Genomic DNA, 288,358 nt, shown 5'->3' on the forward strand with positions numbered 1-288,358 from the left:
GAGCAGTGTATATATATTTTTAGATAGAATTAAGCAATTGATTACAGCTCTAGATTGCAAGAAAAAGCTGTTTCATGTGTTTGAAAAATGCAAAATTCCCCAATTCACGCACTTAGTGCCCCCTCAGATTTTTGGGTGCATGACACACCTGGCTGTGTCTCAACGTTTGTGAATGAATTACCAGTATTTGCAATGTAAGAATAAGCAATCAGCAAACAAAAATACCTGCTGAATCAACATGAGAAACATTAAAACAAAGAGATTCATTTAAATTAAGTGAGTGGCTTGTCATACATCAGGAATAAACTGACAATCCCAGACAACATTCTGGAGAGATTGAAGACGTGAAACAAACATAATGACATTGCACATTAGCTGTGTATACTGAGTACAAATACCATATTTCTGAGGACTGTCGCATCTCACCAACAAAACAAAGAGATAAACTCCACTGCATTGTCCGTTAATCAATAATGTCTGTTATGTCCTTCATCCAGCTAGATCGGATCATTTGGATGCTTATGTTTTGACAGATTTACGATGCTAGGCAGTTCTTCACCACCTGTTCAAACAACACAGCTGTGATGACGCCATTTTATGTCATTATCAGATTGTATTTGGATCTGTATTTCAGTTAGTGTAATTTGGATTTATATTTCAGTTATCCATCACAATAATTGAGTGGCAAAGAATTACTTTTTTTTCTCCTCTGGTATGGCTGCTACTGTGTGAGTGAGTGACTATGATTGTGTGGTAAGAGTGTTTGTGCTGTATGAGTGTGTTTGATTCAGAGGCACTCACAGTAAGTTGTCCTGTATGGCTCAGTTGGTAGAGCATGGTGCTTCCACTGCCAGGGTTTGATGTTCACTTCAAGCGGCCACCCATGTGTTAAAATGTCTGCTAAATTGCATATATCATTATGAGGATACTACATATGGAAACGTGAGAGAGAAATTAAGAAATTATTTTTTATATAATGACATTGTTCTTGTTGTAAGGGGACAATGCACGAAGTGTATTTTTGTATCAGAGAAACCTTGATATTGAATTGAATCTTGGCTACACTCTTGATAATCTGAGGTAGACTTGTCAACGAACAGCAGTTATGTCTCTTCATATTCCACTGATTAGTAATTGGATGAAAACAATGCACATTTTCATTAGCTTTTTAATTTATGGACCCTATGATGGTGTCATGCGTTTTATTGTTTTGTTTTCAGACCAAATCAATGCTGCCAGTTAATTCAGTAGCAGTCTCTCTCGCTCATTCATTTGTCACTCCAAAGTAATTATTTTTTGGTAAAGCATGATAAGATTGCAAGGTTGTTTCAAACAGAGTGTGTCATTTATTTAATGGAAAATAGAATGCATTATCAGAAGGTAAGCTTTTTAGTCTCTCTTATTTAGAGTGCCATTTTGTCTCTCACTCTCTCTCACGTGTGTGTGTGTGGGTGTCAGACAGAAGTGGATGTTCATGTTGTTGGGATTTTTCAGATCCAGGGGTAAAGTGTAGAACCAGAGATGAGATCAGACAACAACATGAAAGAAAAAGTAAAGATTTAATGCATGGTAATGGAGAAAGTACATGGAACCACTATCTGTCAAGACAGCAGGGCTGTTACAGTGGGTGGGTCTACAGTATATTTGTCTATGGATGTCCCTGTCTCAGGACTGCCCTAAATGTACCTTGTATTTATCATTGAAATCAGTTTTCTATAATGAAAGTGTAGACAGCTGCTGCCCCCAAAAGACATCAAGGCAGCATTGCAGGAACATTGTAGATCCCTGCTGAATCCTATGGAAGCCCAGAGAGGACATACAAAAACAATTCCCTTGTTATGTCGAGATCACTAACCCTAACCCTAACCCTACATAACATGATAAAAGTTGTTTTGTCGAGCTCACAATATAAACTTTACTGGATGTACTGATGATAGATCGACAGTATGGCTGAGGCAGCTGAGATCACGGTAGATTAGCACATACATTTTATTGATTGCTACACTAAGGGATGGTACATTTCATGTTAACATTAGGCATTCATTTGTATTTATCAGTTTATAAGTTAGAATGTTAGCAAGCTAAATGTCCCCTACCTTGAGCTAAGAGTTCATGGGACAGCTAAGCTCTTGTGGGGCATTTAAGCCCTGACAATGCCTGACGGGCAAACCAGTCTCCCAGGCTGTGTGCCACCCCCAAGACCACTGCCAATCGCATGCAAGCAACAACTCAGCTAACTTGGTAAATATTGTGAGTGAGCGAGCTAGCTAGTTCGTTATATAGTCTTGTTATCTATTCTGGCTGTTTGCTTGCTTCACTGATATGTGTATAATTTACAGTGGGTGAGCTCCATTCCTGAAAGGCAGATCAGATTCAATAGCAGCCTCAGAGGCTGATAATTCACCATGCTGCCTTGTAGGATGTTTCATATGTAAAACTCCTTGCATGCAGATTAGGACTCAGTGCATTATGTATATGATCAAGAGAGGGTGTGATCTATTCCTGGCAGATGGATCAGACTCAATAGCAGCCTCAGAGGTGGATAAATCAGGATGCTGCCTACTGCAAGGAGCTTTACCTATGAAACAGCCTAAAAGGCAGCATCCTGACATCAGCTTTTTGAGGCTGCTATTGAATTTGATCAGCCTTCCACGAATAGAGTTTACCCCCTGGATCATATACACATCTGCCAATAAAGCACTCAGACAGCTAATCTGCCTGCAAGGAGCCTTACCTACGAAACAGCCTGCAAGCATCCTGAAATTGAAGGCTGAAATGTAATCTGATCATCCTGTCAGAAATGGAGCTCACCCACTGTGAATGCAAATATTATCCACAAAATACAAAGTGACACATATCAGTTATGCAAACAACCAGTATAGATTTCAAGCTAGCTTGCTAGCTAACTAGCCAACAAGACTACCTAGCTAGCTCACAATAGCTGCGATGTGCCTTGCATGTGATTGGCTGTGGTCTTGGTGGTGGCACACAGCCTTGGAAACAGGGTTGCCAGACAACGCTCTAACCATTAGGCTACCTACCGTCCTGAACAAATGAATGGCTGATGACAACTTTTGTTATGTAGTGATCATGAGATAAATGGGTCATGATCTCGACATTACAAGGGAATTGTTTTGTTTATATGTCATCTCTGGACTTCCATAGAATCCGAGATTCTCGACATGTTTATTTTCTGCAACAACATGTGTGGCATTATACTACCACTAGATGGTAGCAGCTACTCAAAATGATATCTAAGTGCTGTTGAGTCGAGTGAGAAGCAGGCTCAATTGTAGTTCCTCCGTGCCTCTGTCCTCTGATTCTTCCTGTGCACGGCCTGTCATATTCTTACGAGTTTTAATTAGGCTGAAACACAGAATTCAGACACAAACAAGAGAGTGGATGAAGGGTGATATAGTTTCAGTTGAATTGCCTTCAGATGTCTCATAGGTAGCTAGCTACATTGCTTTAAGATATTAATATATTATATTAAGATATAACAAACAACAATGACAATCATAGCGGCAGTCTACTGTTTGGTGTAGCTTACAAAGTAGGGCACTGTATTTGGAGAAGGCCATAGGATGTCGGGACCATGGGCGTGATGAGGTCACATTCATTGCATTATGCTATGGGCATATTAACACAGTACCAGAAAATAAACTAATACAAAGAAGCTCATAAAAACATGAGATGCTCAAAGCTGCTGAGAGAACAGGTAATCTAGGCACTGCAAGGTCAACTTAATCGTCTCCCTGTTTTGCCAGATTTGTTCAATGTTTCCCATATAGATTTCATGTAATGAAAACATGCGCAGGGCAGACCACATCAGTTGATGATTTCACATCAAAGTACCATAGGGTTATCAGTAAACTCTCAAAATAATATCCAAGCTACTTCACCAGTTCTGGATCGAACTGTAATGCATGCTTTTAACCTCTGCATTAACTGTGTCATGGGAGCCAAGCTTGTGTGCAAGTATTTTGGGCAACATTCATTATAAATGTAGGATAGAGCAGATTGGTTCCATAGAGGTCTATCTACAGCCCTGGGCCCGTATTCAAATGTAAGAGTGCTGATCTAGGATCAGGTCTCCCCTGTCCATGTAATCTTATTCATCATGATCTAAAAGGCCAACTGATCCTAGATTAGCACTCATACTTACGACGCTTTATGAATACGGGCCCTGGCACTGACCCTTTCACACAGCATCCATAAAGACAAACCCATGCTCTGTCTTCTAAGACGTCATCTTACCAACGGATACAATAGCTCTGGTAAGATGTAAAGCATTCACAGAATATCTGAACTGTTCTTTACACAACCCCAAACATGCTAGATAGGAGCAAAGGTGATGACATGTTTGGCATCATTATGGCTGACCAGTGAAACACTGGCCAACTATGTAGTGTAACGAAGAGCCCTCTGTCGACTGGGGTGATAGCTCTGGTAAGGGTTATCAGTAGGTAGCTTCCACCCGGTTACGTAACCCTGCAGCTTAAAAGCTGCTACCCTATATATATAGACTTGAAATCACTAGCCACTTTAATAATGGAACATCTGACACTTTAACATGAAAATAAATAGTATAACCTCTAATGACATAAACATATATAACTCCTTGAGCTAGATACAACATCTCTCATTTGATGGTAATAACAAGCCAGTTGCAGTGATACCAGCTTCTCATTTCCTTTAAAGACTTGCGTTTGTGTTTGTGTGTGCATGCACATCAGTGTGTGTGTGTATGTGAGACACAAGCAGTCTCCTCCAGTTCTATGCCTCCCCAGATTAATATCAGGCCTGTACAAAGGGGCCCTCTATGCCCCGCAGGACGACTCCCAGGACAATGACTCCACTGTCTGACAACACCATCGCTAACTCCTGCTAACTGATACATGTGCAGATATCGCAGCTCTGAGATCACAGGGAATCTTATCCTTCAATTATACCTGTTCTTCCTGTGATACATAGTGATAACAAGGTTCATGATGATGGCGTGACCAAACCTTTCACTAGCGTATCAATTAATCAATTCGATTTGACAACAATACACGGAGCAAGTTGACTTATAGCACTTTGTGACATCTGCTGATGTAAAAGGGGCTTTATTAATACATTTGATTGATTGACTTTCTTTTTCATATGTATTACTTGTGCATTGTCTAGAAATACGAATTTTGAGGTGGAATAAGAGATGTATTTTGTTTTCTGTCAGAGATGACAAAGAGAAAGAATTTGACTTGACAGATAGAGATAAGATATGTCTATCTAACCATCTGATCTGCTTGAACTTCAGCTGCTGTATGCCTGCTATGTTTAGGCTTTTACAGGTGTTTTATTTAATACAGCAGTCGTTCCCGAAATCAACAGTAGCTGTTGGAGAACGTGTGACAATCCTCCTTGTCTGCTCAACAGCAGTAGCCTACACCTGCACACAAATCTACAAGAAATAAAGTGCATGAACTCAGAAAGTGTCAGTCTACATCTTCCCTCTGTTAGCATCATATCGCAGCTTTGTAGTTTGATTTGAAATTGATATTTTGAATACGTCAAAATGTTGAATAATGGTATGCCGATTCGAATAGACGTTTAGTTTATGTTCGACCTATTTTGAATAAAAATGTAAGAGGTCCACGAACTACTGCGCATAGCGCACTATTTTACAGCAAATCCTTGTGATTCAGATTGTGCGGATTAATTCATGTGTGTATGGAGGCAGTGGCTTTGTCACTCATTCGTTGAACAGTGTGCTGGCGCAGGTCTTCTGCTGTTACTACATCGATAATAAACTAGAAATACTACCAATCTGCCATACAAAAAAATAAATAGCTAGCGATATGGGAATGTATTGTTTTTAAAAATATCAAGAACAACCACATACTACAGGGACCACATTCTTTATTAAGCCATTTGCGTGGTCTAATCAAGGAGTTGCAATGATCCACGCGAAGGATATCATTTTAGCCTTCCTTCTCGTGGGCTCTACAGGTAAGATGGCTAAGCTAATGTTACTGTTTTTCCTAATGGCTGCTATTCAGGCCAGGTATTTGATAAAATACTCGAATCAGGAAAAAGGTGGACTGTGCGTCCATGACAACCCCCATCCATTGAAGGACTGTGTACAGGACATGTCCCTCCCTCGGCAGTAGCAGATGGATGGATGAAGGAAGATTGTACAATACAACGTTTTTGAATGAGATGCTATTTTAATGTGAATTGGCTGGTTAACTGCTGCCACGCAGTTAGGGATGTTGTTGACATATTCTGCCATGGTGTACACGATTAAACATTTTCTTAGTTAAGAATGCATGACTATTTGATATATAGCTGGTTGTTTTATCATATTCTTAGGACAAGTGTAATTTTCACAACTGTTAGCTAACTAGCAACCCATCAGCATTGCTCCTTCCAGCAAGGCATTTACATTCTGCTAAAACAATTTGGCATGCACGTGTGATAGGTTGAAGTTAATCTCATTACATTAGGGTTTATCTTTTATCGTCAAATCACTAGTAATTGCATTGATATAGAATACAGTATGGATGTGTCTATTGGATGGATAGCGTTTAAGACACTGCTTACGTGCGTGCGTACATCAATGCATATGTTGCTACTCAGTAACTCTCCTCCTGGTCTTCTCTCCCAAACATCATCATGACTCTGGTTCTCGAGCCTAGTATCCGTCCGTAGGCGGGAGAGCGACTGCACGCAAATTGAAATTTTGCCATCACTGAAGGATTGTGTGAAATTGAGATTAAGCTACTGTCACAAGTGTGGCTACTTTCACTCGCTTACATTTTATCAGCATCCATTTAACCTATGGTCCAGATCCACACCTGTGTGGTCCAGCCCTATCAGCAGTTTTAACAACAATTTCAAAGATTTACAGTTCATATAAGGAAATCAGTCAATTTAAAATAAGTAATTAGGCCGTAATATATATCGATTTCACATGACTTGGAATACAGTTATGCATCTGTTGGTCACAAATACCTTAAGGTAGGGGCATGGATCAGAAAACCAGTCAGTATCTGGTGTGACAACCATTTGCCTCATGCAGCCAGACACATCTACTTCGCATAGAGTTGATCAGGCTGTTACCAGTGGCCTGTGGAATGTTGTACCACTCCCCTTCAATGGCTGTGCGAAGTTGCTGGATATTGGCGGGAACTGGAACACAATGTCCTACACCTCAATCAAGAGCATCCTAAACATGCTCAATGGGTGACATGTCTGGTGAGTATGCAGGCCATGGAAGAACTGGGACATTTTCATCTTCCAGGAATTGTGTACTTATCCTTGCGACATGGATGGGGCATTGCATTATCATGTTGAAACATGAGGTGATGGTGGCAGATGAATGGTACAACAATGGGCCTCAGGATTTCGTCATGGTATCTGTGCATTTAAATTGCCATCAATAAAATGAAATTGTGTTAGTTGTCCGTAGCTTATGCCTGCCTATACCATAACCCTACCGTCACCATGAGGCAAACAGTGCTCCCACACAACGCCATCTGCAGATGAGCTTCCCTGAGACGGTTTCTGACAGTTTGTACAGAAATTCTTTGGTTGTGCAAAGCCACAGTTTCATCAGCTATCTGGGTGGCTGGCCTCAGACGATCCGCCAGGTGAAGAAGCCGGATGTGAAATGATGTTGAAGGCATCTTATGGTAGAGAAATTAACATTCAATTAAAAGGAAACAGCTCTAGTGGACATTGCACGCTACCTCAACTTGAGACATCTGTGACATTGTGTTGTGTGACAAAATAGCACATTTTAGAGTGGCCTTCTATTGTGCCCAGCTCAAGGTGCACCTGTGTAATGATCATGCTGTTTAATTAGCTTCTTGATATTCCACACCTATCAGGTGGATGGGATTATCTTGGCAAAGGAGAAATGCTCACTAACAGGGATGCAAGCATTTGAGAGAAATTTGTGCGAATGGAACATTTCTGGGATCTTTTATTTCAGCTCATGAAACATGGTGCAGCAAGGCTTCTCATTCTCAACAAAGCAAAGCCCCTAAGATTACGATTAAGATCACTTTATTGGTCAATTGCACGCACACAAGGACCAACAGAAATTTGACTTCAGCTTTTAACACACCCCCTCCGAAAGACACACGTACACTACCGTTCAAAAGTTTGGGGTCACTTAGAAATGTCCTTGTATTTGAATGAAAAGCATATTTTTTGTCCATTAAAATAACATCAAATTGATCAGAAATACAGTGTAGACATTGTTACGGTTGTAAATGACTATTGTAGCTGGAAACGGCAGATTTTTAAATGGAATAACTACATAGGCGTACAGAGGCCCATTATCAGCAACCATCACTCCTGTGTTCCAATGGCACGTTGTGTTAGCTAATCCAAGTTGATCATTTTAAAAGGCTAATTGATCATTAGAAAACCAATGTTTGAAAACTGTTGTTCTGATTAAAGAAGCAATAAAACTGGCCTTTAGACTAGTTGAGTATCTGGAGCATCAGCATTTGTGGGTTCGATTACAGGCTCAAAATGGCCAGAAACAAAGAACTTTCTTCTGAAACTTGGTAGTCTATTTTTGCCTTACAAGTCCTCAACTGGCAGCCTCATTAAATAGTACCCGCAAAACACCAGTCTCAACGTCATCAGAGAAGAGGCGACTCAGGGATGCTGGTCTTCATTCAGTGGGGTGAAAATCTGTTCAAGTTAGTATACAGACACCCTTGTATGTTTTTATAGCCTACCCAATCTATTGGTGGTGCATAGGTGCAGGAATCCAAGTATTTCCCTACTTGATTACAAAACATGGCCCCTATTGTCTTGTGTTATAATAAAACATAGGCCTATGTATCGATAAATAGGCTTCTTATCTTGGGAATCTGTGATTGCATCTCTTTGTGTCTCAATTGGCTATAAAATCATGTTTATGATGGTCATATACATGTAGCTAGAAGTGTAATAAATGCTTAGTGAACATACTAGATCGTTACTGAAGGTTTCAGTGGTGATGCTCACTCAACAGTACACGCTGTGTGTGACTCATCTCTGTGATGTCACCTCCTGATATGGTGACGAGTTACGGTCCTCAAGCTTTAGCTGGGATGGAGGCTGAGCCTGCTAATAATGCTGCCTTCACTCCTTACAGGAGCAGAACACTGTGTTACTCCCCTGAGATTCTATAGTAGTGTGAGAAGGAGATGCTAATTGGAAATAGACCTTTGCTTATCATGTCAACAAGCAATGCTGTTGTTCCTCTCAACATATCCGCCATTTGAATATACATTTTGGCTAGAATATCCTCAAATGCTGTTATCTTTACTGTATCTTAAAAAAGTAGGCCTTTTGACGCTTTTCCACATCTGTCGATGGTTTTATATCAATCTAATCTCATAGTTTCACGTTGGAATTTGCTTTAATTGGATTTTTGAATGATGAATTATGCGTGGTTACAGGGTTAATTCCATGTGGTTACAGGTAGGGATGCACGATATATCGGTGAACATATCAGAAATTGGCAATATTAGCTAAAAATGCCAACATTGGTATTGGCCGATGTCTTGTTTAACGCCCCGATGTGCAAAACCGATGTCAAAGCTGACGTAAAATTTTGCTGTTTTGATGTGTTTACAATACCGCATTGGTAATAAAGCATCATTTGTTTGACCGCAACTTCTAGGGTAGCTAGTTTTAGCTTGGTACCTAGCTAGCACCAATGCAACCTTGTGTGTAACCTTTATTTAACTTGGCAAGTCAGTTAAGAACAAATTCTTACTTACAATTGACGACGCTGGGCCAATTGTGCGCCGCACTATGGGACTCCCAATCACGGTCGGATGTGATACAGCCTGGAGTCGAATCAGGGACTGTAGTGACACCTCTTGCACTGAGATGCAGTGCTTTAGACCGCTGAGTCCATGTGTGTGTTAACTATAATATCGGTATATCGGCGAGGAAAATATTGGATATTGGTATCGGCCAAAAATGTCATATCGGTGCATCACTAGTTACAGGGTTAATTCCATGTGGTTGCAGTGTTAAAACAGAAACAACTCAAAAGGTTAAGTTTAGGTATTAATTCCAAGTGGTTAAGGTTAGGGCTATGGTTTGGGAAAGGTTTAAAACAAAATAATTGTTTCCATTAAGTACCATCAAGTACTTTCCCTGCTTGCTAGGGAGAGTGACCATTGGGTTCTTGGTCACCTCCGTGACCAAGGCCATTCTCCCCCGCTTGCTCAGTTTGGCTGGGAAGAGCTCTAGGAAGAGTCTTGGGGGTTCCAAACTTCTTCCATTTAAGAATTATGGTGGCCACTGTGTTCTTGGGGACCTTCAATGCTGCAGACATTTTTTGGTACCCTTCCCCAGATCTGTGCCTCAACACAATCCTGTCTCAGAGCTCTACGGACAATTTCTTCGACCTCATGGCTTGGTTTTTGCTCTGACATGCACTGTAAACTGTTGGACCTTATGTAGACAGGTTTGTGTCTTTCCAAATCATGTCCAATCAATTGAATTTACCACAAGTGAACTCCAATCAAGTTGTAGAAACTGCTCATGGATGATCAATGGAAACAGGATGCACCTGAGGTCAATTTTGGGCCTCATAACAAAGGGTCTGAATACTTATGTAAATAAGGTATTTCTGTTTTTATTTTTTAATACATTTGGGGGAAAAAATCAAAAAACTTGTTTTCGCTTTGTCATTATGGGGTATTGTGTGTAGATTGACGAGGAAAAATGTTTATTTAATCCGTTTTAGAGTAATGCTGTAACGTAAAAAAATGTGAACAAGTCAAGGGGTCTGAACACTTTCCGATTGCACTGTAAGATGGAGAGAGGAGGTTGGAAATGACAGAAAGAGTCAATACGTAACCTGACTCATAATGCTTTTGGAGTAACATCTCCATTTCGAGGTTTGTGTTTAGATAAATCAGCGGTATGGAGGTTGATGATTACAGTCCTGAACTTGGTGATGCTGGTTAGCCTTCTCTGTATCCAAGAAAGAATATCCAAGAAGTAATATCTCAAAGTAGAATATTGGCAGAGGCAGACACAGGCTATGCCTCATCTCTCCATGGACAATTTTAGTTCCTGCTGTGACTGTCTGCACTGTCTTATGAGTGGTGATTATGACAACAACAACACTACAGCCAATCATTTAGGCCTAGGTCTATGTTTGTATTTCTGCTGGATTCTGTCATAGGATGGTGACGACCCCAGCCAATCATGTGAGTGGATGTTTTTCTCCAATCTCAGTTGCCAGGGAATCATAGGATAATCTTTATTCAGATCATAGCTGACCACTTACCAGCATTATCTACTAAAGCTGTGTTTGTTTGTAAACACACTGAAATCAGGACGCAATGGCCAGTGCTCTTTCTTCATATTGAACAGCATGGACATACCTGCAGTGAGCTTTCACCAAGGGCTCCTCCATTACAACCTTCTCTGAGAAGAATAAGCATATGTACAGAACGTTATAACACACTTACTAGCCTACACTTAGTTGCTGGACTGCTATCTTTAGTTCAGCTGGTGTTTGAATAGCATGTGTTACTTAAGCTGTTTATGGCTGGGATCCCTCTCAGACCAGCTGGTTGGCACCTTGGAGCACTTAGCATGTACAGTGAAACTTCTCTTTCAATATGGCTTTTAAGTAACGTTTATTAATCCTATTTTATGGCTGTATTATCAATATACCTTAATACCTGTATATTTGATGTGTTGTGGACTAAGTTGTTGGATCAAGCCAAGATTCATATCTGCATTTTATCGTTAAAGCCCAGTTGGCATCTGCCTTTACTCATCCTCAAACCTGTATAGGCAGCTGTGAGTGTGTGTGTTTGTGCGTGTGTGCAACTGAGGTGTGGATCTTGTGAGGCTGGCCAAATAATCCACAAGGAAATATTGTTATTAATGATGATGATCTCAGATTGACGACCAGTCCCAACTGGGATCATGGGGTGTTTGAATTCCTCTTGGATGGAGGAGCTACAGCAATGTATGGATATGGATGGAGGATCTAGGAGGACTGTATGGATGAAGGATTCATTAAAACCAGAGTATGCACTGTTTGATATTCTGGGTAACCAGCAGAGCAGAGCCTCTCTCAGAGGCGTAGGAGAGGACTGCTGCAGCCTTCCTCAGCCTCCCCTTTGATGGTGAGTGGAGCTGACAGATCCGGGCCTCTGAGAGATGAGAGATGCTTGGCCCTAGGGGACTAAAAACATGACGTTACACATGCAAACTAACTCAGTGTTCTGACTAACTCAGTGTTCTGACTACACACAAAACAACACTCACAGTGACTAGGGCTGTGATGGTCATTGGATTTTGGATGACAGTTATTGGTCAGTCAAATAATCGCGGTCACCGTTATAACCGTTAGAATAGCAAAGACGCACATTTTCTCCTCTCCTTCGCTCCTGACTGCATGTGCTGCTGCTGCAGGGGGGTTGCCTAGGCAACCAAATACTCATTTGCTAAAACACCTTGCTTGTTTCTGCAAGGAGAAACAAAGTTTCATCACGTTGTTAAGATTCCATGTTACCGCAGAAACAGACTCAACCGCACAAATGCCATCCCATCTTTAGTCAGCTGTTTGTTTCACAAAACAATACATATAATAGAGGTCGGCCGATTAATCGGAATGGCCGATTAATTAGGGCCGATTTCAAGTTTTCATATTGTGAGGTCCCTGGCAATTCCCAGCCCTACCTCTCAGACACTATCAGAGGGATGACTTCTGACCCCCAGGGTTGCTGTGTGCTACACAGTACCTGCTGCTTTTGTCACTGATTAGAATAAGAATTTATGCCCCCGTCATTTTCATTAATAATATTATATAGGAAGGGCTAGTTTTCCATTGATCAGCAGCTATTATAAATACAGTTTCTTGTTGTACTATTTTCTACCTTTCTACATAGTTGTCTTGTTTCACTCTTTGCCCTTCAGGCCGAAGGGAACATAAAGTATATAAAAGCTGTCTGACTTGGTCGATGTTTTGTCAAAGCAGCAGCTGGCTGCCGATATAGTCTAGTTGGAGCACAGATTGGGTTTTAGCGCTTCAGATAATACAATTAGACATAAACGTATAATGGTATTCGCCATTTCACAAGTAATGGTTACCTTGGTATTGGCAGATCATGTGGCATTAGATCAGGATTTCTAATCAGACTTGGCAATGGGGCGAAAACAACCTTTCTTTTCAGAATAGCCACTTTCTTATTACCTGTTTGAGCTGTTGATTAGATGGTATTCTTATCCGATGTCAACATAACTCAGTGACGGTGTCAGTCAGATTGGTCATGTTCTTGAGCTTTGGGTTAGGGTCCACCACCAGCTCTGTCCTTTTGCGGCTTGTTTTGATGAGAGCATCCCATCAGTCCATATTACATAATCGTATGATGATGGTTGTTATAGAGGAGCAATTAGAGAAGTTTGGGCCATGATTAGGGCTGTTGCAGTGACCGGGTGGCGGTGACCGTATTACCGGCGCACCAGCAGTCATGAGTCATGACCTCAGTAAAATTCCACGTGACCATTGAGTCATGGTCATCTCCTTTTATGCACCCTGGACATGCTTTGGTAGTACCCAACTTGCTAACTACCATCAGCTCCTAATGGCCTGCTACTCAGGGCTCTATTGTCCCTCTAACCACTCTGACATCAAAGCAAATTAAATGGAAAATCACATCAAACACTTATCATCAAAACAGTAGGCCTATCAAACTCACCTCACTGTGTTGATCAATTTGAAGAAAGCAGTTCAACAGCAGGTTTAAATGTTGTGGATGTATTTTCAAACCACAACACGACGAAATGGACAACGCTTTCTAAGGTGATGATTATTTCAAAACACCCATACGCATATTAGAGCTTATGCATATGCATAGGCTTATGAGCCCAAGGCCCCAAAAATGTCCCTGAATTAAAATTAGGATTGTGCCCTTTTACCATACATAACCTGCCGCATATTGCGGATGGCAGAAAAACATGAAACAAAACTGATTTAAGAGGTATTTGGTACATAATTGGTCTAGCCTATACTCTTACATTTTGTTTTAGTAATTGGCTTTGAGTGTGGACTGTATTATTGGGCACACTGGATGGACTGGTTACCTTATGCTACACTCCAACAGTTATATCTGTGAGTCTGGGAGAGAACGTATAGCCCTAAGCGATGCTGTTGGTTCAAATTTGTATTTGATTTTGAATAGGCTAGTAATAGGGATTAAAAAAAATATTTTAATAATTAATTGGGTGACACATTAACTTTAGCTATACAGAATATCCCAACTCCGTTCATTTCCATCTCCTCTCTCTCCTTTATTCCTTTCTCAAGCGTGCAGACGGTCTGTCAACAATTCATGAAATGTGTTTCTTTGAGAAAACATGTTACTGTCAATGTTCCCAAACAGATTTCACTTGGTTTCCTAAATTAAGCACTGGGTAGCTGCAGGAACAATGTTGGAGAGGCCATGGCATACAGAGTTTGGGTGGAATATCCCCTGTCGGGCAATGAGAGCATTCTCCTCAAACAGGAATATCCCCTGTCGGGGCAGTGAGAGCATGCTCCTCAAACAGGAATATCCCCTGTCGGGCAGTGAGAGCATTCTCCTCAAACAGGAATATCCCCTGTCGGGCAGTGAGAGCATTCTCCTCAAACAGGAATATCCCCTGTCGGGCAGTGAGAGCATTCTCCTCAAACAGGAATATCCCCTATCGGACAGTGAGAGCATTCTCCTCAAACAGGAATATCCCCTGTCGGGCAGTGAGAGTGATTCTCCTCAAACAGGAATATCCCCTGTCGGGCAGTGAGAGCATTCTCCTCAAACAGGAATATCCCCTGTCGGGCAGTGAGAGCATTCTCCTCAAACAGGAATATCCCCTGTCGGGCAGTGAGAGCATTCTCCTCAAACAGGAATATCCCCTGTCGGGCAGTGAGAGCATTCTACTAAAACAGGAATATTCCCTGTCGGGCAGTGAGAGCATTCTACTCAAACAGGAATATCCCCTATCGTACAGTGAGAGCATTCTACTCAAACAGGAATATCCCCTGTCGGGCAGTGAGAGCATTCTACTCAAACAGGAATATCCCCTGTCGGGCAGTGAGAGCATTCTCCTCAAACAGGAATATCCCCTATCGGACAGTGAGAGCATTCTACTCAAACAGGAATATCCCCTGTCGGGCAGTGAGAGCATGCTCCTCAATCAGGAATATCCCCTGTCGGGCAGTGAGAGCATTCTCCTCAAACAGGAATATCCCCTATCGGGCAGTGAGAGCATGCTCCTCAAACAGGAATATCACCTGTCGGGCAGTGAGAGCTTTCTCCTCAAACAGGAATATCCCCTATCGGGCAGTGAGAGCATTCTACTCAAACAGGAATATCCCCTGCCGGACAGTGAGAGCATTCTCCTCAAACAGGAATATCCCCTGTCGGGCAGTGAGAGTGATTCTCCTCAAACAGGAATATCACCTGTCGGGCAGTGAGAGCATTCTCCTCAAACAGGAATATCCCCTATCGGACAGTGAGAGCATGCTCCTCAATCAGGAATATCCCCTGTCGGGCAGTGAGAGCATTCTCCTTAAACAGGAATATCCCCTATCGGGCAGTGAGAGCATGCTCCTCAAACAGGAATATCACCTGTCGGGCAGTGAGAGCATGCTCCTCAAACAGGAATATCACCTGTCGGGCAGTGAGAGCATGCTCCTCAAACAGGAATATCCCCTGTCGGGCAGTGAGAGCATTCTCCTCAAACAGGAATATCCCCTATCGGGCAGTGAGAGCATGCTCCTCAAACAGGAATATCCCCTATCGGGCAGTGAGAGCATGCTCCTCAATCAGGAGTATTCCCTGTCGGGCAGTGAGAGATTTTTTTAATTTAACTAGGCAAGCCAGTAAAGAACACATTCTTATTTACAATGATGGCCTACACTGGCCAAACCCAGACAACACCCTATGGGACTCCCAATCACAGCTGGTTGTGATACAGCCTGGATTTAAACCAGGGTGTCTGTAGTGACACCTCTAGTACTGAGATGCAGTGTCTTAGACTGCTGCGCCACTCGGGAGCCCAGCAGAGAGGAAGTCCAGTCCAAATCTCAAAGTTTTTCAATAAAAACTTCAGCGGCAGTCTCTCAGTTTCTCTCTGAGCTGACATAATAATGACTGTGTGTCTCATCTGAGCTAAAATAATCCAGTGGGCTAATCTCCAGGTAGATGATGAGCGTTATGCGTCATGTATGTGGTGCTAGGCAGGGCTGGGAATTGCCAGGGACCTAACGATACTTAGGTGCCGATATGATAGTATTGCGACTCTCAAGATTCTATAAGTATTGCGATCAAAGTTCCCTCTAATTTCTTTCGGCACTGAGCCTAATGTAGGCCTACCAGAGTGGCCTAACATCAAAAACAATGGAGAAAATGCATCCCATAACCTTTTAACATGGAAATAGCTGTTCTATCATTCAACCTACAGTAGCAGCAAATGTGTGGTGCTCAATGTAGGCCTATATGCCATGAGACTTTGGAAAAAAACATGCAGAGTTTGACATTAATCTGTTTATCCCACGTGTCCTTCAGACAAGGAGGTGACAGAAAATGTTGTTGTTTGATACAAGAAACCAGTTTACAAAATAAAGTGCATTATTATTCCCATACCATTATTCAGACAAAGTCAGACAAATGATGCTACTCTGTGCCTATTAAAAAACGTAGATTATTCAAGCCTGTCTCAAAATACAACACTGCCGCTTTATGACAGAAAAAAGCTTTTTAACTGACTTGCTTTTCAAAGATGTCTAGAAATATACACGCTTTGTGCTGTAGTAGGAAGCAATCCCTCCCCAATTGCTGACTACAAATGATCTATAACTGGGATAATAACTCACTAACTAGCAAAGGATATTAAGAAAGATTTGCACATGGCTACATGCAGCTCTTGCTTTGATCTCAAAACAAGCGCATCTACTCAAGATCACAGCTGTAAACACAGTCCAGTTCAAAGTAAATGGCACAGATCCATATATGGCAATGGTCTATTTGTATATAGGCCTACTAGGGTTGCCCATTTTGGGGAATATTCAGAGGTGGAAACTTTCCGTGGGAATTAATGGGAATATATGGGAATTAAATGGATTATATGGGAATTTACGTGAATATATTGGAAATAACGGAAATATATGTAAATTAATAATAATTCTATTGAAATGTTCATGTTTTTTTTGCATTGGATATATTTATCATATCATATGGAGACAGAAACATAAACCTTATACCTTAAGTACACATAATTGCACATGATTAAATTCTTCCAATAGAAATTTGAAAAACAATTTAGTTACGAATTGAACTTCAATTAAATGAGTTGACTCTTCACAATGGATGATTTCACTGAACAACAAAAGACAATTAATATTGAATGATCCCCAATGATCCATCGCATCTCCCCCAAAAATGTTTTCAACATGAAAACTAAAATGAAACTAAAGAAACTGAAGCTTTGGTTGTCTTCCTCTCAGGCTTCCATGTCTTCTCCCTGGACCTCCTCAATGTCCACCTCTTGAACATCAGACTCTGAAGCCTCATCTTCACTGTCCCTTTCCAACCTTGTTGAGGATGGCTCGTTGTCAGGCTCAAAAAGCCTCAAATTTGCACTGATGGCCACCAATTTTTCAACCCTTGTATTGGTCAGCCTATTGCGTGCTTTGGTGTGTGTGTTCCCAAACAAGGACCAGTTGCGCTCTGAGGCGGTTGATGTTGGTGGGATTTGGAGGATGATGGAGGCAACAGGGGAAAGAGCCTCAGATCCATAAAGTCTCTTCCACCAGGTGGCTGATGAGATATGTTGGCACGACTGCCATATTGCATCTCAATCCCAAAGCCCTTGCTTGGAGGTGTACTTCGCCAGACTGCCAAGAACCTTGCCCTCATCCAGGCCAAAGTGGCGAGACATGGTAGTGATGACACCATAGGCCTTGTTGATCTCTGCACCAGACAGGATGCTCTTGCCAGCATACTTGGTGTCCAACATGTACGCTGCGACGTGTATGGGCTTTAGGCAGAAGTCTTCACGCTTTTTGATATATTTCAGAACTGCAGTTTCCTCTGCTTGGAGCAACAATGAAGTGGGCAGGTCAGTACGGATTTCTTCTCTTACATCTGCAAGCAGAGTCTGAACATCAGACAGGAGGGCATTGTCTCCCTCAATCCTTGCAATGGCTACTGCTGGTTTCAGGACTGCCAAACATGATGACAACGTCATTCTTCTCACTTTCGGGCGGCAGGGTAGCCTAGTGGTTAGAGCGTTGGACTAGTAACCGAAAGGCTGCAAGTTCATATCCCCGAGCTGACAAGGTATTTATCTGGCGTTCTGCCCCTGAACAGGCAGTTAACCGGTTAGGTTAACTAGGCTGTCATTGAAACTAAGAATTTGTTCTTAACTAACTTGCCAAGTTAAATAAGGGTAAAAAAAAAAAAGAAACTTTGCTTGGTGAGGTAGATTGCTGCTATAACTTGATGACCCTTCATATACCTAACCATTTCCTTGGCTCTCTTGTAGAGTGTATCCATTGTTTTTTGGTCCTTGAGGAGCAGATTCAATGCATGAGCAGCACAGCCAATGGGGTGTGATGTGAGGGTAGGACTCCTCCACTTCAGACCAAGCAGCCTTCATGTTCGCAGCATTGTCTGGCACCGTTGTAAATACCTTCTGTGGGCCAAGGTCATTGATGACTGCCTTCAGCTCATCTGCAATGTAGAGACCGGTGTGTCTGTTGTCCCTTGTGTCTGTGCTCTTGTAGAATACTGGTTGAGGGGTGGCGATGATGTAGTTAATTATTCCTTGCCCACGAACATTCGACCACCCATCAGAGACGATTGCAATACAGTCTGCGTTCTCTATGATTTGCTTGACCTTCACTTGAACTCTGAACTCTGCATCCAGCAAATTAGTAGATAAAGCATTTCTGGTTTGAGGGGTGTATGCTGGGCGAAGACCATTCAGACATCTTTTCCAATACACATTGCCTGTGAGCATCAGAGGTGAACCAGTTGCATACACAGCTCAAGCAAGACATTAATCATAATTTCTCTGACTACGTTCCTCCATTTAGTCAAAAAACTTCTGATTCCAGGAGGACAATGAGCTGTTGCTATCAATAAGGTGTAATTTTCACCTCGAATAGAAGTAGAGGGACTTTTTTCAGAAGTTGCTTGTTGTGAGCGCTGAGGGAACTTTTTAAAAACCCTAGAAGAACAAAACTAACCCTAGATGAACAAAACTAGAATACCCACTCTAGTCACACCCTGCCCTAACCAAAATATAAAGAAAAAACATAGATGTCTAAGGTCAGGGCGTGACAGCGAGATCTTGAGAATCAGCTGTGCATGTGATGGAAGAGTGCACTGTGCATGCGGAGGGTTGCAATTCCATTGAAATGGGGATAGTTTAACCAAAATATGCCACAAGACCTAGAATTGCCTTATGTGTGTCCCACAAAAAAGGTTCACTGTTATAACTTTTTTGATGAATTTAAGCAAAATGTCCAGAAATTTACTGGAAAGTTTCTGACCCTTTGCAACCCTAAGGCCTTCTGCAGATCTGATTGGTTATGCCGCACTGGTCTGTGTAGAGTACGGACTGAGTCGTGCACAAAATAATCCTACTCCGGTGTGTTCTGCCTACCACAAATCTCTTGAAATGTTGTTTTGTTTTGGTACAGTGATTGCTCCACTAAATGTTTTGTGATTATGCTGCGGTACTTAGAGGTAATTTGTGGTTTAGTACGGTACCCTGCGTCACCATTTCATTGCTCCAGACCAGCGCAAGGGGTAGTTAGAGCTCTGATTCTGCTTTTGGGTCCTACTGTGTCTCTAACTGACAATGAATGGGCGACATAAACCTAAATAGAAACTGATAATTGTGCACGACTTCAGTATTACTTACTAAAACTGTTGTTACACTAAGGTTTTTTTATTATTTTATTTTGTTAGGATTATTTTGCTCTTACTGTAGTACTGTAGCCCACTCCCGATGGGTCACGTTGTACAGCAGCATACCACCCTGCATACCACTGCTGGTTTGCTTCTGAAGCTAAGCAGGGTTGGTCCTGGATGGGAGTCCAGATGCTGCTGGAAGTGGTGTTGGAGGGCCAGTAGGAGGCACGCTTTCCTCTGGTCTAAAAAAACAAAGATATTCCAATTCCCCAGGGCAGTGATTGGGGACACTGCCCTGTGTAGGGTGCTGTCTTTCAGATGGGACGTTAAACGGGTGTCCTGACTCTCTGAGGTCATTAAATATCCCATGGCACTTATCGTAAGAGTAGGGGCGTTAACCCCGGTGTCCTGGCTAAATTCCCAATCTGGCCCGCGAACCATCACAGTCATCTAATAATCCCCAGTTAACAATTGGCTCATTCATCGCCTGTAACTATTCCCCAGGTCGTTGCTGAAAATGAGAACGTGTTCTCAGTCAATTTACCTGGTAAAATAAGGGATAAATAAATAAACAGCGACAGAGGGTCACAACGGTCTAAGACACTGCAGAGTTGTACAAGCTGTGTTGCTACAGATGCTGGTTCAATACCTCTGCTGGCCTTGACTGGGAGACCCATGAGATGACTGGAGGTTTTTGGTTTCTCTCCCTCTAAAAACACAAATAAATTATTCTAAATAACAAACTGGTTTTATTTACAAATTAGTAACAATGTCTCACCCCATCTTCAAGAATGGCCTTTTTCTGGCTCATTTGACATGGTGGACCCCCACCCTGCCACACTAGGTAGCACAGAGCAACACTTTAAGGGGCATTGCACTAATAATGGAGCTGACTAGGGAAACGTTCCCGCTGCTCTAGCAGGTAGCTGGACAATAGACTTGCCTAGATGGAGGCTAGGGGGGAGAATTCTATTTTCAAATGTATTTCTAAGTTAAGTATTATTATTATTATGTATCACATCCAACTGTGATTGGGAGTCCCATAGGACGGCGCACAATTGGCCCAGTTTTCCTCTCCCTCTAAAAACAGAAAAAAATGTTTTGGCCTTTTTTCAGATTACAATCGCTCACATTCATTAAACATTTTTTTTTTTAAATTAAAATGTTTAAAAATACCTAACGTTGTATTACAAAAGTAGTTTGAAATATTTTGGCAAAGTTTATAGGCAACTTTTAAAATATTTTGTAGTGATGTTGCATTTTTGTAAGCTGTTTTTTTCTGGATCAAACGCGCTTTATAAATGGACATTTTCACTATATATGGACGGAATTAATTGAACAAAAGGACCGATTGTGATGTTTATGGAACATATTGGAATGCCAACAAAAGAGGCTCGTCAAAGGTAATGCATGTTTTATATTTTATTTCAGCGTTTTGTGTAGCGCCTGCTATGCTAGCTCCTTTGTTTACTGCTGGTGCAGATGGCGCAGGCTATTAGATAATAGCTTCTTATGCTTTCGGCGAAAAGCATTTTAAAAATCTGACATGTTGGCTGGATTCACAACGAGTGTAGCTTTAATTGAGTATCTTACATGTGTGATTTAATGAAAGTTTGAATTTTATAGCATTTTATTTGAATCTGGCGCTCTGCACTTCCCCCAGCAATTGGCCAGTTGAGACACTACCATCTCCCCTATCCATAAGAGGTTATTAAGAACAAAGTCTTATTTACAAGGACAGCCTACTCCTTCCTCCCCATCAGGGAATTGAACCCCGGTCTCCCGCATGCCCACGTACGATACAGGGATTCTTTGGCTAAATAGCCCAGTACTGTGTAGCCTATCCCGAACGTCACGTTGTACAACGCCATATTTTACGTTCCATCCTAACGGAAACCCAGAGAGTTTTTCGTTTTTCATGGAATAGAAACACCATAATATTAATCAAATGAATCCCAAACTCTAAAAGTATTTGGAAAGGTAGATACAAATTATTTGTGACATTGTGGTTACAGTAAGAATGTAAACAATATGCTGTGTTTTTATATACAGTAGTGATGGACAGCTGGTGGCATTTTGAAAACAGGTTTTCAAACACTTGTAGCCTAATTAGCAGGACAATACTCTTTATATCCCAGCTACTGTAGATGTGAACATCCCCCTACCTGCAATTCGATGCTTATGTACTCTGAAGTCTAACTCAAAACAGAGGTACAGTATTTCTTCATCAACATCTTTATGCTTTCGTTAATAAAATAACTGGAAAATAGACATTCAAAATGCAGATGGTTATTTAAACTACATTTTAGTTGCACTTCCACCCTGCTCCACGGCCACAGGTAAAACCTTGCTGAGATGATCAATGTATTTGTTGCATTGTAGTATCGTCAATTTCTCTCGCCAAAACGTCTTGATGGCCTCAAAAGTTTGGACAACTACTCATTCCAGTTTTTTTTCTTTCCTTCCTCCACGTCAGGGAATTGAACCCCGGTCTCCCGTGTGCTCGAACAACAAGGGGATTGTTTAGTTAAATAGCCCAGCACTGTAGCCTATTCACGACCATCACGTTGTACAGCGCATCTTTTCCATTCCATCCTAAAGGATATCCAGAGGGTTTTTCATTTTTCTTGGAATAGAAACACCATAATATGAATCAAATTAATTAAGCAAAATGTCTTAAAATCAGTCCCATATACTATGTTCTTACAAAAAAAGGTTATAAATTCTCAAGTACAGCCATTACTGAAGGCTATCAAATGATTCTCAAAGATGCCCTCTGGTGGTCAAACTAGCACCAACGAGCATTAATGGTACCAGTGGTTGGCACTTAAATAACTTGCCATAGAATTCTGTGGCACCACGTAATCTGTGCTGTGGTACGCTGCAATATTTAAAGGACGAAACACTGTATGTTGCATTGGAAGTGGCTAATATTGCTTTGATTCCTTCAAAATTGCCTCAGTAAAGGGAAACGTTGATAGTGTTAACTAACAGGGAAAACTCTAGAAAGTTAAGTGAAGTTCTATCTTGTGCTTCTCTCCATGGGCTGATATTTGTTCGGAGCTCTGCGGCAGTCCCCTGAGGGAGCTGCGTGGCTGTCTCTGGCTACTGTGCATGTGCAGCTTAGAGGGAACATTGATTGCGATTCGATACTGTGATTTTTTTGCGATTCGATGTTCCAAACTTATTGTTCACCATGTGTCTGCTGCTGAGGGACAAGAAAGTTCCATGAGCAAATTGGCTCCCTATTTAAAAATAACATGGAGAACAAATTATGAAGGAAAAATACTGGAGTTTTGGTGCAGGTAGAGCCGACTACTGTCTTTTGTATTCATGCATCCATGCACAATACTGCTTTTATGCATTTAATAACAAAACACTATAGAAGATAGTACTGCCAGCCCAGCTGCCTGTACACAGGAAACATGGAAAATAGGGCTTGTTCCTCCTCAGGCAGTTACACAGCAACATCCTACCCATCATCCCAGAGCTAAGATTAAACCTTTAGTCATCCCTTGTCAATGTATATTTCCTGTATTTATACTGTAAACTAGCCATCCTAAACATGTTCAGGATTTTGCACAAGGCTTATGCTAAACCCTGAACATGTTTAGCATGACTAGTACAAAATGAGAAAATCAGTGAAGCTGAAAGCGCATATTAACTAATGGAAAATAACAGTGTATGTGGGCGATGTTGGGCCCTAATAATTAGGGTTTATTAGAGCTGCTGGGGTCTGGGAAGGCCATTCTAGGTGTTGACAGACAGGGCATTATCTCCAGAGGAGCAATAGTGTAGAGACTCAGCCCATCATTAAACATTAAAACACAATTATCCTGGCACACTAGTCACTCCAGCTGAATCCTAAATGAGTGTAAAGCTTAATAAGAAATTGCATTAACATTAAGCCTTGGAGAGACTTGGCAACTAATAATCCTGAATATCTTAGCAGGTCAACTCCTGATTTAACTCAATAATAACAGTGAAATTAATGATTAGGCCCCTCCAAAAATGGCACAGTAATTTATTGACAGTTTAATTATTCACACGTTTCAGTAAAACATTCTTCAGCATTTGGTCAAACTTCATCATGACATAACACAGGGCCACCGTAGACCTTCAGGGTCCACTTTGCCCTTTTTCCTTTCTAAAGCACAGCCATGGCTGTTGTGTTCCCAATGAATAATGAAACGGTTGTGGTCCTTCTCTCTCACCACCACCACTGTTTGCCTCTGTGCTTGACCACTCTGCAATGCTCAGGAGAAATACTGCTGTCACACTGAAGCTGTAAGAAAGCCCTGTTGTTACTCACTGCCTGTTCATTTCTCATGCAAGCCAAGTGTGTGTATCAGCGTTTAATGCTCTGGTGCCAGAGAATAACAAGGTCCCTCAAATAAACGGAACGTTACCTTGCGTCTGTACGCTGTGGCATTTCATTTTGCTACGTCTGACCTTGCACAATCCATTAACAACATATGACATTGTTGAGAAAGAATGGCTTTGAATAAATGAAACGGACAAATGGAAAAGTTACTTTTTTCCATCAGCCTGAAAATTGGATGTCCATGTGGAGGCTTTGTAGGGCTGATGAAGTGTTCATAGTTCTCCTCCACACACCCATGTTTGGCTGACTCAACCTTTCATTTGGCAGCTGAACCTCGTGAATTATGAAGTGATGCTGGAAGCTCATGGCAGCTAAATGAAAGGAGAGAGGGAGATGTGGGAGAGAGACATAGGGAGAGGGGATGCTCTCAGAGAAGGATAAGAAAGTGGTAAGCCCTACACTGGTAAACCAGCTAGCATGGAGTAGATAGATGGAAATCTTCTCAGACCTCTGATATCTCAACCAACCGGAGGCTATTCTAAACTAGCATATAATGTTGTATATGCTTACAGTACTGTGGTTTGTGTGATACAGTACACAGCATTTATTTGACAGGAAAAGCATAGCATCTTTTAATGCCTTTTTAACTCTGAGAAATACTTGCTTAAACTCTGGAGCAGACATCCTCTACTTAACGTGGGTTCTGGGTTTTTGCTGTGTAGATGACAAACGCCTGCAGCATTCAAATCGCCGTGCAAGAAGTGGAATGTGATCTCTCATCTGAGTCATACAGGGCCAATAAATGCAGTATCATTGTCTTATCGCTAAAGGCCAAACATCTAACTTAACCTTTACTTTCATGTGTATATTTATTGATTGAGTACAACTCAAGTGTGACTCCCCTGAGAGGTATTTTTAAGTTAATATGCAAGTCTAGAGTAGAGCATCAAAGCATCTTGTCTATTAGTTATTCATGTTAATAACACATCACACAATCTGGTTCCATGCAGGCTTGAATGAACCCAAACTAGATTAAAAAAGCTTTATCATGATGACCAAACCGATGTAATATTCTCTATGAGGACTAGGTTCCATAGACTTGAACACCAGCAGCCCAGTGACTGAGATGATGTCTGAGAGGTTTTTAGTGAGACTGCTTGAGGGTCATTAAAGGCTGTTTTTTTCTGCCTGATTATAGGATGATTCCATGTTTTTCATAATTCTAGTTCCCTATTTAGACTAAATAAATTCTTTGTTCAGCTGGCATGCCTCATCAACCCTCTTTTCCCCTCTCTCTCTCTTTCCATATCTCTCTCCCTCTTCCTTCTCTCTCTCTTTCTCTCTCTCTCTCTCTCTCACTCTCCCCTGAAGAGTCTGTCCTCAGTGTGACTCATTGCCCTGTCCTGCCTGGAAGCCCTCTTGCTCTCCCCTCGCTCTCCTCTTGCTCTCCCCTTGCTCTCTTGCTCTCCCCTCGCTCTCCTCTCTTCTCTTCTTGCTCTCCTCTTGCTCTCCTCTCACTCTCATTTCGCTCTCCTCTCACTCTTCTCTCCTCTCCTCTGGCTCTCCCTTCCTCTTGTTCTCCCCTCGCTCTCCCCCTCGCTCTCCTCTCGCTCTCATCTTCTCTTGCTCTCCCCTCGCTCTCCTCTCGCTCTTCTCTCCTCTCGCTCTCCTCTTCTCTTGCTCTCCCCTCGCTCTTCTCTCCTCTCGCTCTTCTCTCCTCTCGCTCTCCTCTCACTCTCCTCTCCCCTCGCTCCCCTCTCGCTCTTCTCTCCTCTCGCTCTCCTCTCACTCTCCTCTCGCTCTCCTCTTGTCTTGCTCTCCTCTCGCTCTCCTCTCACTCTCCACTCCTCTTCTCTCCTCTTGCTCTCCTCTCGCTCTCCTCTTCTCTTCTCTTGCTCTCCTCTCACTCTCCTCTTGCTCTCCTCTCGCTCTCCTCTTCTCTCCTCTCGCTCTCCTCTTGCTCTCCTCTCGCTCTCCTCTTCTCTTCTCTCGCTCTCCACTCCTCTTGCTCTCCTCTTCTCTTCTCTCCTCTCCTCTCACTCTTCTCTCCTCTCACTCTCCTCTCCTCATCTCTCCTCTTGCTCTACCCTTCTCTCCTATTGCTCTCCTCTCGCTCTCCTCTTGCTCTCCTCTCCTCTTGCTCTACTCTCGCTCTCCTCTCGCTCTCCTCTTCTCTCCTCTTGCTCTCCTCTCGCTCTCCTCTTCTCTCCTCTCGCTCTCCTCTTGTCTTGCTCTCCTCTCGCTCTCCTCTCACTCTCCACTCCTCTTCTCTCCTCTTGCTCTCCTCTCGCTCTCCTCTTCTCTCCTCTTGCTCTCCTCTCGCTCTCCTCTTGCCCTCCTCTCGCTCTCCTCTTCTCTCCTCTTGCTCTCCTCTCGCTCTCCTCTTGCTCTCCTCTCCTCTTGCTCTACTCTCGCTCTCCTCTCGCTCTCCTCTGCTCTCCTCTTGCTCTCCTCTCGCTCTCCTCTTCTCTCCTCTCACTCTCCTCTCGCTCTCCTCTCGCCCTCCTCTTCTCTTGCTCTCCTCTCCTCTTTTCTCCTCCCGCTCTTCTCTCCTCTCGCTCTCCTATCGCTCCCCTCTTCTCTCCTCTCGCTCCCCCCTTGTTGTCGTTCTTCTGTTCTACTGCTCTTCTGTTCTTCTCTCCTCTTGCTCTCCTCTTCTCTCCTCTCACTCTCCTCTCGCCCTCCTCTTCTCTCGCTCTCATCTCGTCTTTTCTCCTCCCGCCCTTCTCTCCTATCTCTCCCCTCTTCTCTCCTCTTCTCTCGCTCTCCTCTCACTCTTCTCTTCCTCGCTCTCCTCTCACTCTCCCTCTCCTCTCGCTCTCCTCTTGCTCTCTTCTCCTCTTCTCTCACTCTCCTCTTGCTCTCGTCTCACTCTACTCTTATCTCCTCTCACTCTACTCTTCTCTCCTCTCGCTCTCCTCTTCTCTCCTCTCACTCTCTTCTCCTCTTCTCTCACTCTCCTCTCGCTCTCCTCTCGCTCTCTTCTCTTCTCCTCTTCTCTCCTCTCGCTCCGCTCTTCTCTCCTCTTGCTCTCCTCTCACTTTCCTCTCACTCTCCTCTCACTCTACTCTTCTCTCCTCTCGCTCTCCTCTCACTCTACTCTTCTCTTCTCTCCTCTCACTCTACTCTTCTCTCCTCTCGCTCTCCTCTCACTCTACTCTTCTCTTCTCTCCTCTCACTCTACTCTCTCTCTCCTCTCGCTCTCCTCTTCTCTCCTCTCACTCTTCTCTCCACTCCTCTCGCTCTCCTCTCACTCTACTCTTCTCTCCTCTCGCTCTCCTCTCACTCTCCCTCTCCTCTCGCTCCCCTCTTCTCTCCTCTTCTCTCGCTCTCCTCTCACTCTTCTCTTCCTCTTGCTCTCCTCTCACTCTCCCTCTCCTCTCGCTCTCCTCTTGCTCTCTTCTCCTCTTCTCTCCTCTCCTCTCTTCTCTCCACTCTCCTCTCGCTCTCTTCTCTTCTCCTCTTCTCTCCTCTCGCTCCGCCCTTCTCTCCTCTTGCTCTCCTCTCTCTTTCCTCTCGCTCTCCTCTCACTCTACTCTTCTCTCCTCTCGCTCTCCTCTTCTCTCCTCTCACTCTTCTCTCCACTCCTCTCGCTCTCCTCTCACTCTACTCTTCTCTCCTCTCGCTCTCCTCTCACTATCCTCTTTTCTCCCCTCTTCTCTCCTCTCGCTCTCCTCTCGCTCTCCACTTCTCTCCTCTCGCTCCACTCTTCTCTCCTCTCGCTCTACTCTTCTCTCCTCTTGCTCTCCTCTCGCTCTCCTCTTCTCTCCTCTTGCTCTCCTCTCGCTCTCCTCTTCTCTCCTCTCGCTCTCCCCTTGTTCTCGCTCCCCACTCCTCTTGCTCTCCTCTCCTCTCCTCTCCTCTCGCTCTCCTCTTCTCTCGCTCTCCTCTCACTCTTCTCTTCCTCGCTCTCCTCTCTCTCCCTCTCCTCTCGCTCTCCTCTTGCTCTCTTCTCCTCTTCTCTCACTCTCGCTCTCTTCTCTTCTCCTCTTCTCTCCTCTCGCTTCTCTCCTCTTCTCTCGCTCTCCTCTCACTCTTCTCTTCCTCGCTCTCCTCTCACTCTCCCTCTCCTCTCGCTCTCCTCTTGCTCTCTTCTCCTCTTCTCTCACTCTCCTCTCGCTCTCCTCTCGCTCTCCTCTTGCTCTCTTCTCCTCTTCTCTCACTCTCCTCTCGCTCTCCTCTCGCTCTCTTCTCTTCTCCTCTTCTCTCCTCTCGCTCCGCCCTTCTCTCCTCTTGCTCTCCTCTCACTTTCCTCTCGCTCTCCTCTCACTCTACTCTTCTCTCCTCTCGCTCTCCTCTTCTCTCCTCTCACTCTTCTCTCCACTCCTCTCGCTCTCCTCTCACTCTACTCTTCTCTCCTCTCGCTCTCCTCTCACTATCCTCTTTTCTCCCCTCTTCTCTCCTCTCGCTCTCCTCTCGCTCTCCACTTCTCTCCTCTCGCTCCACTCTTCTCTCCTCTCGCTCTACTCTTCTCTCCTCTTGCTCTCCTCTCGCTCTCCTCTTCTCTCCTCTTGCTCTCCTCTCGCTCTCCTCTTCTCTCCTCTTGCTCTCCTCTTCTCTCCTCTCACTCCCCTCTCGCCCTCCTCTTCTCTCGCTCTCCTCTCCTCTTTTCTCCTCCCGCTCTTCTCTCCTATCTCTCCCCTCTTCTCTCCTCTCGCTCTCCCCTTGTTCTCGCTCCCCACTCCTCTTGCTCTCCTCTTCTCTCGCTCTCCTCTCACTCTTCTCTTCCTCGCTCTCCTCTCACTCTCCCTCTCCTCTCGCTCTCCTCTTGCTCTCTTCTCCTGTCCTCTCACTCTCCTCTCGCTCTCCTCTCACTCTTCTCTTCCTCGCTCTCCTCTCACTCTTCTCTCCTCTCGCTCTCCTCTCACTCTACTCTTCTCTCCTCTCGCTCTCCTCTCACTATCCTCTTTTCTCCCCTCTTCTCTCCTCTCGCTCTCCCCTTGTTCTCGCTCCCCACTCCTCTTGCTCTCCTCTTCTCTCGCTCTCCTCTCACTCTTCTCTTCCTCGCTCTCCTCTCACTCTCCCTCTCCTCTCGCTCTCCTCTTGCTCTCTTCTCCTCTCCTCTCACTCTCCTCTCGCTCTTCTCTCACTGTATTCTTCTCTCCTCTCGCTCTCCTCTTCTCTCCTCTCACTCTTCTCTCCACTCCTCTCGCTCTCCTCTCACTCTACTCTTCTCTCCTCTTATCTCCTCTCGCTCTCCTCTCACTCTCCTCTTTTCTCCCCTCTTCTCTCCTCTCGCTCTCCTCTCGCTCTTCTCTCGCTCTCCTCTTCTCTCCTCTCGCTCCACTCTTCTCTCCTCTCGCTCTCCTCTCACTATCCTCTTTTCTCCCCTCTTCTCTCCTCTCGCTCTCCTCTCGCTCTCCACTTCTCTCCTCTCTCTCGCTCCACTCTTCTCTCCTCTAGCTCTCACTCTTCTCTCCTCTTGCTCTCCTCTCGCTCTCCTCTTCTCTCCTCTTGCTCTCCTCTCGCTCTCCTCTTCTCTCCTCTTGCTCTTCTCTCCTCTCACTCTCCTCTCGCCCTCCTCTTCTCTCTCTCTCCTCTCCTCTCTCTTCTCTCCTCCCGCTCTTCTCTCCTATCTCTCTTTTCTTCTCCCCTCTCTCCTCTCGCTCTCCCCTTGTTCTCGCTCCCACTCCTCTTGCTCTCCTCTCTCTCTCCTCTCGCTCTCTTCCTCTCTCCTCTCCTCTCTCTCTCGCTCTCCTCTCACTCTTCTCTTCCTCGCTCTCCTCTCTCTCTCCTCTCCCCTTCCTCCTCTCGCTCTCCTCTTGCTCTCTTCTCCTCTTCTCTCACTCTCGCTCTCTCTTCTCTTCTCCTCTTCTCTCCTCTCGCTTTTCTCCCCTCCTCTTCTCTCGCTCTCCTCTCTCTCTTCTCTTCCTCGCTCTCCTCTCTACCACTCTCCCTCTCCTCTCGCTCTCCTCTTGCTCTCTTCTCCTCTTCTCTCCTCTCCCTCTCGCTCTCCTCTCGCTCTCCTCTTGCTCTCTTCTCCTCTTCTCTCACTCTCTCTCGCTCTCCTCTCGCTCTCTTCTCTTCTCCTCTTCTCTCCTCTCGCTCCGCTTCTCTTCTCTCCTCTTGCTCTCCCTCTCACTTCCTCTCGCTCCTCCTCTCTCTCTCTCTTCTCTCTCTCTGCTCTCCTCTTCTCTCCTCTCACTCTTCTCTCTCTCCACTCCTCTCCTCTCCTCTCTCTCCTCTTCTCTCCTCTCGCTCTCCCTCTCACTATCCTCTTTTCTCCCCTCTTCTCTCCTCTCGCTCTCCTCTCGCTCTCCTTCTCTCTCTCCTCTTCTCTCCTCTCGCTCCTCGCTCTTCTCTCCTCTTCTCTCCTCTCACTTTCTCCTCTCGCTCTCCTCTCACTCTACTCTTCTCTCCTCTCGCTCTCCTCTTCTCTCCTCTCTCTCTTCTCTCCACTCCTCTCTCTCTCCTCTCACTCTCTCTTCTCTCCTCTCGCTCTCCTCTCACTATCCTCTTTTCTCCTCTCTTCTCTCCTCTCTCGCTCTCCTCTCGCTCTCCACTTCTCTCCTCTCGCTCCACTCTTCTCTCCTCTCGCTCTCTCACTCTTCTCTCCTCTTCGCTCTCCTCTCGCTCTCCTCTTCTCTCCTCTTGCTCTCCTCTCGCTCTCCTCTTCTCTCCTCTTTCTGCTCTCCTCTTCTCTCCTCTCACTCCCCTCCTCTCGCCCTCCTCTCTTCTCTCGCTCTCCTCTCCTCTTTTCTCCTCCCGCTCTTCTCTCCTATCTCTCCCCTCTTCTCTCCTCTCCTTCACTTCTCCCCTTGTTCTCGCTCCCCACTCCTCTTTGCTCTCCTCTTCTCTCGCTCTCCTCTCACTCTTCTCTTCCCTCGCTCTCCTCTCACTCTCCCTCTCCTCTCGCTCTCCTCTTGCTCTCTTCTCCTGTCCTCTCACTCTCCTCTCGCTCTCCTCTCTCTCTCGCTCTCTCTCCTCTCTCCTCTCTCCTCTCCACTCTACTCTTCTCTCCTCTCGCTCTCCTCTCACTATCCTCTTTTCTCCCCTCTTCTCTCCTCTCGCTCTCCCCTTGTTCTCGCTCCCCACTCCTCTTGCTCTCCTCTTCTCTCGCTCTCCTCTCACTCTTCTCTTCCTCGCTCTCCTCTCACTCTCCCTCTCCTCTCGCTCTCCTCTTGCTCTCTTCTCCTCTCCTCTCCTCTCTCCTCTCGCTCTTCTCTCTCACTGTATTCTTCTCTCCTCTCGCTCTCCTCTTCTCTCCTCTCACTCTTCTCTCCACTCCTCTCGCTCTCCTCTCACTCTACTCTTCTCTCCTCTTATCTCCTCTCGCTCTCCTCTCACTCTCCTCTTTTCTCCCCTCTTCTCTCCTCTCGCTCTCCTCTCGCTCTTCTCTCGCTCTCCTCTTCTCTCCTCTCGCTCCACTCTTCTCTCCTCTCGCTCTCCTCTCACTATCCTCTTTTCTCCCCTCTTCTCTCCTCTCGCTCTCCTCTCGCTCTCCACTTCTCTCCTCTCGCTCCACTCTTCTCTCCTCTAGCTCTACTCTTCTCTCCTCTTGCTCTCCTCTCGCTCTCCTCTTCTCTCCTCTTGCTCTCCTCTCGCTCTCCTCTTCTCTCCTCTTGCTCTTCTCTCCTCTCACTCTCCTCTCGCCCTCCTCTTCTCTCGCTCTCCTCTCCTCTTTTCTCCTCCCGCTCTTCTCTCCTATCTCTCCCCTCTTCTCTCCTCTCGCTCTCCCCTTGTTCTCGCTCCCCACTCCTCTTGCTCTCCTCTCCTCTCCTCTCGCTCTCCTCTCGCTCTCCTCTTCTCTCGCTCTCCTCTCACTCTTCTCTTCCTCGCTCTCCCTCTCTCTCCTCTCTCTCTCTCCTCTCCTCTCCTCTTCTCCTCTCGCTCTCTCTTCTTCTCCTTCTCTTTCCTCTCGCTCTCTTCTTCTCTCGCTCTCCTTCTCTCTTCTCCCTCGCTCTCTCTCACTCTCCCTCTCCTCTCGCTCTCCCCTTGCTCTCGCTCCTCTCTCTTTCCTCTCCTCTCGCTCTCCTCTCGCTCTCCTCTTGCTCTCTTCTCTCTTCTCTCCCTCTCCTCCCTCTCCTCTCGCTCTCCTTCTTGCTCTCTTCTCTCTCTCTCTCCGCTCTTCTCTCCTCTTGCTCTCCTCTCACTTCTTCTCTCTTCTCCTCTCTCTTCTCTCTTCTCTCTCTTCTCTCCTCTCGCTCCTCCCTCTCTCTCCTCTCTCGCTCTCCTCTCTCTACTCTTCCTCTCGCTCTCCTCTCACTCTACTCCCTCTTCTCTCTCTCGCTCTCCTCTTCTCTCCTCTCACTCTTCTCTCCTCTCCTCTCGCTCTCCTCTCCTCACTCTCCTCTCACTCTTCTCTCCTCTCACTCTCTCTCTCACTATCCTCTCCTTTCTCCCTCTCTCTTCTCTCCTCTCTCGCTCTCCTCTCCTCTCTCTTCTCTTCTCTCCTCTCACTATCCTCTTTTCTCCTCTCTCCCTCTCTCGCTCTCCTCTTCTCCACTCCTCTCTGCTCCACCTCTCGCTCTAGCCTCTTTCTCTCCTCTTGCTCTCCTCTCGCTCTCCTCTTCTCTCCTCTTGCTCTCCTCTCTCTCCTCTTCTCTCCTCTTGCTCTCCTCCTCTCACTCTCCTCTCGCCCTCCTCTCTCTCTCCCTCTCCTCTCCTCTTTTCTCCTCCCGCTCTTCTCTCCTATCTCTCCCCTCTTCTCTCCTCTCGCTCTCCCCTTGTTCTCGCTCCCCTCTCCTCTTGCTCTCCTCTCTCCTCTGCTCTCCTCTCGCTCTCCTCTTCTCTCCTCTCTCTCCTCTCACTTCTCCCTCTTCTCCTCGCTCTCCTCTCTCTCCCTCTCCTCTCGCTCTCTCTCTTCTTCGCTCTCCTCTCCTCTCTTCTCTCACTCTCCTCTTCTTCTCTTCTCCTCTTCTCTCCTCTCGCTTCTCCTCTTTCTCTCGCTCTCCTCTCACTCTTCTCTTCCTCGCTCTCCTCTCACTCTCCCTCTCTCTCTCGCTCTCCTCTTGCTCTGTCTCTCCTCTTCTCTCACTCTCTCTCGCTCCTCTCTCGCTCTCCTCTTGCTCTCTTCTCCTCTTCTCTCTCACTCTCCTCTCTTCTCTCTCGCTCTCTCTCTCTCTCCTCTCTCTCCTCTCGCTCCGCCCTCCTCTCCTCTTTTGCTCTCCCTCTCACTTTCTCTCGCTCTCCTCTCACTCTACTCTTCTCTCTCCTCTCGCTCTCCTTCTCTCTCCTCTCACTCTTCTCTCCACCTCTTCTCTCCTCTCCTCTCTTGCTCTCTCCTCTTCTCTCCTCTCGCTCTCCTCTCACTATCCTCTTTCTCCCCTCTCCTCTCTCCTCTCGCTCTCCTCTTGCTCTCCTCTCTCCACTCTTCTCTCCTCTCGCTCCACTCTTCTCTCTCCTCTCGCTCTCTCCTTCTCTCCTCTTTCTCTCCCTCCCGCTCCTCTCTCTCTCCTCTCCTCTCCTCTCCTCTTGCTCTCCTCTCTCTCTCCACTTCTCTCCTCTCGCTCCTCTCTTCTTTCTCCTCTCTCTCGCTCTCCTCTCCTCTTTGCTCTTCCTCTCGCTCTCCTCTTCTCTCCTCTTGCTCTCCTCCTCGCTCTCCTCTTCTCTCCTCTCTCGCCCTCCTCTTCTCTCGCTCTCTCCTCTTTTCTCCTCCCGCTCTCCTCTCCTCCTCTCTCCTCTTCTCTCCTCTCGCTCTCCCCTTGTTCTCGCTCCCCACTCCTCTCTTGCTCTCCTCTTCTCTCCTCTCCTCTCACTCTTCTCTTCCTCGCTCTCCTCTCACTCTCCCTCTCCTCTCGCTCTCCTCTTGCTCTCTTCTCCTGTCCTCTCACTCTCCTCTCGCTCTTCTCTCACTGTATTCTTCTCTCCTCTCGCTCTCCTCTTCTCTCCTCTCACTCTTCTCTCCACTCCTCTCGCTCTCCTCTCACTCTACTCTTCCCTCCCCTTATCTCCTCTCGCTCTCCTCTCACTCTCCTCTTTTCTCCCCTCTTCTCTCCTCTCGCTCTCCTCTCGCTCTTCTCTCGCTCTCCTCTTGCTCTCCTCTCGCTCTCCTCTTCTCTTCTCTTGCTCTCTTCTCTCACTCTCGCTCTCTTCTCCTCTTCTCTCCTCTCGCTCCCCTCTTCTCTCCTCTTCTCTCGCTCTCCTCTCACTCTTCTCTTCCTCGCTCTCCTCTCACTCTCCCTCTCCTCTCGCTCTCCTCTTGCTCTCTTCTCCTCTTCTCTCACTCTCCTCTCGCTCTCCTCTCGCTCTCTTCTCTTCTCCTCTTCTCTCCTCCTCCGCTCCGCCCCTTCTCCTCTCCTCTTGCTCTCTCATCTCCTCTCGCTCTCCTCTCGCTCTCCCTCTCCTCCTCTCCCTCTTCTCTCTTCTCGCTCTCCTCTCACTCTTCTCTCTCACTTCTCTCCTCTCTCCTCTCACTCTACTCTTCTCTCCTCTCGCTCTCCTCTCACTATCCTCTTTTCTCCCCTCTTCTCTCCTCTCTCGCTCTCCACTTTCTCCTCTCGCTCCACTCTCTTCTCTCTCCTCTCGCTCTACTCTTCTCTCTCTCTTGCTCTCCCCTCTCGCTCTCCTCTTCTCTCCTCTCCCTCTTGCTCTCCTCTCTCTCTCTCCTCTCTCTCCTCTCGCTCCTCCTCTTCTCTCGCTCTCCTCTCCACTCTTTTCTCCTCCCGCTCTTCTTTCCTATCTCTCCCCTCTTCTTCTCCTCTCGCTCTCCCCTTGTTCTCGCTCCCCACTTCTCTCCTCTTGCTCTCCTCTTCTCTCGCCCCTCCTCTCACTCTTCTCTTCCTCGCTCTCCTCTCACTCCCTCTCCTCTCGCTCTCCCCTCTCTTGCTCTCTTTTTCTCCCTCTTCGCTCCCTCGCTCCACTCCTCTCCTCTCTCACTCTCCTCTCGCTCTTCTCTCACTGTATTCTTCTCTCCTCTCGCTTCTCTCTCTTCTCTCTCTCCTCTCACTCTCTCTCCACTCCTCTCGCTCTCCTCTCACTCTACTCTTCTCTCCCCTTATCTCCTCTCGCTCTCCTCTCACTCTCCTCTTTTCTCCCCTCTTCTCTCCTCTCTCTCTCCTCTTTTCTCCCCTCTTCTCTCCTCTCGCTCTCCTCTCGCTCTTCTCTCGCTCTCCTCTTCTCTCCTCTCGCTCCACTCTTCTCTCCTCTCGCTCTACCATTCTCTCCTCTTGCTCTCCTCTCGCTCTCCTCTTCTCTCCTCTTGCTCTCCTCTTCTCTCCTCTCGCTCCACTCTTCTCTCCTCTCGCTCTCCTCTCCTCTTTTCTCCTCCCGCTCTTCTCTCCTCTCGCTCTCCTATCGCTCCCCTCTTCACTCATCTCGCTCCCCCCTTGTTCTCGTTCTTCTGTTCTCCTGTTCTTCTGCTCTTCTGTTCTTCTCTCCTCTTGCTCTCCTCTTCTCTCCTCTCACTCTCCTCTCGCCCTCCTCTTCTCTCGCTCTCCTCTCCTCTTTTCTCCTCCCGCTCTTCTCTCCTCTCGCTCTCCTCTTCTCTCCTCTCACTCTTCTCTCCACTCCTCTCGCTCTCCTCTTCTCTCCTCTCGCTCCACTCTTCTCTCCTCTCGCTCTACTCTTCTCTCCTCTTGCTCTCCTCTCGCTCTCCTCTTCTCTTCTCTTGCTCTCCTCTCGCTCTCCTCTTCTCTCCTCTCGCTCCACTCTTCTCTCCTCTCGCTCTCCTCTTCTCTCCTCTTGTTCTCCTCTCGCTCTTCTCTTCTCTCCTATTGCTCTCTTCTCGCTCTACTCTTCTCTCCTCTTGCTCTCCTCTCGCTCTCCTCTTCTCTCCTCTCGCTCCACTCTTCTCTCCTCTCGCTCTCCTCTCACTCTACTCTTCTCTCCCCTTCTCTCCTCCCGCTCTCCTCTCACTCTCCTCTTTTCTCCCCTCTTCTCTCCTCTCGCTCTCCTCTCGCTCTCCTCTTCTCTCCTCTCGCTCCACTCTTCTCTCCTCTCGCTTTACTCTTCTCTCCTCTTGCTCTCCTCTCGCTCTTCTCTTCTCTTGCTCTCCTCTCGCTCTCCTCTTCTCTCCTCTCGCTCCACTCTTCTCTCCTCTCGCTCTACTCTTCTCTCCTCTCGCTCCACTCTTCTCTCCTCTCGCTCTCCTCTTGCTCTCCTCTTACTCTCCTCTCGCTCTACTCTCGCTCTCCTCTCGCTCTCCTCTCGCTCTCCTCTCGCTCTTCTCTCCTCTTCTCTCCTCTCCTCTCACTCTCCTCTTCTCTCCTCTCGCTCTCCTCTTCTCTCCTCTCACGCTCCTCTTCTCTTCTCTCCTCTCCTCTTCTCTCCTCTCACTCTTCTCTCCTCTCGCTCTCCTCTCCTCATCTCTCCTCTTGCTCTACTCTTCTCTCCTATTGCTCTCCTCTTCTCTCCTCTCGCTCTCCTCTTGCTCTCCTCTCCTCTTGCTCTATTCTCGCTCTCCTCTCGCTCTACTCTTATCTCCTCTTGCTCTCCTCTCGCTCTACTCTTCTCTCCTCTTCTCTCCTCTCACTCTCCTCTCGCTCTCCTCTCGCCCCCCTCTTCTCTTGCTCTTCTCTCCTCTCGCTCTCCTATCGCTCCCCTCTTCTCTCATCTCGCTCCCCCCCTGTTCTCGTTCTTCTGTTCTCCTGTTCTTCTGCTCTTCTGTTCTTCTCTCCTCTTGCTCTCCTCTTCTCTCCTATCACTCTCCTCTCGCCCTCCTCTTCTCTCGCTCTCCTCTCCTCTTTTCTCCTCCCGCTCTTCTCTCCTATCTCTCCCCTCTTCTCTCCTCTTCTCTCGCTCTCCTCTCACTCTTCTCTTCCTCGCTCTCCTCTCCTCTCCCTCTCCTCTCGCTCTCCTCTTGCTCTCTTCTCTTCTCTCACTCTCCTCTCGCTCTCCTCTCGCTCTCTTCTCCTCTTCTCTTCTCTCCTCTCGCTCTACTCTTATCTCCTCTTGCTCTTCTCTCGCTCTACTCTTCTCTCCTCTTGCTCTCCTCTCGCTCTTCTCTTCTCTCGCTCTACTCTTCTCTCCTCTTGCTCTCCTCTTCTCTCCTCTCGCTCTACTCTTCTCTCCTCTTGCTCTTCTTACCTCTTGCTCTCCTCTCGCTCTACTCTTCTCTCCTCTTGCTCTCCTCTCGCTCTTCTCTTCTCTCGCTCTACTCTTCTCTCCTCTTGCTCTCCTCTCGCTCTACTCTTCTCTCCTCTTGCTCTCCTCTCGCTCTACTCTTCTCTCCTCTTGCTCTCCTCTCGCTCTCCTCTTCTCTCCTCTCGCTCTACTCTTATCTCCTCTTGCTCTTCTCTCGCTCTACTCTTCTCTCCTCTTGCTCTCCTCTCGCTCTTCTCTTCTCTCGCTCTACTCTTCTCTCCTCTTGCTCTCCTCTCGCTCCACTCTTCTCTCCTCTCGCTCTACTCTTCTCTCCTCTTCTCTCCTCTCGCTCCACTCTTCTCTCCTCTCGCTCTACTCTTCTCTCCTCTTGCTCTCCTCTCGCTCTCCTCTTCTCTCCTCTCGCACTTCTCTGTTCTCGCTCTCCTCTCGCTCTCACTCTCCTTTTTTCTCGCTCTCCTCTCACTCTCCTCTCGCTTTCCTCTTCTCTCCTCTCGCTCTCCTCTTGCTCTCTTGGCCAACATGAACCGGATGTGGCATGAACCCCATTGTTCTGCCTTTGCACAGATGCCATGGAGTGCAAGATAGGCTGATGACAGCTGACAGCCAGGGCCATCTGAGGGAAATCAAACTATCTTACAGACAGTCACAGATCAAGCGACCACTGAGAGATGCCAGGGTCACTGCCTTTTGTCTTAGTCGAGTGGAGCTCAACACAGTGAGCCCTACTGTTACTAAGGCACTCTGAGATATGCACTAAGTGGGAAAGTTTCCCATAAGTTTCCCTTTTTTTCTCCTCCTCACATCTTTTATTATGGAAGCTAGTTGGTTTGAGGGAGCTGTATGCGGCAGTCACAAATGTGCTTCTTGGTCTGCTGCCAGCGTAGTAGGAAGCCCTTCCATTTCTATGAATGGCCACCCGGAGGTCCCTACATCCGCTGCCACGAGAGGTTCCTTGGTTCATCAGGACCAACCCACATCCCCATCAAGAGGCAGAGGGACAGGAAGTACCCACGTCAGTCCCTTTCTGACCAGATCTAGTACAGCAGTCAGAGCACAGCGCTGTTCCTTCTGCCTCACTGCCCAGACTTTTGCATAGTGGAAACTTAATATAACTGAACAGGATCAACTTTATTTCTCCTTGACTAGAGTGTTGATGATGTAGACAAAATGTTGGGCATGTTTATGCTACTGAAATGCTATGAATTCATATGGAGGAGGATGCATTATGTCTGTAATGTGGCTATTTATAAGTCTAGATGCATTTGGTCATTAAACACAATGGAAAAACCCCTGGCATCACAGCATGAATGCATTTGAGGCATATGCTTGAGACCAGAGCATATACAGTATGTATGGTTCTACTTAAGACTAGCTTCTGTTGTGACTATCCTGCTGGGTAGAATCTCTCATGTATATGGAATATTGTCTAGATATGGGAAATTTTTCAGCTACCAGACCCATGTGACAACCACGACCCTCTGAAGGCGCCTCTCCTCTCCTGTATAGAATCTGCCTGTCTGTGTAATGCAGTGCGGTCATGATACATGGCACCATACAGGCATGCCAAATGCCAGGATTTACTGTGGTACCATATAAGGACATTTCTGTACTGGTGCCCAGGTACAATGCTGTGCCAATGTGGGAAGGAATTGAAAAGGATTCTCTTTGTGGCCCAGACTCATGATAGTTGCTGGGGATTCTAGGTTGGTCTTAAAAGGGTCTGTGAGGTGATTTTAGACTGCAGTTTGTTTGATGTACGAGGACTCTGTATGAAACTTCAAAAGCAAAGCTTCACATCAAAGTCAAAATCAAGTAGCAACCAAGAGAAATTGGGGAGGAAAAACCTGTTTAAATGAATATCTTGCTACACGATGCGTTAGTTATTTGTTGTTTTTCACAGCTGAATATGGAAACAGGCTCTGAGATCCGTCGTTTGATCGAGGCAATTACAAAAATCACTTCTGAAATGGAACAGAACTTCAATTTCAAAACTTTGTGTTGTTGACTGAAGCCTCCTCATGTTTCTTTACCTTCTGATGTTTTAGTTTTTTAACATGCAGCCCATGACTTTTTCCTTCCCCACCTGCTTTTCCCTCTCGCTGTAATGAGCTCAGAATGTGTGTGTGTGCGCACGTGCATGTGATCTCTGCTGTGGGCATCGTGTAATCCTCTTTCTCAGGCACATCCTTTTCTTATTCTGTTTGATCAGTTTATATTGGCTCCTACAATAAGCAGAGCAGACCCATACTGCTGCTATGAATCCTAGAAGGCAGCAGTCTAATCCTGGGATAAAACCACCTCACAGACCTCCCCACTAAGACCTCCAATGTGTCAGTTGAGTCATCACGCTGCTCTGTAGTAGACTCACTAGACTAGTCAGTCAGTATTAGACTGATGTGCAGCTCAAATGGCACCCTATTCCCTATGTAGTGTACTACTTTTGAACAGGGCCCACATGGTTCTGGACAAAATAGTGCATATATACTGAAGAGTAGTGATGCACCGATATTATATTTTTGGCCGATACCGATATCCAATATTTTCCTTGACAAAAAAAATGATACCGATATTTAACATTTTAGCGGCCTTTTAAGCATTCTGGTACAGTTAAATAGTTAACACACACATGGACGCAGCAGTCTAAGGCACTGCATCTCAGTGCAAGAGGTGTCACTACAGTCCCTGGTTCGAATCCAGGCTGTATAACATTTGGCTGTGATTGGGAGTCCCATAGTGCGGCACACAATTGGCCCAGTGTCGTCTGGGCCGTCATTGTAAATAATCATTTGTTCTTAACTGACTTGCCTAGTTAAATAAAGGTACACACACAAACACACACACACGCACACAGACACACACACACACACACCACACTGACCAAAAAGTTATTTTGTTAGCATTTACGTATGTCCCCATTACTAATAAAACATAATCAAAACCTATTTCTTTCACTTACTTGCTGTGCTTTTTCATTGTTCATTTGCTCAGTCGTTTCATTCTCAATCAGGATTTCTATGGAACGCCGTTTGGGTCTTTGCGTATCAAAATAGATATCAAATAAGCTTGTTGACCAATCAGGACCTGAATATGACTGCACGTCACATAATAATTTGACGCATTCATACATTTTTAAGAAGTTATTACACATTGATTACACTATAACTCGTATTGTATATGTCACAATGATTCATCGATACGTATGCTATGATGCTGGTAAAGTTGTCTCGCGCACCTACAGTGCTGGTCATAAAAAAAGCTAGCTAGCTCATAGATGCAAACAATATTCTTCCCCAAAAACATAGCAAAACTACATAATCTAGGTGTCGTCATCTAAAATAACCCTAATTTATAAGACAGTTCTTATTTGATTAATGGTGGCCGGACCCATCTATGTGAACCTAGCCACAATAAGGATTAGCCACAATAGTGGACTTTGCGATTAGCCTTCAAAATAAAACTATGGCATAATTCTACTATATGTATTAATTTGCATCACTGTCATTTACATACTTTTATTTTGAAGGCAAACTGCAAATTCCACTATTGTGCCTAATCCTTATTGTGGCTAGCTTCACAACACATAACCCGGTGCGGCCGAGCCTCACTAGCCAGATGAATCTAGCTGGCTGCTTATAATGTTAGCTTTGGGCAACAGGGTTCAGTAGCTGGCTAGCTATTATTTTCATGAACTGAAGTTCAATTTCAATAGTCGAACAACAAGTGGCAACCTAGCTAATACTTACTCACAAGGATTCCTAAATCATTGCTAAGAATAATGAAAATCAAATCAAATCAAATTTATTCATATAGCCCTTCGTACATCAGCTGATATCTCAAAGTGCTGTACAGAAACCCAGCCTAAAACCCCAAACAGCAAGCAATGCAGGTGTAGAAGCACGGTGGCTAGGAAAAACTCCCTAGAAAGGCCAAAACCTAGGAAGAAACCTAGAGAGGAACCAGGCTATGTGGGGTGGCCAGTCCTCTTCTGGCTGTGCCGGGTGGAGATTATAACAACATGGCCAAGATGTTCAAATGTTCATAAATGACCAGCATGGTCGAATAATAATAAGGCAGAACAGTTGAAACTGGAGCAGCAGCACAGTCAGGTGGAAGTTGAAACTGGAGCAGCAGCATGGCCAGGTGGACTGGGGACAGCAAGGAGTCATCATGTCAGGTAGTCCTGGGGCATGGTCCTAGGGCTCAGGTCAGTTGAAACTGGAACAGCAGCATGGCCAGGTGGACTGGGGACAGCAAGGAGTCATCATGTCAGGGAGTCCTGGGGCATGGTCCAAGGGCTCAGGTCCTCCGAGAGAGAGAAAGAAAGAGAGAAGGAGAGAATTAGAGAACGCACACTTAGATTCACACAGGACACCGAATAGGACAGGAGAAGTACTCCAGATATAACAAACTGACCCCAGCCCCCCGACACATAAACTACTGCAGCATAAATACTGGAGGCTGAGACAGGAGGGGTCAGGAGACACTGTGGCCCCATCCGAGGACACCCCCGGACAGGGCCAAACAGGAAGGATAGGAAAATGACTGCAGTTTCCACTGGTCATTGTTTTCAGGCGGGTTGCATTGGTGCTAGCTAGGTAACAAACTAAAACTAGCTACCCCAGAAGTTGCGGTCAAACAAATGATGCTTTATTACCAATGCAGTATTGTAAACACATCGTTCGTTGCCGGTGTTTGCTTGTTTGCACACTTTTTTGTACAGCTTTGACAGTGCTACTGTATCTTTTTTGACATGCAAAGACACAAATGGGGTACCATAGCATGTATGTCGTGAAGCTAATAGCAGTGACGCTATTACTGTGTAACTCCGGTAGGGCAGCATCTGAATGATAGCGCACTTGGTAGTGTGTACCAGTGCTCGACCAGTCGGCGAAAGCCAACATCACCCACGACAGAGATCGGTTGATTGTCAAGGGCAATGAATTCCATTGTCTTGGCTTTAACGGATTTCGCCTTTGAGTTGTCTCAGCTGAAACGTTCTTACTCTTTCAAATGACTGCTTGACTTGTTGACTGCTCGATCCACACAGCAGACATTGTGGGCTAGTTTAGGAATGCTGTGTTGCACGACTAGCGCCAAAATTTTATGTGGCCTCATTATGTAATGTACCTACGTTATGTAGGCATGCACGGTAGCTTTGACATCGGTTTTTACATGGGTGTTAAACTAGACATCGGGCCGATACCGATGTTGGAATTTTTAGCGAATATCGTCCGATTCCGAAATGTTCACGATATATCGTGCATCCCTAGTGAATTTTATTTTATTTATTTTTTATTTCACCTTATTTAACCAGGTAGGCCAGTTGAGAACACGTTCTCATTTACAACTGTGACCTGGCCAAGATAAAGCACAGCAGTGCGACATGAACGACACAGAGTTATACATGGGATAAACAAAACGTACAGTCAATAACACAATAGAAAAATCTATATACAGTGTGTGCAAATGTAGTAAGATTAGGGAGGTAAGGCAATAAATTGGCCATCGTGACGAAATAATTACAGTTTAGCATTAACACTGGAGTGATAGATGTGCAGAAGATGAATGTGCAAGTGGAGATACTGGGGTGCAAAGGAGCAAAATAATAAATAACAATATGGGAATAGGGTACAATTTGGGACGCACCCTCAGACTTTTTAGTCAGTGACTGGAGAGACAGTTGATGTAGATCTGACTACAGACACAAGCCCAGTGGGACCTAGAGTGTAGCCTACAACTCTCTGGAGGAAAGCCTTGTTCCCATTACAGACTATTTTTATCGCCCAGCTTCTGATTGGTCAGTAAGGTGTGTGTGGCTCATGTTGTGTGATGAGGTGCTTCTCTGCCATCTGTCGTCCTGCTCTCAGCCACACTGACAACAGACCATGCCTAGTCAGTCAGTCTCAGGCCTGCAGGGAGGGCAGGGAATCTTTTTGGGTTTCCCTTGTTACTTGTTACAATCATTGTATTAAGAAGAGTGTAGAACAATTTAGTATTGTAACGCTCATGGCAAGATGATGAATGTTACAACCCCATGCCACTCAATATCATGATATGTTTGCCTTGACAATAACAGCAATGGAGTAATCAAGAGCATGAGCAAGATCTGGGACCAGGCTAAGGTTTAGCTGCTTATTATAAGCCAACCTGGGGTTTGTTTGGCAGTGACCATATATTACAAAGTTATAGTAGATTACATTATACTACATTACATTACTTACATTATACTACAGTATGTCTAATCCAGACAGGGACAAAGACACCTCTTCTCAGTAGCACTGCATTGATCTTTAGGGTTGCAGATGAAGTGGAGGGCAAGGCAAGCCATCTGGTGCGCTAACAACAGAGCAGCTCAATATGTTCCATCTGTAGCATGCTGCCATTTTGTACACACAAAGGGATTAGAAACCTTAACCCCAGCATGACTTCACTGAATCTCTATCACAATGAAACTATTGTTGCATTCTAACCAGCAAAATAGATACACATTTTAACGTTTTAGTAGATGTTCTTATCCAGAGCGACTTACAGTAGCATTTAGGGTTAAGTGCTTTACTCAAGGGTACATTGACAGTGTAGGCCGTCATTGTAAATAAGAATTTGTTCTTAGGGCTGCAATCCCGTTAACGGGATTGATATGACAACAGCCAGTGAAAGTGCAGAGCGCCAAATTCAAACAACAGAAATCTCATAATTAAAATTCCTCAAACATACATGTATTTTATACCATTTTAAAGGTAATCTTGTTGTCCGATTTCAAATAGGCATTACAGCCAAAGCACCACAAACGATTATGTTAGGTCACCGCCAAGTCACAGAAAAATTCAGCCATTTTTCCAGCCAAAGAGAGGAGTCACAAAAAGCACAAATAGAGATAAAATGAATCACTAACCTTTGATGATCTTCATCAGATGGCACTCATAAGACGTCATGTTACACAATACATATATGTTTTGTTCGATAAAGTGCATATTTAAAAAAAATCTCAGTATACATTATGTTGTTATGTTCGTGTTATGTTCACTAGTTCCAAAAACATCCGATGATATTGCAGAGAGCCACATCATTTTACAGAAATACTCATAAATGTTGATGAAAATACAATTGTTAGACATGGAAATACAGATACACTTCTCCTTAATGCAACCACTGTGTCAGATTTCAAAAGAACTTTACGGAAAAAGCAAACCATGCAATAATCTGAGTACAGCTTTCAAGACAACAAAGCAGCCAAAAAGATATCCGCCATATTGGGTAGTCAACAGAAGTCAGAAATAGCATTATAAATATTCACTTACCTTTGATGATCTTCATCAGAATGCACTCCCAGGAATCCCAGTTCCACATTAAATGTTTGATTTAGTTCAATAATGTCCATCATTTATGTCCAAAGAGCTACTTTTGTTAGCATGTTTGGTAAACAAATCCAAAGTCATGAAGCGCGCTCCCAAGTTGCAGACGAAATGTCACAAAGTTTCGTTACTGTCTGTAGAAACATGTCAAACGATGTATGGAATCAATCTTTAGGATGTTTTAAACATAAAACGTCAATAATGGTCCAACCGGAGAATTCCTTTGTCTGTAGAAAAGCAATGGAACGAGAGCTAACTCTCTCGTGACCTCGCATCAGACCCTGTGGCAATCTGCCAGACACCTGACTCATTCCTCTCTCATCCGGTCCCACTTCACATTAGAAGCCTGAAACAAGTTTCTAAAGACGGTTGACATCTAGTGGAAGCCTTAGGAAGTGCAACATAACCAATCCCACTGTGTATTTAATAGGGGCTGGGTTGAAAATCGACCAACCTCAGATTTCCCACTTCCTGTTTGGATTTCTTCCCAGGTTTTTGCCTGCCATATGAGTTCTGTTATACTCACAGACATCATTCAAACAGTATTAGAAACTTCAGCGTGTTTTCTATCCAATACTAATATTAATATGCATATATTAGCAACTGGGACTGAGGAGCAGGCCATTTACTCTGGGCACCTCTGGGCAACTTTCATCCAAGCTACTCAATACTGCCCCTGCAGCCATAAGAAGTTTTAACTGACTTGCCTAGTTAAATATTTTTATTTATTTATTATTTACTAATTTTTCACTTAGTTGGCTCAGGGATTCAAAACAGCGACCTTCTGTTTGCTGACCAACCACTGTAACCGCTAAGATACCTGATGCCCATACACAACACAGCAGCTCTGTTGACCCAAGCTACCTACGATTAAAGGGATATTTCAGGATTTTGACAATGAGGCCCTCTATCTACTTCCCCAGAGGCAGATGAACCATGTTTATGTATCTGCGTGCAATTTGAAAGAAGTTGCTAACTAGCTCTAGTGCAATTAGCAGATTAGCATACCCATGCCAAATATTTCCAGTCATTGCACTAACGCTAGTTAGCATTGGCTCACAAACTACCTCTAACTTCCTTCATACTGGACACAGAGACAAAAATTGTATCCAGGAGTTCAGCTGACTCTGGGGAAGTAGATAAAGGGCCTCATTGCCAAAATCCCCAAGTATCCCTTGAAATGGGCAATCTGCAGTTGCCACGTCCATTATTCAAATCAAATCAAATTGTATTTGTCACATGCGGCGAATATCACAGGTGTGGTATTCACTTTACAGTGAAATTCTTACTTACGAGTCCCTAACCAACAATGCAGTTTTAAGAAAATACAAAAAAAGTAAGAGATAAGCATAACAAATCATTAAAAAACAGTAGTAAATAACAATAGCAGGGCTATATACAAGGGGTACCGGTACAGAGTCAATGTCAATGTGCAGGGGCACTGGTTAGTCCAGGTAATTGCGGTAATATGTACATCTAGAGTAGACTTATTAAAGTGACTATGCATAGATAATAACAGAGAGTAGTAACAGGTTCTGGGTGTGGGGGGGCAATGAAAATAGTCTGGGTAGCCATTTGATTAACTGTTCAGGAGTCTTATGGCTTGGGGGTAGTAGCTATTTAGGAGCCTCTTGGACCTAGACTTGGCCTTCCAGTTATGCTTGCCGTGCGATAGCAGAGAGAACAGTCTATGACTAGGGTGGCTGGAGTATTTGACCATTTTTAGGGCTTTCCTCTGACATCGCCTGGTATTGAGGTCCTAGATGGCAGGAAGCTTGGCCCCGGTGATGTACTGGGCCATTCGCCCTACCCTCTGTAGTGCCTTGTGGTTGGAGGCCGAGCAGTTGCCATACCAGGCAGTGATGCAACCCGTCAGGATGCTCTCGATGGTGCAGCTGTAGAACCTTTTGAGAATCTGAGGATCTGACCCATGCCAAATATTTTCAGTCTCCTGAGGGGGAATAGGTTATGTCATGCCCTCTTCACGACTGTCTTGGTGTGCTTGGACCATGATAGTTTGTTGGTGATGTGGACACCAAGGAGCTCTCAACCTGCTCCACTACAGTCCGGTTGATGAGAATGGGGCGTGCTCGGTCCTCCTTTTCCTGAAGTCCACAATCATCTACTTTGTCTTGATCACGTTGAGGGAGAGGTTGTTGTCCTTGCACCACACGGTCAGGTCTCTGACCTCCTCCCTATAGGCTGTCTCACTGTTGTGTCGTCAGCAAACTTAATGATGGTGTTGGAGTCGTGCCTGGCCGTGCAGTTTTGTACTTAAATTAGTGGTAGGGTTAGGGTTGGGCGGTATCTAGATTTTCATACCATCATACTGTTTCTGTACCATACTGGGGTATACAGTATTAACCTCTAGCGTCGAGCAATCCCGTATCCGGGAGCGTAATCATAGCCTCAAGCTCATTACCATAACGCAACGTTTCCTATTCATGAAAATCGCAAATGAAATTAAATAAATATATTCAAACACAAGCTTAGCCTTTTGTTAACAACACTGTCATCTCAGATTTTCAAAATATGCTTTTCAACCAAAGCTACACAAGCATTTGTGTAAGAGTATTGATAGCCTAGCATAGCATTAAGCCTAGCATTCAGCAGGCAACATTTTCACAAAAACAAGAAAAGCATTCAAATAAAATAATTTACCTTTGAAGAACTTCGGATGTTTTCAATGACGAGACTCTTAGTTAGATAGCAAACTTTTTTTCCAAAAATATTATTTGTGTAGACGAAATAGCTCCGTTTTGTTCATCACGTTTGGCTAAGAAAAAGACCGGAAAATGCAGTCACTTACAATGCCGAACTTTTTCCCAAATTAGCTCCATAATATCGACAGAAACATGGCAAACGTTGTTTAGAATCAATCCTCAATGTGTTTTTCACATATCTATTCGATAATCTATCAGTGGTGGCAGTTGGCTTCTCATCAGAAGCAAACGGAAATATACTGCAGCTGGAGATTACGCAATAATTGCGACGGAGGACACCAAGCGACCACCTGGTAGATGTAGTCTCTTATGGTCAATCTTCCAATGATATGCCTACAAATACGTCACAATGCTGCAGACACCTTGGGGAAAACGTGGAAAACGTAAGCTGACTCCTAGCTCCTTTTTTTTATAAGGAGTCATTGGCATGAGGCGATTGTAAAAAATGCGGCACTTCCTGATTGGATTTTTATCTGGGTTTTTTCTGTAACATCAGTTCTGTGGCACTCACAGACAATATCATTGCAGTTTTGGAAACGTCAGAGTGTTTTCTTTCCAAAGCTGTCAATTATATGCATAGTCAAGCATCTTTTCGAGACAAAATATCTTGTTTAAAACGGGAACGTTTTTCATCCAAAAATTAAAATAGCGCCCCCTATATCCAAGAAGTTAAGGGAAGTGCACACAAGGGGCGCTATAAAAAAATAGCACCATCATTTTTCTCCTAGTGTTCGGTAACAGGGATTTAGGCAACAGGGATCTTGATCCAGGAGGGGATTGAATGTCTCTGCTGTGACCAAGAAGATTGATCTTAACATCTACACACTTACTTAGCAAGTGGGCAAACCTGAGTTGGATATAATTTATTTGACACATTTTACTTTTCTTATAGTTATACTTAACTTATAGTTATAAGAAGTGGCGTAGTACTCAACCCCGCAAGGCTGTTTTTATAAATAAAACGGTATTGAAAATCATACCGTCGGTACTAAATACCTGGGTATACGGTAAAAATGGTATATGGCCCATGCCTAATGTACCCATTGATTCTTAAATAATCTATTTTACACTATAATATACACTGAGTATACAAAACATTAAGAACACCTGCTCTTTCCATCACATAGGTTGATCAGGTGAATCCAGGTGAAAGCTATGATCCCTTATTGATGTCCCTTGTTAAATCCACTTCATTCAGTATAGATGAAGGTGAGGAGACAGGTTAAAGAAGGATTTTTAAACCTTGAGACTATTGAGACATGGATTGTGTTTCTGTTAGATGGTGAATGGGCAAGACAAAAGATGTAAGTGCCTTTTGAAGGGGGTATGGTAGTAGGTGCCAGGTGCACCGGTTGTGTCAAGAACTGCAACGCAGCTGGGTTTTTCACTCTCAACAGTGATTGTACTGTATGTTTTTCAAGGTGACGCCAGTGTCACTGGTGGCTAATCAGTCCGAGCTCAACACATTTTTGAGGAGCATTGCAAAGTGGCCTAAGAGCACACATGGCCTGCTGTTGGGGATTAGCATAATGAGATGTGGCGTGGATTAATGAGGGTTGTCAAGGACAGGCTCAATTAATCCAGTGCAGGCAGCAGGCTAAGGTAACATGCTAGCTACAGTGTCACTCCAGTAAAAGTACAACAACACTAGAAGACATAGACATTAGCTGATTCATAGCACAGAATAGTGTAGTAGCAGGCGAACATGCTACAGTAATAGGTTGCATCATGTATTACAGTACAACAACACTAGGGCTAACGCCAATTACTCAACTGGTCTATTGTTTGGTCGACCAATATTTTTTGGGTCAAGCTGTAGCAAATATATGTATTTTTTTATGGCACTTGAGACACTTGTTTGAATGGCGTCCATCTAAGTGAACTAATCCATTGCGGAAGCCGAGACTAATCCATTGCGGAGGCCACTGGGATGGCACAGTCCAAGCAGAATGGGAGTGTGGCTAAGATGTACAATGCACGTCTCTCTCCAGAATGTGCTCTCTCCCGCTAATTTGTGCACATTCATTGTTTCATAACTGCATTGTGTGAATTGTTTGCGTATTATTGTTAGTGTCTATTAATTCCCTGTTATATATATCACTAGCAGTACATCTATCATTCATTCCTATCATTTCTAATCTACAATGTTTGTTTGGTTACACAAATGTATGTTAATGCTTCAGTATATTACTATTCCAGTCTTTTGCAGATCTCATTGTCTGATTGGACACGTTGTTTTCAGAGTGCACAACCTATGCTTGTTGGAAACACGTTTTGGTTTATTTTATTCCATTTACTAGTGTTGTCCATTTAGTCATTGTCTTTTGTTCGGAGCGCTCCTGTCAAGGACGTGCACCTGATTACGCATAGAAGTAGGTATATAGGCTACCTGGCTGCATGGCCATTTATAGGCTACCTGCCCATTTAGGGATCTGATAGTATTTCTGATTGGCTTAATGCACCACCACTAATGAGCTGTGGAGCACCTCAAAGTAATGTTTTCTTCACCTCAAACAGCAAGCAAACAAAGTCTATTTTTACATCCATTGAGAATGACAATAGTTCCTCAATGTATTTAAAACATCTGGAACGGTGTTCTTCGTTTGTTGAAAGAGAGTCGGACCGAAATGCAGCGTGGTGGTTACTCATGTCTTTAATGAATGAATCGCGATACATGAAATAACTATACAAATATAAAAACAACAAACGGAACGTGAAAACCTAATACAGCCTATCTGGTGAACACTACACAGAGACAGGAACAATCACCCACGAAATACACAGTGAAACCCAGGCTACCTAAATACGGTTCCCCATCAGAGAAAACAAGAATCACCTGACTCTGATTGAGAACCGCCTCAGGCAGCCAAGCCTATACTAGACACACCCCTAATCAACCACAACCCCAATGCCTACAAAAACCCCAATACGACAATACAATAAACAAATAATTAAAGAAAACACAAAATACTAAGACCAAGGCGTGACAACATCTTTCAAGCTCTCTCCCTTTCGATAACCACTCAGCATGAATGGGAAAAACGTCATGCTCTGATCCAGTGGAAATGTCATAAAATAAACCTACCTTGATGACGTCTTATCCCTTGCGCAAATAGCCTACAGCTGTGTTTGTCCCGAGCTCACTGGCACGAGAAACTCTGGCCCTGTCTAGACTTGACAGTTCGTGCAGATTTTTGTATTCTGATCATAGAGTTCTGATCATGGAATTCCGAATGAGTCATGCATCTTAACCTACATTTAAATCTGTCTACCATGTCCACAGTGTGTCCGGATTCCCCTTTTCCCGTGCTATGTTCATATGCATTCTACAAATGGTAGAATAGGCAAAATATGATAATAACAGAACAACAACTGATAGCAGTAGCTAACTACTGTAGCTAACTAGCCAGCTAACCTCTGTAGCTCCAGCCAAACATTTTTTTCATTCAAAATTTTAGCTTGCTGGCTACCATTGTTTGAGGCCAGCAAACACTTTCCTCACACACTAGGAACGTATTTCCACCAACATTATAATGGGACCTCTCGGGCCCAAACACACAAGTTTTCTGGAGACTTGTGGGAGGAGTGCTGATGATGTCATCCACTGTATACGCTTTCGGTAGTCTGAATGCGTCCAGACTGAGGATAAATCCATACACAATGCATCCCTGACCACCTCCTGAAGTTGTCAGCCAGATCTGAACACAATCAGACCACAAAGCGACTTCTGCGTGTATAGACCCGTCTTTTCAATGCGATCTTCATATTCTGATAGCAGAAGTCGCATGTAAGTGTAGACATGACCTCTGACTGAAGGCCCAGAATATTTCATACAATGTTACAAGTTTGCTAGTGCAAATTTCCAGCCAGGCCCAAGTTGATAATTGATACAATGTTTAAAGTTCATTGCAGGCAGGCCATGCGAAGCCAATGTGATTTATAGGATATATTTTTTTATCAGGATATTTTCTACCTGCGGGCTGCAATGTTTTTATTTATTGGCTTTATGTCTGCTATTTTTTACATAGTTGTCAATGGCAAAGGAAGTACTTTTTAGATTTGTATCATTTTAATTTAGATTTGGATCGAATTTTGATTAAAGGAAAGGTTCACACATTTTGAGTGTTATATTGTTTTTGTGCATCTCTGAGTGATGTTCTATCGATTCCCTGGGTCATTTCATGTTTTCATTCATTATTGTCGTTCAAAGCAGGCAGAAATCCGGCCGGTATGACTTAACTCTGTGATAACGTCGTTCTCACTACACTGGAAGTTATTAGGTATATGACTTTTAGATCTTGAAAACGTCTTATCATACATGTCTTCTCTCGAATGAGCAATTGGTCATATTTTTGTGATATTCCTACCTCGAGAAATGTGAAATTTAACGGAGAGTCTAGCACATTTTTCCTATTTGTCTGCCTCTTTAGTCCAAGATGCATTGCATGGTGCCATTGCCAGAGATATTATAGAAAGGAGATAGGAATCCAATGATGAAGGAACTTATAACGCCCCACCCAGCAGACTGTCGGCCGATTACGTTCACGTTGTCAAACTGCGTCACACGGTTGCTAAGCTAATCGTCATGCAATCCATTCTCAAAGTCAGTGTATACAGTGCCTTCGGAAAGTATTCAGACCCCCTGACTTTTTAGACATTTTTTACGTTGCAGCCTTATTCTAAAATGGATCTAGTAAAATAAAAAAACTCAGCAATCTACACACAATACCCTATAATGACAAAGCGAAAATTGTTTTTTTATTTTTGCAAATGTATTAAAAATAAAAAACTGAAATACCTTATTTACATAAGTATTCAGACCATTTGCTTAGATGCATCCTGTTTCCATTGAACATCCTTGAGATGTTTCTACAACTTGATTGGAGTCCACCTGTGGTAAATTCAATTGATTGAACATGATTAGGAAAGGAACACACCTTTCCTTAGAAGGTCCCAAAGTTGACAGTGCATGTCAGTGCAAGCCATGAGGTCAAAGGAATTGTCCGTAAGCTCCGAGGCAGGATTGTGTCATGGCACAGATCTGGGGAAGGGTATCTACAAATTTCTACAGCATTGAAGGTCCCCAAGAACATAGTGGCCTCCATTATTCAAAACAATCATAAGTTTGGAACCACCAAGACTCTTCCTAGAGCTGGCCACCCGGCCAAACTGAGCAATCGGGGGAGAAGGGCCTTGGTCAGGGAGGTGACAAAGAACCCAATGGTCACTCTGACAGAGCTCACTCTGACTCTCAGACCATGAGAAACAAGATTTTCTGGTCTGATGAAACCAATATTGAACTCTTTGGCCTGAATGCCAAGCGTCACATCGGGAGGAAACCTGGCACCATCCCTACAGTGAAGCATGGTGGTGGCAGCATAATGGTGTGGTGATGTTTTTCAGCGGCAGAGCCTGGGAGACTAGTCAGGATCAAGGTGAATATAAACGCAGAAAGGTACGGAGAGATCCTTGATGAAAACCTGCTCCAGAGCTCTCAGGACTTCAGACTGTCACGATTCCAGAGCTGACCGATACTACAGATAGCAAGTTAATTGTCTCACATCTCGGAAAATATTTATAATGTTGTACTTCTAGTGGACGGAATTCGTACTAATGATGGGGTTTTGAGCTAGCAACCGATACTTCCAGTCACTCCTTGAAGGAGAACACTCCTTGTCCTAGAATCGCCCAGAATGCACTGCACGACCCATTGACATAATATGGGCAACGTTAGACTCCACTTTGTGAGGCACATTGATCTCCAGGTTGAACATGGTGAGATTGTAGAATCCTAAATTGATAGTGCAGTTTGTTTATTAACTTCATTACATGCTGATATTGTCTTTGATATTATTGTGTGTAGCGACATTTTCTAGCTAGCTAGCCAGGCAGCCCATAGAGAGAGCATTGCATTGTGGATGTTGTAGTCGACTTGAGCTGCAACAGATTTCCAAACCGATTTTTGCTTTAACCACATGACAATGATTTTGAGATATGAAGACTGTTCCATGAAAATGTGCATATGAAAACCATAACAGGAATGCAGATTGGTAGAAATTGTAAGATAAATTGAGAAAGGTTGCCGACTCCTCGTGTAGCCTATTACCGGAAACTTCAGGAGAGTAACGGCAGACTCTGCGAAAGCCAGCAGGAGCGAGAGGAGCATGGTTGGGACAAGTTCCGTTTTTTTTCTTCCGGTTATCTTAATCTTTGGCTCCCTCTTCAGTCATTTGTGTCTTATTTCATCAAACAGTGCTTAAACCATCAAACAAGCTCAATACATATAGTTGATTTTATTAAAACACAGGGTGTATCTATATATAGAAATCGGTTGGTCAAAAGAACAGACGACTTTCGGTCAACCAATATTTTTTTAGTCGGGGACAGCCCTAAATAACACACAGAATTACAACACAGCATGTAGTAATCAATTGGTGTTATGCTCCATGTTTGCAACATTGTGTCACGCTCTGACCTTAGAGAGCCCTTGGTTCTCTATGGTGTAGTAGGTCAGGGCGTGACTAGGGGGTGATCTGGTATATCTATTTCTATGTTGGTGCTAATGTGGTTCCCAATTAGAGGTAGCTGCCTCTGATTGGGGTTCATATTTAGGTAGCTATTTCCCCACCTGTGTTTTGTGGGATATTAATTGTTTGTTAGTGTGTTTGGGCACCACGTCCTCACGGTCTTTGTAAGTTTTGTTATTTAGTTTTGTTAGTTTCACTTTAATAAATATGTGGAACTATACTCACGCTCATTTCCAAGATCGTGACACATTGAATGATCTCTGTGACATTTACAGTATTACCCACATCATGTGCTACAGTACACATACAACAACACTAGGACAAATTACACACAGCGGCACAAAACAGCATATAGGAATCAATTGGCGTTATGCTCCATGTGAGCAGAATAGAATGATCCCCTGTGACTACTATTTGTTCCATAATCTTGAGATGCTATAGCAAAGCCACAAGCCACCAGCAGTGTGTCATACTGTGTCATACTGTGTAGGCCCATACTGTATAGGGGCTATATAGAGTTTTTTCCTGGTTAGGTCACGTGTGTAGCCAGGAACAATTGAGACCCTGTACAATTCTGAGTGAAGATATTACATGTACTGTACAGAACTGTCCTATATTTCCTGTGACTGCTCATTTAACAGTTAGCTTTTCAATGTGTTTAAATCTAATGGATGTTCTGTTTTAATGGTGGAAGAGATGAGCCCCATTGGAGATGATACGAGATCTGAGGGCCAGCGTACGGTACTGTGGTACAGTGAGACTCCTCCCAAATGACACCCTATTCCCAATTGAGTGCACTATTTTTTACAAGGGCCCATAGGGCTCTATTCAAAAGTAATGCACTATATACAGAGTATAGTGCCATTTGGGACAGAACCTGAGAGGCATATTTCCAGGCTTATAGATCCAGAGATCATGAAGATGAATGGAGCTCATTAGAGAGGGACTCCACGACTCTGTAGAGATGGGGAGATTCTCTTCTCTGCTCTGCCTGAGGTGAGACTATCATTGGCCTCAACTGCCGGCAGAGGAAATGCAGCATCTCTGCCTCAGAGACAGGGTGTCAAATCTAAAATCTATATCAAAACATGAATCTCTAGCAGGGAAGCGAACAGAAACAACACGTCACATTACCTCCATTTTTGGGGAGGTTTTACGTGGGAATGAGGATTGATTACTGACTAAGTAGGATCGTACACTGCTAGGGCTGTCAGTTTTTTTTACTATGTTTGTCTTTTATCTCTCAAATTGCACCACAGAGAATTGACATGCCTTTCGTCTAAAATTGAAACACGGCAGATGGTTCTCCCTTTCATTTTGATTACCAATCTGTTCACCTCCATCAAAATCAATTGTTGCGTTTGCAGTGGATGAGTCACGGCATTAATAATACACATACACTGAGTGTACAAACATTAGGAACACCTGCTCTTTCCATGACAGACTAACCAGGTGAATCCAGGTGAAAGCCAGGATCCTTTATTGATGTCACTTGTTAAATCCACTTCAATCAGTGAAGATTAAGGAGAGGAGACAGGTTAAAGAAGGATTTGTAATCCTTGAGACAATTGAGACATGAATTGTGTATTTGTGCCATTCAGAGGGTGAATTGGCAAGACAAAAGATTTAAGTGCATTTGAACAGGGTATGGTAGTAGGTGCCAGGCGCAACGGTTTGAGTGTGTCTAGAACTGCATTGCTGCTGGGTTTTTCAAGCTCAACAGCTTCCCGTGTGTATCAAGAATTGAGGCTGTTCTGATGGAAAAATTGGACGCAACTCAATATTAGGAAGGTGTTCCTAAAGTTTTGTCCACTTTTGTGTATTTAGTAACTGTGCTCTGCTCTACTAGGCCTTTAAGATGGTTCTCTTCAGCGCCTCATGTTCCTCTTCACTCCTTGAAAAAGGGATTCTGTTTGCTCTTCAGTTGGCTACCTAAGTGGCATTCAATGATTCACCAATGACTGCTCGCAGTCAATCATCTTTCATCACAACTGAAGCACTGTTTAGGACTAATATAAAAGTATGACTCAGGCAGAAAAGCATCAGACTGTGAAACCTTGAACTGAACTGTTGTTCTAAGGCAGACTGTGATGTTGGTGAGGGAGATTAAAGTCTCCAATTTCAGAGATTTTTGCAATTCGTTCCAGTCGCAGGCAGCAGAGAACTGGAAGGAAAGGCGGACAAATGAGGTTTTGGCTTTAGGGATGATCAGTGAGATACACCTGCTGGAGCGCGTGGGTTTGCCATCGTGACCAGTGAACTGAGATAAGGCGGAGCTCTACCTAGCATAGACTTGTAGATGACCTGGAGCCAGTGGGTCTGTTGACGAACATGTAGCGAGGGCCAGCCGACTAGAGCATACAGGTTGCAGTGGTGGGTTGTATAAGGTGCTTTAGTAACAAAACGGATGGCACTGTGATAAACTGCATCCAGTTTGCTGAATAGAGTATTGGAAGTTATTTTGTAGATGACATCGCCGAAGTCGGGGATCGGTAGGATAGTCAGTTTTACTAGGGTAAGTTTTACGGCGTGAGTGAAGGAGGCTTTGTTGCGAAATAGAAAGCTGACTCTAGATTTGATTTTGGATTGGAGATGTTTGATATGAGTCTGGAAGGAGAGTTTGCAGTTTAGCCAGACACCTAGGTACTTATAGATGTCCACATATTCTAGGTCGGAACCATCCAGGGTGGTGATGCTAGTCGGGCGTGCGGGTGCAGGCAGCGAACGGTTGAAAAGCATGCATTTGGTTTTACTAGCGTTTAAGAGCAGTTGGAGGCCACGGAAGGAGTGTTGTATGGCATTGAAGCTCGTTTGGAGGTTAGATAGCACAGTGTCCAAGGAAGGGCCAGAAGTATACATAATGGTGTCGTCTGCGCTAGAGGTGAATCAGGGAATCGCCCGCAGCAAGAGCAACATCATTGATATATACAGAGAAAAGAGTCGGCCCGAGAATTGAACCCTGTGGTACCCCCCATAGAGACTGCCAGAGGACCGGACAACATGCCCTCCGATTTGACACACTGAACTCTGTCTGCAATGTAGTTGGTGAACCAGGCATGGCAGTCATTAGAAAACCGAGGCTACTGAGTCTGCCGATAAGAATATGGTGATTGACAGAGTCGAAAGCCTTGGCCAGGTCGATGAAGACGGCTGCACAGTACTGTCTTTTATCGATGGCGGTTATGATATCGTTTAGTACCTTGAGCGTGGCTGAGGTGCACCCGTGACCGGCTCGGAAACCGGATTGCACAGCGGAGAAGTTACAGTGGGATTCGAGATGGTCAGTGATCTGTTTGTTGACTTGGCTTTCGAAGACCTTAGATAGGCATGGCAGGATGGATATACAGTAAGTCTGTAACAGTTTGGGTCCAGGGTGTCTCCCCCTTTGAAGAGGGGGATGACCGCGGCAGCTTTCCAATCCTTGGGGATCTCAGATGATACGAAGGAGAGGTTGAACAGGCTGGTAATAGGGGTTGAACAGGCTGGTAATAGGGGTTGAACAGGCTGGTAGTAGGGGTTGAACAGGCTGGTAATAGGGGTTGAACAGGCTGATAATAGGGGTTGAACAGGCTGATAATAGGGGTTGAACAGGCTGATAATAGGGGTTGAACAGGCTGGTAATAGGGGTTGCAACAATGGCGGCGGACAGTTTCAGAAATAGAGGGTCCAGATTGTCAAGCCCAGCTGATTTGTATGGGTCCAGGTTTTGCAGCTCTTTCAGAAAATCTTCTATCTGGATTTGGGTAAAGGAGAAGCTGGGGAGGCGTGGGGGGGTAGCTGCGGGGGACGGAGCTGTTGGCCGAGGTTGGAGTAGCCAGGAGGAAGGCATGGCCAGCCGTTGAGAAATGCTTGTTGAAATGTTCAATTATCACAGATTTATCGACAGTGTTACCTAGCCTCATTTCAGTGGGCAGCTGGGAGGAGGTGCTCTTGTTCTCCATAGACTTTACAGTGTCCAGAACTTTTTGGAGTTAGAGCTACAGGATGCAAATTTCTGCTTGAAAAAGCTGGCCTTTTCTTTCCTGACTGACTGCGTGTATTGGTTCCTGACTTCCCTGAACAGTTGCATATCGCGGGGACTATTCGATGCTATTGCAGTCCACCAACAGGATGTTTTTGTACTGGTCGAGGGCAGGTCTGGAGTGAACCAAGGGCTATATCTGTTCTTAGTTCTGCATTTTTTGAACGGAGCATGCTTGTCTAAGATGGTGAAGAAGTTACTTTTAAAGAATGACAAGGCATCCTCAACTGACGGGATGAGGTCAATATCCTTCCAGGATACCCGGGCCAGGTCGATTAGAAAGGCCTGCTCGCAGAAGTGTTTTAGGGATGATGAGGGGTGGTCGTTTGACCGCGGACCCGTAGCGAATACAGGCAATGAGGCAGTGATCGCTGAGATCCTGATTGAAGACAGCAGAGGTGTATTTGGAGGGCAAGTTGGTCAGGATAATGTCAATTAGGGTACCCATGTTTACGGATTTAGGGTTGTACCTGTTGGGTTCCTTGATGATTTGTGTGAGATTGAGGGCAGTTCTAAGGCAGACTGTTCTATTGTTCTAAGACAGACTGTAGACAGACTGTGATGTTGTTCTAAGACAGACTGTGATGTTGTTCTAAGACAGACTGTGCTGTTGTTCTAAGACAGACTGTGCTGTTGTTCTAAGGCAGACTGTAAACAGACTGTGATGTTGTTCTAAGACAGACTGTGCTGTTGTTCTAAGACAGCCTGTTCTGTTGTTCTACTGCAGACTGTAGACAGCCTGTGCTGTTGTTCTAAGACAGACTGTGCTGTTGTTCTAAGTTGGGTTGCACGTTTTGAGGAATATTCAGAGGTGGAAACTTTCTGTGGGAATTAACGGGAATATATGGGAATTAACAGACATATATGCAAATTAATATTAATACTATTTAAATGTAGATGTTTTTTGCATTGGATGGTCCATGGTCATTGATGACTGCCTTCAGATCATCTGCAATGTAGAGACCGGTGTGTCTGTTGTCCCTTGTGTCTGTGCTCTTGTAGAATACTGGTTGAGGAATAACGATGATGTAGTTAATTATTCCTTGCCCACGAACATTCAACCACTCATCAGAGATGATTGTAATACAGTCTGTGTTCTCTATGATTTGCTTGACCTTCACTTGAACTCTGCATCCAGCAAATGAGTAAATAAAGCATTTCTGGTTGGAGGGATGTATGCTGGGCGAAGAACATTCAGAAATCTCTTCCAATACACATTGCCTGTGAGCATCAGAGGTGAACCAGTTGCATACACAGCTCGAGCAAGACATTCATCGGCATTTCTCTGACTATGTTCCTCCATTGAGTCAAAAAACTTCTGATTCCAGGAGGACCATGAGCTGTTGCTATCGATAAGGTGTCTGATTCATCATTTTCACCTCAAATAGAGTAGAGGGACTTTTGTCAAAGGTTGCTTGTGAGCCTGTGGCATTTTCTTGTAAAGACTACGGGAAAAATTTGTTTTAAAAAAACAAATACAATTCCATGTACAGATAAATATTTAAGCAGTTAGATTAAACAACTGCTTTGTAAGATAAATGTTTTAAAATGAAACATGTATGGAAACAGGCAAATTAACTATCCTCAGATAGCGGGCTCAAGCAAGCTAAAACCCACATGGTAGCAGAAATTGTTAACAAGTTAGAAATGATTTAAACACACTTTGCTGAAGGCTACTATTTACTAGTTAACAACAAATCATGTATTTCGTATAAAATATATTCACCCCACAGTATTGTAATCAAAATTTACCAGAAAGTATGTAGTCCTAGGCTCAGACAGTGTAGTAGTGTGGGCTCAATAGCATCTCGTTAGTGTGCAAGATCTTGAGAATCAGCTGTATATGTGATGGAAGAATGCACTGTGCATATTTTAATTATTATATATTTTTTTAAATGTTACTTCCTTTTTTCTCTCCAATTTCGTAGTATTAAATTGTTTTTAGTAGTTACTATCTTGCCTCATCGCTACAACTCCCGTACGGGCTCGGAAGAGACGAAGGTCGAAAGCATGCGTCCTCCGAAACACAACCCAACCAAGCCGCACTGCTTCTTAACACAGAGCGCATCCAACCCAGAAGCCAGCCGCACCAATGTGTCGGAGGAAACACAGTGCCCCTAGCGACCTGGTCAGCGTGCACTGCGCCTGGCCCGCCACAGGAGTCACTAGTGCGCGATGAGACAAGGATATCCCTACCGGCCAAACCCTCCCTAACCCGGACGTCGCTAGGCCAATTGTGCGTCGCATGGACCTCCCGGTCGCGGCCGGCTGCGACAGAGCCTGGGCTCGAACCCAGAGTCTCTGGTGGCACAGCTGCGCCACCCTGGAGGCCATCACTGTGCATATTTTAACCAAAATATGCCACAAGACCTAGAATTTTCTTATGTGTATCCCACAAAAAAGGTTCACTGTTATAAGCTAACTTTTTTGATGAATTCCCCAAATTCCCGGGCTTAACTTACCATGGAAATTTACTGGAAAGTTTCCGACCCTTTGAGACACTAGTTCTTCTGTTGTTCTAAGACTGGTCTGTTGTTCTAAGGCAGACAGTTCTGTTGTTCTAAGACTGGTCTGTTGTTCTAAGACAGACAGTTCCGTTGTTCTAAGACTGGTCTGTTGTTCTAAGACAGACAGTTCTGTTGTTCTAAGACTGGTCTGTTGTTCTAAGGCAGACAGTTCTGTTGTTCTAAGACTGGTCTGTTGTTCTAATGCAGACAGTTCTGCTGTTCTAAGGCAGACAGTTCTGTGGTTCTAAGACTGGTCTGTTGTTCTAAGGCAGACAGTTCTGTTGTTCTAAGACTGGTCTGTTGTTCTAAGGCAGACAGTTCTGTTGTTCTAAGACAGACTGGTCTGTTGTTCTAAGACAGACAGTTCTGTTGTTCCAAGACTGGTCTGTTGTTTTAAGGCAGACAGTTATGTTCTAAGGAAGCGTAGAGCATCAGCAGCAGCCAGAGGGGAGAGTGTGTCATGCTACACCCCATAATGAGTGCTCAAGTGCTCCACTGCATTCCCATGCCCTCCTCAGTCCCCTCCCTGCCCGCCTCCGTTCTCTCTCTCTCTCTGTCTGGCTACATCTGAATCAGTGCTTCCCCTCCTATTGATCCTCTCTCTGGTGGACTCCCAGTCTGGCTTAGCCGACACGCCCCATCCTCCAGCTTCCCTGCCTGCCTGCCTGCCTGCACAAGCAGAGAGCCATAAATGGTACCATGTTCCCTACATAGTGTAGGGTCTAGGGTGCCATTTGGGATGCAGGCAAGGCAGCTTGTGGCTGAGTGGTCATTGTCCTTTCTCTCTCTCTCCCTGTCTCTCTGTGTTTTTGTTAGTCACCAGCGGTACAATAGAAACTGGTCAATCTGTAGAGCCTAAATGGCTACCTCGATGCTAGAGAGGACAGCTGCTGCGTGGGCTCATTGTTTTGCCCATGTGATGGTGTCGTGACTCATGAAGAGGGACACTTTGATTACATTTTGGCAATGAAGAATCAGATGTACATTTTTATGTCTCTGTGTGCAATTTGAAGGAAGTTGCTAACTAGCGTTAGCGCAATGACTGAACGTCTATAGTAACTGCTAGCATGCTAGTAGATACCAAACACTTCCAGTCATTTTGTTAACGCTAGTTAGCAATTTCGTTCAACTTCCTCTAACTTTCTTTGTTTGTACGGGATGCAGCGACATAAAAATAGTATCCATGAGTTTATTGGATTCTGGGGAAGTAGATAAAGAGCTTCATTGCCAATATACCGAAGTATCCCTGTAAACCTCAGAATGACTCATCTTCTATAGCCAGAACAGATTTGAGCCGGCAAGGTGAACAAATGTGCTGTCCTACCCTAGAGCAAGGCAGTTAACCAGCAACAACAACTGCTCCCCGTGCGCCGATGACGTGGGTGTAGATTAAGGCAGCCCCCCAAATCTCTCTGATTCAGAGGGGTTGGGTTAAATGTGGAAGACACATTTCAGGTGAATGCATTCTGTTATGCAACTGACTAGGTCTTTCCTTTCAGGAGCTCTATCTCTATAAGTGCCATTTCCTGCCTAGCCTACCTATCATGGCCTGTATTCAGTCTACTAAATGTTGTCTCATTACAGAAGAGCTCATCGTGCCATGATGGGCTACAGACGCTCTGCTCTCTCCCTCCTCTCTCCCTGCTCTGTCCCTGCTCTCTCTCTGCCTCCCTGGGCTTTTGTTGCGCTGTGCACAGCTGAGGCAGATGCTGAGGGGCACTCACACTAAATTGCCTGATTATTGGTGAATCTCATTGGCTACAAGCAGCAGCTCACAGGGCATTGAGTCACTGCTAATCTTCAACAATGAGGAGAAAAATAACCTGGCAATTATTCAGAGACTTCGAGGGGTATTGCTAGCTCTGATTTCTGTTAGTTTATTTGAACCTGGTCTGGCTGATGATACACTACACATCCAAAGTATGTGGATTCGGCTATTTCAGCCACACCCGATGCTGACAGGTGTATAAAATCCAGCACACAGCCATACAATCTCAAAAGACAAACATTAGCAGTAGAATGGCCCGTACTGAAGAGCTCAGTGACTTTCAATGTGGCACCGTCATGTAAGTGCTGTTAATGTGAAGTGGAAACGTCTAGGAGCAACAACGGCTCAGCCGCAAAGTGGTAGGCCACACAAGTTCACAGAACGGGACTGCCGAGTGCTGAAGCGAGTAGCACGTAAAAATCGCCTGTCCTCGGTTGCAACACTCACTACTGGCTTCCAAATTGCCCCTGGAAGCAACATCAGCACAAGAACTGTTCATCAGGAGCTTCATGAAATGGGTTTACATTGTTGAGCAGCCACACACAAGCCTAAGATCACCATGTGCAGGGCCAAGCGTTGGCTGGAGTGGTGTAAACTTGCTGCCATTGGACTCTGGAGCAGTGGAAAGAGTGATAAATCACTCTTCACTATCTGGCAGTCCGACGGACAAATCTGGGTTTGGTGGATGCCAGGAGAACGCTACCTGCCCGAATACGTAGTGCCAACTGTGAAGTTTGGTGGAGGTGGAATCATGTTTTTCATGGTTCGGGCCCCTTAGTTCCAGTGAAGGGAAATCTTGAATCTTGAAGGCACTGCAGGAGGTTTATGATACAGGCTGGGAATTTCCAGGGACCTCACGATACGAGATTATCACAATACTTAGGTGCAGATACGAAATGTATAATGATTCTCACGATTCTATATGTATTGCGATTTGATATTGCGATTCGATGTTCCAAACATATTGCTCACTATATGCCTGCTGTAGAGGGACAAGAGAAAACGAGTTTTGATCAGTAATGGAAAACAAAGTGCTGAAAACAAATTGTCTCTTCATTTTAAAAGAATATTGAGAACAAGCTTTGAAAGACAATGCTGGAATTTTGGTGCAGGTACAGCCGACTAGTGCAAAAATAACGTGTTTCATCCCTACATCCAGATCTACTGTTTATGCTCACCTTGTAGTGATGAGGTACAGTTACATTTCGGCATATTATTTTTAACTGTATATATTTCATTATATCGTTTTGACAACATTGCAATATTATTTTTGCACTAGTTGGCTGTACCTACACCAAAATTCCAGTATTTGTCTTTCATAGCTTGTTCTCCATCTTCTTTTTAAATAGAGAGCCAATTTGTTTTCAGCACTTTTATTACATTTTTGAGATTTGACTGAGAAGTAATGGCAATAGAAATCAAATAGACAATCCTACACAATGATAGGGCTCAAAATGGTCCACCTTGGGGCAGAGCAGAGCTTGGTTTTGACCCTCTTCCGTATTCTAATGTGCACAGCTAGGTTACATAACCTATACATATGCTGCCCTGTTATGTCAACTGTTGTTTTTATGCTCTCTTTCACTTACAGTACATGCAACATCCAGCTGCTACTGCAAACAAGATTGGTTGTCTGCTGATGATTGTAGTAGAAAATAATCTCTCTGAATGTAGTATTTTCATGTGTAAATATGAAAGCTTTTTCATGATAATGGATTTACTGTTAACAAATAACGTCTTCCTGGAATGAGCAGGCTGGGAAGCCTCGGGCGGTTGCTTTTATCTGGAATGACATTAAAGAGATTTGTTCTCTGTGCAAAGCTGTCATCAAGGCAAAGGGTGGCTATTTGAAGAATCTCAAATATAAAATAAATGTTGATTTGTTTAAGGCTTTTTGGTTACTACATGACTCCATATGTGTTATTTCATAGTTTTGATGTCTTCACTATTATTGTACAATGTAGAAAGTAGTAAAAATACAGAAAAACCCTTGAATGAGTAGGTGTTCTAAAACCTTTGACCGGTAGTGTATATTATTATTATTTAAATGTTGTTTAAAGATTTTCTTCTCAGTTTCTGACTGCATGTGCTGCTGCAGCGACGGGGGCATTGCCTAGGGAACCAACGTCTCAATTGCTACAACTCCTTGCTTGTTTCAGCAAGGATCAACAAAGTTTCATTACATTGTAGAGTCCATGTTACCGCAGAAACAGACTCAACTGCACCAATGCCCGGCTGTTCCTTCTTTAGTCAGCTGTATGTGTCCACACACCAAAAAGAACGGTTATTTATTTTTTCGTTATTTTACCAGGTAAGTTGACTGAGAACACATTCTCATTTGCAGCAACGACCTGGGGAATAGTTACAGGGGAGAGGAGGGGGATGAATGAGCCAACTGTAAACAGTTATTTGATGTTATGGCTGTCTTCATCCATAACTGTCGGTTACATGGCTATAGTTACAGATTAATTGTCCCGGCCCTGATAATGCCACTCATATTAGAAACCCAGTTATATGTTCTATCCTGCTTTCTGTTGTGCCACTTCTGTTTTTGGCTAAGAGTAAATGCACAAATTAAATGTCCTGGGTGTGTTTTGAGCCTGGTAGATATTGATGCCTGTGATTTCAACTGAAGGGCACAGTATGTATTGACAGCACCGGCTGAGCCTCAAATGATACGTAAAGTATTGCACTTAAATTTGTGACTTCAAAGCGCATCGCACCCAGATTACATGTTCTTCAGAGTAATGGACCCGTGTGTTTTCTCCTGATCAACTTGTTCAGACTTTGGACCATGAAACAACCCAATGCCCCATGATGTTGACCACATGAATGTGTGTTAGATACTGCACACATGAACACACACTATCTACTAACACCCTGGCCATGTCGATGTTAATCCACTTCCTTGGAGGCCGTGTCCTTGAATCAGACATGGCTGTGGAGTGAGAGGGAGGAGTGAAGGCTGATGAGAAGAGCGAGCTGGGAAACATGTTTCCATAGCAACTGGTAGCAGTGAGTATAACTGTGGTTGAGAAGCATGAGCAGCAAGCAAATTCCCATCCGCTGGCTCCCTCCCTAACCTACCCCTTTTAATACAACCAACTAACTGCACTGTCAGATGAGCTTTGGGAGGCAAATGTTTACTTGAAACCTATGAGAGATCAGTGCAGTGGTTTTATTATTTTGTTAAACAAAACCTTTTGTAAAAGTCAGAGGAGTTCACTTCAAACAGTAACGATATTGCTTCTTTGCTGGTGTGCAGTGACAAATTGATGGTATTTTAGCCTATTTTACAAGTCAGTAGCTACAAGCTGATATAACACTGAATTATCTGCTTCACAGCTGAGTTGAAAATAATTGCCCCAAAAAGCTGTTGAGATTGGATGCCCACATCATCCACACTGTATTAATTGGTGTCTTGTAAATTGATTTGTTTGATGGGCCACCCACAGAGAGGTTCCATCCTCCTCTCCCTGCTGTTGTGTGACAATATGTGTTCCAAATGGCACCCTATTCCCTATATAGTGCTCTACTTTTGACCAGTTCCCAATGGGCCCTGGTCAAAATAACTGCACTATAAAGGGAATGGGGTTCCATTTGGAACATACCCATGGAGTTCTGTGGATTAGAGTCTGTTTGACAGACAGAGTTATGTGACCTGGCTGTGACAGTCAGCCTGTCACACGAAGGTTTAGTCCGGTGAATCTGGGTGTCCCTGTCCCTGACCTGTATGCCTGAAAGGAGGCAGTGAGGCACATAGATAATAAGATTCATCCCAGCACACACAGCTAGGGGAGCAAGACGGGAGGAGAGTTCAATGCAGAATCCTAATAACAACATAACTAGGGCCTGTATTCGTGAAGCGTCTCAGAGTAGTAGTGCTAAATCTGATCCGGGATCAGTTTAGCCTTTTATATTATAGTGAATTAGGGCTGACCCCATTTAGTTGACTGGTCGATTGTTTTGTTGATAGGCTGTTGGTCAACCAAGATTTCTTTAGTCAAGCAGTAGCAAAAATAAATAAATCACGCCTGTCTGAGTGGAGGCCATGGGGATGACACAGTCCATCAGTCTAAATCAAAGCCTTTTTTTCATTAGACCAGCCTCTCTTATCATGAATCAAGGTAAGACCCAAGTGCAGGCTGTGTGAAGTAACCATGTTTATTGTAACAACAGGGGCAGGCAAACGACAGGTCAAGGCAGGCAGGGGTCGATAATCCAGATCAGAGGCCAAGGTACAGGATGGCTGGCAGGCTCAGGTCAGGTCAGGCAGAGGTCGGTAATCCAGAGGTGGACCAAAGGGATAGGACGGCAGGCAGGCTCAGGGTCAGAGACAGGCAGAGGTCGGTAATCCAGAGGTGGACCAAAGGTACAGGACGGCAGGCAGGCTCAGGGTCAGAGACAGGCAGAGGTCGGTAATCCAGAGGTGGACCAAAGGGATAGGACGGCAGGCAGGCTCAGGGTCAGAGACAGGCAGAGGTCGGTAATCCAGAGGTGGACCAAAGGTACAGGACGGCAGGCAGGCTCAGGGTCAGAGACAGGCAGAGGTTGGTAATCCAGAGGTGGACCAAAGGGATAGGACGCCAGGCAGGGTCAGAGACAGGCAGAGGTTGGTAATCCAGAGGTGGACCAAAGGGATAGGACGGCAGGCAGGCTCAGGGTCAGAGACAGGCAGAGGTCGGTAATCCAGAGGTGGACCAAAGGGATAGGACGCCAGGCAGGCTCAGGGTCAGAGACAGGCAGAGGTCGGTAATCCAGAGGTGGACCAAAGGGATAGGACGGCAGGCAGGCTCAGGGTCAGAGACAGGCAGAGGTCGGTAATCCAGAGGTGGACCAAAGGGATAGGACGGCAGGCAGGCTCAGGGTCAGAGACAGGCAGAGGTCGGTAATCCAGAGGTGGACCAAAGGGATAGGACGGCAGGCAGGCTCAGGGTCAGAGACAAGCAAAGGTCGAAAACCAGGAGGACGAGAAAAAGAGAGACTAGGGTCAAGTAACATCAATCCAAATATGGAGTTGATTTGGACATTCTTTTTTAAAACATACTCACATGCCCCTATCACTTCCATTAATAGTTAGCTTGTGGTGGCTAAAGTTAGCTGAAGTTTATAGTTGCTGTTTAAGGAAAACTGAACCATGCATTACAGTTTATCCTGGTCCATAGACTACGTTCTAACATCAAGTTGTAAAATAGTGAACTTCTCCTTTTAAGCTAATTTCCTGCAATTCTACATGTTTTGCCATGGAGCTGAAATCCTGCAATTCTATGCTTTTTGCAATACTTTGTTCTTATGCTTTGTTCTTATACTCAAACATAATCACAAAATCAATGGGGGCCTGACTGTCTAGCTTTTATTTTGTTTATTGTAAGTTCTCAAAGATTATAGGCTATTATTTTAAAATATATACAGTGCCCTCCGTAATTATTGGGACAGTGAAGCATGTTTTCTTCTTTTGGCTCTATACTCCAAAATACTCCATCAAATAATGACCATGAGGTTAAAGTGCGGACTGTGAGCTTACCTTTGAGGGTATTTTCATCCATATCGGGTGAACCGTTTAGAAATTACAACCCTTTTTTGTACATGATCCCACCATTTTAGGGACGCAAAAGTATTGGGACAAATTCACGTATACAGTGCCTTCGGAAAGTGTTCAGACCCCTTGACTTTTCCACATTTTGTTACATTACAGCCTTATTCTAAAATGTATTAAATAAATAAAAGATCCTCAGCAATTTACACACAGTACCCCATAATGACAAAACAAAAGCAGGTTTTCAGATAATTGTTAACAGAAATATCTTATTTACATAAGTAGTCAGACCTTATGAGACTCGAAATTGAGCTCAAGTGCATCCTGTTTCCATTGATCATCCTTGAGATTATTCTACAACTTGGATTGGAGTCCACCTGTGGTAAATTCAATTGGGTGGGACATGATTTGTAAAGGCACACACCTGTCTATATAAGGTCCCACAGTTGACAGTGCATGTCAGAGCAAAAATCAAGCCATGAGGTCGAAGAAAGTGTCCGTAGAGCTCTGACACAGGATTGTGTCAAGGCACAGATTTGGGGAAGGGTACCAAAAAATGTATGCAACATTGAAGGTACCTAAGAACACAGTGGCCTCTATAATTCTTAAATGGAAGAAGTTTGGAACCACCAAGACTCTTCCTACAGCTGGCCGCCCGGGCAAACAGCAATCGGGAGAAGGGCCTTGGTCAGGGAGGTGACAAAGAACCCGATGGTCACTCTGACAGAGCTCTGGAGTTCCTCTGTGGAGATGGGAGAATCTTCCAGATGGACAACCATCTCTGACACACTCCACCAATTAGGTATTTATGGTAGAGTGTCCAGACTGAATCCTCACCTCAGTAAAAGGCACTTGACAGCCCGCTTGGAGTTTCCAAATGTCACCTAAAGGACTCTCAGTCTGATGAAACCAAGATTGAACTCTTTGGCCTGAATGCCAAGTGTCACTTCTGGAGGTAACCTGGCACCATTCCTATAGTGAAGCATGGTGGTGGCAGCATCAAGCTGTGGGGATGTTTTTCAGTGGCAAGGACTGGGAGACTAGTCAGGATCGAGGCAAAGATGAACGAAGCAATGTACGTTCAGAGAGATCCTTGATGAAAACCTGCTCCAGAGAGCTCAGGATCTCAGACTCGGGTGATGCTTCACCTTCCAACAGGACAACAAACCTAAGCACACAGCCAAGACATCGCAAGAGTGGCTTCGGGACAAGTCTCTGAATGTCCTTGAGTGGCCTAGACAGAGCCTGGACTTGAACCCAATCGAACATCTCTGGTGAGACCTGAAAATAGGTGTGCAGCGCCGCTCCCCATCCAACCTGAAGAGCTTGAGAAGATCTGCAGAGAAGAATAGGAAAAACTCCCCAAATACAGATGTGCCAAGCTTGTAATGTCATACCCAAGAAGACTCGAGGCTGAAATTGCTGCCACAGGTGCTTCAACAAAGTACTGAGAAAAGGGTCTTAATACTTACACTACCGTTCAAAAGTTTGGGGTCACTTCATCTGACTCTGGGGAAATAGATCAACCTCATTGCCAAAATCCCAAACTACCCCTTTAAGATTATAGTACACTGCATATTTTTTATTATTTTTATTTTTCACCTTTATTTAACCAGGTAGGCAAGTTGAGAACAAGTTCTCATTTACAACCTGGCCAAGATAAAGCAAAGCAGTTTGACACAAGCTAGTGAGGGAGATAAGTGTTTCCAGTTTCAGAGATTTTTGTAGTTCGTTCCAGTCATTGGCAGCAGAGAACTGGAAGGAGAGGCGGCCAAAGAAAGAATTGGTTTTATATATGTATATATCCCTAAGCCTGCCTTTCCCTGATTTAGTGCTCCTCTGTTGGCCATCTACTGCCTACGAGCAAGTTTTTCTATTTGCCCTCCAACTGGACTCTAGCTAGCTGGAGAGACTTTAATTTATTTTAAGTGAACTGTTGATAGGAGAACAATTAGTATGCCCTCCATTCATCACTGTCTATGCAGTGGAGCTACGGTGAACGGAGAACCAATTAGCGCTTGCAGTTTAGAAGTATTTAAAATCCCAACTCTGGGTAGACTACAGCAGGTGTGATGGTGTTTCTGTATGTTAGTGCAATGGAGAATTGGGGGTGGAGAGAAAATCTTCAGATGCAATTTCTGTCATTGCCGTGTGTTTGACATGCAGTCCATACAGCAGGAGATGAAAAGTGTTACGAATGAATAATCTTAGAACATTTGTTAATAGATGAATAATGTTGAGGCGGAGGGCTAACATGTTGCTTCCATGTTGGCAGTTTGGCGTCTCTGCTCCACTCCAGTGGTCTTTCTTTACAGTAGTGAGAGGGAGGGAAGAGCAGAGCTAGCGCCATGGGGGAGAATTTACTTGGCCAGCTGTTAATGGATTATTAAGCATGCACACAACCATTGTCAGTAATTGTGAATGGGATGAATTCCTTCCAAGTGAACTTTTTGTTTAAGTTGTTAAGAGTTATTGTATCACACTGTAGGCTGACAGGAATGATTGATTTATTGGAGCTTTAAAACACATTTTACACCATGGGCTTGGGCTGTAAAACTCCAGTCGTTGCCATGGAGATGCCTTCTTTAGCCTAAATTCTGCTGTGTTGTTGAGCAGTTCTGATGGGCTGACCTTATTTCTGTATAAATACACTGCTAGCAAAATAGGGAGGAGATATGCTTGTCTGGGCATTGCTGAAGCAGCCATCTCTCTCTCTCGCCCCCTCTCTCTCTTTCTCACCCCCGTCTCTCTCTCTCTCGCTTTCTCACCCCGTCTCTGTCTCTCTGTGTGTGTGTGTGTGTGTGTGTTTGTGAGATAACATTTATCTGCTGGCCACTGTGCTCAGCCAGGGCTTGACTTCATATTGTATTTGGATCTTGTCTTTAAAGCCCCCTATCTACTGTAAACTATAAATTGCTCTCCTCTCTCAATCCAACACAATCTCACACTCAATTCGTACCAAAAGTATTTCAGCAGATATTGTGTGTTTTTGTGCGTTTTTGTGTGGCTTAATTCGTGCGAAAACACTCATTTTGTGCAACTTAATTTGTAGGAAAAGACACATTTTTGTGCGACTTCAAACATAGGAAAACCATTTTTGGGGGGCAAACTTCAGAACAATCTTTTGAAAGTTATCAGAGCAATGCATGATGGCCAATGGTGATCTACACTGCCTTTTTTTGTGTCCCACATTTATTTACCAAAGCACTCACTTCTGTCATCATGAAGTGCTTTGAGAGACTAGTCAAGGATCATATCACCTATACCTTACCTGACACCCTAGACCCAATTAAATTTCCTTACCACCCCATTAGATCTGCAGATGATGCAATCGCCATCGCACTGCACACTGCCCTATTCCATCTGGACGAGAGGAATTCCTACGTAACAACGCTGTTCTTTGACTATAGCTCAGCCTTCAACACCATAGTACCCCCCAAACTCATTATTAAGCTCGGGGCCCTGGGTCTGAACCCCGCCCTGTGCAACTGGGTCCTGGACTTCCAGATGGGGCGCCCCCAAGTGGTGAAGGTAGGAAACAACACCTCCAATTTGCTAATCCTCAACACAGGGGCCCCACAAGGGTGCGTGCTCAGCCCCCTCCTGTACTCCCTGTTCACCCATGACTGCGTGGCCACGCACACCTCCAACTCAATCATCAAGTATGTAGACGACACAACAGTAGTAGGCCTGATTACCAACAATGACAAGACAGCCTACAGGGAGGAGGTGAGTGCCTTGGAGGAGTGGTACCAGGAAAACAACGTCAACAAAACGAAGGAGCTGATCGTGGACTTCAGGAAACAGCAGAGGGAGCACGCCACTATCCATATCAACAGGACTGCAGTAGAGAAGGTGAAATGGTCCACCCACACAGACAGTGTGGTGAAGAAGGTGCTTTACTCATCTCATATGTATATACTGTATTCTATTCTACTGTATTTTAGTCAATGCCACTCCGACATTGCTTGTCCTAATATTTATATATTTCTTAATTCCATTATTTTACTTTATTATTTTACTTTTTGTGTGTATTGTTATGAATTGTGCTATAATTATTATAATAATTATACAAGTTATATCACCTTAAAAATGGTGTATTTATAACCTCTGGGTTATAACATGTTGGGCAAAGTGGTACAGGAGAGTCTGACATATAACCCCTAACTTGAGTTCCGTTTTAGCCAACCAAGAGGGGCCTAGCTTGGTCCTTTATGACTGGGAAAGGACTTGATTCTAGGCCATATAAGATCCTACATCCATCTCATTAGATCAGAACAGGATGGACCAACATATTACTGGTTTGCATCCTAAAAAAAGGCTAGTTGTGTTTTGCTGCGTAACACACTTACATTATCTGTCTACCCATATGATGTGGATCATTATCAGGTTATTAGATGTATAAGCTTCAGTAACAAAATAACACCATGGTTGTAATAACACTTTAAACAGATTGTAAATGTGTAGAATGTGTTTGTTTTGGGTCCACTCTGGTATGTTAACCTCTTACCTCTACCTGGGACGCTTGCGTCCCAACTAGAGCTCTGGAAATGCAAATGTGCTATGCTAAATGCTAATAGTATTAGTTAAAACTCAAAAGTTCATTAAAATACACATGCAGGGTATCAAATTAAAGCTACACTCGTTGTGAATCCAGGCAACAAGTCAGATTTTTAAAATGCTTTTCGGCAACAGCATGAGAAGCTATTATCTGATAGCATGCACCAATACACTACAACAGAAAAGCACAGCAGGGGACGTAAACAAAATAATTAGCATTTCGGCGTTACACAAACCGCACAATAAAATAGAAAACAGTCATTACCTTTCACCATCTTCTTTGTTGGCACTCCTAGATGTCCCATAAACACTATTGGGTCTTTATTTCGATTAAATCGGGCCATATAAAGCCAAGATATCGTTATATGTAGACTGTGTGATAAACGAAAAAAACAGCGATTTCACAACGTAACGTCATTTTTTAAAATTCAAAAAGTAGACGATAAACTTTCACAAAACACTTCGAAATACGTTTGTAATGCTACTTTAGGTATTAGTAAACGTTAATAAGCGATAAAATTAATCCGTAGGCGATGTACATATCATTAGCTGTCTTCTTGGAAAAAATTTCAGGAGAGAGCTCTTCCGGAATGATCTGGGCGGAGACCGGAGGTACGTCGTGCCCCTCTTTCGGTTCAACCAAGAATCAAAGAGGATTAAATTCACAAGATACTCGACTACATGGGGATGCTGTGGGAGTTGAATGCTCGGTCTTATCTAATTCGGCTCACTGTTAACAATTGCTGGAAGTGGCGCAAGGATATTTATTTCCATTTTCTGTGATCAGGTTTTCCTGCACTTTCCGATGTAACGCACGTTATGTAATAGCCACAGTCGTGATTTAACCAGTTTTAAAAACGTCCGAGGGTTTCCTATTCACACATTCTAACCATATGAACGTACTATATTCCTGGCATGAGTAGCAGGGCGCTGAAATGTTGCGCGATTTTTAACAAAATGTTCAAAAAAGTAGAGGGTAGGAGCAAGAAGTTAATCAACTATGTAAATTAGACAATCACAGAGGATTTTCTTCTGAATAACTGGTCAGGGCATACCACTTTCCATTCAGCTTCAGGCAACTTGGATGTAAGGCTCGCACCTGTAGTGACTACTTCTATCCGTCATGCCCATTGTTGCTTATGCATTGTTCACTAGATATGTCAATGTAATTAAACCCAACACAATGTTGAAAAACAGAATGCTTCCCACCACTAGATCACATAACTAGACATGAGCTAGGCGTGATTGTCATGTATTGTCATGTTATGTCTTGTTCCTGTTCTTTCTCTTCACTTCGTTTCCCCCTGCTGGTCGTATTAGTTTACCTTCTCTTCCTTTCCTTCCCCCAGCTGTTCCTCATCTCCTTTAACTACCTCGTTTACCCTCTCCCACCTGTTCCCTTTTTCCCTCTGATTAGGTCTCTATTTCTCTCTCTGTTTCTGCTTCTGTCTTTGTCAGATTCTCGTTTGCTTCACCCTTGTCCCGTCCTGTCGTAATCTGCCTCTTCATCAGATGCTACGTGTGATCAGGTACCTCTGTCCTCTACAACCCGCGCCTACCCGGAGAGACCAGCAGTCTGTTGCCGCTAACCCTGCTATTCTCCTCTGCTGCTAGAAGGGGACTCTCCTGTAAAGATCAGAGGACTTTATGATTTATTTGTCGCCCTCTCTGCGGGTTGTCTATTTTGTCAATCGATACATCTGAAGAGGATCTATGTCTTCCCTGTGTTTTGACATTAAAAGACTCTGTTTCTGTTAAACCGCTTTTGGGTCCTCACTCACCTGCATAACAGTGATCCCAACACTTCCACCAATGTAGCGAAAGAAAGTGAAAGCTGCAACAGGGACTCTAACCAGAGCTCATACGTAGCAAAGTGAGCTCTAACGGACGTTGACATGAAAGCCCAGTCGGCCTCTGGGCAGAGGCAGTAGGCCTACAATGCTGGCATATGCCTTGTTACAACAGCCTAAGTACATAACATGATTGATATGACCGTAATAATCATCATGAAATGGCCTTGGAAGTGCCATAAATGTAAGCCAACATAATTCATTATTTTATATGAACCTGTTTAACTGCATTGATATGGCTTAATTGATCATAATCCAGACTCGTTATAGTTGCAAATACCATGCAGTTGTGCCTGGGGAATTTAAACCAAACAGATTGTTTTTCCAGGTCTTCTGTTTCCCCACATTTATTGATGAATTCATTTCCCATCATGAACATTTATCCCCAATCAAATTCTTTCATCGATACCACACCAAAAAAACAGACAAATACAGATCTGTATTCCAATCTGGCAACCCTCATAAAATCTGACATAGCACGAGTATCCCAAAGTATTATGCGAAAACAAGCAAAGAAAATAACATTGGCATTGAACAACCAGTGACAACCTGGTTGTTAAACAATATTGGGTTGTTAACACATTTGTTTGTTTTTTATTCATTAATAATTGTGGGACACAAAAAAATGCAGTGTAGAACACCATTGCCCAAAATGCATTGCTCCAATAACTTTCAAAAGAATGTTCTGAAGTTTGCCCCCAAAGAATGTATTTTTCTATGAATGAAGTTGCACAAAAATGTGTGTATTTTCTCATGAATAAGGCTACACAAAAACGCATGAAACACTTTTTGTACATATTTGCACGAATTGAGTGTGAGATTGAGTGACACAATCTTACATTGGTTTCAAGTTCCCGTGGCCAGAGCAGACGTTTACGATAACTTACAGTATCTGGAGCCTATCTACTCTCATGTATTAGAGGCTATCTCTCTCAGAAATCTGATCCTTCCCTTCCCTTGTGGGGTGCCTTAGTAAATTGACTCCCCCTAATCCAGTCTACTGCAGCCTAGACAACCAGACAGCCAGATCCTTAATATCACCCATTTGGTAATAATATCCTCTGCAATTAGACATATTTACATTTCAAAAGCAAGCTAATCTTGCAAGCACAAATGGATATCACCATGATACCTAGCTACCGTTGTTTTTGTTTTGATGGGACATTCCATGCTATGCGCTTATACTGGATGACAGAGTGAGAGAACCTAATCTTACTGAACATCTGTAGCTAATACTCTACTGGTCATCTGGAGCTTTGATGTTTGCACACAGATATACAGTATGTATCACAGAGGCAAGGATTATATGTCTCACTCTCCATCAGAAACCAACCGGACATGCATAGTTCATCTACTGCTTGGTACTTGATGTTAGTTTTGCTTGGCTTATGATGTTTCTGCTTGCCCTATATTGAAAATGACTACTTACTTGCTATTATTGGTGGTGGAGACCCCATTATAGCTGTGTATCTTCCATACGGGCTGGCCCAGACAGAGGCTCCTCAGAGAAAACTAGCTAATTCAGGAGCCCTTTTGATAGGTCCAGGGCTGAGTCCCAAATGGCAGCCTATTCCCTATATAGTGCACTACTGTTGACCAGGACCCATAGGGAATAGGGTGCTATTTGGGATGCAACCCCAGGTCTCATATTGGCCCTCTCACCAGGCTCCTCACAGCATCACTCTGGATAACCAGACAAAAGGCTGGTGAATGAGACGATAGCTGCCTGGCCTCGGAGGGCTGTCTTCTCCAGTCAGAAGTGGGTGGTGCTTATGGTGTGTGGGAGAACGCTGAACGTATGAATCTACCCTGTTAAGTGGAATGGAGACAGACATTTGCTATGAGTTTATTTTCTGGTGTGATGTTGTTTATTTCCAAATGGCTCTATGTAAATTTGATATTGATGTGTCTTAATTTATTCTTCGAAGTGGACGAATATGTCATGGGATTTGTCATATTGAAAGCTGCAATATAAGTAAGGTGTTTTCCCCAAATAATTGATATGAAATTGATTAGCACGAGGTTCTTCCAAGGGGAGAATAATGAGCTAATGAGTTTGTATAACCAATTTGTTTTTATGCCGCTCGTTGTCTTCACGATTCCAGGATACTTGGAATGTCGTTGATGTTTTGATGAATTATCATTTTCCATACTCAGTGGACTATCCCAATCTGCTGATGTTTGGCTCTTAACTTCTATTTGGAGCTTTATAAATCTGATATCAGAGCTGTTGACAGTGTTATAAATTAGTAGTGCCATTTCCAGAATGTTATTTCTCTGGGTTGATGCATTTGGCTTATATGGATAGTAGATAACATCTCACATCAATCACCTCTGATGCAATCAAATGTTTTATAGGAAATATCCAACAAATACAGATTGATATGCTGCAGTCATTTAATACTGTGTCGCCTTCTCTCCTCAGCATATTACTTTCACTGGGGAGATGGTTTCTATGCCCTTGTCTTTAAAGCCTTGTTCACAGTGCAGGCCTTAATGCTCAAAGTATTTTTGTTTTTCAAATCCGTTTTGGAATACTGACTTTCCAAACAGCAAGTTACGAGTGACCAGATCAGATATGTGTTCAGACTGACATGGCTACGCTAGTTGTCATAGTGATGTCAAGTGTGTGTGTGTGTGTGTACTCAAAAATTGTAGTGTAGCAAGCTAAAGTGACAACAATGCCTGCCACTGAAGTCTCCCTGTTGCTTTGAATGTTTGAAATCATAGTGTAAGAGCAGTTTTAAAGCCTCAAAGGATAAGATGATGCAAATTTGTAAAAAATCAAATAATTTTAAAAAGTACCCTTTTTCGTCATATCCAATTGGTAGTTACAGTCTTGTCCCATCGCTACAACTCCAGTACGGACTCGGGAGAGGCAAAAGTCGAGAGCCGTGCGTCCTCCGAAACACAACCCAGCCAAGCTGCACTACCTCTTGACACAATGCCCGCTTAACCCAGAATCCAGCTGCACAAATGTGTCAGAGGAAACACTGTGCACCTGGCAACTGTGTCAGCGTGCATTGTATCCCGCCAGCCACAGGAGTCTCTAGTGCACAATGGGACAAGAACATCCCTGCCGGACAAACCCTCCCCTAACCTGGACGATGCTGAGCCAATTGTACACTGCCCCATGGTCTCCCGGTTGTGGCCGGCTGTGACAGAGCCTGGACACGAACCAGGATCTCTAGTGGCACAGTCGGCACTGCAGTGCACTGCAGTGCCTTAGACCACTGTGCCACTCGGGAGGTCCAACTTTCAAAACATGTCACTTTTGGCTAGCCACAGCAGTCAACTAGCTAACTAGGTAGCTTTTTAGCCTGCTAGCACATTCATTCATTGTTTGTAAACAATTAACAAGCTACCTCGTGTTCTTGTCAAACTGTCAACAGTGTAGCTAGCAAGCTACAAGGTATGCCAAATAACAGTAAAAATAATTTAAGGGCAATTAAATCAGATTTGACCATTCAGACTGTAACGGGATTCTTCTGTTGAAGGAGAGGTGGACCAAAACGCAGCGTGGTTATTGTAATACATCTTTAATAAAGATGAAAATAGAACAATATACAAAAACGTGAAAAACCGAAAACAGCCCTATCTGGTGTAACAAACACAAAGACAGGAACAATCACCCACAACACCCAACACCAAACAGGCTACCTAAATATGGTTCCCAATCAGAGACAATGACTAACACCTGCCTCTGATTGATTGAGAACCATATCAGGCCAGAAACAGACAAACTATACACACAACATAGAATGCCCACTCAGATCACACCCTGACCAAACAAAACATAGAAACATACAAAGCAAACTATGGTCAGGGTGTGACACAGACACACGTGACATGGCCATGAAGGTGGTTTAACATGTGGTTTGAAATATTTGATTCCATGTGCTTTTTGTCTGTTTAGACTTCAAAAATATGAGATTCAAATTGGATATGCAAAAGAAAATGTGTCACTTCATACTGCCAGTGTGAACAGGGCTTTACTCTCTGCGGGTGTCAGCCAAGTGCATCGTCTTAACGTGGTCTTTCAATAAAGCAAAGCCTCAATCAATCTGCCAGAGGTGCTTCTCTGAGACATGAGCCATGGCTTGGAATAGATTTCTGTGTTGTGATTGAACTATTGATTTGGAAGGCGCATTTTTTCTCCCCCCTTGCCTGCTCCACTGTCAATAAGAGCAGTAGAACCTTACCTACCTACCTGCTTGTTGCTGTCAACACCACTGAGATGGAGGCTACTGTTTCACCTCAGGCATGGACACACCTCTTTCTCTCTCTGCAGACATTTTTCTCTTTGCTGTGGTTTGTTTACCATTTCCTTTTCTTCCTACTGGTTCACCCCAGCTTGGTTTACAGTAGGATATTGTTGCTGTGGAGGGGTCGAGGTCTGCGTCCCAAAATGAATTCTCCTATGGGGATAGCCAAAGAACCCTTTTGGAAGCCTTTTTTTCTAAGTGTAGTGCACTATATAGGGAATAGGGTGCCATTTGGAACTTAACCAGGTGATATACAGTAGACCCAGAGGAGTAGCCTATGCCCATGTGGTTGCAGTAATAAAGCCAACTAACTTTCTATTTCGTCTGTCATGGTTTGCTGTGGCAGAACTGGAGGTTTCCATCAAATCAAATCAAATGCATTTATCAAGCCCTTTTTACAGCAGAACCCAGCCTAAAAGCCCAAAGAGCAAGCAGTGCTTTCCATAATGACAGGCTGCTGTACTAGCAGAGAGGATAAGGAGACTACTGATAAGGAATGAATGAAGAACACTGGGAGACACAGGCACAGCGCCTGAATTATAAATTATAAGCAGCACTGCAGACATAAGCTTTAATATCACATGTCATTAATGAAATGTTGTCTCACTCTGTTCTCTATCATTCCCCCTCACACACGCGCATGCATGCACACACACACACAGACACACACACACACACACAGACACACGCGCATGCATGCTCACACACACACAGACACAGACACACGGGCACGCATGCACACACACACACAGACACACGGGCACGCACACACACACAGACACACACACACACACACACACACACACACACACAGACACACACACAGACACACGCGCATGCATGCACACACACACACAGACACACGGGCACACAGACACACGGGCACGCACACACAGACACACGCGCATGCATGCTCACACACACACAGACACACGGGCACGCACACACACACAGACACACACAGACAAACACACACATACGTAACATATTGCTTCCAAGTACTGCTCTGTCTAATCTGATGTCTATTTTGTTCTGTTGTCAGTTTGTCTGGAAGTGGAGATCACCCCCACCCAGGGAGAGATCAGTGTCGGAGAGTCCAAGTTCTTTCTGTGTGAAGGTAAGCTTGCCCTTGTATCATTATACTGTAGGAGTCTACTGTCTCTTTGTAATTGTTTAGATCCCATTGTGCAGTACTGCATATACACTGACCTTTTGTGTCCTGTCCTGATATGCTGTGCGTAGACAACAGTTGTCAGGCCACTAGACAGGAACAAGGTAGCTGTAACCTTCTCTAGGATAACAGAGTACTATTTCCTATAAGGTGTATAGGTTGTTTCCTAGGTTGATACTCTTCTTTGTGGCTCTTTATTTGTCTTGTAGAGCGACTCAACATTGTGATACCAATATGTGATCGTAATGATTTTCTAGTTTGATACAAAAACAAACACATTTAACCGTCTCTTGTCTCTGTGCAGTTGTTGGGGTAGCAAAGGAGATTGACTGGTATTCGCCGAGCGGGGAGAGGATAGAGCCCAACAAACCAGAGATCACCGTAACCCGAAACGACGAGTCCTCGTCCACGCTCACGCTCTACAAGGCCGGGGTGGACAGCGCTGGGACCTACAAGTGTCTGGCCACCAACGGAGACCAGTCAGCAGAAGCCACCGTCAACGTCAAGTTCTACCGTAAACTGCTCTTCCTTCTTCATTCTCTAGGGATGTGTCCATAAGGGCATCCTAATCCCTCCCTCTAATGTACACTATTCCCTATATAGTGCACACATTTTTTTCTCTTCTACCCCCAATTTCGTAGTATCCAATTGTTAGTAGTTACCAACTTGTCTCATCGCTACAACTCCCGTACGGGCTCGGGAGAGACGAAGGTCGAGAGCCATGCGTCCTCCGAAATACAACCCAACCAAGCCACACTGCTTCTTAACACAGCACACATCCAACCCAGAAGCCAGCCGCACCAATGTGTCGGAGGAAACACCGTAACATATTACACCAAGCGACCTGGTCAGCGTGCACTGCGCCTGGCCCGCCACAGGAGTCACTAGTGCGCGATGACACAAGGATATCCCTACCGGTCAAACCCTCCCTAACCCAGACGACGCTAGGCCAATTGTGCGTCGCCCCATGGACCTCCCGGTCGCGGCCGGCTGCGACAGAGCCTGGGCTCGGACCCAGAGTCTCTGGTGGTACAGCTAGCACTGCGATGCGATGCCCTAGTCCACTGCGCCACCCGGGAGGCCTCTAGCGCACTACTTTTGACCCGAGTCCCATCGGAGTTCCGTGTACTATTTAGGGAATAGGGTGCCATTTGGGACGTAGGTTAGATGTCCCGTTCAAAACCAGTGTGTGTTTCCTTTATGAAATAGTATAATCTCAGGGGGATGTCCTGATCACAGAGCGTTAAATGGTTATATTAAGAACCCCAAGCTTTCTTTAAGGAGAATTAGATGATTAAATTTCCTCAACCTTCAGTATAGTGTTGACGGAAAAGCTCGAACATCTTATTGAGGGCTTGAGGGCAAAATGTCTTTATTTTCTGTTTTTCAGCTGGAGATGGATTTTTCCATCAGTCAATAAACCCCTCCAAAGAGCATTAAAACAAGGCCTAATGAACCTGTCTGTGGTGCATGTCTTCTGACTAATGGTTTCTATAGCTAGACGCTGCCAAGCATCAGAAGACGTCCATCATCTCAACCCCACCAGGCACAACATGTTCATGTGATCAGAATGAAGGCAGTTAAGAGGCTGAGGTGTAGAGGAAAACAGTTAAATGAACCCATTGCTACATCTCTAATGGCACACTATTCCCTATGTAGTGCACCCTATGGGTCCTGGTCAAAGCTAGTACACCATGTAGGGAATAGGGTGCCATGTGGGATACACCCATTATGTTCTTCATGGTTTTAAATGGTTGACTAACATTCTTGTATTTTGTCTTGTAGAAAGGATCACCTTCAAGAACGCCCCCTCCCCCCAAGAGTTCAATGAAGGGGACAACGCCAAAATTGTGTGTGACGTCATCAGCTCCCCTCCCCCCACCATCATCTGGAAACACAAAGGAGCGAAGATTCAGATGGAGAAGGATGGTGAGATAGATGCCATTTAGCCACGAGTAGGGTTGGACAATTCCAGTAACTTTCCCAAAATCCATGTTTTCCAGAAATCCAGTTTGAAGGAATTAGGATTTCCTGCTTAAATCCAAAAGCAGGATTTGTGGGAATTTGGGGATAGTTATCAGAGTTGTGTAACCCTAAAGGGTACCTACATTTTTCCACTTTTTTTTTGTCTTTGACTGTCAGTCTTGTCACCATTTTTTACTCAACCATGTCAGAAAGTCCCTCTACAGCTGTCAGACAGTGGTCCATTGGAGCGATTCTCTGACTAATATTATAACTGCTGGGTATGAATATGAAACTGATTAAACACTTTAATTAAACAATTTACATAGAAAGGGAGATTTTCTGGTGCACAGGGATCTCTGTCTGAAAATCCCTTTTTTCTCTCATCCATTACATATTCATTCTGATTTGATTCTCCTCTCAGTCCGCTTTAAGATCCTGCCTAACAACCACCTGCAGATCCGAGGCATCAAGAAGACAGACGAGGGGTCGTACACCTGCGAGGGCCGCCTCATGGCCCGGGGAGAGATCGACCTCAAGATCATCAGGGTCATCGTCAACGGTCAGCCTACTTCTTCCTCCCTCTCTATTCCCTTGTCACTTTATTCATGGGTTTGCCAACATTTTGTGGTGTTAAGTCATCTATCAACATCCTAGACAGCAGACGACTGTGGGCTGGATTTCAGCAGTAGTAACTTTGCTGACAGGGAGTCTTATGCATGATCTCAGGTGTGTTAATATGTCTCCCTCCCTCAGTGCTCCCTACCATCCGGGTGTGGCAGTCTGAGGTGAATGCCACAGCAGGCGTGGGCCAGTCTGCCATGTTGACCTGTGCAGCTGATGGATACCCAGAGCCAATGGTGACCTGGGCAAGGTAAACTGGAGCACATACTCTCTCTCTCTCACACACACTCACACACTCACACACTCGCGCACACACACACACACACACACTCGCACACACACACACACACACACACACAACACAACACACTCACACTCAAGCCTGGTAGACTGATATACCACTAACCACTGTTTTGCAGATATCCATCAGACCATGGAGCCCATAGGCTACCAACACCAATGCGAGTGATAGTCCCCTGCCCTTGGTTTTCTGTTGGCAGTATAGTGTGTCGTTCTCACCTTCTTAAAAGAGTTAGAGGAGCTGTTTCCCTTGTTGCTAGGTGATGGAAAGGACTGGTGTGAACTCCATGTGACACTTGTCTTTGGGTTTGAGTCTTAGGTAAAGGGGGAGGATCTATTTTAACTCACCAGTCAAGTTGATAGGCTTTGCCCTCACTCTCACAATCTCTCTCCTGCTCAAGGTCCAAGAGACTACAATGTAATTATCTGTGGTCAAACCTTGACCTTAAGGGTCATTGTCATTGCCAAGAAGTAAATGGTTCTCTGTTGTAGACTCTGGAGAGATCATGATTGAAGACTGGAAGAAAAATATTCATTTGGAAAGAGCGATTCAATGTCACACTGAAACATTATTTTGATAAGACTGAATTGTGCTAATATGAATTAAGTCTGAGTTAATTCAAGGGGAAAAATACTTGTTTTGAAGTCTTTTACTATATTTATTTGATACAAATGATCATCAAGCGTAGTTAGCAACTTAGTTGTGTCGTGAAGGTGGCTTCTCATCGTTTCATTAAAGCTGATTGTAAATCAGAGTGTGTGTATGTGTGTGTTCCCCGTCTCTTCTCCCCCAGGGCCGGTGTTCTTCTGGAGTCAGGAGACAAGTACAGCTTTAATGAGGACGGTTCAGAGATGACCATCATGGAGGTGGCCAAGCTGGATGAGGGAGAGTACACCTGCATCGCTAAGAACAAGGCTGGGGAGAGCGAACAGGAACTCAGCCTCAGGGTGTTTGGTGAGGGACTCCTCTCACTTGGTACTGACAGATGATTGACTGTGTGATGGGTTTCTGGTGGTTTATCAATGGTTTATCTATATTCACTTTGGGAGGATTTTAACAAGGGATTTTTTGGGGGGGTTATATTGTGCTTATAGCCATAGGTATTAAGTACTAGCATCAGATATGGCAGGTGCTGCTTGTAATGGGTGTGTGCACACTGTGAATGTAGCTCTACTGTAGGTCATACAGGTGAGTGTCACTGCAGGTTGGTTATAATGTCTCTGTGTGTGTCTGTCTTTGCTACAGTGAAACCTAAGATCACCTTCCTGCTGAACCAGAGCACGTCTGAGATGGAGGAGCAGGTGACTCTGACCTGTGAGGCGTCAGGGGACCCCACCCCCACCATCAACTGGAGCTTCGGCCTACGCACCTTCACTGAGGGAGAACAGGTACAGTCAGCCCACAGAGAGAGGCCAGCCTGGGGCTGTGTCCCCACTGCAGAGGGACACTCAGAGGATGTGTTTCACTTAAACATGGCAAGGTTCCCAAAGCCAGGTTTATCTCTACTGATTAAGTATGGCCCCAGAGCAGCAGCTAGCTAATAGAAGGTCCACAGTGAAGTTCATATTACTACCTCGTAGCTAACTAGTTACCATCCCACCTTAGACCTCGTCCCTATAGCACCTTAGACCTACACTACATGACCAAAAGTATGTGGACATCTGCTCGTTGAACATCTCATTCTAAAATCATGGGCATTCATATGGAGTTGGCCTCCCCTTTGCTGCTATAACAGCCTCCACTCTTCTTGGAAATGCGTTACACTAGATGTTGGAACGTTGCTGTGGGGACTTGCTTCCATTCAGCCTCAAAAGCACTAGTGAGGTTGGGCACTGATGTTGGGCGATTAGGCTTGGCTCGTGGTTGGCTTTCCAATTCATCCCAAAAGTGTTCGATGGGGTTGAGGTCAGGGCTCTGTGCAGACCAATCAATTTCTTCCACACCGATCTCGACAAACCATTTCTGTATTCGCTTTGTGCAGAGGGGCATTGTCATACTGAAACTGCCAGATGGTGAAGAGTGATTTATCACTCCAGAGAACGCGTATCCACTGCTCCAGAGTTCAATGGTGGCGAGCTTTACATCACTCCAGCTGACGCTTACGTATGGTGATCTTAGGCTTGTGTGCGGGTGCTCGGCCATGGAAACCCATTTCCTGAAGCTCCCGACAAACAGTTATTGTGCTGACGTTGCTTCTAGACACAGTGTTGCAACCGAGGACAGATGATTTTTACACGCTATGCCCTTCAGTACTCGGCGGTCCCGTTTTGTGAGCTTGTGTTTCCTACTACTTCGCGGCTGAGCCGTTGTTGCTCCTAGACGTTTCGACTTCACAATAACAGCACTTACAGTTGGTGGGGCAGCTCTAGCAGGAAAGGTGGAAAGGTGGCATCCTATGACACTGCCACATTGATAGTCACTGAGTTCTTCAGTAAGGCCATTTTATTGACAATGTTTTGCTATGGAGATTGCATGGCTATGTGGTCGATTTTATACACCTGTCAGCAATGGGTGTGGCTGAAATAGCAGAATCCACAAATTTGAAGGGGTGTCCACATACTTTAGTATATATAGTATATGTTCCTGTAGCAGCCTCTGCTTGTCCCCTGCAGACTGCTCCATACAGTAATCTATGGATCTTATATTTTCATATAATGCCCCATTGTCCACATAGCTAGTTCCCTATAGTACCAATGACCTCATCTAGTCCGATAGACAGGTAATGGTGGGGCCATTCCATCAGAGACAAGCTGTAGGTACCTGTACACTATAGGGGGAGTGTAGATAGGCGGAGCAGCCAGGAAGGTCAGTTTACATCGCTACATTCTCTCCCCTGCAGGCACATCTTAACAGGATCTATCAGGTATGAAATCAGCGTGGCACAGAAATGGAACAAAATCAATTGATAGAACAAATCACGTATGGGGTATGAGATTCAACAAAAACCCTGATAGAATCAAATAAGTATTTTTAGGGAATTTTCTTGTCTGCTCTTCAGTCAATATTCCTTGAAAATCCTCAAGATATGATCTCATCAGGGTTTATGAAATCGATTCAAAGTTGCATGTTTTCCAAATATAGCCTGACTATTGCCTGACTGTTGCGTTGCAAGAGAGTGGTTCTGAATGGTTCAACTTTGGGGGTTTCCTCTGCCTTGTCTATTGAGGTCAGAAGAAAGCATGGTTACCGTAATGACACTTAAAAGAGGACCTCCTCATTTCTGTGTTGCCATTCCTGGTCCGATCATCTCCGTCTCCTTCCATCCACCGGGGCAGCCTCATGCCCTACTGCTGCTCAGTCTGTGTCCCTCTCTGTCCTCTCATGTAGACGATCTGTCTCACTGCATATCTGTCATCAATCATCAATCATTCTGTCAAGGTTGAAGCTAAAATCAAAATGCCTAAGTCTGTATCTGTATCTGGTCTGTGTTGTACTACTACAGTCGTCTCTCCACGGTGGTGGGTGAAGAAATGATTAGCAGCCTCCATTGAATGATCATTAGGAACAGGAGCTTTAAGGAATATAAACCCCTTCACACCGGTGGTCTGGCACTGTGGGTCTCATGAACAATGATCCTGAGGTAATGTCTTTACTAGCGAGAAGCCAGGATAGTGTGATTTGGAAAATGGCTGCTAATTGTTTTTGAACCTGGCTGTGCCTCATTTGCCATGCTAGCAGCACTAATCATAGGACAGGTGAAAGGGGAAGCCAATGATCAACTCTCACATGAAATATGTGCCATAGTCTTCTATCTATCCAGCTACTACGGGGACTTGTTTATATGGGCCTATTATTTGAATCAGTGCTGTTGTTTTGGCTCATTGGCTATCAGCATGACAATTGCAGTTTTGTTTTCCCTGTGTGGAATTGGTGTTGAGGGATATTTGTGAGAATCGTGTCTGTGTTACAAGTGTGTGTGCATGTGCATGCTGTGGTGTGCTATTTCGCTAGTGTGTCATGCTACATATATCATTGCCACCTCTCTCAGTGCTTTTAACGCTTCTTTACATTCTCCAGTCTGCTGACTGTTGTACATATAGAAATGAAGGTATTCATAGTTCCTGCTGTAAAGCGGTGCTGGATGACCATTATCTCTGTTGACGGGGCATTCCAGTGTATTATTCCCTCAGCTATCTTCCACTCGTCTTCTGAGTCTGACTGTTGTCTGAGGAAATGTAGTGCTATAGCCTGAAAGGTTAGGGTTTCTTTTTTATTCAACACAGCATATTCTCTCCCTATACGTTTACAATAGTGATGGCAGACAAATGAACCCTGTCACATATTTATAACTACAGAGATATTGAGATGTCAACAGAGAGGATCAGATTGACAAAATGATTGAATCCATAGAATAACCTAAATGTGGGTAACACATGCCATGGTAACATTGTGTTCCAAGAGGACACTATGCTTTAGCTATTACATAAACACGTTTAAACCAGCTTACTCTTCTATTCTAGTGCTCTCATACTCATATTTGTTTTTGAGGAAAGGTTTTTGTTTGCAAGGGTTGTCATTACATTGTTGTTTCAGCCCCCTTATTTGTTGTAACAACTAAAATGTCAATTAAATGTGTATGCGTGCTTAGGACATTATCTTGCTAAATGAAAGGCTGGGTTATTTGAATATATATTAAATATTCTACTTGATTTACAAGGTTTGCAAGCTGCAATTATCTGAGAACATTCAGGCTCTGGAAAGGAGCAGCAAAAGTGCTTGAAAATGGGTTTCTTCAAAGCTCATTAGAGCTCAAACGTGGTACAGATGACCAGATATTGAATTGTTCAGTTGACAGCATATGCTGTAGATTACTGTGTATCGAATCTTACTGGAGCTGCCTAATTTATGATAATGTGCTCCATTGAAGCATAATGAGATCGGTCTAGTATTCAGATAGTTGAGCGTAGGAAAGAGAGTAGGAAAGTAGCTATTAACTCTTGGGAATGAACATTTGAAGGTGAAGTGTTCTGAATGATCAGAGAGCTCAATCATGTGGTGCTGCTGGCTGCTGTTGCCTGCAGCACTATAACGTGATTGGTTCAGGGAGGGGTGTTGAAACAGAACAATGTTTTCAATCCAAGGGCCTGCTTTACTAAGCACTGGTAGAGTAGGGACCTACTATAGAGAGGCTCTTGTTCTCTAGCTACTGTTCCAACAAAATGCTCATCAACAGTGGGCTCCAAAATTACTGGCACTTCTGACTGGCAATGCACAAACAATACTTAAAAAAATATCAACAATATAATTATAGAGATAAACTCAAAATACCAACATGTGAGAAATACTGTACTTTATTAATGTTTCAATGGAACCCACCAAAATAATAATTGATTTAATTAAAAATCCATTTCCTCCATATCAAGATTTCACAATTAATTGCACCCTTACAGATTATTGTAAATAACATCTACCAAAATTAAACCAGGAATTAAATTCCACTTATTGAATTGTATCTAAGTCTTAAGGAACTATATTGAGCCATTACATCACTTCCTGTTCCACTAAATGAGGTAACACGCGTGCAATATCCCTTTGTCATCCAACACCATGAAGAAAACAAAAGAACTGGCAGTTCAAAAGAGACAGATGGTCGTAGGTCTTCATAAATCTGGTAATGGCTACAAGAAGATCCACAAACGATTGAATATACCACTGAGCTCTGTCAGGGCAATTCTTTTTTTTAAATCCAAAGATATGGAACAGTTGAAAACCTCACGGGTAGAGGACGCAAATGCATTAAGCCCCCCAGGATAGGGAGGAGGATGGTGAGAGGAGCAACAAAATCCCCAAGAATCACTGTGAAATAATTGCAGGCCTTGGTGGCGTCTTGGGGTCACCAGGTTTCAAAAAGCACCATCAGACGCCACCTCCACAACCACAGGCTCTTTGGAAGGGTTGCCAGAAGAAAGCCCTTTCTGACTCCAAGACACAGACATCATTTAAAGTATGACTGGATGAAGTTGCTCTGGTCAGATTAGACCAAAATTGAATGTTTTGGTCAGATACAGCTTCGGCATGTTTGGCATCGAAACAGAGATGCATACAAGGAGAGGCACCTCAAACCCACGGTAAAATGGTGGTGGGTCAGTGATGTTTTGGGGCTGTTTTAATTCCAGAGGTTCAGGGGCACTGGTTAAGATTGATGGCATAATGAATTCCAACAAGACAATGACCCAAAATATACCTCAAGATCCACACAGAAATAGTTCTGTGACAACAAAATCAATGTTCTGCATAGCCAGCTCTGTCGCCGGACCTCAATCCAATCAAAACCCTGTGGGCTGAGTTGAAGAGGGCAGTTGATAAGCGCAAACCCAAGAATGTGAAGGATCTTGAAAGGATCTGCATAGAGGAATGGTCCAAAATCCTTCCAAATGTGTTCCTTTACCTTGTCAAACATTACAGGAACAAATGCTGTTATCCTTGCCAGAGGTGGTTGCACTAAGTACTGAATGAGGAGTGCCAATAATTATGAAACCTTGATTTTGGTTAAATTTATTTTCTATTAAATAATTGTGTGATTTTGGTTTGTTCCATTGAAACATTAATACAGTACAGTATTTCTCACATGTTGGTATTTTGAGTTTATCTCTATAATTATATTGTTTATAATTTTTTAAGTATTGTTTGTGCATTGCCAGTAATAGTTGGAGCCCACTGTATGTGCCTGTCTGGTCAGTGGTGGTACAATGTGGTCCTCTGGACATTGAATGGCAGTTTGTTCTCATGGTATGACAGTTGGAATGCTGCTAGCCAGGATAAATGATGGAGAGCTTCCTAACTGATCCTAGTCAGCGGTCATCAAAAAACACTTCCCCATTCCAGTCCTGTAACCATACCCTGCTGTTGGGCTGTTTATGACTGTAGAGAAGATGCCTTTTGTGTGGTGCTGGGTGAGATAGTTATGCGAGTGTTTCTTCTGGAGAATCTCCTCTACAACAGTGCATCTCTTCCTCTCCCCTTCATACCTTCATACTCTAGAGGGAGAGAGAGGATCGCTGCTCACTGCTTACCCAGGGGATGAGAAGTGCTGCCTGGAAATTAGATTTTTCTGATGGGATGTTATTTAGTGCTGGTTGCACTAAACTGATTAGATGCATGGTGTTTACAGCTCTCACCATCATTTGCTTTTGGTCCACGCCCCATTGTTTAAACAGAAATAAAACATGGGTCTGACAGTGATGTGTCAACTCAATTGCATACCTCACAGTGCTGTGTCAGACCAGCCAGGACCAGGGGTGCTGTTAGTTATACGTCCTGTAGTAATGAGCAGCAGATCCTCCTCTGCACTGTGGGTTCTGGTCCCTGACTGCTTTTCTGACATCAGGTGTTACATGTGCCTGTCTTGCTATGTGTGTCTCTCCTGTCTCGCCACACCCAGGTGGACCGTGAAGAATAGTGATATCATATGACCCGTCCAGGGAGGACACAACTCTTGTTGTTTATACATTCACTATCTACATTAGCTACATGCCATGGCTCAATATACAGTACACCCCTCCCTACTTAGGATGACTCTTCACTCAGGATCTTTTACTTGACATATTATTAGTTTGTTCTGTTAATGTGTTTGGTTCTGCCATGTAGTGTGACTGAAGCTTTCCCAGTGTTAACTAGTCTCTTGAGAGATGTGTGTGTTGTGTTTCTCTGTGACAGGCAGTGAGTCTACAGCGGTATAGGTTAGCCCTTATTAAAGATAGAATCCAGATGAATTCACTCATTATTCACTCATCTGTGAGTGATTGGAAGGCGTCCAGCGCTAACCGGTAGAGGATGGTCTGGAAGGAATGTTAAGATTGACTGTATTAATAATGAATTGAGTTCTGGGCCTTTTTGCCTGCAGTACGTTTCAGCAGATGGGACACTTGGTTGTTTTCTGCGTCTGATGGAAAGCTGTTTACCATTTTGCTTCCATACTCCTTTCCATTCATCACTACGCCGTCGTCCATTATCAATCATCTCTCCTTCATGCCTCTTGTTTCTCCTTAACATTAGGAAACCCATAAAGCATGCTTTTCATAATATGTATTATGGCAGAATTGAGAGAAAATAAATCCTCTGTAAGTAAATGTATTTCAGGTGGACAATACTTTTTAAAATCATGTTTAATTATCTTTTGTTGGACTAAATTAAGTGTTAAATGTTGTGTTGATTATATAACTTCATATTAAATGTGGATTCATTATAATTCATAATCATGAAAACAATTCTTAATAATTTGATTTTGAAGATGATATATGGAGAAATGTTTCTATGATTTTTCTCTGTTTCAGCATCCCTCCATGCTAGCTAACTCCAATGTTACATCTATTATTTGCACGTGAACATGTACCCAGCAGGCTAAAGGGGTTGAAATGACGTCATTAAAACCTGTTTAGCTCGCTGGCTAGGCTATTTATAGGTTCATGCTGAGTAGTTTAATACCACTGAGGAGCGTAAAGGTTGATGAGTCAAATTGTGTCAAAAACAATGGAATGGAGTGCTTGGGTTATAGTTTTAGCATTCGCCCATTTCACTGGACTACAGCAGCACGTTCTGAACAGGAGTGGGGAAGTGTTGTTCAGTTGCATGCTTGTGCAGTGTTGTTTGTTCCATCTGTGAGGTACTGGATAAGGATTTCTGTCCAAGGATTGCTTTGCTTTTTGTTGTTTTTCTATTCTGTCTGTGTCCTCTACAGGCCTCTTGGACTCGGCCCGAGCAACACAAGGTATAGCTTCTATAGTATACCCAATACCCATCACTATCTACCATATACCATGCATCCTCTTTCACTCTATTCAATTCTCTTCAACACTGTTTTCTATGGTTGCTGTAGTCATGGAAACTGATGGAGAACCTCTTATCAGTCCTTTTTGGTTTGTTAGAGTGGCTTTGCTCTGTGAACCATCATGCTGAAAAATTATCCTTGAAACCTGAATGTTCTTTTTCCTAGCTCATCCATTTTGTAGCCAGGTATCAGACAACCGGTGAAGGATTTTTGTTCCCTTTCTTTCCAGGGAATAAGGTCTAGGGTGCACAAATGATCGAGCTAAGCAAAAATTGCTTGATGTTTCCAATAGGCAACACCACCCTGCATTATTAATAAACTCTCTGTTGTTGAAAACCATAGTTCTGAAACTTTAATGAATCTATGTTCTCACGTTGCATATGAACAGAAGGAGATGCTCTTCCTCTGGACAGAATGAGATTCTATATCATGGTCTCATCTGCCATGTGGTTGTCCAGTCTTTGGCCACGATGATGATTTACAGTTGACCCTCTTTGACCTTACAATACAGACCAAAAACAGGGAACTGAATGTTCTATCTACACTACAACAAGATTGTATTAATGTGCCTGGTCTATATTTCTTCATCAAGAAACACAATAGGACCTGCCTGTACATAAGGGGTGGCATATGTGAGAGCAGCACAAGGCTGGCGGGACACTGTCACACTCTCTGGCCACCCTTTCAGCTCTGATGTAATTATCCCTGTCAGTGTTTGGAGAAGGTGGAGGGAGGAGGAAGATGGGGGTGGAATGAAAAAGGGACTGACTGCCGTGTCTGTGTTATGTAAGCGTTTCCTCAGGCATACTTAATGCCCCAGACATGCTGCTTCTGTTGAGTTGGAATACAGAACTAATGAGCGCTACTCCTCTCTTAGTTAGTTTCCCAAATCCCACCATATCCCCTTTGTAGTGCACTACTTTTGACCAGGGTCTATAGGGCTCTGGTCAAAAATAGTTCACTATGTAGGGAATAGGGTGCTATTTGAGCCACAGCCTTAGTTTGTCCCCCAGACTGGTCCCTACTGTAGCTAATTGAACAGCATGAGATGGTTCACTTGCAATGTGTGGGTGTTGAACTTCAAAGCCATGCAAAATAAAATGCAGAGGTCCCCAGAAGTTCAGCTCTTCTACGACACCTAACATACCTTAAGGGAAGATTTCGGCAGTACCTGTATGGTTAGTGAGAAAGTCCATATTGCAAATGTACGGTCCCTTACTAGACGTCCGAAATCGTTTGTAAAATTCGCGGACGGCGTCGGGCCGATCGGCAGGGCCGGACCTACCAGGAAGTCATCAAATGAACTTTGTCGGACATTCGGTTTCCGTTTTACAAAAATAATAAGATTTAGGTCATTTTTCCGCCGTCCCGGAAATTCCCACAAGAGGGCATAAGCAATCATATTGCTATTGGACAAAATATCACGATTCACGACGGGGCCTTATCTCGAAAACTGAAAATATTTAGAAGCCGAAACTCGGTGAGCGTAGGGGCGGCATAATGGGCAGTTGGCCCCGAACAAGATGGCGTCTAGGCCTCAACGGTTTTTGAGTTATGGCCATTTCTCTGGGATTAAAGGTCCAAAATGAAAATAGAGAAATTATTTTTCCACTTCACGTCAAAGTCAAGGAGCCTCCGGTGTCAATAAAAAAAGAACCAGCCATTTATCTATCGTCATTTAAGAGAAATCGTACAACGACACCTTGGTGATGTTCACGGATAGGTGTTTGTTTTTTTCAACGGTTACAGATCCAGTTGCAGGGTGTTCTTACGAATCTTTTTAAAGTGTGCTGCGGAGCTCTGCGAGATTTCTGTGATTTTCTATGATTTTCTGAAATAACACACACTCACTAAACCCTCCGTAAATAACTCAGTTCTTAACGTAAAGACTTAAAACTCAGGATTCTGTAAAGGCATACCCCAATCATGATATGAGTTTATTTATAGCTTCCTGTGCCAACCGGAAATGCCTTAAATGGTGTCACAGTGGCAGTTTCCAAGGGATAAAAAGGTCAGATCTTTTCAAAACTTCATATGTGTGATTAGGCAACCCCCATAAACTGTAAGTCAGTCATTTCTCCCAACGGATGTCAAAGAAAAGCTCTCTCTCTCACACACACACACACAGAAACACACACACAGCAAGGATGGAGTGACAAAGTGCGGTGCTTAAAGACACACAAAGCCTAAAAAGTGGGTTTGGTGTCAATTGGTATCAGTTTGGTGTCAGAATGACATCTAATTGACTGATGGACACTGACTTGCTAGTTGACTTTTGTACATTAGCAATATGTTTAAACGGAGAGGGACCATCACCAAAATGGCATTCTGAAATCAACACAAAAAATGGCATAAACATAATCTCTAGGCCGTGCCGAGTTCAACGAGATATCCCGCTTGACCGTAGCTCGCTCGGTCTGAGCGCAGCGACCATGAGAAAAGTAGGCCCAAAATTAAGCCTGCCCCACCACGTCATTTGCTTTTGGGTGACAATGAGAGAACCTTTAGGGTGAGAAGCACAATTCGACCTCAGGTACGTTCCTAAGGTCCTTCCGATCCGTGCAAGCCTAACGTTGACCGTGTGGCATTAACCCTTAATAGTTAAAAGAAGGTGTTTACTTCAAACAGTTTGCATTGACTTCTCTCCCCATAGGAATACATTGCCTGCACCCCTAAATTCAACCTGAAGTCTATATGGGTTATGAATGCCGTATGAACCTGTCTTTGGTAACAGTCCATCAGGCCAGTATGAGGTCTACCTGTGTTGATTCTAAGCTTCCTGGACCAACCGGAAGTGGTTAAAATCACCCTAAAAGTGTTTTTCCATTACCTGCCTGCAGTTTGATAGACATAGTGCATTCAACCCTGTGTAAATCAGTCAATTCTTAACGTAAGGACTTAAAACTCAGGATTCTGTAAAAGCATACCCCAGTGAGGATATGTGTTGACTTATAGCTTCCTGTGCCAACCGGAAGTGCCTTAATTGGTGTCTCAGGGGCTGTTTCGAGGGGTTAAAAAAGTCAGATCTGTCCAAAACTTCATATGTGTGATTAGGCAACCCCCATGAACTGTAAATCAGTCATTTTTCCCATAAAATTTCAAAGGAAAACTAAATCACACAGACACACAACTTGGAAGGAGGGACGTATTGGGGTTTGTAGAGACAGACAGTGCCTCCAATAGTTAGCTTTGTTCGAGCTAAAAAAGAACTGTCAGACCTAGAGTTCCGAAACTTTAGAAACCTGTTCTAGACCTCGGGTCGATAGTGCGTGGTGAGTTAGGTGGCTCTAGAAGGTTCTCGGACCGAGAAATAGCCTCGTACATTTGCAATGACTTCAATTCATTTTGACCATGACGAAAATGGCGACATTTAGAAAAGTCTCAGAGACACAAGACTAGGTGCATTGAAACCGGCTCGGCCCATAGAGACGGACCCCAACGTTTCGGTCTGATAGCTCATTCAAGGACCCCATAGCAAGGCATTGAAAAAAGTGGATTTTCAGCACCAATTAGGGTTTTACTCGGGCACCGAAGGACCTATCGAGCCAAAACTCGGGATTCGGGGTCGCCTCACATAGGCCTTCACATAATGTCCGACCTGGACCCGCAGCTAGAACGTAACTATGTGTTTTACGTTTTTATTATGTTTTAAACTAAAGGCGCTGTGAATTATGGGCCTGCTCTGACATATGTGATAGTTGGCTTCTAAATGAGTTGGAAAAAGTGGGTTTGGTGTCAATTGGTATCAGTTTGGTGTCAAAATGACATCTAATTGACTGATGGACACTGACTTGCTAGTTGACTTTTGTACATTTGCAATATGTTTAAACGGAGAGGGACCATCACCAAAATGGCATTCTGAAATCAACACAAAAAATGGCATCACCATAGTCTCCAGACTGTGCCGAGTTCAACGAGACGCCCCGCTTGACCGTAGCTCGCTCTGAGTGCAGTGACCTTGAAAAAAAGCAGAACCAAAATGAGGCCTGGCCCTCAATGTCATTTGCTTTTGGGTGACAGTGAGAGAACCGTTAGGGTGAGAAGCACAATTCGACCTTAGGTACGTTCCTAAGGTCCTCCCGATCCGTGCAAGCCTAACCCTGACCATGTGGCATTAACCCTTAACAGTTAAAAGAAGGTGTTTACATCAAACAGTTTGCATTGACTTCTCTCCCCATAGGAATACATTGCCTGCACCTCTAAATTCAACCTGAAGCCTATGTGGGTTATGAATGCCTAATGAACCTGTCTTCTATGACAGTCCATCAGACCACTATGAGGTCTACCTGTGTCGATTCTAAGCTTCCTGGAGCAACCGGAAGTGGTTAAATTGACCCAAAAGGAGTTTTGATGTACATAACCTTCAAAGGTGAAAATGACTGCATTCAACACTGTGTAGATCGTAGATCAGTCAATTCTTAACTTAAAGACTTAAAACTCAGGATTCTGTAAGTGTTTATGTCAATCAAGACATGTGTTTACTTATAGCTTCCTGTGCCAACCGGAAGTGCCTTTAATTGGGTCACACTGTCTGTTTTGAAGGGTTAGAAAAGTCATATCTCTCCAAAACTTCATATGTGTGACTAGGTAACCCTCCTAAACTGTAAATCAGTCATTTCTCCCAGCAGATGTCAAAGAAAAGCTCTCACACACACACACAGCAAGGATGGAGTTAAAAAGTGCAGTGCTTAAAGACACAGAGAGCAGGCAATGGCATTAACATAATCTCTAGGCTGTGCCGAGTTCAACGAGATATCCCGCTTGACCGTAGCCCGCTCGGTCTTAGCGCAGCGACCATTAGAAACGTAGGCCCAAAATGAAGCCTGCCCCACAACGTCATTTGCTTTTGGGTGACAGTGAGAGAACCGTTAGGGTGAGAAGCACAATTCGACCTCAGGTATGTTCCTAAGGTCCTTCCGATCTGTGGAAGCCTAACCATGACCGTGTGGCATTAACCCTTAATAGTCAAAAGAAGGTGTTTACTTCAAACAGTTTGCATTGACTTCTCTCCCCATAGGAATACATTGCCTGCACTTCTAAATTCAACCTGAAGCCTATGTGGGTTATGAATGCCTAATGAACCTGTCTTCTATGACAGTCCATCAGACCACTATGAGGTCTACCTGTGTCGATTCTAAACTTCCTGGAGCAACCGGAAGTGGTTAAATTGACCCAAAAGGTGTTTTGATGTACATAACCTTCAAAGGTGAAAATGACTACATTCAACCCTGTGTAGATCGTAGATCAGTCAATTCTTAAATTAAAGACTTAAAACTCAGGATTCTGTAAGTTTCTATGTCAATCAAGACATGTGTTTACTTATAGCTTCCTGTGCCAACCGGAAGTGCCTTTAATTGGGTCACACTGTCTGTTTTGAAGGGTTAGAAAAGTCATATCTCTCCAAAACTTCATATGTGTGACTAGGTAACCCTCCTAAACTGTAAATCAGTAATTTCTCCCAGCAGATGTCAAAGAAAAGCTCTCACACACACACACAGCAAGGATGGAGTTAAAAAGTGCAGTGCTTAAAGACACAGAGAGCAGGCAATGGCATTAACATAATCTCTAGGCTGTGCCGAGTTCAACGAGATATCCCGCTTGACCGTAGCTCGCTCGGTCTTAGCGCAGCGACCATTAGAAAAAGGCCCAAAATGAAGCCTGCCCCACAACGTCATTTGCTTTTGGGTGACAGTGAGAGAACCGTTAGGGTGAGAAGCACAATTCGACCTCAGGTATGTTCCTAAGGTCCTTCCGATCTGTGGAAGCCTAACCATGACCGTGTGGCATTAACCCTTAATAGTCAAAAGAAGGTGTTTACTTCAAACAGTTTGCATTGACTTCTCTCCCCATAGGAATACATTGCCTGCACTTCTAAATTCAACCTGAAGCCTATGTGGGTTATGAATGCCTAATGAACCTGTCTTCTATGACAGTCCATCAGACCACTATGAGGTCTACCTGTGTCGATTCTAAACTTCCTGGAGCAACCGGAAGTGGTTAAATTGACCCAAAAGGTGTTTTGATGTACATAACCTTCAAAGGTGAAAATGACTACATTCAACCCTGTGTAGATCGTAGATCAGTCAATTCTTAAATTAAAGACTTAAAACTCAGGATTCTGTAAGTTTCTATGTCAATCAAGACATGGGTTTACTTATAGCTTCCTGTGCCAACCGGAAGTGCCTTTAATGGTGTCACAGTGGAAGTTTCCAAGGGTTAAAAAGGTCAGATCTTTTCAAAACTTCATATGTGTGACTAGGTAACCCTCATGAACTGTAAATCAGTCATTTCTCCCAACAGATGTCAAAGAAAAGCTCTCACACGCACACACAGCAAGGATGGAGTGAAAAAGGGCGGTGCTCAAAGACACAGAGAGCAGGCAATGGCATAAACATAATCTCTAGGCCGTGCCGAGTTCAACGAGATATCCCGCTTGACCGTAGCTCGCTCGGTCTGAGCGCAGCGACCATGAGAAAAGTAGGCCCAAAATTAAGCCTGCCCCACCACGTCATTTGCTTTTGGGTGACAGTGAGAGGACCTTTAGGGTGAGAAGCACAATTCGACCTCAGGTACGTTCCTAAGGTCCTTCCGATCCGTGCAAGCCTAACGTTGACCGTGTGGCATTAACCCTTAATAGTTAAAAGAAGGTGTTTACTTCAAAGAGTTTGCATTGACTTCTCTCCCCATAGGAATACATTGCCTGCACCCCTAAATTCAACCTGAAGTCTATATGGGTTATGAATGCCGTATGAACCTGTCTTTAGTAACAGTCCATCAGGGCAGTATGAGGTCTACCTGTGTTGATTCTAAGCTTCCTGGACCAACCGGAAGTGGTTAAAATCACCCTAAAAGTGTTTTTCTATACCCTGCCTATAGTTTGATAGACATAGTGCATTCAACCCTGTGTAAATCAGTCAATTCTTAATGTAAGGACTTAAAACTCAGGATTCTGTAACAGCATACCCCAGTGAGGATATGTGTTGACTTATAGCTTCCTGTGCCAACCGGAAGTGCCATAATTGGTGTCTCAAGGGCTGTTTCGAGGGGTTAAAAAAGTCAGATCTGTCCAAAACTTCATATGTGTGATTAGGCAACCCCCATGAACTGTAAATCAGTCATTTTTCCCATAAAATTTCAAAGGAAAACTAAATCACACAGACACACAACTTGGAAGGAGGGACGTATTGGGGTTTGTAGAGACAGACAGTGCCTCCAATAGTTAGCTTTGTTCGAGCTAAAAAAGAACCGCCAGACCTAGAGTTCCGAAACTTTAGAAACCTGTTCTAGACCTCAGGTCGATAGTGCGTGTTGAGTTACGTGGCTCTAGACGGTTCTCGGACCGAGAAACAGCTTCGTACATTTGCAATGACTTCAATTCATTTTGACCATTATGAAAATGGCGACATTTAGAAATGTCTCAGAGACACAAGACTAGGTGCATTGCGACCGTCTCGGCCCATATAGACAGACCCCAACGTTTCTGTCCGATAGCTCATTCAAGGACCCCGTAGCAAGTCATGGAAAAAAGTGGATTTTCAGCACCAATTAGGGTTTTGCTCGGACACCAAATGACCGATCGAGCCGAAACTTGGGATTCGGGGTCGCCTCAGCTAGGCCTACACATAACATAAGAAATGGACCCGCAGCTAGAACGTAACTACGTGTTTTATGTTTTTTTTATGGTTTGAACATAAGGCGTTGTGAATTTTGGGCCAGCTCTGAAGTATGTGATAGTTGGCTACTAAACGATTTGGAAAAAGTGGGTTTAGTGTCAGTTTGTATCAGTTTGTTGTCAGAATTATATCTAATTGACTGATGGACGGTGACTTGCTGGTGACTCTTGTCCATTTGCAATATGTTTAAACAGTGAGGTACCATCACCAAAAGTGACATTCTGAAATCAACCTTAACGAGCCATTGAGATGAACCAGAATCACTGCCCAGCCATCCCGAGTTCATCGGGCCAGTCAATTTCACATTCCTGCAGGGTTTTTATAGCATGACAAATTCGTGATGGTACCTGCCCATTGAAACATATTGCAAATGCACAGTGACTTTGCAAAAGTGAGAAAACATAAACAAATGGACATGATGAAATCAACACAACGAGTGATGGAAAGGTACAACTATCACTGCTCGGCCATCCTGTGTTCATCAGGCCAGTCAATTTTGCATTTTTGAGCATGTCAAATTTCATATGGTAAATGCCAATTGAACCATATTGCAAATGCACGCGCACTTGCAATATGATTCAACAGTGAAAAACATCACAAAATGGACATGATGAAGTCAAAACAACGAGCGATGGAAAGGAGCAACTATCACTGTCAGGCCATCCCGAGTTTATCTGGCCAGTCAATTTTGCATTTCTGCAGGATTTTTGAGCATGTCAAATTTCATATGGTAATTGTCCATTGAACCATATTGCAAAATGCACGTGCACTTGCAATATGATTCTATAGTGAAAAAACATTTACATTTACATTTACATTTAAGTCATTTAGCAGACGCTCTTATCCAGAGCGACTTACAAATTGGTGCTTTCACCTTATGACATCCAGTGGAACAGCCACTTTACAATAGTGCATCTAGGTCTTTTAAGGGGGGTGAGAAGGATTACTTTATCCTATCCTAGGTATTCCTTAAAGAGGTGGGGTTTCAGGTGTCTCCGGAAGGTGGTGATTGACTCCGCTGTCCTGGCGTCGTGAGGGAGTTTGTTCCACCATTGGAGGGCCAGAGCAGCGAACAGTTTTGACTGGGCTGAGCGGGAACTGTACTTCCTCAGTGGTAGGGAGGCGAGCAGGCCAGAGGTGGATGAACGCAGTGCCCTTGTTTGGGTGTAGGGCCTGATCAGAGCCTGGAGGTACTGAGGTGCCGTTCCCCTCACAGCTCCGTAGGCAAGCACCATGGTCTTGTAGCGGATGCGAGCTTCAACTGGAAGCCAGTGGAGAGAGCGGAGGAGCGGGGTGACGTGAGAGAACTTGGGAAGGTTGAACACCAGACGGGCTGCGGCGTTCTGGATGAGTTGTAGGGGTTTAATGGCACAGGCAGGGAGCCCAGCCAACAGCGAGTTGCAGTAATCCAGACGGGAGATGACAAGTGCCTGGATTAGGACCTGCGCCGCTTCCTGTGTGAGGCAGGGTCGTACTCTGCGGATGTTGTAGAGCATGAACCTACAGGAACGGGCCACCGCCTTGATGTTAGTTGAGAACGACAGGGTGTTGTCCAGGATCACGCCAAGGTTCTTAGCGCTCTGGGAGGAGGACACAGTGGAGTTGTCAACCGTGATGGCGAGATCATGGAACGGGCAGTCCTTCCCCGGGAGGAAGAGCAGCTCCGTCTTGCCGAGGTTCAGCTTGAGGTGATGATCCGTCATCCACACTGATATGTCTGCCAGACATGCAGAGATGCGATTCGCCACCTGGTCATCAGAAGGGGGAAAGGAGAAGATTAATTGTGTGTCGTCTGCATAGCAATGATAGGAGAGACCATGTGAGGTTATGACAGAGCCAAGTGACTTGGTGTATAGCGAGAATAGGAGAGGGCCTAGAACAGAGCCCTGGGGACACCAGTGGTGAGAGCACGTGGTGAGGAGACGGATTCTCGCCACGCCACCTGGTAGGAGCGACCTGTCAGGTAGGACGCAATCAAGCGTGGGCCGCACCGGAGATGCCCAACTCGGAGAGGGTGGAGAGGAGGATCTGATGGTTCACAGTATCGAAGGCAGCCGATAGGTCTAGAAGGATGAGAGCAGAGGAGAGAGAGTTAGCTTTAGCAGTGCGGAGCGCCTCCGTGATACAGAGAAGAGCAGTCTCAGTTGAATGACTAGTCTTGAAACCTGACTGATTTGGATCAAGAAGGTCATTCTGAGAGAGATAGCGGGAGAGCTGGCCAAGGACGGCACGTTCAAGAGTTTTGGAGAGAAAAGAAAGAAGGGATACTGGTCTGTAGTTGTTGACATCGGAGGGATCGAGTGTAGGTTTTTTCAGAAGGGGTGCAACTCTCGCTCTCTTGAAGACGGGAGGGACGTAGCCAGCGGTCAGGGATGAGTTGATGAGCGAGGTGAGGTAAGGGAGAAGGTCACCGGAGATGGTCTGGAGAAGAGAGGAGGGGATAGGGTCAAGCGGGCAGGTTGTTGGGCGGCCGGCCGTCACAAGACGCGAGATGTCATCTGGAGAGAGAGGGGAGAAAGAGGTCAGAGCACAGGGTAGGGCAGTGTGAGCAGAACCAGCGGTGTCGTTTGACTTAGCAAACGAGGATCGGATGTCGTCGACCTTCTTTTGCAAAATGGTTGGAGGAGGAGGATTCGAAGTCATCTGGACAGAGAAATCAACACAACGGGAGGAGGCTCGGCCATCCTGGTTCATCAGGGGGGACATGAGGAGGATTCAAGAGGGAAAAACATCACCAAATGGACATGAAGGTGGCATGATGAAATCAACACAACGAAGATGGAAATGTACAACTATCACTGCTATCCTGTGTTCATCAGACCAGTCAATTTAACATTTTGAGCATTTCAAATTTCATATGGTAAATGTAAATGCACGTGCACTTGCAATATGATTGTAATCACATCACATCACCTAATGGACATGATGAAATCAACACAACGAGTGATGGAAAGGTACAACTATCACTGCTCGGCCATCCTGTGTTCATCAGACCAGTCAATTTAACATTTTTGAGCATTTCAAATTTCATATGGTAAATGCCAATTGAACCATATTGCAAATGCACGTGCACTTGCAATATGATTGTATAGTGAAAAAACATCACCAAATGGACATGATGAAATCAACACAACGAGTGATGGAAAGGTACAACTATCACTGCTCGGCCATCCTGTGTTCATCAGGCCAGTCAATTTTGCATTTTTGAGCATGTCAAATTTCATATGGTAAATGCCAATTGAACCATATTGCAAATGCACGCGCACTTGCAATATGATTCAACAGTGAAAAAACATCACCAAATGGACATGATGAAATCAACACAACGAGTGATGGAAAGGTACAACTATCACTGCTCGGCCATCCTGTGTTCATCAGGCCAGTCAATTTTGCATTTTTGAGCATGTCAAATTTTATATGGTAAATGCCAATTGAACCATATTGCAAATGCACGTGCACTTGCAATATGATTGTATAGTGAAAAAACATCACCAAATGGACATGATGAAATCAACACAACGAGTGATGGAAAGGTACAACTATCACTGCTCGGCCATCCTGTGTTCATCAGGCCAGTCGATTTTGCATTTTTGAGCATGTCAAATTTCATATGGCATTTGGCCCCAAAAAAAGTGACTTTTGACTTTGACTTTTGACTTCCTATGAAATCATATTGTAAATGGACAAATCATATTCCTTATGCACAAGTAAAAAAATAAATAATAATATGATATTAAAATACAACTAAAGTATGTTGATACAGTTCTTATACGTGTGTAATTGACACAAAATTTGAAAGAATTTCGAAAAACGGTCCAGAAAGCACTTTTTAAGGGTGTGTGAAGTTTTTTCCAAAATTTTGACATTTTTGACTTTTGACTTTTGACTTCGTATGAAATCATATTGAAAATGGACAAAACATATTCCTTATGCGCATGTAAAATTTTTTATTTTTTTTTATCATAATAAAATTGGACAAAAGTATATTCATACAGTTCTTACACATGTGTAATTGACAAAAAAATCGAAAGAATTTCGAAAAACGGTCCAGAAAGCACTTTTTTAAGGGGTGATAAGTTTTTTACAAAAAATGAATTTTTTCAAAATGTTGCTTTTGGACGTTGACTTGGGTTACATATCCAATATGAAAAACCACGGTGGAGCGGATTCGCCACCTGTTGAATTTTTAAAGTGTTACAACTGGCAATTGCCATATGGCATTTGCAATATGCTTTGCATGAATCAACGCCGAATTGGGTGGTATTGGACAATGTGTATATGGTTTGTCCGATGCCAATGACTCATTTTTACCATTCATTTTTGTCCAATACAGGGGGGTCTTCCCTTACATGAGTTAACAGTGCTTTGGACTGGCGTGAGAGTAGCAGACCCAGACTGTTCAGTGTCAACAACAACATCAAGAGTAGCAGACCCAGACTGTTCAGTGTCAACAACAACATCAAGAGACCCAGACTGTTCAGAAGACCCAGACTGTTCAGTGTCAACAACAAGAGTAGCAGACCCAGACTGTTCAGTGTCAACAACAAGAGTAGCAGACCCAGACTGTTCAGTGTCAACAACAAGAGTAGCAGACCCAGACTGTTCAGTGTCAACAACAAGAGTAGCCGACCCAGACTGTTCAGTGTCAACAACAACAACAAGAGTAGCCGACCCAGACTGTTCAGTGTCAACAACAACAAGAGTAACAGACCCAGACTGTTCAGTGTCAACAACAAGAGTAGCAGACCCAGACTGTTCAGTGTCAACAACAAGAGTAGCAGACCCAGACTGTTCAGTGTCAACAACAAGAGACCCAGACTGTTCAGCAGACCCAGACTGTTCAGTGTCAACAACAACAACAAGAGTAGCAGACAGACCCAGACTGTTCAGTGTGGTATGTTCAGTGACAATGTGTATATGGTTTGTCCGATGCCAATGACTTACCATTCATTTTTGTCCAATACAGGGGGGTCTTCCCTTACATGAGTTAACAGTGCTTTGGACTGGCGTGAGAGTAGCAGACCCAGACTGTTCAGTGTCAACAACAACAACAAGAGTAGCAGACCCAGACTGTTCAGTGTCAACAACAACAAGAGTAGCAGACCCAGACTGTTCAGTGTCAACAACAAGAGTAGCAGACCCAGACTGTTCAGTGTCAACAACAACAACAAGAGTAGCAGACCCAGACTGTTCAGTGTCAACAACAAGAGTAGCAGACTCAGACTGTTCAGTGTCAACAACAAGAGTAGCAGACCCAGACTGTTCAGTGTCAACAACAACAACAAGAGTAGCATACCCAGACTGTTCAGTGTCAACAACAAGAGTAGCAGACTCAGACTGTTCAGTGTCAACAACAAGAGTAGCAGACCCAGACTGTTCAGTGTCAACAACAACAACAAGAGTAGCAGACCCAGACTGTTCAGTGTCAACAACAACACGAGTAGCAGACCCAGACTGTTCAGTGTCAACAACAAGAGTAGCAGACCCAGACTGTTCAGTGTCAACAACAACAACAAGAGTAGCAGACCCAGACTGTTCAGTGTCAACAACAAGAGTAGCTGACCCAGACTGTTCAGTGTCAACAACAAGAGTAGTCGACCCCGACGTTAAAGGTTACGTACATGACTGTTTATTTAGACCTTGTGTATCTGGCGTTAATGAATTAAAGTAATGTATTTTGAGACGAACATCAATCCTATTAGCCATTAGCAGGGTTTCTGCTCTAGTTTTAATTGGCACGGACTTGAATGTATCGGCACGCTATGTTTTTGCCCTCTTCCCCATTTCACATGCTTTGGTTCTCCTTCTGAACCCTTATTGTTCTACTTCTGAGTCTTAACCCTTTATGAATTTAGTCAGCATGGTGTTGCTTTAGAGTTACAGAGACAGTGACAGTTTGCACTGCTCTGACTAGGTAGCTAGTTCATTCTGAGGAATAGAATCATTTTAGTGAGTTGACATTTCATGGATCAACCACGGGTTTTGTACAGTACTAGAATGCCTGCCCTATAATATGTATACAGTAGATGTATGAACTATACATCAGACAGTATGTTGCTGTTGGAAAACACAAATAATTCAACACTTAGTATGTCAATATATTATTAATGTCTAGTTGAATTTGGCACGATAAAGTGAACCACTCAGCAGGCTGTGTGTGTAAAAGTGCAAGCTAGGCATGTTATCTGTCCACAGGAACCACTACTATACACCAGTAGCGTTTAACAGGCTCAGACCTAAATAGCCTGCAGTATCTGATTTCAGCCACCTCACTCTACAGCCATTGTGTGAAAAGCTCTTGATGGCTCCATCCATACAGCTTCTTGAACCATTAGTGATGTGCTCTGCTACTGTACACATCTCTACTGTACAATACAGAGGGTTGTGATGTTTCTCTACAGTATCTCTGTCTCTCTCGTAAGGGCAGGCCATGTGTCGTGTCATCACCTTTTGATGTTACAGCCATAGGAAAAGCACTCAGTGCTACAATGGTTTGTCTCCAGGCTCAGAGTTCAATGTTACTATGATATAACTACATAGTGTTATAATGTATTGGTTCTCAATAATGAATGGATCACAATGGGGTATGAGGTTAACATTGATGTACTGCAAACAGAGGTCATTTGTTGCTTGCTACCCTGTGATTTCCTGCCCTATAGAGTCTGGATGGGAACGTCGTAGTGAGGAGTGATGCTCGTGTGTCCTCCCTCACGCTGAAGTACGCCAAGTTCACCGACGCTGGCCAGTACCTCTGCTCTGCACGCAACGCCATCGGAGTGGATTCTCAACCCGCCTACCTGGAAGTCCGCTGTAAGAGCTCTTCATGTCACAGGGCTGCATCTGAAATGGCATCCTATTCCCTATAGTGCACTACTTTTGACCAGAGCCCTACACCCTATAGTGCACTACTTTTGCCAGGGCCCATAGGGTCCCAAAAGTAGTATACTATATAGGGAATAAGGACGCAACCACTGTCTCTAGTGTTCAGTCTTCATCAGGCCTGGCATACTGCCTGCAGCTTCCAACATTTGAGCCAAAACCTACTCTTTTAAATATTTAAGACAAAAGACAGCAATCTCTTATTCACATTGCTGGTTCATTCCTCCATAGATGCCCCTAAGATCCAGGGCTCAGTGACAGTGTATACCTGGGAGGGGAATGCAGCTAACATCAGCTGTGAGGTCCTGGCCCACCCCAGTGACGTGTCCATGCTGTGGCTGAGAGACGGGTTTCAGCTTCCCAACGCTAACGTCACCAAAGCCAAGGTTTTCCAGAGCCCCACAGCCAGCTACCTGGAGGTAGAGACCCACTCAAATACACACACACTCGCATACACATAGGCATACTGCGCACACACACACACACACACACACACAGATGCATGAGCACACACACATGCTTGAGCACACACACACACATGAATACACACACAGAATTAAGAACACTCTACATGTCATAAAGATTTAATGTGTGACAGCTAGTATTTGCAGGGTTCTCCCCCAGTTCCACTGTGGGGAGACTGAGTGTGTTTTCATTATTCAGTAGAGGGAAGCACAGAGACAGAGGAATACAAACAGGCATCTCTAATGGACAAACAACAGTGGAACAAACTGACTCAAGCATCTTAGTCACCTTGTGTTTGTAATGCTTTTCTGCCCACTTTCATGCATTGATTCTCTCCTCTGTTCCAGGTCACCCCAGAGTCTGAGAATGACTTTGGGAGCTACAACTGTACTGCTTCCAATGAGATGGGCACAGAATCCAAGGAGTTTCTCCTCATTCAGGCTGGTCAGTCATAATCACAATCTGTAGCTAATTATCCAAAATCGTCATGCTTCTATATTGTGAATCTAATATTTAATGCCGTCATCGAATGAAATGTACTGTAGTTCTCTAATGAGTACCTTTATGTGTGATTCCTCTCCTCTCTAGATGTCCCGTCAGCCCCGTCCCTCGGGGGGGTGGAGCCGTTCTCCAGCTCAGCCAGGGTGGAGTTCCAGGAGCCTGACGCCACCGGGGGTGTACCCGTCCTCCGGTACCGGGCTGAATGGAAGACTGTGGGCAGGGGCACCTGGGTGCAGAAGGTCTATGAGGTCCAAGGAGGTGAGTACAGGGGCACCTGGGTGCAGAAGGTCTATGAGGTCCAAGGAGGTGAGTACAGGGGCAGCTGGGTGCAGAAGGTCTATGAGATCCAAGGAGGTGAGTACAGGGGCAGCTGGGTGCAGAAGGTCTATGAGGTCCAAGGAGGTGAGTACAGGGGCAGCTGGGTGCAGAAGGTCTATGAGGTCCAAGGAGGTGAGTACAGGGGCACCTGGGTGCAGAAGGTCTATGAGGTCCAAGGAGGTGAGTACAGGGGCACCTGGGTGCAGAAGGTCTATGAGGTCCAAGGAGGTGAGTACAGGGGCAGCTGGGTGCAGAAGGTCTATGAGGTCCAAGGAGGTGAGTACAGGGGCACCTGGGTGCAGAAGGTCTATGAGGTCCAAGGAGGTGAGTACAGGGGCAGCTGGGTGCAGAAGGTCTATGAGGTCCAAGGAGGTGAGAACAGGGGCAGGACGGGGGTGCTACGAGGGTAAAGAGAGAGGGATGTGAGGGATAAAAAAAGGACGGGGGTGCTACGAGGGTAAAGAGAGAGGGATGTGAGGGATAAAAAAAAGGAAATGTGCTTCTTTATGTTTATTTTTCTCATTCATTGGCCTTTTTTAAATGAAACATCTGTCCTATATAATAATTTAGCTAGTTGGATTTACCCTCTAATGAGGAAAAAAAGCTAATGTTGTTGTCTGTAATCATTGCATCCCTGTTACTTGTCAAATGGATATTTCTGTCTGAGTGCAGTTTGTTGTGGATTTGTCAGTAATTGTGATTCTCACTTGTATACTCAGGAACTCTGAGTGAAGTTACCATCATAGGCCTGAAGCCTGAGACCAACTATGAGGTGAAGATGTTAGCCATCAACGGCAAGGGAGAGGGTGAAACTAGCCCCGCTCTGGTCTTCAAGACAGAGCCTGTCCGTAAGTCACACTTAACACCTCCTTTCTCACCTCCCCAACAACCACCTTGCCACTGCCCATTGCACTTCCTCATTAGAATGAATCAATACATTCAGCCCTGTTGATACAGTCTGTTTGTCAGCTCCACCATAGACATATTGGTCAGCACTGACTTAGAACCTTCAGATCAAACATATTTGCCCTATGCTGTGCTTGTAAATCTAGGAAGAAGCTTTTACTGCACAACTGGCTTGATTTCTCACTGCTAGGATGATGAGACAACCCTTGATCTCTCTCTCTCTCTCTCTCCCTCTCTCTCTCTCTCTCTCTCTCTCTCCTCTCTCCCTCTCTCTCTCTCTCTGTCTCTGTCTCTCTCTCTCTCTCTCCTTCTCTCTCTCTCCTTCTTGCTCTCTCTCTCTCCTTGCTCTCTCCTTCTTGCTCTCTCTCTCTCTCTCTCTCTCTCTGTCTCTCTCTCTCCTTCTTGCTCTCTCCTTCTTGCTCTCTCTCTCTCTCTCTCTCTCTGTCTCTCTCTCCTTCTTGCTCTCTCCTTCTTGCTCTCCTTCTTGCTCTCTCTCTCTCTCTCTCTCTGTCTCTCTCTCCTCCTTCTTGCTCTCTCCTTCTTGCTCTCTCTCTCTCTCTCTCTCTCTCTCTCTCTCTCTCTTTCTCTCTCTCTCTCTCTCTCCTTCTTGCTCTCTCTTTCTCCCTCTCTCTCTCTCTCTCTCTCTCTCTCTCTCTCTCTCTCTCTCTCTCTCTCTCTCTGTCTCTCTCTCTCTTTCTCCCCCTCTCTCTCTCTTTCTCCCCCTCTCTCTCTCTCTCTCTCTCTCTCTCTCTCTCTCTCTCTCTCTCTCTCTCTCCTTACCCTTGATCGCCCCCTGTTGGTTGTAAATGTCACTGGAAGTGGAACGTCTGCCCACTCCTAACTCAGGAATATTATGCCATGCACTGCATATGTAGAGTTGAACTGATCGTTTGGTATCCGAGGACATTCTGATTGGTTGATGCTGCTATCATAAAGCCTTGATAGTTTATTTTCTTTCTTTTTTGTCACACTCTTGTTGTGTAGTTTTCTGTTTATTCATTTTCTCTCATCTGTTTTTCTGTTGGACCGCTCAGGTTATTCTTACACAAGTAAGTGCCTCATCATCATACACACTCACTCTGAGTATTAGTTTGAACTTTGGACAAACTTTCTAAGTGTTTGCAAAACAGTCTGTCTCCAGTAAAACGGTCTAGTCTATTTATACAGTCAGTGGATTTCATGTGGCTTTCATTTGCCTCTCCGTTTTCCATTGAGATTTGGCATGAAATATTGTTTCATGTTTCTTTTGCTTTCTGTTCTCTCAATTTCACCTAAATAGTTGAATACCTTTAATCTGCAGGAATATTATATTGCAGATAACAGATTTGTACGGACATACTAACAATTTGTATATATATATATATATATGACTTCTTAGATGGCATTTTTCATTTTTTCACTGAGGACTCAGGTTTGTTATGCGGTTATTAGGGATTACGCCAAAGATCGTAGTTATTATGAGTAGTTAGTATGTGACTTAGACTCTGTTATACCAAGACAAATAGCCTAGAACACCCCCTATTACCTGCTGCTCTTCTTACTGAACAGTACCTACAGTAAGAAGCTATGGTCATTTACTGATACAACTTAACTCTCCCCAAATATTCTTGTGTTGTCGTGTCATGTGTAGGTTGTACATGTACAGCTGATACTACAATGTCCGTCAGTATTAGCAATACTAAGTAGTATTAGGAATATGTCTGTGTTTTTGTCCCCTTTTTCAATGCTGCTGTTTTCTGTCAGTATTTCCAATATGTATGTCTTTGTTGGAAATACCGCAGCGTTTCCTCTGTTGTCAATCATTTTGTCTTGCAGGAGAAGGATGGTTTGGGATGTACCCTTTTCCATTTATTACCATATTTTGAAAGTTATTTTATTTGAAATGACTGTAAATCTAGAGCATTAGCCACAGTAGCTGAAGTCATCATTTCTCTCAGAGGAAAACCTGTCATTTGTCCCTGCTTGTGTTTTCAGTGTTGTCAAAAGTTCACTGTTGTTTTGTGTTAGTCTTCAGTCTCTGTTTTGTTTAATTTTGTCTTCAAGTCTTATAACTGTGTTTTTCCTGTCCATGTTTACGTTGTCTATTTTTATATCTTTCATGTTTCCACTTTCCTTTCAACCAATCACGTGCGTGCGTTTCATGTGACTGTCATCATGTGGCTTGCATGGCGCTGATGATGTCATCACACTGCAGAAGGTAACTTTTCGTTCCCAACTTTCATCAGAAGAATCTTCGTTTTACTGGAGAGTCATTCATAACACAAATACTAAATGTCCCAATTCAATAACGTCCCATTTATTTCCATTTATTTTCCATCTTGTTAACCCATCATGTGTAGCCATTCACCTGTCGAGACTGATTGTAGCTCCCTGTAACTGTCAGTTATTTAGCAAGGAAGTGTTCCTACTGTAACTCCTCTCAGTACTGTGAATGATGTTCCTTGACTGACCTGCAGAGTTGTTAGCTCAGTGATATATTTGACTGGATTCTCTATCCACAATACTCATTTGTGTTAGCTACTATATATATCTGCAGAAATCCACTGTATTTCATTTTGTGCCACTCCCAAAAAAATCCTTCCTGCTTTGAACAAAGCAGGCCTTTTTTCAACTCGAACAAGTACAATTAAAATATGAGCCTGTCGTAAATGATTTGATCCTAAGCAAGTTTGTGATCTCAGAAGTGCATGTCATCCTCTCCTATGAGCGTGGACTTTTCACCCAACTTATCTAGCAGTAATTATTGACTTGCAAGGCATTTGTAAAGTAAAATTGGCTTCTACCTATTTTTTTGAATATCATTAGGCCACTGACTTAGATCTAAATCAATTTCCCTGAAACTAGCTCTGATAGTCTTACATTTTGTCTCAATTAACTTCCTTCTTATGCGCCCCCCTATTCCCACTTTTCCTGTTTAGTGTGCTGGATGTTTGTTTCAGTGGCGATCACTCTCACAGATTGTAATGGGAGTTATTCATCCGAATAACGTATTTATTCATTCATTCAACAAACAAATACACCTTCTGATATAACTTTGAATTTATCCCAACAATTTCACCGATTTATCACATTGTAATAACGTTTTTGCACTAACCCTCATTTGTCCCTCTCAAGTAGTTTACAGTGTACAAACATCCCCCCTAACGGCTGTGTCCTGACCAATCATGTGTAATTGCTGTATAAATGCTACTTTCACTTTAGCACTCCACAGTAGTCTCACAGCTTGTTCATGAGCACTTTTAGTTGGAGAGGCAGACAAGTGCCTCTGGTAAAACAGTATGGAGGAATGGTGCCATCTGGAGAAGACTAGGACAGAATATTAACAGCTTTCTTCACGTCTTTGAAACAGGTTTAGGAGAAACCAGTTAAGGGTTTAACAGCAGCTGCTGACCAGCTGTAATACATTCTACGTCTTCAGAATGACCACTTCAGCTCACCAACTAACCTTGATATCACTCATGTGTTTGTTTAGGGGAACCTGAACCGCCTAAGCTGGAGGGAACACTTCAAACCAAAGGCAACTCCCTCAAAGTCAACTGGATCAAGCAGGACGATGGAGGCTCACCCATCACACACTACCTAGTCCGCTATAAACCAGTGAGTACTGCTACTACCTAGTCCGCTAAACCAGTGAGTACTGCTACTACCTAGTCTGCTATAAACCAGTGAGTACTGCTACTACCTAGTCTGCCATGAACCGGTGAGTCCTGCTACTACCTAGTCTGCTATAAACCGGTGAGTCCTGCTACTACCTAGTCTGCTATAAACCGGTGAGTCCTGCTACTATCTAGTCTGCTATAAACCAGTAAGTACTCACACTACCTAGTCTGCTATAAACCAGTAAGTACTCACACTACCTAGTCTGCTATAAACCAGTGAGTACTCACACTACCTAGTCTGCTATAAACCAGTGAGTATTACTACTACATAGTCCGCCATAAACTGGTGAGTACTCACAATACCTAGTCCGCTATAAAGCAGTGAGTACTCACAGTACCTAGTTCACTATAAACCAGTGAGTACTCATACTACCTAGTCCGCAATAAACCAGCGAGTACTCACAATACTTAGTCAGCTATAAACCAGTGTGTACTCACACTACCTAGTCTGCTATAAACCAGTGAGTACTACCACTACTACCTAGTTTGTTATAAACCAGTGAGTACTCACAATACCTAGTCTGCTATAAACCAGTGAGTACTCACACTACCTAGTCAGCTATAAACCAGTGAGTACTCACAATACCTAGTCTGCTATAAACCAGTGAGTACTCACAATACCTAGTCTGCTATAAACCAGTGAGTACTCACACTACTTAGTCTGCTATAAACCAGTGAGTACTGCTACTACCTAGTCTGCTCTAAACCAGTGAGTACTCACACTACCTAGTCCGCTATAAACCAGTGAATACTCACAATACCTACAGTAGTCTGCTATAAACCAGTGGGTTTGGGGCACTGTACAAAGCACCATAGACAGTTGTAGACAATGTGCATTCTTATATGCAAAAAAATTATGCTTATGTACCCATGTCCTTTCAAGGAATACATTCCTAAAAGAGGCTGTCAGATACTGTATTGTATCATTTTTGTATCATCAAGTTGACCATGGATTGTGTGTGTCCTTTAGAAGCATCAGACCGACTGGAAGCCAGAGATCCGGCTGCCCAGTGGCAGTGAGTATGTGGTTCTGAGCGGACTGGAGTGGAACACAGAGTATGATGTGTTTGTGGTGGCAGAGAACCAGCAGGGGAAGTCCCAACCTGGAACCTTGACCTTCAGAACCTCTCCAGAACCCGCTGCCATTCCAGGTACCCACACCGTGCACAGGGCACTCACAATGGCACTGCCACACACAGCTAAGGCAGCAAACTCGATCATGTCCCAAACAGGAGCATTTTCTGTTCTCCCAACCACATACATCTGACAGTACACTTAATAAGAATTAGACGTCTAGATGTTCTCAGCAGGCAAAATTAAGAAAATAGAAAAACAAACCAGCTGTTGATCAGAGCTGTTCGTGGGTGTTCACTGTGCAGCAGGAAATGTTCGAACTAGAACTCCATTAGTCCCAGAGGGTATGTGAAGAAGGTATTGTCTGTCCCAGAGGGTATGTGAAGAAGGTATTGTCTGTCCCAGAGGGTATGTGAAGAAGGTATTGTCTGTCCCAGAGGGTATGTGAAGAAGGTATTGTCTGTCCCAGAGGGTATGTGAAGAAGGTATTGTCTGACCCAGAGGGTATGTGAAGAAGGTATTGTCTGTCCCAGAGGGTATGTGAAGAAGGTATTGTCTGTCCCAGAGGGTATGTGAAGAAGGTATTGTCTGTCCCAGAGGGTATGTGAAGAAGGTATTGTCTGTCCCAGAGGGTATGTGAAGAAGGTATTGTCTGTCCCAGAGGGTATGTGAAGAAGGTATTGTCTGTCCCAGAGGGTATGTGAAGAAGGTATTGTCTGACCCAGAGGGTATGTGAAGAAGGTATTGTCTGTCCCAGAGGGTATGTGAAGAAGGTATTGTCTGTACCAGAGGGTATGTGAAGAAGGTATTGTCTGTCCCAGAGGGTATGTGAAGAAGGTATTGTCTGTCCCAGAGGGTATGTTAAGAAGGTATTGTCTGTCCCAGAGGGTATGTGAAGAAGGTATTGTCTGTCCCAAAGGGTATGTGAAGAAGGTATTGTCTGACCCAGAGGGTATGTGAAGAAGGTATTGTCTGTCCCAGAGGGTATGTGAAGAAGGTATTGTCTGACCCAGAGGGTATGTGAAGAAGGTATTGTCTGTCCCAGAGGGTATGTGAAGAAGGTATTGTCTGTCCCAGAGGGTATGTGAAGAAGGTATTGTCTGACCCAGAGGGTATGTGAAGAAGGTATTGTCTGTCCCAGAGGGTATGTGAAGAAGGTATTGTCTGTCCCAGAGGGTATGTGAAGAAGGTATTGTCTGTCCCAGAGGGTATGTGAAGAAGGTATTGTCTGTCCCAGAGGGTATGTGAAGAAGGTATTGTCTGTCCCAGAGGGTATGTGAAGAAGGTATTGTCTGTCCCAGAGGGTATGTGAAGAAGGTATTGTCTGTCCCAGAGGGTATGTGAAGAAGGTATTGTCTGTCCCAGAAGGGTATGTGAAGAAGGTATTGTCTGTCCCAGAGGGTATGTGAAGAAGGTATTGTCTGTCCCAGAGGGTATGTGAAGAAGGTATTGTCTGTCCCAGATGGTATATGAAGAAGGTATTGTCTGTCCCAGAGGGTATGTGAAGAAGGTATTGTCTGTCCCAGAGGGTATGTGAAGAAGGTATTGTCTGACCCAGAGGGTATGTGAAGAAGGTATTGTCTGTCCCAGAGGGTATGTGAAGAAGGTATTGTCTGTCCCAGAGGGTATGTGAAGAAGGTATTGTCTGTCCCAGAGGGTATGTGAAGAAGGTATTGTCTGTCCCAGAGGGTATGTGAAGAAGGTATTGTCTGTCCCAGAGGGTATGTGAAGAAGGTATTGTCTGTCCCAGAGGGTATGTGAAGAAGGTATTGTCTGTCCCAGATGGTATATGAAGAAGGTATTGTCTGTCCCAGAGGGTATGTGAAGAAGGTATTGTCTGTCCCAGAGGGTATGTGAAGAAGGTATTGTCTGTCCCAGAGGGTATGTGAAGAAGGTATTGTCTGACCCAGAGGGTATGTGAAGAAGGTATTGTCTGTCCCAGAGGGTATGTGAAGAAGGTATTGTCTGTCCCAGAGGGTATATGAAGAAGGTATTGTCTGTCCCAGAGGGTATGTGAAGAAGGTATTGTGTGACCCAGAGGGTATGTGAAGAAGGTATTGTCTGTCCCAGAGGGTATGTGAAGAAGGTATTGTCTGTCCCAGAGGGTATGTGAAGAAGGTATTGTCTGTCCCAGAGGGTATGTGAAGAAGGTATTTTTGTCTGCGAGGACCACCCAAACTAACACTTATTTTTGACCATGTCCAGAGTTTGTTTTTAACAGTTTATTTTTTGTGATGTTGGCATACATCGCACAATTTGTTTCTAATTTCCAATCTGTTAGATTTAAACTCCTTCACCGAAGTTGTGTGTGACACACTGTATGAGTTTGCCTTCTCAGTGTTATAACAGGCTGCCTCCGCTATGGACAAATGCTATCCTCCTACAGTGATGGGTACAGTATGTAGATGGATGGTCTATCCTGCTACAGTGATGGGTACAGTATGTAGATGGATGGTCTATCCTGCTACAGTGATGGGTACAGTATGTAGATGGATGGTCTATCCTGCTACAGTGATGGGTACACTATGTAGATGGATGGTCTATCCTGCTACAGTGATGGGTACAGTATGTAGATGGATGGTCTATCCTGCTACAGTGATGGGTACAGTATGTAGATGGATGGTCTATCCTGCTACAGTGATGGGTACAGTATGTAGATGGATGGTCTATCATGCTACAGTAATGGGTACAGTATGTTGATGGATGGTCTATCCTGCTACAGTGATGGGTTCAGTATGTAGATGGATGGTCTATCCTGCTACAGTAATGGGTACAGTATGTTGATGGATGGTCTATCCTGCTACAGTGATGGCTACAGTATGTTGATGGATGGTCTATACTGCTACAGTGATGGCTACAGTATGTAGATGGATGGTCTATCCTGCTACAGTGATGGGTACAGTATGTAGATGGATGGTCTATCCTGCTACAGTAATGGGTACAGTATGTTGATGGATGGTCTATCCTGCTACAGTGATGGGTACAGTATGTAGATGGATGGTCTATCCTGCTACAGTGATGGGTACAGTATGTAGATGGATGGTCTATCCTGCTACAGTGATGGGTACAGTATGTAGATGGATGGTCTATCCTGCTACAGTGATGGGTACAGTATGTTGATGGATGGTCTATCCTGCTACAGTGATGGGTACAGTATGTAGATGGATGGTCTATCCTGCTACAGTGATGGGTACAGTATGTAGATGGATGGTCTATCCTGCTACAGTGATGGGTACAGTATGTAGATGGATGGTCTATCCTGCTACAGTGATGGCTACAGTATGTAGATGGATGGTCTATCCTGCTACAGTGATGGGTACAGTATGTAGATGGATGGCCTATCCTGCTACAGTAATGGGTACAGTATGTAGGTGGATGGTCTATCCTGCTACAGTGATGGGTACAGTATGTAGATGGATGGTCTATCCTGCTACAGTAATGGGTACAGTATGTTGATGGATGGTCTATCCTGCTACAGTGATGGGTACAGTATGTAGATGGATGGTCTATCCTGTTACAGTGATGGGTACAGTATGTTGATGGATGGTCTATCCTGCTACAGTGATGGGTACAGTATGTAGATGGTTGGTCTATCCTGCTACAGTGATGGGTACAGTATGTAGATGGATGGTCTATCCTGCTACAGTGATGGGTACAGTATGTAGATGGATGGTCTATCCTGCTACAGTGATGGGTACAGTATGTAGATGGATGGTCTATCATGCTACAGTGATGGGTACAGTATGTAGATGGATGGTCTATCCTGCTACAGTGATGGGTACAGTATGTAGATGGATGGTCTATCCTGCTACAGTGATGGGTACAGTATGTAGATGGATGGTCTATCCTGCTACAGTGATGGGTACAGTATGTAGATGGATGGTCTATCCTGCTACAGTGATGGGTACAGTATGTAGATGGATGGTCTATCCTACTACAGTGATGGGTACAGTATGTAGATGGATGGTCTATCCTGTTACAGTGATGGCTACAGTATGTAGATGGATGGTCTATCCTGCTACAGTGATGGGTACAGTATGTAGATGGATGGTCTATCATGCTACAGTGATGGCTACAGTATGTAGATGGATGGTCTATCCTGCTACAGTGATGGGTACAGTATGTAGATGGATGGTCTATCCTACTACAGTGATGGGTACAGTATGTAGATGGATGGTCTATCCTGCTACAGTGATGGCTACAGTATGTAGATGGATGGTCTATCCCTGCTACAGTGATGGGTACAGTATGTAGATGGATGGTCTATCCTGCTACAGTGATGGGTACAGTATGTAGATGGATGGTCTATCCTGCTACAGTGATGGGTACAGTATGTAGATGGATGGTCTATCCTGCTACAGTGATGGGTACAGTATATAGATGGATGGTCTATCCTGCTACAGTGATGGGTACAGTATGTAGATGGATGGTCTATCCTGCTATAGTGATGGGTACAGTATGTAGATGGATGGTCTATCCTGCTACAGTGATGGGTACAGTATGTAGATGGATGGTCTATCCTGCTACAGTGATGGGTACAGTATGTAGATGGTTGGTCTATCCTACTACAGTGATGGGTACAGTATGTAGATGGATGGTCTATCCTGCTACAGTGATGGCTACAGTATGTAGATGGATGGTCTATCCCTGCTACAGTGATGGGTACAGTATGTAGATGGATGGTCTATCCTGCTACAGTGATGGGTACAGTATGTAGATGGATGGTCTATCCTGCTACAGTGATGGGTACAGTATGTAGATGGATGGTCTATCCTGCTACAGTGATGGGTACAGTATATAGATGGATGGTCTATCCTGCTACAGTGATGGGTACAGTATGTAGATGGATGGTCTATCCTGCTATAGTGATGGGTACAGTATGTAGATGGATGGTCTATCCTGCTACAGTGATGGGTACAGTATGTAGATGGATGGTCTATCCTGCTACAGTGATGGGTACAGTATGTAGATGGATGGTCTATCATGCTACAGTGATGGCTACAGTATGTAGATGGATGGTCTATCCCTGCTACAGTGATGGGTACAGTATGTAGATGGATGGTCTATCCTGCTACAGTGATGGGTACAGTATGTAGATGGATGGTCTATCCTGCTACAGTGATGGGTACAGTATGTAGATGGATGGTCTATCCTGCTACAGTGATGGGTACAGTATATAGATGGATGGTCTATCCTGCTACAGTGATGGGTACAGTATGTAGATGGATGGTCTATCCTGCTATAGTGATGGGTACAGTATGTAGATGGATGGTCTATCCTGCTACAGTGATGGGTACAGTATGTAGATGGATGGTCTATCCTGCTACAGTGATGGGTACAGTATGTAGATGGATGGTCTATCATGCTACAGTGATGGGTACAGTATGTAGATGGATGGTCTATCCTGCTACAGTGATGGGTACAGTATGTAGATGGATGGTCTATCCTGCTACAGTGATGGCTACAGTATGTAGATGGATGGTCTATCCTGCTACAGTGACGGCTACAGTATGTTGATGGATGGTCTATCCTGCTACAGTGATGGGTACAGTATGTAGATGGATGGTCTATCCCTGCTACAGTGATGGGTACAGTATGTAGATGGATGGTCTATCCTACTACAGTGATGGGTACAGTATGTAGATGGATGGTCTATCCTGTTACAGTGATGGCTACAGTATGTAGATGGATGGTCTATCCTGCTACAGTGATGGGTACAGTATGTAGATGGATGGTCTATCATGCTACAGTGATGGGTACAGTATGTAGATGGATGGTCTATCCTGCTACAGTGATGGGTACAGTATGTAGATGGATGGTCTATCCTACTACAGTGATGGGTACAGTATGTAGATGGATGGTCTATCCTGCTACAGTGATGGCTACAGTATGTAGATGGATGGTCTATCCCTGCTACAGTGATGGGTACAGTATGTAGATGGATGGTCTATCCTGCTACAGTGATGGGTACAGTATGTAGATGGATGGTCTATCCTGCTACAGTGATGGGTACAGTATGTAGATGGATGGTCTATCCTGCTACAGTGATGGGTACAGTATATAGATGGATGGTCTATCCTGCTACAGTGATGGGTACAGTATGTAGATGGATGGTCTATCCTGCTACAGTGATGGGTACACTATGTAGATGGATGGTCTATCCTGCTACAGTGATGGGTACAGTATGTAGATGGATGGTCTATCCTGCTACAGTGACGGCTACAGTATGTAGATGGATGGTCTATCCTGCTACAGTGATGGGCTACAGTATGTTGATGGATGGTCTATCCTGCTACAGTGATGGGTACAGTATGTAGATGGATGGTCTATCCCTGCTACAGTGATGGGTACAGTATGTAGATGGATGGTCTATCCTGCTACAGTGATGGGTACAGTATGTAGATGGATGGTCTATCCTGCTACAGTGATGGGTACAGTATGTAGATGGATGGTCTATCCTGCTACAGTGATGGGTACAGTATGTAGATGGATGGTCTATCCTGCTACAGTGATGGGTACAGTATGTAGATGGATGGTCTATCCTGCTACAGTGATGGCTACAGTATGTAGATGGATGTTCTATCCTGCTACAGTGATGGGTACAGTATGTAGATGGATGGTCTATCCTGCTACAGTGATGGGTACAGTATGTAGATGGATGGTCTATCCTCCTACAGTGATGGGTACAGTATGTAGATGGATGGTCTATCCTGCTACAGGGATGGGTACAGTATGTAGATGGATGGTCTATCCTGCTACAGTGATGGGTACAGTATGTAGATGGATGGTCTATCCTCCTACAGTGATGGGTACAGTATGTAGATGGATGGTCTATCCTGCTACAGGGATGGGTACAGTATGTTGATGGACGGTCTATCCTGCTACAGGGATGGGTACAGTATGTAGATGGATGGTCTATCCTACTACAGTGATGGGTACAGTATGTAGATGGATGGTCTATCCTGCTACAGTGATGGCTACAGTATGTAGATGGATGGTCTATCCCTGCTACAGTGATGGGTACAGTATGTAGATGGATGGTCTATCCTGCTACAGTGATGGGTACAGTATGTAGATGGATGGTCTATCCTCCTACAGTGATGGGTACAGTATGTAGATGGATGGTCTATCCTGCTACAGGGATGGGTACAGTATGTAGATGGATGGTCTATCCTGCTACAGTGATGGGTACAGTATGTAGATGGATGGTCTATCCTCCTACAGTGATGGGTACAGTATGTAGATGGATGGTCTATCCTGCTACAGGGATGGGTACAGTATGTTGATGGACGGTCTATCCTGCTACAGGGATGGGTACAGTATGTAGATGGATGGTCTATCCTACTACAGTGATGGGTACAGTATGTAGATGGATGGTCTATCCTGCTACAGTGATGGCTACAGTATGTAGATGGATGGTCTATCCCTGCTACAGTGATGGGTACAGTATGTAGATGGATGGTCTATCCTGCTACAGTGATGGGTACAGTATGTAGATGGATGGTCTATCCTGCTACAGTGATGGGTACAGTATGTAGATGGATGGTCTATCCTGCTACAGTGATGGGTACAGTATATAGATGGATGGTCTATCCTGCTACAGTGATGGGTACAGTATGTAGATGGATGGTCTATCCTGCTACAGTGATGGGTACACTATGTAGATGGATGGTCTATCCTGCTACAGTGATGGGTACAGTATGTAGATGGATGGTCTATCCTGCTACAGTGATGGGTACAGTATGTAGATGGATGGTCTATCATGCTACAGTGATGGGTACAGTATGTAGATGGATGGTCTATCCTGCTACAGTGATGGGTACAGTATGTAGATGGATGGTCTATCCTGCTACAGTGACGGCTACAGTATGTAGATGGATGGTCTATCCTGCTACAGTGACGGCTACAGTATGTTGATGGATGGTCTATCCTGCTACAGTGATGGGTACAGTATGTAGATGGATGGTCTATCCCTGCTACAGTGATGGGTACAGTATGTAGATGGATGGTCTATCCTGCTACAGTGATGGGTACAGTATGTAGATGGATGGTCTATCCTGCTACAGTGATGGGTACAGTATGTAGATGGATGGTCTATCCTGCTACAGTGATGGGTACAGTATGTAGATGGATGGTCTATCCTGCTACAGTGATGGGTACAGTATGTAGATGGATGGTCTATCCTGCTACAGTGATGGCTACAGTATGTAGATGGATGTTCTATCCTGCTACAGTGATGGGTACAGTATGTAGATGGATGGTCTATCCTGCTACAGTGATGGGTACAGTATGTAGATGGATGGTCTATCCTCCTACAGTGATGGGTACAGTATGTAGATGGATGGTCTATCCTGCTACAGGGATGGGTACAGTATGTAGATGGATGGTCTATCCTGCTACAGTGATGGGTACAGTATGTAGATGGATGGTCTATCCTCCTACAGTGATGGGTACAGTATGTAGATGGATGGTCTATCCTGCTACAGGGATGGGTACAGTATGTTGATGGACGGTCTATCCTGATGGGTATGGTCTATCCTGCTACAGTGATGGGTACAGTATGTAGATGGATGGTCTATCCTCCTACAGTGATGGGTACAGTATGTAGATGGATGGTCTATCCTGCTACAGGGATGGGTACAGTATGTTGATGGACGGTCTATCCTGCTACAGGGATGGGTACAGTATGTAGATGGACGGTCTATCCTGCTACAGGGATGGGTACAGTATGTAGATGGATGGTCTATCCTGCTACAGTGATGGGTACAGTATGTAGATGGATGGTATATCCTGCTACAGTGATGGGTACAGTATGTAGATGGATGGTCTATCCTACTACAGCGATGGGTACAGTATGTAGATGGATGGTCTATCCTGCTACAGTGATGGGTACAGTATGTAGATGGATGGTCTTTGTCCGTGTGTGTGAATGCAGTCTGCTTCTACATAGTTTGGCCTTAACTGATGCAGCAGCGTTCCTGTTCCATAGCAGGTCTTAGCTAGCTGAAACTGACTGCTGACACCCACAGACACCTGTGTTGCAACACTCCACAGCTATGATGCAACCCATCTCTGCCAGGCCTCAGGCGATGCAGAGTGCTTTACTGAAACATAGCAGGACTTATCCCTCCTCCTCACTTCTCCTGTTTGTGCTTTCCTGTCTAACTCACCTCCCAGACAAACTCGCATCCCATTCACAACCGTTCAACCCCCAGTTTCCTTACTCATGGTTTGTGGCGTAGTCCTCTCTCACATGCTGTGCTTTTGCTTGAACTTGCTTTAAAGCTAGAATCCTTAGTTGCTACACACATTTTTGACTTATAAATGAATGATATATACCCATTGATTCTTGACGAATATAAATTGCCTCATGAGCTTAGTTCAACAGTTGTAAACCATCAGAACCCAAAATATATATATATATTTTACTATACGTTTGTAGACAACTTAAATGTGAAAACAGTGTTTAGCCTCAAAACATGGTTAAAACTATAATTTTGATATAATGGATGGTCAGGTCAGTCCTTGCATCCATAGCTCTGTCTATGAATTTAAGAGTGGTTGCTTTTCTCTAGGCCCATCCCTTAGATTTTTACCAAAACAGAGGCAGGGTGCCGCATTGTTATTGTTTGCGGGTTCCAGATTTAACTGCTTGTCAGTTTAAAACTACTTCTTTAACTTTAATTTTTTTCTTGATTCAGTTTTGTTTTCAAACTTGACATTGTCTCTTCTCTCTCCTCTCCTCCCTCGTCCTATTTTCCCACCCTTCTGTCCATTTCCACTCCGTTTCCCTCTCTTCATTTCCCTCCCCCTTCCCCCTCTCTCTTCCCTTGTCTCTTTATCTCTCCCAATGTCTCTGCACACTTGCCTGGTTTTGGAAACTGGTGGACTTCACTACATGAACATTTTCCTCATTACGTATTCGTCTTTTCTGAATCTGTGTCGCTTCTTTCGGTTGGTTTTGACTATATTTGGTTTGAGCAGCGACCCAGGGCTGTTCGTCTGTGACATACACTCTGATCTCCCTCGTCATGTCCATCGTAGCTGTTTTGCTGCTCTCATAGCTAGTTATATGAGGCGATGCTGGTCTCTCTCTCTCTCTCACACACACACATGGAGGAAAGAAAGCTAGCCTTTCTCTGCCCTGGCTGGCTGTCTCTCTGGATGGATGCCTAGACAGACATGTATCTCAGTGGGTGGGGGAGTAACTACAGAACAAACCAGCCCGATTGGCTGAACTAAACCAAAGGCAGTGGTATCAGCTGAGCTTGGTTCCAGATCTGTTTGTGCTGTACAGCCAATTCCTATGGTCGCTGACGACAACCATAGGAGTTGGCTATACAGGACAAACATATATGGGACTTGGCTAGTATCAGCTGTCTCTTACAGCTCAGTACTGTACCACTCTGCTCAGCGACATAGCACAGCTAGTAGTAGCACTCCAGTTGACATTAATGAACACTAGGGTATTGAATGAGTGGTAATGCTATTTTGAATACTGTGGTATAGTACTGAGTGAATGGTGGTGAGTACCAGACACTTTACGTAAAGGATGTGTATTCTTTTTTCACTACATTGTATGTACTGTAAAGATTTGTAATAACATTCATTTTTACATGGACAAAAGTATAGTCATTTAACTAACAAATAACCAAATTATAATATGCTAATATTAATATTGTTGTTTTTATGACACATTGTGTACATACATATAAGTGGTTTTGAAGCAGTTGGGAACTGCAGCAGTTGATTGTTGGTTATTGATTCCTGAACAACTACAAATGTCATTGAAAACTAGCAATTGATTTTTTAATCAAATGAAGTTGTGATTATTTTGTTCCACAACTGCATCATAAATAGACCCTGAGGTCATTATTGAATTGTTAATAGTATTTTTTTGTAAATGAAGCAGACTTTCCAGAGAGCTGACGGTCAGGTTGCTTTCTTTAGAATGGAAACTAGACAGATAATGCTAGAGATCATGTATTGTGTGGGGTAGTGACTAGCTAGTAAATGGTTGTTTACAAAAGATCTCTTGAAGCACATATTATGTATTTTCTTCAGGTGTTTTTGGTTATGACTAATATCAAATAAAGTTGATTTAATGCGTCTTAATGGGTTTGCATTTACTGGAGGGCAGGTGATTTAGATAGATGCCTTTACTGTTCCAAAGACAAGGTACAAGTCACATGTGATGTCTGTTGAGCCTTGTCAGGGAGACATTGATCTCCCAATTTGAGCACGTCAAGGTACCAGTATGCAGTTAACATCTACAAAACATTCGATTAGATGCTGTGGTATCTTGAAACTATGAAACTGTGCATGACAGGTGAGTTGTCTGTGTTTTATGAAACCATTATGTAGAAAACAGAGATATTTCCATATTCTAACAGTATGTCCACATGCATTCAGCTGTCTAACTGTGGTGCTGTATGTTCCTAGTGAGTCATGCTGTGTCTGTACTGTAGATATAGACGGGGAGTCTGCCCTCTCCACGGGCATCATGGCAGGGATCCTCATCTTGGCCTTCGTCCTGCTGCTCCTGGCTGTGGACGTCACCTGCTACTTCACAAACAAGTGTGGCCTCATCATGTGTCTGTGTGGCAAGCCAGGCAGCGGGGCCAAGGGACACAACCTAGAACAGGGCAAGGCTGCATTCATGTGAGTGTCTATTGTCTCAATATGGCACCCTGTTCTCTATATAGTGCACTTCTTTGGACCAGGGCCCGTTGGGGCGGAAGGTAGCCTTGTGGTTAGAGCGTTGGACTAGTAACCGAAAGGTTGCAAGATTGAATCCCTGAGCCGACAAGGTAAAAATCTGTCGTTCTGCCCCTGAACAAGGCAGTTAACCCACCGTTCCTAGGCCGTCATTGAAAATAAGAATTTGTTCTTAACTGACTTGCCTAGTTAAATAAAAAATAAAATAGGGAGTAAGGTGCATTTGGGATGCAGTAAGCTGAAAAAGGAGTCTGCACACTTCAATCAGATGCAATTTCACAGTTTTAATTTGCTAAACTTTGGGTCCGTAATGACCTTTGTCTAAGATTTTTCTAATTGTGTCGTCCTCATTATGCAGTAGTTCTGTGTCATGGTGTCCATGTAATCATCCCAGAATCCTCTTTGGTCCACAGAAAGGACGAGTCCAAAGAGCCGATAGTGGAAGTGAGGACAGAGGATGAGTGCACAGCCAATCACAATGCAGGAGGACCCACGGAACCCAATGAGACCACACCCCTTACAGAGCCAGAGTGAGTAAAGCTTGACATACAGACACACATACACACAGGTGCGCACATACACACACACACACACACACACACACACACACACACACATATAATTGTTAGGCTAAAGAATAGTTCACTCTTGTAAAAATCACAATATTCTTGCACAATTTTGAGTACATTGTAATGAATGTTTATGACTTCTTGAGTATAGGCAGTTGGTTTATACATATGTCTGTGATTCCTATAAGCATAGTGCACCGTCGTGTGCTCATGTGTTTATGCTTTTTGTTGAAATGTTTCTATAGTCACATTCACACTGCACTTAGCCCAGGGTTAACAAATGATTGAGTAAAAGGAGGGTTAGCTAAACCTAGGCTAGTTTTAACCCTGGTCTAACAACATGCAGTGTGAAAACCCTGTGTGTGTTGTTGTTTCCTCTGTGGTTGTTTTGGGGGGGGGGGGGGGGGTGAAAGGGTTTTTGCTGCCATAATACATTTTTCTCAGGAGGATTTTCTCAGGAAATTTCTTGGGAGATTTAGCTTTTCGATATCAAGGTTGAATCGCTACCAGTCAAAGACGTGGATAGATCCACTGTGCTTTTGTCCTCCTGTACATGGTGAACTTGATGAAACCAGTCTAAAAACGGAGACATTAAAAACTGTAGTCACATGAGATGAGTGTCTGGTACTATTCAACCCTTCAGGTGGTTGTGTGTAGTGATCCTTTCCTTTAGAAAGACCTCTGTGTTTTCAGTTCATTAGACCCTACATGTTCTCCATGTTAGTCTGTGCATGGACAGTGTCCTTTGTTATTTGATGTGCCTCACCGCATGGAATCCCCTGGTGTGTCCTTTCTCTCCAGTTGATGTTGGCTGCTCTGTGTGTGTGATATCTAACTGCATGCCTCCCCTAACCCTAACCTCCTGCCTGCTCCTCATGTCCACCCCTCCTCCCCAGTCCCCACATCGGGTCCCAGTCACCTCAGTGTCTAGTGTGTGTGTCTCTGCTCTCTCCCTGCTCTCTCTCCCAGGCTGGCTGCCCTGGCTCTGGACACCCTCTCGTCTGTAGCCACCATCTCTGACACAGCCAACACAATCTATGACCCCGCCCAGGACAGCCCCTCTAGCGAGAGCACCGCACTCACCTGTAGCCTGTCTGCCCCCTCTACTGACCCCCTGTCTACCCCCGTTACTGACCCCCTGCCTGCCACTGCCCCCGCCCCGGCACCCACCTCAGAGTCCAACACAGCCCCCCAACCCCCTCATCTCCACCTCTGACATCACAGCAATCCCTCTGTTAGACCTTCTAGAAGACAGCTCTCCTAGAGCAGAGGACAAAATGTCTGCCACTGCTGTTAGTGCCACAGATTGCCCTAAATCTCTTAAAAAGTCCCCTATTCCAATACCACCTAGGCGTCGAAACTCTAACAGACCTGCTCCTTCTCCTCCCACTCCCAAGAGCCCCACACCAACCCACTTCACCACTGTGGTCTCCAGGAAATCTGCCCCAGGCAGTCCCTCCCTTGCCCCCTCCACTGCCTCTCCTATCCAAAACACGAGGAAAGCTGCTCCCTCTCCTTCTCCTATGGCGTTCACTTTCCCAGCCTCTGACACCTCCACCGATAAACCTGCACCTACTGCCACCAGCACTGTTACCCCTGTCCCTGGTACCCCTACTGTCCTGGGCTCTAGTACACCTGACCCTGACAAACCTGACTCTACTACCAAAGACACTCACACTCCTGCCCCTAATATAGACCCCACTACCACTCCCACATCTGTCCCTAATATAGACCCCACTACCACTCCCACATCTGTCCCTAATATAGACCCCACTACCACTCCCACATCTGTCCCTAATATAGACCCCACTACCACTCCCACATCTGTCCCTAATATAGACCCCACTACCACTCCCACACCTGTCCCTAATATAGACCCCACTACCACTCCCACATCTGTCCCTAATATAGACCCCACTACCACTCCCACATCTGTCCCTAGTGCTCCTACTACTGCCTTCAATGCTGATGTAACTGCTGCTATCGTTCATGAGGACACAACTAAATGTGCCCTTGTTTTCCCAGACATTCTCACTCTTACTCCTGCTCCCACACCTGCCCCTAATGCTCCCACTGCTCTGAGCTTTACCACACCTGCTGCCCCCACGGTCACTATCACACCTGCCTCTACTACCTGCGACACCCCAACACCCACCCTGACCCCCCACATACCCATCACCACAGAGCCCCAAGCCCCAGAGATACAGTTTGAGTTGACCAATGGGGTGGCGACTAAGAGCCCCTCCCTGCCGCCAGCAGGGTCCACTGGGTTTCAGAGTAGTCCCACTCCCTCCCCTGCCCCTGTCCCTTCCTCCTCCTCCTTCCAGGCTAACGGAGACGGGTTCGGGGCAGACCTCCAGGCCTCAGGCCCTCCTGCTCTGGAGGAGTTAGACAGTCTGGCCAAGGCTGCTCCACTCAACAACGAGTATGGCTCCCTCTAGAGGTTTATACGTGTCAATGTTTTTGTGTGCCCATTTAACTTCTATTCTATTATCGCTCAGTCACCAACCTTCCATTTGTCCTGTGAAGTGAAATTGTAGTAGTCAATTGTGGTAACAGTGGTGATAATTGTTAATTAATGAGACGTGTGTAATGGTGACAGAAGTGCTGTAGTCATTGCCATGGTAGTGGTTGTGTGTAGGTAGCATCATGTGGAGTGTACAGTGCTGTGTAGTAGTATGGTACTCCTTGTAGAATGTGTTGTGGAGGTTGTGCAGTAGCAGTGTTGTAATGACAGTGCCAGGCATTATTACTGCTCTTAGGCTGGGGAAAGGGCCAAAGACTAGATCTGACCTTTCACTCACCCAGACACTGCAACAGACTATCATTTGGTTATTATGTGGTCCTTAGTACTGCTCTATCGCTTTGACTCAGAGGTGCTCTGTAATTATATTACTTGTGCTGGTATCAATCATCTAACAATTACTACCTCTGGCCATTGTCCAAAAATATATTGGAAAAGTAGCGTTAAGAGAGTTGGGCCCTTAACCGAAAGGTCGCTGGTTTGAATCCCTGAGCCGACTAGGTGAACAATCTGTTGATGTGCCCTTGAGCAAGGCACTTAACCCTAATGTATCCTGTAAGTCTCTCTGCATAAGCGTGTGCTAGAATGTAAATGTGTATTTGGGGTGTTTTTTGTTTGAACGCAGCTGTTGTTTCTCTATTACATTGCAGGTAGACTGTAATGACTGTTCATTTCTAATATTCTCTCCATTGCAGGAAGATATTTGGAGATGAGAAGAGTAAAGTGGAGGAGGTGAAGACAGCCCAGTCAGAGGTGACCACAGAACACAACGATGTCACACAGACAAGCGACAGCAAGGCATGATTGGGCAGCCTCAGCCAACCCAAGATGGCGGCGGCAGCAACACTCATTACAGTCTGCAGCAGTTTTTCTTTCCAGTGCCCTTTCTGCATTTCCAGAACAACATGTGTCTGTGCAATAGAGTCCATTAGAGCACAATCTGGTTGTGCAAAAGTCAAATATTCTCACGTATGATTTGTTTTGCTACACCCATTGAACACTAAAGAACACAATTTGAGTGATCTCAAGTGGTATAGGAAACAACATTTCTCAGAGTTATAATTGTTTTCAGTGTGGTTGCAGATAAACAATGGATTATTCAGGAACATAACACTGAGTGTACAAAACATTAGGAACACCTTTCTAATATTGAGTTGCACCCCCCTTTGCCATCAGAACAGCCTCAGTTCTTCTGGGCATGGACTCTACAAGGTGTCGAAAGAATTCCACAGGGATGCTGGCCCATGTTGACTCCAATGCTTCTTACGGTTGTGTCATGTTGGCTGGATGTCCTTTGGGTGATGTACCATTCTTAATACACACGGGAAGCTGTTGAGTGTGGAAAACCCAGCAGCATTGCAGTTCTTGACACACTCAAATGAGTGTACCTGGTAAATACTATCATACCCCATTCAAATGCACTTCAATATGTTGTCCTCCGCAGTCACCCTCCGAATAGCACACATAAACAATCCATGTCTCAATTGTCACAAGACTTCAAAATCCTTCTTTAACCTGTCTCCTCCCCTTCATCTACACTGATTGAAGTGGATTTAACAGATGACGTCAATAATAGCCTTCACCAGGATTCACCTGGTCGGTCTGTCATGGAAAGAGCAGGTGTTTCTAATGTGTTGTACACTCAATGTATAATATATATATATATATATATGAAGAGATTGACTATATAGACATTACTTTATTATTTCCATGTTACATTGTTCAAATGTTTTGAGGGCTAGTCTCATCGAATAGTCTCATCGAATAGTTTGTTTGCATGTCTGATTTGCAAATGGTTCTTAATGTTTTGTTTGAAACATTTGACTGTTTTACTCTTTATGTCTGTATTAGGGTGGGTTATCATACAGATTGTTTTCATGTTTCAAACAGAGGTTAATTGACGGAGACTGACCTGTAGCAGCCCACAGTGCTGGGAATGCTCTGGTTTCAGAGAAACCGCGTATCAGGAGTTATCATATGAGATGTCTTCAACTCACTGTACCTGGGGGTTCATAAAATGAATACTATATTGTGCTAAATGGAGAAGTGCGTATTGAGCAGCTAATATTGTACCGGTATTCACAATGGAACACAAGATAGAACAAAGTGCAACAGATCCAATGGTTCTCACAGAGAAAGGTTGTAGAGAAGAACTTTAAGTGATCTAAGTGAATGTCTCATCATGACCCAAGCTTCACCACTTCCATGTTTTAACATCAACTATGATGAGTATCTTATCATATTCACAAGAAAACAAATCAAATGCTTGACTTTTATTGTTTAAAATTGTGTTTTTGAAGCAAAAATCTTTAAAAGCATTTTTGTACTCTCTAAATGGAAAGGTTTCTTTTCCACTCCTGACTGCGAGCTTGTGCACTGTGACTGTGTCAGTGGATTGTCTTGTCGTCACTTTCAATAATATCTACATAGCTTTGTCATGAAAGGTTTACCTATATATTCTTTTTAAAATGGTATCTATGAAAACAGTACAGCAAATGACTTAATATGGTCATTGTGACACATACAGTATATATACAGTTGTTGATCTCTCCCCGTCACACAGCGGTCTACTGTGGCCTGTAACACAGCCTGGGGAGATATGTTGAGTTTTTGGCATGATGAATTCAAACTGTACTTTATCAAATATGTGTAACAGAAACCCAAATAGACATACCTATATTTATTTAGGCAATGTGAGTTTCATATTGAGTTATGAGAGGGAGTTATCAGAATGAGGTCTGTTCAGGCCTATAAAACGCTTTATTTTAGTCCCCAGTTGTTGTTCAAGTGTTCTGTAATGTTGTCTTTGAATTGATTTTGTTTTTGTACAATAGCAGGCATCATGAGCTTGTTGCCTGTTGACTTTATAATGCCAGAGACGGAGGGCAGGTTGGTAATCTGACAACAGTAGAAAACAACACTCCAACATGTTCATATGTTGTACTGCCACTTTCATGTAAACAATCATTCCCCTCAGTATTTCAGTGGCATAGAACAGTCATGCCAGAACCTGTACAATACAACCCTGCTGTTGTCATCCTCCCACCCTGTCCCTTGTCTCTGGAGCCTCTTGTTCTTATTGGGTCAAACCCAGTGGACCGTTCTGCTCTCAGCGGTGTACAGTCTGAATACTAACCAATTTACAAAATAAAACAAGGTTTTGGAACCTCACGCTGTTTACCATTGTTTTCATGGCAAATCCTTGTTTTATCCCATTATATTAGTCTGCCCTATTCCCCCATCTTGTTTGTGGATATAGTATACAAGTGTGAGCACTAGGTGGCATGAAATGACCATTTACAAGTGTAGTATTTTTTTGCCAGATTATATCAATGTCCTTGATGATAAAGTAATATGACTCCTTGATGAAGGTATTAAATTATTACATTCTAGATTAGATGAAGAAATGGGAGAATGGGAGATGGTAACAGAGTATAATAATGGGTTGCTGTTGCTGTATTTCCAGAGTCCCTGAGTTAGTGACTCCTGTTGCTCCTCTCTCTAGACTAGAGTGACGAATAGAATTGTAATGAGCCAAGGTCAGATCCATATCACCCAGGCAGATCCCACAGTATTTTTTAAATCTGAATTTATACTATTTCAGTAAGTGATTAATAATGGTTAATTGAACTAATTGGTTTCAATTGCATCTGGATCTAAAGACTACTGACTTTTATTCACCCTGCCCAAAACCTAGGTTGTGAGGACTGTTGCCCTGTAGATGTCTCTCTTTCCAGCCTTGATAGAACCGGGAACAGAGGACAATCATTCAAAGCTGTGACGTCGCCTGGGTGATGATTTGCCTACTTGGAGCGTGGATGAGTTTGGAGCTGGTTCTGTGAATTGCCTTGCCATTATGTTGCCTGAATGATAAAGCAATCAATCGGCTAAGTGAGGACATAACAGGCCACTAAGGTAAGGGGAATTATAGTGAAAAATATTGCAAGAATACTGCCATTGCACAGGTGATTCGAATATACTTTCTGAAATAGCTATTATTCAACCTATTTGCAATTCATGGACAATGTTAAATTATTAGTTGACATATTTACTAAATGGCATTCCCTTTGTGTTATTGTATACGTGTTCGCATTTCCGAAAATGTTATTGAGCCTAAAGTTTCCCCGCAGTTAGTGTAACAGGGATTTAAAAACTTGACTGCTTAGTATGCTCGCGGTACGATCAGACAGAGAGAGACGTGACTGAGCGGTGATGTGCGGTGCGCCCAGGCTATATGTTGTTCCTATACAGTTTAACATTACGGCGATAGTGAATTATTTCATGTTTAGAGATTTAGTAACTATATCATTTTAAATGCTGGTGTTTTGGGGTAGGAATTCGTGATTCCATCAAAGCTCAGTTTGCACCTGATGCGCTCTGTTGCTGAACTACCCAGGCTGAGTTTCAGCATTACCCATCAAGTGGATATGGGTCAGTGGTCACTGAAGGTCAGAAAATATAACCAATAATCATGTAACTATTTGTTGTAGCATTTATTTATATGAGCTATATTGGTTTAGGAGTGGCCACCCCTAAAAACATTACGCCTTGATCACACGGACAGTGTCTGCGCAAAATGATACCATATCTTGATACACAGTACCAGTCAAAAGTTTGGACACACCTACTCATTCAAGGGCTTTACTTTATTTTGACTATTTTCTACATTGTAGAATAATAGTGAAGACATCAAAACTATGAAATAACACATGGAATCATGTAGTAACATAAACAGTGTTAAACAAATCAAAATATATTTTATACTTGAGATTCTTCAAAGTAGCCCCCTTTTGCCTTGATGACAGCTTTGCAAACTCTTGGCATTCTCTCAACCAGCTTCATAAGATAGTTACACGGAATGCATTCCAATTAACAAGTGTGCCTTGTTAAAAGTTAATTTGTTGAATTTCTTTCTTTAATGTATTTGAGCCAATCAGTTGTGTTGTGACAAGGTCGGGGTGGTATACAAAACATAGCCCTATTTGGTAAAAGACCAAGTTAATATTATGGCAAGAACAGCACAAATAAGAAAAGAGAAACACCAGTACTTTAAGACATGAAGGTCAGTCTGGAAAATGTCCAAAACTTTGAAAGTGTCTTCAAGTGTAGTTGCAAAAACCATTAAGCGCTATGATGAAACTGGCTCTCATGAGGACCGCCACAGGAAAGGAACATCCAGAGTTACATCTGCCGCAGAGGATAAATTCATTAGAAATAACTGCAACTCAGATTGCAGCCAAAATAAATGCTTCACGGAGTTCAAGTAACAGACACATCTCAACATCAACTGTTCAGAGGAGACTGCGTGAATCAGGCCTTCATGGTCGAATTACTGCATAGAAACCACTACTAAAGGACACCAATAAGAAGAAGAGACTTGATTTGGCCAAGAAACACGAGCAATGGACATTAGACAGGTGGTCTGATGTCAACATTTTGGTCTGATGAGTCAAAACTTTGTTTCCAACCGCCGTGTCTTTGTGAGACGCAGAGTAGGTGAACCGATGATCTCCACATGTGTGGTTTCCACCATGAAATATGGAGAAGGAGGTGTGATGGTGTGGGGGTGCTTGGCTGGTGACACTGTCTGTGATTTAATTAGAATTCAAGGCACAATTAACCAGCATGGCTACCACAGCATTCTGCAGCGATACAACATCCCATCTGGTTTGCGCTTAGTGGGACTATCATTTGTTTTTCAACAGGACAATGACCCCAAAAACACCTCCAAGCTGTGTAAGGGCTTTTTGTCCAAGAAGGAGAGTGACGGAGTGCTGCATCAGATCATCTGGCCTCCACAATCACCTGACCTCAACCCATTTGAGATGGTTTGGAATGAGTTGGACCGCAGAGTGAAGGAAAAGCAACCAACAAGTGGAAACTCCTTCAAGACTGTTGGAAAAGCATTCCTCGTGAAGCTGGTTGAGAGAATGCCAAGAGTGTGCAAAGCTGTCATTAAGGCAAAGGGTGGCTACTTTAAAGAATCTAAAATAAAGATATATTTTGATTTGTTTAACACTTTTTTGGTTACTACATGATTCCATATGTGTTATTTCATAGTTTTGATGTCTTCACTATTATTCTACAATGTAGAAAATAGTAAAAAATAAAGACAAACCCCCTTGAATGAGTAGGTGTGTCCAAACTTTTGACTGGTACTGTATATCAGCCAGCGGTGCTAATTTCTCGATCACACCGACAGGGTTTGCATTTTGGGAACACCAGAAGTACATTGATTTCCAGTGGAACGTTGCGTTTGCCTTGCAGCATTACGTTGCAGAGGCAGTTGCAGTGAATTCTGTTTGGTTCATACTTTCGACAGAAATGGTAGCAGAAGGTGAATGTTTAACTTTTGCATACTATTTTGCGCAATTAAGCTGTAGGTGTGATCGAGGCATAATACATTTACAGCACATGTAATAGTGCATGGCTCTGTCTGCTTGCAGCCTATGGCATGTAGGCATACGTAACCAGTCTCAAACAGACCTCATGGGGCATTGCTGGATTTGGGGAGCCTATAAATCCCCTGTGTTTGCTTCCAGTGTATTTCCTTATAGTGACATATTACTATACAATATCAACATTTTAGCCCCTGACATTTGGTCAGCCAGTGCTAAAGTATTATTACTTTTCCCTCTACAATTGTTGAACATGCAAGATATTGACACACAACATAATTCTAATGTTTTTACAAACACCATGGCAATCAACCAGACCATTCTTCATTACCATGATCTGAGATGTAATATTTCATGTGGTTTCTCCTCTATCTAGACTTATAGACACACTGAAGGTGGGATAGAACACACCTCATGCGTGGGCTCAGAGAGGGTCCGAGGCTGTACGGATCATCTGACTAAGATGGGTGTTCTCCAGCTCCACAACCCCACGCTCCCCGCCACGCTCCTGCACAGGGCCAATCATATGCGTCTGTCGGGAACGCTGTGTGACGTAATCATCACGGTGGATGGCCAGGAGTTCCCGGCCCACCGCACCGTCCTGGCCTGCACCAGCAAGATGTTTGAGATTTTATTCCACCGCAGCAGCCTGCGCTACGCACTCGATTTCCTCTCCCCCAAGACCTTCCAGCAGATCCTGGAGTACGCCTACACGGCCTCCCTGCAGGCCACGGCCGAGGACCTGGATGACCTGCTGTACGCCGCTGAGATCCTGGAGATCGAGTACCTGGAGGAGCAGTGCCTCAAGGTCCTGGAGACCATCCAGTCAGAGGAGAAGCAGGACCACCTGAGTCTGAGTGGGAGGAACCACGGGTCTGGAGAGAGTGAACAAAGCAGGGCAAGGCACTGGAGGAACATGCTAATCTCCAAGAAGCATTCCATGCAGGAGGGTGGTATCAACCCCACCGCCCTGCACCACCTGGCACTGTACCACATGACTGACAGGAGTCCCTCTGGGCCAGGGGGACTACCTATGGGGCTCCCTGTAGCCAGCCCAACACAAGATGGAGGGGTTAGTCTGGAGGGCCTGGGTCAGTCTCCACTGCAGTACAGCCTCAATGGAGCCCAGGAGCCATTCCTGCCTCTGGCTAAGAGGATAAAGACAGAGGACAATAACATGCAGGTGGATGAAGCCAATGGCTACGAGGGCCAGTCCAACAGCGGAGGGGAGGGGGGCTGTGAGTCGGACCAGCCAAGAGAAGAGGGCCCGGGGACCCCCCAAAGAGGCAGTGTCATCACATCTGCTAGAGAGCAGCACTCGGGCCAAGAGGAGGGGGGCATAGTGGGGAACAACTCTCCTCTGGACAGTTTCCCTGGGCTGGCTGAGAAACACCTGGCCTCCCTCTACTCCTCCATGCCGTCCAATCACATAGGGGAGTTGGGGCTGCCTATGCCCATGTCGGTGGCCCCTTCCCTGGCCATGTCCCTGGACCTGAGGGCCTATGGGGGGCTCCTGAACCAGGGCCTGCTCCACAGGGAGATCCTCAGCAGGCTGGGACAGTTTGCTGCAGGGATGAGGCGGGAGGGCCAGAGTCAGACTCAGAGCAGTGGGGACTGTGGTCTCCAGCTGCACGACAGAGAGGTCATGGAGCAACACAGGTAGAGCACATAGTTTAGCTGACTGCATACACCACTTACTGTTATATCTCTAGGGGTATACAGGTATAATGGATATCTAGGTATTATTGAAGGAGGTCTTTTGTTGGAGAGTGAAACAGCATTTATTTTAGCAGAATGTAAATTATTATAATGTTGTGATAATTTAGTAAATGCTGGTAATCAAAGTAAATTGCAATTCGCTTATGTCACCCCTTCACCCACAAAGTGTTCTGTCTGGTCACTATACACTAGGAGGTCTGTGAGAGACAGACAGAGGGATGTGGAGTGTGTATGTGTGTGTGTGGTGAGTCTGGAGTCGCCATGCTAAATGGTTAATTGTTTTGTTAGGATGTGAAGGAAGAGACAAATTGTAGTGTACAACTTCTAATTTAAAGGTTGACGTCTTTTTGGTCTTAATTAACTTTTAACACATTAAAAGACTTCAAAGGAAAGAGCTGGGAGCATTGATATTAAATATGTTAAATATGTTTAAAAAGACACCTGCTCTTGTGCCTGAATAGAAGGATTTCATAAGAGGTATGAAATAGATCTTTGTTGGCAGCTTAGCAGACATGGTGTGGCATAATGAAGCTGTTTACAAAGTTGCAAACATTTTCGCAATTCTGTAAGATTATTTTTTATTAGATGTGCCTCGTACTTAACAAACTGTCTCTGAGTGCATGTGGTATGCATTCCTTTGCATTAGTGAGGAGGGAGGAAGGAGAGTAGCTTGCCTGTACAGAGATCTAAAGGCTTCTCAGCATGTGAAGGTAGACGCCACTGGTTGATGCTTTAACCAGTGGCTGAGGGTTTAAATAGGTTTGGGGGTCTAGACTAGTGTAACGCTTTTCTTCTTCCTCTGACGAGGAGTATGAAATATCGGACCAATGAGCAGCGTGGTAAGTGTCCATAATATATTTAATAAACTGAACACAGAATACAAAAGAACAAGAGAAATACATTAAAACCCGAAACAGTTCTGTATGGAAAACACAGGTACAGAAAACAACTACCCACAACCCATAGTGGGAAAACAGGCTGCCTAAGTATGGTTCTCAATCAGAGACAACGATCGACAGCTGCCTCTGATTGGGAACCATACCAGGCCAAACACAGAAAAGGCTAAACATAGAATGCCCCCCCCCCCCCAACTCACGCCATGACCAAACTTAAACAGAGACATAAACAAGGAACTAAGGTCAGGATGTGACAACTAGAGATTGGTGGGTTTAAACTAGAGCTTGGTGGGTTTAAACTAGAGGTTGGTTGGTTTAAAGAGGATGGTGATTTTAGACTAGAGGTTGGTGGATTTAAAGAGGTTGGTGGATTTAAAGAGGTTGGTGGATTTAAAGAGGTTGGTGGGTTTAAAGAGTTTGGTGGGTTAGACTATAGGTTAGTGGGTTTAAAGAGGTTGGGGATTTTAGACTAGAGGTTGGTGGGTTTGAAGAGGTTGGTGAGTTTGAAGAGGTTAGTGGGTTTAAAGAGGTTGGTGGGTTTAAAGATGTTGGTGGGTTTAAACTGGAGGTTGGTGGGTTTAGACTAGAGGTTGGTGGGTTTAGACTAGAGGTTGATGGGTTTAGACTAGAGGTTGGTGGGTTTAAAGAGGTTGGTGGGTTTAGACTAGCGGTTGGTGAGTTTATAGAGGTTGGTGGATTTAAATAGGTTGGTGGGTTTAAAGATGTTGATGGGTTAGACTATAGGTTGGTCAGTTTAAAGAGGTTGGTGATTTTAGACTAGAGGTTAGTGTGTTTAGACTAGAGGTTAGTGTGTTTGGACTAGAGGTTGTTGGGTTAAAGAGGTTGGTGGGTTTAGACTAGAGGTTGGTGAGTTTATAGAGGTTGGTGGATTTAAATAGGTTGGTGGGTTTAAACTAGATGTTGGTGGGTTTAGGAGGCTGGGGTATTTAAATAGGTTGGTGGGTTTAAACTAAATGTTGGTGGGTTTAAAGAGGTTGGTGTATTTAAAGAGGTTGGTGGGTTTAAAGATGTTGGTGGGTTAGACTATAGGTTGGTCAGTTTAAATAGGTTGGTGTATTTAAAGAGGTTGGTGATTTTAGACTAGAGGTTGATGGGTTAGACTATAGGTTGGTTAGTTTAAATAGGTTGGTGTATTTAAAGAGGTTGGTGTATTTAAAGAGGATGGTGATTTTAGACTAGAGGTTGGTGGGTTAAAGAGGATGGTGATTTTAGACTAGAGGTTGGTGGGTTAGAGGTTGGTGTATTTAAAGAGGTTGGTGGGTTTAAAGATGTTGGTGGGTTAGACTAGAGGTTGGTCAGTTTAAATAGGTTGGTGTATTTAAAGAGGTTGGTGATTTTAGACTAGAGGTTAGTGGGTTAGACTATAGGTTGGTTAGTTTAAATAGGTTGGTGTATTTAAAGAGGTTGGTGTATTTAAAGAGGATGGTGATTTTAGACTAGAGGTTGGTGGGTTAAAGACGATGGTGATTTTAGACTTGAAGTTGGTGGGTTTAAAGAGTTTGGTGGGTTTAAAGAGGTTGGTGGGTTTAGACTAGAGGTTGGTGGGTTTAGACTAGAGGTTGGTGCGTTTAGACTAGAGGTTGGTGGGTTTAAATTGTTTGGTGGGTCTAAACTAGATGTTGGTGGATTTAAAGCGTTTGGTGGGTTTAACGATGTTGGTGGGTTAGACTATACGTTGGTCAGTTTGGTCAGGTTGGTGATTTTAGACTAGAGGTTGGTGAGTTTATAGAGGTTGGTGGATTTACATAGGTTGGTGGGTTTAAATTAGATGTTGGTGGGTTTAGGAGGCTGGGGTATTTAAATAGGTTGGTGGGTTTAAACTAAATGTTGGTGGGTTTAAAGAGGTTGGTGTATTTAAATAGGTTGGTGGGTTTAAAGATGTTGGTGGGTTAGACTATAGGTTGGTCAGTTTAAATAGGTTGGTGTATTTAAAGAGGTTGGTGATTTTAGACTAGAGGTTGATGGGTTAGACTATAGGTTGGTTAGTTTAAATAGGTTGGTGTATTTAAAGAGGTTGGTGTATTTAAAGAGGATGGTGATTTTAGACTAGAGGTTGGTGGGTTAAAGAGGATGGTGATTTTAGACTAGAGGTTGGTGGGTTAGAGGTTGGTGTATTTAAAGAGGTTGGTGGGTTTAAAGATGTTGGTGGGTTAGACTAGAGGTTGGTCAGTTTAAATAGGTTGGTGTATTTAAAGAGGTTGGTGATTTTAGACTAGAGGTTAGTGGGTTAGACTATAGGTTGGTTAGTTTAAATAGGTTGGTGTATTTAAAGAGGTTGGTGTATTTAAAGAGGATGGTGATTTTAGACTAGAGGTTGGTGGGTTAAAGACGATGGTGATTTTAGACTTGAAGTTGGTGGGTTTAAAGAGTTTGGTGGGTTTAAAGAGGTTGGTGGGTTTAGACTAGAGGTTGGTGGGTTTAGACTAGAGGTTGGTGCGTTTAGACTAGAGGTTGGTGGGTTTAAACTGGAGGTTGGTGGGTTTAGACTACAGGTTGATGGGTTTAGAATAGAGGTTGGTGGGTTTAAATTGTTTGGTGGGTCTAAACTAGATGTTGGTGGATTTAAAGCGTTTGGTGGGTTTAACGATGTTGGTGGGTTAGACTATACGTTGGTCAGTTTGGTCAGGTTGGTGATTTTAGACTAGAGGTTGGTGGGTTTAAAGAGGTTGGTGGGTTTAAAGAGGTTGGTGGGTTTAAAGAGGTTGGTGGGTTTAAAGAGGTTGGTGGGTTTAAAGAGGTTGGTGATTTTAGACTAGAGGTTCTTGATTTTAGACTAGAGGTTGGTGGGTTTAAAGAGGTTGGTGGGTTTAAAGAGGTTGGTGGGTTTAAAGAGGTTGGTGGGTTTAGACTAGAGGTTGGTGGGTTTAAACTGGAGGCTGGTGGGTTTAGACTACAGGTTGATGGGTTTAGAATAGAGGTTGGTGGGTTTAGACTAGAGTTTGGTGAGTTTAAACTAGATGTTGGTGGGTGTAAACTAGAGGTTGGTGCGTTTATTGAGGTTATTGGGTTTAGACCAGAGGTTGTGGATTTAAATAGGTTGGTAGGTTTAAACTAGAGGTTGGTGGGTTTAAACTAAATGTTGATGGGTTTAGAATAAAGGTTGGTGAGTTTAAAGAGGTTGGTGAGTTTAGACTAGAGGTTGATGGGTTTACACTAGAGGTTGGTTGGTTGGTTGGTTGGTTTAAAGAGGTTGGTGGGTTTAAACTAGAGGTTGGTTGGTTTAAAGGGGGGTCCACAGGTCTACAGACAGGTGCACAGGTCCCATAACTAAATCAATCAACCAAGCCATCATCAGTATCAGAGCACCAACCTCTACGCTTTCTCCTCCCACGCAGACGGCATTTCAGGCCTGTGCCACTCCGGGTTTTGAATGAGCCTGATGACACAGAACATCCAGCAGTGTGTTAGCTAGCCAATGCTCAGTCATGGATATAGGCAGAGGTTTGAAGGTTGGAGGAGTCAGTCCTTCTGGTGACTGCTGGTGTTGTAATGAAGCTAGTCCATGTCAGGAGACAGGTCACTGAGCATCATCCACCTCAGTCACATTGACATTTCTGAGTGGAGAGAACAGGGAGAGAGAAGTTTGTTAAGGCATAGCACACCTTTTCAGAACTTTTAACTTCAGGCTTTGATTAAGTGAATTATCTAAAGGAGAAAGCTAGGAATTGTATGAGGTGTCTGGTTTATAGTGAATCTCTCTAGTTTTCTGTTGAAAATCCTCTTTTCTCTTTTATATTTTGATGTAAGTCGTGGGTGTTCTTGATTTAATTGAAGAGAGTTTTGTTGACATAATATTTTATTGGTACTATATATGAGATTCTCTGTCCTTTGTCTGTGGTCTGTTTATAACTGTCTAGAGGACTGCTGTCTGGCCATTGTGCTGCAGAGGGGAATATTAGGATAATAGTGCAGATGATGCCTCGCATGACTGAACGTGTGTGATATGATATGATGGGGTTTGCTGCAGGCAGAGCGGCGAGTCCTTTTTTTGTACTTGTTATGAGAGGATTGCCTGTCTGGTTTGCATGTGTGTATGTGTGTGTCTGTGTTTTTGTCTGTATGTGTATGTGTACGTGGGTGTTTGTGTTTGTCTTTTTGTCTGGGTCTGTATGTGTATGTGTATGTGGGTGTGGGTGTTTGTGTTTTTTGTACGTGGGTGTTTGTGTTTTTGTCTGTGTCTATGTGTACGTGTACGTGGGTGTTTGTGTTTTTGTCTGTATGTGTACGTGGGTGTTTGTGTTTTGGTCTGTATGTGTACGTGGGTGTTTGTGTTTTGGTCTGTATGTGTACGTGGGTGTTTGTGTTTTTGTCTGTATGTGTACGTGGGTGTTTGTGTTTTGGTCTGTATGTGTACGTGGGTGTTTGTGTTTTTGTCTGTATGTGTACGTGGGTGTTTGTGTTTTTGTCTGTATGTGTACGTGGGTGTCAGCACGTTTATTTGTATTGTGCTTTCTAAAATTATCCCTGAAATTTCTATTGTCTGTTCTCCTTTTGCATTCGTACAGTGTGATACTGTGTGACTCACAACTCTTAGAGACCTCTCAACTCTAATGATGCAGCAGTACAAAGAGAGGGTTGCTTTCATGATGGAATGAAACATGCTTTTCTCTACAAGGACAATGATGCCTCTGCCTTTTGAAAACACTTCAGAGAAAAGCACCAAAACGTTTTAGAGCCCAATGTCTGCTATTTGTGTGACCTCAGTCATTGGTTCATCCCAGTCCTTTCTCCCCACAGGAAGCTGCACAGTGAAGGAGAGAAGGAACACGGCTGTGAGTTTTGTGGCAAACACTTCATGGACAGTGTACGGCTCAGGATGCACATGCTCTCTCACTCAGGTAACGCTGCCATATCATGCCAATAATAGAGTACATTCCATTTACAATACCCATAACAGGACTGTACTGTTTTCACATGCACCTGTTCATGATGTCACACGTGTATTAGAAGAGTGAGGAACATGAGATATGTGTCAAAGGAAAGAGGCTTCTTCCTGTCTGTCGCCTGTCTGTATGTGTCAGTTCTTCAGGGTCTCTGTCTTCTCTTTGTCTTCTCTCTGTTGTATCTGTCTGTGTGTGTGTGTGTTTTCGGAGAGTCTGTCTGGCTCCTCGCCAGCTCTGTCCCTCTGAGTGATGACATCATCAGCTGCCGGCAGGCCTGGGTGTTCTGCCAGTGTTCCGAAGCGTGTGTGATGGCTCGCTCGCAGATGTGTGTCCAGGAACACACTGTACCCAAACTGCGACTTAATCAGACCTGACTGCTCTCCCAGCCACTTTATCCAAAATAGAGCAGGAGAAGGGGAGGGGAGAAGGCGGAGAGAGGGGCTAAAAATGAAACTAAAATATAAACAGAAACTCCACTCTGATGTTAGGAAGAATAGACACAAGGAATGCTATACGTCCCTGGCTTTCCTCTCCTCTGATATCTGTAAAAGTGTTAGGAGATGACAGATGAGAGGTTCCCTTTCTCCGAACAGTGCTCATAAACTACCTGACCTCCTCACAGTAGACATATTTTAAATCCAGGTGTAGATTTAATGATGAGTTTGAAATTCCATGTATGGAACTCCGTGATGGGAACACAATAGCTGCATCAGGTCTAGACACATTCTACTAGTTGGCTAACGGCTACTCTCCTTTACTCATCCTGTCTGCATCGGTATGACCTGATGAGACATACTGGCTATAGTGTGTGTTATATAGGCCTGTTACACATCATTTAGACACTTTGATCTTTCATTACAAAATAGATTTCTGAAACCTTCTTTCATCTGGTTTGTATTCACACACAAAATATATAGCCTCTGTATTGTACAAAGAAAGAGAGTTTGATCTTATTTCATTGTCATTGTGTGTTGCCGTATAGCCCATAGCAGCCTTTAGATCCTCTGTTGGTTGCTAAGGAGCCAGTGCTCCACAGCTCTAATGGGCTGATTTGGTATTCAGCTCGATGCTGGCTCGTATTTTGGTATGCCAGACAAAGTGTTTTGATGGAGGGCTATTGCAGCCGCGTCTGCAGACAGTTTGATGGTTTATGGATGAGAGCACACTCCATGCCTTTGACGGCACAAGACAATGTTCTCTTCTTCCCTAATCACACACAATCTCCCAACAGCACAACATAACACACTGGACACACTGTCACAGAACGTAACACATTGGACACACTGTCACAGAACATAACAAACTGGACACACTATCATAGAACATAACACAGCCAAGGACAGCCCTGCAGTACATCACAATACATCTAGGTAAAGGCTACATAGTATGCTGAAATGTTTTGTTTTCACGAAAAGGATCTGAAATTAGGTGAAATCTGTGGATGAGGTGGTTGTAGCTAGCTACAGCACTGGGACTAGTGCAGCTGTACAGGGAGGTGGGGAGAGTTGAAAGAGGACTACATTTAGGCTGTAGAGCTCCCAGTTTCCAAAGCTTGTGGGCGTTTTAATGAGTCATTTTAACTTCATTTAAAGCCAGCTGAGCAGAAAATAGATCAGTGAATAAGCCCTGGGCCAGTATGGATCTGAAACCGATTTACATCTCACCGAGAGCCAGCCCACATCCAAACAGCTGGGAGTGTATATTCTGTGTGTGTGTGTGTGTGTGTGTGTGTGTGTGTGTGTGTGTGTGTGTGTGTGTGTGTGTGTGTGTGTGTGTGTGTGTGTGTGTGTGTGTGTGTGTGTGTGTGTGTGTGTATGCATGTACTCACCCACTGTGTGCAGTATCACTATTTAGCAGAGCAACTGGCATCTCCTATAGCTGAGTGGTGTCATTGCCCTTGTCTCCTCTGATCTCTTCATAGGGACAGACAAGGGCATTCTAAAGGTGAGCAGGGTACTGTGTGTTACTGAGGGAGATGGCTAGGGAGTGTTGACTCTGGAGGGTTTCTGATAAAGGCCTATGCTGCGGGCTCAGAACAGATCGTCTGCTGTGCACAGAACACCCAGTCCTTTTGTGGCAACTCAGGTAGACAGGCTGCACACTGTTCAGAGCATGATAACAGGGTAAATACAACTCTTCAGCTAAGCTCCTCACTGTGGAAGAGAGAGGCCACGGAACACTGTCTGGTGCCTTTGTTTGGCCAGAGTTGTGTTTTTTCCACTGGGTTTTGTTCTTTTGTACTGTGTGTGACTCCTTATGTAACTGTAAACAACCAAAAGTGTTTACAGAAGAGAATGGGTACTTAGGGACTTTTAAATAGAGCATTGCATTGGCTAAAGGTTTGATATGGATTTTAATCCAACAGCTTTCTCATCTATAAAAAAATGTGGTTTGATTCTGAAATAAATGTGCAGCTTTTATAGCCATCTGAGATTCAGATGTTGATTGATTGCCATAACCATACATTCAAATTCAGTTGCACCCTCTACAGCATGATTCAAATAATTTTGTACAAGTTGCTGGCTGTTTTCTCATACTGTATACTTGAATGTTTACACCTCACAAAATAATGTACACCAAATGTTGAGCGTTTGATGATGACACATGACTGTGATTTCCCCCTGCAGCTGGAGCTGAGGCCCTGGTGTGTGATCAGTGTGGAGCTACATTCTCTGCTGAAGATGCTCTGGAGGCCCACAGACAGACACACACAGGTACTGTCTTACACACACACACACACACACACACACACACACACACACACACACACACACACACACACACACACAGGTAACACCCACAGACAAACATAGCTCACGGATGAAAACGTGCAGGTACCCAATGACTCACAGACACTCATTCACCGCCCTTAAACAAGCAGGCTACAATTGACAGGATACTGTTTGAGGTCCGTATTTGTAATGTATTCTGTCTCTCCTGCTGCTCATTCAAAACACGTTTCATAAATATATGGCTATGGGGTTTAACATTCTTGTCATTGTGCTGGCAGGGTTAATCTGTCCCTGTCATGTTGCTCCATAATTGATCAGCGAGGACGGGAAGGCCCTATCAGATATCACCCACTTATATCTCCTGGCATCCCATCTGGGTGCGTGCCTATTTTACCACAGGGCTGGCAAGCCTGACACACCAGGCACGCCTAGGCCACACTGCAAGTGCATGACAGTGTCATAGATATGCCATGCATCTAGGCTATGTGCGTGAGGAGCTGAGAGGGTATTTACTCTATTGCTCAGACTCACATCAACAACTTGAATCAACACATTTTGTTTGGGAATGATCTCATGGTGATAGACTCTGAGTATTTATCCTCTCCAGCTCAGAAGATAATGGACATCAGTGCCTGTGAACTATTCTGAAACACAATGGTTCTGAATAGCTAGACGCTCCTCTAATCAGCTGACTGAGTATCTCGTATTAAAGTTATACAAGTGAAGTTGAAGTCAAAGCTGCCTGTATATATTCCAAATATTCAGACCCTCTCCCAGTGCCTGAATCCTAGTCATTATAGTATCTAAATCAAACTCTACATTTAATGCTCTTAAACTAACCCTACAGTCGATCCACGCTGAGTGTCTGAATCCACACCTTTGCTGCTACTGTCAGAGAAAACTGATAACCCGCTCCGAAGCGTTGGGATGTAACTGTAACTCCAGGTGCCACACACAGTATGAATAGTTAATACCTGGATACATGGCGGAGTGTTAACGAGTTTCTGCCTCCTCGCCCTCAGGTTGTAAACATCCAGGGCTCAGTTGTTGGCCTGGCAGCGTATCTAGTACAGGGTACAGGAGGGCATTACTCACTCATTTTGTCATCATCTCAGCTTGGTCTGGTGTGACACATGACCCTCTTACTGCTACTTTGTACTCACAGGCTGTGCTCTGACTGGAATAGTATGATTTATTTGAGCTGTTTGGTGGTTTTAGGGAATTCAGTTCCAGTGGGCATTCTCTTTTAGAATATGCATTCACTGTACATTATAATCCTTCAAGTGTTTTTATACTTTCAACTTCTGCACTCAAAAAGATGCTGCATAAAGCTTATTTCTTCAAATATATATATATATATTTTTATATTCTGACATTTCTGCTTATTTACCTTCTTCAGTGTGTAACCTATACACTGAAGAAGGATTCATGGGTTTTACAGACCAACCAAACTTTTGGGAGAGCGCTATGATTATACTTTCAACACATCCTAGGTTTATAACCTTTGAGATCATTGGCTGAATAAATCTTGTTACCATGGTTTTGTATATCGCCATGTGACAGTATGCCAGTAAGCCAAACAAGTTTCCTCTTGGCACATTATCACAGGTCAGACCTTAGCAGCTGTAGCCCTTTAGTTCACTGATCCAGCCTCCTCAAGAAGGAAGACACCCCTACTTGACAAAGACCTTGTTGGCTCTCATATCGATCACACTACAGGGACTGCAATGCAGAACCTAGCTTATTTCCAGTGAGTGAGAGTGTGTTTTGGCAATGTGAATGTCAGAGGCGAGTGGCCGTGGGTTGGCGTTATGGGAAGGGGGTGAGACCGTGTGGAAGGGGCTGGTTAAGGGGGAGTTCCTGAGGGCATTGGTTGCAAGGGTTGGTGGCATTGGATGCAAGGACTCCCAGGAAAACAACATCATGCGCTGCTGTTTACTCAGTCCCCACCACAGCCCTCTCTGTCACAGTCTCCGTTCGCTCTGCCTTTGACCTACTTGTGAGTGCCCAAAATAAAATAATGGAACCGTCTCAAAACCTTTCACCCAACAATGACTTTATTCCATCAGAACATGTTAGCAAAGTTCTCTGTGGTGTCATCTTGTTTGAGCAGTTTTGGAAAAACCCAGGAATTTGAGCAAATCATAGAGCATAGAAATGGACTGGATATGGTGTAGAAGATAGTGGCTAGCCATTCTGCCAAAATGCCTGTAGGAGAAGGCCCTAAGAGTGCTGTCTTTGTGTGTTCTTACAAACAGCTGCCCTTAAACTACACGTTAACACTTCCTCTGCTGAATGTCTACAGTACACATAACCAGTGGCGATTTTAACATGGAAATCTTGGTGGGGCAAAAAAACAAATGTGGGATGCATGCCAGCGAAGCCACTACACTACACAACACAACACTAAACAATACATTAATTGCACTATAACTGTGACAAACAGTGCCCACAAACTGTTAGGGTCCCTATAGCAGTCCCAACACAATACCACTGCTAAACCTGGCTTTCAGCGGAGCCTTATCTGGCAGAGAAACAGTTCATTCAGCATAATGCACTGTTTTAAAAAAACAGCTGATATGGCTTACTTGTTTAAACAAATGTGGTTTCTACTGACAAATAAGATGTACAAACTATGGCATAAGGGGACAACAAGCAGATAAGAGGCAATCTGTAATGTCAATTAAGACATTATTGAGTGAGCGACAACGGACGTAGTCAATATAACTATTTGTTCAGCACTTTTGAAATGTAGAATGACAGAATTCAGAACATGGGCCATTCTTACAGTGTTCTCCCTGTACACAAGTCAGAACTGTAGGATAAATAAAGGGGGCAAATAAACAGACAGTGAAAGCTCTTACAATATTCAATGATTACATTTCTCTAAAACTGGTTATAGGCTACATGTGCACCACCAAGTTAGAACAGTAGGCGAAATTAAGAGGAGAAAATAGACCAAATTATTAGGGTGAGGCACATTGGACGCCGTTTGGGTCTTTGGGTGTCAAAAAAGATACACGCCATATAACAAACACCATTTACCCATTAAATAAGCTTTTTAAAATTTTACACGTCAAATAACACAATTCTATTATAGAATGTTGTGTGTGCTGAATTTGCACATGCAAGCCAAGCGCCACCACTACTATCAGTAGCACTGTTAATTAAAGCTGTACAAAAAAGTTAGTAAACAAGCACACACCGGCCAGGAACGATGTGTTTACAATACCGCCTTGGTGAAAATAGACCAAATTATTAGGGTGAAGCACATGAGCTACTAGGTATTCACCCACTTGGCATTTTTCGTATTTTATTCCCTTACAACCTGAAATTAAAATAGATTTTTGGGGGGTTTGTATCATTTGATTTACACAACATGCCTTCCACTTTGAAGATGAAAAATATTTTTTGATTGTTAAACAAACAAGAAATAAGACAAAAAAAACTGAAAACTTGAGCATGCGTAACTATTCCCCCCCCCTCCCCCCCCACCCCCCAAAAGTCAATACTTTGTAGAGCCCCTGTTGCAGCAATTATAGCTGCAAGTCTCTTGGAGTATGTCTCTATAATCTTGGCACATCCAGCCACTGGGACTTTTGCCCATTCTTCAAGGCAAAACTTTTCCAGCTCCTTCATGTTGGATGGGTTCCGCTGGTGTACAGCAATCTTTAAGTCATAACACAGATTCTCAATTGGAATGGGATTTGACTAGGCCATTCCAAGACATTTAAATGTTTCCCCTTAAACCACTCTGGTGTTGCTTTAGCAGTATGCTTGGGGTCATTGTCCTACTGGAAGGTGAACCTCCATCCCAGTCTCAAATCTCTGGAAGACAAACAGGTTTCCTCAAGAATGTCCCTGTATTTAGCTCCATCCATCATTCCTTCAATTCTGACCAGATTCCCAGTCCCTGCCGATGAAAAGCATCCCGATGCTGCCACCACCATGCTTCACTGTGTGGATGGTGTTCTCTGGGTGATGAGAGGTGTTGGGTTTGCACCAGACATATCATTTTATTTTATGGCTAAAAAGCTACATGTTAGTCTCATCTGACTAGAATACCTTCTTCCATATGTTTGGGGGAGTCTCCCACATGATATTTGCTGAACACCAAACGTGTTTGCTTATTTTTTTCTTTAAGCAATGGCTTTTTTTCTGGCTTAAAGTGGTCCTATGGACAGATACTCCAATCTCCGCTGTGGAGCGTTGCAGCTCCTTCAGGGTTATCATTGGTCTCTTTGTTGCCTCTCATTAATGCCCTCCTGGCCTGGTCCGTGAGTTTTGGTGGTCGGCCCTCTCTTGGTAGATTTGTTGTGGTGCCATATTCTTTCAATTTTTTAATAATGGATTTAATGGTGCTCTGTGGGATGTTCAAAGTTTCTGATATTTTTTTATAACCCAACCCTGATCTGTACTTTTCCACAACTTTGTCCCTGACCTGTTTGGAGAGCTCCTTTGTCTTCATGGTGCCGCTTGCTTGGTGGTGCCCATTGCTTAGAGGTGTTGCAGACTCTGGGGCCTTTCAGAACAGGTGCATATATACTGAGATCATGTGACAGATCATGTGACACTTAGATTGCACACAGGTGGACTTTATTTAACTAATTATGTGACTTCTGAAGGTAATTGGTTGCACCAGATCTTATTCAGGGGCATTGCAAAGGGAGTAAATACATATGCACGCATCACTTTTCAGTTTTTTATTTTAATATTTTTTTAAACAAGTTGTTTTTTTCATTTCACCAATTTGGACTATTTTGTGTATGTCCATTACATGAAATCCAAATAAAAATCCAAAATAGGTAAAACACCAAGGGGGATGAATACTTTTGCAAGGCACTGTACACTTAGTATTACCTTCTTAGCTACAGTATACATATCTCCCTGGCATATTACATAATTTATGCAGCAGCGTACAGTACATTTTTGAATTCACGTTGTTGTGCTGTGCTTGAACAGGAAAGTGGCGAGGTGGTTCTTCCAGGGCAAATTTTGTCATTAAAGAGAAAGATGCCGGATTTACAATTCTGAGTTGAATGACCGTTCAAAACATATTTTCCCAGTTTGAGCTGTGCATTCCTGACTTCCCAGTTTGAGCTGTGCATTCCTGACTTCCCAGTTTGAGCTGTGCATTCCTGACTTCCCAGTTTGAGCTGTGCATTCCTGACTTCCCAGTTTGAGCTGTGCATTCCTGACTTCCCAGTTTGAGCTGTGCATTCCTGACTTCCCAGTTGCAATGCTTGCAGTTAGCCACTGTCACTGATTCCTTGCAAACCACTCATTGTTGAATTTGCAATCTCCAAACTTTTGTGATATGTTTATGTCCAATGACCGATGAGCACCGATACGTTTTATCTATATTTTCTCTTCATTATTTCTCTTCATATGACAAGGAATAAAAATGATTTGCCAGTAGATTTGATTCATGATGATGACTGCTAGCTAAGATTGTGAAAGTAAGTCCAATCAAAGCTACTGTACATATAACGTGATTTGACTGACTTTCTGTGGCCAATGAACTTGAGCCTTCTTGGAAGAGCACTTGTAATATAGCTTTATGGCAGCACCCAAAGGGCTGAAATGTTGGATGTCTACCCTTTCTAAGGACTTAAGCCTGGGATTGAGTAAGGTCCCCATGAGTGACAGAACACTGAGCCAATTACGGCGCAATGCTCCTATTTTCTGCTGGCCCGCCCCACCACCACAGAAAGCACTGAGCTAGGCTGAAACACCTGTATTTGGAGCTGCCTTACTCAAGAAAACAAAAAAGAGACCATGTTTTTATGCGGCTATGTTAACTCAATTATATATATTTTTTACATTGTTTGCAAACTGATATGTGACACGTATTAATGCCAAAATAACATGCAAAACAGGCAAGCCCCCCCAATTTGTATATATATATATACTTTTTTAACAAAATAAATAGTCTCTGCCCCACCTGCCCTGAGTGACAGGTCACCACTGCACATAACCCCTATTATACAGAGAACACATCCTACTCCATCACACGTTATTGTTTATTCAATACTGCCTCAGTGCATAATGAAATAGACCTCATCTAATTGTGCAATAATTATTGTGCAAGCTGCTTTCACAATAATGAATATGTAATCGGTTGAAATGTATACCCCTTATTCCACTTAGAATAGCTAATCAGTGGTACAGATCTTCATCTACTGAGTCATACTGTACTCTACTTACACCCCAGTCTATTTTGCTGGCCTCTAGCTATTTTGGGTTGTGTACACAGTACACACTGCCTAGTGCTGGCCTCTACTCTGTCTGGTGAATGCTATTGGGAAAATGTTTGAATCCAAACTATAGATTGGAGACAGCAGGTGATCTCAATGAAATGAGCCATGGAAGATGGAATGGTGGTTAAACACCAGCAATGTATCTCTTGTTGCATTAATTATTGAGCTGGTTGTTCCTCTCGCTGGTAGATTAGCAGTCTGCTGACCAGTGGCTGGCCTACTTGGAATCATCTGAGGTCCTGTATTTTTTTATTTTACCTTTATTTAACTAGGCAAGTCAGTTAAGAACAAATTCTTATTTTCAATGACGGCCTAGGAACAGTGGGTTAACTGCCTGTTCAGGGGCAGAACGACAGATTTGTACCTTGTCAGCTCAGGGTTTGAACTTGCAACCTTCCAGTTACTAGCCCAACGCTCTGTCTATAGGCCTGTCATAACATTTAGCCTACGGGAACCCAGTCTGAACTAAGTGAGCAAAATTGGTTGTAAAACATCTTTCCTATGTCTTTTCAATGTCTTTTGTTAACCACATAGACATATTTCCAACATATTGAGCTCATAGGGAAGGCACTGGGTTTTCCCCCTGCAGGTCTGGTGCTCATTGCTCAGTGTAATGTACATAGTGTATATGTGTAACTGGGTCACAGGGGCAGCTAGTGAGTGAACATGCTCAGGCGAGCCATACTAGGAGTTTTACTCATAGCACCTTCATGTTGAGCCAATCAGTTATAGCTCCTTTCAGTGAATCTGACTTAATCCAATAAACATGCTCTTTGAAGAGTGTGACATAGTACTTACAACTCTTTCACCGTTTTTAAGAAAATTTGCTCTATAACCATTCACATCTTCTTTTGTATACTGGTTTAAAGGAGCAGTCCATGGTTGCTTTGTAGTGGAGTTATGGTGAGACCTGCACAGAAACGTGCTGTTAACACAGACCAATGAGATTAGATGGAGATCTGTGGTGAACTAAACCTAAAGACAGAGAACGTTGCATAGATCTGTATAAACATTATGCAATCCCTTGTTCAATTTGTACTGGGGTTACTGTAGGATTCTCAGGGTGAGGAAACTATGGTTGGTCATTAGAAAAGGAATAGGCTTTGCTTATTTGTGAATGGAGGGATTAGTTTGAACACTTCACCCCAAGGAGGACCATGATTCAATCTGGTTGCCTAGAGACATATTTTTGTCTGCTAAGCCACTTCGTCTGTGTTCCCTGCCTTAGTTGGACTATTGACTGGCTGTTAAATGCTCCCATGTCATGTTCTGATCTGATGTCTGATCTGATAAACGATTGACGTTTAATTAAACTACCAGGCTGATGTTCTCTTCCCTTCTCCTAGCTAGACATTCTCCTGGCTCCTTTTTTTCAGATTGGAACATAGGAACTCTGGAATTAGTTTAGTTCTGTGTACACTGTCTAAAGTTTACCGAGAGAAACTCAACTAAAGTTAAATAATCGTTCTCTGTGGAATGTCTGCAAGGTCCCTCCCCTGTGTGACTCAATAGTGAGGCACAATGCTCAGTCAGCCATCCAGCCTTTGAGGAATACCATTGATTACATGGTGTTTACCACATTGAGGACCTAGGGTCAAGAGGTCAGAACACCAAATCCCATTCCCTTTGTCTGGTTAAGGTTGAGAAAGCAGGGTGCAGTGGGGGCAGTGGCATGCCTATTGGAGATCGTGTGTTCTTACAGAAGGGCTACTCTGCACCAAGGAGGAAAGCCTTCTGGAAAAGGCTGCTGTGAAAGCAAGTGTTTTTGTGTGAAAATGAACAGGGTGCACTGGTGCAGGTAGTCATCAAACTAATGAATGTCAGCATATATTATTATATTATACATACTGTTTGTGCTGCACTTCTGACTCTGTCACTTTTATCTACTGCTTTTATTTAAGGGACTACATTGCCTTGCAAAAGTATTCATCTCGTTGGTGTTTTGCCTATTTTGTTGCATTACAACCTGTAATTTAAATGTATTTTTATTTGGACTTCCTGTAATGGACATGCACAAAATAGTCCAAATTGGTTAAGTGAAATGAAAAAAAAAAGACTTATTTCAAAAAATAAAATAAATAAATAAAAACTGAAAAGTGCTACGTGCATATGTATTCACCCCCTTTGATATGATGCCCCTAAATAAGATCTGGTGCAACCAATTACCTTCAGAAGTCACATAATTAGTTAAATAAAGGCCACCTGTGTGCAATCTAAGTGTCACATGATCTCAGTATATATTCACCTGTTCTGAAAGGCCCCAGAATCTGCAACACCACTAAGGAAGGGGTACCACCAAGCAAGCGGCACCATGAAGATGAAGGAGCTCTCCAAACAGGTCAGGGACAAAGTTGTGGAGAAGTACAGATCAGGGTTGAGTTATAAAAAAATATCAGAAACTTTGAACATCCCACGGAGCACCATTAAATCCATTATTAAAAAAATTAAAGAATATGGCACCACAACAAACATGCCAAGAGAGGGCCGCCCACCAAAACTCACGGACCAGGCAAGGAGGGCATTAATCAGAGAGGCAACAAAGAGACCAAAGAAGGCCTGTGGGAGACTCCCCAAACATATGGAAGAGGGTACTCTGGTCAGATGAGACTAAAATGTAGCTTTTGGCAATTAAGGAAAATGCTATGTCTGGCGCAAACCCAACACCTCTCATCACCCGAGAACACGATCCCCACAATGAACCATGGTGGTGGCAGCATCATGCTGTGGGGATGTTTTTCAACGACAGGTACTGGGAAACTGGTCAGAATTGAAGGAATGAAGCATGGCGCTAATAACAGGGACATTTTCAGTCTTCCAGAGATTTGAGACTGGGACAGAGGTTCACCTTCCAGCAGGACAATGACCCTAAGCATACTGCTAAAGCAACACCAGAGTGGTTTAAGAGGAAACATTTTTAAATGTCTTGGAATGGCCAAGTCAAAGCCCAGACCTCAATCCAATTGAGAATCTGTGATATGACTTAAAGATCGCTGTACACCAGCGGAACCCATCCAACATGAAGGACCTGGAGCAGTTTTGACTTGAAGAATGGGAAAAAAAACAGTGGCTGGATGTGCCAAGCTTATAGAGACATATCCTAAGAGACTTGCAGCTGTAATTGCTGCAAAAGGTGGCTCTACAAAGTATTGACTTTGGGGGGGGTGAATAGTTATGCTCAAGTTTTCAGTTCTTTTGTCTTATTTTTTGATGTTGTTTCACAATAAAAAATATTTTCCATCTTCAAAGTGGAAGGCATGTTGTGTAAATCAAATGATACAAACCCCCCCCAAAAATGTATTTTAATTATTGTTTGCAAGGCAACAAAATATGAAAAATGCCAAGGGGGGTGAATACTTTTGCAAGCCACTGTATTTGTATTGGTGCTTCTGTAATTGTCTTTCAATGAAGTTGAGTTGTTACTGGTAACTAGTGTATTATTCAAGGTGTTGTCACTGTGGAGGTGGGACTGAGATCATTGTTAAGTGAGAGCATTTGTTTTGACAGTTTTACATTATTTTCATGGCAGTGGGATGAGAGGGTATTGACTGAGCATCTGAGTGTCTAGAAGCAGGAAATGACAAGCAGAACAAGAATGAATCCAGACTGTTTAATGGTTTAGTTATCAAAATAGGCCGAACACAGACTTATGGGAATGGTCATTAAATTGACATTTTGAGAATGAAGGAATGAGAAGATTTGAGGAATGACAGCCCATGTCAGAATGTTGACACTGAGTGAGAAAATGTACTAAGGAAAACATTTGATCATACAGAAGTAACTGATGGTGCTGTATCACTTGGGGTCTCCTCCAGCATGTTGGAGAAGAGTAGAGAGCACTCCCCCTGCTGGCTGCATTGAGATTGTATGGCTTGACACGTGTCTTAGATTATTGTTCATGTTGTACCACCGGATAAAGCAGCACAGAATGGATTCAGTCATTCCTAAAGGTCTTTTTGCTTTTTAGGATACATCTCTATTTAGCCTAGACTTTTGGTGCATTCCAGTCATGGCTCTTCTTCTTTAGAAATAATCAGAAACCAAAGAAAGTAGATAGTCAGCTGGACAGTGAGACTTGACAGAGAAACGTTCCTGTCTAGTTAGGGTTTGGGGCGGTACATGGAAGATCTTTTGTCCATCAGTAAAACATTGTGATCCGTGGATGAGAAAAGCCCTGATCATTAAGCTTATACACAAAGCCTGGAAGTGTAGGAGTTGCATGAGGAGCCTATGACTAATGGGCCGAGCCATTGGGGGTCTGTACCACATTGTGTTTCTATTGTGAAGATAGATGGCCACTGGAATAAAGCTAGTGAACAGGTGCAGTGCATTCCAGTAGGCTCGCTTTCTGATGTATGGTGTGGAGTGGATAACATCTCTCATCTTCTCTCTTCTTTGTTAATGAGTAGAAATAATGCTAAATTCTCTTAGTGCCGTTTAGGGCAAACCACAGCAAGCTCATAGCCTACTTTAATTCCATCAAGTCCCATGATCAATATCTAATAACGAGAGAGAAAAGAAAAATAACACAGATGCATGTAATCTTAGAAATATTCTGAATATTAGTAACACAATTCATCCTATAAATGAGGCCTGATGTAAGCTAGGCCTTTCACGTTGTGTATTCCCAGTCATTTGTGAAGAGGACCACGTGTAATGTGAGGCACTAAAATACTGACTGACTCCTTCAGAGTAGGTTATGTAGTGATTCAATAAGTGAAGTGTATCTATGAATCATCATGAACTAAAATAAAAGGAAAATGTTGGAGAATTTTTTAAAATGTATATTGCAGGAAAATGGTAAACAATAGAGAGATAATATGATTTATTGCTGAAATGAAATGAATGATTGAATATAAATATCCTTGTCTGTTAACTTGATTGAACTCCAAACACTGTCTGAAAATCTCCTGTCTTAGTATGAGTGTGCTGTATCTCATTCCCTGCACTAATTCCAATTTAATTGCCAGTTGCCTCAAGGCACTTCAATAACAGTAACAAATGATTTGATTTAGTGGACCTCATCAGACTGCATTTTAAATGCAACTCAGCAACCCCACTTGAATTCCAATGAAACGCTGGCATAGCCTCCTGTTTACTAATGATCCACCGCTGGAGATGTCTGATTGAATCCCAGTCGTGAGCAATGGGACCTGCGTTGTAAATGATCCTCAACCCGAGCAGACAGAAATACCGACCTCATAACCTAACATTAACCACCTCTCTGCAAGACTCGTACATTATTATCAATGGAATTGATTACTGATGATTCAGTCCTACCTCACATTTGAATTTTCATGAGTGGGATAAGCAAAGGGGTCATTGAATTGTGATTAGAAAAAGTAAGAACCCTGTATATTGTGTGTGAGAATTTAATGGTGGTTCTTCACAGATCCTGTGTGAGTAAAACTAGCCTGTGTTTCCCTATCTGTATTCCGCTCCACTCTCAGCGCAACAGGAGAGCAGCCCCAAAGTGATGCCAGGTCACACACGGGATTAAAAGGATTGTGTTTTTCCTGCAGTCCTGCCTTTAATGGCTTGATATCGCTACTTAACATTCAGCACATAGCTCATAGTGTAGGCATCGTTCAGGGTGGAGCTGCTATCAGCCTCTCTCTGTGAACAGACACAGACGACTCCAGAGGCTGCTGGAGCACAGGCTTGATGGGGATTGAAAATAATAATTCCTCTTTTAACATCCCATAAGGAGAAGGCATTGATTATGTGATTGACAGTTCTAGCATCCTGTGTATTGCGTAAAAAATACATCTCTCAAAGACAATGACTTCCAAGTCAACGTCAATCAGAAAAGTGTATAAAGTCAAACTGAATGTATTTCACGCCTGTCAGGGGGGTTAGTTTAGGTAGAAACACTTTGCTCTTTGAAAGAAGTGTTCTCCTCAGAACACTTAGAGTCTCAGGCTCAGAGTTGAGTGACCCAGTTTCCCCACTGAGTGTATGTTTGGTCCTGAAATAACTGTGTCTGTGTCTCTGTGTGGTCTCCAGGGACAGACATGGCAGTGTTCTGTCTGCTCTGTGCCAAGCGGTTCCAGACCCAGAAGGCTCTGCAGCAGCACATGGAGGTTCATGCAGGGATGCACAGCTACATCTGCAGCCACTGTGACCACCCCTTCCCCAGCCACACCACCCTCAAACGCCACCTGCGCTCACACACAGGTAAGGACTGCATCTGTGTCCATTGTCATCTTCATCATCCCCATCATCATCACAACTACTGTTTTCAACATCACCATTACCACTGTTCTCATCATCATCGTCACTGTTTTCATCATCATCATCATCATCATCATCCTTACTGTAATCAACATCATCATCATCACTACTGTTCTCATCATCATCATCATCATTACTGTTTTCATCACAATCATCGTCATCACTGTCATATCCATCAACATCATCGCCTACTCTAACACACAATCCAAAGCTGCAATGAGATTCCCATAAACCTCAAGCCTTTAATCCTTAAATACCTTGAACTACTACTTCTCTCTTGGCACTAGACTGAAGTAGCATAAGACCAGAGTTTTTCAATTACAGTCAGTTTCACTAATTTGATCATGTCTACATTCACTTAATGTTAATAAACTTCGCAATGATTCACTTTCCTGATGACAGCAATGCTCCAATATGGCCAGTATTATGTTTGAGGCTATTTTATCCGGTGGATGTTTTTAGGTTCTTAGACACAGCCTTCTAGGCCCCTGCGATTCATGTCTGTCATTTCTACTGCAGTTCACCCCAAATGACAGAGAAAACCGAAATAAATATCTAAAGAACAGCAAATGTCTGTGTTATTCTCTGAGAGTTAGTCAGTGGTGCCCTAAGGGTGGGGGAGAGGGAGGGGGAGAGGGAGGGGGAGGGGGAGGGACATTTTTACTGAAAGGTTGCCCCCTTCTTCAGATTTACATTTACATTTAAGTCATTTAGCAGACGCTCTTATCCAGAGCGACTTACAAATTGGTGCGTTCACCTTAAGACATCCAGTGGAACAGCCACTTTACAATAGTGCATCTAAATCTTTTAAGGGGGGGGGGGGTGAGAAGGATTACTTTATCCTATCCTAGGTATTCCTGAAAGAGGTGGGGTTTCAGATCCACGTCTATATTGAATAAAAACATAATTGATATGAAGAGACAGAAGGGAATCGGAGTTTGCCCATCGTTGTGTGTCTTGTTTATACCACGGTCATCTTGGTAGTGTCATTGTGTAAATGTCATGTGTCTTGTAGCATGGGGGGCTTTGTGAAGCACCAGGCTATAATGAGCAGTGCAGTGTATTGTCCCACTTGGCTGTTGCTGTGGACACTGAGCTAATGAGACACATAGGTCATTGCAAATGACTCAAAGCCACAGCCTCAGAGAGAGATGGATTAACTATGGAGAGACCCACATGTCTGGAAGACTTCTATTAGCTGTCAGCAAGCAGCCAGATGGAGTGACATTATTATCATAACATTATTATATACAGTATATTATATTATTATTATATATATCTGAAAGCACAATCTTTTTTTCAGCCTGATATGCAAAAATGTTCTGTTTTTATAGACCTGTACAGCTACATCTATCATATACAAGTAGTAGTCACGTTAAAATAAGTCTTTGATACTGTTTCTTTGCTGATGAGCGGAGGCCTACCTGAACCGTTTGATACTGTTTAGCATTATGACACCTGTGATGTGTGTCCAACCTTTACCCAACCTGTGTCTAACCTGTCTCTTCAGGTGACCACCCGTTTGAGTGCGAGTTCTGTGGGAGCTGTTTCCGGGACGATGGCATGTTGAGGGGACACAAACGTATCCACACGGGAGAGAAGCCTTACGAGTGTAACGGCTGTGGCAAAAGGTTCAGCCTCAAGCATCAGCTGGAGACCCACTACCGCGTGCACACAGGTTAGAGAGCAGTGTCTGGCCGTAATAACACACACACTATCAAATCAGAACAGTGCATGGTCATAATGACAACACACTCACACGTCAGATTGTTTTGTGTTCATGACAGCATACACACAGGTCAAACCAATGTGTGTCAGATAGTACCACTGGTTTTAGCATATAGTCAAGGAAAGGTTTCACGACTATGCCGTTGTATTCCTATAGGCGAGAAACCATTTGAGTGCAAGATCTGTCACCAGCGATCCAGAGACTACTCTGCCATGATCAAGCACCTGCGCACCCACAACGGAGCATCGCCCTACCAGTGTACCATCTGCCAGGACTTCTGCCCCAGCCTGGCAGCCATGCAGAAACACATGAAGAGCCACAGACCCGAGGATGTGCCCCCGGACTGGAGGATAGAGAAGACCTACCTGTACGTATGCTACGTCTGAGCAGGTCTTAGACACTAAGACACACTATCCTAGGAGTGGACAGGTTTTTCATCGTATTCTTTCCTCTAAAGAAGAGTAAGTTGATAATTTCTGTGGTTTGATTGGTTTTATCACTGAGTATGTGTTGAAGACTGGAAGACGATTGGTCAGGTTACCACAGCAGTGAAAGTGTTATCTGTTATTACATCAAACCTGCGTATGTGTTGAAGACTGAAAGACGACTGGTCAGGTTACCACAGCAGTGAAAGTGTTATCTGTTATTACATCAAACCTGCGTATGTGTTGAAGACTGAAAGACGACTGGTCAGGTTACCACAGCAGTGAAAGTGTTATCTGTTATTACATCAAACCTGCGTTTGTGTTGAAGACTGAAAGACGACTGGTCAGGTTACCACAGCAGTGAAAGTGTTATCTGTTAACACATACGCAGGTTTGATGTAATGAAGACTGAAAGACGACTGGTCAGGTTACCAGAGCAGTGAAAGTGTTATCTGTTATTACATCAAACCTGCGTTTGTGTTGAAGACTGAAAGACGACTGGTCAGGTTACCACAGCAGTGAAAGTGTTATCTGTTATTACATCAAACCTGTGTATGTGTTGAAGACTGGAAGACGACTGGTCAGGTTACCACAGCAGTGAAAGTGTTGCACTAGAAGGGATATTGAGTTCTATCTGCTGTGACTGTGATTGTGAGATGTAGAACCCAACTTCTCTGGTATAATTGCAATACTATACTACATAGATTGATTGAGATAAACAATCATTTCCTGGCTTATTATTTCCTGTTATAGATTTTTTGGGGTGTTGTTTTGTTTTCTGCATGTTTTACTTGAATGTTGTCCATATGCTTGATTTAATTTGTGTCTTATTTTTCAGTGCGCATATTACGCATATGATTTTCCTTACCTGTCAGTTAGTCTGTCTGCTCATGCTGATTGACAAGCATTAAGGTGCAACAGGTTTTGATATTTATGTCGTGCATCATTTTTGTTACCAAATAGGTGTTGGTTATTTTGACCCAACCTCAAGGCCGTTTATTTTGTTATTAGAATAAGTGCTACCTCTTCAATCTTCAACTTGCACAGAGGCAATAGCACATCTTAGAACTGGTGTTTTTCATCGTGTTTTCATCCATCATCTGTAGTTTTAACTTCAAATGTCCTTTTATATTGGCGAATCGGCTTGAAATGTTCTGAGAATGAATTAATGGAATTGATTCGGACGGTTGCCTGTTGGGTGGAAAAAAAGATTTGAAAGTCTTTAAAGTGACTTTTATGTGTATCATTTTTTATAAGTTGAATTATAGCAGTCTGTTAAATCACAGAATTCGATTTTTCTCTAAGTGATGAAAAAGACATCAAATCTGAATAAAAGTGTTGGTTTTTTTACTAAACGTGAAAAGATTATTCTGTAAAGTTAAATGGCTAAAAGCAGGTTATCGTCAGTTGTCTGTTGCTGTAAATGTGATTGTATCTTATTTCTAGACGAGAGCCAGATGAGGGATTCTCTGATTTAAAGATGTTGTATTTTTGTATTACAGTGATCTGCAATTTGTTTACATTTGATTTAGGAAAGATCTTTTCTTGTGTGTTTTGTAAGTCTCTGGAGTCTGATTTGAGTAAGAGCCCTCCCTGTGCCTCTTTTATAAATGGAGAATAGATGTGCTGAATACATGAACACAGTACATGTATGTTGTATTGATCGTTGTTGTTCCTGGTTGTTCGTTTATTGCTAGTGAAGAAATGACTTTCACTGCCATGCCGTAGTAGACCCTATTGTCTAAACATTGTCATTTGAAACAAGATACTTCTAATGACTATGGTATTATATGCCCCAGGCACCTCATGCCTCAAAGCAACGAGTGAGATTTTCTTTCAAAATGTTCTGTCATGTCAAAGTAAAATTTGGATTGTGAATTCATCAAATGGGCAAAATGCACAGAAAACACAGAATACATAGTGGTATTGTTAATCATCTTTATAAAGCTAAACGTTGGGCATAATATAGGTCTAACACCCATACATTTTACATTCTAGAACAAACAGCCAGCACTCAGTGCCATGAAAACTATTAAAAGTATCAACTCATCTTCACTGTACTGCTTTCTATTCTATACTGAACAGAAATATAAACGCAACATGCAACAATTTGAATGATTTCACTGAGTTACAGGTCATAGAAGGAAATCAGTCAAATACATTCATTGGGCCCTAATCTATGGATTTCACATTGCTGGTCAGGGGCGCAGCCATGGGTGGGCCTGGGAAACCATAGGCCCACCTACCTGGGAGCCAGGCCAAGCCAACCAGAGGTTTTTCACCACAGAAGGGCTTTATTACAGACAGAAATACTCCTCAGTTTCATCAGCTGTTCGGGTGGCTGGTCTCAGACGAACCCGCAGGTGAAGAAGTCGAATGTGGAGGTCCTGGGCTGGTGTGGTTACACGTGGCCTACGGTTGTGAGGCCATTTGGAATTACTGCCAAATTCTCTAAAATGATGTTGGAGGCGGTTTATGGTAGAGAAATTAACATCCAATTCTCTGGCAACAGCTCTGGTGAACATTCCTGCAGTCAGCATGCCAATTGCACGCTCCCTCAAAACTTGAGACATCTGTGGCATTGTGTTGTGTGACTAAATGGAACATTTTAGAGTGGCCTTTTGTTGTCCCCAGCACAAGGTGTACCCGTGTAATGATCATGCTATATAATCAGCTTGTCGATATGCCACACCTGTCTAGTGGATGGATTATCTTGGCCAATGAGAAATATGTAAATAACACGGATGTAAAACTATTTGTGCACAAAATTTGATAGAAATAAGCTTTTTTGTGCATATGGAAAATAGCTGGTGTCTTTAATTTCACCTGATGAAACATGTACCAACACTTTACATGTTGCATTTATATTTTTGTTCAGTGTACATACACATGCACTATAAGGATCTTAGGATTTCCGTGGTGGACCAAAACTAACAGAGCACTTTGAAAAAAAGCTTTTCTTTGATCTTTCTATGTTGTAACAAAACGGAAGTTGTATTATTTGGTGTGTGTACTATAAGGATGTGATGATCATCATTTAGGTAGATATTATGTAAATGTTTGTCTACCTCAGCGCCAGTTCAGTCAGTGCTTGTCCTGGTGTCCAATCAGGGTTGTTCTTCTTGCCATGTGTGTTCAATCCTTTTGCATTACAGCTTTGTAACACTGTGTGTGCAAGTGTTTTCTCAGTGTGGTTTCAGGCACAGCTCTCTTTACGCATCAGTGTTCTGTGGCATGATGAAAAAAATAATAAAACAATTTTACAATGCAGGTCTTTATTGTGTCATCAGTCAAGTAAAGTGAGTTCTTACTGTCTGTTTTTTTCTGCATACTATTCACATGCACTACAGGAATATGTTCAATATTTGAATATGTTAGAAAATATCCAAATGTAAATCCATGATGGTTGGGTTAATAATAATAATAATAATAATAATAATACATTTTATTTGCACCTTTCAAAATACACCAAGGAAACATAAAATAGCAAAAATGAACATGACAATAAAAAAGGGTTGTGTTTTCCTGTCTCACTGTAGCATGCAGCTGAAGTCATGACAGGTGGTTTGGTGACCCTTAGTGGCACAATGCCAGACTAACAGCTGGGTGGGTTTGACTAGCTGCTACAGATGAGGGAAGGGATAAGTCGCTGCCTCCCTGCCCTCCCTCCCTCTGCTCTACCACACATACTGTTGTGTCCAACACTAAGCAGAATGGCAGCCATACAGTAACTGAATCCAGTCAATAACAAGAGGGAATTTTTCATCACAGGTACTACCTTTGTTTATGTTCTTGTTTCTATGTTTATTTGTAGGTTTGGGATGTGGTGGTATAGACCATAGCAATGCTGTGTTTACATTTTAGAATGGAAACTCAGTAAAAATGTCATTCTAACTTACTGAATCGAAAAACCAGTGGTGTAAAGTACTTAAGTAAAAATGCTTTCAAATACAACTTAAGTCGTTTTTTGGGGTATCTGTACTTTACTTTACTATACTAATACATTCCTAAAGAAAATTATGTACTTTTTACTCCATACATTTTCCCTGACACCCAAAAGTACTAGTTACATTTTGAATGCAGGAAAATGGTCTAATTCAATATTTATACTTTCACTTTTGATACTTAAGTACATTTTAGCAATTACATTTACTTTTGATACTTAAGTATATTTATGACCAAATACTTTCAGACTTCTACTCAAGTATTATTTTACTGGGTGACTTTCACTTTTACTTGAGTCATTTTCTATTTAAGTTACCTTTACTTTTACTCAAGTATGACAATTGGGTACTTTTTCCACCACTGCGAGAAACAAAATCAAATGGAAACACAGCATTGCTATGGTCTATACCAACACATATACTTCCACCAGCAGGGCATAGTGACAAGACAACATGACTTGGATATAGTAAAGAAGCTCCTACATTGTTTCCAATGATGGAAAAGTCCACTAGTGTATTATGATTGTGCTGACATAGAACTATCCTGTCCTGTTTATGTAGTTGATGAGCATGAGATCCACCAAATGTAATGGAGCCATTTTGAAAAGATGAAAGGTGGGCTAAATTTAGTTACACATGTGCAAAAAGGATTATCTCCTCTGTAATCTCATGAAATCCATGGTCATGCTCTGTAGACGAGCAGATTGATTAAGAGCTGGTGATAATGTAATCTCCTCTGTTTAATTAGTGTGAGCATGGTGGGCAGCTAAAGCAAACCACATTACACACCATCTGGACTGGAGACTGACTGGAGCAGCAGCCCTGCTCTTATCCACCCTCTCCATCGTTAGTTTTTACAACAAGACACAAACAAGGACATGTCAACGCTTGCTCTATGTTCTCAGACTGGATACAAATGTCATCCTGCACACATCATTAAAAACTATTATTGTTAACAGGATTTTTGAACCTGCGCAGGTGATAAACTTTTTTCTAGTTTGTCTTGTTGACGGTATAAACGGTGGACACTCCTGTCGGTTTGTCTCGGTTTCCAGCCATGTTCTCCACGGTGATCTCCAACAGCTGTGCACTCTATGGGGACTATGGCAACTATGGACCTCCCCCATACCCCAGGAAGAACATCAGACCCAGAGCTTCACTTCGACACAACCCATATAACCCATACAGGCCATACCTGAGGAGGGTCAGTATAACATCCCAATATTCACTGCAAAGATGACTGGTTTATTATTGTGTTGTTATCAACATCTTCACTGTTCGATTTCAGATGACACCTTACTGTCTTGATGTCTTCATTGCAGGTGGACACAAGAGTATCTTTAGCCAATCCCAATAAAATCTCCAGGACCACCAGTAGGGGTCAGTATGTCACCATGCCTGTTCACCATCCAAAGCTGCATCCACTGCCGGTCAGTCAGAGGATCATCCAATCACAGCACAAAGCAAGACAGACCAGGAGTGCTGAGAGGTTCTCCAGTTATGATACAAGCTCCTGGATTGGGAAAGGCTCTAGTAAACCTAATAGAGGGAAGAAAACACAGAACAAGGCCACATCTTCTTCTTCCAAGAGTACAGGAGACATAAGACACAAGAGTTCCAGTTCTAATGGTCGCCAGCACCATCGCTACTTCACCAAGGATGGCATGTGTCGTGGCTCATCATACAGTTCCAAGAACAAGATGTGTGACCTGATCGGCACCCTGGTGGATCTGAAGTACAGCTGGATCCTATTTGTCTTCACCCTGTGCTACACCGTCACCTGGGCAGCCTTCGCAGAGCTCTACTTCCTGGGAGCTTGGCTGCGTGGTGATATGGAACACATACAAGACCCGCAATGGCAGCCATGCTTTGAGAAACTGGACAGTTTCCATTCGGCCCTCTCTATCTCCATGGACAGCCAAGTCATCAACGGCTACGGCTCTAGAGTGGTCTCAGCCAACTGCATGGACGGGCTGGTTCTCATGATGGCACAGTCCATCATTGAATCAGTGTTAGACACCCTGATGCTGGGCTGCATCCTGGCCAAGCTAGCCAGGCCTAAGAGGAGGCTGCCCACTCTGTTATTCAGTCAGCACTGTGTGGTCTCTGAGAGGGATGAGAGGCTGTGCCTGATGTTCAACGTCAAGACTCTGAAAGAAACACACATGCTGGTGGCAGAGATAAGAGCCAAGCTGATCAAATCTCACCATACCAAAGAGGGAGAGTTCATCCTGTTGGAGCAGAGAGAGCTGACTCTGGGGATGGGGCCAGATGGAACCAGGCTGTTCACAGTGGAGCCCCAGACCATGGAGCATGTCATTGATGAACAAAGTCCTCTCTGGGGCATCAGCGCTGACTCTTTAGAGTGGGATACCTTTGAAATTGTGGTCATGGTGGACGGAGCCATTCAAGACGCAGGTTTGTGCTGAGAGGTGGGGAAATCTGGAGTTGGAATAAAATAACTGTTTGGGCTATGTCAATCAGCGCAAAAAGGACCCCTGTTATTTTTCAAATTAATGGTTGTGAGTTATTTATATGTTATCATTATCAAAACATGAATAAAGGGACCTACAGTATCCTTAATGCCTGGTTCGGACAGCAGATGTATATAATATAATATGTATTTCTTCTCAGGCACAGCCTTCCATGTGAGGACCTCCTACACAGAAGATGAGATTTTTTGGGGACAGCGCTTTAAGTCACACAAGCCACTAGAAAAGAGGGGGATTGGTTCCAATCACAAGACCTCTGATAAGAACTATAAGGTCCAGACTGCCACACACAGTGACAGAGAGATGGCAGTGAGACAAAGACATGAGAGATCTCCTGGACACGACACAGACTCTGTCCCCTCCAACATGCCTACAAGGAAAGTACATTACCAGTATTTATCTGATCAAATGTTACTGTGCAACTCAGTCACTAATAACATTGGCACAGGAACTAAGAAACTTAGTAAGAATGAGTTCTTTATATAAATATTGACATTTGACATGTTGGCATAGAAGTGTTAATCAAAGTTTATGAAATCAAGCCACACTGTACATATCCATCAGAATGTTTATACAATGTAAATAAACAAATGCTGATTACCAATATCTAAAGGTGCCATTTATACATCTAATTGATCAAACTTTCTGAATACTAATTTGTAAACGTGAGAACAGCACTTGTGTGATATACAGTTACAATTATGCTGATTGTATTAGTTCTTATTGGTCTCCTTACAGTATGCGAGAAATAACAAAAGGTATCTCACTGTCCATACATCAAGCTCTCCCAATTAAGATTTAAATGATGAGTGTCATTTAATGATTGTATTGCCGTGTGCTGTGTCGATTTGATAAACGGACAAATGAATGTCAGTGTTACTGTCTATTCACCAGCAAAGGAGATATCAAATTCACATACCATCATAGACTCTTGCCAAAGTTGATATTTATGTAAATTTACAGTATGTGTTACAATTCCCTTTAATCAATCCATTATGTTTTTGGATGTAAACCCACACTCATTCCCAGTCTGCATGTCAACACACAGTATTAGTCTGCCACATCCACCTCAGGTCACAGTATTCAGACAGACAGACAGACAGACAGACAGACAGACAGACAGACAGACAGACAGACAGACAGACAGACAGACAGACAGACAGACAGACAGACAGACAGACAGACAGACAGACAGACAGACAGACAGACAGACAGACAGACAGACAGACAGACAGACATTTCATCTGACAGTGATTCAGGTTAACCAAAGAGATGCAGGCCGTTTCCGGGATGCTGCTTGGACAGTCTGAATGTAAGGAATGTTTTCCCTGGCAGTTATCCTCCTCACCTGGCTCTCCCCAGGCCTGATCCCATACCATGCCCATGGGAGACAGTGCATATCAAAGGTACCTTCTGCTGGCTGCCATTCTAGATGGCAGATTAAATCTACAATTTTTTATTAGGAACACCTTGATGTTCTCAACTTAAATAGATGAGACTGGATTAATTAAGCTTGCTGTAAGGTAGAAGATACATTTTCAAAAAATACTTCTTACCCATACTTAACTGTAAACAGATTTTAAAAAGTCCAAATTGTATCATGTTTTAATTAACATATTTATTTGTATATCCTTATCAAATAAAATATGATTCACTCAAAAAAAATGTAGTCAGTTGGTTATTTTTTGTACTGCACCTGATGCAGAGTAAATTGTATATACTGTAACAGGTATCCAGAAATAATTGTTTTTTAATAATTCATAACAAAAACTGTACAAATGCATTTATTTGTTCATTTTGAGAGAGAAACCGAAAATCTGTCACCTCACCAGTAGGCAGAACAGTGTTCATTTTGTTCTGGAGTGGCCTGGTGAGAGATGTGATACCTTTGGATTCCAAATTAGTCTGACTGGGATTGACGTGATATGAAGCTTTTCAACAATCTGTAATTATGACCTTTGCTCATGAAGCTACAACATTCAGCCAATAATGTTCTGTCTGTCAAGTGGATGCTCTGTTGGCACAGGTAAGGGTGTTACTAAGCAACCTGTGCCTCTGCCTGCCCTATCAGTGGCTTGTGGGGTATCTCTGGAGATGTTCCCTCCTACAAATAACTGGTTGAGCCTGCCTCCATAGGCCCCATGACACCCTTGGCAAAACAACAGGTTCATTCAACAGCGCAGAACCACTGCTGACCTCACTGTCTCTTTGTGAAGGGAAAATCCAGAGTTGCATTCTGTGAAATGGCAAATGGTCGACCAGCTGCGAGCGGAGCGCATCTCTGTCTCTAACCTAACACAGGCCTACAGATGAGCGCTGAAGAGCCCACTGCCACACTCTCCTCTGTACAACATAACATACAAGGGAAACATGGTAAGACTCCAGGCATATATCTATGTCTCTCTCCTTACCCCTATTTACTTTCATTATCACCTTGATACCTTCTCTGTTGCCCTCTGTCTTTAGGCAATCGACTCACTCATTGAGTGTCAACATCACTGATAACAGATGTTGTTTTCATAATGCCTCTGTCTATTTCCTTTACATGTACTAGCTGTTGTGCGTGTTGTTTAACAACAACTATGATGATTTATTAATGGGTTTTAATCATCTATTGTCAATCCTCATAATGTATTTCAAGTACATGTACATTGTGTACTTTTTCCTAATGTACATGTATTATCTACTAGACAGCTAGAGGGTAACTTAAAGAGAAATATATGCATACAGTGCATGTGTTAACATACTGCTGTTGATTCTAGGGGTAAATTACAATGTTTAAGCATCATGTTGGAGTAGATGGTTTTTAGATGGGATTTGTAAATATATAATGCCATCCTATTTTCCCACAATATCTCATTGCTTGAGCTAGAAATACCCTGTAGTATGTGACATTTTTGGTTTTAATTATGTCTTGCAATAGAAAACAATTGTAGGTAGTCTGATTCACCTGCATGTGAAATACCTTCTGCATAGGTCTGGTACTGTGTAGAGTAAATTTGATTTATTTATTTGATTTAACCTTTATTTAACTAGGCAAGTCAGTTAAGAACAAATCCTTATTTACAATGACAGCCTTTCCAGGCCAAACCCTAACCCGGACGACGCTGGGCCAATTGTGCGCCGCCCTATAGGACTCCCAATCACAGCCGGTTGTGATACAGCCTGGAATCTAACCAGAGTCTGTAGTGACGCTTCTAGCACTGAGATGCAGTACCTTAGACCATTGCGCCACTCGGGAGCCCAAATCCATATGTCTGAAGCACAAGTATGACACATTGGCTGGGATTCTCACATATGGCTATGAATGATACATTGTGCTTCAGTTCACACACCTGGACACCTGTGACATTATCTACACACCGTTACACACCTGCCATTCAAATTCCATACACCTGGACACCTGTGACATTATCTACACACCGTTACACACCTGCCATTCAAATTCCATACACCTGGACAAACCCTCCGGAGATCTCTTGTTTCACAGTCATCCTAATGAAATATGTTTGATAAAGGGGATGAATAAGGAGGCGTCCGTGTGTGTAGAAGGGGAGGGTAGTCAGCCAGGAAGAATAGGTTATCTTCATATCCAGTGTTCCAGAAGACTGATGTGAATAGTGTGTGTTCTATTCATCACATCTGTTGCAGAATCTTGATGGAGATACATTATCTGTGATTGAGAATCCTGTGGCAGTCAGTCATTCTTTCCACCCAGAGAAGACAGGATTGGGAGAGGCCCGAGGAGCTCAGAGTCAGAGCTGCCATGCCTGGCTGAGAGGAATCCATTCTACAAACCACAGTAAGGTCAATGCCTGGGTGGTGCACTGTCTAATAGGGCTGAAACCACAGGCTATCATTAGTTGACAACATTATCCAATTAGGACACAAACAAGGCATGCTATATAAAGTCTTATCTAATTAGAGTATATAGCAGCATTAAGCTTTAGTACTTTAGTATCTCATGGTCTTAAGTTAAAGTTGTACAGTACACATCTACAACTCACAGCTGCCATGCAGACTTTATATACTGTAAATCAGTTGATTACGACACTGCCTGTGAAATGTTAAGCGTTCATCTTTGTCACTGGTCAAGTTCCCTACATGTGGAATGCTTTGTTCACATCCTTAGTTGTGTGCAGGTTGTAGACTGTGTAATGGCTGTTACAGGCTGTGCCGCTATCTCTTCCACTCTGTGTCAGTGTGACAGACAGCTAACATGCCTTTTATCAGTATACCCAGGCCAGTTGATATCTTATCAGTGTCTAATTCAGCTGTTCTCCAGTGTCAGCCAATAGACTGGTGAGAGTACTGGCTGCTGTGTGTGCAGTAGGACTTCTCGGAGGCTTAGCAGTCGGAGTGTGGTTCCTAGGTGAGACATCCTGCAAGTGGCAAATCATGGAGTATGAAGAGAATGATGACATGTTCAATGTTCTAATGTTTGTGCAATACAGATTCCTTGCTGTGGTGGATGAAAAACAGAAGTAACCCCACATGTCAGAATATAGAACACTGTATTTGAATGTTTTACAATGTGTCTGTTATAGCTGATTAACTATGCATGATAATCATGTCTCACACAATGACAGAGCTAGATTAAGAACATCTTTTTTTACATCCACTACGACTATAATTCACTCTGCATGTTGTTGTTTTCCCTCCCACAGTCAGGTTGTTGTTGAGGCCTACCTCCTCTCAGAGCCCAGCAGGGCTGGGGGACACCAAGGAGACGTCCTTCTGTAACGTGACTGAGGACATCTCTGTGGCTGACCCCAGGAAAGGTCTGTGCCTCTCAGCCCCTCACTCACCACATAGACTGTCATCTTGGCTGTGTGATTGTCTATGTCCCAAATAACAGCTTATTCCTATGTAGTGCCCCATAAGCTCCAGTCAAAAGTAGTGCACTAAATAAGGTATACAGCGCCTTCCGAAAGTATTCACACCCCTTTACTTTTTCTACAGTTTGTTGTGTTACAGCCTCAATCTAAAAGTGATTAAATGTAGATGGTTTTTGTCCCTGGTCTGCACACAATAGCCCATAAAGTCAAAGTAGTTTTTCAAAAAATATATGTTTATTACAAATAAAAGCTGAAATGTCTTGAGTAAATATGTATTCAACCCCTTTGTTATGGCTAGCCTAAATAAGTTCACGGGTAAAAAGTGCTTAACAAGTCACATAATAAGTTGCATGGACTCACTCTATGTGATATGATAGTGTTAAAAATGATTTTTGAATGACTACGTCATCTCTATACTCCACACACATTTGTCCCTCAGTCGAGCAGTGAATTTCAAACACAGATACCACAAAGACAAAGACCAGGGAGGTTTTTCAATGCAGCGCAAAGAAGGGCACATATTTGTAGATGGGTAAAAATTAAATAGCAGAAATTGAATATCACTTTGAGCATGGTAGAGTTATTAATTAGGCTTTGGATGGTGTATCAATAACCCAGTCACTACAAAGATACACGTGTCCTTCCTAACTCAGTTGCCGGAGAAGAAGGAAACCGCTCAGTGATTAACGTTCCCGCAGGCTAAGCTCCAATTGTTGTCTGCATTGTGGAGCTGTAGGGCTTTACATAGCCACCTGCCCAGTAAAGAGACCTGAAGCCTTAGTAGGTACAAGTACTCTGGTGAGTCTGACGGGGAACCCTTTGTCCCATTACCTAAACCTTTATGTGAGCTTGCTGTTGGGAGACCAGTCTAAGTCTCTCCGGGAGCTTATTGACTCTGGGGCAGATGAGAGTTTCATGGACGCTACTCTGGTCTCAGAACTAAGTATCCCAACTCAACTCCTCTCTGTTCCCATGGATGCCAGGGCACTAGACGGCCGCTCCATTGGTAGAGTCACGCACAGCACAGTTCCCATTAATATGCGGGTATCTGGAAATCACAGTGAGTCAATTCAGCTCCTCTTCATTGAGTCCCCTCACATACATGTTTTGGGTTTTTCTTGGCTCCAGAAGCACAACACAGATAATGGCTGGACTAGGGGTTCCATCCTGGGTTGGAGCTTGTTCTGCCATTCACACTGCCGGACACAGCCTTCTCCGAAACATCTGCCTCCAGGGTTAAGTACGTTCTCGGATCTCTCTGCCGTGCCCACAGAGTATCATGACCTCATGGAGGTTTTCAGCAAGGCTCGTGCTACCTCCCTTCCTCCACATCGTCCTTACGATTGTGCTATTAACCTCCTTCCAGGCACCACACCACTTGAGGCCAGCTATATTCTCTTCTGGTCCTGAGACCAAGGCCATGGAGGAGTACATCGAGGACTCACTGGTTTTTGGGAGCATTCGCCCTTCTGCCTCTCCTGCCGGCGCAGGATTCTTCTTTATGGGGAAGAATGACAAGACCCTGCGTCCATGTATTGATTACCGGGCCCTCAATGACATTATGATTAAAATCGGTACCCTCTACCACTCCTCTACTCAGCTTTCGAACCTCTCTACTATATTTTCCAAACTGGACCTTCGAAATGCCTACCACCTTGTGCGGATACGCAAACGAGACTAGTGGAAGACAGCTTTCAACACTACCAGTGGACACTATGAGTACCTGGTTATGCCGTTTGGACGGCATAACATAGTATAGTGCCCTGGTCAACGATGTACTCCGGGACATGTTGAAACGTTTTGTTTTTGTCTACCTCGACGACATCGTGGTTCTCTCTCGTTCTGCCCAGGAACACATTCTCCATGTTCGACAGGTCCTTCAGCGTCTCCTGGAGAATCAGTTGTTTGTAAAGGCTGAGAAGTGTGAGTTCCACAGCTCCACCATCTCCTTTCTGGGATACATTATTGTTGAGGGGAATGTTCAGATGGATGAGCACGGTGCTGGATTGGCCCCAGCCCACATCCAGGGTGCAGCTACAACGGTTTATGGAATTTGCACATTTCTACCACAGTTTCATTCCGAGCAACAGCAACGTGGCAGTTCCCCTCTCTGCACTCACCTCTCCCAAGGTACCATTCATATAGTCTCCAGCAGCGCACAAGGCTTTTGGGGATCTAAAGCAACATTTTACTACTGCTGCCATCCTTTCGACGTGGGAATAGGGCCGTTCTTTCTCAGTGATCCATCCAGGACCAAAAGCTTCATCCCTGTGCCTTCATGTCCCATCGTCTCAACTCTGCAGAGAGGAACTAGGATGTTGGGAACTGAGAACTCCTAGCTGTTAAGATGGTTCTGGAGGAGTGGAGACACTGGCTGGAAGGGGCGGAACATCCATTTCTGGTATGGACGGATCATAAGAATTTAGAATACCTCCTCACTGCCAAGCGCGTCGACCCAAGGCAAGCATGTTGGGCTATGTTATTTATCAGGTTAAATTTGACTTTCTCTCGCCCAGGGTCAAAAAACGTGAAGCAGGATGCTCTATCCCGTCTGTACAGTTCCACTGCCACTCCGTCTGAATCAGAGACCATCCTCCCTGCCTCTTGTTTGGAGGCTTCTGTTGTTTGGGAAATTAAGGCTCTGGTCCGCAATGCACAATGTTCCCAGTCAGACCCTGGGGGGGTGTTAACCGGCTGTTTGTTCCTGATTCAGTCCAGTCTCAGGTCCTGGAATGGGCTCACTCCTCCAGGCTTACCTGTCATCCTAGTACTCGTCAAACTCTGTCTTTCCTCCGTCAATGCTTCTGGTGGCCCACCATCGTTCCTGATGTCTCGGCCTTCATTGCCGCATGCATGGTGTGTGTGCAAAGCAAGACTCCGCGGCAAGCTCCGTCTGGCCTCCTACAGCCACTCCCTGTCCCTCTTTGCCCCTGGTCCCATATTTTCCTGGATTTTGTCACTGGGATTCCTCCATCAGATGGCAACACCACCATCCTGACAGTGGTTAACAGATTCTCAAAGGCCGCCCATTTCATCCCTCTTCCGCAGTTACCTTCAGCCAAGGAGACGGCCCAGTTTATGGTAAAGCACGTCTTCCAAATCTATGGACTCCCGGTTGACATTATCTAGGACTGGGGTCCTGAGTTTTCGTCCCAATTCTGGAAGGCGTTCTGCACTCTTATCGGGTCATCAGCCAGCCTGTCTTCTGGGTTTCATCCTCAATCTAACGACCAGTCGGTGTGAGCCAATCAAAATATGGAGACAGCACTCCGGTGTCTTGTTGCCAGTAACCCCACCACCTGGAGTCAGCAACTGGTCTGGGTGGAATATGCCAGAAACATTCACCCCTGCTCGGCTACAGCACTATCCCCCTTCGAATGCTCCATGCGGCATCAGCCCCCGCTCTTCCCAGAGCAAGAAGTTGAGGTCAAGATACCTTCAGCCCAGATGTTCGTCCACCGCTGTCGGCATACCTGGAAAAGAGCTCGGGTGACTCTTCTCAAAACCACCTCCAGGTATCGTCGACAAGCGGACCGCCACCGGACTCTGGCTCCTCGCTGTTGGGCAAAGGGTATGGTTGTCCACTCGGGACCTACCCCTCCGGGTAGAATCCTGTAAACTTTCCCCTCGTTTCATTGGTCCTTTCCCCATTCTAGAGTCATTCGTCCCACTGCTGTCCATCTGCTGTTGCCCCATACCCTCCGTGTTCACCCTACCTTTCAAGTGTCCAGGATTAAGCCCTTGTCTCACAGTCCTCTGACTTCTGTTTCTAGGCCCATCCCTCCCTCCTGTGTCATTGATGGCAAGCCAGCGTATACTGTGAGAAGCCTCCTGAAGGTTCAACCACGGGGCAGGGATTTCAAGTACCTGGTTGACTGGGCGGGTTATGGCCTGGAGGAGAGGTGCTGGGTTTCTGCTAAAGACATCCTGGACCCGGACGCCTATTGGCGTCCCTAGAGAGGGGTGGGGGGGATCTGATAGGTATGCACCCTGATAGGACACCCTGATCTGTTTTACCTGTCCTTGTGACTGTCTCCACCCCCTCCAGGTGTCGCTTATTTTCCCCGGTGTATTTATCCCTATGTTTCCTGTCTCTCTGTGCCAGCTAGTCTTGTATGTTCAAGTCAACCAGCATGTTTTTCCCATGCTCCTACTTTTTCTATTCTCCTTTTGCTAGTCCTCCCGGCTTTGACCCTGGCCTGTTTCTGGACTCTGTACCAGCCTGCCTTGACCTTGAGCCTGCCTGCAACTCTGGACTCTGAACTGGTTTTGACTTTTTGCCTGTCCATGACCATTCTCTTGCATACCCATTTGGATTATAATAAATATGAAATACTCAACCCATCTGCCTCCCGTGTCTGCATCTGGGTCTCGCCTTGTGCCCTTATAGTTATGTTCGGTACAAATCAAATACCGCACATTACTGAGTGCCACTCTCCTTATTTTGGTGGCTGTATCATGTTATGGGTATCGTTAAGTTTTTCAGGATAAAAAATAAATGGAATGGCGCTGAGCACAGGCAAAACTCCTAGACGAAAACCTGGTTCAGTCTGTGTTCCACCAGACACTGGGAGATTAATTCACCTTTCAGCAGGACAATAACCTCAAACAAGGCCACACCTACACTGGAGTTGCTTACAAAGAGTGTTAAGTGTTCCTGAGTGGCCGAGTTACTGTTTTGACTTTAATCTACTTGAAGAATTTTGAAAAGAATAATGGGCAAATGTTGCACAATCCAGCTGTGGAAAACTCTTAGACATTTGCCCAGAAAGACTCACAGCTGTAATCGCTGCCAAAGGTGCTTCTATAAAGTATTGACTCAGGGGTGGGAATACTTATGTAAATGAGATATTTCTGAATGAAATTTTCAGTAAATGTGCTAACATTTCAAAAAACATGTTTTCACTTTGTAATTATGGGGTAATTGTGTGTAGATGGGTGAGATTTTTTAAAATTCATTTGGAATTCAGGCTGTAACACAACAAAATGTGGAACAAGTCAAGGGGGTATGGATACTTTCTGAAGGCACTGTAGGGTATGATTTGGGACACACTTGATTGGTCAGGCAGAAAGTAGTTTTATGGTTTATCACAACATTTGTTGTGATTTATTTCATTCAACCTTTATTTAACTAGGCAAGTCAGTTAAGAATAAATTCTTATTTACAATGATGGCCTAATCAAAGGCAAAAGGCCTCCTGCAGGGACAGGGCCTTGGATAAAGTAAATACAATAAAAAATATAGCACAAAACACACATCACAACAAGAGAGACAACACAACACTACATAAAGAGAGACCTAAGACAACATAGCAAGGCAGCAATACATGACAACACAGCATGGTAGTAACACAACATGACAACAACATGGTAGCAACACAATATGGCAGCAGCACAGGGTACAAACATTATTGGGCACAGACAACAGCACAGGGCAAAAAGGTAGATACAACAATACATCACACAACGCAGCCACAACTGTCAGTAAGAGTGTCCATGATTGAGTCTTTGAATGAAGAGATAAAACTGTCCCGTTTGAGTGTTTGTTGCAGCCCGTCCAGCCCCTAGCTGCAGCGAACTGAAAAGATGAGCGACCCAGGGATGTGTGTGCTTTGCGGACCTTTAACAGAATGTGATTGGCAGAATGGGTGTTATAGGTAGAGGATGAGAGCTGCAGTAGATATCTCACATAGGGGAAGTGAGGCCTAAGAGGCTTTTATAAATAAACATCAACCAGTGGGTCTTGCGACGGGTATACAGAGATGACCAGTTTAGAGAAGAGTATAGAGTGCAGTGATGTGTCCTATAAGGAGCATTGGTAGAAAATCTGATGGCCAAATGGTAAAGAACACCTAGCCGCTCGAAAGCACACTTACCTGCCAATCTATAAATGATGTCTCCGTAATCTAGCATGGGTAGGATGGTCATCTGAATCAGGGTTAGTTTGGCAGCTAGGGTGAAAGAGGAGTGATTACAATAGAGGAAACCAAGTCTAGATTTAACTTTAGCCTGCAGCTTTGATATGTGCTGAGAGAACGACATTGCACCATCTAGCCATACTCCCAAGTACTTGTATGAGGTTACTTCCTCAAGCTCTAAACCCTCAGAGGTAGTAATAACACCTGTGGGAAGAGGGGAATTATTTTTACCAAACCACATGACATTTGTTTTGGAGGTGTTCAGAACAAGGTTAAGGGTAGAGAAAGCTTGTTGGACACTAAGAAAGCTTTGTTGTAGAGCATTTAACACAAAATCCAGGGAGGGACCAACTGAGTATAAGACTGTATCATCTGCATATAAATGGATGAGAGAGCTTCCTACTGCCTGAGCTATGTTGTTGATGTAAATTGAGAAAAGCGTGGGGCCTCGGATCGAGCCTTGGGGTACTCCCTTGGTGACGGGCAGTGGCCGAGACAGCAGATTTTCTGATTTTATAGACTGCACTTTTTGAGAGAGATAGTTAACAAACCAGGCCAAAGACCCCTCAGAGACACCAATACTCCTTAGCCAGCCCACAAGAATGGAACGGTCTACCATATCAAACGCTTTGGCCACGTTAATAAAAAATAGCAGCACAATATTGTTTAGAATCAAGGGTAATGGTGACATCAATGAGGACCTTTAAGGTTGCAGTGACACATCCATAACCTGAGCGGAAACCAAATTGCATACCTGAGAGAATACTATAGACATCAAGAAAGCCAGTCAGTTGATTATTTACAAGTTTTTCCATCATTTTTTAAAAAACAGGGCAAAATAGAAATAGGCCTTTAACTGTAAGAATCAGCTTTATCTCCCCCTTTAAATAAAGGATGAACCGTGGCTGCCTTCCAAGCAATGGGAACCTCCCCAGAAAGGAGAGACAGGTTAAAAAGGTCAGAGATAGGCTTGGCGATGATAGGAGCAGCAACCTTGAAGAAGAAAGGGTCTAAATCATCTGACCCAGATTTTTTAAGTTTAAGGAGCTCCTTTAGCACCTGGGACTCAGTGACTGCCTGCAGGGAGAAACTTTGTAGTGGGGCAGGGGGGAAAGAGGGAGAAGCATTGGGGATAGTCACATTAGAAGGGGTGGGAGATGAGGAAATGTTGGACGGGCAAGGAGGCATGGCTGAGTCAAATAGGAATCCTGACTTAATGAAATGGTGATTAAAGAGCTCAGCCATGTGCTTCTTGACAGTAACAAGCACATCATTAACATTAAGGGACATGGGCAGCTGTGAGGAGGAGGGTTTATTCTCCAGGTCTTTAACCATTTTCCAGAACTTCTGTGTAACCCTTGTGTAGTCTTAACATTCTGTATACTTATCTTGTCCTAAGGGTAAAAAAAATGACCCGCCTTCACGTATCCCCTAAAATAAAGCATCTTAATTTAATTTTAATCCCCAAATCTAGTTTGCATGAAGAAAAAACCTGTCATTCATTACAAACTTTGTGAATATCTGGGTTTTCCCTCTTCACAATGCAGAAAGACTGCATTTAATCAGTGGACACCACTCATTTTATAACAACACACCTGGCATAATGGTTTTCTTTACTAAAGTAGAGGTTTATTATTATTATTAATGCTAAAGATACTGCATAGGTGTAAACATATTTTTTTTTGCAAGCGATAGCACTTGTATAGCTTAAGAAAGTAGTAGAAATGTGCAGAAAGTAGTTTTGAATGCATTTCATTGAAGGGAAACAATAACAGTCTGGAACTTTTTTGGCAACATAGTGATATATTCTTATATACTGTACAATGAGGAATACAACTACAAAATACTAGTCTTCTCCCATTTGTTTAACCATTGCCCCCACCCACAAGGTGTATAAACAACAATAAATAAGGATAAAACAAGATAATAAATACAAAACAAAAATGTGAAGAACATAAATCAATCAACTCTAATTATCACATGTAGGACAGTATGCAAGTGTGTGTGCATGGACTTTGCAGATGTATTTCTCACATGTGTTTTACAGTCCTTCTTTGGGGGGCAGAATTGGCATCCCCCCCTCTTGCTTGCCCCAGCTGCAGCCTCAGGTGGATCAGGACAAGATTCAGTCCCCTGAACAGCTTTCAGAAGCGCTGCAGAGAATGCTGGGGGGCGCTCCCTTCTCTGAATGTGTGGGGTTACAAGTGCCTTTCCCAGCTGCTCCAGGAACACCCTCCTCTTGTTCCGCTTATCAGCCATCCAGGTAGGGTTGACCTTGTTCCATATCACGAAGGCATTGTATGAGGACACATCAATGATGTTATGGAAAATGATCAGGGGCCAGCTGGCAGTCATCCTCCTGCAGCTGTAAGTTCCATTCACCTTATCCAGGTTGTCCACGTCTCTTTTGTTGTGGTTGTAGTCCAGGATGATGGCTGGCTTCCTGTCCTCACAATTACTGATCTCAGGCATTTTGCGCAGTGTGCTCAGGAGGACCACATTCTTGTTCTTCTTTGGGAGGTAAGAAACTAGAGTGGTGGTGGGGGTGTAGGCAAAAGTTGATGAGAAGGCCTCTCTCCCCCTTGTTGCGAGGAGTGCAGGGGGGAGCTCAGGCTTGTTCTTTCTAACTGTGCCAACCATGGTGATCTTCCTCTGCAGGAGCTGCTGGCTGAGTTCATAAGAGGTGAAGAAATTGTTACACGTGACATTGTGCCCCCTCAGTTCATCTGTCACATCAAGCACAACCCACATCCCCTGGTTCTTCTCCGGGCCTCCACTGGTCAGCTTCCCTGTGTAAACTTGCATCTTCCAAGCGTAGTTGAATTGTGCGTCACAGGCCACCCATATCTTGATGCCATACCATGGTGGCTTGCTGGGCATATACTGCCGGAAAGAACAGCGACCTTTTGACAAAAGAGATTACTATCAGTAATTAGTGTCAGTGTCACAGAAAACAATCACATAAATCAATTATATTACAGCAATACATAATAAAATGAACATTGAAAATCATTTACCAGTTGCTCATCTACTGTTATTTCAGGCACAGGGTTGTAGAGGTATGGCAGACGCTCCACCCACTTCTCCCAGACCTCTCTTATGGCCGTCAGTTTGTCTCTCACATGTCTTGCAGGTCTTGACTCAGGGTTTTCAAATCGTAGCATTCTTGAGAAAGTGTGAAAGACTTTCAGTGGCATTGTGGTACGGAAAATCGCCCTTCCACTCTCTGCAACCCAGAGACTACATGTAGCCTCACCTCGGGACCTATACACACCCGCTAAGATTAGCAGCCCTATGTAGGCATGCAGGTCAATCTCATCCATCCTTTTCCAGTTGTCTCCAGGATTAATTTTTCAATGGCTGGTGTGATGAACATGTAGAATGTTGAGGCGATGTCTTGCGCATGGGCAACTGCATGTCTTGTGGGCCTTGGGGTCATCATTATGACATTTTGCACTGCCATCCTGTCCTGGTTGACATATGGTGACAAGGGCCATGTTATTTTGCTGTTCTTTGACAAAAATGTCTCTCTTTCAACTTGGGGGATTTCTTATTCATCTGAAGATGATGCATCGTGCTCTGGGTTACATTCTTCCCCATCTTCTTCTTCAGATACATCCTCCTCTTCTAAATCATTGTTCTCTTGTTCCTCCTGGACATCTGAAAAAATCTGATCTACGACCTGTTGTGCACTGAAACGTGCACTCATGGCTTCAGCAAAGGGAGTACTGGAGGAACTGCCAGCTGCAGAAACTTTATAGCCTCTGACCATTCCCCATTAGTAAACAATGCTTTCAAGAAATGTTTATTTTGTCTGAAATTGTTTTTATTTTGTCTGTGAACTTGGGTCATGTGTGGGGTCGTGGAGGGGAGATGCTGCTTATGCACAAGAAATGTTTTGTTTTGCCTGAGTTTAATCAGTAGCACACATAATCTCAATTTCTCATTGTGTGTGTGTGTCTTTGTGGTTTTGTGGTGTGTAAATTATTTTACTGCCAGGTCAAAAATTACCCAAAGACAATATTTGTACCCTGGTGTTGTACAGCTTTCATGGAAATATGAACAAGGGCGATGTTTCACTTTTTCTAATGTTGGGGTCGCTCTAGCAAAAGTCATCAAATTTCAAATTGAAAAATATAATTTAGGGGGTTTTCTCTGCTGTTAAACATAGTAGCGGGTCATGTTTTACCCTTAAGACAACACAAGGGTTACAGTAACTAACTTTCTCCTTCAGGATAGCCTGAGTGCACTTATTTCTCATTTGCCTGAACGATAGCCAGTCAGCCTGAGTATGCGTGTGCCGAGCCTTTCGCCAAATGCAATTCTTGAGGTGGAGTAACTCTGCAAGATCACGGTCGAACCAGGGGCTGAACCTGTTTTTAATTCTCATTTTCTTTATGGTGGCGTGTTCGTTAAAAAAACCCACTGAAAATATCAAAAGAAGGTCCAAGTGTCTTCGACAGAGCTGATTCTAGACCATTTTACAAAGGCCAGTTCATGAAGGAAGGCTTGCTCATTGAAGTGTTTTAGCAAGCATCTATGACAAATCAGGACAGGTTGTTTCACTGAGCAGCCATTATGAACACAGACTGTAAAACAGTGATCACTAAAGGTCCTTACAGAAAACACCAGACTGATACCTATCAGGATTATTTGTGAGGATAACATCGAGGAGAGTAGCCTTTTCTGGGTGTTTGGAGTCATACCTTGTGGTAATAATCTGAGAAAGATTTAGGGAGTCCCATTGCTTTAGGACTTGGTCAGGTGTTATTTGTATGTCCCAGTTTAGGGAACATAGCAGGACAAATTCAGACTTCAAATCAAAATCAAATCAAATGTTATTTGTCACATACACATGGTTAGCAGATGTTAATGCGAGTGTAGCGAAATGTTTGTGTTTCTAGATCCGACAATGCAGTAATAACCAACGAGTAATCTAACCTAACAATTTCACAACAACTACCTTATACACACAAGTGTAAAGGGATAAAGAATATGTACATAAAGATATATGAATGAGTGATGGTACAGAACTGCATAGGCAAGATGCAGTAGATGGTATCGAGTACAGTATATACATATGAGATGAGTAATGTAGGGTATGTAAACATATAAAAGTGGCATTGTTTAAAGTGGCTAGTGATACATGTATTACATAAAGATGGCACGATGCAGTAGATGGTATAGAGTACAGTATATACATATGAGATGTAGGGTATGTAAACATTATATTAAGTGGCATTGTTTAAAGTGGCTAGTGATAAATTTTTTACATACATTTTTCCATTATTAAAGTGGCTGGAGTATGTTGGCAGCAGCCACTCAATGTTAGTGGTGGCTGTCTAACAGTCTGATGGCCTTGAGATAGAAGCTGTTTTTCAGTCTCTCGGTCACTGCTTTGATGCACCTGTACTGACCTCGCCTTCTGGATGATAACGGGGTGAACAGGCAGTGGCTCGGGTGGTTGTTGTCCTTGATGATCTTTATGGCCTTCCTGTGACATCAGGTGGTGTATGTGTCCTGGAGGGCAGGTAGTTTGCCCCCGGTGATGCGTTGTGCAGACCTCACTACCCTCTGGAGAGCCTTACGGTTGTGGGCGGAGCAGTTGCCGTACCAGGCGGTGATACAGCCCGACAGGATGCTCCCAATTGTGCATCTATAGAAGTTTGTGAGTGCTTTTGGTGACTGAATTTCTTCAGCCTCCTGAGGTTGAAGAGGCGCTGCTGCACCTTCTTCACCACCACGCTGTCTGTGTGGGTGGACCAATTCAGTTTGTCCGTGATGTGTACGCTGAGGAACTTAAAACTTACTACCCTCTCCACTACTGTCCCGTCGATGTGGATAGGGGAGTGATCCCTCTGCTGTTTCCTGAGGTCCACGATCATCTCCTTTGTTTTGTTGACGTTGAGTGTGAGGTTATTTTCCTGACACCACACTCTGAGGGCCCTCACCTCCTCCCTGTAGGCCGTCTCGTCGTTGTTGGTAATCAAGCCTACCACTGTAGTGTTGTCTGCAAACTTGATGATTGAGTTGGAGGCGTGCATGGCCACGCAGTTGTGGGTGAACAGGGAGTACAGGAGAGGGCTCAGAACGCACCCTTGTGGGGCCCCAGTGTTGAGGATCAGCGGAGTGGAGATGTTGTTACCTACCCTCACCACCTGGGGGCGGCCCGTCAGGAAGTCCAGTACCCAGTTGCACATGGCGGGGTCCAGACCCAGGGTCTCGAGCTTGATGATGAGTTTGGAGGGTACTATGGTGTTAAATGCTGAGCTGTAGTCTATAAACAGCATTCTCACATAGGTATTCCTCTTGTCCAGATGGGTTAGGGCAGTGTGCAGTGTGGTTGCGATTGCGTCGTCTGTGGACCTATTAGGGCAGTAAGCAAATTGGAGTGGGTCTAGGGTATCAGGTAGGGTGGAGGTGATATGGTCCCTGACTAGTCTCTCAAAGCACTTCATGATGGCGGAAGTGAGTGCTACGGGGCGGTAGTCGTTTAGCTCAGTTACCTTAGCTTTCTTGGGAACAGGAACAATGGTGGCCCTCTTGAAGCATGTGGGAACAGCAGACTGGGATAAGGATTGATTGAATATGTCTGTAAACATACCAACTAGGTGGTCTGCGCATGCTCTGAGGACGCGGCTAGGGATGCCGTCTAGGCCTGCAGCCTTGCGAGGGTTAACACGTTTAAATGTTTTACTCACGTCGGCTGCAGTGAAGGAGAGCCCGCAGCTTTTGGTAGCGGGCCGTGTCAGTGGCACTGTATTGTCCTCAAAGCGAGCAAAGAAGTTGTTTAGTCTGTCTAAAATTGTCTTTATAACAGTACATATGTTAATTCAGAAATTCTTTAACAACTTCTACATGGTCACAGTCAGTGGAAAGGAGTGGAGGCTGTCTATCGACCGACATCAAAACATGAAATAATGATCTGTTTATATTGACTACATTATTTATTGGATATAAGCTGCTTAACATTTCCCTCTCAAACAAGACCACAGTTCATTACTGTTGATCTAGTTGGTCTCTGGAGGGATTATTTTCTATCAATCAGGTTCAGTGTTTTACAGAATCAGCCCGGAGAACTCTCTCTTGGAGATCCAGCTAGAGAAGGTGCCCACCTGGCTGCCTGTGTGCTATGAGAGATGGAACTCTTCCCTGGGGACCCTGGTCTGCCGCCAGCTGGGATATCTAAGGCTAGTCTACTAAAACCATTTTCTTACTACATAGCCCAAGCATCTTGGGAACATACTAGGCTATTCACCTAAACATAAGGCTGATTGCTCCCAGTTAATGATGGATTATTTAATGCTCTGTTAATACCTCTGTTAATACCTCGTTTATAGGCTTGCCTTATGCCCCATCAGACATTACTTTTTAAAAGGAACACTCCCATCTTGCCTGCTTTTATAGAAGATATAACTGATTTATTTTCTTTTCAGACTGACCAAGCAAAAGGGGGTGAACTTAACCGACATCGGACCAAACTACACAGATGGCTTTATACAGATTACCTCCGAACACAATAGCAGCCTGGAAAATATATGGCAGTTAAGGTATGGCAGCTGTCTGAGGAGATAATGCATTACCTAATGATGCAGAAATAATGGATGTGCTATAACAAAGTTATGAAGGTTTTCTAATGTACCTACTTGTTTTTATTTAGGGGGAGTTGCGTCACAGGGAAGGTTATAGCTTTGAAATGTTTTGGTAAGTTTCTGCAGGGTACTAACAACACTAACATAATAGTGGATTAACTTGTACATTTGTGCATCTCACACACCGGTAGGACCCAATGACCTTCATATGACCTCTCAGTCATGACTTCATAGCGCTACACATTGGTCCACCACCCAAAGGACATCCAGCCAACTTGACACAACAGAAGGAAGCATTGGAGTCAACATGGGCCAGCATCCCTGTGGAACGGTTTCGACACTTTCGAGTCCAAGCCCTGACGAATTGAGGCTGTTCTGAGGGCAAAAGGGGGTGCAAGTCAATATTAAAAAGCTGCTCCTAATGTTTTGTACACTCAGTATATACTGTACGGTGATGAGTTATCTCAATACAATGTACGTAAAGTAATCTGGGTAAAAGATGTTCTTCACCATTCGGCCATCAGATTTGCCACCAATGCTCCTTATAGGACACATCACTGCAGTCTATACTCTTCTGTAAACTATTTACCTCTGTATACCCGTCGCAAGACCCACTGGTTGATGCTTATTTATAAAAGCCTCTTAGGCCTCATTCCCCCTATCTGAGATATCTACTGCAGCTCTCATCCTCTACCTACAACACCTGTTCTGCCAGTCACATTCTGTTAAAAGTCCCCAAAGCACACACATCCCTGGGTCGCTCATCTTTTCAGTTCGCTGCAGCTAGGGGCTGGACGAGCTGCAACAAACACTCAAACGGAACAGTTTTATCTCTTCATTCAAAGACTCAATCATGGACACTCTTACTGACAGTTGTGGCTGCTTTCTGTGATGTATTGGTGTCTCTACCTTTTTGCCTTTTGTGCTGTTGTCTGTGCCCAATAATGTTTGTACCCTGTGCTGCTGCCATATTGTGTTGCTACCATGTTGTTGTCATGTTGTGTTACTACCATGCTGTGTTGTCATGTGTTGCTGCCATGCTGTTGTTGTCTTAGGTCTCTCTGTATGTAGTGTTGTGTTGTCTCTCTTGTTGTGATGTGTGTTTTGTCCTATATTTTTATTGAATTTATTTTAAAGTTTTAATCCCAGCCCCTGTCCCTGCAGGAGGCCTTTTGCCTTTTGGTAGGCCGTCATTGTAAATAAGAATTTGTTCTTAACTGACTTGCCTAGTTAAATAAAGGTTAAATAAATATAATTTTAAAAATGCCTTCATGTTTGTTTCCTGTGCCTGTGTAGAGTGTGGGACCCGGGCTAAGCTTCCCAGGATAATTGGGGGAGTTGAGGCTACCTTGGGAAGGTGGCCCTGGCAAGTTAGTCTCTACTACAGCAACCGACACACCTGTGGAGGCACCATCATCACCAGCCAATGGGTGGTCACAGCAGCCCACTGTGTGCACAAGTAAGACCCCCAAGGACCCCTCGGGATAAGAGGTTAGATGTTTGAGGTCAAAGGTCACTGACTCATGACAGTGTAGTGATGACTAGGGACAGTAATAGCTCTCACTTTATTTTGCTCAAAGTCAGTTATACTTTATACAATTGAGAATTGGAGAGCCATCTATTCGATATAAATTGCTTTGTGTCTTTTTTTCACATTCAGCTATAGGCTACCACAGGTGTCCAGTTGGGTGGTCTACGCTGGTATTGTCACACGCAGTTCAGCTAAAATGTCTCAGTACATTGGATATCCAGTGGAAAAGATCCTCTACAACAAGAACTACAATCCCAGGAGCCACGACAATGACATTGCTCTGATGAAACTGCGAACCCCACTGAATTTCTCAGGTGACAGGGAACTTGATTGCTTCTGTTTTGAATGCACCACATAGTCCTTTGGCTGACTGGAACACTCAACTATATTATTACAGCAATCAGTTCCAAACCATGTTCCAATATTACTGAAATTAACTTCAAAAGGACCTACACTGTTTTCTAATATTGTTAATATTCTCTTAAATTGTATTTTTTAGATACCATCAGGCCTATTTGTCTGCCACAGTACGAGCGTGATCTTCCAGGAGGAACACAGTGCTGGATCTCTGGCTGGGGCTACACTCAACCGGATGATGGTATGACTATGTTAAATGAATAATAGAACTTAAATAGAATAATTTAATGTATCTCTATCAGTGGTTCAATGTTTTTTTCATAGCACAAAGTCAGTCACGTCCTAAAAATAAGAGGTATATTTACATTAGTTTGACTTTCTTTGACAGTTCTCATCCCTGCCACGCTAAAAGAAGCTCCGGTCCCACTGATAAGCACCAAGAAATGCAACAGTTCCTGCATGTACAATGGAGAGGTCACCCCCCGCATGCTCTGTGCTGGATACACCGAGGGCAAAGTGGACGCATGTCAGGTTAGTTCAGAAACAGTTCCTGCATGTACAATGGAGAGGTCACCCCCCGCATGCTCTGTGCTGGATACACCGAGGGCAAAGTGGACGCATGTCAGGTTAGTTCAGAAACAGTTCCTGCATGTACAATGGAGAGATCACCCCCCGCATGCTCTGTGCTGGATACACCGAGGGCAAAGTGGACGCATGTCAGGTTAGTTCAGAAACAGTTCCTGCATGTACAATGGAGAGGTCACCCCCGCATGCTCTGTGCTGGATACACCGAGGGCAAAGTACACAGGTTAGTTCAGAGTTCCTGCATGTACAATGGAGAGGTCACCCCATGCTCTGTGCTGGATACACCGTCAGGTTAGTTCAGAAACAGTTCCTGCATGTACAATGGAGAGGTCACCCCCGCATGCTCTGTGCTGGATACACCGAGGGCAAAGTGGACGCATGTCAGGTTAGTTCAGAAACAGTTCCTGCATGTACAATGGAGAGGTCACCCCCGCATGCTCTGTGCTGGATACACCGGAAAGTGGACGCATGTCAGGTTAGTTCAGAAACAGTTCCTGCATGTACAATGGAGAGGTCACCCCCGCCCCCGCATGCTCTGTGCTGGTACAATGGATACACCGAGGGCAAAGTGGACGCATGTCAGGTTAGTTCAGAAACAGTTCCTGCATGTACAATGGAGAGGTCACCCCCCGCATGCTCTGTGCTGGATACACCGAGGGCAAAGTGGACGCATGTCAGGTTAGTTCAGAAACAGTTCCTGCATGTACAATGGAGAGGTCACCCCCCGCATGCTCTGTGCTGGATACACCGAGGGCAAAGTGGACGCATGTCAGGTTAGTTCAGAAACAGTTCCTGCATGTACAATGGAGAGGTCACCCCCCGCATGCTCTGTGCTGGATACACCGAGGGCAAAGTGGACGCATGTCAGGTTAGTTCAGAAACAGTTCCTGCATGTACAATGGAGAGGTCACCCCCGCATGCTCTGTGCTGGATACACCGAGGGCAAAGTGGACGCATGTCAGGTTAGTTCAGAAACAGTTCCTGCATGTACAATGGAGAGGTCACCCCCCGCATGCTCTGTGCTGGATACACCGAGGGCAAAGTGGACGCATGTCAGGTTAGTTCAGAAACAGTTCCTGCATGTACAATGGAGAGGTCACCCCCCGCATGCTCTGTGCTGGATACACCGAGGGCAAAGTGGACGCATGTCAGGTTAGTTCAGAAACAGTTCCTGCATGTACAATGGAGAGGTCACCCCCCGCATGCTCTGTGCTGGATACACCGAGGGCAAAGTGGACGCATGTCAGGTTAGTTCAGAAACAGTTCCTGCATGTACAATGGAGAGGTCACCCCCCGCATGCTCTGTGCTGGATACACCGAGGGCAAAGTGGACGCATGTCAGGTTAGTTCAGAAACAGTTCCTGCATGTTCAGAAACAGTTCCTGCATGTACAATGGAGAGGTCGCCCCCCGCATGCTCTGTGCTGGATACACCGAGGGCAAAGTGGACGCATGTCAGGTTAGTTCAGAAAACATACCTGAGTTCTTCCTCCTGTGGCTTGTTTTATGAAGAGATTTACCAAAGGTCAGAGAGTTGTTTCTTACAAAAGTAGAATTGGTTCTTGATAATGAGAATATTTTCCCCCAGGTGTCCCCATTACTGTTCTGAATTATCAAAGACAAATCTCATTAGGCATGCGGGCACACCAGCTTTATTCCTAGGCCCAACCGATCAAATTCAGTTGAGCTCAGGTTTCAGTATTTCACAATATCCCCTAAATCACTGTGACTTAACAATATCTCAAACCCTAGCAATCAGTGTGGTGGTCTGGTAACCAGTGTGATTGACAGCAGTGTGTATCTGCTCCTGTCCTCTTCCCAGGGGGACAGTGGGGGTCCTCTGGTCTGTCAAATTGACAACGTGTGGAGACTGGTGGGGGTGGTGAGCTGGGGTACAGGCTGCGCTGAGCCCAACCACCCCGGAGTCTACACCAAGGTGGCTGAGTTCCTCGGCTGGATCTACGACATGATTGAGGTAAACGTACACTAACTCTTCGTTGCATAGGCCTACGTGTTGATTTTCTACATATCAGGAACACATCTGCTGTGCACTTCTGTTTCTCCTCTTGAAATGGCATAATACTGTATATTACATTTTATTTTTCCATCCGTAGAGCTACTGAGGAGGAAGAGGAATAAGACAGTGGATGATCAGGGAGACTCATGTATGACCAGAACAGCAAACTGAAACATAAGATGCTCCTGACATTCTTCCTCCTGTACTATATCTGTCATTTTACCTCCTTATAATGGCCATGTTTATTGCAGAAATGCATACATTATTTAGGAAATAATTTTATACTATTTGTTTGTCATACATTTTATTTTTAGCACCTGAATGAGAACACATTTATATCATATATTTGTCTTGTAATGAAAATAAATTATGCTTCATATCTAAACATGTCATTTGTTTCTCTGGTGTGATGAAACAGGTTTATGTGTCTGGGCCATCATGTCTGAAGGATGCAGACACTGTTCACCGCTGAGTGCAAAGTAGTAGCACCTCTCTCCTGTCAGAAGAGGGCGTGCATGCACCCATATCATTTCTTCTCTATAGTAAAAGAGGGCACTCGCGACAAAAGTTGAGTTTGTCAACATTTATCTGTAACGTTAGAACAATGGTCGCAAAAACTTGAAGCAAGTTTACTGTGAGTATTTCCATGTGTTAAAAGGATAACTACTGTACTCCATCTGATTCACAGCATTCGTACCAAATGGTTTGATTGTATTCAAGGCATTGCTGGCTGGTGTATTGGGGTAGCTATTTAGCTACACTACTGTAACGTTAGCTAGCTAACATAAACGTTATTTAACCTAGCAATGAATTATCTCCATGCTTGTTAATCTATAGCTAGCATGCCTTGCCATACCATAATCAAATGCAAAACTCCAATGAGCTGTGTGTATACTGAACTAAATCCCTCAACATATTTTCAGAAATATGTCTTCATCCCTGGTAGTACAAATTACAAAGCAGGAAGTTTTGCAGCAGTTCAACCAGTTCTGGTCCATGTTAAACGACCTGTCACAGAATGACCCCCAAAGCTACCAGATGTTTATCGAGAAACAAATAAAACAGGGAGCTAATAATAATGCACTACCTCAGCCTGACTCCTGCCTACTCACTGAAATGCTGGAACCACAAATGACCTGCTTTCTATGAGCAGCTACACCCACACTGTAGAGTTTATAGATTAAAAACACACTTAGAACACTGGCCTACATAAAAAATAACATAACTAAGTGTGTTGATAAGAGAATACTGGTTCATTTGTTTGCAGTGCACGTTTGACTGTGCAATGCTGGCTAATAATATGGAGGTGTGAACTATAAAGAGGCTGAACAGTTGCTTTATTGTTTGTGTCAGGAGACAAAGAAAGGGTTGCTGTACATCAATGCGAGTGGCTGGAAGCACATCCCTAACCCTGGTGATGAGAACAAGCCTGTGCCTGTATGTGGAGGGAAACTGGAGACAGACATTCATGAAGGAGGAGGTACCAAGAGTCACTGTTGTCCTGCAGAACACAAACCTGTATTTCTGCATAATTACCTGGACTGTAACCTGTTTCATAAGAGGTGTAGGGAAAAAAAGTTCACATTGTCCCCCAAAAATATTTACAGTTGAAGTCAGAGGTTTACATACACCTTAGCCAAATACATTTAATCTCAGTTTTTCACAATTCCTGACATTTAGTCCTAGTAAAAATGATCTGTTTTTAGGTCAGTTAGGATCACCACTTTATTTTAAGAATGTGAAATGTCAGAATAATAGTAGAGAGAATTATTTATTTAAGCTTTTATTTCTTTCATCACATTCCCAGTGGGTCAGAAGTTTACATACACTCAACAGTATTTGGTAGCATTGCCTTTAAATTGTTTAACTTGGGTCAAACGTTTCAGGTAGCCTTCCACAAGCTTCCCACAATAAGTTGGGTGAATATTGGCCCATTCCTCCTGACAGAGCTGGTGTAACTGAGTCAGGGTTGTAAGGCCTCCTTGCTTGCACACACTTTTTCAGTTCTGCCCACACATTTTCTATAGGATTGAGGTCAGGGTGTTGTGATGGCCACTCCAATACCTTGACTTTGTTGTCCTTAAGCCATTTTGCCACAACTTTAGAAGTTTACTTGGGGTCATTGTTCATTTGGAAGACCCATTTGCGACCAAGCTTTAACTTGCTGACTGATGTCTTGAGATGTTGCTTTAATATATCCACATACTTTTCTATCCTCATGATGCCATCTATTTTGTGAAGTGCACCAGTCCTTCCTGCAACAAAGCACCCCCACAACATCATGCTGCCAACCCCGTGCTTCACGGGTGGGATGGTGTTCTTCGGCTTGCAAGCATACCCCTTTTTCCTCCAAACATAACGATGGTCATTATGGCCAAACAGTTTTATTTTTGTTTCATCAGACCAGAGGACATTTCTCCAAAAAGTACGATCTTTGTCCCCATGTGCAGTTGCAAACCATAGTGTGGCTTTTTTATGCCGGTTTTGGAGCAGTGGCTTCTTCCTTGCTGAGCGGCCTTTCAGGTTATGTTGATATAGGACTCGTTTTATTGTGGATATAGACACTTTTGTACCTGTTTCCTCCAGCATCTTCACAAGGTCCTTTGCTGTTGTTCTGGGATTGATTTGCACTTTTCGCACCAAGTACGTTCATCTCTAGGAGACAGAACGCATCTCCTTCCTGAGTGGTATGACGGCTGCGTGGTCCCATGGTGTTTATACTTGCATACTATTGTTTGTACAGATGATCGGGGTACCTTCAGGCATTTGGAAATTGCTCCCAAGGATGAACCAGACTTGTGGAGGTCTACAATTTTTTTTCTGAGGTCTTGGCTGATTTCTTTTGATTGTCCCATGATGTCAAACAAAAAGGCACTGAGTTGGAAGGTAGGCCTTGAAATACATCCACAGCTACACCTCCAAGTGACTCAAATTATGTTAATTATCAGAAGCTTCTAAAGCCATGACATAATTTTATGGAATTTTCCAAGCTGTTTAAAGGCACAGTCAATTTAGTGTATGTAAACTTCTCACCCACTGGAATTGTGATAGGCTGAACAGGCTGAATTATAAGTGAAATAATCTGTCTGTAAACAATTGTTGGAAGAATTACTTGTGTCATGCACAAAGTAGATGTCCTAACCGACTTGCCAAAACTATAGTTTGTTAACAAGAAATTTGTGGAGTGGTTGAAAAACGAGTTTTTAAATACTCCAACCTAAGTGTATGTAAACTTCCGACTTCAACTGTATACGACAGCTGATGTTCTTATCACTTTTTAATGGTTTTGATACCAATGTTATCTAACACTGTTTGACCTCAAAAGGTGTTTCATTGAAACAGTATTTTATTTATTTATTTATTTGTATTTATTTCACCTTTATTTAACCAGGTTGTCACGTTCTGACCTTTATTTCCTTTGTTTTGTATTTATTTAGTATGGTCAGGGCGTGAGTTGAGTTGGGTGGGCAGTCTGTTTGTTTTTCTATGATTTGGGGATTTGTATGTTTCGGCCTAGTATGGTTCTCAATCAGAGGCAGGTGTCATTAGTTGTCTCTGATTGAGAATCATACTTAGGTAGCCTGGGTTTCACTGTTTGTTTGTGGGTGATTGTCTATGATAATTGCTTGTGTCAGCACAGGTCTCATTTATAGCTTCACGGTCGTTATTTGTTTATTGTTTTTGTATAGTTTGTATTCAGTGTTCAGTGCTTTCTTTGATTAAATATTCATCATGAACACATACCACGCCGCATTTTGGTCCTCCGATCCTTCTCGCCTCTCCTCTTCAGATGAAGAGGAGGACGTCCGTGACACAGGTAGGCAAGTTGAGAACAAGTTCTCATTTACAATTGCGACCTGGCCAAGATAAAGCAAAGCAGTTCAACACATACAACAACACAGAGTTACACATGGAGTAAAACAAACATACAGTCAATAATACAGTAGAAACAAGTCTATATACGATGTGAGCGAGCAGTCGCATCCGCACTTCGGTCTGCACTTCGGTCTGCAGGTAGTATAACTTTTCATTACATTTCATTATAGTACAACGGTTTGATTTGTCTAATCTTAGCAACTTCTTCTTAGCTAGCTACATAGCCGTCTTTGTATCAAAGATAATTGCGTAATTATTGTATTTCGTCGTCCTAACGTATCTGCCCAGCAGCTAGCCAGCTAGCTAACGCCCACCGTCTACATAGCTAGCTACATAGCCGTCTCTGTATCAAAGATAATTGTGTAGATAATTGTGTAGTCTAGAGCGATTTTCTAGGTTACCTAGCCAGCTATTGTCGTTCTTTTAACGCAACGTAACGTAATCAACACTGCTAGCTAGCTAGCCAGCTAGCCCCTGAATCAACAACGCAGCCAGCTATTTGTCGTCCTTAACGTAGGAGACACTGCTAGCTAGCCAACAGCTAGCCAACGTCTACCGATTAGAACTCAACAACCCGGTCGCATTCCGCCTCGCTCCACAGGTAGTATCACATTTTCATTTAATTTCATTACAGTACAACGGTTTGATTTGTTTGATCGTAGCTAGCTACATAGCTAGCTACATAGCCGTCTCTGTATCAAAGATAATTGTGTAGTCTAGAGCGATTTTCTAGGTTACCTAGCCAGCTATTGTCGTTCTTTTAACGCAACGTAACGTAATCAACACTGCTAGCTAGCCAGCTGGCCCCCGAATCAACAACGCAGCCACTGCCAGCTAGCCTACAAAGTCAACAACGCAGCCACTGCCAGCTAGCCTACTTCAGCAGTACTGTATCATTTTTAATCATTTTAGTCAATAAGATTCTTGCTACGTAAGCTCAACTTTCTGAACATTCGAGACGTGTAGTCCACTTGTCATTCCAATCTCCTTTGCATTAGCGTAGCCTCTTCTGTAGCCTGTCAACTATGTGTCTGTCTATCCCTGTTCTCTCCTCTCTGCACAGACCATACAAACGCTCCACACCGCGTGGCCGCGGCCACCTAATCTGGTGGTCCCAGCGCGCACGACCCACGTGGAGTTCCAGGTCTCCGGTAGCCTCTGGAACTGCCGATCTGCGGCCAACAAGGCAGAGTTCATCTCAGCCTATGCCTCCCTCCAGTCCCTCGACTTCTTGGCACTGACGGAAACATGGATCACCACAGATAACACTGCTACTCCTACTGCTCTCTCTTCGTCCGCCCACGTGTTCTCGCACACCCGAGAGCTTCTGGTCAGCGGGGTGGTGGCACCGGGATCCTCATCTCTCCCAAGTGGTCATTCTCTCTTTCTCCCCTTACCCATCTGTCTATCGCCTCCTTTGAATTCCATGCTGTCACAGTTACCAGCCCTTTCAAGCTTAACATCCTTATCATTTATCGCCCTCCAGGTTCCCTCGGAGAGTTCATCAATGAGCTTGATGCCTTGATAAGCTCCTTTCCTGAGGACGGCTCACCTCTCACAGTTCTGGGCGACTTTAACCTCCCCACGTCTACCTTTGACTCTTTCCTCTCTGCCTCCTTCTTTCCACTCCTCTCCTCTTTTGACCTCTCCCTCTCACCTTCCCCCCTACTCACAAGGCAGGCAATACGCTCGACCTCATCTTTACTAGATGCTGTTCTTCCACTAACCTCATTGCAACTCCCCTCCAAGTCTCCGACCACTACCTTGTATCCTTTTCCCTCTCGCTCTCATCCAACACTTCCCACACTGCCCCTACTCGGATGGTATCGCGCCGTCCCAACCTTCGCTCTCTCTCCCCCGCTACTCTCTCCTCTTCCATCCTATCATCTCTTCCCTCTGCTCAAACCTTCTCCAACCTATCTCCTGATTCTGCCTCCTCAACCCTCCTCTCCTCCCTTTCTGCATCCTTTGACTCTCTATGTCCCCTATCCTCCAGGCCGGCTCGGTCCTCCCTCCCGCTCCGTGGCTCGACGACTCATTGCGAGCTCACAGAACAGGGCTCCGGGCAGCCGAGTGGAAATGGAGGAAAACTCGCCTCCCCTGCGGACCTGGCATCCTTTCACTCCCTCCTCTCTACATTTTCCTCTTCTGTCGCTGCTGCTAAAGCCACTTTCTACCACTCTAAATTCCAAGCATCTGCCTCTAACCCTAGGAAGCTCTTTGCCACCTTCTCCTCCCTCCTGAATCCTCCTCCCCCTCCCCCTCCTCCCTCTCTGCAGTTGACTTCGTCAACCATTTTGAAAAGAAGGTCGACGACATCCGATCCTCGTTTGCTAAGTCAAACGACACCGCTGGTTCTGCTCACACTGCCCTACCCTGTGCTCTGACCTCTTTCTCCCCTCTCTCTCCAGATGAAATCTCGCGTCTTGTGACGGCCGGCCGCCCAACAACCTGCCCGCTTGACCCTATCCCCTCCTCTCTTCTCCAGACCATTTCCGGAGACCTTCTCCCTTACCTCACCTCGCTCATCAACTCATCCCTGACCGCTGGCTACGTCCCTTCCGTCTTCAAGAGAGCGAGAGTTGCACCCCTTCTGAAAAAACCTACACTCGATCCCTCCGATGTCAACAACTACAGACCAGTATCCCTTCTTTCTTTTCTCTCCAAAACCCTTGAACGTGCCGTCCTTGGCCAGCTCTCCCGCTATCTCTCTCAGAATGACCTTCTTGATACAAATCAGTCAGGTTTCAAGACTAGTCATTCAACTGAGACTGCTCTTCTCTGTATCACGGAGGCGCTAGCTCCGCACTGCTAAAGCTAACTCTCTCTCCTCTGCTCTCATCCTTCTAGACCTATCGGCTGCCTTCGATACTGTGAACCATCTGATCCTCCTCTCCACCCTCTCCGAGTTGGGCATCTCCGGCGCGCCCACGCTTGGATTGCGTCCTACCTGACAGGTCGCTCCTACCAGGTGGCGTGGCGAGAATCCGTCTCCTCACCACGTGCTCTCACCACTGGTGTCCCCCAGGGCTCTGTTCTAGGCCCTCTCCTATTCTCGCTATACACCAAGTCACTTGGCTCTGTCATAACCTCACATGGTCTCTCCTATCATTGCTATGCAGACGACACACAATTAATCTTCTCCTTTCCCCCTTCTGATGACCAGGTGGCGAATCGCATCTCTGCATGTCTGGCAGACATATCAGTGTGGATGACGGATCACCACCTCAAGCTGAACCTCGGCAAGATGGAGCTGCTCTTCCTCCCGGGGAAGGACTGCCCGTTCCATGATCTCGCCATCACGGTTGACAACTCCACTGTGTCCTCCTCCCAGAGCGCTAAGAACCTTGGCGTGATCCTGGACAACACCCTGTCGTTCTCAACTAACATCAAGGCGGTGGCCCGTTCCTGTAGGTTCATGCTCTACAACATCCGCAGAGTACGACCCTGCCTCACACAGGAAGCGGCGCAGGTCCTAATCCAGGCACTTGTCATCTCCCGTCTGGATTACTGCAACTCGCTGTTGGCTGGGCTCCCTGCCTGTGCCATTAAACCCCTACAACTCATCCAGAACGCCGCAACCTTCCCAAGTTCTCTCAGGTCACCCCGCTCCTCCGCTCTCTCCACTGGCTTCCAGTTGAAGCTCGCATCCGCTACAAGACCATGGTGCTTGCCTACGGAGCTGTGAGGGGAACGGCACCTCAGTACCTCCAGGCTCTGATCAGGCCCTACACCCAAACAAGGGCACTGCGTTCATCCACCTCTGGCCTGCTCGCCTCCCTACCACTGAGGAAGTACAGTTCCCGCTCAGCCCAGTCAAAACTGTTCGCTGCTCTGGCCCCCCAATGGTGGAACAAACTCCCTCACGACGCCAGGACAGTGGAGTCAATCACCACCTTCCGGAGACACCTGAAACCCCACCTCTTTAATGAATACCTAGGATAGGATAAAGTAATCCTTCTCACCCCCCCTTAAAAGATTTAGATGCACTATTGTAAAGTGGCTGTTCCACTGGATGTCATAAGGTGAATGCACCAATTTGTAAGTCGCTCTGGATAAGAGCGTCTGCTAAATTACTTAAATGTAAATGTGAGCAAATGAGGTGAGATAAGGGAGGTTAAGGCAAAAAAAAGGCCATGGTGGCAATGTAAATACAATATAGCAAGTAAAACACTGGAATTGTAGATTTGCAGTGGAAGAATGTGCAAAGTAGAAATAAAAATAATGGGGTATGAAAATTTCATATCACGGTTATAGTGACCAAAATTATTACGGTTCTCAGTATTATCGCGGTATCGTTAAAATGTGCTGGAAATGTGCCCGCTAGCGCTGAACACTCTCTGATGGCACGCTGGTTGCTTGGATGCACAAAAGCTTCCTGGCAACACTGGCTATTTGAGGCAGCTCTGATGCATGGCCCCTCCACCACACCAGTGGATCCTTTTCTGCTGGAATGGGTGGCAGAGACAGGTAGACCTTGATCTCTTCTTTCACTCTGTCTTCTGGGGAGGTTGGAATCTGATCCTTTTCTGCTGGAATGGGTGGCAGAGACAGGTAGACCTTGATCTCTTCTTTCACTCTGTCTTCTGGGGAGGTTGGAATCTGATCCTCTTCTGCTGGAATGGGAGGCAGAGACAGGTAGACCTTGATCTCTTCTTTCACTCTGTCTTCTGGGGTGGTCGGAATCTGATCCTTTTCTGCTGGAATGGTTGGCAGAGACAGGTAGACCTTGATCTCTTCTTTCACTCTGTCTTCTGGGGTGGTCGGAATCTGATCCTCTTCTGCTGGAATGGTTGGCAGAGACAGGTAGACCTTGATCTCTTCTTTCACTCTGTCTTCTGGGGAGGTTGGAATCTGATCCTCTTCTGCTGGAATGGTTGGCAGAGACAGGTAGACCTTGATCTCTTCTTTCACTCTGTCTTCTGGGGAGGTTGGAATCTGATCCTCTTCTGCTGGAATGGTTGGCAGAGACAGGTAGACCTTGATCTCTTCTTTCACTCTGTCTTCTGGGGAGGTTGGAATCTGATCCTCTTCTGCTGGAATGGTTGGCAGAGACAGGTAGACCTTGATCTCTTCTTTCACTCTGTCTTCTGGGGAGGTTGGAATCTGATCCTCTTCTGCTGGAATGGGAGGCAGAGACAGGTAGACCTTGATCTCTTCTTTCACTCTGTCTTCTGGGGAGGTTGGAATCTGATCCTCTTCTGCTGGAATGGGAGGCAGAGACAGGTAGACCTTGATCTCTTCTTTCACTCTGTCTTCTGGGGAGGTTGGAATCTGATCCTCTTCTGCTGGAATGGGTGGCAGAGACAGGTAGACCTTGATCTCTTCTTTCACTCTGTCTTCTGGGGTGGTCGGAATCTGATCCTTTTCTGCTGGAATGGTTGGCAGAGACAGGTAGACCTTGATCTCTTCTTTCACTCTGTCTTCTGGGGAGGTTGGAATCTGATCCTCTTCTGCTGGAATGGGAGGCAGAGACAGGTAGACCTTGATCTCTTCTTTCACTCTGTCTTCTGGGGAGGTTGGAATCTGATCCTCTTCTGCTGGAATGGGTGGCAGAGACAGGTAGACCTTGATCTCTTCTTTCACTCTGTCTTCTGGGGAGGTTGGAATCTGATCCTCTTCTGCTGGAATGGTTGGCAGAGACAGGTAGACCTTGATCTCTTCTTTCACTCTGTCTTCTGGGGAGGTTGGAATCTGATCCTCTTCTGCTGGAATGGTTGGCAGAGACAGGTAGACCTTGATCTCTTCTTTCACTCTGTCTTCTGGGGAGGTTGGAATCTGACCCTCTTCACCTCTCTGCTGCCTTGTTGAGGTAATGTTTCTCAGCAACCCAGCGAGGCCTTTCCCCTCTGATGCCGCTGTGTTGGTGGTGGAGGTGCTGCTGGTGCTTTGTGTTTCTTCCCTGACTTGTGCAGCTGCCAGCTTCAAGGCCTCCTGGACACAGCTGTCAGTATCAACTTTTACAGCCTCAGGCTCATCTAAAAAGCGCCTTTTGAAGCGGGGGTCAATGAAACAAGCCATGTTGCATGACTCTCTTTGCCTTCTCTGTGTATCTGTTGTTAACCTCTCTGCGCACCGAACCCGTTAGCGGGATTAAATTCCACAACATACGGTGATCGCTACATAAATAGTCATATTAAACATTCATGACAATACAAGTGTCTCACATGGGTCGAAAGTCTAGAATCTTGCTAATCCAACTGCGTTGTCAGATTTAAAAAAAGATTTACTGCGAAAGAATACGATGCGATTATCTGAGAACAAAGCCCCAAAACTATTTCAACCAGCACAGGCGTAACAACATCACAAACTGCAATAAAATAAATGGTTTACCTTTGATGATCTTCATCTGTTTGCAATCCCAATGCTCATTGTTACACAATGAATGGTCTTTTGTTTTATAAAATACATTTTTATAGCCTAACACGAAACATTTTGGGAACCGCTTGTGTCGTGAATTCCGTCTCATTCCATTTTCGGCGACACATTCGATGTAAATACACACACTAAACGTGACTTTTCCAGTCTTGTTTGGTTTCATTGCAATCAACTGGTTTGTTTGTAACACAACCAAACGTGATGGGTCATTTCGCGGGACGTATTGACTGAAAGAAACCGATTTGAAGACAACAAGTAATGACATCATTGTGCACCAATGATATGACCGCTGTTTCATTGATTGACTGTATTTTAACCCAATGACCACTGATCGTCTTGAAATCTAGCTGGGTAGAGAGCCAATGAGCTGAGGTAAACAGCAATATGTAATGTTTATGTGTTGGAAGACCAACCCATGTAGTAAACTCCGGCGTAAAGAGGGTCATTTGCCATTGAAGTTTCATACCGGAAGGAGCCCACGCATGTTACGCACAGCATTGTTTTGGTAAAGCGCATCTTCAGCTGTTTATATATCAATCAGTATGGCGACTAAGTTAGGGAAAGCTAAATCTAAGTCTAGATATACAGGTGTACACACAAAAAAAAAGTGAGACAGAGATTATTGGAGGGCGATTCATTTAGCGATTCCCAAATGGAGGAATATTTTTTGAACGGAGAGGACATCGTTTTGGACTGGTAAATTCTTCTCATGCTAATGCCTTTGTTTGAAATTAATAATATAAAATATTATTTGTGATTTTTTTTAAATTTTAGTAGCAATATATAAAAATGTAATGAAATGTGTAAAGTACACGTTGGATATACATTGTGGGTGGGGGTATGTTTGTATGTATGTTTATGACACATAACCTATGTTTGTGTGTGTATCTATACATATTGTGGATTAGAGGGAGCATGGCCGAGATGCGTGTGTCTGCCGCTCCAGCCCACCCCACCCCCACATGAAATAGCCTATTTGAGGCTGTTTAGGGGAGGGCAGGCCCACAACAATGGCCAAAGTGAAATGGAGACAGTAGATACAGCTGGTCTGTTGTAATATAATAGAGACAGTAGATCTAGCTGAAATGTCATAATATAAAATAGACAGTAGATCTAGCTGATCTGTCATAATATAAATTAGACAGTAGATCTAGCAGGTCAATAATAATATATTCAACCTTATGTTCCCTGTACTCTATATATATATATGTTTATTATACCTGTTGATACAGGGCTCATATGTGAAACTATTCTAACTGAACATTTTCTTTCACAGTGACACTGACTCCGAATGGGAGCCCCCAGTGCCAAGGTGTCCATCCCCCACTGAAGCTGGTTCATCCAGCTCCTGCCACAAGTGGTGTTCATCTGCCCAAATTGAGTCAAACTTTTTCCAACATCAGCTTTAACCTGGTTGTACAGGTTTGGGATTTCAGGCGTGACAAAGAATGTTCGTGATGGCACTTCGTAGTGAGGCACGGCATCCTTCATCAGCCTCAGAAAGCCAGGCCTCTCAACAATTTGAAATGGCATCATGTCCTTTGCAATGTAGTATGAAAGGGCTGCAGTGAGGTCTTGAGCATGTTTTGATGTGGGTGCATAGGCAGCCTGTCTTTGAAATGCTTACTGGAGTGTCCCTTGTAAACAAGGGAATAGCAAATGTATTATTATTATTGGTGTTACATTGTTAATTATTATTACACACTCACCTCATTCTCACACACACACACATACATACAGGTCCAAACACTTAAAAGACACACCTATCCCCTCAGCCCTCAAATGAAGTGGACACTTCTGATGACGTATCATGACATCTGACGAGTAAACAAGGGGTGGGGGAAGAAGGAATGATTTTTAAATGGACGCCCTTCATCCCGCAACGATTGTGTTTTCAGCCTCCAGTAGCTTGTGGATGCTTTATATGCGCTACAGTCAATTATCAGTGCATGTCTACTTATATTAAAAATATAATTATTAATATACGCCTACTGTATGACAGCTAGAAAATTAATTAGCTAACTAACGTCAGCCTGCCTAGCTGGAACTTCTGAAGAAAAATGTTTTATTTCTACAAAAACATATTTACTTTTTACGAGACGTGTTTGTGCCATCATGTGCATTAGTAGCACAATTTCTAACTTGCATTCGTTTTTACTTACACTTGAAAGTTGACTTCTCCATTGATGTTGTTAAGTTTTCGCTGACTTTTCTTAGAGGATGTGAACATAATTGTACACTGGCAAAGCCGACTAAAAATGAGGGCTGAGGGGATTACATTGCAAACGTCCTTTGCTTGGCTAATCATTTGACCATCCTCCAAGATGGCGACGGGGATTCCTCCAAGGGCATAAGGCGAGGGTGAGTGGACGAGGGTGTGTCTTAAGTGTTTGGAACACAGCCCCTGTCTGTCTTCTGTGTTGCATTTGAGTATATGCAATGACCCCGTGCTCAATTTACAGAAATACAAATGTGTTTTAAGAAGACAGTTATAGTAATTGCAATGAGCCCAACAATTGACATAAATATAGGAGTATATCGTGTTTTCCTGTTAGAACACTTTTACAACCAAGTTGACGACTGACAGATTTTAAATGAACAAAATATGTTGGTTGGGTGACTAAACTACCGTGTGCAATGGGTGAATAGAGTCTGCAGACACACAAAGCATACAGCAGCAGAACAACGTGTAGTCTTTTTACAAGAGTAGGTAACACTGACAACTTCAGTTTACATTATTGACAAGCTATTAGCAAGTTAGACAGACAAACCATGACATTTTCCTCCATTTCGAAGTCCCCACATCATGCATTGAGCTAAAAGTGAACTTACCTTGCATTCACTATAAAGTAGTGTGTGGTGGTCACGAAGATGACTCGAGAGATTTGAAGTGTTGCCCCTTTTCGCAGCAATTTTCTTTTGCTTGTTCTGCAGAGATGGTGACCATCTTCGATTAAGTTTCCCTCAGCACTTTTGTAAAACCCAAAAAACGACCACACTTCAGATTTGAATTTGACCATGGTTTATCGTGAAACCGGTAACCGTTTCATCCCTTACTGCAACTTGTCATCCCTGTACTTAGATGACTACAGTAAGGTGGATGTGGCGTTCAGTCCTGCAGTGCAGCAGCAGGCTCAGAAGGACAAGAGGGAGAAGGACCAGGTCCACCTGTTAGCCCTGAGCTTCACCCAGCAGCAGCATGGCCTGCGTCTGGCCCAGCAGTACAATGTCAGCAGCAGTAAGCTAAAGGGCAGCCTAGAGGACAAGCAGTGCCGCCTGGGTTCTCTAAAACAGTCCAGCCACCAACACAGGTAAGGCCTCTATGTAATCATTCCTTGGTTCAAGGGAACAGTTTTATTTTTTATTAAGGTGACACCATCAAGATAAAGGCGAGATTATTTAGCCACAATTTATTGAGCAATACCTACTAACTATGTAGTATGAATATTTTTTTTAAAGTGTACTGTAGCTAAAGATGAATGTTTTGACATTCATTTCCCAGCCTCCCAGACCCCAGCTTCCCTGTTCCAGCAGATCTCCTTCTGCGTGAAGGGCAGACCGAGGACAGTACACCTGTGCAACTCATCACATATGTCCAGCTATCATCTGGGCCAGGGGACCAAAGCAACTAGACCAAGAACCCGATCCAGGTGATCTCTAGCTCAGTGACAGCCCAGCCTCAGCAGCCACAGAACCAGCTCACTGTTAACTCTGAGCCCAGGGACCTCTCTAGAATCCTGGCGCTGACTGTGGAGCTACCAAATGTTCACTCCATCACAGAGTGCCATCTCATCATTTCCTAGGTCAGGGACCACTCTAGAATCCTGGAGCTGACTGTGGAGCTACCAAAGGTTCAGTCCATCACAGAGTGCCATCTCATCATTTCCTAGGTCAGGGACCACTCTAGAATCCTGGAGCTGACTGTGGAGCTACCAAAGGTTCAGTCCATCACAGAGTGCCATCTCATCATTTCCTAGGTCAGGGACCTCTCTAGAATCCTGGAGCTGACTGTGGAGCTACCAAAGGTTCAGTCCATCACAGAGTGCCATCTCATCATTTCCTAGGTCAGGGACCTCTCTAGAATCCTGGAGCTGACTGTGGAGCTACCAAAGGTTCAGTCCATCACAGAGTGCCATCTCATCATTTCCTAGGTCAGGGACCACTCTAGAATCCTGGAGCTGACTGTGGAGCTACCAAAGGTTCAGTCCATCACAGAGTGCCATCTCATCATTTCCTAGGCCAGGGACCTCTCTAGAATCCTAGAGCTGACTGGAGCTACCAAAGGTTCAGTCCATCACAGAGTGCCATCTCATCATTTCCTAGGTCAGGGACCACTCTGCTTCCCCTTTCCCTTGTGCTATGAATAAGGCCCTGTGACAGATTAACAAAAATGATGTTGATTTTGCTTAAGCGCTTCCTATGTTGACATAAAAGCCTGTTACATTATAAGTTATCCTTTCTGTGGTCTTGTTGGTCTAAAAGTTTGTGTGTATTTCTCTATAATATGATATACTACTAGAAGTGGAGGAAATCAATCCATCTACACCTGGAGCTGCCTGAGACTGTGAATGAGGAGTCGGCCTCTGCCACGTTCAACAAGAAACGGACATTAACTTTGCAAGTGTCTATACTCTAGTGCCGTTACTGCAGACACTAAAAGCACACACGTTAATAGACAAAAAAACTAAACACTGTCTGCTCTGGCATGTCACACTTACACCCAGTAGGTGATTTGTCTCTATGAAGGGACACGGAACTTTGGAAATATAAGAAGGCCATTAGAGAAAGCAGTAACTTCAGTTACCTCAAAGCAAATGGACCAAAATAAATGTAATTTCTGCTATGCATCCTACAAGCTGTGGGTCTGAACCTTTGTAGTAGTAAACAGTACCTCAGTAAAGACATTCATAGTCCTCCATGATCATGAGTTACATTAACTGCATGTCTAGGAAATAGTTCACAAATAGTCAATATTCATGCAATAATCCATGTTTATTAAAACGTAAAAATTGTATTCATTCATGTTTGGCAACTAGAACTTGTACTTCAAACAGTTACTGTAAGTCAAATGTCCATAGGAAAGAGACATTTTTGAAAGTATGGTTTCATCTCGAAACAGTAATAAATAGATTGATCCCAATTGGTATAATAGCTACCTCTTCAGGGCTGCTGTGAATACTGAGAGGGTGTTATGGCATCATTGTCCAGTGGTCACAGTTTGAGGCTAGTGGTTCCCTCTATGGTTGGTTGGTTCCCACTTCTACCGTCTCTCTCCATGGTCCTCCTCCACCCAGGCCACTATCTTCCCCTCCCAGCCAGGCACCAGCGCTCCATCCTGGAACACCTGAGAACACCAACCAGAACCAGACAGGCAGGCTCTTATAATATAAACTATGACATATACAGGCACAGACAGTCTCTAAACACATACACTACATGACCAAAAGTATGTGAACACCTGCTCGTCGAACATCTCATTCCAAAATCATGGGCATTAATATGGAGTTGGTACCCCCTTTTCTGCCAAAACAGCCTCCACTCCTCTGGGAAGGCTTTCCACTAGATGTTGAAACATTGCTGCAGGGACTTCCATTCAGCCACAAGGTCGGGCACTGATGTTGGGCGATTAGGCCTGGCTCGCAGTTGGTGTTCCAATTCATCCCAAAGGTGTTCGATGGGGTTAAGTTCAGGGCTCTGTGCAGGCAAATCAAGGTCTTCCACACCGATCTCGACAAACCATTTTTATACGGACCTCTTTGTGCACAGGAGCATTGTCATGCTGAAACAGGAAAGGGCCTTCCCCAAACTGTTGCCACAAAGTTGGAAGCACAGAATGGTATAGAATGTCATTGTACGCTGTAGCGTTAAGATTCCCCTTCGCTGTACCTAAGGAGCCTAGCCCGAAGCATTATTCCTCCTCCAACAAACTTTACAGTTGGCACTATATACAGTGGGGCAAAAAAGTATTTTTAAGTGGGAGAACTTGCACAATTGGTGGCTGACTAACTACTTTTTTGCCCCACTGTATTTATATATTTGTCAAGTAGCGTTCTCCTGGCATCCGCCAAACCCAAATTCATCCTTCAGACTGCCAGATGGTAAAGCGTGATTCATCACTCCAGAGAACGTGTTTCCACCTCTCCAGAGTCCAATGGCGGTGAGCTTTACACCAGTCCAGCTGACATTTGGCATTGCGCATGGTGATCTTAGGCTTGTGTGCGGCTGCTCGTCCATGGAAAACCATTTCATGAAGCTCCTGACAAACAGTTATTGTGCTGAGGTTGCTTCCAGAGGCAGTTTGGAACTCAGTACTGAGTGTTGCAACCGAGGACAGATGATTTTACGCGCTACGCGCTTCAGCACATGGTGGTCCCATTCTGTGAGGTGTGGCCTACCACTTCGCGGCTGAGCCGTTGTTGCTCTTAGATGTTTCCACTTCACATTAACAGCACTTACAGTTGACTGGGGCAGCTCTAACATGGCAGAAATTTGACCAACTGACCTGTTGGAAAGGTGGCATTCTATGACCGTGTCATGTTGAAAGTCACTGAGCTCTTCAGTAAGGCCATTCTACTGCCAATGTTTGTCTATGGAGATTGCATAGCTGTGTGCTCAATTTTATACACCTGTCAGCAACGGATGTGGCTGAAATAGCCAAATCCACCAATTTGAAGCTGTGTCCACACACTCTTGTATATATACAGTTGAAGTTGGAAGTTTACAAATCAATCCAGAACAACAGCAAAGGACCATGTGAAGATGCTGGAGGAAACCGGTACAAAAGTATATATATCCACAGTAAAATGAGTCCTATATCAACATAACCTGAAAGGCTGCTCAGCAAAGAAGAAGCCACTGCTCCAAAACCGGCATAAAAAAGACAGATTACGGTTTGCAACTGCACATGGGGACAAACATCATACTTTTTGGAGAAATGTCCTCTGGTCTGATGAAACATAAATAGAACTGTTTGGCCATAATGACCATCGTTATATTTGGAGGAAAAAGGGGTATGCTTGCAAGCCGAAGAACACTATCCCAACCGTGAAGCACGGGGGTGGAATCATGTTGTGGCAGTGCTTTGCTGCAGGAGGGACTGGTGCACTTCACAAAATAGATGGCATCACAAGGAAAGAAAAGTATGTGGATATATGGAAGCAACATCTCAGGACATCAGTGTTAAATCATGTTAAATCTTGGTCGCAAATGGATCTTCCAAATGAACAATGACCCCAAGCATACTTCCAAAGTTGTGGCAAAATGGCTTAAGGACAACAAAGTCAAGGTATTGGAGTGGCCATCACAAAGCCCTGACCTCAATCCTATAGAACATTAGTGGGCAGAACTGAAAAAGGTGCAAGCAAGGAGGCCTACAAACCTGACTCAGTTACACCAGCTCTGTCAGGAGGAATGGGCCAAAATTCACCCAACGTATTGTGGGAAGCTTGTGGAAGGCTACCCGAAACGTTTGACCCAAGTTAAACAATTTAAAGGCAATGCTACCAAATACTGTTGAGTGTATGTAAACTTCTGGCTGACTGGGAATGTGATGAATTTATAAAAGCTGAAATAAATCGTTCTCTCAACTATTATTATTCTGACATTTCACATTCTTAAAATAAAGTGGTGATCCTAACTGACCTAAAACAGGGAATTTTTAATAGGATTAAATGTCAGGAATTGTGAAAAACTGAGTTGAAATGTATTTGGCTAAGGTGTATGTAAACCTCCGATTTCAACTGTTGTTTATCAACTATAGAGAATCCTCGTCTCTGATCTTAAAATAGTTATTGGGTTTCGGAACTATTGCCAATTCCATGTGTTTTATCTTTTCATTTTGGTCATTTGTCATTTCTGCCTCAGTGGTTGACCCTATCTAAATGTAACCCCAAAGCTGTAATCCAAAACATGCCTACCTCCTCCTTCACAGTCCCAAACTCTGGGTCGAGGGCTTTGAAGTGGTACCTGAAGCTACCCTGGCGGTCCACCGCTGCCTTGAAGTCTCTCAGAGTCACCTCACCCAGCCTAACAGCACAGCACAGTCCCACTGTCAGATGGCATCATGGTACATTGATCTGTGCAGAGACACAGACATGCACATTCCCTCACAACGCTACGGCACATAGACACACAACACACACACCAATGACACACATGCATGCATTCAATACCCTAAAAATATACATGTGTACTAACATATACATTAACATCCAGGCAGCACGCAACCATACAACACAAAGATACACGTGCAATGGACATCTTCAAGACCCAGAGAGGGATTCTGGATTCGTACCTTTTGGAGATGTTGACCAGGAAAGGAGTGAGTGAGCGATCAGTGAAGTAGAGAACTTTAGTGGAGACTGTGGAGTCCAGGCCAGGACTACTGTGGGAGTGAGCTATTTCTGAAAACAAAAACATATTGGTCGGCTTATTGGCTACAGCTTAAAGACAGGATTGATTGATTTAATTTGCCAATGAAAAAACATACAAATAAAAATGACAGGGCCATCACAAGAAAGTCATACTTATTTCCATGGTGCTAAAACAGTATATTACATAGATACAGACACATGACATAGATAGACACATGATATAGATACAGACACATGACATAGATACAGACACATGACATAGATAGACTCATGACATAGATATAGACACATGACATAGATACAGACACATTTGTTATTTCTATTTCTATTGCTCGATCATTAGCCAGCGTAAGATACTTTTTAAATGAAGTTGTGATTTTGATTTGATTTATTAGGATCCCCCATTAGCCGACACCGATGGCGACAGCTAGCCTTACTGAGGTCTGACACATTACGAAACAGACATTACAATTTGCATGCATTTAAAAACATTAACATGTAGTGTGTGCATTGAATGAGTTCCACATACATGTCAGTACATACACACAACAAGTACGTCACATGGGGAGAGGCGTTGTGCCTTGAAGTGTTGCTTTATTTGTCTTTTGAAACCAGGTTTGCTGTTTACTTCTGCTATATAAGATGGAAGGGAGTTCCATGCACTCATGGCTCTGCATAATACTGTACGTTTTCTTGAATTTGTTCTGGCCCTGGGGACTATGAAAACACCCCTGGTGGCATGTCTGGTGGGGTAAGTGTGTTCTGGACCTGGGGACTGTGAAAACACCCCTGGTGGCATGTCTGGTGGGGTAAGTGTGTTCTGGACCTGGGGACTGTGAAAACACCCCTGGTGGCATGTCTGGTGGGGTAAGTGTGTTCTGGACCTGGGGACTGTGAAAACACCCCTGGTGGCATGTCTGGTGGGGTAAGTGTGTGTGTCAAGCTGTGTGTAAGTTGACTATGCAAACCATTTGGAATTTCCAACACAAGAAGTGACACAGTCAGTCTTTCCTCAACTCTTAGCCAAGAGAGACTGGCATGTATAGTATTAATAATATCTTTCTGATTACAACAAGAGCAAGATGTGTCGCTCTGTTCTGGGTCAGCTGCAGCTTAACTAGGTCTTTCTTTGCAGCACTTGACCATATGACTGGATAATAATCAAGATAAGATAAAACTAGAACCTGCAGGATTTGCTTTGTGGAGTGTGGTGTCAAAAAAGCAGAGCATCTCTTTATTACGGACAGACCTCTCCCCATCTATACAACCATTGAATCTATATTTTTTGACCATGACAGTTTACAATCTAAGGTAACAACAAGTAATTTAGTCTCCTCAACTATGGTCGGCATGGCTTTGAGTTGCTGTGATAGTTGGTTCCACTCAACAGCGTCAGTATATAAAAAGGTGTTCTTACCAGATAGACTATTACATTTAAAACAGGCAATATCAGGGTCTAGTGCTCTGGTGTTGTATTGGTGGAAATCTCTAATATAAGTCAAATCATTTGATAGGTACCTGGAGGCTGAATCTTCAATAATTATGTGGACCAGATCAAGTTGGATTAATATGACCCTTTTCTCTACAGATAGCCAGCCTAGCTAATTCAAATCCTCAATACCTCCTAACATGTGCTCAATGTAATTGAATTACACAATTAAATAAAGTTGCATGAAGAGAATTAGCAAGATTGTTGAGAACGGCAAAACAAACGGTACATCTTACTTGAGCTGGGTGGCCATGAGTCCCTGTCTGTGGGGTTGGCTCTTCGTCCTGGTGACTTGTACTGACCCTACAAGAAGACAGAGTCTCAGTTACTAAGATAAATGCCAATTCAATCAGTCACGATGTGCACACGATAAACATGATTATCACATCAGGTGCATAATATCACGCTAACAGCACACACACACAGCACCCTTCTCTGTGGTCCTCTGTGTGTATTGCTGTGTGTGTGTGCATGTACCCCTCTGTCCTGCTGCCTGCGGCGTGTGTCGAGTGTGTATAGGCGGTCCATGAGACTGGCCACCCCTTGCTCCAGTGTGTCCAGGGTGTGATGCTGAGGGTCGTGACCTGAGAAGCCATCCCTCAGACTACGCAGGGCCTCCCTTACCAGCTGCAGTTCCTCCCCCTGCTAACACACACACAAACCCACACAGACACATAATGACATAAACCACTAGAACTTGTGTCCAGGCACATTTGAAGGTTGTTGATCATTTAGCCATGGCCTTTAACCTCTATTAGGTCTCTAGCTCTAGAAACAGCTATAAGGATGACATGAAACATATCTAAAACACACATTTAATGAATCACCCCCTCCCTCCAACCAACATGTAAACACATGTAGGAAATGTTCATAGGTGTGCATGACTCACCGCTGTGTGTTGGAAGGCCGGACCAGGGGCTGGGCCCACAGAGTTACTGTACCCACTCTTTTCACTCCTAGATGACTGAAGAAAAACAGACATAATATATCTCACCAACTTCACAAGCTACAATGAATACATGTCATTTACTGTAAGTGAAGTGGAAGCAGTTTGATTATGGTACCATACCCTATGGCTTCCTTCATTAGAGTTGTGCCGAGCATCGTCCAGTTTCAATTGCTGTTGCTGAAGTAGTCTATCCTTTTTTCCAAGTTTCTGCTGGTTTTATAGACATATCACTGTGATATCTGTGATACTTTGATACATTTCAACCACATAATCATATCCAAATGTTAAAGTATGTTAAAATGGAAAATGTTCTGATCTTACCTCATATTCACTGAGCAGTTTGTTCCGATCGCTCAATTTCCGTTTGAGCTCTGCCTACAAATATACAAATATATACTTATATTTGTAATGTGGATGAACAAAACATTTTGTGAATATTTGAATACATAAATAGATAGAGCCATTGAATATAAAGGTCAAATATTCATTCTAAATGTCAACGTATGTATTATCATATAATTTGACTCACGTTCTCCCCCTCCAGTTGCTCTTTGTCCATACTGCACCTCAGTAGCTCCTGCTTCAGCTGCAGCACCGCAGCCTCCTGTACAGACATACGCTGCTGAAGAGCATCCTAATGAGGAAAGGCAGATCAAAGACAACGCTAGAGAGGCTGGCTTGCCTACCAAAGAGTAAGGACCCACGAATATGGATCATTATGAAGCCTTAAACAGAGCACACCACTCTTCTGTAAAGGAACAGTGGAGGCTAAAAGGGTCTGTTTCTCTACCCAGAGCTGGCATGAGAACTGAATAAAAGCCACTAATCTATGTATAAGTAACAATCCAAACAAACTGAAGGGTTTGACTGGCAGGCTTTACCTTAATGGCCTGAAGGTGCCGTGCCTCCTGCTTGTGCCTCAGAAGCTCCCTCTGAGATGACAGAGAGACAGACAGACTCAGACATTTCATTAGGGGAAGGTATGTGCTCTGAAAGCAGCTCATCCACATTAAGCCCAATTACTTTTGCTTACTGTACCTTCAGATCAAGAGCCTCCTCCATGCTTTGGTCCAGACGACTGCGGATTAGAACCTTCAAAGCGAGGGGATGAGAGGCATTATGAGAAAACAGACAAATGCCAGAGCTTATGAAGAGACGGTGGCCTGGCATGAAAGCAGGCTAAGCAGATAACAGACTCATTCACACTTCTACAGTATCTGCGTCTTTTCTGGACTCTAGAGTGACAGTAAAAACATTATAGCGTGCCAGGGTCTGACACTGCTACATCACAGTGAGTGGCTGAACATGCCATACGATCTAAAGTGAATGTAGAGAGAGGATGGGGGCGGACACAGTACCAGCTGCTGCTCAGAGTTAGCCCTGCTATCCCCGAAGCCCATGGAGACATCCTGCTCGTCCTCAGGGAGAGAGCCGTGCAGCAGTAGAGCCTGGAGAGAGAAGAGAGGGATGGACACATACTGTACACATAAGATAAAGCCTACACACCCAGAATACATTTCACAGTATAAACACACACCAGAGAGAAATAAAGCCTGTTGACCACATCACATGCATAAAAACATGTCAGACACACACACCGATATGGATGTACGACCTCACATACACCACAAGGCTGCCAACCTGAACTGGACAGTGAACATAGAGCAAATGTTTGGCTTGGACATGATCACACTTTCATGTGATCATCCTCAGTTGGGCAGGGTGGGGTAGAGGTGGGGGGTGATTTTTATACCTGACAGGATAGATTAGATTGTGCTAGATTAAGAGCACTCAGATCCTTGATACCAGATTATGTTTGGATGATCACAATCTCATTGTATACTTACCTTAGCTGGAGTCTTGGAGGGATACATCTTATACATACTAAAGATGTTCACATAAAGCTATGTTTGTATGTCTGACACTGTATCTATCTGTGTGTATCTGTAGAGTGTGTGTGTTAAGGTTATTATAGTTTTGTGTTTTTATATTATTTTTTCTTCTATTAGTTTAAATATTTTCATTTGAAATCAGTTTAGTTTCAGTTGGTTTTCAGTTCCATTTTATTCATTTTTATTTAGTTATTGTATCATAAAAACATTTCTATTTCGTTTTTATATTATATCGTTTTAGTGTTAGTGACAGAACAAAGCCTATGCGTGGGAGGCTAGGAGCCATTTAAGTGTTGCAAAGTGTTTGGGTTTTTTGGGAGGTCACTTCTTGACCCTGTGGGGCAGTAATGCATAAGGTGCTGGGTCAGGTCATAGGTTAGGATAGGTTTGAAGGTAGACTCAGCGAGATGACGTAGATGCACCAAGTAACAGTAGTAGTGGGTCCATTTCTGCAACAACCAGGAGCGCTGAAGCGGGAGGCTAAACTTCTCAGCTGATTCTTATCAGATGCACCTCCCCTACTTCACTCCCCTACTTCACTCCCCTACTTCACTCCTCGACTTTCGTCTACAGTCGGTTGGATTAGCCTTACCATTCAAACGCGCCCAATATCTGTGGTGCTGCTCATGGCAAAGTCATCTCACTGAGTCTATCTTTAAATTATTAAGTAAATGTCTAACCCACCAGATTCAGCAGCTTGAAAACCCCATTAGAAGAAAAGCTTGTAAATTCTAAAACTGAACATACAGTGCATTTGGAAAGTATTCAGACCACTTGACTTTTTCCATATTTTGTTACATTACAGCCTTATTCTAAAATTGATTAAATACATGTTTTCTCTCTTCAATCATCAATCTACACACACATAATGACAAAGCGAAAACAGGTTTTTTGAATACTTATTTACATAAGTATTCAGGCCCTTTGATATGAGACTCGAAATTGAGCCCAGGTGCATCCTGTTTCCATTAATTACCCTTGAGATGTTTCTACAACTTCATTGGAGTCCACCTGTGGTAAATTCAATTGACTGGACATGATTTGGAAAGGCACACACCTGTCTATATAAGTTCCCACAGTTGACAGTGCATGTCAGAGCAAAAACCAAGCCATGAGGTCGAAGGAATTGTACGTAGAGCTCCGAGAAAGGATTGTGTCGAGGCACAGATCTGGGGAAGGGTCCAAAAGAATTCTGCAGCATTGAAGGTCCCCAAGAAAACAGTGGCCTCCATCATTCTTAAATGGAAGAAGTTTTGAACCACCATGACTCTTCCTAGAGCTGGCCACCCGACGAAATATAACAATCGGGAGAGAAGGGCCTTGGTCAGGGAGGTGACCAAGAACCTGATGGTCACTCCTCTGTGGAGAACCTTACAGAAGGACAACCATCTCTGCAGCACTCCACCAATTAGGCCTTTATGGTAAAGTGGCCAGAGAGAAGCTACTCCTCAGTAAAAGGCACATGACAGCACGCTTGGAGTTCAGGACTCTCAGACCATGATTAACAAGATTCTCTAGTCTGATGAAACCAAGATTGAACTCTTTGTGTGCCAAGCTTGTAGTGTCATACCCAAGAAGACTCCAGGCTGTAATCACTGCCAACGGTGCTTCAACAAAGTACTGAGTTAAGGGTCTGAATACTTATGGAAATGTGATATTTCAGTTTTTTTTGTAATACATTTGCAAACATTTTTTTTTTTTTAAAACAGTTTTTGCTTTGTCATTATGGGGTATTGTGTGTGGATTGATGAGGGGGGGAAACAATTTAATCGATTTTAGAATGAGGCTGTAACTTAACAAAATGTGGAAACAGTCAAGAGGTCTGAATACTTTCCGAATGCAATGTAATTCATGATGGTTTTTATTTATTATTTATTTTAGTTAGTTTTGGAGTCAAATACAATAGTTTCAGTATAATTGTAGTTTTTGAAACAGGTTTGTTAATTATTTTATTTCAGTTTACTAAATTGTTTTAGTTTTAGTTTACTACAATATCGCGTGTGTGTGTGTGTGTGTGTGTGTGTGTGTGTTAGTTACCTGCAGGCGGAACACCATCCTCCTGGCCTCCTGCATCTCCTTTTCCAGCTGCTCCTGGTGACACTCCAGCTGCTCCTGGTGACACTCCAGCTGCTCTTCCCATGATCTCTCCTCCTCTGGCCCACTATGCCCCGGGGTCGGACACAGGCCACAGAGAGACAACACCTCTTCTGGAGGGCAGACACACAGCCGGACAAACAGACAGAGGGAGAGATGGAGGCATGGACAGACAGAGACAGACCGGGCATGATAAAACGTCATTTATGTAGCAGATAAATCAAATGGAAACAGATTTCAGGAACGAGCAAATGAATGTGCAGCCAACCTGTATCAGATTTCCTTTCCGTCAACTCTGATTTGTCATCTCCAGGCTCGGCGTGGTCTTCAGATTGAGCTGAGATAAATGCTTCTTTAGGAGTGTCTGTGGACTGAGCGATGATGTACTCTTCTTTAGGGGAGTGTGCAGGGCTGGCTGAACTGAGGCTGCAACAGTTTGTGGGAAAGACAAGAATAAGGAATGAGTTTGTTTGCTGCCGAGCCAAATTAAATAAATACATATTCATGGAAGACATTCTTCTTGAAATTACATATACTGTAAATGCCATCTAGACTAAGCAATATTTCAACAGAATGATACACTGACAATACACTCCCTCTGTATTTATTTGGACAGTGAGGCTAAAACTTTTAATATGGCTCTATACTCCAGCATTTTGGATTTGAGATTAAATGTTTCACATGCGACAGACATGTTTTAAAATACACTCAAATAAGAGATGACATTCTGTATAGTGACCGAATAGTGGCCCAAAATGCTGGAATATAGAGCCAAATTAAAAGTTTCACTGTCCATCAACCAATCAAATCAAATGTTATCGCCGAATATAGCAGGTGTCGACCTTACAGTGAAATGCTTACTTACAAGCCCTTAACCAACAATGCAGTTTTAAGAAAAATAAGTATTAAGAAAGTATTTACTAAAATAAACGGAAGTAAAATAGAAAAATAAGAAAAATAACAAATAATTGAGCAATAATAAAATAACATTAGCGAGGCTATATACAGGGGGTACCGATACAGAGTCAATGTGCGGGGGCACCAGTTAGTCGAGGTAATTGAGGTAATATGTTAATGTAGGTAGAGGTAGAGGTAAAGTGACAACGCATAGATAATAAACAGAGTAGCAGCAATTTTTTGGGCCTTCGAATACGGAGGGGGTGTAAGTAAACACATAGATGGAATTTGTTTGTTCATTTATTCATTCATTCATTCAACTTAATTGACACAAACATAAGTGACTGTCCAAAATATTAAGTTTTACTTCAATTAAAATGCACTTTACAGGCAACTTCAGACAAATGGGACACATTTGAGTCAAACAACTAACTATTTCCTTTTTCAAACAGTCAGATAGGGGCGGGATTTAGAAACATGCTGTTTTAGTTTTTGTAACAACACATTCTTAGGATTGTTTTTTCCTCCGGAGACATCAGTTCAAAACTGGCAATGATTTCAATGTCTCTGAGAGGATGATTTCCTCTTTCAGAATGTCCTGAGTCCGTTATGTACTCAGTCTGTATGTTATGATGATCTTTGTCTGTTCTGAGTACATTCCAAGCACCCTGAGGTCTTGTCTCTTCTCATGTGTTTTTTAGAAATGGGATCCAGCCACATGTGGTCTATAACCCCAGGCATTAGATATGGCTCCCAGAGGGGGGATTCCGTGATCCCTTTCTTCATATCTGTGGGAAAACAACCATGCTTCTGTCTGTGTGGACCAAATAGACCACCATTTGGAGATAGGCAGTACTTCTGTTACATGTATTTTAAATGTATTTAGCATATTTTTTCATTTGTATTTCACTGGCCTAGACTACAGTCCAATGTATTTTCTAACAAGATACTTCAGAGAGCTGCATTTTGTATTATTAAAATAATTTTCAACAGTCCTGCTAGACAATTATATCGAGCATATTTCTTACAAAATAAGTTGAAATTTCAAAAATGTTGTGTTCACACATGTATTTGTTTGATTTACAACTGCACAGGACATTTGACTGAAATAGTCTATGATTCCTTTTGTGTTTTTTGCCTACTTTAAATGTATTTTTTGACTGACTTTTCTGTATTGTTGATAATAGTATTTCTTATTTTATTTTCATACATTCTTTGGGGTATTTTATAACAAGATACATTTCAATGTATTTTTGCCTATCTCTACAGTCATTCACATTTGTATTCAAATGTGGTCTCGTTCAGGGGTGGAGCTCATTAGAATAATAATATTTAGCATGCTTTGCAAGTGTGTCACACCCTGATCTGTTTCACCTGTCCGTGTGCTTGTCTCCACCCCCCTCCAGGTGTTGCCCATCTTCCCCATTATCCCCTGTGTATTTATACATGTGTTCTCTTGTCTGTTGCCAGTTCGTCAGGTCTTACCAGCGTGCTTTCCCGTCTTCCTTTTGCTCAAGTTCTGTTTCCTAGTTTTCTGGGTTCTGACTATTCTGCCTGTACTGACCCCGAGCCTGCCTGCCATCCTGTACCTGCCTGACTCTGACCTGATCACGAACCCCTGCCCTTTGCCTGCCCTGTGTTTACAATAACTCATCTGAGATCTGTACTATCTGCCTCCTGTGTCTGTATCCGGGTCATATCCTGAGTCGTGATAAAGTGTTTATTTTTACATCTACATTAGCATTTGTTATTTAGCAGCGATAGCAACTTACAGTCAGTGCATTCAATCATAGTAGAAACAACCACATTATCACTGTCATGGCATGTAAAATGCTTTTGTTACCATTACTGAAAATGTTGTTACGGTTAAGTGTGTACTTGCAAATTTATTTTGTATTTGAAAATACAAGATACTTGTATTTTAATTCAATACAATACTTTGCAAAAGTATTATGTATGTTATTTTGATACATTGGTTTTTAGGGTATTTTGTAATTAATTGTATTTTGTATTTGTATTTTATAATTGTTGCCAGTTTCTGCCACTATTAATCCTAAAACCCTTAGACATTACATGTTGAAAAGGGGAGAGAGACTATGTTCAAATCTTTCTTAAGAGAAATGCAAGATGGGTGGATTATGATGGATTGCATTTATGTAACCATATGTTAATTAATGTGAAGCGTGATGTTGACATGAGTAATTAGACTCACATTACAGTCTGTGTGAGATTAATGTCTGGTTTAATGTAGTTAGGATGGCATCCGTCTTCTTTAAACAAACCATACAACTCTATGCACAAGGACTACTTTTAAAAATGTCTACTGAAAATATATATATAAAAAACACCTTTATTGAAGAACAGAATGAATGTTTGTATCGTCAGTCTGTTCCCAAAAGGTGTTTTTGTAAAATGTTCAGTGGAAATTGTTAAAAGTAGTCCTTGTGCATATAGTTATATGGTTTGTTAACTTTGCAATCACTGGTTTTTGTTTGACATACATTTTAAAGTGAAACATCTGAGTCTCAGCATCACTCTGTTACCATGGAATTGCCCTTTATCCACCCTTTATCCATTCACTAACACTGTGAACAGAGGGGGATTAATTAGGGTTAATTGGGCCACAGGAGGGTCTGTATGTGCTCTCTTACTGTGCCTCAGCTGTAAATGATTAATATTGTATGTGGAGGCAGGTACCATATGATGCTTGCTTGGATTGATATGTCATTGAGTTGGTAGGGATGTATGGTAGATACAGTGTTATGACTTCAATAGAGTTGTGACAATTAGGTTATATACCATTTAGATATCATATTCAGGAAGTTTGGGATGTTTTCTGTCATAAGGGGCCTACTTTGTTGATTCTACTGAACTGCTGAGAAACAGGGACAGTAGGTTACATAAGCAGAGCCTCTGTGGTCTGGTGGCCATCTTATCTGATTCAACTGAAGTGGTTATGCCTAAATACTTCCCATTGATAAACACTGCAAATCATTTCAAATAATCTGGTAATAAGAACTACAGGCAAAGAAGTATGAAGGACATGCTAACCAATGTTCTGTGTAAATCTCTCATCGTGGCACCGCCCTTCCTTTGTCCTGGGTAGTTTTATCGCTACATATTCTACTTTCTGTGGATTTCCCTTAAAAGATGTACCCTGCTGATCTATTGTGCCAACTGAAACAACAACATACAGTAGAGATACATAGATCAGCAAGAGATCAGCCTTTGAATGTCTTTTTCAGTCCCTTTATATCAAATAAAGTAAATCTTCTTGAAATAACATGTTTTTAATTCAAATATGTCTTCAATTTAACTGAATGAGCATTGATTTAACTTTTCAATTGTATATCTGAAAGAGGATCACATGCACCTGTGGCCTATTTTTACACTATAATGTAATTTGTGTATTTACTGTAAATATATTTTGTGTTGGAAATAAAACCTCCACTATGGTGGGCAAATATTAAACATAGATGATCCTAATCTCTGGAACTAAATACTGTATAACACTAAAACACCATGTGAGATTGGACAAGCCCATATACAGTGTGATGCTAATCAGTCTGATCAAAGTAAATCTGAGATGTAAGCCGATCTGCAAATGGAAATCACAGCAATGCCAAACACTGTAGTTAGCCGTTGCTAGGCAATATCACTCATTCAGCTCACATAGACTATAGATTCTGTTCCAGACAAACAACTACACGGATGCACAGTATCCATACCAGAGAGGCACGCCCACACCTACATTCAGACAAAAGCCGAAAATGATGTGAACTACTCCATTTCTACGAGCTATCACACTATGATTAGTTTCTCTAAAACTTGTTACATAAATATATATATTGTAGGAACATAGGATAATATTGATTAGACAAATAAATGACATCTTCTAAATGACATAGTGCTTGCACTGTATCGAGGTGTCATAACCAGTCCTGTCACTGTAAAGGTAGCACCATACTGTCAAGGCACATGTAGAGGCCCTGGTCAATGAATAAACACTGCATTTCTATATTACAACCACTGATTGTAACAACGAGAAGGAGAGAGACAGTTATGTTTTGTAAATCAAGAGATAATGCAAATCATTTGTGAAATCCAACTCTTACCATTTCATCTGTTTGGCTCCCATGCTGGTTAGTTGCACTCTTTACCTCCCATTCAGCCTCTGCCCTGCATGTGGGTGATGCTGCCCTAGTCAGTCAGAAACATAGCCCCCAAAACAACCCCAGCAGCAGGGGTGGGTGCAGCACTGCCAACACTAACCAGCAGACTGAGCCTCCACGTCGCAGACACTACTGTGTGCAATTTGCAATAACAGCGAACAGCATACTCAAATCCTCTCCAGCATATTCCCTACATAAAGCTACAAATCCTAATCAACAGCCCTGGACTCTTCTCTAAATCACTCCCTGGAAGAACCCAATGGAAATCCTGTCTCAATCCCTCCCAGCCTGTGGCAGAAGGGAGAGGATTGGTGTTCAGGCTCACCAGCGGCTGAATTCTGCCTGGTTTTTCAGAACACACTCCCCCTGTGGCTGAGCTCTCCTCCTCCATATATTTTCTCTATTTTTTTCTCTCACCCTCACGCTATATCTTCCTTCCTCCGCCTCACAGTATTTCTAGTGCTCAGCCACACAGACTTTTTTCTCTGTCCCTTGTTCTTTCAGTGAGCAGCAAGGCTGTCATACATAACTCTGTCAGAGTGTTTACCCTCCCCCTCCCACACTCTTTCATACATCCTCCTCCCACACTCTCTTTCATACCTCCCCTCCCACACTCTTCCCCTTTCACTAGAGGAGGGGGTTTGTATGTGCTGCTACTGTAGCTGAAATGGGACATATCTCCTTTACATTGGGCTGTTAATCTACAGTATATTCTAGGCTAACACTGTGTGGTGTGTGGTTTCCAACTGAACCATTTTGGCTGATTCTAAATCACAGGTTTGCATGGAGCCACATCAAACAAGTTGAAGCATGTGTGAGTGGGTAATGATATATTATCTTAGAGTGAGTACCTCAAACAACCAGATCGAGGATACTGTGACATATAATGCTTAAGCATGGATAATAATAGTATTTTAAAGCTATAATCATAGCATGTGACATGAACTATATGATTTGGATAAATAAGCATCCGTTTTCTATTAAATCAAATACTCACAACCTGAGTTTAAATGCATTTTTTTGTTGATTGGAGACAGATATAGCACTTGCACAACACAGTATTATCAGCCTGACCAAAACTGTGGGAAATTTGGATCATCTTGGTTTGAATAAGGGAGGCAATGAAGACAAAAGGCTTTGTTTGACATGGAATGCTAATGGTAGGTGTTTACTCTTTTGGGCCCTAGCAGCATCAGCGGGGGAAAGGGATTGAGTTGTATCATATTTACCCCATTAAATCAAATCAAATTTTTATTTGTCACATGCTTCGTAAACAACAGGTGAGACTAAGAGTGAAATGCTTACTTACGGGTCCATTTTCCAACAATGCAGTTAAAGTTATAATAGAAAATAGAAATATTGACACAAGGAATAAATACACAGTTACTAACAAATAACAATGACGAGTAAAATATTAATATAGGAAGTACCAGGTAATAACATGGCTACATACAGGGAGTACCAGGTAATAACATGGCTACATACAGGGAGTACCAGGTAATAACATGGCTACATACAGGGAGTACCAGGTAATAACATGGCTACATACAGGGAGTACCAGGTAATAACATGGCTACATACAGGAGTACCAGGTAATAACATGGCTATATACAGGGAGTACCGGGTAATAACATGGCTACATACAGGGAGTACCAGGTAATAACATGGCTACATACAGGGAGTACCAGGTAATAACATGGCTACATACAGGGAGTACCAGGTAATTTACATGGCTATATACAGGGAGTACCGGGTAATAACATGGCTACATACAGGGAGTACCAGGTAATAACATGGCTACATACAGGGAGTACCAGGTAATAACATGGCTACATACAGGGAGTACCAGGTAATAACATGGCTATATACAGGGAGTACCGGGTAATAACATGGCTACATACAGGGAGTACCAGATAATAACATGGCTACATACAGGGAGTACCAGGTAATAACATGGCTACATACAGGAGTACCAGGTAATAACATGGCTACATACAGGAGTACCAGGTAATAACATGGCTACATACAGGAGTACCAGGTAATAACATGGCTACATACAGGAGTACCAGGTAATAACATGGCTAGTACCAGGTAATAACAGGCTACATACAGAGTACCAGGTAATAACATGGCTACATACAGGGAGTACCAGGTAATAACATGGCTACATACAGGAGTACCAGGTAATAACATGGCTACATACAGGGAGTACCAGGTAATAACATGGCTACATACAGGAGTACCAGGTAATAACATGGCTACATACAGGAGTACCGGTAATAACATGGCTACATACAGGGAGTACCAGGTAATAACATGGCTACATACAGGGAGTACCAGGTAATAACATGGCTACATACAGGGAGTACCAGGTAATAACATGGCTACATACAGGAGTACCAGGGTAATAACATGGCTACATACAGGGAGTACCAGGTAATAACATGGCTACATACAGGGAGTACCAGGTAATAACATGGCTACATACCAGGTAATAACATGGCTATATACAGGAGTACCGGGTAATAACATGGCTACATACAGGTACCAGATAATAACATGGCTACATACAGGAGTACCAGGTAATAACATGGCTACATACAGGGAGTACCAGGTAATAACATGGCTACATACAGGGAGTACCAGGTAATAACATGGCTACATACAGGGAGTACCAGGTAATAACATGGCTACATACAGGAGTACCAGGTAATAACATGGCTACATACAGGAGTACCAGGTAATAACATGGCTACATACAGGAGTACCAGGTAATAACATGGCTACATACAGGGAGTACCAGGTAATAACATGGCTATATACAGGAGTACCAGGTAATAACATGGCTACATACAGGGAGTACCAGGTAATTTACATTGCTAGTGTGAAAGTGTGGTGAGTACCGGGTAATAACATGGCTACATACAGGAGTGGTGTGGCTACATACAGGAGTACCAGGTAATAACATGGCTACATACAGGGTACCAGGTAATAACATGGCTATATACAGGAGTACCGGTGGCTACATACAGGGAGTACCAGATAATAACATTTGTGTGCATGTTATGTGTGGTTGTGGTACCAGGTAAGTATCTGTGAGTGTGTAGGGTAGAGTACCAGTGTGTGTGTGCATACAGGGTGCATACCAGTTGTAATAACATGGCTACAGGTAAGGAGTACCAGGTAATAACATTTAGGCTACATACAGGCTTGTAGGTAATAACATGGCTCATACAGGGAGTTCCAGGTAATAACATGGCTACATACAGATAACAGAAATAACATGGCTACATACAGGGTGGCTGGAGCCTTTGATAATAACATGGGCTACCTCTGACACTAGGGGTACCAGGTAATGGCATGGCTACATACAGGGAGTACCAGGTAACCCTCTGTAGAGGGTTACCAGGTAATAACATGGCTTATATACAGGAGTACCAGGGTGATGCATGCCATACAGGGAGTACCAATGGTAATAACATGTAGATACAGGAGTATCAGGGGCAACATGGCAAATCTTTTAAGTACCAGGTAATAACATGGCACATCCAGGAGACAAAACGATCTGTTGTTGTTATAAAACATGGCTATACAGGGAGTACCATTAATTACATTTACATTTACAGGATTTACCAGGTCTTAACAGGCTACATACAAAATTGGAGTACCAGGTAAGACATCATGGAACTACCATACAATAGTACCAGGTAATAAATCTTTTACAGGGGGTACCAGGTTACTTTACATGGCTAGGTATTCAGGAGTACCAGGTAATAACATGTGTCTCCATACAGGTGGTGATACCAGGTAATAACATGGCGTACGTGAGGAGTTTGTTCCACCAGGGGGCCAGAGCATGGCTACAGTTTTGACTGGGCTAGCGGGAACTGTACTTCCTCAGTGGTAGGGAGGGAGTAGGCCAGAGGTAATAACATGGCCTTGTTTGGGTGTACCAGATCAGAACCTGGAGGTACTGAGGGAGTACCAGGTCCCCTAACATGCTCCGTACAGGAGTACCAGGTCTTAACATGGAGCTAAACTGGAAGCCAGTAATAACATGGAGATAGCGGAGGACGGGGTGACGTACATACAGGGAAGGTTGAACACAAGGTAATAACATGGCTACATACTGGATGAGTTGTAGGGTTTAATGGCAAGGCAGGAGCCCAGCCAACAGCGAGTTGCAGTAATCCAGACATGGAGATGACAAGTGCCTGGATTAGGACCTGCATGCTTCCTGTGTGAGGCAGGGTACTCTGCGGATGTTGTAAGCATGAACCTACAGGAGGGCCACCGCCTAATGATGTTAGTTATAGAACGACAGGTTGTCCAGGATCACGCCAAGGTTCTTGGCTCTGGGAGGAGGACACAATGGAGTTGTCAACATGATGGCTAGATCATGGAATGGGCAGTCCTTCCCGGGAGGAAGAGCAGCTCCGTCTTGCCGAGTTCAGCTTGAGGTGGTGATCATGTCATCCACACTGATATGTCTGCCAGACATGCAGAGATGCGATTACCACCTGGTCATCAGAAGGGGAAAGGAGACAGATTAATTGTGTGTCGTCTGCATAGCAATGATAGGAGAGACCATGTGAGGTTATGACAGAGCCAAGTGACTTGGTGTATAGCGAGAATAGGAGAGGGCCTAGAACAGAGCCCTGGGGACGCCAGTGGTGACGCAGTGGTGAGGAGACAGATTCTACAGCCACCTGGTAATAACGACCTGTCAGGTAGGATAAGCGTGGGAGTACCAGGTAATGCCCAACTGGAGAGGTGGAGAGGAGGATCTGATGGTTCACAGTATCGAGGCAGCCGATAGGTCTAAAGGATGAGAGCAGAGGAGAGAGGTTAGCTTTAGCAGTGCATACAGGAGCCTCCGTGATACAGAAAACAGTCTCAGTTGAATGACTAGTCTTGAAACCTGACTGATTTGGATCAAGAAAGGTCATTCTGAGAGGTAGATAACAGAGCTGGCCAAGGACGGCACGTTCAAGAACATTTGGAGAGAAAAGAAAGAAGGGATACTGGTCTGTAGTTGTTGACATCGGAGGGATCAGTGTAGGTTTTTCAGAAGGGGGTGCAACTCTCGCTCTCTTGAAGACAGAAGGGACGTAGCAGCGGTCAGGGATGACATGGCTGAGGTACAGGGAGAAGGTCTCCGGAAATGGTCTGGAGAAGAGACAGGAGGGAATACCAGGTCATAACATGGCAGGTTGTTGGGCGTACCAGGTCAAAACAGATTTCATCTGGACAGAGAGGGGAGAAAGAGGTCAGAACATAGGGCAGTGTGACAGAACCAGCGGTGTCGTTTGACTTAGCAAACGAGGATCGGATGTCGTTGACCTTCTTTTCAAAATGGTTGTGAAGTCATCTGCAGAGAGGAGGTGGGAGGGGGAGGAGGATTCAGGAGGGAGGAGAAGGTGGCAAAGTGCTTCCTAGGGTTAGAGGCAGATGCTTGGAATTTAGAGTGGTAGAAAGTGGCTGTTAGCAGCAGAGACAGAAGAGGAAAATGTAGAGAGGAGGGAGTTGGTGCAAAAGAAAGGATGCCAGGTCCGCAGGCTATTTAGGCTTGTTTCCTCCATTTCCGCTCGGCTTGCCCGAAGCTGTTCAGGGCTCCAATGGTTCCAGACTTAGGGCACTGGACCACTTGCCTGGAGGATAACAGAAAGAATCAAGGGATGCAGAAAGGGAGGCTTGGAGGGTGAGAGGCAGAATCAGGAGATTTGGGCCTTTTGAGCAGGGGAAGAGATGATGGATGGAAGAGGAGAGAGTCGGGGGAGTGGTGATTGGGACGGCGCGATACCATCCGAGTAACCCAGTGTAGGAAGGTTGGATGAGAGCAAGAGGGAAAAGGATGCCTTAGGTAGTGGTGGAGACTTGGAGGGATGCAGCCAGGTTAAGAAGAACAGGTGCAGCTGTAAAATGAGGTCGAGCGTTTGAGGATCTGTGAGTAGAGGGGAAGGTGAGAGGGTGAGGTCAAGACCTGAGGGGGAACAGGAGGCACATCCCTGAGTCAAACGATCTGTTGTTGTTATAAAACCCATACCTTGCAACAGTCTACAATGACTTGTTTCTCAAACACAGATCATTGCTATCTGTTTTATACTGTGTCCATAACAGTATGAAAAGTGTATCCTGCTTCTATACACAAAAGTAGTGCAACAGTCTCAACGGTTCTTAGAGTCTACACTTAAAAGTTATTGATAGGCCTTCTGTATCGTTGTGTGCCAAACATTCTGTGCTAATTAGGAAATAGGTTGTTGTTAGAAATATAGTCAATCATAATAGGCTACATAACTACTACAGGTAATCATTGCATTTTATTCAGATTAAATCCAATTTTATTTGTACAATTCGCCAAATACAACAGGTGTAGACCTTACAGTTAAATGCTTACTTACAAGGCCTTAAACAACAATGCAGTTAAGAAAAGTAAGTGCTAAGGAAGTATTTACTCAAATAAACTGAAGTAGAAAATAGGAAAATAACAAATAATTAAAGAGCAACAATAAGATAACAGTAGCGAGGCTATATACAGGGGCTACCGATACAGAGTCAATGTGCGGGGGCACAGGTTAGTCAAGGTAATATATACATGTAGGTAGAGGTAAAGTGACTATGCATAGATAATAAACAGAGAGTAGCAGCACCGTAAAAATGGGGGTGGGTCAATGCAAATAGTCCAGGTAGCCATTTGATTAGCTGTTCAGGAGTCTTATGGTTTGGGGTTAGAAGCTGATAAGAAGCATTTTGGACCTATGATGATATTGGCTACATGGCTAGTGAGATGCCATGTAGCTTGGCCTTTAATAGCCATTTGACTAGAATTATGAAGTAAGAACAACTGGCTCACAAAGAGTGAATTTGTGCAGTTTCTCAATCCCCACATCCACCACCTATTAGGACCCCCACCAATGATTGACAGACACATGGCCAATCAGCGTCCTAGTCGTCCTGTGACGCAACAACCCCCACATGGGCGGGATTATGCAGAAGGATATTGCGCATGTGCTTCTTCCGCTATACGCCACGGACAGAGAAGTCAGCCTGTTGTGTGTTTTTATTCGTAAACATCAAACGGTAATTCTGATTAATAAATATTTAATCAGGGTTGAAATGAGCGTCATATGATTAATATCTAGCAAAGCTCCTGTTGATAAAACTACCCGTTAACCAGCTGTAGCTTCATAGCTAGTATGTGCTTTTAGCAACGCGGGTGTATCTACATACACTAGCGTAGCCCTTGATCTTGCCCTTCCATTAAATTACACATAAATCATTGGACGTAGGGGGAGTTTTGTCTGAACAGTAATACGCGTCGCTTGCATCGCATCGGTTTTGAAAGCATAAGGACCTTTCATTTCGGTGATTAAATATATATATTTTTAAACATGGATAAATTGATGCTCATTGATTTGGGTTCCTACGCTGTCATATTTCCATTTTACAGAGCTTGTTCACAGAAAACATACGGAACAGTGGACTACCTGTACCAGTTCGCTATCTGCGTCTCTGAACACCTGTGTGTAAACGGAAGACAGACGCAACAAACGTGTTGTCACAGAAAAGTAATGTCTGCTGCACCAGTGTTAAACCAGTGCAGCACAGGAGGTTGGTGGCACCTTAATTGGGGAGGACGGGCTCGTGGTAATGGGTGGTGTGGAATATTATCAAATACGTCAAACTTGTTTGATGCCATTCGCTCCGTTTCACACATGATTATGAGCCGCCCTCCCCTCAGCAGCCTCCACTGCTGAGTATATTTTTATGTTTGTATAATTATTTTGATGTGATATGAAAGTACAATGATTTATGTTTCTAGAATCATACTGCAATTGATTCATGTTTAGATGGAGTATTTGGCTGTTTTGGCTTCCAGTGGCAATTCACCCATTAAACAGAACATGTAAGGTCACTGGACTAAGGAACAACATTAGGCACCTTTAGTCCAATATTGTGCTAACAACACTAGAGTTGCTTTCAATTGTATTCGGAGCACAAAACAGTCCGTGGGAAGTTAAATACTATTCCATTTCAACTTATTGTGCTGGTTGGCAGGATGGTCGGTCATTATGATCGGGGAATTTGAAGCAAAATATATTCTTCAATGCACCTGTCCTGATCTGTTTGTATTGTGACTCCAACCCCAGTATGTTGCTGCCGATGTAATTCACAGTGTTGTGTGTACAGTACCTTATACCTTTTCTCTTCTCAGGTATCATCATGTCCAGGGTGCCGATGGGCAAGGTGCTGCTGCGAAATGTTATTCGTCACACAGATGCCCACAACAAGGTGAGAGTGGGAGAGCTAGCTAAATGTGTGTGTGTAGCTGTGTTCTCTCCTCATGATAGATGTGGTCTGTTTCAGATCCAGGAGGAGTCGGAGATGTGGAAGTTGAGGGGGATGGAGAAGGGGCCATTCACCAGCCACAGATCGATGCCACGAGCCTTAAATCCATTCAGGTCCCCTCACTGTTCGAGAATGGAAGTAGTGTAGCCTGAAACATCAGCCGGTGATGACTAGCTAACACTAAGGCTATGTACCGTCTGAGACACTGCAGTGTTATTTGGATTGTGTAAAACCACGTGAACACGTGCACGAGCTCAGCTAGTATATGCATGGCATGCACACACTTCAGGTGATAGAAATCTGAATGCATTACTAGTGTTTTGAAAAGTTGATTTAATAATGCTTTCCAGTGGATATGGGCTATTGTCTGACAGTTCAGCTGCATAAGGACCAACCACCCAGACAACCGGTAGAATAAGTTAAAATGTCCTTTTATTCAACATTCCAGCTTGTAGAGGTCCTGAGAGGAGCCTTTCCAAATAATGACATTGCGTTGTCTCAGACGGTACATAGCGTTAGTGTTAGCTATCACCGGCTGATATATCAGGCTATCTTAGGTTGTGTCCCGATTCACCACCCTTTTCCCAAAGTGTGCACTTACTTCCCGGCATGGATATAAAAGCAATGTGTTTGTGTAATCATTTGTCGGAGTCGGTTTCCACCATTTTAAGATTCATGACGGGAAGTGTGCAAGTGCACGTTTTGATAGAAGGGTAGAGAATCAGGATGCAGCCTTACAGTAGCTTAGAAGCGTGTTATATGGAACAGATTGACAGACATCAGAATTAGAGTTCACCCATGTTGTCTATTCCTCAGGAGTCCCATGCACTGTGATCGTGTGGAGGATGGGTCTGTAGACAGACTGGGAGACCAGCTGCGGGGAAGAGAACACCATTCCAGCCAGGACAAGAGGGAGGCACGCTACTGGACCAAGAAACTCTATGACTTTGAGGCCAATGATTCAGACAGGTGCGTCTTTTTTCTGTTTACAACTCTGTAGTATTATAGCCTTGTGCGTTCATAAGTTTGTGTTTGAGTTGACAAACGGCGACATGCTATGAAAGGTGAATCTCATTGGTACTGTGCATGTTTCCTCTACAGATGGGGACACAGAGGTTTTAAGGAGCTATACCCCGAGGAGTTTAAAAGTGACTGGTAAGAAATGAACTGCATTAACATGAAATACCATGTCCCATAACTGTAGTAGCTGTAGTAAGGATCAAATCAAAGTTGGCCTCCCGGGTGGTGCAGTGGTTAAGGGCGCTATACTGCAGCGCCAGCTGTGCCACCAGAGACTCTGGGTTCGCGCCCAGGCTCTGTCGCAGCCGGCCACGACCGGGAGGTCCGTTGGGCGACGCACAATTGGCCTAGCGTCGTCCGGGTTAGGGAGAGTTTGGCCGGTAGGGATATCCTTGTCTCATCGCGCACCAACGACTCCTGTGGCGGGCCGGGTGCAGTGCACGGTACCCAGGTGCACGGGGTTTCCTCCGACATATTGGTGCGGCTGGCTTCCAGGTTGAATGCGCGCTGTGTTAAGAAGCAGTGCGGCTTGGTTGGGTTGTGTTTCGGAGGATGCATGGATTTCTACCTTCGTCTCTCCCGAGCCCGTACGGGAGTTGTAGCGATGAGTCAAGATAGTAACTACTAACAATTGGATACCACGAAATTGGGGAGAAAATGGGGTAAAATTTTTAAAATAAAATTTGTGCACCAGCTGTTGTTTACAAATATGCACAGACCGCCCCCCCTCGTCTTACCGGAGTGTGCTATTCTATCCTGCCAGTGCAGCGTATATCCCGCTAGATGAATATCCACGTCGTCATTCAGCCACGATTCTGTGAAACGTAGGATATTACAGTTTTTGATGTCCTGTTGGTAGGATATTCGTGATGGCACCTTGTCTAATTTATTGACCAATGATTGCACGTTGGCGAGTAGTATTGACGGTAACAGCAGCTTTCCCAGTCGCCTTCGCCAGGTCCTGACCAGGTATCCGGCTCTTTGTCCTCTGTACCTGCGTCGCTTCCTCTTGCAAGTATCGCGGATGTCGATCCGGTGGGATGTTTGGAGAAAGTCTTGTGCATCGTCTTTGTTGTAGAAATCTCACTATTTGCTTCAATACAATAAATGTTGCATTGTTATAATGCCTGATTTGTCTTTTCAGGGATAGAGACCGTGGTGATGATCCGAATGGGCATTGGAGAAAGAAAACGTCCAGACTTAAAACAGCCAAATCAAAACATCTGAAGAAGTCCTCCAAGAAGAAGAAAGAGGAAAGGCGAAGGATAGGTGAGTCAGACGGTGAGTCCAGCAGCGACAAGAGCGACAGTGTCAAGCAGGAACAGAAGAGGAAAAGCAGCAAGAGCAAACATAAGAGGAAAAAGAGGGAGGGAGAGAGAGGAGGAGAGCAGCTCAGAGGAGGAGGAGGATGATTAGTGAGAAGGAGGAAATGATAGATGGACTCCCACGGAGACTCAGGACCAGAGTCACACAAGAAGAGGAGGAAAAACTGGAAAGCAGGAGAGGACAAATCGGAGGACAGTTCTGAGAATTGAACCTTTTTCCATTGGGAGCCAGTAACCTGTACCCTCATACTGCCCCCTTTCAGTTGCTGAAAGTGAGTGGGCAAAGCTTTCACAGTTACACCCCACTTCCACTAGATTTGTTGAGAACACGGCATCACCATAGCTAATTGCTAGACATGTTTGTGATTTATCCAATAACAAGACAACTGAGGAATTGGCTAAAGTACAAATCCAACTTTTGAACAGACCTACTGGCAGGGGAAAGCATATCGCTCTTCCCTTAACAACCTTCCTCTGCAATACTCTTCTGTGCTGTACTTCTCTTTCTGTGTACAGCTGAGCACAAACCTGTGTTCTCCCCTAAGGGCATTCAGCAGTACCTCACCTTCTGTTACTGGTGCTGCTCAAGCTGCAGTGCTCAGATAGTGAGCTGACACTGCACAAATATGGACTAAACGAAAGCCACCTAATTCCACCTCATGACAAGTTAATTGACTGCTGAGCCTTGTCTCATAGTTAGTGTCCTGGCTTGACTTTAGCTGTTATACTATGGAAAATTATGAAATTTTATGCAGATTTCCCAACCAATTGTGACAATCTTTTATGCTTTTTTAAAATTCAGTATTTATTTGAAAAACGTTTGATTTATGGGAGTCGGGATTTAACAGAATGTCAGGTGGGACATTGAAAAATAAAATGGTTATCACACCATACTTTTAGACAGGAAGGACAAATCACATGGATCTCATGTTATGACTGTAGGATATCTACATGACTATCATTCACAAGTCTTCTCAGTAGGCCTATAGCCTTTCTATTTCATGAGCTTGAGCATGAATTTGACTCTTCATGCATCAAATTCTATGAAATATTGCCCCTTGGGTTGAATACGTCCAGAACTGGGTACCATTTACCATATAACATTGTATAAATGGTGTATGGTTTCCCTCTAGTGTGAAGTTTCTACAGTACTCGCTGTAGATGTAATGTGCAAGAAAATGGAATAGGTCAGCACCGAATGAGAATTTCTACATCACTATATAAACTCCTTTCAAGAGAGCTGCTGAAAAAGTTGCTGTCGTCTAAAACAGGTTTGAGCGCCATAGTTTTATTCTTACGTAGAGAGCAGGCCACTGCTATATGGTATCTTTTCAAGTTCATGCCTTTCTCCTTAATGATCATCACGCTGTACAAAGTTAATTTATTATTTAGTGGAAGGGCTAGGCCTACAGGGTCTAATATCCTGTTATCTATGGTGCGTTGTCTCCACCTAGTGGCTCAATCAGTGTAGTAGACCCTGAGGATTGATTGACTCATGGCCTCTATTGACTTCATCAGAATAAATAGTTTATTTGTGACAAATAAAGGAGTATTGTTTCTGACCTGATGTTTGTATACTTTGACAACAGCTTCCTTTGAGACCCTTGAAGTCCCCCACATGTTTGTCTCAACAGGCACAAGATATGATATCTTAATATATATTTGATAAGATACATGCCTTAATGCATATAGGCCTTCCCACTGATCCACGTGCAAGCAGCTTTCATGATTTTGACGAAAGGATCCAGGATCACCATAAGAAAAGGACACGGCACAAACAGTACAGTTAACCCACACAAAAAATTTAATACCCTCTCATAAGGGATAAGTGGTCCAAACCTTGTCATACTAAATAGGGGGAAGTGTGAGGACACAGGTTTTTAATGTAAAAACTTGTGGCCAACACCCAAATGCTCAGTAAAAAGTTGTGACATATGACTTACATAATACACATACACCAATGTTTTTAATATACTTCTATATGTATTTTTTTTGTTGTCTTTTTATCTAGACCAGCCAGATACAATACCGATTAATATCATACAGTCACATCTGGAACAATACCTAGTAATATCATACAGTCCAACCAGCATGGAGGAGTCCACAGGTTTATCAGGTCCATCCTCTCTATGCTATAACATTTGAAATCGGCATGTGTATAGTTCTATATTTTTAATAATGTATAGACTGGTGTGATACTTGTCCTCGTATCGTCGTGTCTTCGTGTGCAAAAGTCTTTGAAAGAACCCAAAGGATGATCAACATACAAGATACCTGGTTGTTCACTTTACAGTGTGATCTTTTTAACATTAAAAGGAAAAGTTACAAATGCCCCAACCCTTGGCATGTCAAAGAACAAAAAAACTAAAAGCATCACTCCCCATGAAACGGGGAAAACCATGATAGAAAGGAAAGTTTATGACTACAATGAGCAGCATCCTCCATTCGTACATATTTTAGAATAAGGCACTGCTGCAGAAACTAATGAAATGTCCAACAACTCTGTCGCTCTGGGTGTATGAGGGGAGGCAGGATGAAAGGGGACTGTTTTCTTCTCCAGCAACTCTGAGTCTCTGTATGCATGTAGATTTATTTGTTAGATATGTAAATGTGTATGCATGAGGGTGTATGTGTCAAACTGTTTGTGTGTGTGTGTGTGTCTTTCAGAGAGCCAGAGAGGCCAGGCTGTATCTCTTACACTGTGCTCTCCAGCATCCATTCAGTGCTGCTGAAAATGACTCTCCGGTTGGCGAGCGGTGAGGACTCCACGTTGAGCTGGTTTGTAGACTTGTGCCGCCTCGTCCGCGCTCTGCGGGGGTAACTGTGGCTCTGAAATATGGAGTAGTCTCCCCCATCAAAGCTGAACCTGTGCCTAGTTCGTGCCAGCTCATTATTAAACCCCATGTTGGCCAGGGTGCTCTTGTCCTTGAGCCTGGGGGCCTCCTTGGTGCTGGCGTTGGGACCTAGGAGACACAAGGATATGGTGGAGCCCATCGGGCTGCTTTCTGTCTGTGTGTCCTCTGACGGGGGGCCAGATCCAGAGCGCTGGGCGTCCAGGCTGGTCCTCCTCACCTTGTCCGTGGGCAGGGGGGGCAGCTCCACTTCCAGGATGGCCGTGGTGGCCAGAGGAGTGTCCCACTCCCTCTTGTCACTGTCAACCTTCAGCACCAGGGCCATGCACTCCTTGGCTGCCACCGGTTGGGCTTCTCTCTGGTGGCTGTCCTCGGCAGGCTGTTTGGAGGTGGAGCGCTGGAGTCTGTGCTGGCTGCCGTTGGTCTGGGAGTGCATGCTGGAGCTGACCTTGACCTTGCTGTCCTCGGGGCTGCTGTGGGCTTTGTAGCGGATCATGAGGATGATGATAAACACCAGCACTGAAGCCACGATGATGCCGCCAATGATGATTATCATGGTGCCGCCCAGAAACTGGCTGTGGATGAAGCGACACTGGCTGACCTCGCTGGCTGTGTGGAACTGGACGCAGCCGACCACGCGCGTGGCCGTCAGAGAGGTGATGCCGTCGTCGTACACCGCCAGGACACACAGGTCATACTCCCGGCCCGCCGCCAGGTCGTTGATCAGGAAGGTCTTACTGGTGGACGGGATCATTCTGCAGAAAAAATGAAGGAATAAACAGGAGTGTTGAAGGTTAGCTTTGCCAGGGTAGTTTTGACCTCCCCCCTCAGTTACCACCAATATGCTGTATGGAACAAAAGAGTGCCAGACCGTGTCACACTGCATTCCCATTAACGGCATGCACGTAAGACCTGACACTAAGGTGTTTGAAAAAACACAGAAAAAAGACAGCCATGTCAACTTACTTCAGCTCCAGTGAGGCTTTAAATATCTCCCATATATTTGGGGCAGAAGTAAAGACAACAGTGCTGACACTTGACTTAGACACTAGGCAATGTTACATGGTGACAGTGCAAAATATCTCCCCCAGCATTTTATGTATACTATGATTGCAAAAGGTAAACAGCAAGGTGACAAACAAGCCATCACTATATATATATATATATATATATACTGTATATGTCACAACATCTTCAAGGAAAGACAACGCAGGCTTCTGGCCAAATGCCCAAGTTTGATGTTGTGTGAAATGAACACATTGTCTGTAAACATGAAGGAGAAAGACATTGTCTTTAGGCGGACATCTGTGTTAATATAATTAAAAACATGGCCATTTTCCCCTCAAGGAATGCTTTGATGGTTGTCACTTGTAGGTAATAATATATCACCTAAAGACTAAACAACACGCAGGTCACTGTTTAAACACAAGGGAGAACATTATACAGGAGAATAGCTCATTAAATCAGAAACGATAAAATTAGCAAAGTCAAACAACAACAACAGCTTTAAACTTGACCTTTTGATTCCTTTGAGAAAACTTTCCAGTTCACTTTTTTCATTTGTGCCCCAGTATTGGTGGTGCACACTGGGTCAAATAGACACACATCCAATAGACCTAAGTACTCTCAATTCAATAAGGGTATTTGAATGAGTAATACAAAATGGCAATGTGAGCACAAACAGTGCAATCAGAAAGTATTCAGACCCCTTCCCCTTTTCTACACTTTGTTTGGTTACAGCCTTATTATAAAATTGACTAAATAAATAAAAATATTCATCAATCTACACACAATACCCCATAATAACAAAGTGAAAACAAGTTTTTAGAAATGTTTGCAAATGTGTTACAAATAAAAATGTACATAAGTAAATAAGTATTTACATAAGTATTCAGGCCCTGTTTCCATTGATCATCCTTGAGATGTTTCTACAACTGGATTGGAGTCCAACTGTGGTAAATTCAATTTATTGGACATGATTTGGAAAGGCACACACCTGTCTATATAAATGTCCCACAGTTGACAGTGCATGTCAGAGCAAAAACCAAGCCATGAGGTCGAAGGAATTGTACGTAGAGCTCCAAGACAGGATTGAGTTGAGGCACAGATCTGGGGAAGGTCCCCAAGATCACAGAGGCCTCCATCATTCACTCTTCCTAGAGCTGGCTGCCCAGCCAAACTGAGCAATCAGGGGAGAAGGGCCTCGGTCAGGGAGGTGACCAAGAACCCGATGGTCACTCTGACAGAGCTCCAGAGTTCCTCTGTGGAGATAGGAGAACTTTACAGAAGGACAACCTTCTCTGCAGCACTCCACCAATCAGGCCTTTATGGTTGAGTGGCCAGATGGAAGCCGCTCAGCCGCTCCTCAGTAAAAGGCACATGACAGCATGCTTGGAGTTTGCCAAAAGGCATCTACAGGACTCTCAGACCATGAGAAATATTCACTGGTCTGATGAAACCAAGATTGAACTCTTTGGCCCCCAAATGCCAAGTGTCACGTCTGGAGGAAACCTGGCACCACCCCTACGGTGAAGCACGGTGGTGGCAGTATCATGCTGTGGGGATATTTTTCAGCGGCGAGACTGTGAGACTAGTCAGGATCGAGGGAAAGATGAATGGAGCAAAGTACAGAGAGATCCTTGATGAAAACCTGCTCCAGAGCACCCAGGATGAAAGTTCACCTTCCAACAGGACAACAACCCTAAGCACATAGCCAACGCAGGAGTGGCTTCGGGACTGTCTCTGAATGTCCTTAAGTGGCCCAGCCAGAGCCCAGATTTGAACCCGATCCATGTAAATTACAGCCTTGAGTCTTCTTGGGTATGACGCCTCAAGTTTGGCACACCTGTATTTGGAGAGTTTTTCAGCATTCTTCTCTGCAGATCCTCTCAAGCTCTGTCAGGGTGTATGGGGAGTGTCGCTACACAGCTATTTTGAGGTCTCTCCAGAGATGTTGGATCGGGTTCGAATCCGGGATTAAAGAAATATCACATTTACATAAGTATTCAGACCCTTTATTCAGTACTTTGTTGAAGCATCTTTGGCAGCGACTACAGGCTAATCTCAACCAAAGGTGCTTCAACAAAGTACTGAGTAAAGGGTCTGAATACTTATGCAAATGTGATATTTCTTTAAGCTGTTTTTGCTTTGTCATTATGGGGTATTGGTGTTATGAGGTATTTTAGGGGTATTGGTGTTATGAGGTATTTTAGGGGTATTATGGGGTATTGGTGTTATGAGATATTTTAGGGGTATTATGGGGTATTTTAGAATAAGGATGTAACGTAAACAAATGTGGAAAAAGTCAAGGGGTCTGAATACTTTCCGAATACACTGAATTTCTCTTTTAAGATGGACTGAAATTAATGATTTCATTGGATTAGACATGAGTCATTCATCAATGTGAAATAAATTACATGTTGTAATATCTATCATATTAAACAGGGTCCCCTAATGTTCCACTGATAGAAATTCAAATGTGAGAAGCCTCTATCTGCAGATGTTAGCATGCTCATGTCCCAGAATCTGACTCACGGGTGTCCTAGGAACAATTATGTCCCATTGGGATTATGTTAAGGGAAGGGGTTATTGTTGGGTTGGGGTTAAGGACTGGGACGTGATAGTGCCTGATGAACCTGGATAATATCGAGACAAAAGGGTATATTTAAGCAATAAGGCCTGAGGGGGTGTGGTAAAGGGCTGTTCTTAAAAAAGGCGCAACGCGGAGTGCCTGGATACAGCCCGTAGCCGTGGTATATTGGCCATATATCACAAACACCAGAGGTACCTTATTGCTATTACAAACTGGTTATCAACGTAATTAGAGCAGTAAAAATAAATATTTTGTCATACCCGTGGTATACGGTCTGATATACCACGGCTGTCAGCCAATCAGCATTCAGGGCTTGTACCACCCAGTTTATAATTACACTCTAAAGGCCAAGTCATGTGTCTTAATCATGTAATCTTTCTTTTCTCATAGGCTTAGAGCTAATAAACTGGAAATGTAAAGTCATACTATGCATTTTTATCAATTGAAATCAACATATGGTCTGTTTATACCCTCTTTTATCCCTAAACCATAATACATTTTGCGCATACTTAAATGTAGTGACATAGTTAATCATACAGCACCTATTCAGCTCTGGGAGTTATGGATGTATTATAATGGACTGTCATGCCATTCAGCAGATGGGCATTCCAGATGGCTCAGAACGTCTCCAGAGCTGGTTCAGACCCCCACCCCACCGCAGCCTCATCCGCACCCTCTTTTTTTGTTCAATTGAATGCCCTTGTCTATAACTGTTCTGTACTTGTAATGTATTTGTACGTTTTATGTGGACCCCAGGAGGAGTAGCTGCTGCACTAAACCCCTTTTCCACCAGCTCCAGTCCTCCAGCCCTAGTGCTCCCATTCCCCCAGCACCAGCCCCCACATGTCTTACCTGTAAACCAGTGTGTCGTCTGCAGTGCTGTTGTACTGAATCTGGTACATCCTGATGCCTGGGATGTGGCGCTCGGAGGGCCAGCGAATCACAGCCGAGGAGGAGGTCAACTCGACCACCACCACCCTCCTGTCCTGGTGCTTGTCATGGCCCTTGGTGTCGTTGCCTGACTTGGAGGAGGTGGTGATGTCAGAGAGGCCCCGATCAGCCTCGCGCATGTGATGCAATGTGTTGTTTACGAACAGGGGCAGAGGGATCATGTTGATCTCCACGGCAGCTGTGGCGATGCCTGCAGCATTGGAGGCCACACAGTTGAAGGCACCGCTGTCCTTTAGGGTGGTGATGAGGATGTCCAAGGTACCGTTGTCATACAGGATGGTGCGGGAGTTGTTATGCACCAGCTTGCCATCTGGGAAGCGCCAGTGGATGGCCGGGTCTGGGTCTCCCATGGCCTTGCACTTGAGGGTGACCCCCTGGCCCTCCATGACGTAGGGCTTGGTAGATAGGTTCTTGGTGATGAGCGGGGGCTCGCAGATGAACTCCTCCTCCTGGATGGACCAGAAGTACTTGTCCATGAGGTGCTCCGGGGAGGCGCATGTCTCCAGGTCGTCGTGTCGTGTCAGTCTGCGGAGCCACAGCAGCTCACAGTTACAGTGGAGAGGGTTCCCTCCGAAGCTCACTGCCAGGGAAGACGGGTTGGAGCCCTTGGCGTCTGACAGCACCTGTGCGTGCTGAAACAGGCTGTCTGGAGGTAGCTTCTGCAGCCGGTTGGAGGTCATATCCAGACGAACCAGCTTGGTGAGGAGTGTGAAAGTCCCAGCTCCGATGTGATCAATCAGGTTGTGATCAAGGGTGAGGATGTTGATGTGGCTCATCCTGCCTATCTCCTCCCAGGGCAGGGTCCTCAGGTTGTTGTTGGACAGATCCAGGTCCTCGATGGTCGACACAAACTCATCAAAGGAGGTAGGGGCCACGTGGTGGATCTGGTTGTTCCCCAGTATGAGGTGGCGAAGGTTGACCAAGCCTTTGAAATGGTCGCTTTTGATGACACTGAGGCGGTTGCCGTCCATGTGGAGGGCTCGTAGAGAGCGCAGGCCCAGGAAGGCATGGGGCGTGATCTGGCTGATGGTGTTACGGGACAGGGTGAGGTGGACCAGGCTGGTCATGTTGAAAAAGTCTTTCCTGCGGATGATGGTGATGAAGTTGTCTGTGAGGCGCAGCTCCACGGTCTTGCGGTCGATGGTTGGGGGCACAAACAACAGACCAGTCTTAGCACAGAGCAGAGTCAAAGTGGGGGAGAGGTGCTGGCAGATGCAGCGGCCGGGGCAGTTGTAGCCCTTCACCAGCACCGCACATAGAAGTACACACAGCAGCACACACACAACCAGCCGCTCCATTGTCTGTCTGTCTGTCTGTCTGTCTGTCTGTCTCTCTGTCTGGGTGTCAACTTCCAGATCCTGGAACAGATAGAGATAGAGAGAGAAATTGCAGAGATATGTTAAAACTGGTATATTTGTGGGGTTTAAAATCATATAATTTATAATGAACAGATGTTACACAAATGGAGTCATCAACCAAGATGCTAGTAGGGTACCGATCACCAGAGAGACATGTGAGACATGTTAGAGGTTGTTGTGAGATGATAGAAGACTGAACCCCAGCCCACCCATTATTCCAGTAAGAAAACACAGAATCGCCAGCAAAACAAACACAAACTGGATAATATGCCAGCAGACTGCTGCATCAATGTCGATCCCTTACAAATTTGAATAATTAGTGTCGTTTTTACACGGAGCTAATATGTCATAAACTTCCCTGTCATACCGTATGGTTTGTGTGTTTTTCTAGCTCTGAACTTCACAACAGTGTAGGGAATTATTAAGGGGAGAAAGGGTGCTTGTCAGCACTGCTTAAGGATTTACATGACCTTTTCATGCTCCCTTCACTCTTCATGCCTCAGAAATGTGCTGCAGAATTAGACATGAGTTTGTCAAGTAAATCATAGCAACAAAACATGAAGGTGAAAAGTGAGATGAGAGACATTGGTTCTAAATCCATCAGATGGAGGTATTATTAGATGGTTCTGAGGTGTTGAGGCTGATCTTCAGAGTCTCTGATCCCCATTTAGTGCTATTGATTCCAGCTCTGTGAGAGCATAAGTGACAGGTGTAAAAAGAGAACCTTGGGTGTAATAACCACCAAATCCCAATGGAACTCCATTCTTTCATGACGGCTGCCATATTGCCATGCAGTAGTTTTTCCTATTTTCGGCATCAATCTTTGTTGCTCATGCATTTAACCCTGGATGTTTAACACAGATGGAGCCCATTCAGGGATATGATGATAACTGACTGTTATCCACAGGTAACCAATCATTCCTGGCTATGTGTTTTGAAAAGAACTGTCTCGACTGCCAGGCTTTTGATTTGTCTTTAGCTTGTCTTTTCCTGTGGATCAGATGTTCTTTCCATTTCTTTATCGTATATCACACATCAAGTGATTCATACCATATGACATGAATCTTTTGATTGTTGTACTGTATTGAGAAAACCGATATTAAACTTTTTGTTCAATGAAACTCAAGATATGGAGAGCAAAACATTAACAATATCTACTAAGTTTGACTACAACAGTCTATTTTATTCCTATGTGCATATATCCTATATGTAAATTTACATTGAGGTCAAATCTGTTCTTCACAATCAGGGAATGTCAGGGGGGGGGTTCTTCTATGAGAGAATATCTTTCTAAACTCCAGATAGAATCCATTTATATAGAAAAGACCCTTTATTGCTGGCAGCACACTATGCCTGGCTTGTGTAAATTAATTAATTATCCCAATGTGACCTTTTTTTAGTAGCTGGGGAGGTTGCATTAATGAAGTAGGTTATAGCTAAACTAATCTTATTTCATACAACAAAAGTCTTACGCAATGTGTTCTTGGTTGGGCTGAAAATATGTTTCATCACTGCAAAAATAACTTTGTCTCATATACTTTTAGATATAATATTGTTCTCCAATAATTGTGTAAGCATTCAAATGGTAACTAGGCCACAGAGCTCATGGTTTCTCTGAGGACCATCTGTGCTCTAGCGTTTCCTGCCATCACCGTCGCGGATACTCTATTGATCTCTCAGCATCTCCGGTGAGGAAGAAAAAAACTTTGTTGCCATGGCAACTCCGGTGTAGAATGTAGGTCTTTGAATCACATTAAGATGTTAAGCTGCCAGAAAAACGAGGCTTCAATCCTAATGGAGATAGGGAAGATAAGGGCATTTACAAGACCTTATATCAGCCAACCCCTTCAAAACCACACTAAGTGTGTCTATAGGTGAGGAGTACGTGAGGAGCATATAAAACTATGCATTGGAATTCAAGTGCAAACTGAAATGAATGAAATAGTAATACACTGGTGGCAATGCTGTCTTTGTATTTGATCAGTGGCGACCCGTCATTCAAGGCACCTGGGGGGGGATAGTAATACACTGGTGGCAATGCTGTCTTTGTATTTGTTCAGTGGCGACCCGTCATTCAGGGCACCTGGGGGGGGATAGTAATACACTGGTGGCAATGCTGTCTTTGTATTTGATCAGTGGCGACCCGTCATTCAGGGCACCTGGGGGATAGTAATACACTGGTGGCAATGCTGTCTTTTGTATTTGATCAGTGGCGACCCGTCATTCAGGGCACCTGGGGGATAGTAATACACTGGTGGCAATGCTGTCTTTGTATTTGATCAGTGGCGACCCGTCATTCAGGGCACCTGGGGGATAGTAATACACTGGTGGCAATGCTGTCTTTGTATTTGATCAGTGGCGACCCGTCATTCAGGGCACCTGGGGGGATAGTAATACACTGGTGGCAATGCTGTCTTTGTATTTGTTCAGTGGCGACCCGTCATTCAGGGCACCTGGGGGGATAGTAATACACTGGTGGCAATGCTGTCTTTGTATTTGATCAGTGGCGACCCGTCATTCAGGGCACCTGGGGGGATAGTAATACACTGGTGGCAATGCTGTCTTTTGTATTTGATCAGTGGCGACCCGTCATTCAGGGCACCTGGGGGGGATAGTAATACACTGGTGGCAATGCTGTCTTTGTATTTGATCAGTGGCGACCCGTCATTCAGGGCACCTGGGGGGGGATAGTAATACACTGGTGGCAATGCTGTCTTTGTATTTGATCAGTGGCGACCCGTCATTCAGGGCACCTGGGGGGGGATAGTAATACACTGGTGGCAATGCTGTCTTTGTATTTGTTCAGTGGCGACCCGTCATTCAGGGCACCTGGGGGGGATAGTAATACACTGGTGGCAATGCTGTCTTTGTATTTGATCAGTGGCGACCCGTCATTCAGGGCACCTGGGGGGATAGTAATACACTGGTGGCAATGCTGTCTTTTGTATTTGATCAGTGGCGACCCGTCATTCAGGGCACCTGGGGGGGATAGTAATACACTGGTGGCAATGCTGTCTTTGTATTTGATCAGTGGTGACCCGTCATTCAGGGCACCTGGGGGGGGATAGTAATACACTGGTGGCAATGCTGTCTTTTGTATTTGATCAGTGGCGACCCGTCATTCAGGGCACCTGGGGGGGGATAGTAATACACTGGTGGCAATGCTGTCTTTGTATTTGATCAGTGGTGACCCGTCATTCAGGGCACCTGGGGGGGGATAGTAATACACTGGTGGCAATGCTGTCTTTGTATTTGATCAGTGGCGACCCGTCATTCAGGGCACCTGGGGGGGGATAGTAATACACTGGTGGCAATACTGTCTTTGTATTTGATCAGTGGTGACCCGTCATTCAGGGCACCTGGGGGGGGGGGGATAGTAATACACTGGTGGCAATGCTGTCTTTGTATTTGATCAGTGGCGACCCGTCATCAGTGGTGACCCGTCATGTTTTGAGCACCACACATTTAGGGGGGGGGGGGGGCTTGCCTGTTTTGCTTGTTATTTTGACATTAATACGTGTCACATATCAGTTTGCAAACAATGTAAAAACATTTATTTGTTTACATTTCATAGAGACATTTCTTGAGTAAGGCAGCTCCAAAATACAGAGTGTTGCACCTGATTTGCTCAGTTTTCTGTCATGATTGGTTCAGTTTTCTGTCACTCATGGGATAGTAGTCATCCCTAATTCTAAGGTTAGAGCTCGAAAATGTTTGCCCCTTGGGTTCTGCCATAGAGTTATATTAGAAGTGCCCATCCAAGAAGGCTCAAGGTCATTGGCCACATAATGACATCAAATCACGTTATATCTACAGTAGCTTTGATTGAACTCAACATCTTACTTTCAAAGTCTTAGCTAGCAGTCATCATCAAGTCGACAATCCTTTTTAATCCTTGTCATTTGAAGAGAAATAATGAAGAGAAATTATAGATAAAACGTGCTCATCGACCATGGACACAAGTTGGAAATCCAAATTCAACAATGAGTCATTTGGAAGGAATCAGTGGCAAACTGCAGGCGTTGCAAAGAAACCACTAACGTTAGTCTGCTATTCAATGGAGTGGCTGTTTTTTCCCCCTGAATTCCCGCCATAAATCCAGAGAATGCAAGACTCTGATGACAAAACATCCCACAAAGGACCACTGCGCCACCTTCACAAGGTGAGTCTCGGACTAAAATGCCTGTTTGAGTTAACTCAAAGCGACTTGCACATATTTATCTTAAAATAGTCATAGATTTAGCCTGTTCTGGATTAAACAAAGCCGATTGCAAGACGGAGGATTAGAGCTACTCCAGGACTAAATGGAAGTTCAAATGAATCATTCAGAGAGGCGGAAGTGGCAAGATGGCGGACTGAAAACAGCTATGTAGGCCACCTCAAGATAAAAACATCATATTCAATATCGGTAAATTAGACTAAATATTAGCACTACACAATCTGGTGGGTAATAACCTTCAATCTGGATAACAGCACAAAACAAATATTACGAAAACAAGCAACACCTAACATGATGGAGAGTAAGACAGGGGAAACTATTTCAAAACAAAAACGCAACTATTCTACAGACACGGGCAATTTAATATTTTCATCCCCGGGAATGGTAAAGGTCGAAACCGATCTGTTAAAATCAATAAATGACAAACAGGGTATACTTGAACTAGTCAGTAAGGATATAAAAGAGTTGAAGGCCTCGAGATGAGTGACGAAAAAGCTGTGACATTGGAGAAAGACACAAACAAGCTAAAAGGGACAGTCAATAAGATTGAAACAGAAGTTAATGAACTTAAAAAGGAGAACACCGTTCTGAGAGAAGCCTTACTTGACATACAGACTAGATCCATGGGAGAGAATCTGGTACTTACAGATTCCAAGAGAAAGAAGGAGAAGTTCCTGAATATGTAGTTAGAGAGTTCCTCCTTACAGCGCTTCCGATTCCACACGAAGCTATCAACCAAATCCAACTTGAATGAGTACACCGCTTCAGGCAGGGGTATGAACGCCCAATTGTTGCAAAATGTTCTTTCTTTAAATATAAAATAATGGTTAAAAGCCTGGGGAAAAGACTTGCTGGCATGAATGATCAGTTCCCGAAGGAAATTGCAGAACGGCGTAAAGTTCTGTATCCAATTTTCAAGGAAAATAGATTGAAAGGGAGACGCGTAGTTCTCGTCGTCGATAAACATGACAAAGTTCTCATAGAGTTGGCAAATAAGGAAACACACCATTCTAGCCTGGTTATGGATTATAATAATACAACAAAAAATATGGCTTTTCTATCTATCATCAAATATAACTAATTGGAACACAAAAACACTAATTCAACATGGTGGAAATATAAACTCAGTAAACAGAAGGCACAGTGTATGTGGATGGATGGTGTGTGTTTTTTGGTGTTTGGGAAAGTGTGGCGTTGAGTGAGAAAGGAAATGGTTGCATATCCCAGAAGCAATGTATTGCTGTGAGCAGGGGTTGTGAGAGAGCTTTCAATGTTGTTCAGATGAGGGATATACATTTTATAATGAATTATACATCTTATTTATCATGGTGGAACAGCGTTTTAAAACAAGTTATACATATAATTTATTTATTGTCCTATCATGGGATCTAAATTGGTAAAATAAATTATACATATCATTTATTTATTTATGGTCCTATATTGATGGAACGGTCCACAACCCTATACCCTAGACACCCACCTGTATGACCCAGATACTAAGGAGAAGACCCTATCTGTTTTATGGGCCTGCTGTAAGAGGCCTGTATGCAGCCAAAATGCAGTCAGAGACCTAAAGCAGCACTGCCCCCTCAAGATTCTGAGCCTGCTTGGCAGGGTTGGTCCTGCAAAGCCCCCTGAAGGGAGAGCATAATATACAAGGAATTTCTCAAAGCTGCTAATGAGAACCTTGACGACCTTGTACCTAGCCGGTGGGGATTCCGGTGGGGTGACCCCACCCAGGCAGTGGCAGTGCTGGCAACACTAGCTGCAGTAACCCATGGGGAAGAGGGTCACACTCGGACATTCAGAGAGGGGGCATATTATTGTGGCACTGGTGGCACAAAATCACAGGTCTGACTGCATGGAGATGCTTGGGAATATGGTCACTACGGGGGACCGTGTTGTGTGTGTTTCAGGTGAAGGGGGTATATCTGACCTTCATCATCTAGGACGTGACAATGGTTCATCAAGTCTCCCCATTTCTGACCATTTTTTTTGCATCGTTTTGCAAGCCTTCTCATACAGCTGCAACTGTATATGCATTTGTAAATCAAGACCTTTCTTGAGTTGGGCTCTGGGATGGTGCAACTGTTGAGAATCTGAATCTATGGTTGTTGTGGGGAAAGGAGTTGAGTGTGTATGAGTGTGTGGGTGTGTGTGCATCCCATAACTTTTGCGAGGGAGTGAAAGATGTTAGGGACAACATAGGACGATTCACAATAATTGTTTGCTAATATAATAATTGCTTGCCATAATGTCATTTTGGTAATGGTGAGACTGCTGAGAGGTAAAAAGCCTTTGCTTAAATTGCCTTCATTACTACAAATATGAATTATGGAAATTAAGATAAACAGGATTTTTAATACATACATACATACATACAGACAGACAGACAGACAGACAGACAGACAGGTCAGTTAGGATCACCACTTTATTTTAAGAATGTGAAATGTCAGAATAATAGTTGAGAGAAATATTTATTTCAGCTTTTATTTATTTCATCACATTCCCAGTGGGTCAGAAGTTCACATGCACTCAATTATTATTTGGTAGCATTGCCTTTAAATTGTTTAACTTGGGTCAAACTTTTCAGGTAGCCTTCCACAAGCTTCCCACAATAAGTTTGGTGAATTTTGGCCCATTCCTCCTGACAGAGCTGGTGTGACTGAGTCAGATTTGTAGGCCTCCTTGCTCGCACACACTTTTTCGGTCAGGTCAGGGCGTTGTGATGGCCACTCCAATACCTTGACTTTGTTGTCCTTAAGCCATTTTGCCACAACTTTGGAAGTATGCCTGGGGTCATTGTCCATTTGGAAGACCCATTTGCAGCCAAGCTTTAATATCCTGACTGATGTCTGTGATGTTGCTTCAATATATCCACATACTTTTCTTTCCTCATAATCTATCTATCATAATCTCATCTATTTTGTGAAGTGCACCAGTCCCTCCTGCAGCAAAGCACCCCCGCAACATAATGCTGCCACCCCATGCTTCACCGTTGGGATGGTGTTCTTCGGCTTGCAAGCGCCCCCCTACTTGCTTCAAACATAACGATGGTCAGTATGGCCAAACAGTTCTATTTTTGTTTCATCTTTGTCCCCATGTGCAGTTGCAAACCGTAGTCTGGCTTTGTTTTATGGCGGTTTTGGAGCAGTGGCTTCTTCCTTGCTGAGCGGCCTTTCAGGTTATGTCGATATAGGACTTGTATGACGGTTGCGTGGTCCCATGGTGTTTATACTTGCGTACTATTGTTTGTACAGATGAACGTGGTACCTGGCGTTTGGAAATTGCTCCCAAGGATGAAACAGACTTGTGGAGGTCTACATTTTTTCTGAGGTCTTGGTTGATTTCTTTTGATTTCCCCATGATGTCAAGCAGAGGCACTGATATTGAAGGTAGGCCTTGAAATACATCCACAGGTACACCTCCAATTGACTCAAATGACGTCAATTAGTCTATCAGAAGTTTCTAAAGCCATGACATCAATTTTGGGGACTTTTCCATTCCTATGGCGCAGTCAACTTAGTGTATGTAAACTTCTATCCCACTGGAATTGTGATACAGTGAATTATAATGAAATAATTTTTCTGTGAACAATTGTTGCTAAAATTACTTGTCATGCACAAAGTAGATGTCCTAACCTACTTGCCAAAACTATAGTTTGTTAACAATAAATTTGTGGAGTGGTTGAAAATCTAGTTTTAATGACTCCAACCTGGGTGTATGTAAACTTGTATTTTTGTTGTTGTTGTAGTTAATAGCTATATGTAATACGAATTGGGGTGAGGGTGATGGAAATGCATTTGGCGGTTGATCTGCTTCTGTTCTGTTGGTGGCACTGTGTGCTAAGGATGGGTCCCGGTCTCTCCGGGGCTATGTGATCCGGGGGGTCGGGGGTGGTCTGCCGGACATTGGGATGACAACCCCACTCGGGATGAGGAGGGCTATTAGCGGGTGGAATAGTGGGGACCAATTGGAGGTTTACTTAGTAGCAATGCAAATATCATGGTACAGCTATATAGACACTCAATCATCATGTTACTGTTTAATGGTACATTTACAAACATATATTTTGATAAATAGAATTTAAATTTGTTTCTCATTATGGTAAGTGGTGAAATACGTATAGCCAGTTATAGTTGTAATGGCTTAGCAGATAATAAGAAAAGACGACCAGTATTTCTGTCTAAAAGAGAAGGAATATAATATCTATTGTTTACAGGAAACTCATTCAACAATTTTAGATGAAGTTTTGTGGAAAAAGGACTGGCGGGCTAAATCTATTTCTCCTTTGGGCAAAGAAATTCAAAAGGTGTGATGATATTAATTAACAGTCATTTTGATCCAAATGTGCAAATTGTCCAAACATCATCATGGTAGATTTATCGAACAATAAACAGATATGGCTTATTAACCTATACGGACCGAACAATGATGATCCAAGCTTCTTTGAAAATATATATAAGAATTTATCAAATCTACAAGCAACACTAGACTCTATTATTATTGTGGGGGATTTTAATACGGTTTTAAACACATCTATGGACCGTAAAGGATATCACACTACAAACTATCACCCTCAGGCACTTAAGGAGATCATGCATGTCATGGATATATTGGAATTAGTGGATATATGGAGGATTAAATACCCTGACCTAGTGAGATATACATGGCGGAGGCTTAATCAAGCTAGTCGTCTTGATTACTGTCTTTTGCCATTCTCTCTGGCACCATAAGTCTAAAAAGTGTTGATAGGGGACAGAATGCGGTCAGATCATCACATAAGTGGTGTATATATTACTCTTACAGAATTTCCACATGGGCGAGGATATTGGAAATTTAATCAAAGCCTACTGGATGATAACTTGTTTATAACTAGGACAGAATAATTTATAACTGACTTTTTCCGACGTAACATAGGTACAGCAGATCCCCTTAATGTATGGGACACTTTTAAATGTGCTTTTAGAGGCCATGCAATTCAGTACTCCTCTATAAAACAAAAGCAATTCAGTACTCCTCTATAAAACAAAAGCAATTCAGTACTCCTCTATAAAACAAAAGCAATTCAGTACTAAAGCAATTCAGTACTCCTCTATAAAACAAAAGCAATTCAGTACTCCTCTATAAAACAAAAGCAATTCAGATTAAAGGAGTCCATGTTAACAATGGAAATTGAAGAACTAACAGTACAGTTAGATAGCAATAAAAACTGTACCATAGAGGCACAGAATAAGTTAGAGGAAAAACAAAAAGAAATGCAGGAACTTATACAAGAAAGATCCAGGGTAATATATTATAAAAAATAAAGCGAACTGGATGGAATATCAGGGGAAAATGCACCAAATTCTAATTCAATCTTCAACATAGAAATGCTACCAAAATGTTTTTATTGAAACTTGTTACAAATGATGAAGTCACGCATGATTCACCGAATGATATTTTGAAAGAGGAAGTAAAGTACTTTAAGAATATGTTTTCGTTCCAGTCTCCTCCATCTCCACGAACCGAAGCTAATTGTATGGATTTTTTTTCTTATTAATAATGTAAAATTAACATCTGTACAGAAAGACTCATGTGAAGCCAAATTACAGAGGAGGAACTTCTTGATGCAATTAAAGCCTTTAAGGCTGGGATCTCCACAGCAGGATGGCATACCAATGGAAGTATACAACACTTTTTTGATATACTCAGAGGACCATTATTAGCATGTTTTAACCATTCCTATATAAATGGTAGCTTATTGGACATTCAACAAGGTCTGATTCCATTATTCTTGAAACAGGATCCAAGTGGTATATATAAAGATCCAGTCCATTTAAAAAAATTGGAGGCCTCATACACTTCAGTGTTGTGATGCAAAAATTCTAACTAAATGCTTGGTGCATAGAATTAACAAGGTATTGTCAGATATTATTCATCCTAATCAGACAGGTTTTTTAGATGGACGATACATTGCTGAAAATATATGACAAGTACTGGAAACAACAGAATACTATGAAATATCGGGGACACCAGGCCTGGTTTTCATAGCTGATTTTGAAAAGGCTTTTGATAAAGTACGGCAGCAGTTTATATATAAATCCCTAGAATATTTCAATTTTGGATAAAGTTATGTATAGGTAACCCTAGGTGTAAAATAGTAAATAATGGCTACATCTCAAGTTTTAAACTGTCAAGAGGAGTAATACAAGGTTGTCCACTATCGGCACATCTATTTATTATTACCATTGAAATGTTAGCTGTTAAAATTAGATCCAACAATAATATTAAGGGATTAGAAATCCATGGCTTAAAAACTAAGGTGTCATTGTACGCTGATGATTCATGTTTTCTTTTAAAACACAATTAGAATCCCTCCACAGCCTCATAGAGGATCTAGATACTTTTGCTAACCTCTCTGGTTTTAAACCAAATGATGATTAGTGTACTATATTACGTATCGGATCACAATAAAATGTAACTTTTACATTACCGTGTAGTTTCCCAATAGAAAGGTCTGATGGAGATGTGGACGTACTCGCTATACAAATCCTGAAAGAAAGAAATGATCTCACTCCAATACATTTTTAGAGAAAGTTAGCAAAAATAGATAAGATCTTGCTTCCATGGAAAGGAAAATACCTGTCTTTGTGGAAAAATCACCCTGATTAACTCTTTAGTCATATGACAGTTTTTTCAATAAATCTAAAAAAAGGTATAATGTTTGTAAATTATATAAATAGGACTGTTGGAGTTACAGTTGAAGTCAGAACATACACTTAGGTTGGAGTCATTAAAACTAGTTTTTCAACCACTCCACAAATGTCTTGTTAACAAACTATAGTTTTGGCAAGTCGGTTAGGTCATCTACTTTGTGCATGACACAAGTCATTTTTCCAACAATAGTTCACAGACAGATTATTTCCCTTATAGTTCTCTGTATCACAATTCCAGTGGGTCAGAAGTTTACATACACCAAGTTGACTGTGTCTTTAAACAGCTTGGAAAATTCCAGAAAATTATGTCATGGCTTAATTTGATAGCTTCATGGCTTCTGTCATGGCTTCATGAAGCCATGGCTTCTGATAGCTTCTGATAGACTAATTGACATCATTTGAGTCAATTGAAGATGTACCCGTGGATGTATTTCAAGGCCTACCTTCCAACTCAGTGCCTCTTTGCTTGATATCATGAGAAAATCAAAAGGAATCAACCAACACATGCAGCTAACACAGACATATGGAAATGTCTGCTCTACCCAAAACTAATTGCAGCATTACCACAAAAACGGAATAGGCAAGTAGAAGGGGGAAAAGTAAGGAACTTGTCTGTCAGACCTGAATTAAAGACCATAAATGGTTAAAGAAAATTGTGATAAAAAAACATATACCAATTTCATTTAAGGACCAAAAAATGGACAGCTGTGCCATTTAAATGTCAATATATTTGGAAAGAGAATTTCTATGTACCTATTCCATGGCACATGGTTTATGAATTAACACGCAAAACAATGGCGGATTCAAAACTTCACATTTTTAAATTAAAATTATTATTCAAAATTCTTGCAACCAATAGAATGTATCCCCCATATATATACCAATCTTCCCAGCTCTGCAGATTTTGCTGTGAGGAGGCAGAGTCATTAGATCATTTATTTTGGTACTGTCCATATGCAGCTCGTTTTTGGTCACAGGTCCAGGAATGGCTGAAGAATTGCAACATTTACCTACAGCTAACGCTGTAGATAGCCCTACTGGGTGATTTGAAAATTCATAGTCAATCAATCAATAATATAATAATTATTTTAGCAAAAATGTTTCTTTAATTTACAATCTGTTAAAGCTATGAGAATAGAAAGGTTCAGTATTTTTGTGACGCATCACAGCACAGTTTGAAAATATATGGCAAATAGAAATCCAAAATGGATGGTGTTAAGAGATACATGGGAGGGGTTGAGTGGAGCTGAAGGGTGGGACTAATAACAACAAGATAAACAATGTAAAACATACAGGGTCTGTAAAATGTATATAAGTTCAGACATTTTGTGAAACAGCACAGATACAAATAGAAATCAAACTGGATGGACAACAGAAATAGAGGAAGGACTAAAAACAAACTAAATGTAACTATTGTAAAATATATTGTGTCTGTAAAATATATGTATGTATATACATATGTATATGTAATATGTATAAACTGAAGGTAGAAGCCTAAGTGTTCTTGTTTATTCGTTTACTCCAATTGGGGGAGGGGTGGTAGGGTTTGCAGGGAATAATAAAGGTATATTCAAAAAATGTATATGTATGAATGTTTATGCATACAAATATGGGTATGTGTGTATATTTTTATATATATTTATTTATTTACCCCCAAAATATATGGGGGATTGGAAATGATGCAGACAATTACATTGATGGAAGCAACAATCTTTCCACAATATTAAAGCTGATCCCCCTCTTTAAAAAAAACAATCCTTCAAAGAGGCAGGTTTAACTTCTGCTTAGTACTGTTTGTGATGGAGTATGGACTATTTGGAATATCTAAAGGAAGACCATCATGCACTACAGAGGCCAGCCAGATGAGTACTTGTGGATAGGAGTAATCCATTAAATTACTTTGATGAAATAGCTTTTCAAGGCCGCTTTTGTATGTACAAAGAAAATGCATTGGAGATAATATCTTTGATTGAGCATAGACTTTCCTCTCTGTCTCAAATAGGAAGGCCTTTACCCAATTCTCTCCAAGTTCTGATCACTTTGAGGATTTTGGCATCTGGAATCTTTCATTGGGAAACTGGTGATTTGTGTGGTGCCTGTGAAGCAACGTTGTGTAAAATAGTTCAGTCTGCAGGGCCATTTGTGAACTGAGGAGTCATTACATCAAGTTTACTGATGCTGCTGGCCAAGCCAACTATAAAGTGCAATTGTATGAACATGGGCATTTCCCAGGAGTGATTGGCTATATAGATGGATGTCATATTCCCATCAAGTGTCCATCAACTCCTGATGCTGAGGAGTACAGGAACTGTAAGAACTGGTTTTCCATCCATGTTCAGGGTGGATGTACTCCTAATTTAGACTTTTCAAACATTGTTGCCCATTGGAAAGGTGCAACTCACAATTCAAGGATTTTTCTCAACTCTTCATTGTGTGCTCAGTTTCAGAGAGGACAACATAGTGGACTACTACTTGGTGATAGAGGATATGGTCAGAGTAACTTTTCAATTCACTCCATACATAAATCCCACAACAGCTGAGCAGCAAGATCCAACCGAGCTCATATCCGCACGAGAGGGATGGTCGGGCGTGTTTGGAGTATGGAAAAATACATTTCACGCAACACACTTAGTTTCAAGCCAAGAAGATGCTGCAAGGTGATCATTGCTACAGCTGTGCGGCACAACTTCCTGAAGCAGCATTGCTGTCCTGATCCTCCAATGGAAGATCAGGATCAAGCAGATGTGCCCATCGCTGAGGCAGCCATTGACCAATGAGAACTTGCACACAGAGTTGCTTTCACATTGCAGCACTTCAACTAGATGAGATGGATTATTTTTGCTTTGGTAATGTTTGTTCTGTACACAATTCAAATAGTGTGCAGCAAAATGAGTGACCAATCCACGGCTGGTTTAAAATGTAGTTTGTGGTTATTAAAATACTCTCACTCATGAATATCCAAATGACAAAACATTTATTTTTTTACATATGATATTGTTCACCACGGCTGGTAAATCACAATTGTCTCATTACTGTAAATGGTTGGGATCATACCTCTCTCTTCCAACTTCATATCCAATTCAACCTGTAGAATTCTCATTTTCATTTCATGTTCTTCCCTCAGATATTTCATGTTATGCTCATGAAATCCTTTGTTTTTTCATGCATGGTCATCTTTTTTGTTCTTTGCTGAAAGGTGGTGGCAGCATCTTCTCTCAGGGATGCTATAGCAGATGGAGGGTACACACTCACTGTACACTGGCTCTTCCAACCTGTTCAGATTCCTTTCCTCTGGAAAAAGAACACCATTAGAAGCACAAATAACCTCATATGGTCCTTAGAATGAAAGAATAATAAAGATTGACACAGACAGTGGAATATATTTACCAAAGGAAGCAACCATTTTACTGTCTTTGGTATATGTATCATTTGTGCTCAGTTCTTCATCTGAACTGTCCAAATGGTCATCGTCTGGTATACCATCCAGAGGTTGGTCATCGTCTGGTATACCATCCAGAGGTTGGTCATCGTCTGGTATACCATCCAGAGGTTGGTCATCGTCTGGTATACCATCCAGAGGTTGGTCATCGTCTGGTATACCATCCAGAGGTTGGTCATCGTCTGGTATACCATCCAGAGGTTGGTCATCGTCTGGTATACCATCCAGAGGTTGGTCATCGTCTGGTATACCATCCAGAGGTTGGTCATCGTCTGGTATACCATCCAGAGGTTGGTCATCGTCTGGTATACCATCCAGAGGTTGGTCATCGTCTGGTATACCATCCAGAGGTTGGTCATCGTCTGGTATACCATCCATATGGTGGCCCACCACCAGTAGTAAATCACTCTCTTCTGATCTCTGCATTATCTTTTTTTAAAGCCAGTTTAAGGTTCTTCCACAGAGTATAAAGGCAGATATCATTCAATATAAGTGATGTCACAAAGATATGACTATGAGCAATGTGAAATACTGATAAATGAAGATTTCTCACCTGAAGTTGTACTCTTCTTGTGGTTACATTTTCATTTGCATTGAATTCACTGCAAATTGCAGCCCAACCATTCTTTCTTTTGCTCAGTAGCAGCAGTATGGTTTTTACTTTCAATCACTAGATGGTTTGGCACAATGTGTTTTAGTAGCGTTTTTTCATACTCACTAAAGTTTTTTGAACAAATTATTTTTGTTTTGTCTCAAGATTCACATTTTCCTATTTCATTCCGGGTTTTTATGAGCACCGTTAGACCAACAGCATGTGCTCATACTTAACCTAATCAGGCGTAACCCAGGTGTTTTCATTTAGGCTTACTTCCCTTACTCCAGGACTCCATAGTCTCCGACTAACTAAGCCAAATTTAAGCCACGTTCATGAAAGCTACTCAAATGCCTTAGTTTAACAAGTACACATTATGGCCTACTCTTGGCTTAATCTAAGCACCGTCTGTGAAACCGGCCCAGTGTGTATGTTGTGTAATAAGCTGTTAGTAGCCCATGTGCCTCACCCTAATAATTTGGTCTATTTTCACCAACGCGATATTGTAAACACGTAACGTTAGTAGTTGTGGTGCTTGGCTTGCACGTGCAAATTCAGCACACTCAACATTCTATAATATAATTGTGTTACTTGACGTGTCAAATTAAAAGCTTATTTAACTCGTCAAATAGTGTTATATGTCTTGACACGCAAAGACCCAAATGGCGTTCAATTAGCCTCACCCTAATAATTTGGTATATTTTCACCTCTTAATTGCGCCTACTGTTCTAACTTGGTGGTGCACAAATAGCCTATAACCTGTTTTAATGAAATGTAATCATCAAATATTGTAAGAGCTTTCATTGTCTGTTTATGTGCCCCCTTTATTTACCCTACGGTTCTGACTGGTACAGGGAGAACACTAAGAACGGCCCATGTTCTGAATTATGTTGCTGTACATTTCAAAAGTGCTGAACAAATAGTTATATTGACTACGTTCATTGTCGCTTGCTCATTAATATCTTAATCGAAATCTTATCCGCTTGTCGTCCACTTATGCCATAATTTGTAGTCAAATCTTCATAATGAATTTAAAACCATGATTTTGCATTTTAATCTATTAAATTATTCCAATCTACGCCTATTCATTATCAATTAAAAGTCTAATTACGACATTCATTAATTATTCAGAACATTTCTTAGTTAAATAACCTCCAAAACTAGTGTCTGGTATCTAATTAACAAATTAGCCCCTACCAAGAGGGAACTCCTCAAGGTTGTTCTATGAAATGTATTATCAAAACATCTGACCAATCCACACAGAATATCAAGAATGTAAATTCCCCATTGTCTTTGGGATCTTCTTATTAAAATGATTAATGCAAGCAGACAACATAGTGTATTTTCAGCAATGCTAAAAGAGCGCCTCAGTTTTTCATTTTTTTCATGTCATTCTCTGCTATCAACACATTTATATCAATTAAAATCTAATTAATGCGAATTTGAATGCAACATTGTAAATGGTCAATTATAACTGACCACGAGGAAAACAATGTCCTATCCATAGTTCAGAAAAGGCCACCTCATTTTATACACACCCACAACATGGTCAAGCAATGCTTATTTTCTTTCCTATGTGACTGTCAGGCGAGAGTAAATTCCAATTAGACAATGTAGGCAGTGAACTTTTAGCCACCCCACCGTGACTCTCGTCAGGAAACTGGCATAATTATTGACAGGCTGAGTTCATTGGAGTCAATTCCATCTCCGCCACTAAGCCAAGCTCTGTGTGGTGCTACATAACCCTAGGGAGTTCTGGTCACATCGTCTCAAAGTGTGAATACCTTGGTAAATAGAGAACATTTGCATTTTATAATTATAGCCACATGCAAATGGCGAAAAGGATGCAGAGTGATGTGCCTTGTCTTTTCAATTACGAACCTCACCCAAAAACTTGTCAGGGAAACTACAATCATTGAAAAGTACTAACTAGACTCACAGTCTTTAATCATAGCACATTCCTGAGAAGGAAGACTTTGCCATCCTACTAAATTGTAGGAAGGATTAAATGGTTATTTGAACAACAAGTAATTGTCAGAGGTTTATTCTACACCTACATTGACGTTTTGCTAGTCTTTTTCCTGAGATCCAATGAAATCATAATGGTGAATTTTAACAGGCTGTGAATTTGAAGAGTAAATGTGTGTGAGCCTTGAGACAAATGATGTGCTTGATTTATATTGAATGATTAGTTTTCTATTGTTTAAGTAACACAAGTGTTCCCATGCTCAACAAACAAATAATGCCACTTGGCTGCCAACAATCACTGAATACAGTACGTGCCAACAATCACTGAATACAGTAAGTGCTCTGTACAGAATCCCTGCTCTGAAGTAATACCAAACAAATTGTACCCTGATACATCCTTCTCCACAAAGCCCGGATTAGGTCCATGAAATTCTTCATTAGGATGGTTTGGAAAACGGAAACGACAAACTATACATAATGGAATTACTGGATGTGGTGTTTTTCAAGCCAAACTGAATTAAGCGTAAATTGTAACCACAGAGCCAAAAAGCCTCCTCCCGTCAGTTCCCTTAATTAGTATAATAATCAGGACAATCCTCTTATTTGAGATGGCCACTTGCCCATTTTAAGTATGCTGTGAGAAGTTGTGCATAGCTCTGTGCTAAGAATAAGAAATAAAGGCATTTTAACATTTCACAGTTAATGCTCAGCTGAGAACACTTGGAGAGCAATTAATCTAATCTTTAATTTTTAAAATGTTTTTTTGTTAAATTAATGCATAGGGGTCAGCCATAAGGGCAGTATATTTAAGCAATAAGGCACTGGGGGTGTGGTAAAGGGCTGTTCTTACACACGACACGACGCAACGCAGAGTGCCTGGATACAGCCCTTAGCCGTGATATATTGGCCATATACCACAAACCCCTGAGGTGCCATATTGCTATTATAAACTGGTTACAAACAGAATCAGAGCAGTAAAAATAAATGTTTTTGTATAATTCTCGTTGGTGGAAGGAGAGGAGGACCAAAATGCAGCGTGGTAAGTGTTTGTCATATTTTAATTGAAAAACTGAACACTACACAAAATAACAACGAAGAGAAAACGAAACAGTTCTGCCAGGTGAACAGACACTAAACAGAAATTAAACACCTACAACCAAAATGGGGTAAACAGGCTACCTAAGTATGATTCTCAATCAGAGACAACGAACGACACCTGCCTCTGATTGAGAACCATACTAGGCCAAACACAAAAAATAACATAGGCTACCCACCCCAACTCACGCCCTGACCAACCTAACACAAAGACATAAAAAAGGAACTAAGGTCAGAACGTTACAGTTTTGTCATACCACGGCTGTCAGCCAATCAGCATTCAGGGCTGGAACCACCCAGTAAGCAAGTAAATGACTGTATGTTATTGTATAACCTGATATCAGATAAATTCCTGCAACACGTGTCCTCTAGGCTAGTTGCTGTTATCAGTTATCCTATCATACAGCTTTAGGACAGTGGGCAGCTGTACGGTTTCTTTTTTCAAGGACACTATTGTGTTCTCTACCGCTTTTATCCGCCTGGTATATGCTAATGAAATTGTTCACAGGTATGTCAGGGACAAGGGAACAGTATGAATACAAACTGAAACTTCATTCTATGATTTCAAATTGCTAACATTTTCCAAGCTGAATAGATCAAGTATAGGAGTTGTCATGATTGTTGAAGAAATTCACCAAAAAGAATACAATTTTCCCGCCTGTCCTTAACTTTCCCAGAAGTAGGAGCGTGGATGATTATTTGACTGTCTGGACCATTTTTAAAGTTCACAAAGTCACCAGGTGATGATAGATATAACATAGCACATTTGATTGATGCTGCTTAATTATCCCAATGAGATTGGTCAGAAATGGATGCATTTCTATTGTGAAATACTTATTTTTGTATAGGCACTTGGAAAATAAACATTAAAATGAGATGGAATAGTGCAAACATGATAAAGGGCTAAAAACTATGCAATTTCAAGGCTATTACCCCTTTGTTTATTCTGTTAGCATTTTTCACCTGAAATACCATTGACATCCAAATGATCAAGTGGAGATATTTAGACTGCAAGTAGATAAACAAATTCTACTCCACTTGAATTCTGAAGATCCCTGATGTAATAAAACACTCTTGTGCACGGTTTATTCTATCAATGTAAATAGTCAGATAAAAAAAAGGGACTGTAGAAAAAAGAATACTGATAGTAACCTACTCTGTTTGTTGAAGATAATAGAGGATTGATTGATTCATGATGATTAAAAGTAGTAGTCTGCTCCAGCCGGAGACAAAGAAGGAGATAGTCGAGGTTGGGATATGGAGGTGGATATCAATCCCAGAGGCCAGTGGGAGCTGTCTAGTCTGTGCCGAGTAGTATTCAGTCAATGTTCCATGTGTCCACTGGTTGTTGTTGCATTAATTAATCGTCCCTTCGGCTGTGAACCACCAGGAAACAGTCGGTCACTGAGTGCATCACCATTTTTCTTTAGCTACCGTGGAAATGAGCTGCTTGTAGTCTTAAAGCAATGCCTTAGGGAGGTAAACACAACTTAAATTGCTCAGACATCTGACCTTTCTAGCCCACTTCTAATAGCACTATTATTTGAATGTAACAAATCCACAAATTGGACTGACAAAATAAAACCGCCAGAGGACAGTGAGCTAGTGAGGGTGGTGGTGGAGGGTGGAGGGTGGAGGGTGGTGGTGGTGGAGGGTGGTGGTGGAGGGTGAAGGTGGTGGTGGAGGGTGGTGGTGGGGGTGGATGGTGGTGGTGGAGGGTGGTGGTGGAGGGTGGAGGGTGGTGGTGGAGGGTGGTGGTGGGGGTGGAGGGTGGTGGTGTGGTGGAGGTGGGGGTGGTGGTGGAGGGTGGTGGTGGAGGGTGAAGGTGGTGGGGGTGGTGGTGGAGGGTGAAGGTGGTGGGGGGTGGTGGTGGATTGGAGAGTAGAGGGTAAATGTAAGGGACATGAGTTTGATGCAGGGAACATATGACCTTAAGTAAACATACAGTATATGTCCCATATATGAGGAAAAAGGGGGATGAGTAAAAGAGATACCTGAGGGAGCGACATGGGCCTTTGGCTCTGCTGCTACAAATAGCTTTTACACAACATCTCTGGAGGGGGTGTGGGGTATCTGAAATTGCTTCTCATTTTCTGTTACTGGCTAATTAATAATTTGGAGACATGAAATCAAGATTTAAAGGATTATGTCCACAAGCTAATATTGGTGCTGATTTAATAGTGTGACTATTAAGTTTCAGTAATTTCAGCGTCATGAACAGTGACTTTTGGTTATGATGTATGGTCTGAGACAGCTACGCTGTGGCATATTAAAGAAATAGTTATGCTTAAGGTCTAATATTTCTATTTTAAATGGCTTCTTGGGTAATACGCCTGCAACAAGTCCATTCCCTTTAAACTCTGTTGTGGTAATACTGGTAAGACAACCACATTTAGATTTAGACTAACAGAAAATATTGCTTCTGATGCACCTAAAGTTTCTAATCAGTGAAAAACAAGTCAATACCAATGTTAGCCTTTAACTTGAGTTCTGGCCAAAGTAGTTGCTGCAGCACTGTTTTATGTTCACAACGTTCAGACTCATTATTTAGCATGGGACAGATTTACAGACTCTGTCTAATAAACCCTGAATTAAACTCTCACTTATTTGGTTTCAAATCCCCCACCCTGTGTTTATGCAATGGCTCAATGCCATTATTACACTTTAATATAGCCCTGCTCCTGCAACTCATCCAGAAAGCTAAAGCCAGGCAAGCTCATTGTGCTGCCAGGGCCACTTATATCAGGCCTGCTTCATGTGCCACTCCTCCTCCTTACTCCCCCCTACCCATGAGCCAATGCAAATTACAGTAACAGCTTGGACATGACTGTAATCTCAAGTGGTGCGAGCTCTGCTCCATGGCCATTCATGAAGGCAGATGAAGGCTGGGAGGAGTGCTGCCAGGCGTCTTTGAGGACACTCTGTCTGTCTCCCATATGCTAGAGCAGACAATGGAAGGAGAGGAGGCTCACAACCTGTTGCTCATCTGCCTGCAGTCTCATGGTGCTCTCCCACTCCTTCTAAGTGCTTCATAAAATGAGAGCAGTAGGCTGGGCTCCTCCTTCCATGGACTTGTTTACTCCGTTGCACAGATGGACACCAATACTGCTTGGATGAGATATTGGCCCTCTCACTGATCATAGCACCAATACACTGAACAGGCCATTCAACATTTTTTAGAAGCAATAGCTGCTTTTCAATAGTGAGAGTGAGGATAGTGAAATACATTCTTATCCACAGCTGGCATACCACAGGTGCCATTAACTTGACTGAGGAACACATAACACATCTTGTTGGGAAAGCAACCTCTGTTGACGGATACACTGAAACTGAAAGTGAATTGATGCATAAATTGATTTTTTTTGTCTTTTTCATCTAATACATCAAATGCAATAAGGCAATGTTTCACCACAGTTCCTTGATAGTAGTGCAAAGTTCTGGTTATATTAGCCAGTTGACTCTTTTATACTACTGAAACGATATCCATTAGATCTAAAAACATTATTAATATTAATTCACATGAATATTCACGCATGTAGTATGATGAAACTTTGAAAGTTTGTCCCACAGAGTGGTGGAGTTCTATTACTGTGGTTGCTGTTCGGTAGAACAACGAGGTCACAGAGATAATCTATCAGAACGGACTTCTACATGTTTCCATTTCTTTGATCAGGGACTTCAGAAGAGTTTGGAGAACGGTCTCTGTTCACGCTGATGTCTGATGGGATGAATGAGTTCCAGAAACGTCAGAGGAGCAGGACGAAGACAACAACAACCACACGATAAACAAACAGTCAACAGTCAACAGTCAACAGTCAACAGTCAACAGTCAACAGTGCATCTGAAAGAGCCAACGGACATCTAAATGAGTGAGTGGTGGATCAGATCAGGCTGTTTCAGTGAGTACGTTACGTTCTGCATGTGTTCACCAGCGGGGAGAGAATCTGTGCATATGACCAGATATTAAGCAGCTGTGACTGACTAAGAGGAAACAGCAGGAGGTCAAACATACAACCCGCTGAGCTCCCCGTGCCTCTGTCACACAGCCATTGTGTCTGGTTTGGTGTTATGGTTTTCATGTGATTTGAGGTTGCCTGAAAGCTTGACTAAGATAGATGCATATTTTATCCAATAAAAAAAAGTAATGTCTTTCATCACTTCACTACTAGGAATGTTCACCAAATGACTCAGATGCTGAGATTCAGTGTGATACGGCTGGTCATATGGTTTCATTTGGTGGATGATTAGTGCACAAATAACAGGGATTGAGCCTAGCAGAGAACGTATGTGCGTCCCAAATGGAAGCATATTCCCTATTTAGTGCATACCTTTGACTAGAGCCCTAAGGGCCCTGGTCAAAAGAAGTGCACTGTAAAGGGATGATGGTGCAATATGTTATTCAGAGAGTGTCTTGGCATCATGGCAGAACTGAACCCCCTTCAGTACGCCTTGAGCCTCCCCTCTACAGCTTATTACTCTGCCTTGCTCAGCCTCCCATACTTGGTATTCCAGGAACCAGAGAGGGAAAGGTTCAGATTACTTTGAGGGGAGAGATCTGACCACACATGAAAAGGAGGAGAACGCTGGGTAATGTAATGTCGCTGAGTCTTATCCTTTCTTCTTCATTTGAATTGGGAGTGTTTGAGGGGTGATACCTCAACTTAGCCTCCGTCTTAGTCCTGCTTTGCTCGGATTCTTGAGTAAACACTCATATTTACTACCTGTTCACAGAGCACTTTGTAGGCTCAGATTAATGTGAATAGAGATGAACTGGGAGAGGTCCTCTGCTTGTTATGCATGTTGGTATCACCTGCATCATCCCTGACAACTATTAACCTGCAGACAAAAGAACAGCTGGATCAAAGATGTTAAACGAATATGAATGGACCAGAATGGCTTCTTACAGACATTCAATAAATTACTTATTTCAGTAAAATATACATATCTTGACAGTGCCTAATTAAACATGGAAGCATTATTTGTTATGACACCAACCCATCAGAAATTCTTATGGTGCAAGGAAATATGCAGAGGCATCCATAAAGCATGACTATTGCAGACATTGCATGTTATCAGAAGGGGTGGGGTGTGTGTGGCGGGATGGGTGGGTGTGCAGGGCGGGGTGTGTGCACTAGCTAAGCTCGGCTCAGTAACACAAGCTGGCTAATTAGCATTGCCCTCTCATTCCCTTTTGAGCAGGGGAGGACAAGTGGGAGACATCATATTTCTTTGTTAGAAGCATTGTGCGTACCCTCTGACCACAGGAACCACAGGAGTTCTGACCACAAGGGGTCACAGAGTAGACAGCATAATCCACCATCCCCACCAGCCCCCTGTGGGAATGGCCACCAGCTAGCTCTCCTTCCCTAACAAAACCAATGCCCTCAGCTCAGACAACACTACTGGCATCACATAGACCTACTGGATCATCATTTACTTTAAGCAATAGTTAGTGTGAAGTTATATTTTCAGGCTACATGTCTGCTTGTCCCAACTCCAGTCAGAAAACAGATGTTATGGGAGAAACAGGTACGTATTGCACAGCTCTTTGAAGCACACTCTGATCTCTGGCTGGTTGCACTCTGAAGACACTGCAGAGATGATTCAACTGGATCCTCTGGTGTACTACGGCTTTAATTAATAGACTCACATTCCATATTATTTAGACAGTGATTAACTGCCTTTACATCTCTCCTTTATGTTGGGTTTATTAGTGAAAAGAAAGCCCTGGTCTGTTTTGGGCTTTGTCAAAGTAGCAGAACAGGTCATTTGAATAATTGGTCATATGGCCTTGATGATGGAACAGTTTGTTGTTGTTGTGGTTTTCTTGTAGCTGGAACAGCTGGTTCCCGACTAGTATTCTCCATGATCCTGCCTCTGAAGGTATGTGATGATGCACTCCCTCCCTAACGAGAGAGGTCGATCCACACTATGAAAAGTTGCCCCGGGTAGGGGAACAACAGACTGCAACTGCTTCAGTCAATTTGAAGTGGCACGGTAAACAAGGCGTGGGGAGGGTTGAAAACAGCCTAGCCTACTCACCAGATATCAAGCTCTGGTCTCCATGGCAGATATCACATGGGTATAGGCATCCCGTCCCTCTGGCAGTCAGTCACAGCTCTGGGAGTAGGACGACGCCCACTGGCATTAGAGAGAAACACCTAGAGGCCTGGGAACACAAGATAACATCTCTGGTTGAAACAATGTAATTGAGGCTAAACTAAGTTGATACTCAGAGCCATGGGAACTTTCCCTGGCTGATTGAACACATTGTTTGAGGTTGGTCATCTGGCCACTCAATATTCTTAGAAAAGAAGACAGTACTCCCAAAGACAAGCAGTGAGACATTCATAATTTAATTGACATATCTACTCCTTCTAAACCTGGCAGCTTTGGTGAGATGTGAACACTGATCTGATCATGAGACACAACTGAAGAAAGAAACACAAACAGCAGGGGGGAAAAGTGAGTTCCAGATAGAATGACTATGGCTGTGTATCCCATCATGAATATTTCATTGCATTATTGTAGCTGAAGAAGAACAAAGTGTAAAGAGGAACATTATGAAAAAATGTATAATATTTTGTCAAGAGCTTGGAATCTATTATCCCTTCTTCTTCTTTCCTGATGAAGCTTTTAAAAGAGAACAGAGGTGATTCACTTTGGTGGCTTTATACCCATAAACTGTAACGAATCACCCCTTATGATAAATCACCAGACTCCATGGGAATGTACACCCGTGTTAAAGACTAGCTTAGGAAACTATGTTTACTGCTAGAAACAAATAAAACAACTTCAGAGGTATTGCCAAGGTTGTAAGTCTCCGGTTTTCTCTCTTGACTCAAAAATGTTAAACAACCTACGTAACATGTTACAAGTCCGGCAGCAGAGGAGGTTCCATGTAATGCTACATAGGTTACCATATTGCTCTCATTTGTCTGCACAGAGCCCCTCATTTATGAAAACAGAATTCTCTACTCAGGGTTGCCATCTATTTGTATTTAGAATGGGGTTCCAGGGTTGTCACCTCCAGCTATTCATTCATCCAATTAAGTACTGTATTTATGATGGAAGCTTTTTCTGAGTGTTACTTTCAGTCCCACCTTCTGTAATCCAATTCCACTTAGAGACTTTGCATCACGTAGGAGAGAAGGTTACAAGGAAACAATGGAAGACTGACTGTGGGCACCCTCAAATGTCCTTATCTGTCATTATTCAGAAAGCAATTAGAACAGTACACACTTGGAGGGTGATAATTCGTAATCATACCCTCATGCATGTTATCTATTCTAATTATCTGCATCTGGCAGATATATTTTCAAGTCCGTCTTCGAATCTACAGCTTTAGTTATCCTTTGTAACATTACAGTGGTGTGACAAGTGCAGTCCTTGGCTGGTGCATGAAGTTGTCATTTTGTTTTCTAACAACATGTCCTTGGCTTTTCCACAATGGGCTTAACAACAGATTTCCCGTTTTATCACTGTCTCTCAGCCACCCCATCCCCTGGCTCACACTGATAAGTCCTATAGGGTCAGCTAAGGACAATTCGTCCTGTCTGACTTTATCTCCAAGTCTCCTAGTGTCCTTCACTGTATCAAAGCAGCTCCTTTTTCATTTTCCCTTTTCCATCCTACAGATTTTCACCTTCTTTCCACCCACAAGTCCCTCCTATGAAGTAGAAAGATAAATAATCCTTCAATGCTGGGCTACGTTTGGCCAAAGGACAGATTCTGTCAAGTAGTTATCCGACAATGTGCTTCTTCTCCTTGACTGAGACAGCCAGATGTTAGAAAGGCAGTCTTTCCCCTTTGTTTCTCCTCGTCTGCCAACCCTCCTACTAAGAGGACTGCGGTACGACAACTGGCCATAGTGTGACTTCTCTCTTCTTCTCTCACACTGTTACATTCTGACCATCAATCACGCTTAACAGAAGAAGCCTCACTTCACTGACACACTTTGTCTCAGGTCGATAGATATGCACTGTCTGTAACCAGATGTCGATTATCCTGATCAGGAAATCTTTAAGCCAACGTTAAAAACTTTAAAAAGGCTTAAAGCCAACTGTGAATAATGTAAATGTGAAATGAAGGGTTAGTGTATATTGTGTATAATAATGATGAATTTATTTGTATATAATTGGTATGCTGCATCCAAACTAACCCTGTTGATAAGAACAAAGGCATCTATGCCTACAATTGGGAAATTTACATTTTCAATAACGGCATAGTTATTCTGCCTCGCAGTAGCTCCTGCTTCCGTTTCTGTCAGAGAGAAAACAGACAGTGGATTTTCATTTACTAGGATATTAGCTCTTCCTAATGAAGGAAAGACTTAAAGGCCTCAGGTGATAGTCTGTCAGATCCTGCTGACCTCATTTAAGGACACAAAAAAATGCCCTCAAGCCCAAATCAATTATAGATATTTTTTACCAAATACATACTGTACATAGCCTACACACTGTAGGGAGCCTATACTCTCCACCTCTCTGAACTAACCCATCCAGAAAATAGGACCCTGGCCTCATAGTCTCTCACTAAATGGGAAATCAATTTCTAAATAACCAAGTGAGGCACATTTTGTGTATTCATCACGGAATGTTATTGTTTTTCAATCGGTCTAGTAAAAGGTCTTGTTTAGATTGTCACATTTTAGCAGATGTCTTCCTCCTCATCTCTCACTAACTGCAGTGATGACGGAGCCTGAAATGAAGACAAGCAGTAAAGCAGCAGCTCCAGCTGTCACAAGCCCCTGAAAGGACATTCTCAAAGTCAGGATGACTCAGCACTGGACACAATGAGCCATTTGATCAGGGACCAGTGATGCTGGTGGGAGTATTATGGTATAGAGTGACAGATTATTTTGTATATATAGTGTATGTGGACACCCCTTCAAGTGAGTGGATAGCCACACCCGTTGCTAGCAGGTGTATAAAATCGAGCACACAGCCATGCAATCTCTATAGACAAACATTGGCAGTAGAATGGCCCGTACTGAAGAGCTTAGTGACTTTCAACATGACACCGTCATAGGATGGCATTTTTTCAACAAGTCAGTTCGTCGAATCTCTGCCCCAGTCAACTGTAAGTGTTGTTATTGTGAAGTGGAAATGTCTAGGAGCAACAACGGTTCAGCCTTGAAGTGGTAGGCCACACAAGGTCACAGAATGGGACCGCCGAGTGCTGAAGCACGTAGCAACAGTTCCAAACTGCCTTTGGAAGCAGTGTTAGCACCTTAACTGCTCGGGAGCTTCGTGAAATGAGTTTCCATGGCTGAGCAGCTGCACCCAAGTCTAAGATTACCATGCGCAATGCCAAGCGTCGGCTGGAGTGGTGTAAAGCTCACCGCCATTGGACTCTGGAGCTGTGGAAACGCGTTCTCTAGAGTGATGAATCACGCTTCAACATCTGGCAGTCGACAGATGAATCTGGGTTTGGCGGATGCCAGGAGAACGCTACCTGCCCCAATGCATAGTGGCAACTGTAAAGTTTGGTGGAGGAGGAATAATGGTCTGCGGCTGATGACATTCTAAACGATTCTGTGCTTCGTGGTAACAGTTTGGGGAAGCCCCTTTCCTGTTTCTGTATAACAATGCCCTCGTGCACAAAGCGAGGTCCATAAAGAAATGGTTTGTCGAGATCGGTGTGCAAGAACTTGACTGGGCTGCACAGAGCCCTGACCTCAACCCCATTGAACACCTTTTGGATGAATTGGAACGCCAACTGCGAGCCAGGTCTAATCGCCCAACATCAGTGCTTGACCTCACTAATGCTCTTGTGGCTGAATGGAAGAAAGTCCCTGCAGCAATGTTCCAACATCTAGTGGAAAGCCTTGTCAGAAGAGTGGAGGCTGTTATAGCAGCAAAGGGGGGACAAACCCCATATTAATGCCCATGATTTTGGAATGAAATGTTCGACAAGCAGGTGTTCACATACTTTTGTTATTTATTGTAGTTGTAGCAAAGGTAAAGTCAAGCTTAACCACAATGTAACAACAACACAATTTTCCAAGGGGCATCTACTACTTGTTCAGGCTTTTTTACTGTACATGTCAGAACTTTGGATTAATGCAGTGGTGTACTTTAAAGTACTACTTTTTGAAAGGGGATGCCACCGAAATGACTTTGTTTAGATACCTGAAATCTGTTTCAAAGTGGTCCCTCTCATTTGAAGATAATTACATAGCAGAAAATATGTCTTCCTGATGACTTACAAAGTGCTAAGTGTTTTATGTCATACGGAATGCTTGGTGTAAGCTGGAAGACAAACAACCTCTGACCAGTAATGATTACTGAGGCCAAGCAGCCATTTTGGGTAGATGTTGTGCTGATAATCCACTATAGTTCCTAATGAGTCCCAATAGGTAAGTCAGAGGGGCAAGGTGGTTGTCAGCCCAATCTTTATTTGAAGTGGAACTAGGATATGTTTTCCCCTGAAATTGCTTGTAGGTGCAGTTTGATTGGTTAATAGATTTTTTTATTAGCTTTGACCAACCTTTGGCATTAAAGGTCAAGTTAAAGCTAAGGGCTAAATTGCTATCCAATCAATAGCCATCAATCTGGTGCAGGGCCAGGGGGCAGGGTTAAGAGCCCTGTAGAGGTCTCTACATGAAGGGATTTTACAAATTGTATCCCAAGGACAATTTGGATTCTTAGGTATGGTTAGATTGAGTATAAATCTGTATTTTGCTATACTTGTGTGTATGCGTGTGTCAGATTTGGCACATACAGAGAATACTGTCTTCTCCTCTTAACTTGAGGAGTATGTTTAACATTTTTCTGGCACTGGTGCCCTTGGAAGACTCTAGAGAATGATTCAAGCAGGCATCAGCGATATTTCAGCCAAAATCTTGTAAACCTCTGCCAGTAGGTCATAGCTTACTTCAAACACAAACACCCCAGCATGGTAACAATCCAAAGCATCTGTTTAAATCATCTAATGAATCGAAACAATAAATTAACATAATATCAACTAATTTATGTGCAATTTATAAATTATATTCACCAGTTTATTCTGTGAGATATGGGAAATGATCAATTTAGCATATAAGTTAAAAGAAAAGGGCCTCATAGTTTTTGAAAATATTAAAGACTGTTCTCTAGATGTCTCTGGGGAGTACTGTTTTGGCCTCAGAACTTGGCATGCGATTGAGTATGTCTATAAAATTACTCTTTCTCCCAGTTTACAGTATGGTTATCCCTTGGGTAAGTTTCAAATTCTACAACACTGTCCTTACGTATATAAACCAAGCTAACATTTTCATGTAAGAACAAATTGCTTGAGAGGATTATATTTTACATTTACCTAATTCCCAGAAGATGCTTTGGTAATTCTATACAGATTGTGTATGTAATCTTTCCACAGGCCGGTCTTTGAATGTTAAACGCAAACTGTGGTTAGTTCTATCCGTACCACAGTGATGATACCTGGCTTGCAGGGAGATGCTCTTGTCAGATCAATAGGCCAAAAATGCATCTGAGGTATCTTGACATTTCAAACAAAATCACGGCCCTTAATTGTTTTTTGTTCATTAGTGGAAATACATTACAGGGGATTGTTAAACTTGTGCTTGTGATTACATGCACAGATGTCAGAGAACGCATGCTCCAAATATGACTGTTATGCTTCTGCATTAGTACCAAACGGTTGGCTACTTAGTTGTTCCCAGGAAATACCACCAAGATTTATTGTACAACCACCACACGAACACTAACTAATAAAGCTATTTAATTGATCAGAATGGAGGCATATTGTTCCCTACTCTGTCCTCTCACAAGGAAATGTAAGACCCCCTGGTTTGATATTAATACTCCTGTCACATTCCACCAACTCAGCAGAAGTGAATGAATGCAAAATAGGTCAGGACGAAGAGTGGTAGGAAATAAGATTTATTGTACAATTCTCATTTTCATGGCCCGATGGATGAATGCATGGATCAATGAGAAGAATCAGATGAGATCAGCCAGAAGGAGGGCACTTTTGGTCATAAAGAACAGTCTTCTGTGATGTCCTCTGAGGCTTTATAATCTGGACTGTTGTCTGAATGTGTGGTCGGTTGCATCAGCATGCTTTCTGATCACAGTAATTAAATCACACTTTCATATTCAACGCTGATAGAATAAGTCGGGACAGTTCCTGTACGGTTACGACTCCTTTGCTCGGCCCATTGAGCTTTAACCTGAGGATGCAGCTCTGTTCCATGATACTTAAGTGATTTTGCGGTTCAGTGACTCCTTATAATCATGGTGCTGCGTGGTGCTTCTATTTCCAGGAAAATGTATTTGTTACAGAGGGCCAATACATGCAACATCATTTAACATGCGTTCATCTTTTTCAAATCATTTAATCAAGTGCAATATTATACAGTCCCTATTGTATAGCAGCCTATACTTTCAACTCCATCCTGTTTTTGTTCTTACACTACAGACTATGGTGTACATGTACCCAATAACATGGGATTTATTTTACACACTGACATAGGAATGGATTTCCTATTATTATTTAAATTATGGTTTTCTTCATAAAAAGCAATTGTGCTATCAGTCTTTAGTGGCAAAAAGACATTGCCCCGCATTCACAAATTCATATATAGAGATTACCAGGGCTTAGTGTGACAAGTATTAGCATTAAAATAGTGTCAGACATATCCTGTTACGTACAATCCTTTGAGCAGGGACTAGTTGTAATTCTGTTCAATTAATAGAATAATTGAAAACAACTCCAGTTGACACCATCCCTGGGTAATCCTGGGGGTTGGTGGATGGTGTCCCTGGGGATGGTGGATGGTGTCCCTGGGTAATCCTGGGGGATGGTGGATGGTGTCCCTGGGTAATCTTGGGGGATGGTGGATGGTGTCCCTGGGTAATCCTGGGGGATGGTGTCCCTGGGGATGGTGGATGGTGTCCCTGTGTAATCCTGGGGGATGGTGGATGGTGTCCCTGGGTAATCCTGGGGGTTGGTGGATGGTGTGGTGTCCCCTGGGGGATGGTCCCTGGATGGTGGGTGGTGGTGTCCCTGGGGATGGTGGAATCTTGGGGGATGGTGGATGGTGTTCCTGGGTAATCCTGGGGGATGGTGGATGGTGTTCCTGGGTAATCCCGGGGGATGGTGGATGGTGTCCCTGGGGATGGTGGATGGTGTCCCTGGGTAATCTTGGGGGATGGTGGATGGTGTTCCTGGGTAATCCTGGGGGATGGTGGATGGTGTTCCTGGGGGATGGTGGATGGTGTTCTGGGTAATCCCGGGGGATGGTGGAATCCCTTGGGGGATGGTGGATGGTGTCCCTGGGGATGGTGGATGGTGTCCCTGGGGATGGTGGATGGTGTCCCTGGGTAATCTTGGGGGATGGTGGATGGTGTTCCTGGGTAATCCTGGGGGATGGTTGATTGTGTCCCTGGGGATGGTGGATGGTGTCCCTGGGGATGGTGGATGGTGTCCCTGGGTAATCTTGGGGGATGGTGGATGGTGTTCCTGGGTAATCCTGGGGGATGGTTGATTGTGTCCCTGGGGATGGTGGATGGTGTCCCTGGGTAATCCTGGGATGAATGAAACAGAATGTTGAGTCCCAAGCAGCTCACAGACGACCAGACTGGTTGAGTGTGAAATAAATGACTTTCACTGTTTCTACAGAAGGACGTGCTATTTAAAGATGTCCCCCTCCACAGTCAGTTATCCTTCATACAGTAGTACTCCTTTACTGAACACTGTATTCTAACACAGAGCCTCCAGCATAGCCCCAGCGTTGCCAAATGAATGTGACAATTTCTGTAAACAAGGGCCAAGAGTATCAACTAATCCTCCTTGCTGATGAAGACATATATTTCTCCCTGCTCTGCTCTTCGAGACTCTGTGTGTAAACAATGTCAGAGCTGCTCCTGTGCTTTGTCAGAACTGTCATACTGACAGCCTGTGCTACTGCTCAATACTAAATCATATGCACAACACCAACCAACCTAAGACAAGCTGGGTGATGCTGCTGGGAAAAAAACAACAGCTTCTCATTTCCTGTCCACATGAAAAGGCAAAAAAACCATCTCGCTGCTTTGCAATATTCATGGTTGTGTAATTTTGAGTCGTCCACTTCTATATTTATTGCATTTTTGTAAAAGCACATGGGTTTTGTGTCTTTCCAAGACAAAAAGAAGAAGGAACACCGAGGTAGAACAGAGTCTGCTCACTCTGATCTGATAATTAGCAATACACCAGGCAGGAATAAAGCCAGCTAATCTTAAAGTAGAAAGTAGAGCTAGCGACAATCTGATTTCCCCCCTATCTACTTATTCTCCTCCCACACACTTGCTCACAACACCGGAACAGGATCTGGAAGGTTCTTTAGCAGCCGTATTACCTTTGTCTTCAAGTTTGCAATCCAAACTAGTATTGTTTACATTTTTCCCAGCTCACAATTTAATAAATCTCAGTTAAACTCCTCTAGCTTCCCACTTGACATAGCTAGCTACACAACGTGTGACAGAAATATGACATAGTAGTAGACGTCACATGAAAATTCAGCATTACTGTAATTATTGGCGCATCATAGTTTATGTGGCTCATATAAAAAACTGATCCCCAGCACCCTCATTGCTAACTCCCTACCATTTGAGAATTAATAATACAGGACAAGACACATTGGAAACTAGAATGAGTCCCTTAAGTGGCCATGTGGTCTAATTTGTCTGAGTAAAATGTAAATCACCGCTTAAATCTTACAGTGAAAAACTGTAACAAAGTTGAGGATGCTGCGGTTCTCTGAGTTTAATTGGGTGGTAGCTTTCATGTACTTGACAGTCATTTCAAAGGCCATTTCACTTCAACCCACCACAATATTCCCTAAGATGTTATTGAAACAGGGGTGTCGGTTTAAAAGACGGAAAAAAGCAATCGCCTACTTTTCTATCATAGATCTGATTGCCCCCGTTTTCAACCCTTTATACAGAGCTTAACGTCTTACTACCACTGTATACTGTATTCTGTATATGTTCTGTCGATGCAGCTGAGGCACTCTACAGTACACCGTACTGTATTCTGTATATGTTCTGTCGATGCAGCTGGGGCACTCTACAGTACACCGTACTGTATTCTGTATATGTTCTGTCGATGCAGCTGGGGCACTCTACAGTACACCGTACTGTATTCTGTATATGTTCTGTCGATGCAGCTGAGGCACTCCCGTACTGTATTCTGTATATGTTCTGTCGATGCAGCTGAGGCACTCTACAGTACGCCGTACTGTATTCTGTATATGTTCTGTCGATGCAGCTGAGGCACTCTACAGTCTGTATATGTTCTGTCGATGATGCAGCTGAGGCACTCTACAGTACGCCGTACTGTATTCTGTATATGTTCTGTCGATGCAGCTGAGGCACTCTGTATATGTTCTGTCGATGCAGCTGGGGCACTCTACAGTACCGTACTGTATTCTGTATATGTTCTGTCGATGCAGCTGGGGCACTCTACAGTACGCTGTATATGTTCTGTCGACTGTATTCTGTATATGTTCTGTCGATGCAGCTGGGGCACTCTACAGTACGCCGTACTGTATTCTGTATATGTTCTGTCGATGCAGCTGGGGCACTCTACAGTACGCCGTACTGTATTCTGTATATGTTCTGTCGATGCAGCTGGGGCACTCTACAGTACGCCACTCTACAGTACTGTATTCTGTATATGTTCTGTCGATGCAGCTGAGGCACTCTACAGTACGCCTGTATATGTTCTGTCGATGCAGCTGGGGCACTCTACAGTATATGTATTCTGTATATGTTCTGTCGATGCAGCTGAGGCACTCTACAGTACGCCGTACTGTATTCTGTATATGTTCTGTCGATGCAGCTGAGGCACTCTGTATATGTTCTGTCGAGCAGCTGAGGCACTCTACAGTACGCCGTACTGTATTCTGTATATGTTCTGTCGATGCAGCTGAGGCACTCTACAGTACGCCGTACTGTATTCTGTATATGTTCTGTCGATGCAGCTGGGGCACTCTACAGTACGCCGTACTGTATTCTGTATATGTTCTGTCGATGCAGCTGGGGCACTCTACAGTACGCCGTACTGTATTCTGTATATGTTCTGTCGATGCAGCTGGGGCACTCTACAGTACGCCGTACTGTATTCTGTATATGTTCTGTCGATGCAGCTGAGGCACTCTACACATTCTGTATATGTTCTGTCGATGCCGCTGGGCACTGTATTCTGTATATGTTCTGTCAGCTGGGCATGCAGCTGAGGCACTCTGTATAGTTCTGTCGCAGCTGTACTGTATTCTGTATATGTTCTGTCGATGCAGCTGAGGCACTCTACAGTACGCCGTACTGTATTCTGTATATGTTCTGTCGATGCAGCTGAGGCACTCTACAGTACGCCGTACTGTATTCTGTATATGTTCTGTCGATGCAGCTGGGGCACTCTACAGTACGCCGTACTGTATTCTGTATATGTTCTGTCGATGCAGCTGGGGCACTCTACAGTACGCCGTACTGTATTCTGTATATGTTCTGTCGATGCAGCTGGGGCACTCTACAGTACGCCGTACTGTATTCTGTATATGTTCTGTCGATGCAGCTGGGGCACAGCTGAGGCACTCTACAGTACGCCGTACTGTATTCTGTATATGTTCTGTCGATGCAGCTGGGGCACTCTACAGTACGCCGTACTGTATTCTGTATATGTTCTGTCGATGCAGCTGGGGCACTCTACAGTACGCCGTACTGTATTCTGTATATGTTCTGTCGATGCAGCTGGGGCACTCTACAGTACGCCGTACTGTATTCTGTATATGTTCTGTCGATGCAGCTGGGGCACTCTACAGTACGCCGTACTGTATTCTGTATATGTTCTGTCGATGCAGCTGGGGCACTCTGTCGATGCAGTGACGCACGTACTGTATTCTGTATATGTTCTGTCGATGCAGCTGGGGCACTCTACAGTACGCCTGTATTCTGTATTCTGTCGATATGTTCTGTATTCTGTATATGTTCTGCCGATGCAGCTGGCACTCTACAGTACGCCGTACTGTATTCTGTATATGTTCTGTCGATGCAGCTGAGGCACTCTACAGTACGCCGTACTGTATTCTGTATATGTTCTGTCGATGCAGCTGAGGCACTCTACAGTACGCCGTACTGTATTCTGTATATGTTCTGTCGATGCAGCTGAGGCACTCTACAGTACACCGTATTATCCTGGTTTTTTTAGGCAACGTAGACTACAAGTGAGCATCCTCTTTATAAGAATTCATCCAGTAGTATCATCCCTCCTGATGCTAGGCACTCCACAAAACATATCTGATCCATCCTGCTCAGAAAGGATGCAGCATCTCAGTAGCGCTCCTCAGTCTAAGTCCTCCAGGTGCACTTCAACAGTAAACATATGTAACAGAGCCGCAGTCAAGCCATTTATCTATAATGGATTTGGAGGAGTGTGAGGTGGAACAAGTCACCTCCAGGAGGTTATAGTGGGCCTTTATGAAATGTTAACGTGGGACTCTTTGAATATGCTCATTGTTTTTTTGTGATTGTGTTATACAGGGGTGCAGCTATAGAAATTATTTGACTCTTTATCAAGCCTTCAGAGATTCCCTCAAACAGTGATGGAAAAACAGTCGCTTCATCAGAATGAAATGGGTTATGTTAAGTATCCAGAACATATTTGGATGTGAGAGCTTTGGGGGTTCTAATCTACTCTGTGGGGCTACAATATAATGTGTTTGCACCTGCGACTCTGCGCTTGATGGAAAGCAAAAGACAAGCTGTTTCATTCTCGTACTGTATATGACTTGGCATGAATATTTCCTCAGATTGTAATAGTTGTTATCCCTATGTGATTTGGATAGTGAGGAAGTATAAACTCAGTGGCCAGTTTATTATGTACACCCATCTAGTACAGGGTCGTACCCCCCTTTGCCTCCACAACATCCTGAATTCTTTGAGACGTGGATTCTACAAGATGTGGCATTCAAACTTTGCTCAATTGGTATCAAGGAACCTAATGTGTGCCAGGAAAACATTCCAGAAACCATTTCACCCCCGCCACCAGCATGTACCCTTGACACCAGGCAGGATGGGGCGATGGACTCATGCTGCTTACGCCAAATCCTGAGAGGCAATGTTTTTCCACTCCTCCATTGTCTAGTGTTGGTGATCGCGTGCCCACGAGACGCTTCTTCTTGTTTTTAGCTGATAGAGTTGAACCCAGTTTGGTCGTCTGCTGCGAAAGCCCCCTCATGACAAAGACCGACGAGTTGCGCATTCCAATATGTCGTTCTGCAAACCACTGTTGTACTGCACAGTTATTTGCCTGTTTGTGGCCCACCTGTTAGCGCGCACAATTCTTGCCATTCTCCTTCAACCTCTCTCATCAACAAGCTGTTTTTGCCCCCAAGACTGCCACTGACAGGATGTTTTTTGTTTGTTGCACCATTCTCTGTAAACCCTGGACACTGTCGTGCGTGAAAAGCCCAGGAAGCTTGCCGTTTCTGAGGTACTGGAACCTGCGGGTCTGGCACCAACGATCATACCACGCTCAAAGTCGCTTAGGTCACTAGTTTTGCCCATTGTAATGTTCAATCGAACAGTAACTGAATGCCTCAATGCCCGTCTGCCTGCGTTATATATCAAGCCACAGCTACGTGACTCATTGTCTGTAGGAGGGAACCATTTTCGTGAACGGGGTGCTGTACCTAAAAAACTGTTATTTTCTGGTTTAAAAAAAACAAAAAACAAACTTGTTCTCAGTTGAAGCTGATGTTTATCTCAACGAGTAGCATCTAAAAAATACAACAGAAATAAAACCACCAAATCATCTAGTAATTTCCAATAAAAAACATATTAACAAAATAGACCGTCCAATCGATGATACGAATCATGGATGCTATACTAGACAATCAGAGATGAACACAGCACAACACAACTCCCCCCTTTTAAACTAGGCATGAAAGGAGGTGATAAAGTCTTGAAAGTGAGCAGGATGAGAGCGCACCAATACAGCCCGCAGAACGGGTGCTGCAGTGACAGCAACTGGCACTTGTACTTGGGGCCAAGAAAACGTGTGCCACCGGTAGTGAACCACTCAAGGTGGCTTCAATGGCAGAGTGGAAACATGCAGGAGGTGGCACCTTCCTCAGTCGCCTGGCATGCCAGCGAGAGCCGTCAGTCAGTTAAAATTTATCTGAGCCCAGCTGACATTGAACTTGACACGGTGTTGACAAGAAGGTGCAGCGCTTGTCTGCGTGATGAGGTCGTTGCACCTTGATTCAATCCCTCACTTGGATTCCAGGAAGCTCTGCTCTTTTTCTTTTGTTGTAGCGCTCCTGACTTTTACGCTGTTGGCTTTGCACTGCTGCTTTGAATTTCAAGGCTGTCGGGTTGCCAATAGAGAGAGAGAGTCTGTGTAGGGGCAGCTCTAGTTCACGTCCTAACATCAGCTTGGCAGGAGAGACTCTGTTGGTGGAGTGGTGAGCAGCTCTGAAGTGTAGCAGAGTTTGCGACAAGGACTCAGTGAAGGAGCGATCCTGAGCTAGGTGAGCTCTCAGTCCATTTTTCAGGTTTGATTGTACGCAACCACTAAAAAGCGTTGGTGATGTGGCACATTGTAGAGTTCACCGCAAATGTTCATAGATATGTTCCCATGGACTGGAGGGCCAGGCTAGTGGCTTCAATGGTGGGCCTGTCTTTCCACTGACAAGACATGGAGCACAGTCACGTACTAGCCCTTCGATATCATGATTGATGACCAGCCACCACAACAGGTCCCGACAGCACTGCCTCTGCTTCACAATGCCAAGGTGGCCCTCATGAGTCATGGCCAACAATCATCCTCTTTGGCTGCTTGGTATGATGATGCAGTTTCCACGAGCCAGGCATGTGTCATTCCAACATGACAGCTCATGTTAAAACCTGGCATATGGTTGAAGTTCCGACGGGAGCTGTGCGTATTCCCGCAAGGTCGTGAAGATGGGGTCGTTGGCTGATTCTTGGGTCAGCTCCTTGATCGACACTGTGTCTTGGAGAGGTGAGTGTAGGAGCTGGATGATGTCCTCCTCGGAGTCAACCCAGGCATAGGTGGAGGTCAGCCACCACATTGCCCCTGCCCGGCGTAAACTGCAACTTAAAATTATACTGCTGGAGGCGGTCTGACCAGCGGTACATGCAGAGGAACTTGGGACCCGACCCGAAGGTAGACATCAAGGCTTGTCTGGTTGGTGGTTGGCGAGCAGGGTGAAAGAACGTCCGTAGAGGTAAATGTGCCACCACTCGCAGGCCCAGATGCATGCTAGCGCCTCCCTCTCTCCAACAGAGTACTTCTGTTCGGTAGGGCTCAATGCGTGAGACAGGAAAGCCACTGGCTTCTCAACATCATCCTAAAGCTGAGAGAGGACGGCTCCCACTGCTGTAGCTGATGCATCACAGGTGACCAGTTGGGCTGGTGAGGTTAACGTGGGCCAAGACAGGTGAAGTGGTCAGCAGTGTCCACAGTTGGGTGTCCAGGCCCAGTACACATCCTTCTTCAACAGCTGACGCAGAGAGGAATTGTAGGTTCTGGGACATGATGGATGGTTTCCACATTTGACTGCAGTGGCGAGAGCCCTCGGGCTGACATGCGGAACCCTACAAAGTCGATCTCTAGGACGGAGAACAGAACAGTGTGAGGTTGTGTTGACTGAGCGCTGTGAAGGCTGCTTGCAGACGTTCGTCAGACAGCCACTCCAGCGACCCCAGCAAGGATGGTGGATATTATCTTCTGGAAACAGCACTGGGCCGAACTGAGACCAAAAGGCATCCTTGTGTAGCGGAACACCCTGATATAAGTGACGAAGGCTGTCAGGTTCCTACTTCGGGGGGTACGGGAACTTGGAGGTAGCCCTTGCGAAGGTACAGCTTTGTGAAGACCGTCGACCTGTTGAAGTGAGTGGTCTGTCCCTCCATGGTCGGAAGTGGTTACCAATCAAGTATGACGGCCTTGTTGGCCGCTCTCAGACTCAAGCAGACCCGCAGCTCTCCAGACTCAACAATCGTCAATTTAGTGATGACCAAGTCGGACACCCATGGGGAGGCGTCCACCGGCTCGATGAATCCATCCTCCAGTTGCTTCTGTAGATCCTTAGTGACTTCTTTGCGTAAAGCCAGTGGAATACGGCATAGAGGTTGAATGACTGGAGTCACCGTATGGTCGAGGAGGGGGTTATGTGTGAATGCTGTCAGGGCACCGTCTCCATTGAAGGTGGGCCATTGCTCTTGCCATGGGGAGGTGACGTGCAGGATTATTGAGCCACTGTTGTCCAACAGAGAGAACCCCAGGCTGGTGAACAGGTCTAGACCTAAGATATTAGTGCCCAGCCGTGTGATGTGGAAGGGGAACTGAGTGAGGGACTTGTTGGCATACTGCTCAGGTGAGTGTATAAAGCCCGACGACATCAATCACTGAGCGTCCATATCCATACAGGCTAAGGCTGGGTGGCTGGAGGAGCAGGTGGGACAAGAACTGCTCGTGGGTAGCCATGTTGAGGAGCGGCCCCTTCGCTCCTGTGTCTAGCATGAGAGGAATTCAGGAGTCACCTAGGTATACAGCACAGGTGGAAAACCCAGCTGGGTTTGAGCCAACAGTGTGATGACAGCAGGGGGTGTGTCTATGGGGCGTGAGCGTTGGTGCCTGGGCTTGAGCTGACCTACACCACTTTGCAAAATGGTTTGTTTTCTGACATTATCTACATGTCTGTCCATGAGCGAGGCAGTCAGGGACACGTGAATTGTGTCCACAGGAACCACAGTTGGCACCTGGGTTCTCGTCAACTGCACTGAGGCACTCTCACTCACTGTCTGAGTGACAGCTACAGTCTGAGCACTTAGACTGCTGCACAGCTTGAACAGCACTGGAAGCATGTGTCTATGCCTCAGAGATCTTAGTTGCACAGTGAGCTACTGATTCCACTTGGGAAACTATGGCTACAGGTTTTTACTAAAGTCCGATCATCTTCAAGAAGAAGCCTCTTCCACATGAGTGAGCTTGAGATTCTTTCAATTACTGGTCTCTGATCATTTCATCTCTGAGATAACCAAACTGACATGACTGCGCCAGCCCTTTAAGATCACTGATGTGCTGTGTCACTGACTCACCCACGTGCTGTGCGTGCTGCCAAAAATGCAGCCACTTCAGAAGTTTCTTTGCAAAATGTCCATCCAGTTTAACAGTTGCATCATTTGTGTGCGCTTCCCAGACTGTTTGGAAGATGTGCAGGCCCTCTGCGCCGAGACAGTGGAGAAGAATGTCCCTTTTCCTCTCAGGGCAGACCACATCCAGTACAGTAGCTAGCATGTACATCTCAAATGACAACTTCAATCTGTCCCATAGGATTGTTGGTTCGCCCGAGTGAAGATATTGAGATATTGTAGAACTACTTTCAGTTATTCTCGTTCGCCAAATGTTATGTAAAAAAAACTTGTTCTCAATTGAAGCTAACATTTATCTCAACGAGTAGCATCTCAAAAATACAACGGAAATAGGACCACCAAATCACCTAGTAATTTCCAATAAAAAACATAAACAAAATAGTGTCCAATCAATAATACGAATCGTGGATGCTATACTAGACAATCTGTGATGAACACAACACAACAATAACCAAGATCAATGGGTTAAAATTAGTAAGCACATTTGACAGTATCCAAGCTGACTTCTCTTGGCATGCTTAACATCGATATTGGAGAACCGCGAGTCCCACGCTATCAAGCTGCTACAATGCATTCATAAAGAGTCTCAATGAACCAGTGTGTGTACACTGGAATAGCCTGACTGTAACCAGAAATATAAGCATATCATTCCTGAGTTCCTTACACTTCACTGGCTTCCTGGAGAGTAGGCTACAGGGCTTATATGATGGTGAGCTGAGCTTATTCCCCAGCGTTTTCCCTCAATACCGGTACCTCACAAATTTGATCCTTCCTCACAGTCCGACACAAGTACTCCATTCCACTCAGAAGTTGCAGGCATTCTCGTTCTACTTTTGAGTGCAACAGTAGTCCCCCGTTGGACCTTCCTATTATGAAACAATCTAAGTGAGTTTGGCAGTGGGTCAGAGGCTAGTGTTGTTTACCACACAGCTTAACATGGGTACTGTGGAGGACACTGAGCAACAGCTGGGGATGGTGCAGTAAACCACAGAGAGTTTGTGACTTACAGTAACAGCATTAATATGATTAATTGAAGTCAACATGCTTGGTTCCTGAAGCCTTTAACACTCAAAGCCTGCCATGCATATCTGACGAAAGGTCCGCGCCCTCCAATTTATTTGTTGAAAGGGGAAGACACGAGGTAACATCAGTACAGAGGGAATTTAATAAACCTGCTATCCAGATGCTTTAGTCTGGTTCTACTCTACAAGCAGACTGTTTCAGAGTGAGGTGCACATCTGAACGTGGCCACAGGTGCATGGCTAATTACCAATAAAGGAATCCTGCTCATATTACCATGACAACTTTTAGCAGAAAACTGTTTTGGTTGTTAATATACACTAGATGACTTTACAGGGGGCTCTGTGTTGATGCCACCGTGCCACAGTCTTGGCACTCCCCCACCATTTTAAAACATTTTTGGGAAGCTATAGAAAAATGCATGTCTACATTCGTTTCTGCCAAACATGTATTATATTACAGACACCTTAATGCATACTTTTAAATTATATAATGTGAGCTAAACATAAACATTTGAAATTCAAAAATATATAGTTTACTAATGTTACTGTCCCCACTACAACCAACAAATACTTAAATACTGTACATGTCATTTTGTCCTTGTAATATTTAATTGAAAGACTGTAGAACTCCATTCATTCCTATGGAGGAATGTTCCTACTGGGTAGTGCCAATATGGCCGACCGGTGGCCTCAAAGCCTCTCAATACATAGCATCAGCAATCCAGAGTTTATATACAGTGCCTTCAGAAAGTAGTCATACCCCTTGATTTATGCCACATTTTTTTGTGTTGCAGCCTGAATTCAAAATGGATTAAATAGATTTTTTTCTCACCCTTCTACACACGATACACCATAATGAAATTGTTTTAAAAATGAAATACAGAAATATCTAATTGACATAAGTATTCACACCCCTGAGTTGTGCACACTGTTAGAATCCCCTTTGGCAGCGATTACAGCTGTGAGTCTTTCTCGGTAAGTCTTGCTATACATTTTCAAGACCATTTAAGTCAAAACTTTAAGTGAGCCATTCAGTGTCGTCTTGGTATGTAAATTCCACTTTCACATTATGGGGTAGGCCAGTGACACAACAGCTCAATTTAATCCATTTTAAATTCAGGCTATAACACAACGAAATGTGGAAAAAGTGAAGGGGTGTGAATACTTTCTGAAGGCACTGTACATTATTGGTGCCTACATATGTAGGATCTTAATTTGATCACTCTTTTGTTGCTGAGAATTTTCCTGCAGAGCAGGAAATACAAACGTGTAGTGTATTCAAGGTTTAAAAAGGCTTCTAACATTTGTAATTTAATTATAAAATCTAAAATGTCAGTCTCCACATAATACTTCACATTTGCTTTTGCTGCAGGTTTATTTTCCTACTGTAGAAAACTGGCTCAAATTAAGATCCTACATCTGTAGGTATTTCATATGAGGAGGGATCGGACACATTTTCAGATTGGATGCTCTCTGTTAAACACCATTTGCATTCCAGATTCTGATGTATTTTTTTGAAAGATTTCTCTTTAAATGTATTTCAATGATGTATCAGCAATTACCAATAATGCTGCTGGGGAAATGTGTGTGAAACACTGGGCTCCTTCCTCACCTTTGTCTTTTGGAAAAGGATTTCAGCAGTCAGAGTCACAGTAACAAAGTGATTAGAGCCATTATCGATCCATGTCTTTGGGTATCTTCTCTGTTCAAAGTGAATGGACTACGCCTCAATTTGTTTCTTTAGCTCTCCTGATGACTGCATATTTTCCTAAAGCTATTCAATGACAAACAGGATTTAAGAACTGCTCAGCGGCCGTCAGTCGAGCATAGAATGGGGTGCAGGCTGTCTACATCAAGGAACTTATTTTCCTACATATAACTCAGGCACAAATCTATTACGCCTGTAATCATACGATCATATTTTCTGAAAGTGATCTAGTGCTTGTGGCAATCTGACAGCCTTTAGTGATTTCACAATACAGGCCTTGCCAGATGGAGAGGAAGGCATTTCACAAAAGCAATCGTGTGCTACATAAAAAAGAGTTCCTTGAATATTTGTGCACCACAATCAGTAGTTAGTATCACATCATGGATTGAATGCACTGTGTAAATATGATAGACTATCATAGGCAGGTACAGTAATTGTAGTAAGTGTAAGGGTTGTGGGTGATTAAATTTGAACATTAAATGGAGGCGGCTACCAGCTTGCTAACAAATACCCAAATATATGTCACACCTTGTCTCTTCACAAGTTCTCCTGCGGTGCTTTATTAGATGTCTTGGAAGGCTACGTTAAAGTTTCACAATGTCAATAAACATGCACATGCAGGGCTTGTTTGAACACTTTTATTCAGCAAGACAAGGAGGTGTGTGCCCTTTCCCCAAAAAGATAAACCCTTGGGAAGGTTACATCTTCATCTTGGACTTGACCCTGGCTAGCCAGCAGCACAATGCTTTCATGATCACAGGCAGACTTCTGTGCAGTCTGAAGAATATGTTTCCTTCATGGGGTAGACTGAGTAACTTAGGTTATTATGATATATGAACACTCCATCCTATGCCCCTTGAATCCTCATTCTTATGCTCGCACCGTAGCACCATCTGAGACAACACTTCACTTTGTTATTTACATATTGCAGTAATAATCCTCAATATTCTTTCCCCCATTCACATTTGTTTTCATATTCCATTTGCTTTTAGGGCTACATGAAGCATACCCGATATAGGCAGAGTAGTGTAAAGTATAAATTAAACATTAGGGCAGCAAAGACAGAGTCCTACTCAGTGGCCACATACATTTTGCTGCCATTTTAAGTCAGTCAGAACATAGAGGAATAAAGCAGAAGGAATGTGTCCAGCCAGACTGAAGCAAGTGACTATAAATGGGCAGCCATCAGAGAGGTCCTGAATAATTGATAGTTCCTCTTGTTTTGCAGCACAATGAGGAGGCTTTATGTCCTACACAGAGACCAGGGTGTTGATTATGCTGTTTCAGCGTGTCATGTTTATACTCCTCATTTGCATATGTATTACATTTACTTTATTTGATTTCTGAATTTTTCTGGCATGAGTTTATAATTAACGCATATGTTACTGATTCTTGAGTAATTACAGTATCAACATGGCAGGTGTCAGAATCCACCAGATATGTCTGGAAACTCTTCACACAGGGGTGTCTCAGGAGAGCCAACTTCTCTATCTCAGGAGAAACAACTTCTCAATCTCAGGAGAGCCAACTTCTCTATCTCAGGAGAGACAACTTCTCTATCTCAGGAGAAACAACTTCTCAATCTCAGGAGAGACAAATTCTCTATCTCAGGAGAGACAACTTCTCAATCTCAGGAGAGCCAACTTCTCTATCTCAGGAGAGCCAACTGCTCTGTCTCAGGAGAGCCAGCCGCTCTGTCTCAGGAGAGCCAACCGCTCTGTCTCAGGAGAGCCAACCGCTCTGTCTCAGGAGAGCCAACTGCTCTGTCTCAGGAGAGCCAACTTCTCTATCTCAGGAGAGCCAACTGCTCTGTCTCAGGAGAGCCAACCGCTCTGTCTCAGGACAGCCAACCGCTCTGTCTTAGGAGATCCAACAACACGGTATTCTAAGCCTTTCTGCTGAAATATGCTCTGCCAAGGTTAATACATTTTAGCGATTCAAATTTTCAAAACAACAGATAAATAAGATGGGGAATATTTTAGTTTAGCATAATCACTAGGGTATGTTTCTTCTGTGGAGGCAGCCATTTCCTTTCTATTATTTTGTATCTGTCAGCAGCACCATGCTTGTTTAGCTACCACTGATCTGGTGTGTCTAACCCCGAGCTCTGGAACATTGACAGTAGCTACAACGCCTACCAAGCACATTACCCAGCTGCTCACCTGCACTGCACCCAAATCCAGGGAGAGCATTGAACAACAAACTGTGATGATACAGGAACCCAAGACAGGGATAGAAAAGTCCTCCCCATGTGCAGCTTTTAATATTGTGTCATTTTTTCATTATTTCCTTCCTGGTCCCTTGTGCAAATAAATCTATTTAAATTAGGCTATTTATTTAATTAGTAATTTGTCTGTTTTCACCAGACAATCTACTAAGCCATTGGTGGCCCTGTTTAAGGTGTGCAGATAACAAATCCAAGAGGAAGGTGGCTTCTTTTATGTTACGCATAATTATAAACAGCCCTGGTAAATGACATGTTCATTTTTCAACCAACGCAACCGCATATTAGACACATTACAGTCATTGTCACGCCCTGACCGTAGAGATCTTTTTATTCTCTACGTTTGGTTGGTCAGGGTGTGACTCGGGTGGGAAACTCTATGTTCTGTGTTTCTATGTTTTGGCCGGGTATGGTTCTCAATCAGGGACAGCAGGTCTATCGTTGTCTCTGATTGGGAATCATACTTAGGCAGCCTTTTTTCCTTTTGTATTTTGTGGGTAGTTGTCTTTGTTATAGTGGCCTGTATAGACCTGGTAAGCTTCACATTCGTTTTTGTTGTTTCTTGTTTTGTTGGCGACATTTATAATAAAGAAAAATGTACACTCGCTGCACCTTGATCCGGTCATTTTCAAGTCGACGTTCGTGACAGTCATTTATTGCAAGCAGCCATTGAGCCTTACAAACCTTAATAAATTGAATACATCCTTGTTTATGTCCATATCATTGTCTATGGAAACACATGGCTCCAAAATAAAGCTTAAAATTACAGGGTAGTTTCACTGACAAATGAAGGTACGATGGAATCCTGGGTCCATTACAGAATGCAAGGCATAGAAACAGTATTTACCATACATTATAATGTAATCACCACACTAATGCACCATAATGGGGCATAAATATGGAGGGTCAGTCAAGTACACATGCAATACACCAGCTGCAGTCATTCTCCCTGTGATGTAAAAGCATAAGCCTAGACTTAGTACAGTGAACTAATCAATCATTGACAAATAGGTTTGTTGTTTGTTGTTTGATTCTCTTGCTCTTTATGACTTTTTGGAATGTACTGTATTTAAATTGTACTGTATTCACTTTCCTTTTGTATTGGACAGAGTATCTCTGACTGAGTGCCTAATCCCGTTCACATTAATGAGGACAAACAAGGTTTATCACTGCAGGAGGTTGTCAACTCAGGAGTTGTAGGCATGGACTAAGGTACTGGCACATGAAAAATGAGTGAAACAAGTGCTCTGTAACATCAGTGTTTACTAAATTATGGTTATTGTGATGGAATACCCCTTTCAGAAAAGCAAACGAAAAATGTTAACATTGATTCACTCTGCTAAATTGACCTTAACACTGACTATTAACTTTCACCGTGTCCGGTCTATGTGTTTGGAAATGATTCTATTGAAAACAATTCCCTGGTACAGTCACAGTACAAAGAGGTATGGCTCAGCCAAAGACTTGTAAAAAACAGGAATATTCTAGTAAGGTTTTCCTATTATGTTTTGTTGGTAAAAATGGTTAGAACAATGCAACTGTATGCCCAAATAATCTACAAATAAACACGCTTAATAGGATATCCCTGTTAATGAAAATTGTCTGTTATTACGACTCTTCTTAGCAAACTGCTCTACCAATTGCTTCCCTAGTGTGTTTGAGACATGCATGCCATTGAGATAATGAGGACTATTTCATGAATCCATACTTAGGTAGGGGCCTACACATTCCCCCAAATGGTCTCCATTGTGTGAGTAATCGGGGTGTTGTTTGACATCTGTTGTTTATAGCCTACACATTCCCCCAAATGGTCTCCATTGTGTGAGTAATCGGGGTGTTGTTTGACATCTGTTGTTTATAGCCTACACATTCCCCCAAATGGTCTCCATTGTGTGAGTAATCGGGGTGTTGTTTGACATCTGTTGTTTATAGCCTACACATTCCCCCAAATGGTCTCCATTGTGTGAGTAATCTGGGGTGTTGTTTGACATCTGTTGTTTATAGCCTACACATTCCCCCAAATGGTCTCCATTGTGTGAGTAATCGGGGTGTTGTTTGACATCTGTTGTTTATAGCCTACACATTCCCCAAATGGTCTCCATTGTGTGAGTAATCGGGGTGTTGTTTGACATCTGTTGTTTATAGCCTACACATTCCCCCAAATGGTCTCCATTGTGTGAGTAATCGGGGTGTTGTTTGACATCTGTTGTTTATAGCCTACACATTCCCCCAAATGGTCTCCATTGTGTGAGTAATCGGGGTGTTGTTTGACATCTGTTGTTTATAGCCTACACATTCCCCAAATGGTCTCCATTGTGTGAGTAATCGGGGTGTTGTTTGACATCTGTTGTTTATAGCCTACACATTCCCCAAATGGTCTCCATTGTGTGAGTAATCGGGGTGTTGTTTGACATCTGTTGTTTATAGCCTACACATTCCCCCAAATGGTCTCCATTGTGTGAGTAATCGGGGTGTTGTTTGACATCTGTTGTTTATAGCCTACACATTCCCCAAATGGTCTCCATTGTGTGAGTAATCGGGGTGTTGTTTGACATCTGTTGTTTATAGCCTACACATTCCCCAAATGGTCTCCATTGTGTGAGTAATCGGGGTGTTGTTTGACATCTGTTGTTTATAGCCTACACATTCCCCAAATGGTCTCCATTGTGTGAGTAATCGGGGTGTTGTTTGACATCTGTTGTTTATAGCCTACACATTCCCCCAAATGGTCTCCATTGTGTGAGTAATCGGGGTGTTGTTTGACATCTGTTGTTTATAGCCTACACATTCCCCAAATGGTCTCCATTGTGTGAGTAATCGGGGTGTTGTTTGACATCTGTTGTTTATAGCCTACACATTCCCCAAATGGTCTCCATTGTGTGAGTAATCGGGGTGTTGTTTGACATCTGTTGTTTATAGCCTACACATTCCCCAAATGGTCTCCATTGTGTGAGTAATCGGGGTGTTGTTTGACATCTGTTGTTTATAGCCTACACATTCCCCCAAATGGTCTCCATTGTGTGAGTAATCGGGGTGTTGTTTGACATCTGTTGTTTATAGCCTACACATTCCCCCAAATGGTCTCCATTGTGTGAGTAATCGGGGTGTTGTTTGACATCTGTTGTTTATAGCCTACACATTCCCCCAAATGGTCTCCATTGTGTGAGTAATCGGGGTGTTGTTTGACATCTGTTGTTTATAGCCTACACATTCCCCCAAATGGTCTCCATTGTGTGAGTAATCGGGGTGTTGTTTGACATCTATTGTTTATAGCCTACACACCCTTGTTTAATTACAGTGTAAGAAAATAAGATAATTGTTGAAGCCTTCAACTGGTGACAACTGAACTGTTGTCATCAAAAGATGTGAAAACAGACATTTACATGGACAAAAGCTATTCAATTTTTGTGTAATGATGCCCCTATACTAAAAGCAACATAATTCCTAACTATAAGCGCTACCCCTGTCAATTCCTTCTAACCCTCCATCGATCTCAGGCAGACAGGCACTACAGGAACAAATTGTGTCACTTCCGTCACACCGCAACCCAATCTAACACAGGAAATGAAACTCCGGTATTCGTGTTATGCTTCCATCTCCGTATTTTACACCGATTTACTAAGTGATTACAAAGACGTTATCAGTATTTGGGTCGTTCAACGAAATTAGTGCCTTTTCGTCCCTTTGATATTTTAAATAGAAATTGTCCACCAATATTGATTTTTAAAAGTGTGTTATATCAAATGAAGTGCCCTTTAATATAGTCCACAAGGAGAAATGAATGAAGGCCTGCTAAAGTGCCCAAATTCTGCCTTTTGACATGTCCCTCTGTCAACCCCGTGTCACTTCTAGGAAAATTTTAACCCACTTAATTAAAAAATGTCACTATCATTGTAAAGCCCAAGTTATTTTGCTGCTTTGACAAAGTATTTTCTGAAGATTATTATTTATTTAATGTGATTAGTGATTTATTTATGTCTGTCCCTCATGTTAAGGTCAACTCTGTTACGTACACTGAACTCTCGTTTTAATATGGTTTTAATATGAAACTATGAAACCGCTCAGGGATTTCACCATGAGGCCAATGGTGACTTTGAAACAGTTACAGAGTTTAATGGCTGTGAAAACTGAGGATGGATCAACATTTTAGTTACTCCACCATACTAACCTAAATGACAGTTGTGCAGAGGTGAGGACGGAGTCAGGTGCAGGACACAGAAATGAGTAAATTAACGTGCTTTACTCTGAAAAATAAACAGCCAATAAATCCACGCAGGGATAACAAACTCTAACACAAAATACTAACACAAAACCAGCAACAATCACACACAAAACATAATGAGAACCAGAGGAGGGTTAAATAGGGAAATAATAATAATGTAATGGGAACCAGGTGTGTACAATCAAGACATGACAAATGGAAACAGAAACGTGGATCGTGGCAGCTAGAAAGCCGGTGACGATGACCGCCGAATGCCACCCGAACAAGGAGAGGCACCATCTTTGGCGGAAGTCGTGACAATGATAGTGAAATGAAGGAAGCCTGTACTGAATAAAATATTGCAAAACATGCATCCTTTTTGCAATAAGGCACTAAAGTAAAACTGCAAAAAATGTGGCAAAGAAATTAACTTGATGTCCTAAGTACAAAGTGTTATGTTTGTGGCAAGTCCAACACAACATATCACTGAGTACAACTCTTCATATTTTCAAGTATGGTGGTGGCTGCATCATGTTATGCTGGTCACCCGCAAGGACTAGGGAGTTTTTTGTTGTTGATTAAAAACAAACGGAATAGAGATAAGCACAGGAAAAGTCCTAGAGGAAAACTTGGTTCAGTCTGCTTTCCAACAGACATTAGGAGACAAATTCACCTTTCAGCAGGACAATAAAACACAAGGCCAAATATACACTAGAGTTGCTTACCAAGATGACATTGAATGTTCCTGAGTGGCCTAGTTACAGTTTTAACTTAAAATCTATGGCAAGACTTGAAAATGGCTGTCTATAAATGATCTGAAAGGTTGCTAGATTGAATCCCCCGAGCTGACAAGGTAAAAATCTGTCGTCTGCCCCTGAACAGGCAGTTAACCCACTGTTCCTAGGCCGTCATTGTAAATAAGAATTTGTTCTTAACTGACTTGCCTAATTAAATAAAGGTTAAATAAATAAAAATCCAGCTTTTAGAGATTTACCCAGAAAGACTCACAGCTGTAATCGCTGCCAAAGGTGATTCTAACATGTATTGACTCAGGAGTGTGCATAGTTATGTAGATGAGATATTTTTTTTGAAAACATTTCTAAAAACATGTTTTCACTTTGTCATTATGGGGTATTATGTGTATATATATATGTATGTGTGTGTGTGTTTTTAATCCATTTTGAATTCAGGCTGTACCACAACAACATGTGGAACAAGCCAATAGGTATGAATCATTTCTGAAGGCACTGAATCAAATGTTTACATTATGTTGCCTGAGGTTGATAAGTTATTAGCAAATGTTAATGCCTTGGTTGTATGGTCGACATTTTTGTCTTTGCCCAATAGCGACCCTTCGATAGCAATCAATATAAATGCATGCCTTACATTTAAGACGATACAATCTGCTCTCAATAAACTGCATGCAGTATGCAAGAGT

General features: G+C 43.5%; 8 protein-coding genes across 18 annotated transcripts; 6 read left to right on the top strand and 2 right to left on the bottom strand.

Annotated features, from left to right (window-relative positions):
• Window positions 1-5,719: 5,719 nt before the first annotated feature.
• LOC115136717 (neural cell adhesion molecule 1-like) lies at window positions 5,720-130,630 on the top strand. The gene is given in 20 exon segments (XM_065024431.1): window positions 5,720-5,991; window positions 79,391-79,465; window positions 79,824-80,033; window positions 81,305-81,448; window positions 81,906-82,043; window positions 82,238-82,355; window positions 83,200-83,360; window positions 83,652-83,794; window positions 105,506-105,656; window positions 105,957-106,144; window positions 106,538-106,634; window positions 106,779-106,949; window positions 107,729-107,857; window positions 111,388-111,512; window positions 112,545-112,725; window positions 124,117-124,309; window positions 124,780-124,896; window positions 125,905-126,120; window positions 126,122-127,360; window positions 128,155-130,630. Coding segments are annotated over 20 exon segments (3,957 nt in total). The 5' UTR covers window positions 5,720-5,939; the 3' UTR covers window positions 128,264-130,630.
• Window positions 130,631-131,287: 657 nt separating this feature from the next.
• Window positions 131,288-162,023, top strand: LOC115137761 (zinc finger and BTB domain-containing protein 16-A-like). Its single transcript, XM_065024432.1, has 7 exons — window positions 131,288-131,374; window positions 134,234-135,516; window positions 141,231-141,331; window positions 144,004-144,090; window positions 156,372-156,542; window positions 158,110-158,277; window positions 158,485-162,023. Exons 2-7 carry the CDS (start codon window positions 134,321-134,323, stop codon window positions 158,712-158,714), a joined length of 1,953 nt encoding a protein of 650 aa, XP_064880504.1. The 5' UTR covers window positions 131,288-131,374; window positions 134,234-134,320; the 3' UTR covers window positions 158,715-162,023.
• A 491-nt stretch (window positions 162,024-162,514) lies between these two features.
• LOC115136719 (G protein-activated inward rectifier potassium channel 3-like) lies at window positions 162,515-166,717 on the top strand. Its single transcript, XM_029672441.2, has 3 exons — window positions 162,515-163,901; window positions 164,020-165,115; window positions 165,332-166,717. Exons 1-3 carry the CDS (start codon window positions 163,755-163,757, stop codon window positions 165,673-165,675), a joined length of 1,587 nt encoding a protein of 528 aa, XP_029528301.1. The 5' UTR covers window positions 162,515-163,754; the 3' UTR covers window positions 165,676-166,717.
• Window positions 166,718-167,314: 597 nt separating this feature from the next.
• Window positions 167,315-188,423, top strand: LOC115136721 (transmembrane protease serine 5). 3 transcript variants are annotated; one of them, XM_029672448.2, is made up of 13 exons: window positions 167,316-167,562; window positions 168,841-168,991; window positions 169,475-169,561; window positions 169,857-169,970; window positions 182,999-183,134; window positions 183,381-183,494; window positions 183,605-183,648; window positions 184,833-184,995; window positions 185,197-185,381; window positions 185,567-185,665; window positions 185,813-185,955; window positions 187,831-187,983; window positions 188,123-188,423. In XM_029672448.2, the coding sequence occupies exons 1-13, from the start codon at window positions 167,560-167,562 to the stop codon at window positions 188,129-188,131; spliced, it is 1,401 nt and encodes a 466-aa protein (XP_029528308.1). In that variant the 5' UTR covers window positions 167,316-167,559; the 3' UTR covers window positions 188,132-188,423. The 3 variants fall into 3 exon arrangements, with proteins under 3 accessions (XP_064880505.1, XP_064880506.1, XP_029528308.1); XM_065024433.1 differs by lacking the exons at window positions 187,831-187,983; window positions 188,123-188,423 and having other exon boundaries at window positions 167,315-167,562; window positions 185,813-186,183; XM_065024434.1 differs by lacking the exons at window positions 182,999-183,134; window positions 183,381-183,494; window positions 183,605-183,648; window positions 187,831-187,983; window positions 188,123-188,423 and having other exon boundaries at window positions 167,315-167,562; window positions 185,813-186,183.
• Window positions 188,424-188,553: 130 nt separating this feature from the next.
• LOC115136723 (PIH1 domain-containing protein 2-like) lies at window positions 188,554-203,181 on the top strand. 2 transcript variants are annotated; one of them, XM_065024436.1, is made up of 4 exons: window positions 188,554-188,659; window positions 189,379-189,505; window positions 199,556-201,590; window positions 201,782-203,181. In XM_065024436.1, the coding sequence occupies exons 3-4, from the start codon at window positions 201,298-201,300 to the stop codon at window positions 201,909-201,911; spliced, it is 423 nt and encodes a 140-aa protein (XP_064880508.1). In that variant the 5' UTR covers window positions 188,554-188,659; window positions 189,379-189,505; window positions 199,556-201,297; the 3' UTR covers window positions 201,912-203,181. The 2 variants fall into 2 exon arrangements, 1 of the variants encoding a protein (XP_064880508.1); XR_010465042.1 differs by lacking the exons at window positions 188,554-188,659; window positions 189,379-189,505 and having other exon boundaries at window positions 195,878-201,590.
• Window positions 203,182-203,252: 71 nt separating this feature from the next.
• On the bottom strand, window positions 203,253-218,665 carry LOC115136720 (dixin-A-like). 6 transcript variants are annotated; one of them, XM_029672446.2, is made up of 15 exons: window positions 218,088-218,663; window positions 213,344-213,501; window positions 213,019-213,188; window positions 210,448-210,537; window positions 210,128-210,181; window positions 209,971-210,021; window positions 209,619-209,711; window positions 209,411-209,464; window positions 209,210-209,299; window positions 209,030-209,104; window positions 208,618-208,785; window positions 208,377-208,443; window positions 206,573-206,681; window positions 206,196-206,304; window positions 203,253-203,623 (listed from the first exon to the last, which is right to left on the bottom strand). In XM_029672446.2, the coding sequence occupies exons 1-15, from the start codon at window positions 218,108-218,110 to the stop codon at window positions 203,540-203,542; spliced, it is 1,395 nt and encodes a 464-aa protein (XP_029528306.1). In that variant the 5' UTR covers window positions 218,111-218,663; the 3' UTR covers window positions 203,253-203,539. The 6 variants fall into 6 exon arrangements, with proteins under 6 accessions (XP_029528306.1, XP_029528305.1, XP_029528303.1 ...); XM_029672445.2 differs by having other exon boundaries at window positions 208,618-208,782; window positions 209,619-209,723; XM_029672443.2 differs by having other exon boundaries at window positions 209,210-209,296; window positions 209,619-209,723; window positions 218,088-218,662.
• A 6,477-nt stretch (window positions 218,666-225,142) lies between these two features.
• Window positions 225,143-230,400, top strand: LOC115136725 (uncharacterized protein NKAPD1-like). 3 transcript variants are annotated; one of them, XM_065024437.1, is made up of 6 exons: window positions 225,143-225,224; window positions 225,595-225,755; window positions 226,360-226,606; window positions 227,310-227,462; window positions 227,595-227,648; window positions 228,658-230,400. In XM_065024437.1, exons 1-6 carry the CDS (start codon window positions 225,151-225,153, stop codon window positions 228,923-228,925), a joined length of 957 nt encoding a protein of 318 aa, XP_064880509.1. In that variant the 5' UTR covers window positions 225,143-225,150; the 3' UTR covers window positions 228,926-230,400. The 3 variants fall into 3 exon arrangements, with proteins under 3 accessions (XP_064880509.1, XP_064880511.1, XP_064880510.1); XM_065024439.1 differs by lacking the exon at window positions 225,595-225,755 and having other exon boundaries at window positions 225,155-225,224; XM_065024438.1 differs by lacking the exon at window positions 225,143-225,224 and having other exon boundaries at window positions 225,627-225,712.
• A 219-nt stretch (window positions 230,401-230,619) lies between these two features.
• Window positions 230,620-237,586, bottom strand: LOC115136724 (leucine-rich repeat and fibronectin type III domain-containing protein 1-like). Its single transcript, XM_029672451.2, has 2 exons — window positions 236,135-237,586; window positions 230,620-232,445 (listed from the first exon to the last, which is right to left on the bottom strand). The coding sequence occupies exons 1-2, from the start codon at window positions 237,529-237,531 to the stop codon at window positions 231,533-231,535; spliced, it is 2,310 nt and encodes a 769-aa protein (XP_029528311.1). The 5' UTR covers window positions 237,532-237,586; the 3' UTR covers window positions 230,620-231,532.
• Window positions 237,587-288,358: the final 50,772 nt, after the last annotated feature.

This window comes from Oncorhynchus nerka, linkage group LG11, assembly GCF_034236695.1.
Source record: "Oncorhynchus nerka isolate Pitt River linkage group LG11, Oner_Uvic_2.0, whole genome shotgun sequence".
Classification (NCBI taxonomy): domain Eukaryota; kingdom Metazoa; phylum Chordata; class Actinopteri; order Salmoniformes; family Salmonidae; genus Oncorhynchus; species Oncorhynchus nerka.

Excerpts from the sequence above, each read along its gene's own strand:
- LOC115137761 (XM_065024432.1), top strand. The coding sequence starts at position 134,321 with ATGGGTGTTCTCCAGCTCCACAACCCCACGCTCCCCGCCACGCTCCTG. Across the intron at positions 135,517-141,230 it reads GAGGTCATGGAGCAACACAG|GAAGCTGCACAGTGAAGGAG; the intron begins GTAGAGCACATA and ends TTCTCCCCACAG. Across the intron at positions 156,543-158,109 it reads CCACCTGCGCTCACACACAG|GTGACCACCCGTTTGAGTGC; the intron begins GTAAGGACTGCA and ends CTGTCTCTTCAG.
- LOC115136719 (XM_029672441.2), top strand. The coding sequence starts at position 163,755 with ATGTTCTCCACGGTGATCTCCAACAGCTGTGCACTCTATGGGGACTAT. Across the intron at positions 163,902-164,019 it reads ACAGGCCATACCTGAGGAGG|GTGGACACAAGAGTATCTTT; the intron begins GTCAGTATAACA and ends TCTTCATTGCAG. Across the intron at positions 165,116-165,331 it reads CGGAGCCATTCAAGACGCAG|GCACAGCCTTCCATGTGAGG; the intron begins GTTTGTGCTGAG and ends ATTTCTTCTCAG.
- LOC115136721 (XM_065024433.1), top strand. Across the intron at positions 183,135-183,380 it reads CGCCAGCTGGGATATCTAAG|ACTGACCAAGCAAAAGGGGG; the intron begins GCTAGTCTACTA and ends TTTTCTTTTCAG. Across the intron at positions 183,649-184,832 it reads TATAGCTTTGAAATGTTTTG|AGTGTGGGACCCGGGCTAAG; the intron begins GTAAGTTTCTGC and ends GTGCCTGTGTAG.
- LOC115136723 (XM_065024436.1), top strand. The coding sequence starts at position 201,298 with ATGGTTTATCGTGAAACCGGTAACCGTTTCATCCCTTACTGCAACTTG. Across the intron at positions 201,591-201,781 it reads CAGTCCAGCCACCAACACAG|CCTCCCAGACCCCAGCTTCC; the intron begins GTAAGGCCTCTA and ends TTCATTTCCCAG.
- LOC115136720 (XM_029672442.2), bottom strand. The coding sequence starts at position 218,110 with ATGGGAGCCAAACAGATGAAATG. Across the intron at positions 209,465-209,618 it reads AGCAACTGGAGGGGGAGAAC|GCAGAGCTCAAACGGAAATT; the intron begins GTGAGTCAAATT and ends GTATATTTGTAG. Across the intron at positions 208,786-209,029 it reads CGGCCTTCCAACACACAGCG|CAGGGGGAGGAACTGCAGCT; the intron begins GTGAGTCATGCA and ends TGTGTGTGTTAG.
- LOC115136725 (XM_065024437.1), top strand. The coding sequence starts at position 225,151 with ATGTGCTTCTTCCGCTATACGCCACGGACAGAGAAGTCAGCCTGTTGT. Across the intron at positions 225,225-225,594 it reads TTATTCGTAAACATCAAACG|AGCTTGTTCACAGAAAACAT; the intron begins GTAATTCTGATT and ends TCCATTTTACAG. Across the intron at positions 225,756-226,359 it reads AAACCAGTGCAGCACAGGAG|GTATCATCATGTCCAGGGTG; the intron begins GTTGGTGGCACC and ends TTCTCTTCTCAG.
- LOC115136724 (XM_029672451.2), bottom strand. The coding sequence starts at position 237,531 with ATGGAGCGGCTGGTTGTGTGTGTGCTGCTGTGTGTACTTCTATGTGCG. Across the intron at positions 232,446-236,134 it reads GACGACACACTGGTTTACAG|AATGATCCCGTCCACCAGTA; the intron begins GTAAGACATGTG and ends TTTTTTCTGCAG.